Genomic DNA, 245,860 nt, shown 5'->3' with positions numbered 1-245,860 from the left:
CCTGTTTAGCGCCGAACTCGAAAGCCCAGGAAAATGAACAGGTACAGTAGGCTACGATACTTTAATGTAGCCTAATAATGCTAAAAATAATGCTTAAATAAATCAACTTCTGGTCTTTACTGTATACTGCACATTTTACATTTAAAAAAATTATCAGAACATTAATCATGTGTGTTTGCTTGTTTTGTACTGTTATGTAGTTTCAACCCAATGATTCATCTGACAAACACAGAACTTCTCATCCTGCAGGCCCAGGCATGGATCAAAGCTGGCCAGACATTCAATAATGCCATCTTCACAGACGAACCAACTGTGGCCATTGAGCAATTTGCTCAAAGATGAACTGGTCAAGGCCATCAAGATGTTTTGACTAGAGATATTGACGATACAACAATGCAACAAATACATTGATCATCTCAGCAAGGTTTTACCTGTGGTTGTGGAGCTGGGTGGAAGTGTGACTAAAATGTAGTTTATATAAACATCTGCATTTGAATGTCTTTTTTCTCGTTATTTTATTTTATTTACGAAAGCATAAAGATGATGCTGAATAAATACTGTACTGCTGTTTTGAGTTACAAATGTAACACTTTAGAGAACTTAAGCATCGAAAACTTTACAAGTTGGGGGATTTTTCCCAACAGTAGCTGGGTTATAAAAAGTCTATTGTCCTGCTAATAGGAAACATTTGCATGATGGGCTACACCTGCTACAGTTGTGAAAAACAAGTGTTTGAAAACCTGTTTTCAAAATGCCTCCAGTTGTCCATGACTACTGTGAATAAAAACACAGCATCTTGTTTACTTCTTGTTTACATTCTGTATTGTGTCACACATAATTTACCTTTCCAATTACTTTTAGAGTTTGGGATTTACAAATGTCCACTTTTAATTATTAGTTACATTGTTTAGATCTAACGTGCAGACTTTTTTTCTTTAAATGATTGTTTTATGTAGGATGCTACATTTTTGACCAGTTGCAATTGTAAGTTGGCCTAATAAAGCCTCATAAATTAACTGGCTGAGGTAGGCTATTTTATATAGGTCTAGGCTCCAAAGAAATAGACTCCAATTAAGCCCTCTTATTGTTTGTAAAGTCAAATTAAAATGAAGATTATGTCACGAACGTCGTTGGAAGCACACTCGGACCAAAGCGCAGCGTGATCTGGGTTCCACATGTTTATTAAATGAAACTCTAAAAAAAAACAATAAAGAATAAAAGAACACATGAAGCTATGGCGTGCTCACAGGCAACTACACATAAACAAGATCCCACAAAACACAGTGGGGAAATGGCTGCCTAAATATGATCCCCAATCAGAGACAATGCTAAACAGCTGCCTCTGATTGGGAACCATACCAAGCACACCAACATAGAAATAATAAACCTAGAACACCCCCTAGTCACGCCCTGACCTACTATACCATAGAGAACCAAGGGCTCTCTATGGTCAGGGCGTGACAACACCTAGCTCAGCTATTAGACAATTATTTTGTAAAGGTTGAATAGTCTATTGTTCAGCTAACAGCCCATCCTGCTACGCTTGTGAAAAACTAATAATAATACTTTTTCCCCTTTCAACATGTTAAAGATTCCAATTGATAAAGTGTTTTAGCCACAATCGGCCCCAACCCACAATGGCCTTCCCTGTGGCTCAGTTGGTAGAGCATGGTGTTTGCAACGCCAGCATGGTGTGTGCAAAGCCAGGGTTGTGGGTTTGATTCCCACAGGGGGCCAGTACAAAAAAAAATGCATGAAATGGATGCATTCACTACTGTAAGTCGCTCTGGATAAGAGCGTCTGCTAAATGACTAAAATGTAACCTCAATTAATACATTTGGGCACAGTCGATAGCGTGCTGGACTTCGGGCTAGAATGTTGAGGGTTCGAAACCTGCTCCCTGCTTGTTTCATTACATTATTATGCCGGTCTCAGAGCAAATAGCCTGGATTGTTACTCCCATCTGGTTCCTCGCTCTCTTCCACGCGTCATTCAGCACGCTTGTGGGCGTGCTGGCAGGATGTACTGTTTTCTATTCTGTATATGAATTACAAAATACTGTTTCTAGTCTATTGCATAGTTACAATGTGTAATCATTGATGTCCAGGAGCAGGAGTGGTAAACACAGTTGAAGTGTATAATTGTAATACATACATGCAGACACAACATCATTCACAGAACGGAGTTTGATACACCTGGTTTTGGATATGATTGAAAAAAAAATAGCAAAATAGCAATTTTTGTAAATTAACTTTATGACAAAAAATATGCACAATTGTTTGTCTCTACATTAACTAACATATTCCTCTCAATTGTACATGTTTTGCTTGACTCGTTATGACGTTATAACTACTTACATTTGCCTCCCTGTAATGTTTTGTCAGCCGTCTTTGCTGAAGAAAGTCACCAGACAGGGGTGGCTCCGTGTCAAATTCGTCATTGGAACCACTCGATATGATTGGTCATATAAAATCCTTGGGACCCAAAATGCATAATGAGTGCTCTAACTCCCCCTTGTGGTGGTCTGGGGCAATGAAGCCGTGACGCTGGGTACCTCTAAGTCCTGTGGTGTAAGCTCACAACTTTTAAAGGAGGAACCACTTTAGAGATTGACAAACAATAGAAAACTCCATGGTTTCTGTTTTATGTACAGTTGAAGTCGGAAGTTTACATACACCTTAGCCAAATACATTTAAACTCAGTTTTTCACAATTCCTGACATTTCATCCTAGTAAAAATTCCCTGTCAGTTAGGATCATTACTTTATTTTAAGAATGTGAAATGTCAGAATAATAGTAGAGAGAATGATTTATTTCAGCTTTTATTTCTTTCATCACATTCCCAGTGGGTCAGAAGTTTACATACACTCAATTAGTATTTGGTAGCATTGCCTTTAAATTGTTTAACTTGGGTCAAATGTTTTGGGTAGCCTTCCACAAGCTTCCCACAATACGTTGGGTGAATTTTGGCCCATTCCTCCTGACAGAGCTGGTGTAACTGAGTCAGGTTTGTAGGCCTCCTTGCTCGCACACGCTTTTTCAGTTCTGCCCACAAATATTCTATAGGTTGGAGGTCAGGGCTTTGTGATGGCCACTCCAATACCTTGACTTTGTTGTCCTTAAGCCATTTTGCCACAACTTTGGAAGTATGCTTGGGGTCATTGTCCATTTGGAAGACCCATTTGCGACCAAGCTTTAACTTCCTGACTGATGTCTTGAGATGTTGCTTCAATATATCCACATAATTTTCATTCCTCATGATGCCATCTATTTTGTTCACCAGCCCCTCCTGCAGCAAAGCACCCCCACAACATGATCCTGCCACCCCCGTGCTTCATGGTTGGGATGGTGTTCTTCGGCTTGCAAGCCTCCCCCTTTTTCCTCCAAACATAACGATGGTCATTATGGCAAAACAGTTCTATTTTTGTTTCATCAGACCAGAGGACATTTCTCCAAAAAGTACGATCTTTGTCCCCATGTGCAGTTGCAAACCGTAGTCTGGCTTTTTTATGGCGGTTTTGGAGCAGTGGCTTCTTCCTTGCTGAGCGACAATTCAGATTATGTCGATATAGGACTTGTTTTACTGTGGATATAGATACTTTTGTACCTGTTTCTTCCAGAATCTTCACGAGGTCCTTTGCTTTTGTTCTGGGATTGATTTGCGCTTTTCGCACCAAAGTCCATTCATCTCTAGGAGACAGAACGCATCTCCTTCCTGAGCGGTATGACGGCTGCGTGGTCCCATGGTGTTTATACTTGCGTACTATTGTTTGTACAGATAAACGGGGTACCTTCAGACGTTTGGAAATTGCTCCCAAGAATGAACCAGACTTGTGGAGGTCTACATTTATTTTTCTGAGGTCTTGGCTGATTTCTTTTGATTTTCCCATGATGTCAAGCAAAGAGGCACTGAAGGTTTGAAGGTAGGCCTTGAAATACATCCACAGGTACACCTCCAATTGACTCAAATGATGTCAATTAGACTTTCAGAAGCTTCTAAAGCCATGACATCATTTTCTGGAATTTTCCAAGCTGTTTAAAGCCACAGTCAACTTAGGGTATGTAAACTTCTGACCCACTGGAATTGTGATATAGTGAATTATAAGTGAAATAATCTGTCTGTAAACAATTGTTGGAAAATTGCACAAATTGGACGTCCTAACTGACTTGCCAAAACCATAGTTTGTTAACAACAAATTTGTGGTTGAAAAACGAGTTTTAATGACTCCAACCTAAGTGTATGTAAACTTCTGACTTCAGCTGTAGCAATATTTGAGTTGAATATTCATTTCATTCTCTCTGGAAATTGCCAGAGTGAATCAGGGTACTGGAATTTAGCCTGCCCTGACCCAACACCTATGTCCCTTCTTCAAGACACTGAAGGAGCTGGCGCAGAGGTTTCCGCAACTGCTACACTGGCTTTATAAAAACACAAAAAACAATAAAAAAATGTCCCTCTCTTGCTGTTGCCATGAGCATGTTGTAAAAAAGTCAAACAACCCAAAGGTCCTGTGGTGAGGCATATATTTTGCCCAATACTGACCTGCCATGAAAATACACAGAAGCGATGACTGTGCAGAAAATGTAATTCTTACATGGTGACAAGAGCTCAGTGACTTTCTATAATTCCTCTTCCTAAACCTCAAAATGTCGATATTTTTGTGTTGACACGTTGCAGACCGAGTGAGTATTTCCGAGGCCTCCAGGGTGGTTGGTCATAAACGGATTGACGGCAGCATGAATCTGATGATTAACAATGCTGCCATTAATGGTGTTGTCGTGAACGACGGGAACAATCCCCCAGGCACACTAGCAGTGACGGACAAGAAGGAGATGGTGGATTTGTTTTTCACCAATGCAGTGGCACCCATGGTCATCGCTAGAGTACATACAGACACTATCACATGAACTTCTGAAGACTTTTGTCTTACTGTTTCATTGTTTACCTACACCCTGCTCAGGTATTTTGTTATGGTGTACTTCAGTGGAGGCTCCTCAGAGGAGGAAGGGGAGGACCATCCTCCTCAGTGAATTTTATAACAATAAAAATAGTGAAACATTAACGTTATCCTTTTTAGACAAAACTATACTAAATATATTCACGTCACCAAATCATTTATTAAAACACACTGTTTTCAAATGGTCTACAGTAGCCTTAGCAGCACTCTATAGGGTAGCACCATGGTACAGCTAGCATCTGTCCTCCTACGGGTACATTGACTTCAAAACAAAACCTAGGTGGGTCTTGGTTCTCACCCCCTTCCATAGGCTTACACAGTAATTATGACAACTTCTGGAGGATGCCCTCCAACCTATCAGAGCTCTTGCAGCATGAACTGACATGTTGTCCACCCAAACAAAGGATCAGAGAATGAATCTAGTACTGAAAGCATAAGCTACAACTAGCTATCACTGCAATGCATGAAATGTGGTGAGTAGTTGACTCAAAGAGAGAGAACGACAATAGTTGAACAGTTTGAACAAATTCATTTCTTCCAAAATTAAGGAGATGAGAGAGAGAATTTATTTATTGCCAACCGGGTCCACCGGTGTAACTACTAAACTGCTTTCTGACTGTAAACTGTACTGCATGATTGTAGCGGGTTCACTAACATGTTAGTTCGAGTATCTATGTTGACTAAGAGGTGACAACGATGTAGGCTGTGTGTAGTGGTTTGGCTTGGAAAGGTTTTTTCGCCTGGTCACAGACAGCTGATGTGTTGTGCACTGAAGTCCACAAGCAAAGGGAAAAGGTGAGAGGAGGAGAGCGTGTAGATAGTTGTGAGAAGGAATTATATATACAAGGAGCAAAGTGATCATGCTGTTTTTATATGGCTGCTATGAAAGTGAACTGTGTTTGCGTGTGATCGGGAGTTTATTCATTCCGCCAATTCTGTTGAAAAACGTTTCTTAAACAGAAGCAAAGGGAACAAAATGGGGATAAACATACTTGAATTTGTCCAATAGAAACTCTCATTTGCAACTGTTGGACTAATGATTACACTCTAGATTAGCTAGATGCAAGCAAGAGTGTGCAAGGCGGTTTTGAATGTGTCACTGTCTCAACCCGTGTTCCTACGTTGTAAACTTTAATTCATAGGCTAGCTTGTAACAACCTCATGATGGGTACAGGGAAAATTTTTGTATCATGTAGTAGCCTAAACCTATCAATGTTACATTGAGCTGTGTGAATGGAATATGAATGACAGTCATCCAATATGCTGTAAAATAAAAGAAGCCATGCTCATAAAAAATGTAATAAAACGGCACCGACCACCACTGGTGTACTTTGAGTTATCTGCTCTCCATGTGTCTCTTTAAATACACACTACAAAGAAAATAGGATAAATTCAATGGGCAAAGGTGCGTGAAAAAGTTACAAGATCCAGATATTTTATGTATTGACACTGAGATGAAGAAAATTACTTATTTATCTGTCTTTTCTTGCAGGAGTTCAGGTCATGCCTGCAGAAGGCAGCTGACCAATCAGGTCCTGTGACAACAAGGATTTCCTGTTGGAGGGCAGCCATCGTCAAAGACTCCACTCTGCTGTCCTCTGTTGAAAAGTGTCCTGAGACTTTCTCCATGGCCCCTCCCTATCTTACAGAGTCAGCAAGGTATGCCACCATCACGTCTTATGTGATCCTTTATTTTCTTCTGGCTGATTGTGGTACAATGACTGGAAATACAGATATGTATTTGTTGGTCACAGATACCTTAAAAAAAGATAGGTGTTGATCAGAAAACCAATCAGTATCTGGTGTGACCAGCACTTGCCTCATGCAGCAAGACACATCTTCACATAGAGTTGATCAGGCTGTTGATTGTGACCTGTGGAATGTTGTCCCACTCCTCTTCAATGTCTGTGCGAAGTTGCTGGATATTGGTGAAAACCGGAACACGCTGTTATACACGTTGATCTAGAGCATCCCAAACATGCTCAATGGGTGACATGTCTGGTGAGCATGCAGGCCATGGAAAAAATGGGACATTTTCAGCTTCCAGGAATTGTGTACAGATCCTTGTGACATGGGACCTTACATTATATGCTAAAACATGAGGTGATGGCGGCGGATGAATGGCACAACAATGGGCCTCAAGATCTAATCACGGTATCTCTGTGCATTCAAATTGTCATCGATAAAATTGTCACCGATAAAATTGTCACGATCGTCATAGGAACATTTGGAGCAAAGCGCAGCGTGATATCGGTTCGACATATTTTATTGATAAGTGAACCGTACAAAAACAATAAAGCATACACGACACGGGAAGCTACTGCAGTGCTCACAGGCACTACACAAAAACAAGATCCCACAAAACACAGTGGGGAAATGGCTGCCTAAATATGATCCCCAATCAGAGACAACAATAAACAGCTGCCTCTGATTGGGAACCATACCAGGCCAACATAGAAATAAACACACTAGATCACCCACCCTAGTCACACCCCGACCAAACCAAAATAGAGAATAAAAAGGCTCTCTATGGTCAGGGCATGACAAAAATGCAATGGTGTTTGTTGTCAGTATCTTATGCCTGCCCATAACATAACCCCACCGCCACAATGGGCCACTCTATTCACAACGTTGACATCAGCAAACCACTCACCCACACAACCTCTGCCATCTGCCCGATACAGTTGAAACCGGGATTCATCCATGAAAAGCACACTTTTCCAGAGTGCCAGTGGCAAACAAAGATGAGCATTTGCCCATATATTGGCTACGATACCGAACTGCAGTCCGGTCAAGAACCTGGTGAGGACGAAAGAGCACAAAGATGAGCTTCCCTGAAACAGTTTCTGACAGATTGTGCAGAAATCCTTCGATTGTACAAACCAACAGTTTCAGCAGCTGCAGCTGTCCAGCTGTCTCAGACCATCCCGCAGGTGAATAAGCCAGATGTGGAGGTGGCGTAGTTACACATGGTCTGCGGTTATGAGTCCGGTTGGACATACAACCAAATTCTCTAAAATGACGTTGGAGGTGGCTAATGGTAGAAACATTTTCATTCAATTATCTTGCAACAGCTGTTGTGGACAGTCCTGCAGTCAGCATGCCAATTGCATGCTCCCTCAAAAATTGAGACATCTCTAGCATTGTGTTGTGTGACAAAACACATTTTAGAGCTGCTTCTTGATATGCCATACCTGTCAGGTGGATGGATTATATTGACAAAGGAGAAATGCTCACTAACAGGGATGTAAACTAATTTGTGCACATTTGAGAGAAATAAGCTTTTTGTGCATATAGAACATTTCTGGGATCTTTTATTTCAGGTCATGAAACATGGGACCAACACTTTACATGTTGCATTTATATTTTGTTCAGTATACTTTCCATGCTGAATAATGAAGATGTGGATAAAATGTTTGTCCTATTGTCCACTAGGTGGTGCTAAACATGCTGACACACTGGTAGAGTACTTCAAGCGATGGTATTCTGGTCATGGCCATCCACACTGGCTGGGTGAAAACTGGCATGGGAGGCCCACATATGAGTAACGGGGGTGGGGAGAAAATGACCTCCTATGACTCAGTTGATAATCACATATTTGTTTATAAGTGTAGAATAAGGTAGGAGTAGAGTCATAGGAGATTGGCATAGATTTGGTAACTGTCTGTCTGTCTGTAGTGTGTTTCTGTTCGACAGGTGCCGATGAGGACTGAGGACAGTGCCAAAGTCATGCTGAATGTGATGTCAACCCTCACAGAGAAGCACAATGGCAGCCTTCTGGACTGGGAATGGAATGGTATCCCATGGTGATGATGTTCCAGGCCAACGGTTCAGTCTCTGGGACCAATAGACTTCTGAGATCAGGGTTCTATGAAAGACTCTCTTAGTACAACAGTACTGAATACTGTTTTGTCTTCTTAAAAGGGAAATCTGGGATTCGAAAAACAACAAAGCGGCACCCCGCTACTTGTTTTGGTAAACAGCTGAAGATGGGGCTGGAGAAATGAAACCAGTCTCAAATTCAGGCTCAAATCTCAAATCTCTTGACAAGGTCACTAGATGTTGTACTCTCTACCGCACCTACTGTCTCTAACTCCGAATGCTCGACTATGAAAAGCCAACTGACATTTACTCCTGAGGTGCTGACCTGTTGCAACCTCTACAACCACTGTGATAATTATTATTATTTGACCCTGCTGGTCATCTATGAACGTTTGAACATCTTGGCCATGTACTGTTATAATCTCAACCTGGCACAGCCAGAAGAAGACTGGCCACCCCTCATAGCCTGGTTCCTCTCTAGGTTTCTTCCTAGGTTCCTGCCTTTCTAGGGAGTTTTTCCTAGACCCCGTGCTTCAACATCTGCATTGCTTGCTGTTTGGGGTTTTAGGCTGGGTTTCTGTACAGCACTTTGTGACATCGGCTGATGTAAAAAGGGCTTTATAAATACATTTGATTGATTGACTTAGGTTGCTATAGTATTTTTACAAGGGGGTAAATAATTGTTATTCGCTCACCTGCCTCACTTTTCCAAAAATGAAATCCGTTAAACATTAAATAGAATGTGGATGACCTAATGGAAACAATCTGCATAATATTTTCACTGTAGGATGTCATCACATGTTTCATTCTGATTCAATTTCTTAACTTAATAAACTGGCAGCAACTTTCATGGATAATTTATCATCCTCTAATAACAGCTTATCATTATTATGGACACAAAACAAAATGTGTCAACAGCATATATTGTATTATCTGTTCATACAATAACTTATCCCTTTACTTTATCCGACTTCCCCAAAAGACAGCTCTAGTTATGACTATATAAGAAAGGTTAAACCAATGGGCAAAATGAGCCATCCTGAAGTTGAACATAATGGAAATAGATGTGTGTTTTCATGCAGCTGTCCCTGTGATGGGCCTCATGCTATCACAGCAGATTAGTGGCAGAATGAAATGGGAAACAGAGTAAAATATGGAAGGAGGGGTGAAAGACAGATGATGGGAACATAAAGAGGTGATGCAGATGGATTCCTATTATAGGGTTGTTAATTGGATTCTTTCGACATTTCTTAATTTCTTTCTTTTTACTTTTGTCATGTCCTGACCAGTAAAAGAGGTTGTTTGTTATTGTAGTTTGGTCAGGGCGTGGCAGGGGGTGTTTGTTTAGAGTGTTTCGGGGTTTGTTGGGCTATGTTCTTTGTTAGTCTATTTCTATGTTAGTTCTAGTATGTCTATTTCTATGTGGTGTTTATTGGGTTGACCTTCAATTGGAAGCAGCTGCTCCTCGTTGCTTCTAATTGAAGGTCCTATTTAAGAGGGGTGTTTTTCTATGGGATTTGTAGGTAGTTATTTCCTGTTTTGTGTTCGTGCAACTGACGGGACGGTTTAGTGTTGTTTTTGTATACGTGTTTCTTTTGTTTTCCTTCTTTAATAAAAAAGAAGATGAGTTTACACGTTCCCGCTGCGTTTTGGTCTAATCCCTACGACACCCGTGACAGAACTACCCACCACCAACGGACCAAGCAGCGGAGGAAGGAGCGGCAGCAGAGCTGTAAAGAGGACTGGACATGGGAGGACATCCTGGACGGCAAGGGATTCTACACGTGGAAAGAGATCCTGGCCGGAAGGGATCGCCTCCCATGGGAACAGGTGGAGGCAGCCAGGAGAGAGGAGATACTGGCGGGTGAGTCACCATGGAGGAAGGCTGAAGAGGACCGGGAATGTTATGTGGGTACACGGCTAGCAAGGAAGCCTGAGAGGCACCCCCAAGAAATGTTTTGGGGGGGCACACGGGTAGTTTGGCTGGGCCAAGGGTGAGCCCTAAGCCAACTCCCCGTGCTTATTATGGGGAGCGTGTGGAGAGGAGAGCGTCGGTGTATGCGGAAGTGCGCACGATCTCGCCCATGCGCACGCACAGTCCGGTGCGAGCGATCCCAGCCCCTCGCAAGTGCCGTGCCAGAGTGGGCATCCAGCCTGGAAGGAGGATGCCTGCGCAGCACATCTGGCCACCAGTGCGCTTCCTAGGCCCAGTCTACCCTATGCCTGCTCTACGCACGGCAGCCATCAGGCCTCTGCACAGCCCAGTTCGCCCTGTGCCAGCACTCCGCACGTGCAGGGCTACCGTTACCATCCAGCCAGGACGGGTTGGGCAGGCGGTGCGCTCCAGACCTCCAGTGCCTACTCATGGCCCGGTGTATCCAGTTCCTGCTCCTCGCACTAGCCCTGAGGTGCGTGTCTCTAGTCTGGCGCCTCCAAAGCCAGCACCACGCACCAGGCCTCCAGTGCGTCAGCCCAGTCCAGTAAGTCCTGTTCACGCTCCTCGCACTAGCCTTGGGGTGCGTGTCTCCAGTCTGGTACCTCCAGTACCAGCCCCACGCACCAGGCCTCCAGTGCGTCAGCCCAGTCCAGCTCATCCTGCTCCTCGCACTAGCCCTGTGGTGCGTGTCCCTAGTGTGGCGCCTCCTAAGCCAGCCCCACGCATCAGGCCTTCAGTGCGCAGTCCCCGTCCAGAGCTTCCAGCAACAGTGTCCCGTCCAGAGTGTCTGGCGACAGTGCCCCGTCCAGAGTCGCCCTCCAGTCCGGGACCGGCGCAGCCAGAGTCGCCCTCCAGTCCGGGACCGGCGCAGCCAGAGTCGCCCTCCAGTCCGGGACCGGCGCAGCCAGAGTCGCCCTCCAGTCCGGAACCGGCGCAGCCAGAGTCGCGCATCAGCCCGAGGTCTCCAGCGACGCGCATCAGCCCGAGGTCTCCAGCAACGCGCCATAGCCCAGAGACTTCGGGAGGGGTAAAATATAAAAAGCATTTAGCAGGGGTGGACAGGTTAGGTTGGGGAGTAAGGCCTGAGCCACCTCCGTAGTAGGAGGTTGGGGGGGGGGAGTAGCACAAGGACCGTCGGTGACGGTGGCCACCCTCCCTTCCCTCCCTTTAGTTAGGATTATTTTTTGTTTTGGGGTTTATTTTTTGTGAGGTGCTTCCGGGGTCTGCACCTTTGGGGGGGGGGGGGGGGCACTGTCACGTCCTGACCAGTAAAAGAGGTTGTTTGTTATTGTAGTTTGGTCAGGGGGTGTTTGTTTAGTGTTTCGGGGTTTGTTGGGCTATGTTCTTTGTTAGTCTATTTCTATGTTAGTTCTAGTATGTCTATTTCTATGTGGTGTTTATTGGGTTGACCTTCAATTGGAAGCAGCTGCTCCTCGTTGCTTCTAATTGAAGGTCCTATTTAAGAGGTGTTTTTCTATGGGATTTGTGGGTAGTTATTTCCTGTTTTGTGTTCGTGCACCTGACGGGACTGTTTAGTGTCGTTTGTTGTTTTTGTATACGTGTTTCTTTTGTTTTCCTTCTTCAATAAAGATGAGTTTACACGTTCCCGCTGCGTTTTGGTCTAATCCCTACGACACCCGTGACAACTTTTTGATTGTGTGTTTTGTTTTACTGCCTTGTTGGAGCTAGAAATACAAGCATTTCTCTGCGCTTGCGATAACATCTGTGTACGTGACCACTTAACTTTTTGGATTATGTGTGTATTACTGCTTTGTTGGAGCTAGAAACACAAGCATTTCACTGCACCTGTGATAACACCTACAAATCTGTGTACGTGACCAAAACTTTTATTTGGATCACAGGTTTCCGATTTACACCCCTCTCTCTCCAATCTTACTGAAGGCCAACCTGATCTCCGGGGGCCAGGCGGATGTGCGTGCTGGGGGTCATGACAGAGGAGAAAGCGCTAGTGTTAGAGCAAACAGGAAGTGTGGACTGGTAAAACTGCTGACTAAAGCTTAAAGGCAGATCAAATCCAAGGGGCAGGGGCTGATGGCTTATAAGCACTAACGTTTTAAGGGCTTTGCAATATTGCACTCAATAGCAAACATTAAGAAACCACAACATTAAATCAGTTTCTTCCACATCACCACTATAGTCATAACCCAGTAATTACAGTGTCTGTAGGGTGAGATCAAGTAATGTGTAAGATTACCCTTCCATGGTGACACAGAACATTTTAGAAATGCTGAATGTTACACTAAAGGGACATTTACATTTTAGTCATTTAGCAGACACTCTTATCCAGAGCGACTTACAGTAGTGAATGCATACATTTCATTTCATGCATTTTTTGTTGTTGTACTGGCCCCCTGTGGGAATCAAACCCACAACCCTGGCGTTGCAAACACCATGCTCTACCAACTGAGCCACAGGGAAGACTGTGTTGCCAGTATGGAAATGTTGTTCCTTGTGTTGGTACAAGTTTAGGCATAGCGCTTTTTGGTGTGTACCAATTATAGTGCAGTCACTCATTGTCCATACAGAAGGTGCGACAGTCTTGTTTGATGATGGATAAAGCTATGGGACATCTACTAGGCAGTTGGAGACAGCAGAATCATGTGTATAAGTGAAGTGCATTTCAATGTCCAGCTGTTAACCCTTAATCACCTTTCAGAGATCATGCATTCACATAGGGTTTAGTATTGTCAACAAATGGTAAAAGATTAGACGAAGGGTTAACTGTCCATCACATGTTGAAATTAACAAAGACAAAAAGGGCAGTTGCATTTAACGGGGCAGGTCACTACTCAACTGACTGTAAAACAAGCGTGAGAAGGGTAGCCAATGCAATTTACGCGGCTCATCAAAAGCGCAAAAGAGGTGGGACATTCGAGGGGAGTTCTGCTGTACCACTTGCATAGGAGTTTGAACTTGAAAGCCTTATCTTGTCTCTACTTGTGTTGGTGCTCCTCAGTATTGTTCTTCCGCTTACATTTCGGACTATAATAAAGGTAAGGCAGTAATATTTTTTGGGGTTTGATCAGTATCTGTAACCAGGTTTCCCTCCAACCTTTTTATGCGGGTAAAGTACCCCAATGGGCACAGACATCAGTTCAATGTTTAGTTTTGATTTGCATGGTTGAGTTGTCAACTAACATGATTTCAAGGTGAAATCAACAAAAAATGTCACGATGTCATTGGATTTTGTTTAAAGCTGCAATATGTAACTTTTTGGGCGACTCGATCAAATTCACACAGAAATGTTTGTTATAGTTCTATCATTCTCATTGAAAGCAAGTCTAAGAAGCAGTAGATCTGTTCTATGTGTGCTATTTCTATGCTTCCCGTTCTTAAGTTTCATTTTTGCGTCTTTTAATTTTGTTTTTATACGTCAGCTTCAAACAGTTGAAAAAAATATATATTTCAATAGAATTTTTTTTTAACCAATCCACCTCTTCAAAGGGCACATATTTTTGTTTATGGAAAATAGATTTCACAGAGGTTTAGATGGTACAATGATACTCTACACCCCCCATACTCAGTGGACTGCTGACCAGATCCGGACCCAGAACAGGGTCAAGATGGACAGCAGGTCCCAAAAACAATTCAAATATATAATATATATACAAAGACCAGGGAGGTTTGCCATTGCCTTGCAAAGAAGGGCACCTACTGGTAAATTGGTAAAAAATAAAAAAATAAATCATACATTGAATATCCCTTTGACAATGGCGAAGTTATTAATTACATTTTGGATGGTGTATCAGTACACCATTGTTTGATGTTTGTAAACTATTAAACCATATTTGGGGTTATGATAGGAAAAAAACTCATGGGGAATTTATTTGTTGTATTCTTCCAAAATGAATGGGTAGGCCTAAATATCAACAATCAAAATACCATTGAACAGATACCCAGATCCCAGATATAAAGGTATTCTTTGCTATTCAGACATCAAACTCCACAACCTAAACACAGTAGCCTACACTTTTCTTATGGCTTTCCATCTTTTGGTATATGTTTCATTAATCCATTGATGATACGGTCCCAAAATGTTTTGCATGTCTGCAATCAAGGTTTCAAGATACAGAAATGTAAAATTACAGGAAGTGTCACAGTATGATGCATTTTGGTATTGAAACAAATACCAAAATACATTTTTTAAGTGGAATTTTCGTTTAACTATGTAGTAACTGAGAAATTGGCCGTTTTTTCTGTCCCACAGTCCTGTTGTTTAATCATTAGCTCATTGGTATTGGGTGGTTCTGAGCCAGCCTGGGACATTCCCAGTGGAAGAAACTGGACTAACAGCGCCCACCTCCCTCCTCCCCAGACTTTCGTTGTTGTACACAAGCACTCTCGTTGCCCAGACAACGGATAGCTTTTGGGGAGGGTTTCTCAATATCAGCAGGGCTTTCATGGAGGAGAAAGGGTGACAGCCTGTCTTCCAGCCTCCCACATGGATAAAATAACATTGAGAAAGTTGCTTTCATCCAAGTAATCTGTGCTGTGTCTAAGGGAATAAATGTTGTATCCATGAAAACTGTATCTTACAGGTTTTTTTTATTGCTTTGGTGCAATTTTCACAATTATGTGGTCAGTTTTCACAACTCTTAGTACAAAAGTCAAAACAGACTCTAAGCACATTTTCAATTGATTGAGTACATCACACAGTCACTTTTTCACCAAACGTAATCATTGTTTAATCTAGAAATACATTTCACATTGCAATGTATGTTCATAGAGTACTTGCTTTTCACAATGTAATGCTCACATTACTTTTGATATGATTGTCTTCTCATTGGTTAATACATTTCACTATTATTTAATCCAACTTCTCTTAATTGATAATCACTTAACCGTTTGGTTAACCTATACATTTTAAACTGGTTTGTGTACTATAGATATTTTGAGACCTGCACAATGAAAATGTATGTTTGTAAAGTTTAAAGATATAAAGCATGATTTATACTGCAATGTTCTATTATGATGATGACTATTATGATTTTACTTTAGAGTAAAAACAAATCAAATCTGATATTGACAGGAAGAGAAATGTACTGCATGTAACAAACGCATCCCTTATACAGCAAGTATGTATCCAAAATGAAGTTGCTCGGGTCTTTTGGCAGCTAGGTTTTCACACTGCTTTACTCATTGCATTGGCCAATACCGTACTGTTATACCGTAAATTATACCATTTACATAGCTGACACTTTAAACCAAAGCAGTCTAAGGCACTGCCATGGCCAGGGGTCCCATAGGACGGCTGTCATGCCCTGACCATCGAGAGCCCTCGGGGTTCTCTGTGGTGTTTTAGGTCAGGGTGTGACTAGGGGGGTTTCTAGGTATTATATTTCTATGTTGGTGTGTGTGTATGGTTCCCATTTAGAGGCAGCTGAATATCGTTACCTCTAATTGGGGATCATACTTAGTGTGTCTTTTTTCTCACCTGCTAGGTGGGATATTGTTTTGTATGAGTGCCTATGTGCACTACATATTTCACAATCGTTATATCTTTGTTGTTTTGGAAGTTTCACTATCATTCAAATGTGGAACTCTACTCACGCTGTGCCTTGGTCCAATTATTCATACAACGGTCGTGACAGAATATCCCACCTCGTCAGGACCAAGCAGCGTGCCCAGGAAGTGAAGGAGAGTTGGTCATGGGAAGAAATACTAGGTGGATGCGAGACTCTTCCTTGGCGGGAGTCGCCGAGGAGTAAAGGAGGACAGCGCTGACGCCGGGGTCCGCGGCCACAAACAACCCAAGGGCAACCCCAAGTTTTTTTGGGGGGGGGGGGGGCACAAGGGGCGGTCGGCCGAGCCGAGGAGAGAGCCGGAGACCATCTGGAAGTCGATGGAGCAGTTTGAGCAGGGATATCGGAGAGAGATGTTGGCTAGGAGTATGCTGCAGCGCAGGCATTTTGAGGAGCGTGTCATCAGTCCGGTGCAACCTGTGCCGGCTCCATGCACCAGGCCTCCCCAGCCCGGTACGTCCTGTGCAGGCTCCCCGCACTCGACCTGAAGAGTGTGTCACCAGCACTGTGCAACCTGTGCCGGCTCCACGCACCAGGCCTCCAGTGCGCCTTCCCAGCCCGGTACGTCCTGTGCCGGCTCCCCGCACTCGCCCTGAGGAACGTGTCATCAGTCCGTGCAACCTGTGCCGGCTCCACGCCCCAGGCCTCCAGTGCGCCTTCCCAGCCCGGTACATCCTGTGCCGGCTCCCCGCACTGGCCCTGAAGAGTGTGTCATCAGTCCGGTGCAACCTGTGCCGGCTCCCCACACTTGTCCACCAGTGCGTGTGTACAGTCCGGAGTCTCCAGCGACGGTCTACAGCCCGGAACCTCCAGCGACGGTTCACAGTCCAGAGCTTCCAGCGACAATTCATATTCTAGAGCTTCCAGTGACGGTCCACGGCCCGGAGCTTCCAGTGACGGTCCACGGCCCAGAGCTTCCTGCGCCGGTGCCATGACCGGAGCCTTCCACTGCACCGATGCCCAGTCCAGGCACGGTGTCCAGTCCCGCTCCATGGCCGGAGCCTTCCTCTGCACCGGTGCTCAGTCCAGGCACGGCGTCCAGTCCAGCTCCATGGCCGGAGCCTTCCTCTGTGCCGGTGCTCAGTCCAGGCACGGCGTCCAGTCCCGCTCCATGGCCGGAGCCTTCCTCTGCGCCGGTGCTCAGTCCGGGCACGGCGTTCAGCCTGGCTCCATGGCCGGATCCGCTGTCTGAGCGGGTGCTACATCCCGCACTGGAGCCGCCACCAACGCTAGTTGCCCACCCTAACCCTCCCCATCTAGGTTCAGGTTTTGCAGTCGGAGTCCGCACCTTTTGGGGGGGGGGGGGTACTGTCACGCCCTGACCATAGAGAGCCTTTGGGGTTCTCTGTGGTGTTTTAGGTCAGGGCGTGACTAGGGGGGTTTCTAGGTATTATATATCTATGTTGTTGTGTATGGTTCGCAATTAGAGGCAGCTGAATATCGTTACCTCTAATTGGGGATCATACTTAGTGTGTCCTTTTTCCCACCTGCTAGGTGGGATATTGTTTTGTATGAGTGCCTATGTGCGCTACCTATTTCACGATCGTTATATCTTTGTTGTTTTGGAAGTTTCACTATCATTAAAATGTGGAACTCTACTCACGCTGCGCCTTGGTCCAATTATTCATACGACGGTCGTGACAACGGCGCACAATTGGTCTAGCGTTGTCTGGGTTAGGGAAGGGTTTGGCTGGTGGGGCTTTACTTGGCTCATCGCGATCTCTAGCGACTCCTTGTGGCGGGCCGGCTGCCTGCGGGCTGATTACGGTCGCCAGTTGAACAGTGTTTCCTCTGACACGTTAGTGCGGCTGGCTTCCTGGTTAAGCTGGCGGGTGTTATAAGGAGCGTGTTTAGGCGGGTCATGTTTTGGAGGACACATGACTCCATCTTCACCTCTCCCGAACCCGTTGGGGAGTGCCAGCGATGAGACAAGATTGAAAATTGGGAAGAAAAATTGGGTAAAAAGAAAAAGATGAGGGAAGATTATTATTCTTTCATGAACATGGCCTTATTTCTATTACATCATATTAGTTGGCTGTCATTCATATTCCATTCACCCAGTTCAATGTAATGTCGATAGGTTTAGGCTACTACATGATACTCTAATTTTCCCTCTACCCATTATGAGGTTGCTACAACCTAGCTTATGAATGAAAGTTTACAACATAGGTTCATCGATCGAGAGAAGTTTGAGTAATCAAGGTGACAGACAGCACACATCCAATGGTGCATTGCACACTCTTTTCTGCATCTAGTTCATCTAGGGTGCAATCATTAGTACAACAGTTGCAAACGAGAGTGTTTATCTCTGTTTTGTTCCATTTGCTTGCGTTTAAGAAACATTTTTCAACAGTATCAGTACAATGAATAGGCCTTCAGTGCACAACACATCAGCTGTCTGTGAACAGGAAAAAAAAATGTATCCAAACCAAGCTAACCGCTACACACAGCCTACATAATTTTGGAAGAAATTAATTTGTTCAAAACTGTTCAACTATTGTCTTTCTCTCTCTTTGAGTGAACTATTCACCACATTTTATGCACTACAGTACTAGCTAGCTGTAGCTTACGCTTTCAGTACTAGATTCATTCTCTGGTCCTTTGATTGGAAAGACAACATGTCAGTTCATGCTGCAAGAGCTCTGATAGGTTGGAAGTTGTCATAATTACTGTGTAAGTCTATGGAAGGCGGTGAGAACCGTGAGCCTCCTACATTTTGGACTGAAGTCAATGTACCCAGAGGTGGACAGAAGCTAGCTGTCCTCTGGTTAGAATATGGTGCTACCCTACAGAGTGCTGCTGAGGCTACTGTAGACCTTCATTGCAAAACATTGTGTTTTAATCAATCATCTGGTGAGGTGAATATATTATAGTTTTATCTAAGAAGTCTAACTTTCTTAATGTTTCATTATTTATATTTTTCAAAATTCTCTGAGGAGGATGGTCCTCCCCTTCCTCCTCTGAAGAGTCTTCACTGAGTGAGTCCATACAAAGTGAGTCCATACATTTTCGTATGTGACCACAGTGGGAATCGAACCCACAACCCAGGGCCCAATTTTTCCAAAGTTATCTATCCGTATTTCGGCTATCGGATAGGATTAAATTCATAAAAATAGAATTAATAGAACGTGAGTCCCCGTTCAAGTCAATGATTTGTTCGGTCTATTCATTCTATTTCTATGCACATAATCCTATCTGATAAGCAAAATAGATAGATAACTTTTGAAAAACTGGGATTGGCAACAACACCTCCTCCACACTGACTTAACACAGGGGACCCCCAGGGGTGTGCACTCAGCCCTCTGCTGTAGTCCCTGTTCACCCACGACTGTGTGGCTTTGCACGACACCAACTCCTTCATCAAGTTTCGTGACAACACCAGCGTTGTAGGCCTGATAACCACTAACGACGAGTCAGCCTATAGGGAGGAGGTAAGTGGGGTGGCAGGTGGCAGGTAGCCTAGTGGTTAGAGCGTTGGGCCATTAACCGAAAGGTTGCTGGATCAAATCCCCGAGCCGATGGACGGCCTACCAGGGAACAGTTAACCCACTGTTCCCCAGTAGGCTGTCATTGTAAATAAGAATTTGTTCTTAACTGACTTGCCTAGTTAAATAAAGGTAAAAGAGAAAATGAACTGGCATTGTGGTGCCAGGGTAACAACCTCTCCTTCAACATCAGCAAAACAAAAGAGTTGATTGTTGACTTCAGGAAGCAGAGGAGAGAACATGCCCTGATCCACATCAACAGGAGTGCAGTTTTAAGTTCCTCGATGTACACATCACTGAGGACTTGAGCTGGACCAGCAAAAGCGTCTCTACTTCCTAAGGCGCCTGAAGATATTCGGCATGTCACCCTGGGTCCTCTCCAAATACTACCGCTGTACCATAAGGGACTGTGCTCCCACCCATCCAGGACACCTACTTGAAACGGTGCCTGAGGAAGGCCCACAGCATCATCAAGGACCCCACACACCCCAGCCACGAGCTGTTCACTCCATTACCATCGGGCAGATGGTCTGATACCAATAGGCTCAGGGACCGTTTCTATCTACAAGCCATCAGAATGCGGAACAGCGGTAGTATGGACTGGCCACCTGCCACCTGCTCTGATTCTCCAGACCTTAGCACACATGCACTCCCTCACGCACACACCCACACAGACATAGACACATACATTCATGCTACACACAGATCACTGCAGCTACCAGACTCTTATTATGATTGGTAAATTCCACACAATTTAAACACTTGCCCCCAATCCCCACCTGTAAATATTGGACTATAAATTGTGCCTTCCTGTATTATGCTTATGCTGAACTGTTTATTATATTCTACTGAGTCATTTACTTTATGTTAATTGTATTATATTTTCTTATTTCATATTGTTGTTGCATTGTCAATAAAGAACCTGCAAGTAAGCACTTCATTGGACGGTGTATACCATCTGTATTCTGTACAACCGACTAATACAACTTGAAACTTGTATAGTATCTGATGCAGAGTATGGCATGTCCTACTATTTTTTGGCCAGACAGCATCAGATACACGGACTACATATAGTAAGACAGAGGGGTGCTGTTTCACTCTCTCTGACACCTTCTCCGGTGAGATAGTTTCAGTCACTTGTGATTGTAAGGAAGTTGGTGGATGCACAGTTCACTGTTTGGATGCTGGAATTATTTTGGATGAATGTTCTAATCTAAGGTAACCTACTTTTTTAAATGATTTGTTTGACAATCAGATGAAAACATCATGACTGGTTGTGTTCATGGCACATTAAAAGGTAATACATTATTACAGTTAAATTACATGTATTTACTATAACACCCATTAAAATAAAATTGTGCATATACACACATAGGAGGCCTCCAAATCACTAAGTCCGCCCCGGCCATGCTTTTACCAACTGAGCAACTACCATACATAATTACAATACAATACTGTAAAATAGAATACATGATTACAATACGTATGACTGCTCATTATTCAAGTGCCTGGACAATGTGGGGGAATTTTAAAATGTTTAATATATTTTTTTTTAAATTACCCCCTTTTTCATGGTATCCAATTGTTAGTAGTTACTGTTTTGTCTCATCGCTGCAACTCCCGTACGGACTCGGGAGAGGCGAAGGTCGAGAGCCATGCGTCCTCCGAAACACAACCCAACCAAGGCGCACTGCTTCTTAACACAGCACGCATCCAACCCGGAAGCCAGCCGCACCAATGTGTCGGAGGAAACACTGTACACCTAGCGACCTGGTCAGTGTGCACTGCGCCCGGCCCGCCACAGGAGTCACTAGTGCGCGATGAGACAAGGATATCCCTGCCGGCCAAGCCCTCCCTAACCCAGACGACGCTGGGCCAATTGTGCGCCAGCCCATGGGCCTCCCGGTCGCAGCCAGCTGCGACAGAGCCTTGGCTCAAACCCAGAGTCTCTGGTGGCACAGCAAGCACTGCGAAGCAGTGCCTTAGACCACTGCACCACCCGGGAGGCTTGGGGGAGATATTTTGATGAGAACCAATGTCTAAATGCTCAAGACAAGCTTGATGCAAACTAGTGCCTGCTAAACATAATGTTTCTTTCATTCATTTCACTTGTTTCATTTGATTTGTTTCATTTGATTACAGTAACTTATATTGTAATTATCCTGTAATTTACAGTACTGTACTACATTCAAAGGGACATTTTGAAACATGTATCTTGCATTTTTTTGCTATTGGATTAACTGGTTGATACAATTATGTTTTGTTTTGGTGATTAAATCAATGTTCTCATGGTATTTCACAGTACATGTATATGTTCAGTCAATGGTTGTATGGTGAAATATGGCTCCAAACAAAAAGAATGCACAATAAAAGGTGTTATATATAAGACTGCGTTACAAGTGTTCCCAGTTTGGAGTTTTGTAATAAGAGTTTAAGAATTCACCACATTCTTGTGAAAATAGCACTAAAGCGATTGAAAAAAACTAAGTGAGTATTACAGATATCAGATCTTAACTTGATCACTCTTTTGTTGTTGATAATTTTCCTGTTGCATTAGGAAATTCAAATTAGCCTTGTGATTCCTTGAAAATAAGCAGTTCTCTTTCTTTCCATGCGGGGGTACTCGACCCATTGGAATCAGGCCTGCTGTCAAAATAATATTCTCTCTAGCTTGCACAAATACTATGTCTAGGCCCTATTACTGCAACATTCAAACGTACAAAAATGTATCTGAAATGCAGCCATACACATAAGCAACCGTTGTTTTGTATAGCTTAATAACACAAGGTAAATTATTGGTCTCCACTAGGCTGTGACAAGGTTACGAATGAACTGTCAAAATTGAGTTCAGAACAGCCTCAATTTGTCAGGGCATGGACTCTACAAGGTGTCAAAAGCGTTCCACAGGGATGCTGGCCCATGTTGAACCTCTCCTTTCCACTTTGAAGGGTATTTTCTTTTCTTGGCTGGCCTATACTCCTCCCTCGGTTGTGCCCCTACAAGCTGTAGGGGGTGTATGTATAAATATATACATACACACAAAAAAACATATGTGCATACATCTGATTCATCTGTTCTCTCTTTATGCCAGTGTTACCCAACCCTGGTCCTTGAGTACCCCCAACAGTACACATGTTTATTGTAACCCTGGACAAGCACACCTGATTCAACTTGTCAACTAATCATCAAGCCCTCAATGAGTTGAATGAGGTGTGTTTGTCCAGGGCTACAATGAAAATGTGTTCTGTTGGGAGAACTCGAGGACCAGGGTTGGGAAACACTGCTTTATGCCAATGACAAGGTGGATAGTTAGCCAACAAGCAGAGATCATATGAGGGGCTAAAAACAGGAGATTAAAATAAAAACAGGAGATTAGCCAAAATTAACTAGCTGGTTTAGCCCCCTCAGTTAATACTTGTGACCCCTCAGTTTTAGTTTTATGATCCTATATAAAAACAGCAAAAAAGTTCAAATGACTGAGTAATAGGTTGGCGCAAAATCTGTATCTCTGCTGCACTGTGTCAGTACCAGTGGTGGAAAAAGTACCCAATTGTCATACTTGAGTAAAAGTAAATATACCTTAAAAGTGAAAGTCACCCAAGTAAAACACTACTTCAGTAAAAGTCTAAAGTATTTGGTTTTAAATATACTTAAATATCAATAGTAAATGTAATTACTGAAATATACTTAAGTATCAAAAGTAAAAGTATAAATCATTTTGAATTTCTTATATTAAGCAAACTAGACAGCACCATTTTCTTGTTTTTGTCATTTATGGATAGCCAGGGGCACACTCCAACACTCAGACATCATTTACAAATGAAGCATGTGTGTTTAGTGAATCCGTTAGATCAGAGGATGACCATGGATGTTCGCTTAATTAGTGTGTGCTTGGACCATTTTCCTCTCCTGCTCAGTACTTTTGGGCCTCAGGGAAAATGTATGGAGTAAAAAGTATATTATTTTCTTTAGGAATGAGGTGAAGTAAAAGTTGTCAAAAATATAAATAGTAAAGTACAGATAAAGTAGTTTTACTTAAGTATTTTACACAGTTGACAGAGCGTGCCGCGGTGTGTGTAGGGGGGCTATGGAAAGCCACTGGGGTGGTTGGGTTTCCATAAAAAGTGGGGGAAAAATGCTTCTCATCTATGGTAGGCTAAGTGAATAACGTGATATGCCTCTGCCGGTAATATTTGATTTTGATTTATAAGGGTGGGGCCAAGTTAACAGATTAGTTTGCTTCTTAGTGAGATGTAAAGAGCGTAGTGTTATTAGCCTTTGCCTATTTAGCTAGCTCGAACCAGGTAATCTGCCACTGCCACGATGGATATCAGAAATTGGCTTTGCCAAAGTACCCAAACAAAGCCAAAGGAGAATGAGAGCAACTAGCAGCAGCAGCAGCATCAAACCACAGAGGCTGCCACCAAGTCCAGCAGCACTGATGCTGCAGAGCTTCAGCTAGCTTTGCCTGCAGAGCCTACCCACCCTTCCATAAGTGCCACCAGGATAATGGCTCCACAGCCCCCTACACCTCCGACTGTTCCTGACGATCTTGGAACAGAGGAGCCAGCTCTGGTTATTCTAGAATCCTAATACTAATGCAGACAATGCCTTAACCCAAGCTGGGCATTCTAACTGGAAGAATTGTATAGATTGTACCAAAGGATTCGCTAGTCATGCATCAAGCAAAGAGCATTTGAAATGCACTGCACTGTGGAAAGAAAAACAAGTTTGAAGTCCTATGAGAACATCGGTGTCAACACTTGTTAACGATGGGTACTGACAAGAAATCACGTGTTTGTCGGCGATTGTGGACATCACTGAATTCTTTGTTTCAAACCAGTAACCACTGAGGGGGACATTGGACACGATAGAGTCAAGAGGGGACGGAGGCAGTGGATTTTTTCTGTCAATTATGAAAGATACTCTCCGAAAAGACAAGGAACTTGCCAAGTTGTTTAGCACCATACCCCACAAGGCCACATACATGTCACATGATATTCAAAATGAAATCATAGGGCTCATGAGTGGGGTGTCCACAGCTAAATGCGAGAACTCATTTTCTACTTTGACAAACGTGTTCAGTCAGCACAAAAGAAGCATTCTACACCTGAGGAAAGCTCAACTAATCCAACTGGCATTTGAGAGGTATCTTACAAGAAGATATCAGGAAGAATGGAGTGATCGATTACTCAGGCAGTTCCACAGAGCATCAAGGAGGCTGCAACTCTTCTGAAGAGGTAAGAAAAATCTAGCTGGTTAGTTTTTATCACTTATTGGTCAAAAGCACTCAATGGCGTCGGCATTTGAACTTTTATGTTTATTGTGGTGTAGCGTAAAATAAGCATAATTCAATATAATTCCAATGCAAGAACCCAAATGATGCCCCTTGGTCTAGTTACATATCGGTATGTTTCATCATAGAAATAGATATTATGGTTTTCTTGGTAGGCTATTGGTATTTGTGGTTGTAAATGGAACTGTACGTATTGGAAACATGTTTATGGTATGCTGGCAATGCTTAATTGATTACTTGGGTCAAATTTGATCCACGCCGGGTCTACAAACACCACTCCCAGCTGCTCTCTGGCGGCCATTTTAAATATTCAATATTCATTAAAATCCTCCTGCAGCAGGATTAGGGGTAAAATCTGTATGCAGATATGAACGTGTTATTTGTTGTGATTTCATGATTTTCATCATGTGTTTATTTAGTGGTTTTCCACTTATTTATTTTTTAAACGCCTCCTGCATTAATCTTGTTCAAATACATCATATTTCCTGGATCATCCAGTGGGTCAGCTGTGGAATGTTTGTTTTAGGTTACTTACAGCCAGCAACTTTAGTGTAGAGTTCTCAAAAAGATATACAGCTGCACCATTGAGAACATTTTGCATTGACTCTTCCATTTTCTTTAAATTTTTGCAAACTGTCTCTATGCACATTCACACACTCACTCTATGCACATTCTAAACAGTCACTCACACTGACACTCCAACACACACACACACACACACAATTCATTTGCTCACACACACACATAACATGCACACATATTCATACCGACTCTACACACACGCACTCACATACAATCATCATATATGCTGCTGTTATGCCTAGTGACCTTACCTCTATACTGTACATACAGTGGCAAGAAAAAGTATGTGAACCCTTTGGAATTACCTGGATTTCTGCATAATTTAGTAATAACATTGATCTGATCTTCATCTTAGTCACAACAATAGACAAACACAGTGTGCTTAAACTGTCACGTCCTGACCAGTATAGGGGTTATTTGTTATTGTAGTTTGGTCAGGACGTGGCAGGGGGTGTTTGGTTTATGTGGTTCGGAGTGTGTGTCTATGTAGAGGGGTGTTTGATTTATGTATTCCAGGGTTTTTGGGCACTGTTCTGTTAGTGTATTTCTATGTTCTGTCTAGTCTAGTCTATTTCTATGTTTAGTTTATTGGGGTTGGACCTTCAATTGGAAGCAGCTGGTTATCGTTGCCTCTGATTGAAGGTCCTATAATTAGGAGTTTGTTTTCATGGGGGGGGTTTTTTGTGGGAGATTGTGCTGTGTATAGCTTTGTGCCTTACCGGCCTGTTATTCATCATTGTGGGGGGTTTTTTGTATACGTGTTTTGTTTTACCTTCTTTGTCCATTTAATGAAAGAAGATGAGTGTACATATTCCTGCTGCGTTTTGGTCCTTACCCTACGACAACCGTGACAAACTAATAGCACACAAATTATTGTATTTTTCTTGTCTATATTGAATACACAATTTAAACATTCACAGTGCAGGTTGGAAAAAGTATGTGAACCCCTAAGCTAATGACTTTTCCAAAAGTTAATTGGAGTCAGGAGTCAGCTAACCTGGAGTCCAATCAATGAGACAAGATTGGAGATGTTGGTTAAAGCTGCTGTGCCCTGTAAAAAAACGTACAAAATTTGAGTTTGCTATTCACAAGAAGCATTGCCTGATGTGAACCATGCCTCGGACAAAAGTGATCTCAGAAGACCTAAGATTAAGAATTGTTGACTTGCATAAAGCTGGAAAGGGTTACAAAAGTATCTCTAAAAGCCTTGATGTTCATCAGTCCACAGTAAGACAAAATGTCTATAAATGAAGAAAGTTCAGCACTGTTGCTACTCTACGTAGGAGTGGCTGTTCTGCAAAAATGACTGCAAGAGCACAGTGCAGAATGCTCAATGAGGTTAAGAAGACTCCTAGAGTGTCAGCTAAAGACTTACAGAAATCTCTGGAACATGCTAACATCTCTGTTGATGAGTCTACGATACGTAAAACATTAAACAAGAATGGTGTTCATGGGAGGACACCATGGAAGAAGCCACAGCTGTCCAAAAAAACATTGCTGCATGTCTGAAGTTCGCAAAAGAGTACCTGGATGTTCCACAGCGCTTCTGGCAAAATATTCTGTGGACAGATTAAACTAAAGTTGAGTTCTTTGGAAGGAACACAACACTATGTGTGGAGAAAAAAAAGGAACAGCACACCAACATCAAAACCTCATCCCAACTGTAAAGTATGGTAGAGGGAGCATCATGGTTTGGGGCTGCTTTGCTGCCTCGGGGCTTGGACAGCTTGCTATCATCGACGGAAATATAAATTCCCAAGTTTATCAATACATTTTGCAAGAGAATGTAAGGCTCTGTCCTCCAATTGAAGCTCAGAAGTTGAGTGATGCAACAGGACAACGACCCAAAACACAGAAGTAAATCAACAACAGAATGGCTTCAACAAAAGAAAATACGCCTTCTGGAGTGGTCCAGTCAGAGTCCTAACCTCAACCCGATTTAAAATGCTGTGGCAGGACCTCGAGAGTGGTTCACAAAAGACATCCTAAGAATATTGTTGAACTGAAACAGTTCTGTAAAGAGGAATGGTCCAAAATTCCTCCTGACCGTTGTGCAGGTCTGATCCGCAACTACAGAAAACGTTTGGTTGAGATTATTGTTGCCAAAGGAGAGTCAACCAGTTATTAAATCCAAGGGTTCACATACTTTTTCCACCCTGCACTATGAATATTGAAATACCGTGTAAACAAAGACATGAAAACGTATAATTGTCAGACTGTCTGTTGTGACTTAGAAGATCAGATCAAATTTTATGACCAATTTATGCAGAAATCCAGGTAATTCCAAAGGGTTCACATACTTTTTCTTGCCACTGTATCTATCCCTACCACTCCTGTATCCTTGCACATTGTGAATATGGTAATGGAACTGACCCTGGACCTGTAACGGTTGTCGTCGGGGATAGAGGACCAAAATGCAGCAGGAATGGGGATGCTCATCTTGTATTTATTTTTAAATAAAGAGAACACCAAAATAAATTTTAAAAAAGAACTCACAAACAACAAAACAGTCTTTTCACGCTCACACAGGCAAAACAAGAAACAATCTCCCACAACACTACACCAAACAATTACCCATATATAGGACTCTCAATCAGAGGCAACGAGAAAGCACCTGCCTCCAATTGAGAGTCCAACCCCCCATTAACCTACACATAGAAATACCACAAACCAGAAAGAACATAGACCAAAACCCGGAAATAATAAATCAAACACCCTACTACATAAATCACCACCCCGAACCACATAAACAAAATACCCTCTGCCACGTCCTGACCAATCTACAATAACAAATAACCCTTATACTGGTCAGGACGTGACAGGACCTGACCCTGTATATAGCTTACTTACTTTCTCATGTTCTTCTTATTTCTATTTCTCATGTGTTTTTGTTCTACTTGACTTTTATTTATTTTAATTTGATAGTACTACTGATATTGATTACTGTATTGTTGGGAAAGAGCAAGCAAAAAAGGCATTTCACTGTGCTAGTGCACGTGAGTAAAGACCTTGAACTTTTGTTGTTTTGTAGGTGAAAAAGCCTATTGATTCCTAGATCGAATGATAACTGTGTGTGTTTGTGGCCAAGCAGCCTTGGACAATGAATAACTTGCCTGAGACTGAGAAAGTCAATTGTCTCCCTTGGATAGGAAGCTAGCTTTTCAGAGAAGTGATATGTATGGTTGGCTTTATAGTGTGAAGAGTTGGTAACCAGTGTTTGACGTCAGTCAGTTATTCACTGGTTGTTGATTGGTTTGCTTAGCCTCTGTGTCCTGCGTGCATTGACGGCTGACGACATGCCAACCTTAGGATGGAGGAGTGTTTATGTTTACCACCTCCCCCACTGTAGTGTTTGTCCTGGGCCTCTGGGCCCTCCAAGGCTCCAATGAGTTAAACATATAGGGAAAGGTAATTCATTCAGAATCAGTGCTTTCAAAGCCCATACAAACACTGAAATTACAGCATGGGTTTTCATGGGTTTTGAATTGAAAACCCTAGACGTTTGCTCATCTGGTACAAAACTCCCAAGAGAACCAGTGGACTGGGACCCAGTGCACCAGTTTAACTATTAAGTACTCTGGTCAGAAGAGTAGTTTTTGCTGCCAGAGGAATTGATTATGTAACAAAGTATTCACCCATCCTGTTAAAAACATTGTTTTGAACCTGCCATCTCTGCGTGGCCTCTGTCTCTCAGTCCCAACCTTTCTCTGTTTTCTGACACATAGTTACGCTGCCCTCTTCTTTCCTCACTCACTCACTCACATCAGCTCTATCCTCCTCTCCCCCTCTATCTGGGCACAAACACACATACACAAAATAGTCTCAAGGAAAGTTGGCAGGAAAACCTCCATTGTCTGTAAGAGATACAAATATGCCTATCAATGGGGAAAGGGGAAGTGTTTATTAGTACAGATGTACTTGGTCTGTAATGGAGAGAGAGAGAAAGTTGTGTTAGGGATGCTGCTTTTCCCATCTGAGAGGTTGCCAAATGGCAAGAATGAGGCATAGGGCATTGAATGTGTCTCATACTCACAAACGTCAGAATGTGTGTTTGTGTGTGTGTGCGTGCGTGCGTGCACTCACTTGTACATTAAGCAGTTAAAATTCTTTATCTTGGGATCATATTATGCAATACTGAGTTGAGTTGAATGTTGAGTGCTGCATGCGAAGCCATAGAAACCATGTAGACTACAGGAAGACTATGAATCATGCATTCCACTGAGGTTTCTGGGTGGGTTTAAAGTAAAAACCTTTATTATTGGGTAAGGTGCCTTTCCATGGTCATAAATACTACCCATCGGAGACTCAACACATTAACACACACCCTCCTTTATGTTAAATAAGTCCTTTCTGGTGTTTAGTCTTTACGTGTGGTCGTCTCAACTGTTCTCTGCTCAATTCATAGTAATGTGGACACCAAGGAACTTGATGCTCTCAACCTGCTCCACTGCAGCCCCATCGATGAGAATGGGAGCGTGCTCGGTCCTCTTTTTCCTGTAGTCCACAATCATCTCCTTTGTCTTGATCACGTTGAGGGAGAGGTTGTTGTCCTGGCACCACACAGCCAGGTCTCTGACCTCCTCCCTATAGGCTGTCTCGTTGTTGTCGGTGATCAGGCCTACCCATGTTGTGTCATCGGCAAATTTAATGATGGTGTTGGAGTCATGCCTGGCCGTGCGGTCATGAGTGAACAGGGAGTACAGGAGGGGACTGAACACGCACCCCTGAGGGGCCCCTGTGTTGAGGATCAGCGTGGCAGATGTGTTGTTACCTACCCTTACCACCTGGATAGCGGCCCGTCAGGAAGTCCAGGATCCAGTTGCAGAGGGAGGAGTTTAGTCCCAGGGTCCTTAGCTTATTGATGAGCTTTGAGGGCACTATGGTGTTTAACACTGAGCTGTAGTCAATTAATAGCATTCTCACATAGATGTTCCTTTTGTCCAGGTGGGAAAGGGCAGTGTGAAGTGCAATAGAGATTGCATCATCTGTGGATCTGTTGGGGCGGTATGCAAATTGGAGTGGGTCTAGGGTTTCTGTGATGATGGTGTTGATGTGCCTTTCAAAGCACTTCATGGCTACAGACGTGAGTGCTACGGGTCGGTAGTCATTTAGGCAGGTTACCTTAGTGTTCTTGGGCACAGGGAACATGTACTGCATCCCATGCACTGATTATCTAAATCATGTCGCTAAATCTTAAAAATGTAATCTTAAAATGTGAACTCATTGACTTGATTGTCAATATTAGAGGCTGTTGTGTTCGAACCTGTTGGTAGTTCTACTTACCTCACCTATCTATTCAGATGGGGCTTTGGGTTACAACATGATCTCACAATCACAGGAAAAGATAGGGGAGCTTATATTGTACACATGAGGACAAATGTTGCCCTTTATATTCATTTTGACACCTACATTTTTTAGGAGAAATGCAAATATAATCATGTTATCGATGCTCCAGCAAAACCAGGCGTTTTGGGTTAATTTTACATACGCGTATTGTATTTGATAATCTAGCCATTTGAGTTCCTTTACCGTATGATGTTGATAGAGGGTAGGGTTGAAGGGCTGTGAGGACAGTACAATCACAGGAAACGAGTGGCCAGTGTTTCCGCTTACTGAACTGCTCTTGAATGTCTGTGTGGGTCTGGCTGGCACTTCCTGGTGAAAAGGCCATTCAGAGCTAGTGTTTTTCCCACCTGGCCACTGGTGTCTGCCCTCTCCATTTAGGGGTGTTGCAGAATTTAAGAGTTTTGCCCCAGGGAACTGTCTGGTCCCCGTCCCTGTAAAAATGTGTGATGAGCTCTGATAAAATATTAATCAGAGTAGGGACATCTTGTCTGGAGGACACTCCACACAGTGACATAAATATCATAATCTGTCTCCAAGCAGGTCCTGTCACTAGATGCTTGAAATACAGGCAGAACAAGGCTTACCTCTTACTTTTTTAACTAAGCAAGTCAGTTAAGAACAAATTCTTATTTTCAATGACAGCCTAGGAACAGTGGGTTAACTGTCTTGTTTAGGAGCAGAACGACAGATTTTTACCTTGTCAGCGCAGGGATTTGATCTTGCAACCTTACGGTTACTAGTCCAACACTCTAACCACTAGCCTACCTGCCACACCTATCTGCAAAACTGGAATCCCTGGATTCTCTGGCTGAACTGATGCGTGGTTGGGGGAAAAATGAAATTGTCTTGATGGGCGATTTAAACTGGGATTTTTTATCTCCAAACTCTGAGGCCATAAGAGGACTGTGCAATATATTACATTTTACTCAAATTATAAATGCGGTTACAAGTCTCAATCCCAAAGATATCTCTAAGTCAACACTTATTGATGTTAATCTAACAAAGAATCTGCATAAACACTCGGCCATTGGGATTTTCGCTAATGATTTAAGTGATCATTGTGCAGTTGCTTGCATTAGAGACACCAAAATCCCCAAAGTGGCCTCTCGGTTCATTGTCAAACTAGATTTTAGGCAGTTCTATGAGCAGGCATTCCTGCATGAACTTTATGCATGCAACTGGGATAGGATCACACTTATTCCAAATATCTAAGAGGCATTCTCCTATTTTCATTCAATGTTTTCTACTATCTGTGATAAACATGCCCCTCTCAAAAAGTACCTGGTAAGAGTTAGAGACAATCCCTGGTTTACAGGGGAATATACAATGGGCCAAAGCCAGAAAGGGTAATTCCCAGACTGAATGCTAGTTACAGTATTCAGGGCACTGAGAAATAATTGCACCTTGTTAATACGGAAATGCAAATCTAGCTTCTACTATGTATCTACCAACGCAAACCTCAATATCCCAACGAAATTATGGAAAACCATTAAATCCATGAATGCTAACACAAACTACTCTGGTCTTCCGTAGAAATTGACCTCAAATTCAATGGACGTGACTGACAAGAATAAACTGCTTGACATGTTTAATGAGCATTTTGCTAAAGCTGAGCATTTATTTGATAATGAACTCCTTCCAAACATCTCAAATGAGGTTGTGAATGAAACTGCCACATGCCAGCCTACGGTTCATTTAATTTTGCCGAGATTGAGCTCTCAGAAGATGTAAAGGAACTCAACTCTATTGATATTAAGAAAGCAGCTGGCCTGGATGAATTAAACTCACATTTTCAAAACATTGGTGCAGAGATCACTGCTGCCCCTCTCACTCATATATTAAGTCTTTCATTGGCGAGTAATACCATTCCAAAAGTCTGGAAAAAACCCTGTCACATCTTTACATAAAGGTAGAGATCCAAAAGTTTTGGAAAACCTGGTGAACTCACGTCAAAGACTTTCTTTATAATAACTCAGTTTTATCTCAATTCCAGTCGGGTTTTAGAGCCAAGCATAGTACAATTACTGCTGTAAGTAAGGTTGTAGGTGATATTCTAAATGCTCAGGACAAGAAAAATCACTGTTTCACTTTTTTATTGACTTATCAAAGGCCTTCGACACTGTTGACCATGCCCTGCTGTTGTATAGACTAAAAAAGGTTGGTTTAAGTGTTGATGCATTGGATTGGTTCCAAAACGACCTGTCTGACAGAACACAGTGTGCAGCTCAGGAGGGTATGAAATCTGAGTTTCGAAGGCTTACAACAGGAGTTCCCCAGGGCTCAATTTTAGGTCCGATCCTTTTAAAATCAAATCAAATTTATTTATATAGCCCTTAGTACATCAGCTGATATCTCAAAGTGCTGTACAGAAACCCAGCCTAAAACCCCAAACAGCAAGCAATGCATGTGAAAGAAGCACGGTGGCTAGGAAAAACTCCCTAGGAAAAACTCCCTAGAAAGGCCAAAACCTAGGAAGAAACCTAGAGAGGAACCAGGCTATGAGGGGTGGCCAGTCCTCTTCTGGCTGTGCCGGGTGGATATTATAACAGAACATGGTCAAGATGTTAAAATGTTCATAAATGACCAGCATGGTCAAATAATAATAATCATAGTAGTTGTCGAGGGTGCAACAAGTCAGCAACTCAAGAGTAAGTGTCAGTTGGCTTTTTCATAGCCGATCTTTGAGAGTATCTCTACCGCTCCTGCTGTCTCTAGAGAGTTGAGAACAGCAGGTCGGCGACAGGTAGCACGTCCGGTGAACAGGTCAGGGTTCCATAGCCGCAGGCAGAACAGTTGAAACTGGAGCAGCAGCACGGCCAGGTGGACTGGGGACAGCAAGGAGTCATCATGCCAGGTAGTCCTGAGGCATGGTCCTAGGGCTCAGGTCCTCCGAGAGAAAGAAAGAAAGAGAGAAAGAGAGAATTAGAGAGAGCATATTTAAATTCACACAGGACACCGGATAAGACAAGAGAAATACTTCAGATGTAACAGACTGACCCTAGCCCCCCGACACATAAACTACTGCAGCATAAATACTGGAGGCTGAGACAGGAGGGATCAGAAGACAATGTGGCCCTATCCAATGATACCCCATACAGGGCCAAACAGGCAGGATATAACCCCACCCACTTTGCCAAAGCACAGCCCCCACACCACTAGAGGGATGTCTCCAACCACCAACTTACCGTCCTAAGACAAGGCCGAGTATAGCCCACAAAGATCTCCGCCACGGCACAACCCAAGGGGGGGGGCGCCAACCCAGACAGGAAGACCACGTCAGTGACTCAACCCACTCAAGTGACGCACCCCTCCATGGAAGAACACCAGTAAGCCAGTGACTCAGCCCCTGTAACAGGGTTAGAGGCAGAGAATCCCAGTGGAGAGAGGGGAACCGGCAAGGCGGAGACAGCAAGGGCGGTTCGTTGCTCCAGCCTTTCCGTTCACCTTCACACTCCTGGGCCAGACTACACTTAATCATAGGACCTACTGAAGAGATAAGTCTTCAGTAAAGACTTAAAGGTTGAGACTTAGTCTGCGTCTCTCACATGGGTAGGCAGACCATTCCATAAAAATGGAGCTCTATAGGAGAAAGCCCTACCTCCAGCCGTTTGCTTAGAAATTCTAGGGACAATTAGGAGGCCTGCGTCTTGTGACCGTAGCATACGTGTAGGTATGTACGGCAGGACCAAATCAGAAAGATAGGTAGGAGCAAGCCCATGTAATGCTTTGTAGGTTAGCAGTAAAACCTTGAAATCAGCCCTTGCCTTAACAGGAAGCCAGTGTAGGGAGGCTAGCACTGGAGTAATATGATCACATTTTTTGGTTCTAGTCAGGATTCTAGCAGCCGTATTTAGCACTAACTGAAGTTTGTTTAGTGCTTTATCCGGGTAGCCGGAAAGTAGAGCATTGCAGTAGTCCAGCCTAGAAGTAACAAAAGCATGGATTAATTTTTCTGCATCATTTTCGGACAGAAAGTTTCTGATTTTTGCAATGTACGTAGATGGAAAAAAAGCTGTCCTTGAAACAGTCTTGATATGTTCTTCAAAAGAGAGATCAGGGTCCAGAGTAACGCCGAGGTCCTTCACAGTTTTATTTGAGACGACTGTACAACCATCCAGATTAATTGTCAGATTCAACAGAAGATCTCTTTGTTTCTTGGGACCTAGAACAAGCATCTCTGTTTTGTCCGAGTTTAAAAGTTGAAAGTTTGCAGCCATCCACTTCTTTATGTCTGAAACACAGGCTTCTAGCGAGGGCAATTTTGGGGCTTCACCATGTTTCATTGAAATGTACAGCTGTGTGTCGTCCGCATAGCAGTGAAATTTAACATTATGTTTTCGAATGACATCCCCAAGAGGTAAAATATATAGTGAAAACAATAGTGATCCTATAACGGAACCTTGAGGAACACCGAAATTTACAATTGATTTGTCAGAGGACAAACCATTCACAGAGACAAACTGATATCTTTCCGACAGATAAGATCTAAACCAGGCCAGAACTTGTCCATGTAGACCAATTTGGGTTTCCAATCTCTCTAAAAGAATGTGGTGATCGATGGTATCAAAAGCAGCACTAAGATCTAGGAGCACGAGGACAGATGCAGAGCCTCAGTCTGACGTCATTAAAAGGTAATTTACCACCTTCACAAGTGCAGTCTCAGTGCTATGATGGGGTCTAAAACCAGACTGAAGCGTTTCGTATACATTGTTTGTCTTCAGGAAGGCAGTGAGTTGCTGCGCAACAGCTTTTTCTAAAATTTTTGAGAGGAATGGAAGATTCGATATAGGCCGATAGTTTTTTATAATTTCTGGGTCAAGATTCGGCTTTTTCAAGAGAGGCTTTATTACTGCCACTTTTAGTGAGCTTGGTACACATCCGGTGGATAGAGAGCCGTTTATTATGTTCAACATAGGAGGGCCAAGCACAGGAAGCAGCTCTTTCAGTAGTTTAGTTGGAATAGGGTCCAGTATGCAGCTTGAGGGTTTAGAGGCCATGATTATTTTCATCATTGTGTCAAGAGATATAGTACTAAAACACTTTAGTATCTCCCTTTATCCTAGGTCCTGGCAGAGTTGTGCAGACTCAGGACAATGGAGCTTTGGAGGAATACGCAGATTTAAAAGAGGAGTCCGTAATTTGCTTTCTAATGATCATGATCTTTTCCTCAAAGAAGTTCATAAATGTATTACTGCTGAAGTGAAAGCCATCCTCTATTTGCGAATGCTGCTTTTTAGTTAGCTTTGCGACAGTATCAAAAATAAATTTTGGATTGTTCTTATTTTCCTCAATTAAGTTGGAAAAATAGGATGATCGAGCAGCAGTGAGGGCTCTTCGATACTGCACGGTACTGTCTTTCCAAGCTAGTCGGAAGACTTCCAGTTTGGTGTGGCGCCATTTCCGTTCCAATTTTCTGGAAGCTTGCTTCAGAGCTCGTGTATTTTCTGTATACCACGGAGCTAGTTTTCACACTGTATAAATGATATAGGGAAGCCTGTTGACTCTGCAAATCTCCATCTGTATGCTGATGACACAGTTATTTAATCTAGCGTGTCTAATATTGAGAAGGCTTTTCAGGACTTACAGTTGGCCTTTGATGTTATTCAAAGGCAGATTTTCCAATTGAAACTTGTGCTTAAGGAAAGGAAAACTAAGTGTATGGTTTTCTCTTCCCTGAAAATTAACAGATTTTAACTATAACAGGCCAGCAAATTGATAGGGTCACCTCCTATAAGTATCTTGGGATTTGGTTAGATGAAAAGTCTAATGTTAAACAGCACATTGATAACTTCACCAAGAAACTGAAGTTGAAATTGGGTTTCTATTACAGGAAAAAATCTTGCTTTTCAATGTTAGTCAGAAAAGATCTTGTTCAAACCACTTTTTTATCAGTGCTGGATTATCGTGACATTGTCCATATGCAGGCCTCAGCAAGTACCTTGAAAACTCTGGACACAGTGTATCATGGCGCTTTAAGATTCATTACAAATGCTAGATCACTTAGCCATCACTGTGATTTGTATGTTATAGTGTAATGGACCTCTCTCTCCACCAGGAGGCTAAAGAACTGTTACACTTTTTTGTACAAAGCATTGATGAGACACCTCCCTTTGTATCTCTGTTCTTTAGTGACCAGATCAGTCACTCAATACAGTCTTCGTTCACAGTCGATGCTGTCCTTGTCTTTTCCTTAGGCTAGATCTGAGATGGGAAAAACATATTTTTCACATAATGCCCCTTCATCCTGGAACATGCTTCAGAAGATTTTAAAGTTAGGGGAGTTAGTGTCTTTGCCTGTTTTTAAGACTCTGATCAACAACACTGTTTGTGAAAACTGCAGTTGGTTCTATTCTTTAATTTTATCTTGAACTTGTGACACTTTGTCTTTTGTGCGTATTCTGTATTTTTCTGTAATGTTTTATGGACAAGCTGCTATTTCCCTGTTTTGCCTTCTTGCCAGGTCGCCCTTGCAAAATAGGTTTTTAACCTCAATGGGTTTTACCTGGTTAAATAAAGGTTAAATAAAAAAATACCACCTGGGGACGGCCCTTCAGAAAGTCCAGAATCCAGTTGCAGAGGGTGTAACGGCTGTTGCAGGGAGTAGACCAAGGCGCAGTGTGTTGAGTGCTCATCATGTGTTTTAATGAAGAAATAGAACACTTTACAAAAGAAACAAAATGACAGCCAACAGTTCCGTCAGGATTCCAAACTACTAAACGGAAAACAGGCTGCCTAAGTATGGCTCCCAATCAGAGACAACGATATACAGCTGTCCCTGATTGAGAACCATACCCGGCAAAAACAAAGAAATACAAAACATAGAAAAAAGGACATAGAATGCCCACCCTAGTCACACACTGGCCTAACCAAAATAGAGAATAAAAACCTCTCTATGGCCAGGACGTGACTCCTCAATGCCATCGGAAGAACATATTCTAGTCTGCTTGTAAACAGGAATCAGGAGGATAGAATTATGGTCAGATTTGCCAAATGTAGGGCGTGGGAGAGCTTTGTATGTGTCTCTCTGTGTGGAGTAAAGGTGGTCTAGAGTTTTTTTCCTCTGGTTGTACATTTAACATGCTGGTAGAAATTAGGTAAAACGGATTTAAGTTTCCCTGCATTAAAGTCCCCGGCCACTAGGAGTGCCGCCTCTGGATGAGAATTTTCTTGTTTGTTTATGGCCTTATACAGCTCATTGTGCCAGTTTTAGTGCTAGCATTGGTTTGTGGTGGTAAATAGACAGCTATGAAAAATATAGATGAAAACTCTCTTGGTAAATAGTGTGGTCTACAGCTCATCATAAGATACTCTACCTCAGGTGAGCAAAACCTCGAGACTTCCTTAATACTAGATTTTGTGCACCAGCTGTTGTTTACAAATATACACAAACCACCACCCCCTGATTTGATTTGATATGATTTGTCTTACCGGAGGCAGCTGTTCTATCTTGCAGATGCAGCGTAAACCCCACCATCTGTATGTTATTCATGTCGTCGTTCAGGCACGACTAGGTGAAACATAAGATACTACAGTTTTTAATGTCCCGTTGGTAGGATATTCGTGATCGTAGCTCGTCTATTTTGTTATCAAATAATTGTATGTTAGCTAATAGAACTTATGGTAGAGGCAGATTACTCACTCGCCATCGGCTCCTTACAAGGCACCCCAAACTACGTCCCCAATATCTCTGTCTCTTTGTCATGCGAATCACAGGGATTTGGGCCTTGTCGGGTGTCTGAAGTAAATCCTTTGCGTCTGACTCGTTAAATAAAAAAAAATCTTCTTCCAGTACGAGGTGAGTAATAGCTGTCCTGATATCTAGAAGCTCTTTTCGGTCATAAGTGATGGTGGCAGAAACATTATGTACAAAATAAATTACAAATAAAGCAAAAAAAACACACAATAGCACAATTGGTTAGGAGTCTGTAAAACAGCAGCCATCTCCTCCTTCTGACATTCTCACAGGTTCAGGAATGGTGTCATAGTCCGTGTATGTAGGTGGCAGGGAAGTCAGGCGCAGGAGAAAACAGAGTGGTTAAAAATTGAGTATTTATTTCCAAAACCAACGTAGAAAAATAATTTGGGTAAAACAATAACCCGTCGCACACCGATACAGAAACAACACGTACATAACAAACAAACAATCACCGACAGAGAAATGAAGGGAAGCAGAGGGTTAAATACACAACATATAATTACTGGGATATGAAACAGGTGTGTAAAGAGACCAGACAAAACCAATGGAAAATGAAAACTGATCAATGGTGGCTAGAAGGCCGGTGACGTCGATCGCCGAACACCACCTGAACAAGGAGGGGCATCAACTTCGGTAGAAGTCGTGACAGTACCCCCCCTGACGCGCAGCTTCAGCAGTGCGTCGACACCGGCCTCGGGGACGACCCGGAGGACGAGGCGCAGGGCGATCCGGATGCAGACGATGGAACTCGCTCAGCATGGAAGGATCTAACACGTCCTCCACCGGAACCCAGCATCTCTCCTCCAGACCCTACCCCTCCCAGTCCACGAGGTACTGAAGACCCCACGCCCGACGTCTCGAATCCAGGATGGATCAAACGGAGTACGTCGGGGCCCCCTCAATGTCCAGAGGGGGCGGAGGAGCCTCCCGCTCCTCGGCCTCCTGGAGCGGGCCAGCCACCACCGGCCTGAGGAGAGACACATGGAATGAGGGGTTAATGCGGTAAATGGGGGGAAGCTTTAACCTATAACATACCTCGTTCAATCTCCTCAGGACTTTAAACGGCCCCACAAACCGCGGACTCAGCTTCCGGCAGGGCAGGCGGAGGGGCAGGTTTCGGGTCGAGAGCCAGACCCTGTCCCCCGGTGCAAACACCGGGGCCTCACTGCGGCGACGGTCTGCACCAGCTTTTTGGACTTTCCACCGTAGTAGCACCAACGGAAACCCCTACACACCTACCTGAGCACTCTCGCGACCACCCTGTAAGAGCCCTCTGTGGCCAAGAAAAAGTAGGGTTATGACTAGTTAACCAGGGAAGACCCAGCACCACCGGATATGCAGGAGTGTCGATAAGGAAAAGACAAATTTTCTCCTTGTGACCCCCTGCGTCACCATAGTCAATGGAGCCGTGGCCTCCCTAATCAACCCTGACCCTAATGGTCGACTATCTAAGGTGTAAATGGGAAAAGGTACTTTCACCGGTACAATAGGGATCCCTAAACTATTAGCCAACGTTTGATCAATAAAGTTCCCAGCCGCACCTGAATCTACTAGTGCCTTATGCTGGGAATGAGGGGAAAAATCTGAAAAAGTGACAGACACAAATATATGAGCAACAGAGGGTTCTGGATGAGAATGGTGCCTACTCACCTGGGGTGGCGCCAGAGCGCCCTGCCTGTTACCTCGATTCCCAGAAGAACCTACCCGGCACCGACCAGCAGTGTGTCCTCTGCGGTCACCGACGGTACACGAGCGGGAACTCCCTCCGGTCTCCCTGTGCACCCTCTCTCCTGGCTCCATGGTTATAGGAGAGGGGGTGCAGGAGGATGAAACCACCAGACCCTGATCTGGATGTCCACGAGCAGCCAGCCAGTTGTCCAACCGGATGGACAGATCCACCAGCTGGTCGAAGGTTAGGGTGGTGTCTCTACAGGCCAGCTCCCGACGGACGTCCTCCCGCAGACTGCAGCGATAATGATCTATCAGGGCCCAGTGATTCCATCCTGCACCGGCTGCCAGGGTCCTGAACTCCAATGCGAAATCCTGGGCGCTCCTCGTCTCCTGCCTCAGATGGTAGAGGCGCTCACCCGCCGCTCTGCCCTCGGGTGGGTGGTGGAAGACTGCCCGGAAACGGCGGATGAACTCCTCATATCGGTCCAACGCCGTATCTCCTCCTTCAACCATAGCGCTGGCCCATTCCAGGGCTCTCCCCGTGAGGCACGAGACGAGGGCGAAAATCTTCTCACGGTCTGATGGGACTGGGTGGACCGTGGCCAGAAAAAGTTCTAATTGGAGCAGGAAACCCCGGCAGTTGGCAGTACTTCCGTCGTAACCCCGAGGCATGGCTAGACGGATACCACCCGGTTCAGGTTGACAAGGGGCGTTTTGGATCGACCCCGGTTGGGCTGGTGGAGGCGCTGGCTGAATCTCCCGTCTCTCCAAGCGGTCCATCAGCTGAACAGCGCGATCCATAGCAGCGCATAGATGTGATAGTCTCTCTGCATTCTTCTGGATGCACTCCTCCACCTCCCTGTCCGGGATATCTTCTCCTGCTGACTTCAAAAAGCAGGTCGGTGATTCTGTCATAGTCTGTGTATGTAGGTGGCAGGGAAGTCAGGCGCAGGAGAAAACAGAGTGGTTAAAAATGGAGTATTTATTTCCAAAACCAACGTAGAAAAATAATTCAGGTAAAACAATAACCCGTCGCACACCGATACAGAAACAACACGTACATAACAAACAAACAATCACCGACAGAGAAATGAGGGGAAGCAGAGGGTTAAATACACAACATATAATTACTGGGATATGAAACAGGTGTGTAAAGAGACCAGACAAAACCAATGGAAAATGAAAACTGATCAATGGTGGCTAGAAGGCCCTGTGACGTCGATCGCCGAACACCACCCGAACAAGGAGGGGCATCAACTTCGGTAGAAGTCGTGACAAATGGTTAAAAAATCATAACATTCACTTAAAATTAACCTTATAAATTGAAATGTTGGGCGACTTGGAAAGCCATAGTCAGTCAATAAATAATATCAAATCAAATCAAATTGTATTTCTCACATACACATGGTTAGCAGATGTTAATGCGAGTGAAGTGAAATGCTTGTGCTTCTAGTTCCGACAGTGCACTAATATCTAACAAGTAATCTAGCAATTCCCCAACAACAACCTAATACACATAAATCTAATGGGGTGAATGAGAATATGCACCTGTACTGACCTGAACAGGCAGTGGCTTGGGTGGTTAATGTCCTTGATGATCTTTTTGGCCTTCCTGTGACATCGGGTGGTGTAGGTGTCATGGAGGGCAGGTAGTTTGCCCCCGGTGATGCGTTGTGCAGACCGCAACACCCTCTGGAGAGCCTTGCAGTTGAGGGCGGTGCAGTTGCCGTACCAGGCGGCGATACAGCCTGACAGGATGCTCTAGATTGTGCATCTCGAAAAGTTTATCAGGGTTTTGGGTGACAAGCCAAATTTCTTCAGCCTCCTGGGGTTGAAGAGGCGCTGTTGTGCCTTCACCACACTGTCTGTGTGAGTGGACCATTTCAGATTTTCTGTGATGTGTACGCTGAGGAACTTAAAACTTTCCACCTTCTCCACTACTGTCCCATCGATGTGGATAGGGGGGTGCTCCCTCTGCTGTTTCCTGAAGTCCACGATCATCTCCTTTGTTTTGTTGACGTTGAGTGAGAGGTTGTTTTCCTGATACCATACTCCGAGTGCCATCATCTCCTCCCTGTAGGCTGTCTCGTCGTTGGAATCAAGCATTATATAATAATACTCGTTGGAAAGGTTTTCATCTTTAGCTCACTATCTGTGGATACTATATGATTAGAAAGGTTCAAAATGTATGTAAAACATCACAGCACAATTGAAAAATATATGGCACATGGTAACCAAATGAGGGTAGTCTATGGTGATATGTGGAATGGACTGAGAGTGGCTGAGGGGTGGGGTTAAAGACCTTATGTTTGGTAATTAATCATTTTATTTATAAAGGTACCATGTATATAAAATGTCTATGTAAAATGTATGTATATGTCGCAGAAAAGCTGTAAAAAAAAACAACAACAAAAAAACACCCCTCGTGGTGGTGGATGGGTTGATAATTAATAATATTTTTTTAAATACATTGAAGTTACAGCTGAAACCCTAACCCTAGATTCGGATTTCATTGCACTTACAGCATGAAACCCTAATCCTAACTCGGTAGTCTCTCTAGACAGTCGGTTTGCCTCCCACAATGTTACCAATGTTTCCGAGACTACTAGATTAGTACTACAGTACACTTAGAGCTGAAACTCTAACCCTGGTTTATAGTACTTTTATCCCAGTTTTATCCTACTTTCCTCATTGGACCTGTAAGAGCTTGGATCTGCCTGTCTCTATCATTAACCCAAGGTGCAAGAGCCTGGCTCCGGGTAGCTCCAGCTCAATTTAACCACTGATTATAACATTGATACAATTCTATCCCCGGCTAACATTTGCGGTTTGGGAGGCCTTTTTAAAAAAAAATCTTTAAAGCACTCGGAGTCTACTCAGACAGAGACTCAGGCAGACAAGGAACCCTTTTAACATCTCTTTATTCATTTACAGTCGATATGCTGTTGTCCAGGCTCACAGTTGATTTAAGGGATGTACAGTATTTTTCTCAGTAACAGGGTTGTAGGCTAGTTTATTATATGAACCAATCATTGCACAACATAACATCTGCCTCTGCCCAGGATACCAACTGATTTATGTGTCAATGCTTTGTTAAAGAAGCAAAACAACTGACTAAGAATGTTAATATACGTAACTAACATATTTGTTATATATTATCAAAATTATTTCAGTACCTTGTTTGCTTATATATCAGGGTTGCACAAGATGAACTCTGCTAAACTTACTAATAGTGTGTAATGTCAGAGTTAATTCTTGTGCATACATCTACAGTGGATGAATAGTGAATGGCTGGTGATTGGCGCTGTTGTGAATATAGGTTAGTCATCAACCTATGGGAATCCAGTTTTGTAGCCTGTGTGTCTCTCTTACCCTCAGTATGATTGTTTGTATTATTTTATTTCCACAGTTTGTGTCAACATGCAGTGAAGCTGGAGCCCAGTGTCGTTGTTCTACTCTGGGACTGAGCAAGGGGGGATAGGGTCAGAGAACAGCCACATGTCCTCCTCTCCTCAGAGAATATGATCCATTATTCCTATGGATCCATTTTACAGGCTGCAGTGAACTCTGTGGTGACTATTGATGTTTTGTGTTGACTATCAACATTTACTGTAACACAGAGCAAGTGAAGCTCATTGGCATGACATAATCATATACATTAGATCAATGATAAAGGGTCAGCAAAAGTTGGAAAAATTACATTTTCATAGCTTCCATTCTATCTGTGCCCAAAGAGAGACCCCTGGTGACCTGGAAATCCAGTGAAACCAGAAAATCACCATCATGGCGTTCTCTGAATAGTGTCACAGTGCCCCTCTCCATCCATAGGGGGGCAGTGTTTAACAAGGATAGAGTTTCTGTTAACTGTGTTGACCTGTCTCTGAGTTTTGGTGAGAATGATTAACAGATACATTCCTTTTCTGGAACAATCCAGAGTACATGATTACTACCGATAATGTGGACGTCGTTCAAGGCCGCCCCCCGCACCTCTCTGATTCAAAAGGGTTTGGGTTAAATGTGCGAAACACATTTCAGGTTGAATACATTCCATTGTGCAACTGACTAGGTATCTCCCGTTCCCTTTCCGACTGACTAGGTATCCCCCGTTCCCTTTACGACTAACTAGGTATCCCCCGTTCCCTTTACGACTGACTAGGTATCCCCCGTTCCCTTTCCGACTGACTAGGTATCCCCCGTTCCCTTTCCGAATGACTAGGTATCCCCTGTTCCCTTTCCGACTGACTAGGTATCCCCCGTTCCCTTTCCGACTGACTAGGTATCCCCCGTTCCCTTTACGACTGACTAGGTAACCCCCGTTCCCTTTACGACTGACTAGGTATCCCCCGTTCCCTTTACGACTGACTAGGTATCCCCCGTTCCCTTTACGACTGACTAGGTATCCCCCGTTCCCTTTCCGACTGACTAGGTATCCCCCGTTCCCTTTACGACTGGCTAGCTATCCCCCGTTCCCTTTACGACTGGCTAGGTATCCCCCGTTCCCTTTACGACTGACTAGGTATCCCCCGTTCCCTTTACATTTACATTTACGTCATTAGCAGACGCTCTTATCCAGAGCGACTTACAAATTGGTGCATTCACCATATGATATCCAGTGGAACAACCACTTTACAATAGTACATCTATATCTTTTGGGGGGGGAGGGTAGGGGGGGAGTGTTAGAAGGATTACTTAATCCTATCCCAGGTATTCCTTAAAGAGGTGGGGTTTCAGGTGTCTCCGGAAGGTGGTGATTGACTCCACTGTCCTGGCGTCGTGAGGGAGCTTGTTCCACCATTGGGGTGCCAGAGCAGTGAACAGTTTTGACTGGGCTGAGCGGGAACTGTGCTTCCGCAGAGGTAGGGAGGCGAGCAGGCCAGAGGTGGATGAATGCAGTGCCCTTCTTTGGGTGTAGGGACTGATCAGAGCCTGAAGGTTCGGAGGTGCCGTTCCCCTCACAGCTCCGTAGGCAAGCACCATGGTCTTGTAGCAGATGCGAGCTTCAACTGGAAGCCAGTGGAGTGTGCGGAGGAGCGGGGTGACGTGAGAGAACTTGGGAAGGTTGAACACCAGACGGGCTGCGGCGTTCTGGATGAGTTGTAGGGGTTTAACCTCTATGGGCTAGGTGGGATGCTTGCGTCCCACCTACTCAACAGCCAGTGGCGCGATATTCAAATACCTTAGAAATGCTATTACCTCAATTTCTCAAACATATTACTATTTTACACCATTTTAAAGACAAGACTCTCGTTAATCTAACCACACTGTCCGATTTCAAAAAGGCTTTACAACGAAAGCAAAACATTCCATTATGTCAGCAGAGTACCCAGACAGAAATAATCAGACACCCATTTATCAAGCTAGCATATAATGTCACAAAAACCAAAACCACAGCTAAATGCAGCACTAACCTTTGATGATCTTCATCAGATGACACACCTAGGACATTATGTTACACAATACATGCATGTTTTGTTCAATCAAGTTCATATTTATATCAAAAACCAGCTTTTTACATTAGCATGTGACTAGCATGTGACTAGCATTCCCACCGAACACTTCCAGTGAATTTACTAAATTACTCACGATAAACGTTCACAAAAAACATAACAATTATTTTAAGAATTATAGATACAGAACTCCTTTATGCAATCGTTATGTCCGATTTTATAATAGCTTTTCGGTGAAAGCACATTTTGCAATATTCTGAGTAGATAGCCCGGCATCACAGGCTAGCTATTTTGACACCCACCAAGTGTGTCACTCACCAAACTAAGATTTACTATAAGAAAAATTGGATTACCTTTGCTGTTCTTTGTCAGAATGCACTCCCAGGACTTCTACTTCAATAACAAATGTTGGTTTGGTTCAAAATAATCCATAGTTATATCCAAATAGCGGCGTTTTGTTCGTGCGTTCAAGACACTATCCGAAGGGTAAAGAAGGGTGACGCGCCCGACGTGTTTCGTGACAAAATATTTCAAAATATCCCATTACCGTACTTCGAAGCATGTCAAACGCTGTTTAAAATCTATTTTTATGCGATTTTTCTCGTAAAAAAGCGATAATATTCTGACCGGGAAACCCTGTTTTAGTTCAAAGACGAAAAAATAAAAACATGGTGTCGCCTCGTGCACGCGCCTCCAGTCTCATTGTCCTCAGATCGACCACTATCCAAATGCGCTACTGTTTTTCAGCCATGGCCTGCAAAGTCACCATTCATCGTTCTGGCGCCTTCTGAGAGCCTATGGGAGCGTTAGAAAATGTCACGTTATGCCAGAGATCCCCTGTTTTGGTTAGAGATGATCAAGAAGGCCAAGAAATAGTCAGAGAGAGCGCTTCCTGTTTGGAATCTTCTCAGGTTTTGGCCTGCCAAATGAGTTCTGTTATACTCACAGACACCATTCAAACAGTTTTAGAAACCCCCCGTTCCCTTTACGACTGACTAGGTTTCCCCCGTTCCCTTTCCGACTGACTAGGTTTCCCCCGTTCCCTTTACAACTGACTAGGTATCCCCGTTCCCTTTACAACTGACTAGGTATCCCCGTTCCCTTTACAACTGACTAGGTATCCCCACTTCCCTTTACAACTGACTAGGTTTCTCCCGTTCCCTTTACAACTGACTAGGTATCCCCCGTTCCCTTGACAACTGACTAGGTATCCCCCGTTCCCTTTACAACTGACTAGGTATCCCCCGTTCCCTTTACAACTGACTAGGTATCCCCCGTTCCCTTGACAACTGACTAGGTATCCCCCATTCCCTTTACAACTGACTAGGTATCCCCCGTTCCCTTGACAACTGACTAGGTATCCCCCATTCCCTTTACAACTGACTAGGTATCCCCCATTCCCTTTACAACTGACTAGGTATCCCCCATTCCCTTTACAACTGACTAGGTATCCCCCGTTCCCTTTCCGACTGTTTTTTTTCTCCATCAACATACAAATGTAATAACATAGCATGTTTACATACATCATGTACATCGCGTCACCCAATTGTTAATTATACAGTAGCCTAAATCACATTCAAAGGAGTATATAGTATTTTTTTGAATGTCTGTGCTCCAGCTGTAGTTGATGTTAGCTGTCTGTCTCTTTTCCTACTTGTCCTCTTTCCCCCATCCTGGTCCTGCGTCAGAGAGTATGGAGCTAATTATCAGGCCTCACCATCAGTGAGCTGTGTGGGCACCACTCCAGCCCTCTCAGCAGAGCAAAGATCACGCACATTATTTATATGTTTAAGATGCGAGAGAGGAGAGGGTTGTTCTGTTTGTACCTGCAGTTGAACAAATACACATGACTCACATTAAAGAACACATTAACAGCAACAAATTAGACACGGACAGATGGTTGACAGAAGATAAACCTTATACACTGAGTGTACAAAACATTAGGAATACCTGCTCTTTCTGCGGTATAGACTGACTAGGTGAATCCAGGTGAAAGCTATTAACCTATATTCATGTTACCTGTTAAATCCACTTCAATCAGTGTAGATGAAGCGGGGGATACAGGTTAAAGAAGGATTTTTAAGCCTTGAGACATTTGAGACATGGATTGTGTGTGTGTCATTCAGAGGGTGAATGGGCAAGACAAAAGATTGAAGTGCCTTTTGAACGGGGTATGGTAGCAGGTGCCAGGCACACAGGTTTGAGTGTGTCAAGAACTGCAACATTGTTGGGTTTTTCACACTCAACAGTTTCCCATGTCTATAGTATGAAGAATGGCATGGCTAGACGGATACCACCCGGTTCAGGTTGACAAGGGGCGTTTTGGATCGACCCCGGTTGGGCTGGTGGAGGCGCTGGCTGAATCTCCCGTCTCTCCAAGCGGTCCATCAGCTGAACAGCGCGATCCATAGCAGCGCATAGATGTGATAGTCTCTCTGCATTCTTCTGGATGCACTCCTCCACCTCCCTGTCCGGGATATCTTCTCCTGCTGACTTCAAAAAGCAGGTCGGTGATTCTGTCATAGTCTGTGTATGTAGGTGGCAGGGAAGTCAGGCGCAGGAGAAAACAGAGTGGTTAAAAATGGAGTATTTATTTCCAAAACCAACGTAGAAAAATAATTCAGGTAAAACAATAACCCGTCGCACACCGATACAGAAACAACACGTACATAACAAACAAACAATCACCGACAGAGAAATGAGGGGAAGCAGAGGGTTAAATACACAACATATAATTACTGGGATATGAAACAGGTGTGTAAAGAGACCAGACAAAACCAATGGAAAATGAAAACTGATCAATGGTGGCTAGAAGGCCCTGTGACGTCGATCGCCGAACACCACCCGAACAAGGAGGGGCATCAACTTCGGTAGAAGTCGTGACAAATGGTTAAAAAATCATAACATTCACTTAAAATTAACCTTATAAATTGAAATGTTGGGCGACTTGGAAAGCCATAGTCAGTCAATAAATAATATCAAATCAAATCAAATTGTATTTCTCACATACACATGGTTAGCAGATGTTAATGCGAGTGAAGTGAAATGCTTGTGCTTCTAGTTCCGACAGTGCACTAATATCTAACAAGTAATCTAGCAATTCCCCAACAACAACCTAATACACATAAATCTAATGGGGTGAATGAGAATATGCACCTGTACTGACCTGAACAGGCAGTGGCTTGGGTGGTTAATGTCCTTGATGATCTTTTTGGCCTTCCTGTGACATCGGGTGGTGTAGGTGTCATGGAGGGCAGGTAGTTTGCCCCCGGTGATGCGTTGTGCAGACCGCAACACCCTCTGGAGAGCCTTGCAGTTGAGGGCGGTGCAGTTGCCGTACCAGGCGGCGATACAGCCTGACAGGATGCTCTAGATTGTGCATCTCGAAAAGTTTATCAGGGTTTTGGGTGACAAGCCAAATTTCTTCAGCCTCCTGGGGTTGAAGAGGCGCTGTTGTGCCTTCACCACACTGTCTGTGTGAGTGGACCATTTCAGATTTTCTGTGATGTGTACGCTGAGGAACTTAAAACTTTCCACCTTCTCCACTACTGTCCCATCGATGTGGATAGGGGGGTGCTCCCTCTGCTGTTTCCTGAAGTCCACGATCATCTCCTTTGTTTTGTTGACGTTGAGTGAGAGGTTGTTTTCCTGATACCATACTCCGAGTGCCATCATCTCCTCCCTGTAGGCTGTCTCGTCGTTGGAATCAAGCATTATATAATAATACTCGTTGGAAAGGTTTTCATCTTTAGCTCACTATCTGTGGATACTATATGATTAGAAAGGTTCAAAATGTATGTAAAACATCACAGCACAATTGAAAAATATATGGCACATGGTAACCAAATGAGGGTAGTCTATGGTGATATGTGGAATGGACTGAGAGTGGCTGAGGGGTGGGGTTAAAGACCTTATGTTTGGTAATTAATCATTTTATTTATAAAGGTACCATGTATATAAAATGTCTATGTAAAATGTATGTATATGTCGCAGAAAAGCTGTAAAAAAAAACAACAACAAAAAAACACCCCTCGTGGTGGTGGATGGGTTGATAATTAATAATATTTTTTTAAATACATTGAAGTTACAGCTGAAACCCTAACCCTAGATTCGGATTTCATTGCACTTACAGCATGAAACCCTAATCCTAACTCGGTAGTCTCTCTAGACAGTCGGTTTGCCTCCCACAATGTTACCAATGTTTCCGAGACTACTAGATTAGTACTACAGTACACTTAGAGCTGAAACTCTAACCCTGGTTTATAGTACTTTTATCCCAGTTTTATCCTACTTTCCTCATTGGACCTGTAAGAGCTTGGATCTGCCTGTCTCTATCATTAACCCAAGGTGCAAGAGCCTGGCTCCGGGTAGCTCCAGCTCAATTTAACCACTGATTATAACATTGATACAATTCTATCCCCGGCTAACATTTGCGGTTTGGGAGGCCTTTTTAAAAAAAAATCTTTAAAGCACTCGGAGTCTACTCAGACAGAGACTCAGGCAGACAAGGAACCCTTTTAACATCTCTTTATTCATTTACAGTCGATATGCTGTTGTCCAGGCTCACAGTTGATTTAAGGGATGTACAGTATTTTTCTCAGTAACAGGGTTGTAGGCTAGTTTATTATATGAACCAATCATTGCACAACATAACATCTGCCTCTGCCCAGGATACCAACTGATTTATGTGTCAATGCTTTGTTAAAGAAGCAAAACAACTGACTAAGAATGTTAATATACGTAACTAACATATTTGTTATATATTATCAAAATTATTTCAGTACCTTGTTTGCTTATATATCAGGGTTGCACAAGATGAACTCTGCTAAACTTACTAATAGTGTGTAATGTCAGAGTTAATTCTTGTGCATACATCTACAGTGGATGAATAGTGAATGGCTGGTGATTGGCGCTGTTGTGAATATAGGTTAGTCATCAACCTATGGGAATCCAGTTTTGTAGCCTGTGTGTCTCTCTTACCCTCAGTATGATTGTTTGTATTATTTTATTTCCACAGTTTGTGTCAACATGCAGTGAAGCTGGAGCCCAGTGTCGTTGTTCTACTCTGGGACTGAGCAAGGGGGGATAGGGTCAGAGAACAGCCACATGTCCTCCTCTCCTCAGAGAATATGATCCATTATTCCTATGGATCCATTTTACAGGCTGCAGTGAACTCTGTGGTGACTATTGATGTTTTGTGTTGACTATCAACATTTACTGTAACACAGAGCAAGTGAAGCTCATTGGCATGACATAATCATATACATTAGATCAATGATAAAGGGTCAGCAAAAGTTGGAAAAATTACATTTTCATAGCTTCCATTCTATCTGTGCCCAAAGAGAGACCCCTGGTGACCTGGAAATCCAGTGAAACCAGAAAATCACCATCATGGCGTTCTCTGAATAGTGTCACAGTGCCCCTCTCCATCCATAGGGGGGCAGTGTTTAACAAGGATAGAGTTTCTGTTAACTGTGTTGACCTGTCTCTGAGTTTTGGTGAGAATGATTAACAGATACATTCCTTTTCTGGAACAATCCAGAGTACATGATTACTACCGATAATGTGGACGTCGTTCAAGGCCGCCCCCCGCACCTCTCTGATTCAAAAGGGTTTGGGTTAAATGTGCGAAACACATTTCAGGTTGAATACATTCCATTGTGCAACTGACTAGGTATCTCCCGTTCCCTTTCCGACTGACTAGGTATCCCCCGTTCCCTTTACGACTAACTAGGTATCCCCCGTTCCCTTTACGACTGACTAGGTATCCCCCGTTCCCTTTCCGACTGACTAGGTATCCCCCGTTCCCTTTCCGAATGACTAGGTATCCCCTGTTCCCTTTCCGACTGACTAGGTATCCCCCGTTCCCTTTCCGACTGACTAGGTATCCCCCGTTCCCTTTACGACTGACTAGGTATCCCCCGTTCCCTTTACGACTGACTAGGTATCCCCCGTTCCCTTTACGACTGACTAGGTATCCCCCGTTCCCTTTACGACTGACTAGGTATCCCCCGTTCCCTTTCCGACTGACTAGGTATCCCCCGTTCCCTTTACGACTGGCTAGCTATCCCCCGTTCCCTTTACGACTGGCTAGGTATCCCCCGTTCCCTTTACGACTGACTAGGTATCCCCCGTTCCCTTTACATTTACATTTACGTCATTAGCAGACGCTCTTATCCAGAGCGACTTACAAATTGGTGCATTCACCATATGATATCCAGTGGAACAACCACTTTACAATAGTACATCTATATCTTTTGGGGGGGGAGGGTAGGGGGGGAGTGTTAGAAGGATTACTTAATCCTATCCCAGGTATTCCTTAAAGAGGTGGGGTTTCAGGTGTCTCCGGAAGGTGGTGATTGACTCCACTGTCCTGGCGTCGTGAGGGAGCTTGTTCCACCATTGGGGTGCCAGAGCAGTGAACAGTTTTGACTGGGCTGAGCGGGAACTGTGCTTCCGCAGAGGTAGGGAGGCGAGCAGGCCAGAGGTGGATGAATGCAGTGCCCTTCTTTGGGTGTAGGGACTGATCAGAGCCTGAAGGTTCGGAGGTGCCGTTCCCCTCACAGCTCCGTAGGCAAGCACCATGGTCTTGTAGCAGATGCGAGCTTCAACTGGAAGCCAGTGGAGTGTGCGGAGGAGCGGGGGTGACGTGAGAGAACTTGGGAAGGTTGAACACCAGACGGGCTGCGGCGTTCTGGATGAGTTGTAGGGGTTTAACCTCTATGGGCTAGGTGGGATGCTTGCGTCCCACCTACTCAACAGCCAGTGGCGCGATATTCAAATACCTTAGAAATGCTATTACCTCAATTTCTCAAACATATTACTATTTTACACCATTTTAAAGACAAGACTCTCGTTAATCTAACCACACTGTCCGATTTCAAAAAGGCTTTACAACGAAAGCAAAACATTCCATTATGTCAGCAGAGTACCCAGACAGAAATAATCAGACACCCATTTATCAAGCTAGCATATAATGTCACAAAAACCAAAACCACAGCTAAATGCAGCACTAACCTTTGATGATCTTCATCAGATGACACACCTAGGACATTATGTTACACAATACATGCATGTTTTGTTCAATCAAGTTCATATTTATATCAAAAACCAGCTTTTTACATTAGCATGTGACTAGCATGTGACTAGCATTCCCACCGAACACTTCCAGTGAATTTACTAAATTACTCACGATAAACGTTCACAAAAAACATAACAATTATTTTAAGAATTATAGATACAGAACTCCTTTATGCAATCGTTATGTCCGATTTTATAATAGCTTTTCGGTGAAAGCACATTTTGCAATATTCTGAGTAGATAGCCCGGCATCACAGGCTAGCTATTTTGACACCCACCAAGTGTGTCACTCACCAAACTAAGATTTACTATAAGAAAAATTGGATTACCTTTGCTGTTCTTTGTCAGAATGCACTCCCAGGACTTCTACTTCAATAACAAATGTTGGTTTGGTTCAAAATAATCCATAGTTATATCCAAATAGCGGCGTTTTGTTCGTGCGTTCAAGACACTATCCGAAGGGTAAAGAAGGGTGACGCGCCCGACGTGTTTCGTGACAAAATATTTCAAAATATCCCATTACCGTACTTCGAAGCATGTCAAACGCTGTTTAAAATCTATTTTTATGCGATTTTTCTCGTAAAAAAGCGATAATATTCTGACCGGGAAACCCTGTTTTAGTTCAAAGACGAAAAAATAAAAACATGGTGTCGCCTCGTGCACGCGCCTCCAGTCTCATTGTCCTCAGATCGACCACTATCCAAATGCGCTACTGTTTTTCAGCCATGGCCTGCAAAGTCACCATTCATCGTTCTGGCGCCTTCTGAGAGCCTATGGGAGCGTTAGAAAATGTCACGTTATGCCAGAGATCCCCTGTTTTGGTTAGAGATGATCAAGAAGGCCAAGAAATAGTCAGAGAGAGCGCTTCCTGTTTGGAATCTTCTCAGGTTTTGGCCTGCCAAATGAGTTCTGTTATACTCACAGACACCATTCAAACAGTTTTAGAAACCCCCCGTTCCCTTTACGACTGACTAGGTTTCCCCCGTTCCCTTTCCGACTGACTAGGTTTCCCCCGTTCCCTTTACAACTGACTAGGTATCCCCGTTCCCTTTACAACTGACTAGGTATCCCCACTTCCCTTTACAACTGACTAGGTTTCTCCCGTTCCCTTTACAACTGACTAGGTATCCCCCGTTCCCTTGACAACTGACTAGGTATCCCCCGTTCCCTTGACAACTGACTAGGTATCCCCCGTTCCCTTTACAACTGACTAGGTATCCCCCGTTCCCTTGACAACTGACTAGGTATCCCCCATTCCCTTTACAACTGACTAGGTATCCCCCGTTCCCTTGACAACTGACTAGGTATCCCCCATTCCCTTTACAACTGACTAGGTATCCCCCATTCCCTTTACAACTGACTAGGTATCCCCCATTCCCTTTACAACTGACTAGGTATCCCCCGTTCCCTTTCCGACTGTTTTTTTTCTCCATCAACATACAAATGTAATAACATAGCATGTTTACATACATCATGTACATCGCGTCACCCAATTGTTAATTATACAGTAGCCTAAATCACATTCAAAGGAGTATATAGTATTTTTTTGAATGTCTGTGCTCCAGCTGTAGTTGATGTTAGCTGTCTGTCTCTTTTCCTACTTGTCCTCTTTCCCCCATCCTGGTCCTGCGTCAGAGAGTATGGAGCTAATTATCAGGCCTCACCATCAGTGAGCTGTGTGGGCACCACTCCAGCCCTCTCAGCAGAGCAAAGATCACGCACATTATTTATATGTTTAAGATGCGAGAGAGGAGAGGGTTGTTCTGTTTGTACCTGCAGTTGAACAAATACACATGACTCACATTAAAGAACACATTAACAGCAACAAATTAGACACGGACAGATGGTTGACAGAAGATAAACCTTATACACTGAGTGTACAAAACATTAGGAATACCTGCTCTTTCTGCGGTATAGACTGACTAGGTGAATCCAGGTGAAAGCTATTAACCTATATTCATGTTACCTGTTAAATCCACTTCAATCAGTGTAGATGAAGCGGGGGATACAGGTTAAAGAAGGATTTTTAAGCCTTGAGACATTTGAGACATGGATTGTGTGTGTGTCATTCAGAGGGTGAATGGGCAAGACAAAAGATTGAAGTGCCTTTTGAACGGGGTATGGTAGCAGGTGCCAGGCACACAGGTTTGAGTGTGTCAAGAACTGCAACATTGTTGGGTTTTTCACACTCAACAGTTTCCCATGTCTATAGTATGAAGAATGGCATGGCTAGACGGATACCACCCGGTTCAGGTTGACAAGGGGCGTTTTGGATCGACCCCGGTTGGGCTGGTGGAGGCGCTGGCTGAATCTCCCGTCTCTCCAAGCGGTCCATCAGCTGAACAGCGCGATCCATAGCAGCGCATAGATGTGATAGTCTCTCTGCATTCTTCTGGATGCACTCCTCCACCTCCCTGTCCGGGATATCTTCTCCTGCTGACTTCAAAAAGCAGGTCGGTGATTCTGTCATAGTCTGTGTATGTAGGTGGCAGGGAAGTCAGGCGCAGGAGAAAACAGAGTGGTTAAAAATGGAGTATTTATTTCCAAAACCAACGTAGAAAAATAATTCAGGTAAAACAATAACCCGTCGCACACCGATACAGAAACAACACGTACATAACAAACAAACAATCACCGACAGAGAAATGAGGGGAAGCAGAGGGTTAAATACACAACATATAATTACTGGGATATGAAACAGGTGTGTAAAGAGACCAGACAAAACCAATGGAAAATGAAAACTGATCAATGGTGGCTAGAAGGCCCTGTGACGTCGATCGCCGAACACCACCCGAACAAGGAGGGGCATCAACTTCGGTAGAAGTCGTGACAAATGGTTAAAAAATCATAACATTCACTTAAAATTAACCTTATAAATTGAAATGTTGGGCGACTTGGAAAGCCATAGTCAGTCAATAAATAATATCAAATCAAATCAAATTGTATTTCTCACATACACATGGTTAGCAGATGTTAATGCGAGTGAAGTGAAATGCTTGTGCTTCTAGTTCCGACAGTGCACTAATATCTAACAAGTAATCTAGCAATTCCCCAACAACAACCTAATACACATAAATCTAATGGGGTGAATGAGAATATGCACCTGTACTGACCTGAACAGGCAGTGGCTTGGGTGGTTAATGTCCTTGATGATCTTTTTGGCCTTCCTGTGACATCGGGTGGTGTAGGTGTCATGGAGGGCAGGTAGTTTGCCCCCGGTGATGCGTTGTGCAGACCGCAACACCCTCTGGAGAGCCTTGCAGTTGAGGGCGGTGCAGTTGCCGTACCAGGCGGCGATACAGCCTGACAGGATGCTCTAGATTGTGCATCTCGAAAAGTTTATCAGGGTTTTGGGTGACAAGCCAAATTTCTTCAGCCTCCTGGGGTTGAAGAGGCGCTGTTGTGCCTTCACCACACTGTCTGTGTGAGTGGACCATTTCAGATTTTCTGTGATGTGTACGCTGAGGAACTTAAAACTTTCCACCTTCTCCACTACTGTCCCATCGATGTGGATAGGGGGGTGCTCCCTCTGCTGTTTCCTGAAGTCCACGATCATCTCCTTTGTTTTGTTGACGTTGAGTGAGAGGTTGTTTTCCTGATACCATACTCCGAGTGCCATCATCTCCTCCCTGTAGGCTGTCTCGTCGTTGGAATCAAGCATTATATAATAATACTCGTTGGAAAGGTTTTCATCTTTAGCTCACTATCTGTGGATACTATATGATTAGAAAGGTTCAAAATGTATGTAAAACATCACAGCACAATTGAAAAATATATGGCACATGGTAACCAAATGAGGGTAGTCTATGGTGATATGTGGAATGGACTGAGAGTGGCTGAGGGGTGGGGTTAAAGACCTTATGTTTGGTAATTAATCATTTTATTTATAAAGGTACCATGTATATAAAATGTCTATGTAAAATGTATGTATATGTCGCAGAAAAGCTGTAAAAAAAAACAACAACAAAAAAACACCCCTCGTGGTGGTGGATGGGTTGATAATTAATAATATTTTTTTAAATACATTGAAGTTACAGCTGAAACCCTAACCCTAGATTCGGATTTCATTGCACTTACAGCATGAAACCCTAATCCTAACTCGGTAGTCTCTCTAGACAGTCGGTTTGCCTCCCACAATGTTACCAATGTTTCCGAGACTACTAGATTAGTACTACAGTACACTTAGAGCTGAAACTCTAACCCTGGTTTATAGTACTTTTATCCCAGTTTTATCCTACTTTCCTCATTGGACCTGTAAGAGCTTGGATCTGCCTGTCTCTATCATTAACCCAAGGTGCAAGAGCCTGGCTCCGGGTAGCTCCAGCTCAATTTAACCACTGATTATAACATTGATACAATTCTATCCCCGGCTAACATTTGCGGTTTGGGAGGCCTTTTTAAAAAAAAATCTTTAAAGCACTCGGAGTCTACTCAGACAGAGACTCAGGCAGACAAGGAACCCTTTTAACATCTCTTTATTCATTTACAGTCGATATGCTGTTGTCCAGGCTCACAGTTGATTTAAGGGATGTACAGTATTTTTCTCAGTAACAGGGTTGTAGGCTAGTTTATTATATGAACCAATCATTGCACAACATAACATCTGCCTCTGCCCAGGATACCAACTGATTTATGTGTCAATGCTTTGTTAAAGAAGCAAAACAACTGACTAAGAATGTTAATATACGTAACTAACATATTTGTTATATATTATCAAAATTATTTCAGTACCTTGTTTGCTTATATATCAGGGTTGCACAAGATGAACTCTGCTAAACTTACTAATAGTGTGTAATGTCAGAGTTAATTCTTGTGCATACATCTACAGTGGATGAATAGTGAATGGCTGGTGATTGGCGCTGTTGTGAATATAGGTTAGTCATCAACCTATGGGAATCCAGTTTTGTAGCCTGTGTGTCTCTCTTACCCTCAGTATGATTGTTTGTATTATTTTATTTCCACAGTTTGTGTCAACATGCAGTGAAGCTGGAGCCCAGTGTCGTTGTTCTACTCTGGGACTGAGCAAGGGGGGATAGGGTCAGAGAACAGCCACATGTCCTCCTCTCCTCAGAGAATATGATCCATTATTCCTATGGATCCATTTTACAGGCTGCAGTGAACTCTGTGGTGACTATTGATGTTTTGTGTTGACTATCAACATTTACTGTAACACAGAGCAAGTGAAGCTCATTGGCATGACATAATCATATACATTAGATCAATGATAAAGGGTCAGCAAAAGTTGGAAAAATTACATTTTCATAGCTTCCATTCTATCTGTGCCCAAAGAGAGACCCCTGGTGACCTGGAAATCCAGTGAAACCAGAAAATCACCATCATGGCGTTCTCTGAATAGTGTCACAGTGCCCCTCTCCATCCATAGGGGGGCAGTGTTTAACAAGGATAGAGTTTCTGTTAACTGTGTTGACCTGTCTCTGAGTTTTGGTGAGAATGATTAACAGATACATTCCTTTTCTGGAACAATCCAGAGTACATGATTACTACCGATAATGTGGACGTCGTTCAAGGCCGCCCCCCGCACCTCTCTGATTCAAAAGGGTTTGGGTTAAATGTGCGAAACACATTTCAGGTTGAATACATTCCATTGTGCAACTGACTAGGTATCTCCCGTTCCCTTTCCGACTGACTAGGTATCCCCCGTTCCCTTTACGACTAACTAGGTATCCCCCGTTCCCTTTACGACTGACTAGGTATCCCCCGTTCCCTTTCCGACTGACTAGGTATCCCCCGTTCCCTTTCCGAATGACTAGGTATCCCCTGTTCCCTTTCCGACTGACTAGGTATCCCCCGTTCCCTTTCCGACTGACTAGGTATCCCCCGTTCCCTTTCCGACTGACTAGGTATCCCCCGTTCCCTTTACGACTGACTAGGTATCCCCCGTTCCCTTTACGACTGACTAGGTATCCCCCGTTCCCTTTACGACTGACTAGGTATCCCCCGTTCCCTTTCCGACTGACTAGGTATCCCCCGTTCCCTTTACGACTGGCTAGCTATCCCCCGTTCCCTTTACGACTGGCTAGGTATCCCCCGTTCCCTTTACGACTGACTAGGTATCCCCCGTTCCCTTTACATTTACATTTACGTCATTAGCAGACGCTCTTATCCAGAGCGACTTACAAATTGGTGCATTCACCATATGATATCCAGTGGAACAACCACTTTACAATAGTACATCTATATCTTTTGGGGGGGGAGGGTAGGGGGGGAGTGTTAGAAGGATTACTTAATCCTATCCCAGGTATTCCTTAAAGAGGTGGGGTTTCAGGTGTCTCCGGAAGGTGGTGATTGACTCCACTGTCCTGGCGTCGTGAGGGAGCTTGTTCCACCATTGGGGTGCCAGAGCAGTGAACAGTTTTGACTGGGCTGAGCGGGAACTGTGCTTCCGCAGAGGTAGGGAGGCGAGCAGGCCAGAGGTGGATGAATGCAGTGCCCTTCTTTGGGTGTAGGGACTGATCAGAGCCTGAAGGTTCGGAGGTGCCGTTCCCCTCACAGCTCCGTAGGCAAGCACCATGGTCTTGTAGCAGATGCGAGCTTCAACTGGAAGCCAGTGGAGTGTGCGGAGGAGCGGGGTGACGTGAGAGAACTTGGGAAGGTTGAACACCAGACGGGCTGCGGCGTTCTGGATGAGTTGTAGGGGTTTAACCTCTATGGGCTAGGTGGGATGCTTGCGTCCCACCTACTCAACAGCCAGTGGCGCGATATTCAAATACCTTAGAAATGCTATTACCTCAATTTCTCAAACATATTACTATTTTACACCATTTTAAAGACAAGACTCTCGTTAATCTAACCACACTGTCCGATTTCAAAAAGGCTTTACAACGAAAGCAAAACATTCCATTATGTCAGCAGAGTACCCAGACAGAAATAATCAGACACCCATTTATCAAGCTAGCATATAATGTCACAAAAACCAAAACCACAGCTAAATGCAGCACTAACCTTTGATGATCTTCATCAGATGACACACCTAGGACATTATGTTACACAATACATGCATGTTTTGTTCAATCAAGTTCATATTTATATCAAAAACCAGCTTTTTACATTAGCATGTGACTAGCATGTGACTAGCATTCCCACCGAACACTTCCAGTGAATTTACTAAATTACTCACGATAAACGTTCACAAAAAACATAACAATTATTTTAAGAATTATAGATACAGAACTCCTTTATGCAATCGTTATGTCCGATTTTATAATAGCTTTTCGGTGAAAGCACATTTTGCAATATTCTGAGTAGATAGCCCGGCATCACAGGCTAGCTATTTTGACACCCACCAAGTGTGTCACTCACCAAACTAAGATTTACTATAAGAAAAATTGGATTACCTTTGCTGTTCTTTGTCAGAATGCACTCCCAGGACTTCTACTTCAATAACAAATGTTGGTTTGGTTCAAAATAATCCATAGTTATATCCAAATAGCGGCGTTTTGTTCGTGCGTTCAAGACACTATCCGAAGGGTAAAGAAGGGTGACGCGCCCGACGTGTTTCGTGACAAAATATTTCAAAATATCCCATTACCGTACTTCGAAGCATGTCAAACGCTGTTTAAAATCTATTTTTATGCGATTTTTCTCGTAAAAAAGCGATAATATTCTGACCGGGAAACCCTGTTTTAGTTCAAAGACGAAAAAATAAAAACATGGTGTCGCCTCGTGCACGCGCCTCCAGTCTCATTGTCCTCAGATCGACCACTATCCAAATGCGCTACTGTTTTTCAGCCATGGCCTGCAAAGTCACCATTCATCGTTCTGGCGCCTTCTGAGAGCCTATGGGAGCGTTAGAAAATGTCACGTTATGCCAGAGATCCCCTGTTTTGGTTAGAGATGATCAAGAAGGCCAAGAAATAGTCAGAGAGAGCGCTTCCTGTTTGGAATCTTCTCAGGTTTTGGCCTGCCAAATGAGTTCTGTTATACTCACAGACACCATTCAAACAGTTTTAGAAACCCCCCGTTCCCTTTACGACTGACTAGGTTTCCCCCGTTCCCTTTCCGACTGACTAGGTTTCCCCCGTTCCCTTTACAACTGACTAGGTATCCCCGTTCCCTTTACAACTGACTAGGTATCCCCGTTCCCTTTACAACTGACTAGGTATCCCCACTTCCCTTTACAACTGACTAGGTTTCTCCCGTTCCCTTTACAACTGACTAGGTATCCCCCGTTCCCTTGACAACTGACTAGGTATCCCCCGTTCCCTTGACAACTGACTAGGTATCCCCCGTTCCCTTTACAACTGACTAGGTATCCCCCGTTCCCTTGACAACTGACTAGGTATCCCCCATTCCCTTTACAACTGACTAGGTATCCCCCGTTCCCTTGACAACTGACTAGGTATCCCCCATTCCCTTTACAACTGACTAGGTATCCCCCATTCCCTTTACAACTGACTAGGTATCCCCCATTCCCTTTACAACTGACTAGGTATCCCCCGTTCCCTTTCCGACTGTTTTTTTTCTCCATCAACATACAAATGTAATAACATAGCATGTTTACATACATCATGTACATCGCGTCACCCAATTGTTAATTATACAGTAGCCTAAATCACATTCAAAGGAGTATATAGTATTTTTTTGAATGTCTGTGCTCCAGCTGTAGTTGATGTTAGCTGTCTGTCTCTTTTCCTACTTGTCCTCTTTCCCCCATCCTGGTCCTGCGTCAGAGAGTATGGAGCTAATTATCAGGCCTCACCATCAGTGAGCTGTGTGGGCACCACTCCAGCCCTCTCAGCAGAGCAAAGATCACGCACATTATTTATATGTTTAAGATGCGAGAGAGGAGAGGGTTGTTCTGTTTGTACCTGCAGTTGAACAAATACACATGACTCACATTAAAGAACACATTAACAGCAACAAATTAGACACGGACAGATGGTTGACAGAAGATAAACCTTATACACTGAGTGTACAAAACATTAGGAATACCTGCTCTTTCTGCGGTATAGACTGACTAGGTGAATCCAGGTGAAAGCTATTAACCTATATTCATGTTACCTGTTAAATCCACTTCAATCAGTGTAGATGAAGCGGGGGATACAGGTTAAAGAAGGATTTTTAAGCCTTGAGACATTTGAGACATGGATTGTGTGTGTGTCATTCAGAGGGTGAATGGGCAAGACAAAAGATTGAAGTGCCTTTTGAACGGGGTATGGTAGCAGGTGCCAGGCACACAGGTTTGAGTGTGTCAAGAACTGCAACATTGTTGGGTTTTTCACACTCAACAGTTTCCCATGTCTATAGTATGAAGAATGGTTCACCACCCAAAGGACATCCAGCCAACTTGACACAACTATGTGAAGCATTGGATCCAACATGGGCCAGCATCCCTGTGGAAAGTTTTCGACACCTTGTAGAGTCCATGCCCTGAAGAATTGAGGCTGTTCTGAGGGCAAAAGGGGGAACAACTCAATATTAGGAAAATGTTCCTAATGTTTTGTACACTCAGTGCAAATAACATACGGCTACATTTGCATTAATTGTATCCCTGAAGAGTATCCCAACCATGCCTGGTATATTTGAGAAATGTGGAAGTGGTAACTCTGTTCAGTCAGGAATTACTGTATGTGCCTTTGTGACAAAAGAAACACACTGTATCTATAACTTTCTTGGACAGTTTCCTTCCTTACTGGCGCAGTCTGCCAACATTATAAACATTGTCATATGAGTCTGAATAAGTGCTCTAGATGGGTCAGAATGAGCAGGAAACGACAGCTCCAGGAAACGAGCAAAAACATCAATAGCCTCTTTGTGCAGTCTTCCTTATTTACAGTTGTTTACTGGCCACAACTACATTATCAGCAGTTATTTCTGACCCTTTCACAGGGCCATGTGCTGCAGAAATAAAAGATATATCACAGCCTCTGTGCAGATGAACTAGCCAGACAGACACAGGATGAGTCTCTAAAGGGAGGGAGGTGGAATTAAATGTAATGCTTTTCTACAAATGCATGAAGGTTTCTTTGTCTCCACTGAATGGTTTGTGTTTTGATTAGATGGTCAGCTGAGGTAAAAGAAACTCTGAGCAATGATCTCATCGCTGGTTGTGTTTGCTGGAATGCAAACCAGGAGCATGTTTAGGCCACAGGAGGTTGGTGGCACCTTAATTGGGGAGGACAGGCACATGGTAATGGCTGGAGTGGAATTAGTGGAATGGTATCAAATACATCAAAACACATGGGTTGATGCCATTCCATTTGCTCCATTCCAGCCTTTATTATGAGCCGTCCTCCCCTCAGAAGCCTCCATTGGTTTAGGCATCTTTGACACCATCTTTTCTCTCTGTCTACTTCTCTCTTCTTTCTCTCTTTCTCTCCCCTCAGTGTAACTGACACTCAGCACTCTTCAGTGGCTTGAATGGGATCTTTAAATTGGAGCTTCAGGGAGAGGCCCTTAGCTGGCGTTTAATTACCTCAGGGCTCTGGAGCAGCTCCATGCTTCTCTTCTCAGGCCCAGCACCATTGAGGAGGTCAGACTGGACAGGACCCAGGCCCAGCACCACTGACCAGGCCCCTCAGTGGTGGAACACTGACAAAAACTCCCTCAGAAAGACAGGTCCACATCATTAGCATTTTACCCACAATTACATAAGAGGTGGATTTACATTACATTTTAGTAGACGCTCTTATCCAGAGCGACTTACAGTAGTGAATGCATACATTTCATACTTTTTTTTCCATACTGGTCCCCCGTGGGAATCGAACCCACAACCCTGGCGTTGCAAACACCATGCTCTACCAACGGAGCCACACAGGACTATATGCTCAGAGAGTGAATACATGCGCCTACCCCTTCATCAAGGCCAGCGTAGATGAGATGCCATCTATTCCACCTCCTACCGCAGAGATGCATGGCTTGGGGATAGTGGTAATCAGGAGAACGGTCCTGAGCTGACGTGGTCCCACCCTACTCTAATGGGTTCAGGTCAGGAGAGGGGAGGAATTTGGGGAGGGGAAATAGATTTGCCAGGGTTGTGGGGCAAGGGGATTCTGTACTTCCAAGCATGAGTTGGAAGTGTAAAGGGTGACTAGTGTCATCGTGTGGAGATCCTCCAGGCTGCCACTAGCCACTGTCAGCTAGCTGCCCTAGAGCAACTGTCAAAATCGGGGACAAAGCCCCCTGCTGTATCTCAATGTAAAGCGACAGATTGTTCCAAATGACCCTCAGTCATTTGTAACAAAGTGGTCCTCCTCCATTATGAGTCAGCCCAAGGTACTGTATACATGTTGAGCAGTTGGCCTCAGGAGGATCAAGAGGGAAAATAAAGGAAAAGGGAGTGTTAATGTGCTGGGTTTGGGGAGGAACCATTCCTTCCTATCTACCAATCATACTGCTTTCCTTTTGCCAAAGTGTTTATCAAATTCAGTAAAACTAAATAGTTTTCAAGTCATTGACTATGCACATGTTTTAGATGCCTGCTGACAGGAAGTGATCTGCAGCTCCAGGCTTTTAGTGAACTCTTTCTGTGGTAAAATATGGCCCTCCTGAAGAGAGAACCAAACTTTACACAGTAAACAAACATGTAAATACTGTCTCTGTGTTTCTTTAAATGTTTTGGAATTCCTGCATTCTACCCCCCTGTTATACAAAGTGTTGTAGAGAGCCTTTGATTTTCTGTTCTTATAAGTGGATAAACATGTCTTTAGGCTGTACAGCTCAGGGACAGCTAATTCTCTCCATATGTGTGTTTATCTGTGTTTGTGTGCTGCTTTAGGAGATGGTAAACCCATTGGCTTATACTCCTAAATGATTACCATGAAAGACCAGTTTATTGGATCAGCTGATTATCAGTTTTAGTTATTTCAATTACGCTGTCTATTCATGTATAGTACCATTTATACGTTTGGACACACCTCCTCATTCAAGGGTTTTTCTTTAGTTTTACTATTTCCTACATTGTAGAATGACAGTGAAGATATCAAAACTATGAAATAACATATAAAATCATGTAGTAACCAAAAAAAGTGTTAAACAAATCAAAATGTATTCTTCAAAGTAGCCAAGCCTTGATGACAGCTTTGCACACTCTTGGCATTCTCTCAACCAGCTTCACTTGGAATGGTTTTCCAACATTCTTGAAGGAGTTCCCACATCTGCTGAGCACTTGTTGGCTGCTTTTCCTTCAGTCTACGGTCCAACTCATCCCAAACCAACTCAATTGGGTTGAGTTCAGGTGATTGTGGAGGCCAGGTCATCTGATGCAGCACTCCATCACTCTCCTTCTTGGTCAAATAGCCCTTACACAGTCTGGAGGTGTGTTGGGTCATTGCCCTGTTGAGAAACAAATGATAGTCCCACTAGGCGCAAACCAGATGGGATGGTGTATCGCTGCAGAATGCTGTGGTAGCCATGCTGGTTAAGTGTGCCTTGAATTCTAAATAAATCACAGTGTCACCATCAAAGCACCCTCCACTATCCCACCTCCTCTTCATGCTTCACGGTGTGAAGCACACATGCGGAGATCATCCGTTCACCTACTCTGCATCTCACAAAGACACGGCAGTTGGAACCAAAAATCGCAAATTTGGACTCATCAGACCAAAGGACAGATTTCCACCAGTCTAGTGTTCATTGCTCGTGTTTCTTGGCCCAAGCAAGTCTCTTCCACTTATTGGTGTCCTTTAATAGTGGTTTCTTTGCAGCAATTCGACCACGAAGGCCTGATTCAAGCAGTCTCCTTTGAACAGTTGATGTTGAGATGTGTATGTTACTTGAACTCTGAGAAGCTTTTATTTGGGCTGCAATTTCTGAGGCTGGTAACTGTGACAATATTGCGTGTACGAACTCGAACCCAGGCGCAGAGAAACACAGCAAGCAGAGGTAGGGATAAATTCAGAACAAGGCAACAGCACAAGAGCACACTAACAAAACATGAGACCAAAGCAACGATACAGGCCAACTGAGAAACCTAAATAACCAGGCATTCAGGTGAACAGAGAAGTTCATTAAACACAGGTAAAACCAATAAGAAATAAATAAGGGTAACCTGGAAACTAGAAAACAAAGTATGGGTGCCTTCCAGCGGTAACCTAAGGAAACAACACTCAAATAAAACAGAACATGTGACAATAACTCTAATGAACGTATCCTCTGTAGCAGAGGTAACTCTGGATCTTCCTTTCCTGTGGCGGTCCTCATAAGAGCCAGTTTCATCATAGCGCTTGATGGTGTTTGCGACTGCACTTGAAGAAACTTTGAAAGTACTTGAAATGTTCCATATTGACTGACCTTCATGTCTTATAGTAATGACGGACTGTCGTTTCTCTTTGTTTATTTGAGCTGTTCATGCCATAATTTGGACTTGGTCTCAAATAGGGCTATCTTCTGTATACCACTCCTACCTTGTCACAACACAACTGATTGGCTCAAACGCATTAAGAAGGAAAGAAATTCCACAAATTAACTTTTAACAAGGCACACCTGTTCATTTAAATGCATTCCAGGTGACTACCTCATGAAGCCGATTGAGAGAATGCCAAGAGTGTGCAAAGCTGTCATCAAGGCAAAGGGTGGCTACATTGAAGAATCTCAAATATAAAATATATTTTGATTGTTTATCACTTTTTTGGTTACTACATGATTCCATATGTTATTTCATAGTTTTGATGTCTTCACTATTATTGTACAATGTAGAAAATAGTAAATAAAGAAAACCTTGGAATGAGTAGGTGTGTCCAAACTTTTGACTTGTACTATGTGTACAAACTGAGTTCATTTGTCCGTTAATCATATTAGTGTGGTGATTAATAATTGAGAGAGAGCCTACCTCAGCATAAAATATATGAAACACCCATAATCTGTAACCACAGCAGCCATTTATCACAGGGTCTGTAGAGCCCTGCATGGTGTTCTGGCCGGTTTCAGTTAGGAGAGACTCCGTTATTCATTAGACATCCTGAATTATTCACAGAGGAGAGAGTGAGAGAGTGATGAAGCCTATTCCTCCTCCTCCTCTTCTTTAATGTTGTTGTCCTCCGTTTCCTCCTGTCTTTCTCCTCCTCTATCTGCACACCCAGTCCAGTTTAGACTCCTAGGGTCAGGACATTGCCATTGGCAGAGCAGACTCTCAGGATGGTTAGTTCTCCACAAGTCTATTCTCCTTGATATGATTACCGTACACTTATGTAACGTGTGCACTAGAGAATCACGCACAGCCAGAGCCAAACAGAAGCAGATGAGTCTCCAAGATTTTCCAGAAGGTCAAATGTTGGTTCCCACTGAGAATATGACAATGTGGGGGTAGAGTGTGCATTTTAATTCCTTCAGACACCTGTCCTCTCCTGTCTGTCCTCTCATGAGCGAGTTTTCTCTGAGACTACATGCCCATTCTCCTCCAGTCCTGGAATAAGGGCCCTAGGACTGCTTGGCCCAAATAGGGAGCCCCATGCCTCAGGGAGGGTCCCTAACACACAGCTCCCAACTGAGCCAACAAATCAGTGGGACATAGAGGGCACATAGAGAGAGGGACTTTGTGTGTGTGTGTGTGTGTGTGTGTGTGTGTGTGTGTGTGTGTGTGTGTGTGTGTGTGTGTGTGTGTGTGTGTGTGTGTGTGTGTGTGTGTGTGTGTGTGTGTGTGTTTTTATTATGAACAGATGGAGCAAACAGGTGGCATATAGTGCATGTAGCGAAGTATGCCTGTTTTCTCATGTTTATCACCATGTTTTGGTGGGCGTTTGCGTGGACATTCTGTTATTCCAAATGGCCTTCATTTCAAAGGTCTCTGTATACAAATGGATGGCTTACATAATAACTCTGAGCTCTCTTTCTCAGAGCACTTCGTGGATTTATCTTTCTGCTTATTCTCTGTTTACTTTTTATGTAACATATCTACAGACTTCTCTCTCAGCCATGCTAATTCCTTCTCCTCTCTCTGTTTCTCCAGGCAGGAAATGAAACAAGGAGAAAGGAAGAGGGAAATGAGAGGGAGAGAGAGAGACAGAAAATACACAAGTCGGATAGTAGGAGAGCGAGTGCCTTGCATGTTTATAAATACATTCAGATTCATGGCTTTTCTCTGACACGCCCAGCCAGATTAGAAAAAGGCATGTGGCTCTGTGGAATAGAAACTAGGGCACGTCTTTCACTCAGCGGCATGGGAGGCATGGCAGGCCACTTAAACTGAGACCCTAGAGAGAGAGAGAGAAGGGGGTGTGGGTGGGAGCCAGGGATGAGCAGAAAATGGTGATCAAAGAGTCCCTCTAGCCCTGGAACCCGGAGTGGGCTGCACCTCCCCCAGGATCCAGAGACAGGACCCAGAGACAGGGCTGCACATAGGGTTCAGGGGTTCAGACAGCAGTAAGGGAGCCTGGAAGACCTGTCAACATGATGCCCAGACAGTCACAGAGTCTAGTTTTACAGGGTGTTTTTTTTTTGAGTGAGTTTGTGGTTGCTCCCTTGTGGAGGACACAATGAACACATCATCGTGGTTTCACTCAAGAAGAGGGAGGAAGAGAGAGAGATAAAGATATTAGATATTTATGAATTAACATTTTCCTTTATGTTCCCCATCCCCACTCCTGTCCTTTTACTTGAATCATTCATTCAGAAACCCATTCATTCAGTTACTCACCATGTTCAATATAAATACAATGTACTTTTATCATGTCTATTTGAAAATGTCATTCGGAACTAAACATACCAAAGCATATGTCAAATTCACAAATCCTTATATTAAATTAATCCACATATTAAGACTGAACATACTGTCCTTGGCTTGGACTCAAAAAACTTCATATCATACTATATCTAACTTAAAAGAATTTGTAACATTTTAACCCAAAATAAACCACACAGGCTATTAAAACCAGATTAGCTCAGGCAGCAGAATACTCCATGATCTCATTACATTGCCTGAATAATTGTCAGCACTGCATTATGTCCTCCTGTCCAATCCCTTGGACATGAAATGGGTTTGCTGGGATTGCACTGAGGTGGATTAAATGGGGGGTGATGTGGATTGGAGGGGTCGTGGTGGTGATTGAAGGCGACAGAAGAATTCAGATAACTGGATAATGGGCTGGTGGGTTTCAATAGAGGGTGCAGGGAGTGTGGAGGGGTGGCAGGGCATTGTGGTGAATGGCAGACCTCTATTGATCTCTCTTTCCAGTCTTGGCCTATATCACACACGGAGAGGGCCATGCAGACTCACTTTCCAAATGCATGACATCACCCAGGGTTGCCAGGTTAACTACCCAGGCCTGTGAGAGGAGTCATTCATCTCTTTTGGGAGAGCGCAGTCTTTGAGGGGTCGGGGGCTTTTGTCACTGTCATATACACTTACTCTGACAACTGTGTGTGTGTGTGAAGAGTAGGAGGAGATGCAGGCTCTGAGAAATCTCTTCCCTGGACCGAATTATTTCACACTCAAACTTTTCCTATGCTTTCACTGAGTGTGCTGTTAGCATCTTGGTTCAACTAGTGTTCTGCAATCAGTTTAATAAACTGATTGCAGGCTTAACTGAATGACAACAGAGACAGAATACAATATGGAATTTTATTGAATAGTTTGGGGTAGGCGTAGGCCTCGTCTCAGAGGAATGCTCCTCAGATGCTGGGCAGCTGGCATCGAACCCCCTCACTGGGAGAATGGAGCTCCGATGACGGGCCTTCAGTTGGTGGTGGTGGGGAGGTGGAAGGTCGTTGGAAGACTGTTGCTGCAAAACACCAAGTGGGAGACACAAGGTTTGAGTTGACATACAGTTTCAGTCAAAGGTTTGGACACACGTACTCATTCAAGGATTTTTCTTTATTTTTACTATTTTTTACATTGTAGAATAATAGTGAAGACATCAAACCTATGAAATAACACATATGTTTAGTTTATTAATTCGACCATTTTAAAAAACAAGCACACATAAAACTTAAAAGCCATACATGCACAAGAATAAAATCATTGAGGATAACACAATAAAGTCTGGGACTTATTTCCATTGTGGTCCTCTTGAGACAAGATGGCTAGACAAGATCCAACACATTATGGCAGTGAAGTAATAAAACATACAGAATCATGTAGTAACAAAAAAGTATATATATTTTATACTTGAGATTCTTTAAAGTAGCCACCCTTTGCCTTGATGACAGCTTTGCACACTCAACCAGCTTCACTTGGAATGCTTTTCCAACAGTCTTGAAGGAGTTCTCACATATGCTGAGCACTTGCTGGCTACATTTCCTTCACTCTACGGTCCAACTCAACCCAAACCATCTCAATTGGGTTGAGGTCGGGTGATTGTGGAGGCCAGGTCATCTGATGCAGCACTCCATCACTCTCCTTCTTGGTCAAATAGCCCTTACACAGTCTGGAGGTGTGTTGGGTCATTGCCCTGTTGAGAAACAAATGATAGTCCCACTAGGCGCAAACCAGATGGGATGGTGTATCGCTGCAGAATGCTGTGGTAGCCATGCTGGTTAAGTGTGCCTTGAATTCTAAATAAATCACAGACAGTGTCAACAGCAAAGCACCCCCACACCATCACACCTCCTCCTTCATGCTTCACTGTGGGAACCACACATGCAGAGATCATCCGTTCACCTACTCTGCGTCTCACAAAGACACGGCGATTGGAACCAAAAATCTCACATTTGGACTCATCAGACCAAAGGACAGATTTCCACTGGTCTAATGTCCATTGCTCCTGTTTCTTGGCCCAAGCAAATCGCTTCTTCTTATTGGTGTCCTTTAGTAGTGGTTTCTTTGCAGCAATTAGACAATGAAGGCCTGATTCATGCAGTCTCCTCTGAACAGTTGATGTTGAAATGTGTCTGTTACTTGAACTCTGAGAAGCATTTATTTGGGCTGCAATTTCTGAGGCTGGTAACTCTAATGAACTTATCCTCTGCAGCAGAGGTAACTCTGGGTCTTCCTTTCCTGTGGCGGTCTTCATGAGTGCCAGTTTAATCATAGCACTTGATGGTTTTTGCGACTGCACTTGAAGAAACTTTCAGAATTCTTGAAATGCTCCATATTGACTGACCATGTCTTAAAGTCATGATGGACTGTCATTTCTCTTTGCTTATTTGAGCTGTCATAAAATTGAGCTGCCATAATATGGACTTGGTCTTTTACCAAATAGGGCTATCTTCTGTATACCCCCTACCTTGTCACAACACAACTGATTGGCTCAAACACATTAAGAAGGAAAGAAATTCCATAAATTAACTTTTAACAAGGCACACCTGCTAATTGAAATGCATTCAAGGTGACTATCTCATGAAGCTGGATGAGAGAATGCGAAACGTGTGCAAAGCTGTCATCAAGGCAAAGGTTGGCTACTTTGAAGAATCTCAAAGATATTTAGATTTTTTTAAACCCTTTTTTGGTTACTACAAGATTCCATATGTGTTATTTCATAGTTTTGATGTCTTCACTATTATTCTTCAATGTAGAAAATAGTAAAAATAAAGAAAAACCTAGGAATGAGTAGGTATGTCCAAACTTTGGACTGGTACTGTATTAATACTCCCCTAGATTCATGGCCAAGGAAAGTGATTATTGCACAAGCGAGCCCATAGGTTAATCAGCAATTGTGGTGGAATTACCTTAGTTTGCCATGCTAATATCCTGAAGTTAATAGGTGAATGACATTTTTCACACTTGCTAATAGTAAAGGAGGAGGAGAGATGTGACTGTCAGGGCTTTCGGAAGGATAGGACCAATACGCAGCGTGATCATAGTTCCACATCTTTTATTCAGTCGTGAAACTAATGCAATAAACCATAAACTTGAAATACAAAAAACAAGAAAGCCGTGACGCAGAGCAGGCACACACTCTTCACAAAATAATCACCCACAAAACACCAGTGGGAAAAACATAAACTTAAATATGGCCTCCAATTAGAGACAACGACAACCGGCTACCTCTAATTGGAGGTCAAGCCAAAAAAAAACGAACCTAGAAATACAAAACTAGAAACTAAACATAGAAATACAAAAACGGACAAAACACCCCGTCACGCCCTGACCTACTCTACCATAGAAAATAACAACTTACTATGGTCAGGACGTGACAGTGACGCTATACTGATGAGGTAACATTAGAACACTACTCTATAAATACCTGCTATTCTGACGAGGTAACATTGTAGACACTACCATAGATACCTGCTATGCTTATGAGGTAACATTGTAAATGCTACCATATCAATACCTGCTACTGTATGCTGATAAGTGAGATAGGAAGTGATGTGAATTATATTAGTTTACTAGATGAATGAAAACGATTCATTCAGACCGGCCTTACTGAACTACATATCTCTCTGATGTGCACACGGCTGTACTGGAAACCAGGCTATTCGGTGTACAGTGCAGTATATCAAAAGGCACATGGAGCTAGTTGTTTTCTTTGAAGTCTAGATTTGATTTGAAAATAAGTACAAGCATCAAGGAAAAGAGAAGATAGGAAAAGCAGGCTGCTGTCGTGGAAATTCTGCACAGGGACACTCAAAGTCAATCTTAAATGAATCATTCTTTACTATCAGCGTGCTGGAGAGGTTCCAACCAACTCAATGCACAAAGTACACATGTCGATCAGGAGCTCCAACGGGGCAGTCCCGTTAGATCTCTTATACTGACAACAATTTATATTTGCCTGATTTAGCTTATTCATCCTGCATAATTAATTAAATCATTAAGGTTAGCTTCATTCATTTGACCGACCAATACTGGGTCATGCATGTGACAGACCAATACCTCACGAGGCTTCTTCTCGAAGCTGAGACATTGAAACTGAGATATTTTACATTCTCAAAACAAGGGTCTGGGCGTATTGCCAAATTGCAGATACTGATAGTGAGGATTCGTTCAGTCAGTCACTTGCATGAACACATAAATTGGATATTAGCAAAGCACAAAAATAAAATGTTCCATCACACAGCTTTCACAACACATTTCAGAGGATGGAGTGTTTGAAGAGAAATACTGTCAGCATCAGAATAACATGATGTTCTCTTCACTGAAGCATCTGACTCTTGGGGCAATATCATCCTCAGACTGATAGAGATCTTTGTACAAAATAAAAATGTGGAATGTATGTACAAAATGTATGCACTCCCTACTGTAATTCGCTCTGGATAAGAGTGTCTGCTAAATGTCTAAAATATAAAATGTCATCATGGTAGCTGTTAGCAACTGCTTTTGGTGGAGATGAAAGTTATCATATGCCCCGATCCACAGGAAGGATCACCCTAGTGGAGTTCTCCACCAGATATCACATAGGCTTACTCTCTCTCCCTAGTAACTTCAACTCGGAGGACTGTGAAGCTTCATCAGTCTATAATTATTCCTGCATATGAGCAAATTATGGTGAGAAATAAACTGTCAAGAAAATGTGGGCAATAGAATACATCTACCGACCTTACCTTGAGGGTCCTGTAGTGGAGATGGCATCAGTTTCTGGGACCTTATTTTGAGCATAGACTACACATTCCCTGTCAACAACTTTATATACTGTGTGTATTTCCAAGTAGCCGGGGCCAATCAGACCCGAACCCGAATGGACCCGACGACCCGACGACCTTGAACCGACCCGTACCCTAAAGTCTAGACCAGACCTGATTGAACCCGACGACCACCAGACCTTGAACCGACCCGTACCCTAAAGTCTAGACCAGATCTGATTGGACCCGATGACCACCAGACCTTGAACCGACCCGTACCCTAAAGTCTAGACCAGACCTGATTGGACCCGACGACCACCAGACCTTGAACCGACCCGTACCCTAAAGTCTAGACCAGACCTGATTGGACCCGACGACCACCAGACCTTGAACCGACCCGTACCCTAAAGTCTAGACCAGACCTGATTGGACCCGACGACCACCAGACCTTGAACCGACCCGTACCCTAAAGTATAGACCAGACCTGATTGGGCCCGACGACAACCAGACCTTGAACCGACCCGTACCCTAAAGTCTAGACCAGACCTGATTGGACCCGACGACAACCAGACCTTGAACCGACCCGTACCCTAAAGTCTAGACCAGACCTGATTGGGCCCGACGACAACCAGACCTTGAACCGACCCGTACCCTAAAGTCTAGACCAGACCTGATTGGACCCGACGACCACCAGACCTTGAACCGACCCGTACCCTAAAGTCTAGACCAGACCTGATTGGACCCGACGACCACCAGACCTTGAACCGACCCGTACCCTAAAGTCTAGACCAGACCTGATTGGACCCGACGACCACCAGACCTTGAACCGACCCGTACCCTAAAGTATAGACCAGACCTGATTGGGCCCGACGACAACCAGACCTTGAACCGACCCGTACCCTAAAGTCTAGACCAGACCTGATTGGACCCGACGACAACCAGACCTTGAACCGACCCGTACCCTAAAGTCTAGACCAGACCTGATTGGACCCGAGTGACAAAAAATTATGTTTATCAGCCAAGTTGCGCTTCTGGTTAACGAATCGGTCTTTATATGTTGGCTAAGTCAATAAAGTCAGCTTATTAGCATAAAATAGATATGCTATAGGCTATTCAGAGCCGTGGTCGGGTCCATTCGGGTCTATCAGCTGTGGTTACTTAGACCCAAGACCAGATAACAATCAAATAACAACAAACAGGACCCGACCTGGACCTGAGGGAAAATTGAATTTTGGACCTGTCCTGGACCAGCTTAAGTCTCGGGTCGGTTCTCGGGTATTGGGTGGACCCATGAAGACCTCTACTTCCAAGTGCAGTTTGCATGCCAAAGCCCATTTGGGTAAGCGCAGGAGGTAAATGGGAGACGTTCATTTTCCAACTCACAAGACGCAAGAGGCGCACACTGCTGAAAATCCCACGTGTCCTTCCCTCCTTTCTTTCACCAGCACATTGCTGCCATACCCAGAACCTCTTAGTTGAGTGAGTGTATCGGTCTGTGTTTGTGGTTACACCCACGGATAAACTCTCGAGCACTCAACAGGAGTTGGTAGGCTACAAGGCGCAAAACTGTGGCGCCTTGAATGATATTGTTGCCTGTTTTCGCCATTTTTCCAAAAAGCCCCTGAGAAGTTACGGACCCAGGTCTGCTTATGGACGACTTTTTCATCCTCATTGGTTTGTCCACACCCCTTCGGAGATAAGGAGCAAGCCTTCAGCTTTGCTTGCAGGAGAGGGAGAAAGTGACAATCGAGACATTGGAGGGAAAATGACAAGGGAGCGTCACAGCATCGCGTGAAGAAGTCTCTTTGAATTTATTTATATAATTTGCCTATTTCTGATGAAGGAACTCGCGGAATTAGTTTCCTTTTTATTGATTTGACGTTTTCATTTGAAATTCGGATTCAACGATTTGGAGTGACTAACAAGGCGACCTACCCTGGCGGCAGACATGTATGTTGACTTTGTGTTTATCTTTTAGTTCAATCTTGTGTCCCAAGTATGGCATTTCGGTGTGCATTTAAGAAGTGTGTATCTTTTAATTATATTTTCACACGATTTTTTTGCAAAGCCTTCTACATAGCCTGGCTACAAGAAGTCATGTGAAGCACAATTTTGAGACCATTTAAGCACACAGCGGACTGTACATAAACTAGAGGCCTGGCTATTTACAGTCAAATGTTATTTTCTAAGAAATTGTGGTCTATTTTGTGTGGGTGGAATCCTCCAGCAGATTGTCATGGGTGACGCAGCTGTGATAGACCAATGATGCGTGCAACGGTACACGGAGAGGGTTTATAGTTGCTCAGCGTTATGATGACAAAGAGAGCCTTGTCTGTTAACTGGGCTTTGTTAGATATTTGAAATGAATGCGAGATAAATGCTTGGTAAACACGGGTATTAATAACTCAAGCCGCGGGAGAATAATCCAGGCTTTTTTATGAAACAGGTTGACATACACGTCAGTGCACAATCATGTTTAATATGTTTATGGATACACCAATACACTAAAATGTAAAATGCATCAGCTGTCAGTCTACAAGTGCATCGCTTCTGACGCTACATGTGTAACATTTTGTTTCGCCAATTTTCTCTTTGCCTTTAATTCGTTGCTGCTGCTTACTGATAGCCCTCTTATGTAGTTAATCTCCTACAATCTAATCCTTCTGTTGACCTTTTTTTAACATCCATGCAAGCGAATGTAACCTGTCTCTGCCTTACACTGGCCGCACATTTCGACATTTTCAATACCTAGAAAAAGCATCTGGATAAAATGGGCAACCACATCCCAAGTTTGGAGTGAAGCCATTTTATAGTAAAGGTTCTGCTTGTAAACACAGTTTCCAGAACTAATATTCACTTGATAAATGGTCTCCTTCAATTCAGTGTTATAGTAGCCTAATGTAAAACCATCATCATGTGGAGGACAATGATAACTAACCTCCCTAATCTAAATGGATGAAGTCATTGATGTGCGGCTGACTCACTCTTGAGAGGGGTTTAGGCCTAATTTAACAGTTTGTCCTATAATCAAAAAGTCAAAAATGTTCTTCACCCATGTTATGATGATATTGTATAACAATGTGTTACACAATGGCGAGCCCAGGCCCACGCCACCTCTGGAAGTGGGAGTCCCAGTCGTAACAAAGTGTGGGAACGCTTCTCTGCAAACTCTGTCTTGTGGGAAGTACCCAGCCAGGGCCACACAATCTGCCACAATCTGCCCTTTGTGCAAGGGCTCGACCACCATCAGGGGGCCTAATTTAGGTGATGATTCGATCAACAAAAACAATTATGATGAAAAGGATATGCAGAAGGAAGTAGACTAGGAGTCTTTTTCTCTCAGTGGTCTGTACACTCACACACAAGAGGCTGACCAGGCTGGTAGGGCAGTAAAAGAACCCTCAGCGGTTTGTTTTGTGTGAACATGATAGCATGTAGTGGTTTTGCAGCGACGGGTCCGGGGAGGAATGAGAGTGGTGTTATGTTGGGATATGAGGAATGTGTCTCTGTCTTGTCTGTGTACACCATGTGCATGTGCTCATCAGTGTTGGTCTTGCACACATTTTGAAATGCACATAACGTATATCTGTTGTAATTCACCCTGGTCATCCACATGCTTGTTGTGGTGGTCTCACACCCATCGCCCTGTCCAGAGATCTCAGGACTCCTTCCCTGTCTGGTCCTGCTTCCCTCTAAAGGTGTCTGCATGCTTCCCAAGCAAGAGTTTGTGCATATATTATGACATTTTGTGACGTTTCTGTTTGTTTTGCAAACACTACTATTGCCACTTTTTTCTTGTTTTCTAGAGTAGGTCTTTTAAGGGAGTATGCTAGCACACTCATTTGGTTCGCCCAGCCGACTTTGGTTAGTCGCCAGCCGAACTGAAGCATGCTGATGCCTTAACCCTGCAGAATGTGTCAGAACGTACCCAAACACTTTCTGCACTGCTATGTTGTTGTCCTCCCCCAGAGGAAATATTGTTTGTCTTGTACATCTATCCTGAAAATAGCTATGCTTGTGGCCGGGGGAGAATAAAGACCAGCTATGCTGCTTCCCTTCAATCTGCGATGCCCACTGGGAACAGAGACCTGTTGATCATGCAACAAAACATTGCATATTTATGTATATAGACTTTCTGTGTTGTTGGAGATTTGTATGTGGATAAATCAATCCAACTATGTCTTCAGCAATACTCCTATTATGGTATAGTATACACGTACCGTGTTTAATAGGGTCAAGTGGAAACCGTCTAACAGAGCTTAGATGAATCTGAGGTTGTGTAGGAGGAAGAATGATGTTCCAATGTCATGCACCTGGTTTCTGTTGGCTGTGCGAGTCAGTAATACTTCTCCCAGCATGCCATTTTCTCCTTGCCACCAGGACCTCTGCAGTTAATGACTTCCTGTGGGTGACTGTCAGGGCTCTACAGTGTGACAATTTTACTCGTATATGCGCCTAAATATGAAGGATTCTAGCTTTATTATCTCAAATATTTGTTATTGTGCTCCTAAATTTCTTTGTGTGTGCTTACATTTTTCAATTTAAAAAAAGGTCAGCGAATAGCCCTGGCTGTGTTCCTGAAGTCGGACATGCAGCCAATTAAATGTCATCGCTCTCTCTTTGTCTTACACACTTTTGTTTTACTATCCTTGTGGGGACCAAACAATTGATTCTCATTCACTGTCCTATTTTCCCTAATTCTAACCCGTAACCTAACCCATCAGCCTAAAATAGCCTTTTTCCTTGTGGGGACCAGCAAAATATGAGTAATTGTCAGAATTTACCTAGTTTTACTATCCTTGTGAGGACTTCTGGTCCCCACAAGGATAGTAAAAACACACACACACACACACACACACACACACACACACTCAAATGCACTCAAGCTTGCCCACAGGGTAATTGCTTGTGTGCACACAGTCATATCAACCACTTTAATTAAGGACACAATTTAGTGTTTGTTTGGCTCTTGTTGAGTGTTATGGGTTTGGGGGGTGGTGTTGATTCACTGTCAGTCATTACAATACTAATCTCTTTATTATTATTCCATTGGCACAAACCCTTTAGTTCTGCGACATTGGGGGGAACATTGAATACTCTGCTCAGAATGTCATGGAACCCACAGAAGCGACAGAGTGCAGGGTAGCCCAGTCTATTTCAGAACACTGTGCGACAATAAGGCAGCCAATAGTATTATTCAGAACTCGCAGAAAAAAGAAGACCACAGTGTTGCTGTCAAGCTCCCTGAGCTTGTACGAACAGGAAGCCGCAGTAATTACAGTTATGTGGTGGTGATGTCTATGAAGTATGACAGCTGTATAAAAGCCTGTGCAGCTAACCTGCACTCAGATACCCTAGTTACTGTTCTGTGTGTAGTTGTTTACAGTGTTTCTCTTACTGGGCTTAATTGTTTAGATAATGCAGTATGTTATATGAGCAATATCTAATTGTGGGGAGTAAAAAAATTAATGATAAAAAATGAATTTACATGATCTATGCTGTGAGTGTAGTTCGAAATACTGTCTTCATTCCGGTAGTAAAACACAGTAAATGGGAGACAGAGATCAACAATGTAATCCAAATATTATTTTGAGAAGTTTGAACTGTATGATAATGACATGATCGTCATGTATAGAAGTACAGGCCATGTCATATGGCTTAACTATAAGATATCTACTGGATGAGTACCATTAGTTGTGTAGAGATGTTTTCTGTTTCTCTGCAGTGTATATTTTCTGTGTGATTCAGCAGTCTCTGTTTCATCTGTGTATTTCTCCAGTGTATCATTACTCTGTGTGGCAAGAGCATGCTATTATAGAGCAGCTGCACTAGGTGACTCACTCTGACCGGGCACAGTTATGATGCAAGCACAAACCACAAGCAAATATACACTGAACAAAAATATAAACGCAACATGTAAAGTGCTGGTCCCATGTTTAATGAGCTGAAATAAAAGATCACAGAAATGTTCCATATGCACAAAATGCTTATTTCTCATTCTGTGCACAAATTTGTTTACATCCTTGTTAGTGAGCATTATATCCTTTGCCAAGATAATGCTTCCACCTGATATATCAAGAAGCTCATTAAACAGTATGATCATTACATAGGTGTACCTTGTGCTGAGGACAATTAAAGGCTACTCTAAAATGTGCAGTTGTCTCAAGTTTTGAGGGAGTGTGAGGAATGTCCACCAGAGCTGTTGCCAGAGAATGTATGTGTAATAAAGCCCTTAAAGCTCATTCTGATTGGCTGGGTCTGGCTACCAAGTGGGTAGGCCTATGCCCTCCCAGGCCCACCCACGACTGCGCCCCTGCCCAGTCATGTGAAATTCATTAGATTAGGGCCTAATTAATTTATTTCAATTGACTGATTTCCTTACATGAACTGTAACTCAGCAAAATCTTTTAAATTGTTGCATTTATATTTCTGTTCTGTGTGTGTGTGTGTGTGTGTGTGTGTGTGTGTGTGTGTGTGTGTGTGTATATATATATATATATATATATATATATATATATATATATATATATATATATATATAATAAATTAATTAGGCCCTAATCTAATGAATTTGAATGTGATGGTCATTGAATGTGATAATATACATACATACATACACACACACACACACACACATTCAATGCTTTGTACACCCATGGTTATGCTGCACATACGAAGGCAAGATGTGTTCATGTATCGAAGTACAACAGAACAAGTGTAAGCTTAATCTGTGTTTAACTAGGTATTGACATCCAGAGTCCAGACAGCTTTAAGTGTGCTATGTTCTCTGATGCCAATGGGCAATTCCACAGTAACAGAATGATGCTGAGACTGATTTTTCACTTTAAAATGTATGTGAAACAAATAACAATTGCAAAGTTAAACAAACCATACAACTCTATGCACAAGGACTACTTTTATCAATTTCCCAATATTTTTTGTTACAAAAACACATTTACTTGAAGAACAGTGCAGATGCAAAGTTTGGTAACAAAATTATGGTTTTCAGTGGAAATTGTTAAAAGTAGGGAGTTGTATAGTTTGTTTAATTTGCAAACACTGTTTTTTTGTTTTGGTATACATTTTAATGTGAAAAATCTGCGTCTCAGCATCATTCTGTTACCTTAAAATTGCCACTATGTAGGGCGGCAGGTAGCCTAGTGGTTAGACCGTTAGGTCGCTAGTTCAAATCCCCAAGCCGACAAGGTGAAAAGTCTGATGTGCCCTTAAGCAAGGCACTTAACACTAATTGCTCCAGGGTTGATAATGGCTGACACTGGGTCACGGCCAGTGTCAGCCATTATCAACCCTGGAGTAATTAGTGTTAAGTGCCTCAGGGGGAGTTGGGATATGCAAAGAACACATTTCCAATTCACACGTGTAAAATAAACACATCTTGACATCATGGGTAAATCAAAAGAAATCAGCCAAGACCTCAGAAAAACAATTGTAGACCTCCACAAGTATGGTTCATCCTTGGGAGCAATTTCCAAACGCCTGAAGGTACCACGTTCATCTGTACAAACAATAGTACGCAAGTATAAACACCATGGGACCACGCAGCCATCATAACGCTCAGGAAGGAGACGCTTTGTCTCCTTGAGATGAACGTACTTTGATGCGAAAAGTGCAAATCAATCCCAGAACAACAGCAAAGGACCTTGTGAAGATGCTGGAGGAAACGGGTACAAAAGTATCTATAGCCACAGTAAAACGAGTCCTATATCGACATAACCTGAAAGGCTGCTCAGCAAGGAAGAAGCCACTGCTCCAAAACCACCATATAAAAGCCAGACTACGGTTTTTCCAAAAAACATACTTTTTGGAGAAATGTCCTCTGGTCTGATGAAACAAAAAACGAACTTTTCCATAATGACCATAGTTATGTTTGGAGGAAAAGGGGGAGGCTTGCAAGCCGAAGAACACCATCCCAACAGGGAAGCACGGGGGTGGCAGCATCATGTTGTGGGGGTGCTTTGCTACAGGAGGGACTGGTGCACTTCACAAAATAGATGGCATCATGAGGAAGGGAAATTATGTGGAATATTGAAGCAACATCTCAAGACATCAGTCAGGAAGTTAAAGCTTGGTCGCAAATGGGTCTTCCAAATGGACAATGACCCCAAGCATACTTCCAAAGTTGTGGCAAAATGGCTTAAGGACAACAAAGTCAAGGTATTGGAGTGGCCATCACAAAGCCCTGACCTCAATCAAATAGAAATATTTGTGGGCAGAACTGAAAAAGCGTGTGCGAGCAAGGAGGCATACAATCCTGAATCAGTTACACCAGCTCTGTCAGGAGGAATGGGCCAAAAATCACCCAACTTATTGTGGGAAGCTTGTGCAAGGCTACCTGAAACGTTTGACCCAAGTTAAACAATTTAATGGCAATGCTACCAAATACTAATTGAGTGTATGTAAACTTCTGACCCACTGGGAATGTGATGAAAGAAATAAAAGCTGAAATAAATCATTCTCTCTACTATTATTCTGACATTTCACATTCTTAAAATACAGTGGTGATCCTAACTGACCTAAGACAGGGAATTGTTACTCTGATTAAATGTCAGGAATTGTGAAAAACTGAGTTTAAATGTATCTGGCTAAGGTGTATGTTAACTTCTGACTTTAACTGTAGATACTGTAGATCCGTACTGCATCGCCATGCACCTCCCTTATTTTGTAACAATGTGGAGGGCTGTGTGGGGGTGTTACATCCTGTAGAAAACACAATCTCAATTCCTTGACTACCACTCTGCACTGCTCCGCGCAGCGCAAGAAGTATGAATGCCCTGACTTCTGTTGAGTCCATATCACCATAAATGCTGCATGGTCAATAAATTTACTGTTAATTAATATAATTTCTAATCTACAGTGTTTGTTACTTTGGTTATGGTAATTTCTGTTTTTGCATTCAGTATTATTATTCCAGTTATTGTCGGAGTGGACACATAGGTTGTGCACTTTGCAAACAATGCTATACTTGTGAGAATCAAGTTTTGGTTTTGTTCATTTAGTCATTTCCTTTTGTTTGGAGCGCTCCTGCCAATGTTGAGTAAGGATGTGCATGCATAGAAGTAGGCCTATAGGCTACCAGGCCTGCGTGTAAATGTGCCCATTTGGGGACCTGATAGTATTTCTGATTGGCTTAACGCACCACCGCTAATGACCTGTAGAGTTTTCTTCACCTCAAACAGCAAGCAAACAGTCTGTTTTTACATCCATTGAGAATTACAATAGTTCCTCAATGTGTTTGAGAAATCTTTCCAGCCCTCTCCCTTTCGATAACTACTCGGTGTGTAAGGGAAAAATGTCATGCTCTGATCCAGTGGAAATGTCCTAAAATAGTTCTACCTGATTACTTCTTATCAGTGCTTGACTTGGACTGAAATAGGTTCCGGTACTCATTTTGGGTGCTGGTACTGTTTTATATTTAGGTGCAGGATCTCCACAATACTTTTGAGCTAATATTCTATAAGAGGAACAGGAGCTCAAACAGTAGAACATTTTGAGGTGCTGGTTCTCCGCTCCGGTGAGCTCCTGCCAAAGTCAAGAACTGCTTCTAAATCCTTGAGCCAAAAACATACAGCAGTGTCTGTCCCGAGCTCACTTGCGCAGGTACTCTGAGGGCCCAGAATATTTTATACAATGTTGCAAGTTCGCTAGCTCAATCAAGCTTTGGGCCAGACCCAAGTTAATGGTTTATACAATGTTTAAAGTTCGTTGCAGACAGGCCATGTGTAGCCAATGTGATTTATCAGATATTTGTTTTTAATCATGATATTTTCTACCTGCAGGCTGCGATGTTTTTATTTTCTGGCTTTATGTAGGCTATTTTTACATTGTTGGCAATGGCAATATAAGTTACTTTTTATGTTTGTATCGTTTTCATTTAGATTTGGATAGAATTTGGATTAGCCACATGACAATGACTTTGAGATATGAAAATGTGTATATAAAAACCATAACTGGCACACAGATCGGTAGAAATGGTAAGATAAATTGGCATTCCACATGAGGAAGGTTGCCAACTCCTCGTGTAGCCTATTACCGGCAACTTCAGGAGAGTAATGGCAGAATATGCGAAAGCCAGCAGGAGCGAGATGAGAATAGTTGGGTAATGTTAAGATTTAATTCTTCTGGTTATCTATATCTCTGGTGCCCTCGAGGCATTTTTCTTATTTCATCAAACCATAAGCTTAAAGCATCAGACAAGCTCAATGCATATATTTGATTTTATTTAAACACATAGGGTGTGTTTATGTATGGAAAAATACACATTTAAAAATTCCCACCGGCCTCCCGAGTGGCACAGCGGTCTAAGGCATTGCATCGCAGTGCTTGAGGTGTCACTAAAGACCCGGGTTTGATCCCAGGCTGTTTCACAGCTGGCAGTGACCGGGAGACCCATGAGACGGCGCATAATTTGCCCAGCGTCGTCCGGGTTAGGGGAGGGTTGTCCCATTGCGCTCTAGCAACTCCTTTTGGCGGGCCGGGCGACTGCAAGCAGACTTCGGTCACCAGCTGGACGTTGTTTCCTCCGACACAATGGTGCGGCTGGCTTTTGGGTTAAGTGAGCAATGTGTCAAGAAGCAGTGTGGCTTGGCAGGTTCGTGTTTAGGAGGACGCATGGCTCTCGATTGTCGACTCTTCTCGAGTCCATTGGGGGGGACGGGGATGGGGGCTATGGGAGAAGACTGTAACTACAAATTGGATATCACGAAATTGGAGGGAGAAAGTGGTAAAAAAATTTAATAAAAAAATAAAAATAATCCACCAATCAATGACAACTTTGCACACTCTTGGCATTCTCTCAACCAGCCTTAGACCGGTGGAAATCTGTCCTTTGGTCTGATGAGTCCAAATTTGAGATTTTTGGGTCATTTAACCAGCATGGCTACCACAGCATTCTGCAGCGATACACCATCCCATCTGGTTTGCGCCTAGTGGGACTATCATTTGTTTTTCAACAGGATAATGATCCAACACACCTCCAGGCTGTGTAAGGGCTATTTGACCAAAAGAGCGATGGAGTGCTGCATCAGATGACCTGGCCTCCACAATCACCCGACCTCAACCCAATTGATATGGTTCAGGATGAGTTGGACTGCAGAGTGAAGGAAAATACTGTTGAACTCCTTCAAGACTGTTGGAAAAGCATTCCAGGTGAAGCTGGTTGAGAGAATGCCAAGAGTGCAAAGCTGTCATCAAGGCAAAGGGTGGCTCCTTTGAAGAATCAAAAAATATATATTTTGTTTTGTTTTAGCTTTTTTGGTTACTACATGATTCCATATGTTTTATTTCATAGTTTTGATGTCTTCACTATTATTCCACAATGTAGAAAATAGTAAAATAAAGAAAAACCCTTGAACGAGTAAATGTATCCAAACATTCGACTGGTACTGTACATACATAAAGTACCATTCAAAAGTTTGAGATCACTTAGAAATCTCCTAGTTTTTGAAAGAGAAGCGCTTTTTTTGTCCATTAAAATAACATCAAATTTGTCAGAAATACAGTGTAGACATTGGTAATATTGTAGCTGGAATCGGCTTATTTTTAATGTACACCGATGTAGATATTTCAGAGGCCCATTATCAGCAACCATCACTCCTGTGTTCCAATGGCACATTGTTAGCTAATCCAAGTTTATCATTTAAAAGGCTAATTGATCATTAGAAAACCCTTTTGCAATTATGTTAGCACAGCTGAAAACGTTTGTGATTTTAAAAAAGCAATAAAACTGGCCTTTAGAATAGTTGAGTATCTGGAGCATCAGCATTTGTGGGTTCGATTACAGGCTCAAAATGGCCAGAAACAAATAACGTTCTTCTGAGACTCATCAGTCTATTCTTGTTCTGAGAAATGAAGGCTATTCCATGTGAGAAATTGCCAAGAAACTGAATATCTGGTACAACGCTGTGTACTACTCCCTTCACAGAACAGAGCAAACTGGCTCTAACCAGAATAGGAAGAGTTGGAGGCCTCGGTGCACAACTGAGCCTGAGGACAAGTACATTAGTGTCTAGTTTGAGAAACAGACGCCTCACAAGTCCTCAACTGGCAGCTTCATTAAATAGTACCCGCAAAACACCAGTCTCAACGTCAACAGTGAAGAGTCGACTCCGGGATGCTGGCCTTCTAGGCAGAGTTCCTCTGACCAGTGTCTGTGTTCTTTTGCCCATCTTAATCTTTTCTTTTTATTGGCCAGGATGAGATATGGCTTTTTCTTTGCGCTTCTGCCTAGAAGGCCAGCATCCTGGAGTCGCCTCATCAATGTTGACGCTGTGACTGGTGTTTTGCGGGTACTATTTAATGAAGCTGCCTGCGTTCCACAGGGATGCTGGCCCATGTTGACTCCAATGCTTCCCAAAGTTGTCCTTTGTGGTGGCCCATTCTTGATGCACACGGGAACCCAGTAGCTTTGCAGTTCTTAACACAAACCGGTGCGCCTGGCACCTACTACCATACCCCATTTAAAGGCACTTAAATATTTTGTCTTGCCCATTCACCTTCTGAATGGCACAAATACACAATCCATGTCTCAATTGTCTCAAGGCTTAAAAATCCTTCTTTAACCTGTCTACTCCCCTTCATCTACACCGTTTGAAGTGGATTTAAAAGGTGACATCATAGCTTTCACCTGGTTTCACATGGTCAGTGTCTCATGGAAAGAGCAGGTGTTCATAATGTTTTGTACACTCGGTGTATATTTTATTATTCTATAAAACAGAAACCTGCCTGCATGTCTGGGCAGGTTCTCTCTGTCGCAGGCAGCATCAGGCAAGGTTGGGTAATCAGCTTACAGTCTCTGTGTAGCGAATAGTTTGACTGTTGAGTGAAGAGGAAGATGTCCAAGTCACCCTCATCCTCACTGACTGAAGTCACATTTTATTGGTCACATGCAGATGTTATTGCGGGTGTAGTAAAATGCTTGTGTTCCTAGCTCCAACACTGCAGTAGTATCTAATAATACACACACATCTAAAAGTAAAAGAATGGAATTACAAATACAAATATTAGGATGAGCAATGTCGCAGTGGCATGGACTAAAATACATTAGATTAGAATACAGTATATACATATGAAATGAGTAAAGCAGTATGTAAACATTATAAAGTTACTACTGTTCCATTATTAAAGTGATCAGTCAATGTAGCGTGTAATGTTTACATACTGCTTTACTCATTTCATATGTGTATATACTGTGTTCTAATCTAATGTATTTTAGTCCATGCCACTCTGACATTGCTCATCCTAATATTTGTATTTGTAATTCCATTCTTTTACTTTTAGATGTGTGTGTATTACTATGTAATTTTACCAGCCTAAGTGCAGGCTTCGACCACAATATTGATTAGTTAATTATTTTGCTAAAATATGAACTAGATGTTTATTTTTTTTATACAAGAAGAGTATTCTGTTTTTCTCAGCCGCTAGCTTAATTCTTGCTGTGTACTCTGTACATTCTGTAGTTCATCTTGGTGTGTTTGGCAGCAGTGGACTAGGTCAAAACCCCTTGACCACACCATCCTGTAATGTTCTTAAACACTGACCTTAAATCTATAAGGTCACATGTCAGGGTCAACAAAATGAGAGGTCGACAGCATTCCACATTGTTGATTGGAACTTGACTATCATAACATAAGGGCATTTCCATCAAAAAGGACTCCTAAGCACCAATGTGAAGTTCATAGGAGCATGTCAAATTGGTTGTCAAATGAAAGCTAAGAGTCTATATTTTGGGGAAATGAAGGCATAAATACATTATTCAACCATTTTCCATCTCAAAAATGTGGCATAAGTAAAGGCTTAGATTTTTTGATAAACAAATGGAAAAGGGCCGTTTTGAAAACATCTACCAGACAAAGTCTTAAAGATATTAGAAACGCAATCATGTTGACGTAAAGACCCCTCGTAAAGACAACTAATGTCAACTCTTATATAGTATTTAGGTTTGGAGAAATTGTTTACCTTCTGTAAGTTTAAGAAGCATTGCCGGCAGGACTGTAGTGCTACAACATCGAGTGACACATAAGCCTCTTAGTGGCCAGCTCGGGATTAAACAAGTCTGTGGTTCAGGGAGGTCCAAGTCCCTCACTGTGCAACGATCAGCTGCGCTGCTCTACCACGGTCACTGGACGATGGAAATTGTCACAGGGTTAAACTTGACATTCTACAGTCCAACTGGTCCCATACAGTCCCATCCCCCTTTCATGAGCATGTCTATAGCTCTGTTAAGGTGTCCTCATGCATCCCAGCCTAAAACAGTTTGGAAGAGTTTGTGCATATATTATGATGACGTTTTGGACATTGGTAAGGATTTTTTTCAGCTGTTCGGGCACATTCTTTCTGGAGGCAAGCCGGAATTCAGAGCCGAAGTCTACGCCCCTTCGTTGGTGATTGGTCAACAGTAGGGATTCTTCAATAAAGTCTTTAACGAGAGACGACTCGTTATCGTGCAAAAACAATTAATTGAGAAATACTACACCAAACATCTTAGTTAGATGTAAAATTGTGTGACTAAGATCTCATCGGCAAAATGAATGACAAATTTCTAAATTATCTTAGATTAATTATGACTCTTTTGAGGAAGTGTATACTGGCTACGGCGTCTCAAAATGGACAAACAGTACTATTGCCTCTTTTCTCGTTTTTCAAGCTAATGTCTTTTAAGGGAGTTTGGCTAGCCGAGTTCGGCTAGACACCAGCCGAACGGAAGCATACTGACGCCTTAAGGCCAGCCATTTCCGGTTTCAGCCCAATTATCACATTTTTATTTGTCACGTGTTGATTACAGCAGGTGTAGACCTTACCGTGAAATGCTTACTTACGAGCCCTTAACCAACAATGCAGATTTTTTTTTTTTAAGTAAGATACATTTGCTAAATAAACTAAAGGAAAAATAGTAACACAGTTAAAAAAAACAATAACGAGGATATATACAAAAGGTATTGGTACCGAGTCAATTAGGTGGCTAGTTCTGTCAGTTGGTCTGCGCCAGATTTATTTTGCTAAAGTAACTAACAGTACCTGGGAGGTGAGTGAGCTAATACGAATAAGACACTGTTATGTCATTGGATTTGAGTGGATTTTGTTGTCAACTATGAAATGCTTTTGAAGTAGTTGATCCCAACTTAGCTCAGCAGTAACAAGGGGGAAAAGACCTTAGCACATGAAATTAATACAGTTGCAAAGCACGGTAAGCTTTTGCCACTCAACACATTTTTAAAGGGTCAGTAAATTAGAGCAGTATTGATGTGTTGGCCCCACTTTCCTGCTCCCTCTCTCCCTTATCAGTCTGGGAGCAGGCATGGGGAAAAGTATGTTCTGTTGGCAGATCGTTTATTCACGGACTTTAATGGCCTCGTTAAGAGGGATCAGTCGAATGGCTGGATCCTAAATCTCAAAGTGAGAGACCATATTGTGTCTTCAACATAATAGTAAATATATTTGTATTTAGATACATACCATAAATGCATTGGATGATACTTTTCAAGCCAAGGTTGGAGAAATGGAATTTACAACTCTTCGGCTAGCAGCCCTACCAACCTGCATCCTGCTAGTTTATTGCTGAAGATAAGCTGGGTTGGGCTTGGTCAGGGTGCCAGACCTTGGATGACCAAGGTCCTAACACTGTAGCCATTGCACTTTTTGTCAGGAGTTGACCTCAGTGTCCTGACTAAATTCTAATCCTGGCCCTTCACACTATAATGGCTAGTGAATCATCCCCAAGGTAAATTTAGCCTAGTCATTCCCAACCTCTCCACCGTGATAGCTGTGTGACGATGAGCTCTCAGGGCCAAAATGGCTGCTATTCCTCAATGCCGGCTACACACATTTCTGCTGGATAGGGAGAGTAACATATATACTATATTAATTATACATTGTCCATTCACATCATATCAGCATAATGTCTGGGCAAAACAAATCAACTGAAACAGCGTTCTCTAGCCTCGTTCACCAGACAATTCCTGCTGAAATAGCCTGGAGACAAGGTTAGCCACACTCTCTAGGTGACACCCGTTTGATCGTTGAACTAAAAAGCTCACTATGTTGTATGACCCTAGCAACCTCCAATACAAGTACGTTTTGACCAGAGAAAAAGCATGGAATGCTGTAGCATCCGTCCTCAGAGATGGCTCTGTGAATGTCGGCGGTGGAGATGGCTGCTGTTTTACGGTCTCCTAACCAATTGTGCTATTGTGTGTATTTTTTCGTGTTGTTTGTAACTTATTTTGTAAATAATGTTTCTGCCATGGGCACAACTTTGGTTTTAGAAATGGGGGGGGTTACTTATTTATATTTTCCTTTATTTTCCCCCTAACCCTACCATCCCTCTAATTGGAGTAAACTAATGGACAACAACACTTGGCTTTTACTTCCAGCTTATACATACTATATACATTTTACGGACACAGTATATTTGCCATATATTTTTCAACTCTGCTGAGATGTTTCAGAAAAGTTCTGAACCTTTCTATTTTCATAGATTCTACATATTATAAATAAAAAATTTTGCTAAGAGTATTATTATAATATTGATCCATCGACTGGGACTTTAAAAAAAAATCACCCAGCAGTGCTATTTGTAGAGGGGGATAGAACTTGGCAGGGGGTCTGGGGGTCCTCCCATTTTTGGGGGCATCTAAAGCAAATTTCCTGCGTTTCTATACAATCGTATTTGACCCATGGCCCTTCTACCCGTCTCTATTTAGAACAACAAAAAGTAAGCAAAATGCCTACAGTCATCAAGCTAGGTAAGAGAGTATTGAATTTGTTTAAGTGATTGATAAGACTGAACTAGATCATGATAATGCAATCAATATTGTGTTGCACCGTTAACCAATTTCCTAACAAATGAACAACTCTTAGAGAAAAAGTACAGACATAACCTTTGTCTTTAAGACATTCTCTATATCAAATTTCAGCCAGATCGCCCAGCTAACCCGAGCCACCTACACGCCCGACCCCGTCCAGACTAGTCAATAACTTAACTTTCTCCCCAACACAATCTTCTCCCCAACACAATCTTTTTTTTAGTGTCTCAAAGGAAAGGTTTGGAACACAAGTTGAATGAAAACAAAAGTTGAATGTGCACCCTCCACATAATTCATATCATAGGCCTAATAGTACTGTATAGCTCTTTTTACTTGTACACTTTTTACTTGCACACATGGCCCTAGGGGTCCACGGCTCTGTGGCGCCCCAACCCAACACACCCCACTCAGATTTAGGATCTTAGTAAAACATTCATTATTGGTTTCAGGTGTGTTAGGCTAAGGCCAGAGTGACAACAGTACAGCAGACCCCCAGAGCCAGGACTGAGCTGTCCAGCAACTAGGGATTGCCTAAATAGGTATCTCCCCTGACGTGGGCATGTTTTCAATACTGACTCCTTTTGTCGTGCAGTATTCCATATAAGGCATTCAGACCTTATGAAAGTTGCACTGTATACCCTTAATCTTAAAACAAATCTAGTGATACTGTACATAACTTGACATTTCTTCCATACATTATTGGAGGATAATCATCCTTCCAATTAATGGCAATGCATTTATTAGCCACTATAAATGGTTACACAGTTTCTTCTGATAAGTCTCCAGTATCAACATTTCCAAGCAAACAAAAACACGGAGAAGAAAGAATCTGTAGACATGCTGAGATAAAATAACATACTCTTTGCCAGAATTCAGACATCCTTCACAAGACCATAACATATGCAAATATGTCCCCTTTTGTGCTTTACACCTCCAGAAGAATAATACCATTTCTGAGTGCATGATATTCAGTTTCACTGGCGCATATATTACGTTCTATGGGTGGTCTTAAACTGCAGTGATTTATGTCTGAGATTATATGAACATGACTGGGCATTCTAACATCTGTATCCATTCATCATCAATAGCGTCTCGCAGGTCTTCCTCATGTTTGTTTTACATGTTTCTGGAAAAGCCTCTATCAACCCTTCATACAGTTTGGAAATTAACTTTGGAGGTTTGTCAGACTGCCTTAAAATGGCATCTGGCTTGTCCAGTGTTTGCTGGACAGAGAGAATAAAATGTTGTATCTGAAAAGATTCACCTCACCTCTCATACTGTGTCACTGTAAAAATGAGGGAATTAGCTAGGGAAACTGACAGGTCAATACAGTTACGTTGCCAGACTGACTAATACAACTCACATTGCACTGAAAAAAACGTCAGAATATCAATCTTCAATCGTTTGGCCGATCGTTTGATTCAGGTCTAGTTTGATTGAGGAAAAATAATAGCTAATATAAGCCAATTTTGGCTGTCTCTCTGTAATGGTATATTAACCAGCGAAAGCTTGCCAACTTCATTTACTTCTGAAACGGGACAAAACAAAGGCCACAAAACATTTCCATACAAAAAACTGCTGTCAGTTGAGGTGGCTATTATTACTATCTGCCAGATAACTAGAGGCTAGAGCTGACCTGGCTGTGGTAGCTACTCACTAGCGTAGCTTATTCATTCACCTCAGTTGAGAGGGGATGAAACATTAGCTGACGTTACATGTCAGTAACAATACTAGTTCAGCCCTGCGAATAAACACTTGTTTATTTTTCTGTTAAGTTAAACAGCAGTTACCTTGTCAGCCACAACAGTCAACTAAAGAGGAGCCAGTTTCTGTTCTGCTACCTTTTACAACTTGGTGAAAGAGCCCAACACGTACACACTGTACCATGCTCAACTCTCCCGTGCTGGTTCAGCTAGCCTTCCAGAAGCTTTGCTTTCGCACAGCCTGTCAGCCCGCTCTGTGGTGTCCACGTGGTCCTAAATCCAGTCAAATAAACACTCCAAACAGCCTACCCGACCACTCGGAGGCGTCCGCATGGTCCTAAAGCACACCGTTGCCGCGTTTTGTATCACATTCCAATGCTAAAACGGGGGTGGGGACAAAAAATGCAATTTCAGAATGTGGGGGAACATGACCCATCCCCAGTGAAAGTTGCACCCCTGGTTACTGCCATCAACTCTTATGACCGAAAATAGCCCCTGGACATCAGAACGACTCCTCCCGGACCTGGCCAAAATCCCCATCATTCACATGAAGAGGTGCTGCATATACAAGGGCCGCAGATCCGGGTGCTTCTCTCAGAATTCGCCGGCGAATAGATAATCTACCTTTACCATCTGTCCTGGCGAACATGCATGGATAATATACAGTTGACTGGGTTTTACGTGCATCGGCAAGACAGAACAGCAACCTCCGGTAAGTCACGGGGTGGTGGTCTGTGTCTATTTGTCAACAACAGCTGGTGCGCAATCTCTAATATGAAGGACGTTTGAAGGTTTTGCTCGCTCGTACCTCATGATAAGCTGTAGACCACTATTTACCAAGAGTTTCATCTTTTTCGAGGCTGTCTATTTACCACTACAAACCGATGCAGGCACTACGACCGCACTCAACGAGCTGTATAAGGCCATGAACAAACAAGCGAATGCTCACCCAGAAGCAGCGCTTCTCTTAGCCTTGGACTTTAATGCAGGAAAACTTAAATCTGTTTTACCTAATTTCCTCCAGCATGTCACTTGCAACCAGAGGAAGGAAAAAAAACTCTAGACCACCTTTTCTCCACATACAGAGACGCTCTCCCTCACCGTCCATTTGGCAACTCTGACCACAATTCTATCCTCCTGATTCCTGTTTACAAGCAAAAACTCAAGCAGGGAGACTCGCTCAATACGGAGGTGGTCAGATGATGCGGATGCTAATCTTCAGGACTGTTTTGCTAGCACAGACTGGAATTTGTTCCGGGATTCATCCGATGGCATTGAGGAGTATACCACATCAGTCAATAAGTGCATTGACGATGTTGTCCCCAAAGTGAATGTACGTACATATCCCAATCAAAGCCATGGATTTCAGGCAATATCCGCACTGAGCTAAAGGCTACAGCTGCCACTTTCAAGGAGTGTCACACTAATCCGGACACTATAAAAAATAAAAAACCATGCAAAGCGTCAGTACAGAACTATTACGGATTACAAAGGGAAACCCAGCCGCAAGCTGCCCAGTGACGCGAGCCTACCTACCAGATGAGCTAAATGCCTTCAATGCTCAGGCGAGCAACACAGAACAATGCATGAGAGCACCAGCTGTTCCGGTGATCACTGTGATGTGAGTAAAATTTTAAAAACAGGTCAACATTCACTGAGTACTAGGGCACGTACTCCGAGCATGCACTGACCAACTGGCAAGTGTCTTCACTGCCATTTTTAACTTTTCCCTGACCGAGTCTGTAATACCTACTCTACCATTCAAAAGTTTGGGGTAACTTAGAAATGTCCTTTTTAAAAAAAGAAAAGAAAAGAAAAGCATTTCCCCCCCCCCATTTTTAAAATGACATCAAATTGATCAGAAATACAGTGTAAACAATTGTTAATGTTGTAAATGACTATTGTAGCTGGAAACTGGAATATCTACTTAGGCGTACAGAGGCCCATTTATCAGTAACCATCACTCCTGTGTTCCAATGGCAAGTTGTTAGCTAATCCAAGTTTTTATTTTAAAAGGCTAAATGATCATTAGAAAACCCTTTTGCAATTATGTTAGCACAGCTGAAAACAGCTGATTTAAAAAAGCAATACAATTTTTTATTGAACGTTTAAAACATACAATATACAGTCGGAAGTTTACAGATACACCTTAGCCAAGTACATTTAAACTCAGTTTTTCACAATTCCTGACATTTAATCCTAGTAAAAAGGATAGTTTTAGGTCAGTTATGATCACCACTTTATTTTAAGAATATGAAATGTAAGATTAATAGTAGAGAGAATTATTTATTTTAGATTTTATTTCTTTCATTACATTCCCAGTGGGTCAGAAGTTGACATACACTCAATTAGTATTTGGTAGCATTGCCTTTAAATTGTTTAACTTGGGTCAAATGTTTTGGGTAGCCTTCCACAAGCTTCCCACAATAAGTTGGGTGAATTTTAGCCCATTCCTCCTGACTGTGCTGGATTAACTTGCTTGCACCTGCTTTTTCAGTTCTGCCCACAAATTTTCTATAGGATTGAGTTGAGCACTTCACCACCATGTTCTATTTATTGCCTTACCTCTCTTATCCTACCTCATTTGCACATGCTGTATATAGATTTTTCTACTGTATTATTTATTGTATATTTGTTTATTGCATGTGTAACTCTGTGTTGTTGTATGCGTCGAACTGCTTTGCTTTATCTTGGCCAGGTCACAATTGCAATGAGAACTTGTTCTCAACTAGCCTACCTGGTTAAATAAAGGTGAAATAAAAAATACTGTAGAAAAAAATAAAATAAAAAGTCTATATACAGTGAGTGCAGATGAGGTAGGATAAGAGAGGTAAGGCAATAAATAGGCGAAGTAATTACAATATAGCAATTAAACACTGGAATGGTAGATGTGCAGAAGATGAATGTGCAAGTAGAGATACTGGGGTGCAAAGGAGCAAGATAAATACAGTATGGGGATGAGGTAGTTGGATGGGCTGTTTACAGGTGCAGTGATCTGTGAGCTGCTCTGACAGCTGATGCTTAAAGCTAGTGAGGGAGATATGAGTCTCCAGCTACAGTGATTTTTGCAGTTCGTTCCAGTCAGTGGCAGCAGAGAACTGGAAGGAAAGGCGGCCAAAGGGGGAATTTGCTTTGGGGGTGACCAGTGAGATATACCTGCTGGAGCGCGTGCTACGAGTGGGTGCTGCAATGGTGACCAGTGAGCTGAGATAAGGCGGGGCTTTACCTAGCAGACACTTGTAGATGACCTGGAGCCAGTGGGTTTGGCGACGAGTATGAAGCGAGGGCTAGCCAACGAGAGCTTACAGGTCGCAGTGGTGGGTAGTATATGGGGCTTTGGCGACAAAACTGATGACACTGTGATAGACTGCATCCAATTTGTTGAGTAGAGTGTTGGAGGCTATTTTGTAAATGACATCGCCGAAGTCGAAGATCGGTAGGATGGTCAGTTTTACGAGGGTATGTTTGGCAGCATGAGTGATGGATGCTTTGTTGCGAAATAGGAAGAACATTCTAGATTTAATTTTGGATTGGAGATGCTTAATGCGAGTCTGGAAGGAGAGTTTACAGTCTAACCAGACACCAAGGTATTTGTAGTTATCTACATATTCTAAGTCAGAGCCGTCCAGAGTAGTGATGCTGGATGGGCGGGCAGTGATCAGTTGAAGAGCACGCATTCAGTTTTACTTGCATTTAATAGCAGTTGGAGGCCACGGAAGGAGAGTTGTATAGCATTGAAGCTCGTCTGGAGGTTAGTTAACTTCTTGGGGCTATGTGGGACGTTAGCGTGCCACCCGTGGCGCACCCTATCAACAGCAGGTGCATTTCAAGAGCGGCAAATTTGAAACCAAATAAATGTCAAAATTCAAATTTCTCAAACATACAACTAACTTACACCCTTTGAAAGATAAACATCTCCTTAATCTAACCACGTTGTCCGATTTCAAAAAGGTTTTACGGGGAAAGCATAAAGTTAGGTTATGTTAGGAGAGTACATTGACAATAGCTGATTCAAAGACAGGCGTCACCAAAACCATAAAATCAGCTAAAATTATGCACTAACCTTTTACAATCTCCATCAGATGACACTCCTAGGACATTATGTTAGACAATGCATGCATTTTTAGTTCTATCAAGTTCATATTTATATCTAAAAACAGCGTTTTACTATGGCGTTGATGTTCAGGAAATCGTTTCCCTCCAATACCGGCAGTCAAGTCATGACAACAAAATAATTAATTAATATTAGAAAACATTGGTAAAATATTATATTGTCATTCAAAGAATTATAGATTTACATCTCTTGAACGCAATGGACTTGCCAGATTTAAAATTAACCTTACTGGGAAATCACACTTTGCAATAATCTGAGCACTGCGCCCAGAAAAATACGCATTGCGATACAGACTAACCGCCATGTTGGAGAGATCTAAAATCGAAAATACTATGTAAATAATCCATTACCTTTGATTCTCTTCATCAGATGTCACTTCCAAAGAATCCCAGGTCCATAACGAATGTAGTTTTGTTCAAAAAAGCTCATCATTTATGTCCAAAAACCTCCGTGTTGTTAGCACATGATCTAAGCCAGCCGGACTTCACTTCACTTTACGAACGGAAAAAATATATTTACGTTCGTTCAAACATGTCAAACGTGGTATCGCATAAATCATTAGGGCCTTTTTTTAACCAGAACATGAATAAAATTCAAGGCGGACCATTGGGTTCTCTTTTAAAACGTTTCGGAATGAGAGTACCCACCATCAACTCGCGCGCAAGGTGTCTAATGGGCCATCACCGTTCCAAGGCTCTTCTTCAGTCAGATCTCAGAGTAGAAGACTCAAAACACGTTGTAAAGGCTGGGGACATCTTGTGGAAGCAATAGGAAGTGCCAAAACATTCCTCAGCCCCTTTGTTTTTCAATGGTATAGGCTTAAAGTCAATTCAACACATCAGGTATCCACTTCCTGTCAGAATCTGTCTCAGGGTTTTGCCTGCCAAATGAGTTCTGTTATACTCACAGACACCATTCAAACAGTTTTAGAAACTTTAGGGTGTTTTCTATCCATATATAATAAGTATATGCATATTGTAGTTACTGGGTAGGATTAGTAACCAGATTAAATCGGGTAAATTTTTTTATCCAGCCGTGAAAATACTGCCCCCTATACCCTAACAGGTTAACACAGTCTCCAAAGAAGGGCCAGAAGTATACAGAATGGTGTCGTCTGCATAGAGGTTGATCAGAGAATCACCAGCAGCAAGAGCGACATCATTGATATATACAGAGAAGATAGTCGGCCTGAGAATTGAACCCTGTGGCACCCCCATAGACTGCCAGAGGTCCGGACAACAGGCCCTCCGATTTGACACACTGAACTCTATCAGAGAAGTAGTTGGTGAACCAGGCAAGCCAATCATTTGAGAAACCAAGGCTGTCGAGTCTGCCAATAAAATGTGGTGATTGACAGAGTCGAAAGCCTTGGCCAGGTCGATGAATACGGCTGCACAATAATGTCTCTTATTGATGGCGGTTATGATATCATTTAGGACCTTGAGCGTGGCTGAGGTGCACCCATGACCAGCTCTGAAACCAGATTGCATAGCGGAGAAGGTACGGTGGGATTCGAAATGGTCGGTAATCTGTTTGTTGACTTGGCTTTCGAAGACCTTAGAAAGGCAGGGTAGGATAGATATAGGTCTGTAGCAGTATAGCAGCAGTATACAAGGGGTACAGAGTCAGTGTGCGGGGGCAACGGTTAGTCGAGGAAATTGAGGTAATATGTACATGTAGGTAGAGTTATCAAAGTGACTATGCATAGATAATAACAGAGAGTAGAAGTGGTGTAAAAGAGGGGGGCGGTGGCAATGCAAATAGTCTGGGTAGCCATTTGATTAGATGTTCAGGAGTCTTATGGCTTGGGGGTAGAAGCTGTTTTAGAAGCCTCTTGGACCTAGACTTGGCGCTCCGGTACCGCTTGTTGTGCGGTAGCAGAGAGACCAGTCTATGACTAGGGTGGCTGGAGTCTTTGACAATTTTTAGGGCCTTCTTCTGACACGGCCTGGTACAGAGGTCCTGGATGGCAGGAAGCTTGGCCCCAGTGATGTACTGGGCCGTACGCTCTACCCTCTGTAGTGCCTTGCGGTTGGAAGCCGAGCAGTTGCCATACCAGGCAGTGATGCAACCGGTCAGGATGTTCCCGATGGTGCAGCTCTAGAACCTTTTGAGGATCTGAGGACCCATGCCAAAATGTTTAGTATCCTGAGGGGGAATAGGTTTTGTTGTGCCCTCTTCACGACTGTCTTTGTGTGCTTGGACCATGTTAGTTTGTTGGTGATGTGGACACCAAGGAACTTGAAGCTCTCAACCTGCTCCACTACAGCCCCGTCAATGAGAATGGGGGTGTGCTCGGGCACTCCTTTTCCTGTAGTCCACAATCATCAATCATTTTTCTTGAGAGAGGTTGTTGTCCTGGCGCCACACCTCCCTATAAGCTGTCTTGTCGTTGTTGGTGATCAGACCTACAACTGTTGTGTCATCGGCAAACTTAATGATAGTTTTGTAGTGGATGCCTGTCCATGCAGTCATGAGTGAACAGGGAGTACAGGAGGGGACTGAGCACGCACGCCAGCCCCCCAAACGCCAGCCCTCCAAGATTCCCACCACAGTCCCCCCCCCCCTCAGAATTTGTTTTACAATAACAATAATAATCCATTCCTTACAAATTCTGAGGGGGGGGGACTGTGGTGGGGATCTTGGAGGGCTGGCGTTTGGGGGGCTGGCGTGCGTGCTCAGTCCCCTCCTGTACTCCCTGTTCACTCATGACTGCATGGACAATACCCCCCCCCCTCCCATGCACCAACAACCGACAAAAGACAAACCGAAAACAAAGACATCAAGGACAACATAAATCATCACAGCAAGGCCAACTGAATGTTTGAGTGCATGTATGGCACTATTTACCTGTGTGTGTCCGTGTATGTGCACTGTGTGCATTTGGATGTGAGAGTGTATATTCATGTGTACAAACACCTGCACGGCATCTGCTGTAAAAACACTGCCCCTCAGTGTCATTCAAACGTACTTTTTGTTATGTTTTGAATTACATTCATATCCATACTTTTATCTTTGATGTTTTTCTATGCGTCGCCCAGACACTCCACTCCCACTTGTCTCCAATTCCACATCCCAACCCTCAGCTTCCCTCAGCTCCTCCCACCTATCTCTGCTGGCCACCCTCTTCGGATTTCTACGCACAATATATCTTTAAACTATGCTGTGATGTTTAACATAGATTGACATTGTATCTAATAGAATCCACAGATTGCGAGTTGAAGATAAATATTTTTACTAAGAGTATTAGTATATTATTAGTATATTATTTATTGACTGACCCGGTCTCTCCAGATCTCCCAACAGTACTATTTCTAGGGTCAATTTTAGATCAATGTTCTGCATTTTCAGCCATTCCTGAATCTGAGACCAGAAACAAGCTACCTGAGGGCAGTACCAAAATAAATGGTCTATTGATTCTGTATCCTCACAACCAAATCTGCGGACCTTCAATGGTTGAATGCCCCAAATATTCAACATTTTGTTGGTGGCAAGAATTCTATATAATAATTTTAGCTGTAAAGCACAAAGTGTTGAATCTTGTCGTTTCATATATCAACTCATACACCCTGTACCATGGAATCGGTACATCAAAAATCTCTTCCCAACTATTTTGCTCAGCTGTCAACATCCTGGTCCTCAAATGAAACTGGTATATTTTCCTATTTATGTTATTTTTATTCCTTCGCCAGGTTTGATCCTTTATATTGGGCAGACAGACCAGTTCCCTACCTCCTCCCGCTGACACCTGCCTCCTCCATTTTTGGGGTAATGCTGTAATCAATTGGTTGTACTCTTGGATTGAGCAGACCTTCCCATACAATTCTGACAGCTCTACCATTCCAATTTACAATATCGTTTAAAAACAAAATACCCTTTTCAAACATCTTTCCCATAAATACAGATAATTTATCAACCAGCACATTTGAGTTTAGCCATAATATTGTTTGTAATATTTGTTCTATTTTTTCAGGGGGGTGAAATTGAAATTGTAGCCAGCTCTGCAATGCTTGTTTGAAAATGAGACTTTGAAAAAAGTATCATTTTCAATTAATCGAAAATGAGACATGGTAATCTGCACAAAGGCAAAAAGGCCATTTTAAACAATGGATGAGCTTTTCTTAGTAATCTACTTGAGAACCATTTAGCGTTCAAGTAAAACTTTTGAATAAGTGAAGCTTTTAGGGAGAGGTTTAGTGCTTTTATATTTAATAATCTCAACCCACCAGATTCATATTCATTATATAGATAGGCACACTTTATTTTTGTCTGGTTTAGCGTCCCATGAACAAGGTTAATTAATTGACTGCAAATGGTTGCAGAATTGTATTTTTGATGTAATGAGAAATATGATTGTCATAGGCCATATTGGACCCAAACTCAATAGATTCCTTGCAGAAGAGACCGAGGGGTAATTCTTCCTCCACGCGTGCATCTGTTTACGTCTCTGGGGTAGCAGGTAATACTGCGCTGACATCCTGTTCACGGTTTGCGCACAGGTAATCCCAGTATAGCTCTTCTGTTATACCTGTAGTTTTCTCTGTGCATATGAAATTCCCTGGCACCTGCTCAAACAGCAGATTAAATAAGTAAAGCTCATTTTGATTTAAAAATCAGGGGAGGGGGTGAGGAAAACAAGCCTGCCTGTTGTGTTTGAGACAAATAGAAGCCTAGTGGCATGTTAAGAATGGAAAGATCGTGTCCTCTGTGTCGGGGTGGTTTTGGGGAGTAAAGTGCTTGGTGTTGAGTGAAGCTATGGAGGGGTGGGGGTCTCTACCTTAGATTGAGCTGCGCTAAGGTGGTCATTTCAATTTAAAATTACCCAATGTAAAAGGACCCATGAGCACCAATGTGAAATTGTATGGTTTGTTAAACTTTGAAAACAATGTTTTTGATTGGCATACATTTTAAGAGAAATAAAGTCTCAGCACAATTCCAGAATTGCCCAGGTGGAAATGCAAGGAAGTACTGATATATTTAGTTTTTCTCATCCCCCTACTCGTTGAACTGTGTATGTGAGTTCGGTGTAATGATTAATGGTAGACTAAACAAATACAGCTAGTTGGGTAAATCCCCTGGGACATGCACCGATCCAGGATCCAGGATCCAGTTGTCAGGCCTGTGTGCGTCTGATAACCCTGTGTCAGTGTGTTGCCAGGCATCTTATCTCTGTATGACCCAGATGACTTACATTGTCCTGGGATAGTTACAGTACCTTCGGAAAGTATTCAGACCCCTTGCCTTTTTCCACAATACGAATTCAACCACCCCCTGGGACATTAAAACGCTAGCGGATTTCCTGGAAACTGAGGAGTACATTCACATTGAAGATGTCTTTCAAAGTATAAATACCCTTCTTACCAAGGATCTGATATAAATGGTTTCTTACACAATAAGAATAATTTATTACGCCATATTGGAGAGTATGAATGCTATTTAAGATTAGCTTCATGCCTTTCTGTATCTTTCCACACATATACTGAGTATGCTATAATGCAGGTTTGGGTATGCGGCCTGCGACCTGATTCAATACGGCCCGCGGAATCATGCTCAGATCACATAGAATTTGCGATAGTTAAGTTTTCAAAAACGTATTTTATTATTCAAATTAAAAGCCTAATGAATACTAGCCTTTCTAATGATTTAACTCCCACCGCTTGTGGGACATGTTTTTTGAAGGCACGTATAAATAACAAATGCACGAGGACAGACAGTGACTGACAGGCTGACACACACGTCAGTTAAAAATAGTAGCTAGCTAGAAATTGCACAAAAATTAGTTTTTCAAAGAAAAGGCAAGTAGACAATGAATATAGGGTGTTCCAGTAAGAGTGGACATCAACATTTTTCTTTATTGAGGTATCAGGGAAAGCTGTGTGTGAAGAGTGCCTCGCTGTCTTGAAAGACTACAACTTGTCCCGACACTTCCAGACGAAGCATGCAGTGAAATATAGGAATATGTCTTCTGAGCAGAGGGCAAGTACATCGAAAGAGTTGCTTTCTCAGTTGAAAAAAGCAGCAAGGACTAGCTGCGTACTGTCCCACAAAATTGCTAAACATAGCAAGCCATTCACTGAGGGCGAATTAATTAAAGAATGTTTAATTGACTCTGCAGCAATACTTTGCCCCAACAAGAAAAGAGCTGTTTGAAAATGTTTCCCTGTCAAGACGAACAGTGACACGGTGTGTTGAAATACAAGGTAAAGGATTTCACCTATTTCTCCTTGGCCCTGGATGAGGGCAGAGATGCAGGTGACACAGCGCAGTTGTTGATATTCTTACGAGGCATAACCCCATGAACCCCAGAACCCCATGAACCCCAGACTAGGAAATTACAGAGGAGCTTTCTTCAGTGCAGTCAATGAAGAGCACAACCACAGGGAAAGATTTATTGCAGGAGGTTAATAAGTGTGTGGCAAAGCTGAGACTGAGTTTTGAAAAGTTATCCAGTGTGACCACTGATGTGTGCCCAAACTTGACAGGAAAAAAACGTTGGCCTTTTGAAAAGGACACAAGATCAAGTAGCTGAGCTGAACCCAGATCAGAAAATTATTTTCCTGCATTGCATTATTCATCAGGAGGTGCTCTGTAAATGTGTTCTAAAAAGGAGCCATGCTGTGGATACTGTCACTAAAGTGGTACATTTCATAAGAGCAAAATCTTTAAACCACAGGCAGTTTGTCTCACTGTTGGAAGAGACCGAGTCGGGCCATGCAGATCTCCCCTACCACACAAACGTGAGATGGCTGAGTTTGGGGAAAGTGCTTCAAAGGTTGTGGGACCTGAAGTCTGAGATTGCTGAGTTTTTGCAAATGAATGGAAAATATGTGGATTTCTCTCATCTGCAAGATAAAGAACGGTTGGCGATTTTGCCTTCACCGTGGACATCGTGGCCGTCATGAATGATCTGAATTCCAAACTACAAGGGAAGGGGGTTTTTGCACATCAGATGTACAGCCTTGTCAAAGCCTTCAAGGGGGAATTACTCCTGACCCTCCAACAATCTCACCCACCTTCCGACACTCTTAGTCTGTTCTCTATCAGATGACCAGCGGGAGAAGTACACATCGCTGCTGCGTGCTTTGAACGGTGAGTTTTCTCCTCGTTTTGAGGATTTCAAAGTGTTGTAAAATGACATGCTGTTGGTTTCCTCTCCTTTCACCTTTAATGTGGATAACACTTCCACTGACCTGCAACTTGAGCTTATCGATCTTCAGTCTGATGCAGTGATTGTTTTTGAATAGTTCTCCAATGTCACTGACGAGGTTCTATGCATCTCTCGATGAACAAAACTTTCCAAAGATTAGGTGTCATGCTCAGAAGATGTTTGTATTGTTTGTTCACATACAGTTGAAGTCGGACACTTAGGTTGGAGTCAATAAAACGTGTTTTTCAACCACTCCACAAATTTCTTGTTAACTATAGTTTTGGCAAGTCGGTTAGGACATCTACTTGGTGCATGACACAAGCAATTTTTCCAACAATTGTTTACAGACAGATTATTTCACTGTATGTAAACTTCCAGTGAAGTTTACATGCAGTAAGTTGACTGTGCCTTTTAAACAGCTTGGAAAATTCCAGAAAATGATGTCATGGCTTTAAAAGCTTCTGATAGGCTAATTGACATCATTTGAGTCAATTGGAGGTGTACCTGTGGATGTATTTCAAGGCCTACCTTCAAACTCAGTGCCTCTTTGCTTGAAATCATGGGAAAATCAAAAGAAATCAGCCAAGACCTCAGAAAAATAAATTGTAGACCTCCACAAGTCTGGTTCATCCTTGGAAGCAATTTCCAAATGCCTGAAGGTAGCACGTTCATCTGTACCAACAATAGTACGCAAGTATAAACACCATGGGACCACGCAGCCGTCATACCGCTCAGGAAGGAGACACATTCTGTCTCCTAGAGATTAACATACTTTGGTGCGAAAAGTGCAAATCAATCCCAGAACAACAGAAAAGGACCTTGTGAAGATGCGGGAGGAAACGGGTAGAAAAGTATCCGTATCCACAGTAAATGAGTCCTATATTGACATAACCTGAAAGGCCGCTCAGCAAGGAAGAAGCCACTGCTCCAAAACTGCCATAAAAAAGCCAGACTACGGTTTGCAACTCAACATGGGGACAAAGATCGTACTTTTTGGAGAAATGTCCTCTGGTCTGATGAAACAAAAATAGAACTGTGTCGCCATAATGACCATCGTTATGTTTGAAGGAAAAAGGGGGAGGCTTGCAAGCCGAAGAACACCATCCCAACCGTGAAGCATGGGGGTGGCAGCATCATGTTGTGGGGGTGCTTTTCTGCAGGAGGGACTGTACATTTCACAAAATAGATGGCTTCATGAGGGAGGAAAATTATGTAGATATATTGAAGCAACATCTCAAGACATGTCAGGAAGTTAAGGCTTGGTCGCAAATGGGTCTTCCAAATGGACAATGACCCCAAGCATACTTCCGAAGTTGTGGCAAAATGGCTTAAGGACAACAAAGTCAAGGTATTTGAGTGGCCATCACAAAGCCCTAACTTCAATCCCATAGAGAATTTGTGGGCAGAACTGAAAAAGCTCTGTCAGGAGGAATGGGCCAAAATTCACCCAACTTATTGTGGGAACCTTGTGGAAGACTACCTGAAACATTGACCCAAGTTAAACAATTTAAAGGCAATTCTACCAAATAATCATTGAGTGTATGTAAACTTCTAAACCACTGGGAATGTGATGAAAGGAATAAAAGTTTAAATAAATCATCCTCTACTGTTATTCTGACGTTTCACATTCTTAAAATAAAGTGGTGATCCTAACTTACCTAAAACGGGGAATTTTTACTGGGATTAAATGTCAGGAGTTGTGAAAAATGGAGTTTAAATGTATTTGGCTAAGGTGTAGGTAAACTACCGACTTCAACTGTACATAGGTTGACCCAGACATTTTCAGGCACAGGTCATCTCTTACTGACTCTCACCTCTCAGCAATCCTACACATAGCGATGCCAGAAACTATATGTGACTTCACTGCTCTAGTCAATGCCCATCAGAGACTTCACTGCTCTAGTCAATGCCCATCAGAGACTTCACTGCTCTAGTCAATGCCCATCAGAGACTTCACTGCTCTAGTCAATGCCCATCAGAGACTTCACTGCTCTAGTCAATGCCCATCAGAGACTTCACTGCTAGTAGTAGTTAAAATGTAATGTTGAGCTCTCGCTTTCTTGTGTTTTTGTGCATACCCGCTAACAAGAGTTCTGTCCGTCGTGCTGAATGCAGTGTACTTTTCCCTCCGTGTAGTTTGTTGCATGTTTAATAATGAAAATACCCACCAAAAGGAGAACATGGATGTGGATTATTTCTGTGCATATTAAAATAGTAAAATAAGTAGCATCTCTGGATGTGATTTACAGTAGATATATCTGTCAACAAAGTCATACACATGATGTATACTCCTGTAATATGATTCTGGCCCGCGATGGCAAAAATATATTTTAGTGTGGCCCTCCATGGAAAGTATTTGCCCAGGCCTGCTATAGTTTGTCCAAACAATAATGCACATTTTTTAGGAGTCATTCCATAAAATAATTAATATTGTAATCTATTTGGTGACACTATTGACTCTTCTATAACACGCCAAGGAACAGAAGCCTCTGGGCAGTGGTGTCAAGTACTTAAGTAAAAATACTTTAAAGCACTACTTAAGTAGTTTTTTTGGAGTATCTGTACTGTACTTTACTACTTTTACTTCACTACATTCCTAAAGAAAATATTGTACCTTTTTTATTCAGTACATTTTTCTTGACAGCCAAAAGTACTCGTTACATTTTGAATACTTAGCAGGACAGGAAAATAGTCAAGTTCATGCGCTTATCAAGAGAACAAGTGATCATCCCTACTGCCTCTGGTGGACTCAGTAAACACATGCGTCTTTTGTAAATAATGTTTGAGTGTGCCCCTGGCTATCCATATGTTTTAAAAACAAGAAAATGGTGCAGTCTGCTTTGCCCCTTTACCCCTACCTACATTTACAGTACCAGTCAGAAGTTTGGACACACGTACTCATTCAAGGGTTTTTCTTTATTTTTTACTATTTTCTATATTGTAGAATAATAGTGAAGACCTCAAACTATGAAAGAACACATATGGAATCATGTAGTAACCAAAAAAGTGTTAAACAAATCTTAACGCTACAGCATACAATAACATTTCAGACGATTCTGTGCATGGAACTTTGTGGCAACAGTTTGGGGAAGGCCCTTTCTTGTTTCAGCATGACAATGCCCCCGTGCACAAAGCGAGGTCCATACAGAAATGGTTTACCGAGATCAATGTGGAAGAACTTGACTGGCCTGCACAGAGCCCTGACCTTAACGCCATTGAACACCTTTGGAATAAATTGGAATGCCGACTGTGAGCCAGGCCTAATCTCCCGACTTCACTAATGCTCTTGTGGCTGAATGGAAGCAAGTCCCCGCAGCAATGTTCCAACATCTAGTGGAAAGCCTGCCCAGAAGAGTGAAGGCTGTTAAATAAAATTGTTTTTGTCACATACACATGTTTAGCAGATGTTAGTGCAGGTGTAGCAAAATGCTTGTTTCTAGCTCCAACAGTACAGTAATATCTAACAAGTAATATCTAACAATACACACAATCTAAAGTAAAGGAATGGAATTAAGAATATATAAATATTTGGATGAGCAATGTAAGAGCGGCTGTTATAGCAGCAAAAGGGGACCAACTTCATATCAATGCCCAGATGTTTGACGAGCAGGTGTCCACATACTTTTGATCATGTAGTGTATGTGCATATGTCCTGGTGTATGTGTTTCTGTGCACTGAATAGAAGTGCTCTAAAGGAGATGTAGAATGATGTGTCTTTCATACGTTGGATGCTGATCCCCTGATCTCTTGTTCCACTCTGTTTCATTGTGTAGACCGATGCCTATTTGGTGTAGACTGATGCCTATTTGGTGTAGACCGATGCCTATTTGGTGTAGACCGATGTCTATTTGGTGTAGACCGATGTCTATTTGGTGTATGTTGATTCCTGCTCAGCCAGGCTGAGACTCGGTGTGGGGTTTCCCCTTGATGCTAATGAGATGATCTGATGTGGTTAACAGACCTTGATTTGATTCACCTCGACTGCCTCGCTTACTCCATTTACTGGATCTGACCAACTACTAATCGCCAAAGAAGCTACTCAGCCAATCACTGTCATCAAGTATCAATGTCAGCTAGTTCTCCTGCACATTCTAGCGTGCAGAATGGGATTCTGCTGAGGTTGATCATGTCAGGACCTGTTAGAAACCCTTGGTGACAGTCATGGTTGTGACATGGGGGGTGAACACGTTTATTGACAGCGTCTTTGTTTGTTTACTTAATTCTTTGTGGTGTGGTTGTGTTTTATGAAAACTAGGTTTGTGTGCATATTTGTGCACATTTTTCTATTTTGAACTAAACACAAGTCTCCCCGTGTGTGTAATGAAGTGGTACATTTGGATCTAAGCGGAACACATGAAAGTAATTCGAGTTTAATCTGAGTGAAATCTGAATGTGCGGCGAGAGAAGCTTGGGCTGAAAATAATAGCTGGATTAACATCTCGATTAAGGATTTTCTCTCCCTGTAAATGTGCAGCGCATACGGAAGGAGGTGTGTGTGTATGTTGTTGCAACTGTTTGACAAATATCCTGCGTGCGCATGATGTCGAAGACATTAAAAACAAGTCTGCCTCCAGGAGAAAGGCAGTGGTCTGGGTTATGGGGAAAAGCCCATTGAGAAACAGTTTTGCGTAAACCAGTCTTACAAGCTGTTTGCATTTGCATATACCCATCTATTCTCACTCCACTGCATCAGACTCTGTGCTCTACTGATTTATTAGTCACTGTAGTTTTCAGCATGTTGTTGCAACTGTTTGACTAATATCCTGCTGTTTTTCTGATGGCATACTGCCGACAGTGACTGCTGTCCCTTTAGGCTATTACTGACATAACTTTCATTCCTCAGCGTAAAGTGCAGCCATATACCTAATCAGGTTAAGTACTTGAACTAGAGCAGTGTCACCTTGAGCGTGATCATAAGCTTGCAGCTAGGTTCTCAAGTCCCTTTTGCCAGTCCTGTCCTCTGTTAAACATTTTCAAGGTGCACTGTTAAGAATGAGACTTGGGGTCATCACACAAGTTTGACCTGATCACAAGGTTCACGGAGTCGCTCATCTCTGTAATTTTAGTTAGAGGCTTGAGCCGACAAAAAGCAGTTCCACTAGATGTTTTAGTCTTGCGGAGTGAGACTATGCAGGCAAGGGCCTCAGAATCTATGATGACGATATAGAGTAAGAACAGTGTTTCTGAGGGGGTTATGAGCGTTCATTTCCTGTTTGGTGCATCATGCTCTGGGGTGTCTGGGTATTTATTGTAAACCGTTTACAACATCGATAGACAGTCTGGCACGCTAAGACAGGTAGGGATTTGTCATGGATGAATGACTCAAGGCTGATAAGGATCATCTCTCATTGTGTTGTGTTGTGTTATTTCAGACTTCAGTTGTGATTATGAGGAAAAATATTAAGGGCAGAATTGAGAAGTTAACATTTTCTTTTCTTAGGGTCTCTTGAGTTTCCAGTTTATTACTCAAAGCTATTTTGGGGTCCTATTCATGATATGTAATGGCAGTAGTAGAGAAAACAAATACAGTACCAGCCAAAAGTTTGGACACCGACTCATTCAAGGGATTTTGTTTATTTTAACTATTTTCTACATTGTAGAATAATAGTGAAGACAAACTATAAAATAACATATGGAATCATGTAGTAACCAAACAAGTGTTAAACAAATCAAAATATATTTGAGATTGTTCAAAGAAGCCTCCCTTTGCCTTGATGAGAGCTTTGCACACTCTTGGCATTCTATCAACCAGCTTCACGAGGAATGCTTTTCCAGCAGTCTTGAAGGCGTTCCCACATATGCTGAGCACTTGTTGGCTGCTTTTCTTTCACTCTGCGGTCCAACTCATCCCAAACCATCTCAATTGGGTTGAGGTTGGGGGATTGTAGAGACCAGGTCATCTGATGCAGTAACCCATCACTCTCCTTCTTGGTCAAATAGCCCTTACACAGTCTGGAGGTGTGTTTTGGGTCATTGTCCTGTTGAAAAACAAATGATAGTCCCATTAAGCGCAAACCAGATGGGATGGCGTATCACTGCAGAATGCTGTAGTAGCCATGCTGGTTAAGTGTGCCTTGAATTCTAAATAAATCACAGACCGTGTCACCAGCAAAGCACCATCACACCACCTCCTTCATGCTTCACGGTGTGAACCATACATGTAGAGATCATTCGTTCACCTACTCTGTCTCATAAAGACACAGCGGTTGGAACCAAAAATCTCACATTTGGACTCATCAGACCAAAGGACAGATTTCCACCGGTCTAATTTCCAATGCTCATGTTTCTTGGCCCAAGCAAATTGCTTCTTCTTATTGGTGTCCTTTAGTAGTGGTTTCTTTGCAGCAATTCAACCTTGAAGGCCTGATTCACGCAGTCTCCTCTGAACAGTTGATGTTGGGATGTGTCTGTTACTTGAACTCTGAAGCATTTATTTGGGCTGCAATTTCTGAGGCTGGTAACCCTAATGAACTTATCCTCTGCAGCAGAGGTAACTCTGGGTCTTCCTTTCCTGTGGCGGTCCTCATGAGAGCCACTTTCATCATAGCGTTTGATTGTTTTTGCGACTGCACTTGAAGAAACTTCCAGTTCTTGAAATTGTCCATATTGACTGACCTTCATGTCTTAAAGTAATGATGGACATAATATGGACTTGGTCTTTTACCAAATAGGGCTATCTTCTGTATACCCCCCCCACCTCGTCACAATGCACCTGATTTGCTCAAACGCATTAAGAAGGAAAGAAATTCCACAAATGAATTTTTAACAATGCAAACCTGTTAATTGAAATGCATTCCAGGTGACTACCTCATGAGCTGGTTGAGAGAATGCCAAGAGAGTGCAAAGCTGTCAAGGCAAAGGGTCGCTACTTTGAAGAATCTCAAATATAAAATATATTTTGATTTGTTACTACATGATTCCACATTTGTTTTTTCATAGTTTAGATGTATTCACTATTATTCTACAATGTAAAAAATTAAGAAAATCCCTTGAATGAGTAGGTGTGTCAAATTTTGACTGGTACTGTACATGCAATTTATGAGTTGGACACAATGTGTTGGTCTTGCTGGAAGAGGGAGAGGCAGGAAGAGTGTGATGTCAGTCAGGGAAGAGTAGAGGAAGCCAGAGAAGGAGGAGGAGAGGGCTGCTGACAGGGAGGTGGACCGCCTTCCCATTTCCTGGTGGCGCCTCTGCTCTGCGCTCTCTCTCTCCTCTGAGTTTGAGAGAGGGGCCAGAGATTAAACTTCAGACGAGTAGACGCTGCTGGATCTCCGTCCGTGGATCTATCTATGTCCATCTCTTTTAAGGTGGTTCTCATTAAACCCAAGGAACCTTCTCCTGGTCTGGGTGGTCAATACTGAGAGGAAGCCACATATCGATAAAAAGATGTACAGTGGATATGGAGGTACCTTTTCCTCTTTAATCTGATTTTAAAGTGGGGCTTGTGGACTTGACGATTTATACAAAGAAGTACAGGATGTTAGTTTTGTCTATAGTGTTGTTACTCTTGTTTTGGAATGGTGGTGATTGTGGTGAGTCAAACGTCAGTCACTCGCTGCTTGTATTGGGTTTTGTAGTATTTCACACCGTGTGAAGCATCTTGTAAAATGTTACCTCTCATTTAACCCCCACCAGTGTGTGTTCCCATTGATTGATTGTGAATGTTTGTTTAGTTTTCATTTTGTGGGTGTTTTATCAGCCTGTGTGATTTCTTACACCCTCAATATATGTTCCCTCACTATCTCTCTCTGTTTGAGGCTAAATTCCTTTGCTTTGGCTTCACATTGTCCTACTTGTCAGGGCTGAAGTTGGATCTGCCTTACACTGCCCTGAAAACAGGGGGAGGAAAACCTTCCTCCATTTTCTTCTCGTGGAGTTCATTATGAAACTGAAAGCCCTGGAGTTGGAGAATGATAGTGTTCCTCCTCCTCATAGCTCTGGCCACATTGTCTCAGTCTAAGTCCCTGGTGTTGGTCTATATAGGCCTATGGTTTGTGGACGAGGGGGATGACTGCAGTTTGTGCTAACATCCAGGTGGTCTCCCACTACATGTCCAAATGAATGTGGTTTAATTTGGTCCGTGGGGAGGAAAAAAACCACCGGCCCCACAGATCCATCTTTGGTGGCGTTGAGGTAGACCAGCTGTTCCCAGGGGTGGTGTGTAGACACGGACACCTCAGTGTTCAGTGCTGTGGCTGTCAGTGACGTAGTAGTAATCCCTAGGGGACGTCCATAAGTGTGTGTTGCGTGATTTCCCCTCACTTTAGGTGTGGTCACGCTCTAGTCAGGGCCTGTTGCTGTGGAGATTTGAAGAACATTATTTCACAGTTTTTCAAACCAGACCCTCATGGCCAGTGTTGTAAACATACTCATGGACTTTGAGACAATGAACAGTGACTAGGGGGCTTGACTGAGTCAGTACTGAGATGAGTCGTAAACAGTTGGGTTTTAATTACAAATCTCTTCATTTAGTGGAAGTGTTAGATAAGAGTCAAGCAGACGTGGAGGGATGGAGAAGGGAATGGCGGGAAGGGATTAGAGGTCGACCGATTATGATTTTTCAACGCCGATACCGCTACTGATTATTGGAGGACCCAAAAAAAAGCCCATACCGATTAATCGGCCGTTTTTTAATTTATTTTATTTATTTATTTGTAATAATGACAATTACAACAATACTGAATGAACACTTATTTTAACTTAATATAATACATCAATAAAATCAATTTAGCCTCAAATAAATAATGAAACATTCAATTTGTTTTAAATAATGCAAAAACAAAGTGTTGGAGAAGAAAGTAAAAGTGCAATATGTGCCATGTAAAAAAGCTAACGTTTAAGTTCCTTGCTCAGAACATGAGAACATATGAAAGCTGGTGGTTCCTTTTAACATGAGTCTTCAATATTCCCAGGTAAGAAGTTTTAGGTTGTAGTTATTATAGGAATTATAGGACTATTTCTCTCTATACCATTTGTATTTTATATACCTTTGACGATTGGATGTTCTTATAGGCACTTTAGTATTGCCAGTGTAACAGTATAGCTTCCGTCCCTCTCCTCGCTCCTACCTGGGCTTTAACCAGGAACACATCGACAAAAGCCACCCTCGAAGCAGCGTTACCCATGCAGAGCAAGGGGAAACAACTACTCCAAGTCTCAGAGCGAGTGACGTTTGAAACGCTATTAGCGCGCACCCGCTAACTAGCTAGCCATTTCACATCGGTTACACCAGCCTCATCTTGGGAGTTGACAGGCTGGAAGTCATAAACGGCGCAATGCATTGCAAAGGGCTGCTGGCAAAACGCACGAAAGTGCTGTTTGAATGAATGCTTACGAGCCTGCTGGTGCCTACCATTGCTCAGTCAGACTGCTCTATCAAATCATAGACTTAATTATAACATAACACACAGAAACACAAGCCGTAGGTCATTAATATGGTCGAATCTGGAAACTATCATCTCGAAAACAAAACGTTATTCCTGTTACATTGCACAACCTTCAATGTTATAATTACGTAAAATTCTGGCAAATTAGTTCGCAACGAGCCAGGCGGCCCAAACTGTTGCATATACCCTGACTGCGTGCAATGAACGCAAAATGACACAATTTCACCTGGTAGGTACAGTCGTGCAACGATTGTGCTTTTTTCGCAAATGCGCTTTTGTTAATCATCCCCCGTTTGGCGAAGTCGGCTGTCTTTGTTAGGAAGAAATAGTCTCCACAGTTCGCAACGAGCCAGGTGGCCCAAACTGCTGCATATACCCTGACTCTGTTGCAAGAGAAGTGACACATTTTCCCTAGTTAAAAGAAATTAATGTTAGCAGGCAATATTAACTAAATATGCAGGTTTAAAAATACATACTTGTGTATTGATTTTAAGAAAGGCATTGATGTTTATGGTTGGAGCAACGTGTACCTAAGCTATTATATGCAACACAGGACAGGCTAGATAAACTAGTAATATCATCAGCCATGTGTAGTTAACTAGTGATTATGATTGATTGTTTTTATAAGATAAGTTTAATGCTAGCTAGCAACTTACCTTGGCTTCTTACTGTATTTGCGTAACAGGCAGGCTCCTCGTGGAGTGCAATGTAAAGCAGGTGGTTAGAGCGTTGGACTAGTTAACCGTAAGGTTGCAAGATTGACAGATTTTTACCTTGTCAGCTCAGGGATTCATTCTGCCCCTGAACAAGGCAGTTAACCCACCATTCCTAGGCCGTCATTGAAAATAAGAATGTGTTCTTAACTGACTTGCCTAGTTAAATAAAGTTTTTTTTTTTTAAATCGAATAATAAATAAAAGAAAAATAAAATAAAATCGGCCAAATCGCTGTCCAAAAATACTGATTTCCGATTGTTATGAAAACTTGAAATCGGCCCTAATTAATCGTCCATTCCAATTAATCGGTCGACCTCTAGAAGGGATGTAGTGCGTCTTTGTTTAGGCGCTGGCAGAGAGAATGGAAGGGAAGGGATGTAGTGGGTCTTTGTTTAGGCGCTGGCAGAGAGAATGGAAGGGATCTAGTGGGTCTTTGTTTAGGCGCTGGCAGAGAGAATGGAAGGGAAGGGATGTAGTGGGTCTTTGTTTAGGCGCTGGCAGAGAGAATGGAAGGGAAGGGATGTAGTGGGTCTTTGTTTAGGCGCTGGCAGAGAGAATGGAAGGGATCTAGTGGGTCTTTGTTTAGGCGCTGGCAGAGAGAATGGAAGGGAAGGGATGTAGTGGGTCTTTGTTTAGGCGCTGGCAGAGAGAATGGAAGGGATCTAGTGGGTCTTTGTTTAGGCGCTGGCAGAGAGAATGGAAGGGAAGGAAAGGGACACGTGTGTACAGTTGAAGTTTACATACACTTATATTGGAGTCATTAAAACTCGTTTTTCAAACACTCAACAAATTTCTTGTTATTAACAAACTATAGTTTTGGCAAGTCGGTTAGGACATCTACTTTGTGCATGACACAAGTAATTTTTCCAACAATTGGTTACAGACAGATTATTTCACTTATAATTCACTGTATCACAATTCCAGTGGGTCAGAAGTTTACATACACTAAGTTGACTGTGCCTTTAAACAGCTTGGAAAATTCCAGAAAATGATGTCATGGCTTTAGAAGCTTCTGAGTCTAATTGCCATCATTTGAGTCAATTGGAGGTGTACCTGTGGATGTATTTCAAGGCCTACCTTCAAACTGAAACATAACTATGTAATTTAAATAATATTAATAATACGCAATGAAAGCAATTGTGCTGATTATAGACACTTAATAGCGCGTTTTTAAGTTTCAAATGATTGCGACCCCCCCCCCTCCCTTTGCCTCACAATGGTTTGATCCACTGCCAGTTCCTTAGCTTGCTAGGTAACAGAGAGGTCGTATCTACTGTCTGAAATCCAGTCAATCGCTCACACACACTAGCTGAATATGCAGAGCTAGCGCGCAAATATTAACTATTAAGCTAGCTAGTACCTATTCCATTTATGTGGCGTCGTCAAAGATGGAATCTTTGCTATCGTCAATTTATTCCAAGATCAGCATGCAGATAATGTAAGTTAGTGCTTCAAAGTCCCTGTGATAAGGTTAACGATAAACTGAAATCCAAACTGAACAGAACTACACTCTCTTCTACCATTGTCTTAAATATATTTAATGGTCTCGTTGCAAAAGCTAAATTGTCGCAAGGGAACTTTTATTTATTTATTTATTTTATTTCACCTTTATTTAACCCGGGTAGCAAAGATTATAGCAAACACCACTGAAACGGAATTGGTGCTCGCTAGCTTTGCAAATTCAGCTATTGTTGGAAGCCAGCCAATATGAAACAAACTATTAAAATCAAAAACGGTTGCAGCATATGTTGTGTAAATGGTGAACTCATACAGCTGTCAACTCTTGTCATTTTAATCCGTTTCACATTTGCTAGCTACCTTTTTAGATCGAAGCCCAAATAGAATGATTGAAGATGATAGAAGCCCATCTCCTACTGTAAATAGCCTACACACTGTGTGTGTAGCCAGCCAGCCAGCCAGGTAGAAAAATGGCAGAAAAATAAAAGACGGACATCAGAGTATTTTTCAATACACCAAAACGCATAGTAAGAACCCTAGTAGCCTAATATCTCAGACTAGTTGATAAAATGTTCATAAGAAAGAAATGAAATTCTAATGGAAATGTTTCACAATGATGTCATTAGGCAGAGCAGGCAACAGATGGCACACAGACAGCAGAGTTGGGGACAGATATGTAGGGACAGACTGGCAGAGACAGGGAGTCTGAGGTAAGTTTGTTGAGTCTTTGTTTGGCAACATTATGAAAGGTTCTCAATTTTTTTTACTTGTAAAATAGGAACATAATTGGAAAATGCCATGGATACCCCCACTCTCAACTTAAACTGGTGACTGAACTAAGATTTGTTAAAGGCAATGGTATTGCTGTTGTGATTAGTTGTGTAGTTTTGGGTACCGGTAGTTAGGAGTACGGCAAACACCGTATTTCTTTGGTTCCTCAATATACATTTACCATATTACAATGTAGGCTATGTGTTACAGCACTACTTTTGGTGTCCCCCTCAGGAATTGCTCTTGAGAAAATGTCATGTAATTGTCCCCTCCAAAGTTGATATCAGATTTTTGCCACTGGGGTGGCAGCATCATGTTGTGGGGGTTCTTTGCTGCAGGAGGGACTGGTACACTTCACAAAATAGATGGCATCATGAGGACAGAAATTTATGTGGATATATTGAAGCAACATCTCAAGACATCAGTCAGGAAGTTAAAGCTTGGTCGCAAATGGGTCTTCCAAATGGACAATGACCCCAAGCATACTTCCAAAGTTGTGGCAGAAGTGCTTAAGGACAACAAAGTCAAGGTATTGGAGTGGCCATCACAAAGCCCTGACCTCAATCCTATAGAAAATTTGATGGCAGAACTGAAAAAGCATGTGCGAGCAATGAGGCCTACAAACCTGACTCAGTTACACCAGCTCTGTCAGGAGGAATGGGCCAAAATTCACCCAACTTATTGTGGGAACCTTGTGGAAGGCTACCCAAAACATTTGACCCAAGTTAAACTATTTAAAGGCAATGCTACCAAATGCTAATTGAGTGTATGTAAACTTCTGACCCACTGGGAATGTGATGAAAGAAATAAAAGCTTAAGTAAATCATTCTCTCTACTATTATTCTGACATTTCACATTCTTAAAATAAAGTGGTGATCCTAACTGACCTAAGACAGGGAATTTTTACAAGGATTAAATGTCAGGATTTGTAAAAAAACGGAGTTTAAATGTATTTGGCTAAGGTGTATGTAAACTTCCGACTTCAACTGTATGTGTTTTAGGGGCTTTCTCAGATAAAACAGACACATGTCACCTGACTGGGGGCCATCAGGATCAGGAACCAACCTGCAGATAATATCCTGGATCGGGGGAGGGAGAGAGCAACAAGTAGCCTCTTATAATCCCAGTCATTTCAATATACACATCATTAGGTTCCTCATTAGCTTGTTATGCTTTCTTTTTTTTCTTTTTTCAAGCTTATCCAAAGGTCAGTGATTAGAGAAAGCTGATGCTTAGCCCTACTGCTTGGACATTTTATCATGCTTATTGTGTTATATACAATACCAGTCAAAAGTTTGGACACACCTACTCATTCATTTTCTTTATTACTGTTTTCTACATTGTAGAATAATATTGAAGACATCAAAACTATGAAATAACACATTTGGAATCATGTAGTAACCAAAAAAGTGTTAAACAAATCAAAATATATTTATATTGTAGATTCTTCAAAGTCACCACCCTTTGCCTTGATGACTGCTTTGTACACTCTTGGCATTCTCTCAACCAGCTTCATGATATAGTCCCCTGGAATGCTTTTCCAGCAGTCTTGAAGGAGTTCCCACATATGCTGAGCACTTGTTTGCTGCTTTTCCTTGTTCTCAACTTGCCTACCTGGTTAAATAAAGGTGAAATACATTTTAAAAACTCTGCGGGCCAACTCATCCCAAACCATCTCAATTGGGTTGAGGTCGGGGGATTGTGGAGGCCAGGTCATCTGATGCAGCACTCCATCACTCTCCTTATTGGTCAAATAGCCCTTACACAGCCTGGAAGTGTGTTTTGGGTTATTGTCCTGTTGAAAAGCAAATGATAGTCCCACTAAGCACAAATTACATTTTATTGGTCACATACACATTTTTAGCAGATGTGTAGCGAAATGCTTGTACTTCTAGTTCTGACAGTGCAGTAATATCTAACTAGTAATCTAACAATTCCCCAACAACTACCTAGTACACACAAATCTAAAGGGATGGAATAAGAATATGTACATATAAATAATGGATGAGCGATGACTGAGCGGCATAGGCAAGATGCAATAGATGGTATAAAATACAGTATATCCATATGAGATAAGTAATGTAAGATATGTGAACATGATTAAAGTGGCATTATTTAAAGTGACTAATGATCCATTTATTAAAGTGGCCAGTGACTTGACTCTGTATGTTGGCAGCAGCTACTCTGTGTTAGCCATGGCTTTTTAACAGTCTGATGGCCTTGAGATCGAAGCTGTTTTTCAGTCTCTCGTTCTCAGCTTGATGCACCTGTACTGACCTCGCCTTCTGGATGGTTGCGGGGTGTACAGGCAGTGGCTCGGGTGGTTGCTGTCCTTGATGATCTTTTTGGCCTTCTTGTGACATCGGGTGCTGAAGGTGTCATGGAGGGCAGGTAGTTTGTCCCCGGTGATGCGTTGTGCAGACCTCACCACCCTCTGGAGAGCCTTGCGGTTGAGGGCGGTGCAGTTGCCGTACCAGGCGGTGATAGCCCGACAGGATGCTCTGAATTGTCCATCTGTAAAAGTTTGAGGGTTTTAGGTGACAAGCCACATTTTGTCAGCCTCCTGATGTTGAAGAGGCGCTGTTTTGCCTTCTTTTCCATGCTGTCTGTGTGGGTGGACTATTTCACTTTGTCTGTGATGTGTACGCCGAGGAACTTAACTTTCCAGCTTCTCCACTGCTGTCCCGTCGATGTGGATAGGGGGGTGCTCACTCTGCTGTTTCCTGAAGTCCACGATCATCTCCTTTGTTTTGTTGACGTTGAGAGGTTGTTTTTCTGACACCACACTCCGAGTGCCCTCACCTCGTCCCTGTAGGCTGTCTCGTCGTTGTTGGTAATCAAGCCCACTACTGTTGTCTTCTGCAAACTTGATGATTGAGTTGGAGGCGTGCATGGCCATGCAGTCATGGGTGAACAGGGAGTACAGAAAGGGGCTGAGAATGCACCCTTGTGGGGCCCCAGTGTTAAGGATCAGCGAAGTGGAGATGTTGTTTCCTACCCTAACCACCTGGGGGCGGCCCGTCATAAAGTCCAGGACCCAATTGCACAGGGTGGGTTTGAGACCCAGGGCCACCAGCTTAATTTGGAGGGTACTATCGTGTTGAATGCTGAGCTGTAGTCAATTAACTAGGTATACCACTTGTCCAGATGGGATAGGGCGGTGTGCAGTGTGATGGCGATTGCATCTTCTGTGGACCTGTTTGGGCGGTATGCAAACTGAAGTGGGTCTAGGGTGGCCGGTAAGTTTGGGGGTGATATGATCCTTGACTAGTCTCTCAAAGCACTTCATGATAACAGAAGTGAATGCTAAGGGGCGATAGTAATTTAGTTATCTTTGCCTTCTTGGGTACAGGAACAATGGTGGACATCTTGAAGCATGTGGGCACAGCAGACTGGGACAGGGAGCGATTGAATATGTCCGTAAACACACCAGCCAGCTGGTCTGCTCTGAGGATGCGGCTAGGGATGCCGTCTGAGCCAGCAGACTTGCGAGGGTTATTACGTTTAAATGTCTTACTCACATCGGCCACGGAGATGGCGAGGGGGCCTGCAGTCCTTGGCAGCGGGCCGCGTCAGTGTCACTGTATTATCCTCAAAGCGGGCAAAGAAGGTGTTTAGCTTGTCTGGAAGCAAGACGCCAGTGTCAGTAACGTTGCTGGTTTTCTTTTTGTAGTCCATAATTGCCTGTAGACCCTGCCACATACGTCTCGTGTTTAAGCCGCTGAATTACGACTCCACTTTGTCCATATACTGACATTTTGCTTGTTTTATTGCCTTACGGAGGGAATAACTATGCTGTTTAAATTCAGCCATATTCCCCGTCATCTTTCCATGGTTAAATGCCGTGGTTCACGCTTTCAGTTTTGCGCGAATGCCGCCATCTATCCGAGGTTTCTGGTTAGGGTAGGTTTTAATAGTCACAGTGCATACATCTCCAATGCACTTCCTTATAAACTCACTCACCGAACCAGCGTATAAATCAATGTTATTCGCTGAGGCTGCCCAGAACATTTCCCAGTCCGCGTGATCAAAACAATCTTGAAGGGTGGATTCCAATTAGTCAGACCAGCGTTGAATGGTTCTTGTCACGGGTACATCATGTTTTAGTTTCTGCCTATAGGATGGTAGGAGCAAAATGGAGTCGTGGTCAGATTTGCCGAAGGAAGGGCGGGCGGGGGAGGGCCTTGTATGCATCGCGGAAGATAGAGTAGCAGTGTATTGCCCGCCCTACAATCAATGTGCTGATTGAGTTTAGATTTGTATCACTGCAGAATGTTGTGGTAGCCATGCTGGTTAAGTGTGCCTTGAATTCTAAATAAAGCACTGACTGTGTCGCCAGCAAAGCACCCCCACACCATCACAGCACCTCCTCCATGCATCACGGTGGGAACCACACATGAGGCGATCATCCGTACTCTACATCTCACAAAGACACTGTGGTTGGATTTTGCATTCATCAGACCAAAGGACTGATTTCCACCGATCTAATGTCCATTGCTCGTGTTTCTTGGCCCAAGCAAGACTCTTCTTATTATTGGTGTCCTTTAGTAGTGGTTTCTTTGCAGCAATTTGACCATGAAGACCTGATTCACGCAGTCTCCTCTGAACAGTTGTTGGGATGTGTCTGTTACTTGAACTCTGTGAAGCATTTATTTGGGCTGTAATTTCTGAGGCTGGTAACACTAATGGACTTATCCTCTGGAGCAGAGGTAACTCTGGGTCTTCCTTTCCTGTGGCGGTCCTCATGAGAGACAGTTTCATCATAGCGCTTGATGGTTTTTGCGACTGCACTTGAAGAAACTTCTTGAAAGTTGACCTTCATGTCTTAAAGTAATGATGGACTGTCATTTCTCTTTGATTATTTGAGCTGTTCTTGCCATAATATGGACATGGTCTTTTACCAAATAGGGCTGTCTTCCAGGTGACTACATCATGAAGCTGGTTGAGAGAATGCCTAGAGTGTGCAAAGCTGTCAAGGCAAAGGGTGGCTACTTTCACACTTTTTTGGTTACAACATGATTCAATATGTGTTATTTCAGTGTTGATGTCTTCACTGTTATTCTACAATGTAGAAAATTGTAAAAATAAAGAAAAACCCTGGAATGTATAGGTGTGTCCCAACTTTTGACTGGTACTGTAGTTCCAGTCTATTTCCTATAATCCAGAGATTTAATGGTTATGATAAGGTCAGTAAGTTATGTTTATACTGCATGTGGAGTTAGTGGATGACCCAGAACGGTCTACTGGCTGTGTTTTGAGGTGCTAAGTGCCGCTCTACTCTTGTGTTTGTTGCTCCACTGTCTGTCCCCAGTGTTGTTTTTAGAGCCGACTAGCCCTTTCCCTGTCCATCAGCTCAGTGTTGTATTAGGGAACTGGCATGCCCTTCAACCCCGTCACCCTACCCCCACTGCTGTTGCTGTTCAGTTCTGCGACACAGGCAGCTTCCCCCTCTGAGCGGTGTACAGGTCCTGTGTTCATCAGGGCCTGTGTGCCCCTTGGTTAGGAGACAGTAGACCCTGCTTATCTCCACAATGTTTGGAATGTCAGAGTGGAGTGGGGGACGGGCTGGTTGATGAGGGGTGCAGCCTGTATCCGAAACCTAGCTTCATCTCCATTGGAAATGTCATTAGGGCTTTTGTTACCCCAGATACCCTCACTGTGGCTGGTCACAAAACAGCCAGTGTGTTTTTTTTTTCTCTCACTCATTCAGACACAACACAAGACAGACACCATGTAAACAAACACCCTGTTTATAAACACCCATGCATGAGACTTTCCTTTGACCTGCAGGTGTGATATGCACATTGAGATGTTGAGAACAATGCTGAGTATGATCAGAGTGTGTGTGAAAGTTGCAGTGATGTCAGGGTGTGGTGGGGGATAGTGGAGTGGCTGGCCCCTGTGTGCATTGTTTTCTAGAACTGTCCTGGAACGAGACCAGCCAGGCAGCAGAACAATGAGCGTGATCGTGTCTATGGGCTTCGGACCCTGTCCAGCCATAACCACACTCATCATGGAAACCAATGGAAGCCTGTAGTTATGTGGCGTACAACTCGCATGGTTTTATGTTTATGCCACTCTCAATAGATTTCCGCATCGTGTGACCTCACTGTATTTATTCCCAGGCTGACCCATCTCTTCTGGGACAGGTAGAAACCAGGCATGACAGACTGGAGGTATTGTTAGGATGGTTGACTGGGTCCTCACTGTGCTGATCTGTATGTGGGTGGGGGGTGTAGCAGGGTAACCATCCCAGGCTGAACACTAGAGTAAAGGAAGGAGAATGTGTCGCTTACCTGTTTCCTGTTTACAGCATGATGCCCTTGATGAGAAGGATCCTCTTGAAGGTCTGTGTCTGTGTATGTGGAATGCTTGTGCGGTTAGTGTCGTGTAATACCACTTATACTTAAATATGTTTTGACACAGTATATGAAATAGTAGTTATTACTATAAAATGTACTGAATATGGCACAGAAACTCAAGTAGTGCTTCATCAATTTGGTTGGTCCGAACTCTAAACTCTCAAAATTTCGTCAGCCAGTGATTGTCAAGCAAATAACTGTCGGTCTCACGGTAATTGCATGATGAGAGGCTAATGATGGTTTGAAAAAAGTTGCTTGAAAGACATGAGCTCTGCTTTGTTTTTTGCGCAGCCTGTACACACTACATCAGTCTCTCATTCACAATTTGACAAGCACTTGACAATGCCTTGAATTTCAAAGCGGCATCCCCTTTGTGGCCGTAATGCACCCCAAACAAATCCATGCCTTTTGCGGCCCGGAATGCTGAGGTGTGTCCTTCTCCCTGAGTGAAGACGCAACTGGACGCCTCCTTATCCAATTCCCAGGTGCATATTGAAGATGTTGGAAGAACTGTCCACATTTACTTTTCGTAAGCCAACAAGATGAGTACGCCTAACAAACAGCAAAAGCATTAGCCTATGTCAATCTACTATCCCCCATAGTACAAAGGTCAACCTATTCTGTGCGAGAAATAAATATTCCAAACATAGTCTGGGACAGTTGTGGGAAGTGATAGTTCCACATTAATACAACCACTAGCATCAAAATACTTTTTTATGCAATAGGCCGTCATTGTAAATAAGAATTTGTTCTTAACTGACTTGCCTACTTAAATAAAGGTAAAAACATTTATGCAATGTGGCTGACACAACAGATCAGAACGTTTTAGCTTAAAATGTTGATAAACTATTAGGCTATTTCTTCACATTATAAGTGCAGTAATGTGCACATGGTACTAGGCTATAAGCATGAATGTTCCATTAGCAGAAAACATCATTATCAAAAGTGACCGCAAATGCAATTATACATGTAATGATTTTAATATCTTCCCCAAACTTGAAACTCACATACTGCTTATATATGCCAGTTAGGCTGTTACAACCCTTATAAAGCAGATTCATGTGCTTAATTATATTAAGTTATTTGGCCACTTTAGTTGTGATACAAACCTCATTAAAACATATAGGCCTATGGGCTATGCTACATGAGGTGTGTGACTATGATTTGAACAAGTCGCAAAAAAAATGCATTGCTTCTTATGCTGGGCATCATAATATAAGTCATAATATATAATTCACAGGTTATAGGCTAATATTGTCACCCATCAGACTATTATTGATTTAATCTTGTCTTTACATATACTAAATAATGTGACATTTTGATTTAGAATGGACCAGTATCATGCCCCTGTATCGACACAGGGGCAGCGGGGAAAAAATACGTCATCTATGCACTTAAATAGCAAATGGCGGACGCTTTTCCCCGTGGTTTATTTCCATGCCATCCAGATAGGCTATACCCCTGTTGTAAATATAAGCAATTGTGCTTAATATTAGGAAAGTTGAAAAATAAATATAGTAGGCCTAGCCTATGGAAAGCTGATGGCAACCTCCTCTTTTTAGTAGAGGCCATCACTCTGTTTCTCATGCATTTGCATAGCCTACAGAAATGTTGTGCGACATGAACTCATGGGCTCTCATGAAGTGTTTTATTAGAATTTAGATTACATTTGCATTGATGTCAGAGTGATTTAGAGGGAAAATAGAGTGCTGAGTACCAGGCAGTTAGCAAGTTTGGTAGGCTACTAATGACCAGCATCAGAGCTTGGAGAAGCCGTGACTAAATTACCGTGACTAAACCGTCATGTGGAATTTGACTGCCTTCATGACTCGTGACAGCTGGTGTGGGGGTAATACGGTCACCGCAACAACCCTAGTCCGGACCAAGTCTCTTTCACAAGTTTGAACATCAAAGTACAGCACAGTAGAGTTTAGTACAGTACAAAGCAGTACATTATAGTGTACTCTACTGAACTCTAGTCTACTTTGCTCTACTGTACTGTTCTGTCCAAATTTGAGCCCAACTGTGCTTTATGACTACTATGATTTCCCATTGTAGCCAATTCAATTGCAGAAATTATGTTATTGATTATGTAAAGCAATTTTGAGTTTGAATCACTTAATAATTAATAAACAAAATTGATATCAGTAATAACACTAACTAATTGCTAGGTCTGCCTTTACTTCTGTGAACTTTCATTATTCTCACTCGTCATGAGGCAGAGATGTCTCCCAAAATAAATGTTGCTATTAGTTGGCAGGGGTCTTTACTTCCACATTATTTTGTTTTGATGTATTTCTAATACCTTAAGACTTTTTTGGTAGATATCAAGTCTTTCCTTATTCCACATTTTTAGAATGGTTGAAAATGTACTGAATATGTGCCTTTATTTCTCAAAAATATAGACTCTTAGCTTTCATTTGACACCCAATTTGACATGCTCCTATGAACTTCACATGTTGGTGCTCATGGGTCCTTTTAGATGGAAAGGACCAGCTGTGACCGCTGAATCCTGACTACCACTCCTGCAAGTCCAAAATGAGCCTTGGCTTCCTTCCTTAGGGCCGGGATGCATCTCTGTATCTAAGGAACTGATATCAGTGCTGCTGACCAAACACGACAACACTGATAAAACTAAAGGGTCTGGCCAAAACCACACTGCTCAGTAGAACTGTAGCTGCCACAGACTAAAACTACACTTTAGAATGCCATTTAATGTGTGGGTAACAGCCGGGCTGATCCTGTGTCTTGAAGCTAAAATATCTGTGCCTGAGGCCTGCCAATAGTTGGCCCACCCGAGGCTGCCTAACCTCACAGGGCCTGTCTCTCTGTGTTGGGCTCTTGTCCTGGCTGAGTCCCTGGTGATTGGTGTGTGTTTTAATCTAGTCTCAATCACTCCCTTTTTTCTTCTTCTATCAAAGAGGACCTTGTTTTGGGCCCTGTGTGATGGAGATGTCGCTAATGCTGAGACAAAGTCCCCAGTGTCAGGGCCTGGAACGCCACTGCTGAATACTCACAATGAACTCAGAGAGACACTCACACACTGGAAGTTTATCTCGGAAAGCCCAATCTTCTCACTTATGTTTATTTTTCTCTCTGTCATCCCCCGCACAACTATCCTCCTTGATACAAGTGCAGATCACATGGTCAATACTTTGTGTTGTGCCCAGACAGCTCTAGAGGAAGAGCGTGGGTGGTAGAGAATAGAGATAGTGGGCAGGCAGCTCTAGAAGAAGAGCGTGGGTGGTAGAGAATAGAGATAGTGGGCAGGCAGCTCTAGAGGAAGAGTGTGGGTGGTAGAGAATGGAGATAGTGGGCAGGCAGCTCTAGAGGAAGAGCGTGGGTGGTAGAGAATGGAGATAGTGGGCAGGCAGCTCTAGAGGAAGAGCGTGGGTGGTAGAGAACAGAGATATGGTGGGCAGGCAGCTCTAGAAGAAGAGTGTGGGTGGTAGAGAACAGAGATATGGTGGGCAGGCAGCTCTAGAAGAAGAGCGTGGGTGGTAGAGAACAGAGATATGGTGGGCAGGCAGCTCTAGAGGAAGAGTGTGGGTGGTAGAGAACAGAGATAGTGGGCAGGCAGCAGTAATGTGTTTTCAGTCTGTACTGTGTCACTGTTATCCCTGGATCTTCACTGGCCTTTGTTTCCAGTGTGGAAGCAGTGACACACAGTACCCTCACTGCTTCATCACAGGAAGAGGGAGGGAATATGAAGGTACACAGAGCAAAAGGGACAGGGGGAGAGGTAGGGCAGTGGGAGGGCAGGCCTACAATACAGAAACACTTCAACTGCCTTTGACATTTAACATTTTAGTTGCTTAATACGTTATGGCAGATGCATTAAGGCAAATTATGGCATGTTGAACGTTAGATAATCAAATTCATGTTAACATGTAAGATCATTTGAATCTGCAGATTTGCTACAAACCAAAACTTGCTGGTACTTTTTTAATCCAAAAACAATGCACTTCTGTGTCTTATGCTAGAGTGGCTTTGGACATCACTGTTCATGCAATAGAGAGATGCACAGAGCAACATCTCTACAAGGCATTAGATTATATTTTTCTTACATAATCTCTTCAAGAGCTCTTAGGGGTAGGTTGATAATAAAATGCTTTGATGTGAAGAACTGGTATTTTTGCCAGGAGGGTGCAGCCCCTGCAGCTTATTAGGTAACATGTTTAGGAGAAAAAAGCCAGTTTGATTCACAAGGCTCAAGGTGCACCGAACCAAGAGTGCATGGACCTAACAAGATTTCAGGAACTTGTATTTGAGAAAAAAAACATTGCGTAAGAGTTCTTGTGAAAGAACAATGCCAGTAGAAACAGGGTTCAATTATACATATTCTGCTCTGCTCATTTTGTTATGGTGTTTTCCTGCAGTTCCCAGACAGAGTAGCCAAACTGTGTCCCCCTTTTGTGTGTCGTTGTGCAACCTCTAAAGCCTTCCCCTTCCTTTGCCTCTGCAGGGAGTCCCTCCAAAGCTGTCTCCACCATGTCCCTTTCCGTGCGCCCATCGCGCCGAGTTATCTCCAGATCCATCACTAGGAGCCAGTCCTTTGCCGGGGTCAACTCCTACGATAAGCCCTACAGGTGAGGACACTCCCTCTGACAAGGTCAAGTGTACATTACTGTTATAGACCTTACTGGTGAGTACACGTCTGCGTTGACTTTCTACACATTCAGCAATGCAGCTCTAGGCTACTGTTCTCAACATTGGAAGATTTGTGATACACACTCATCTATTTGACACAAACACCATAGACTGTGTGTCTACTTTCGAGCCCCACCTGACAGGACGTCCTGTAAAGCCCACACTTCCTGAGGCGGCGGTACTGGAGGCCTCTCCTTTCATGACGAGGGCAAAATATTTATTGTTCATTGTAATTTTCCTGCCTTCAAAGCTGAGTTTTTAATAGGAGCATATGGTCCCTGGGGGGGAGCTTTGGTCTATCAACAAAGTGATCATCAAAGTATTGTCGGGTAGAATGGAGGAAAATGAAGGTCTCGAGTTATTTATTAATGAAGGTCCATCTGCCAGAAAACAAGACAGAATGGAGTCAGAATATTAAAGGAAGAACAGAGAGAGGAGAATGGAGTCAGAATATTAAAGGAAGAACAGAGAGGAGAATGGAGTCAGAATATTAAAGGAAGAACAGAGAGAGGAGAAGGGAGTCAGAATATTAAAGGAAGAACAGAGAGAGGAGAAGGGAGTCAGAATATTAAAGGAAGAACAGAGAGAGGAGAATGGAGTCAGAATATTAAAGGAAGAACCGAGAGAGGAGAATGGAGTCAGAATATTAAAGGAAGAACAGAGAGAGGAGAATGGAGTCAGAATATTAAAGGAAGAACAGAGAGAGGAGAATGGAGTGTGTATTCTTGAGTCACAGGAGCATGAGTTTGTGCTAAATAGAGAGAGAGAGTAAAGAGAGAGAGAGTAAAGAGAGAGGGAGAGAGAGAGAGAGAGTGCTTCAGGAGATACCGCATCAGGAGATACCGAGGAAGAGAGGAAATCCATCTCTTACATTTGGCACATTGCAGAAAAATGAGAAATGCATTAATATGAAGCAGTTACTAGAGTTCTATGTCTGGAGGAAAGGTGTGTTGACTGATCAGGCAGTATCTTGCTGAAGAGAATATGAGCAGCCTAGACAGACACATCTCTCTTCCGTAGCCCATTGACTTGCCTGTCATCTGTGAAAGAGGAGTCTTGCCTCAAATCGATTACCTGTTGCATTTTATAAAGTGATATTGATTATTTTATTCATCAACTCAGAATGTTATCATCACCCCTGACTGTGCACATCCATGCTTCACTGCTCTGGTAGGGTGGGTTGGAGATGGGACACTCCAAACATGTCTTTGGCCTGTTCTGTATGAATGAAACTTATCTCCATAGCATGTTAAAGTCCCTCTTACTTGATTCCATCAACTCACCAACAGTCACAGTGATTGAAGCACTACAGCTTCAGCAGCACAGTTAGAAAAAGGCTTTTGTGTGTTGTGTTTTAGGAACCTGTCGGTGTTCAGCACCCCGAGGGTCACCAGGAAGCCCTCCAGAGCCAGTAGGATGTTCACCCTCTCCGCCAAATCCCCACCGCCCAAGGTGCCACAGCCAGAGAGGCTGGACGAGGTCTACGAGGCTCTGAAGAGAGGCCTGCAGTGAGTACACATGCTTTTGCACAAAACATTATTGTCATGCATGCCTGCTCAGACAGGAAATTGACCTGCCATGTGTCTGTCTCAGGTCTTACCTGCAGGTGCACCAGATAGAGCTGGACAGCCTGAGCCGACAAATGAGGGAATCCAAGAGGAACTCTCGTCTGGTAGGTACCACCATGTCTTGAATCTGCCATAAAATGGCTGTACGCTCACTTGACCTTGTAATGGTTTTTACTGGACTGTATAGTCACATGATTTTCTTGTTCCTTTTCAGGGGTTTCTCTATGAGCTGGATAAGGTGAGTTTTACCCTGTCTTCTATATTATTCACCCAATCTATTGTACAGTATCACACAGTAATCATATGCTTAATCCAAACGTTTAGGTCTTGTAAAATAATCAGACAGCAATCCATTGGTCCCAGATTACATTATATCCATTATTTGAGCATCATTTTGAAAGAGGAGTCCTTGTGTTTCTTCCAACAGCAAGTGAAGGTGGTTGAGAGGTTTATGCGACGGCTTGAGTTCCATCTAAGCAAGGTAAGCCGTGTGTTTGTGTGTGTGAGAGAGCGAACGGAAAATGATTGTGTGATTGATTGGTAAGTTGGAAAAGTGCAAAGTTTATTTATCTTGGGTGTGTCGGATAGAAATAGATGTGGGAAGGCGTGTTAATAAAAATGATGTAAGCTACATACATTATGTAGGTTTTCATTTTATTACGACTGAGTACCCACACACTACAGCAGGCCTCAGACAGAAAGGGCCTCTAACAATGATTATGTGTGGGTGTTACTGGCAGGCTTCAGTCTATGGGTAAGGTCCAGCAGCTCTTGGCTTATTCACTGTGCTTATGAATTAGTGACCATTGAGGTGCTGCCCTTTAGCTTTTAAAACAAGCCCTGTGTTTGTACACACACACACACACACACACACACACACACACACACACACACACACACACACACACACACACACACACACACACACACACACACACACACGGTATGCCTGGACATGGTTCACTAGCAGGGGGCGGCCTCATGCTAGTCTCACATTCTTGGTTTATTTTCTGAGAGTTTTAACCCTATCCTGGGAGAGGAGTATACTGACCAGGCTGTTAACCTGACACAGCTGCAGCAGCACAGGAACACATCCTCCTCCTCGTCTTCCTCCTCCTTGTCTTCCTACTCCTACCTTATTGATGTATGATTAGTTTTTGTTTTACAAGCAGGGGGAGCCTCACCTCCTAGGGGTCAAATGTCATGGCCCATCACCTAGGTAAGGAGAGCAGAGGGTTTATTTTGAATTTGAAAGTAAACTTAACCACTTGTTGATCTGCCCTTCCCTTTCCTGGTGACAGTTAGGCTGATATCCCCTCCAGAAGGAAACAGCAGTGTTTGGTTATTATTCTGAAGGTTCCTTGAGCGGTCTGTCTCAGGGCTGGTTTGGGGGGGGTCGAGTGCAGATGTGCAAGATATTAAAATGTTTCTGATAAAATAACGGTGTTGACTGCTTTTAATCGATAGATTAGACTACAACAGATGTGTCATAGTTGAGATGTTCCTGAACAGGGCCTCCCTTGTGGGGCACGTAGTTCCTCTGGGAGAAAGAGAGAGCGGGAGGGAGAAAGATGGGGAGGGAGAGTCTTGAGCTGGAGCAGTTGGTGAGCGATGCAGATGAAGGCTGCCCGGCTGAGTCTGCCTCAGCCTCACAGTAACAGTCAGTAACCACCTCCAGATGGATAGAGGGGGCTGATTGGGATGACAGAGGAATCAATCTGCCTCTCCCTCACTCCAGCTCTGCCTGGCTCGGCCTCTGCCTGTACATTAACATTTAAAGAGCTGCTTTCTTTTCATTTTTTCTCCTTTCCTTTTTTTACCTCGTTTCCCCCCGTGGAGCAATGGCGTCTCTGTGGCCAGCCTGATGTGTGTGCATGTGTGTGTGTTTACATTTATGTGCTCATGTTTTATACTATATGAGTGTGTGTTTGAAAGTGCAATATGGGAGCCTACGTATGTAAAGTTCTGTGCCAGAGTACAGTCATTTATTGTTTGTAATTCTTCAGTCTGCTCTGCTCAGTGCTTCTGCAATGCAGAGGATTTGGTGGCTCCCCCTCTGCTCAGTCTCCCAGTCAGCTCCACAGGGGAACACTTTGGCTTTAATCATCACATCTCAATGGAGAAGCATTTGCCATCTGCAGACTTGTCCTGTTAAATATGGTGATTTTCCTCTAGTCTGACCTTTGGTCCTGTTTGACCTCTACACACACAGTGACCCCTGACCTATGCCTATTGCCTACTTAGTGTAGCTTTATTCCAGGTTAACCTCTCTCTCCCAACGCTGATGGGTTATGCAGGCTGTCCAGAACCGTGTTTCACTAGCTAGTAGTTTAGCAGGTGGTTTTGTTTTTGGCTGCTGTGAGTGAAGTTAGAGGAGACATACACCATTACTCACTCCAAAAATCAGTTATTTCATCTTAAACACACATCAGCTAGTGTTTCATCGTAAACACACATGGAGGGTAGTTTTACGTAACAAAGAGGATAGTCTTCAAAGCAACATGTTGAGACCGTATGAGTGGGTCATCAGGAATGCAGTTAGAGTGCTGTTGTGTGGCGTCGTGGCTAAGTGGACCAGACCAGACAGGTGGAGCTAGCGCTCTGTGATCACCAGGAAATGGAGGGAATGTGACAGAAGGTGAAGAACGAGGGAGTGGCGAGAGGGGGGGTGGTGCTCTCAATGCTATCAGAATGAAAAGGATTGTGATGCACCCTCTCACATACTCATAAAACACATCTCCCGTGGAGTCGGCTTTAGTGAATGGAGCTCGCATGGTTTTTGTCTGTTTACTAATTCATTCAGGCTGGCGTGTGAGCAGCAGCTCAGCGTATGTATCCACACAGACACAGTGTGGGCCTGACATTCTGGGTCACTCACTGTGATGAATCAGGGTGTCTGAAAGTGGGGAGATAGTGGGGTGTCATTTAGTGAATGAGGCTCCGTGCTGGAAGCGATGTGCACTGATTCAGAAAATCTGGGAAAAGTCATAACACACAATAACACACTTATCCCGTAACCTGAAAACAATTTGTGATGTTCTGGACAGGGCGAATAAAAGTTTAATCTGTAAGAGTCTGCTACAATGTTATTTGATGGGACATGCAGACAGTGTTGTTTTTTGTGTGTGTCAGAGGTTGTACGTTTTGTATTTTTTTAGGTTGTACGTTATCTGTCGTAGATTGTCAGCTTTTGTGTCACTGGGAGTTAGTATGAATTTTATGGAACCTTTATTTGAACAGGGAAGACCTAGGTCTCTTTTTTACAAATGCTCCCTGTATATACAACATAATTGTTTTCATCTTTTGTGTTTTAATATACATTAAAGCGGAGTTAACCAGTCCTGTGAATGGGTTAGGCAACTCGGGCATCTATACTCTTCAACCAATCGCTGCCTGCACCCGCCCGCCCGACTAGCATCACTACTCTGGACGGTTCTGACTTAGAATATGTGGACAACTATAAATACCTAGGTGTCTGGTTAGACTGTAAACTCTCCTTCCAGGCTCACATTAAGCATATCTAATCCAAAATTAAATCTAGAATCGGCTTCCTATTTCACAACAAAGCCTCCTTCACTCATGCTGCCAAACATACCCTCGTAAAACTGACTATCCTACCGATCCTTGACTTCGGTGATGTAATTTACTAAATAAATATGGGGGGGGATCAAAAGTAACAGTCAGTATCTTGCGTCCCACCTACTCAACAGCCAGTGGAATCCCGTGGCGCGATATGCAAATACCTTAGAAATGCTATTACTTAAATTTCTCAAACATATGACTATTTGCACCATTTTAAAGACAAGCCTCTCGTTAATCTAACCACACTGTCCGATTTCAAAAAGGCTTTACAACGAAAGCAAAACATTAGATTATGTCAGCAGAGTACCCAGCCAGAAATAATCAGACACCCATTTTTCAAGCTAGCATATAATGTCACAAAAACCAAAACCACAGCTAAATGCAGCACTAACCTTTGATGATCTTCATCAGATGACACTCCTAGGACATTATGTTATACAATACATGCATGTTTTGTTCAATCAAGTTCATATTTATATCAAAAACCAGCTTTTTACATTAGCATGTGACTAGCATGTGACTAGCATTCCCACCGAACACTTCCGGTGAATTTACTAAATTACTCACGATAAACGTTCACAAAAACATAACAATTATTTTAAGAATTATAGATACAGAACTCCTATATGCAATCGTTATGTCCGATTTTAAAATAGCTTTTCGGTGAAAGCACATTTTGCAATATTCTGAGTAGATAGCCCGGCCATCACAGGCTAGCTATTTTGACACCCACCAAGTGTGGTACTCACCAAACTCAGAATTACTATTAGAAAAGTTTGATTACCTTTGGTGTTCTTCGTCAGAATGCACTCCCAGGACTTCTACTTCAATAACAAATGTTGGTTTGGTTCCAAATAATCCATAGTTATATCCAAATAGCGGCGTTTTGTTCGTGCGTTCAAGACACTATCCGAAGGGTAAAGAAGGGTGACGCGCCCGACGCGTTTCGTGACAAAAAAATTCTAAACATTCCATTACCGTACTTCGAAGCATGTCAAACGCTAAAATCAATTTTTATGCGATTTTTCTCGTAAAAAAGCGATAATATTCCGACCGGGAAACCGTGTTTCCGTTCAAAGACGAAAAAATAAAAACATGGTGTCGGCTCGTGCACACGCCTCAGTCTCATTGTTCTCAGATCGACCACTATCCAAATGCGCTACTGTTTTTCAGCCATGGCCTGCAAAGTCACCATTCATCGTTCTGGCGCCCTCTGAGAGCCTATGGGAGAGTTAGAAAATGTCACGTTATGCCAGAGATCCCCTGTTTTGGTTAGAGATGATCAAGAAGGCCAAGAAATAGTCAGAGAGAGCGCTTCCTGTTTGGAATCTTCTCAGGCTTCGGCCTGCCAAATGAGTTCTGTTATACTCACAGACACCAGTTTTAGAAACTTTATGGTGTTTTCTATCCAAATCAAACAATTATATGCATATTCTAGTTACTGGGCAGGAGTAGTAACCAGATTAAATCGGGTACGTTTTTTATCCGGCTGTGCAAATACTGCCCCCTATCCCCAACAGGTTAAGTACTGCAGTGCTCCTCCTCCTCATGGACTGCACCAGATTTGCCCGTTCTTGCTGTGAGATGTTACCCCACTCTTCCACCAAGGCACCTGCACGACCCTCACCCTCCGATCCAACAGGTCCCAGACGAGATCCGGGCTCTTTGCTGGCCAATGCAGAACACTGACACTCCTGTCTTGCAGGAAATCACACACAGAACGAGCAGTATGGCTGGTGGCATTGTCATCCTGGAGGGTCATGTCAGGATGAACCTGCAGGAAAGGTACCACATGAGGGAGGAGGATGTCTTCCCTGTAACGCACAGCGTTGAGATTGCCTGAAATGACAACAAGCTCAGTCCTATGATGATATGACACACCGCCACAGACCATGACGGACCCTCCACCTCCAAATCGATCCCGCTCCAGAGTACAGGCCTCGGTGTTTTATCGTCATTCCTTTGACGATAAATGCAAATCCGCCCATCACCCCTGGTGAGACAAAACCGCGACTCGTCAGTGAAGAGCACTTTTGCCAGTCCTGTCTGGTCCAGCGATGGTGGGTTTCTGCCCATAGACGACGATGTTGCCGGTGATGTCTGTTGAGGACCTGCCTTACAACAGGCCTACAAGCCCTCAGTCCAGCCTCTGTCCGCAATAGGCTGAGAATCTGAGCACTGATGGAGGGATTGTTTGTTCCTGGTGTAACTCGGGCAGTTGTTGCCATCCTGTACCTGTCCCGCAGGTGTGATGTTCGGATGTACCGATCCTGTGCAGGTGTTGTTACACGTGGTCTGCCACTGCGAGGACGATCAGCTGTCCATCCTATCTCCCTGTAGCACTGTCTTAGGCGTCTCACAGTACGGACATTGCAATTTATTGCTTTGGCCACATCTGCAGTCCTCATGCCTCCTTGCAGCATGCCTAAGGCACGTTCACGCAAATGAGCCGGGACCCTGGGCGTCTTTCTTTTGGTGTTTTTCAGAGTCAGTCGAAAGGCCTCTTGTGTCCTAAGTTTTCATAACTGTGACCTTAATTGCCTACTGTCTGTAAGCTGTTAGTGTCTTAACGACCGTTCCACAGGTGCATGTTCATTAATTATTTATGGTTCATTGAACAAGCATGGGAAACAGTGTTTAAACCCTTTACAATGAAGATCTGTGACGTTATTGGGATTTTTACAAATTATCTTTGAAAGACAGGGTCCTGAAAAATGGACATTTCTTTTTATGCTGAGTTTATATGTTTTTTAACTTCTATGGGCTAGGTGGGACGCTGTTGTAAATTTGATCAAAGTTTATGATGAGTATTTTTGTAAATTGATGTGCTCATTCACCGGAGGTTTTGGAGGCAAAACATTTTCTGAACATCACACGCCAATGTAAAATGTTTTTTTTTAATATAAATATGAACTTTATCGAACAAAACATACATGTATTGTGTAACATAATGTCCTAGGAGTGTCATCTGATGAAGATCGTCAAAGGTTAGTGATTCATTTTAGCTGTATTTCTGGTTTTTGTGACGCCTCTCCTTGCTTGGAAAATGGCTGTGTGGTTTTTCTTGTCAAGGTGACGTCCTAACATAATCTAATGCTATGCTTTCGCCGTAAAGCCTTTTTGAAATCGGACAATGTGGTTGGATTAACGAGAAGTTTATCTTTAAAATGGTGTAAAATAGTTGATTGTTTGAGAAATTTGAATTATGATATTTTTGTTGTTTTGTATTTCGCGCCCTGCTATTCCATTGGCTGTTGGCGAGGGGTCCCGCTGGCGGAACGTCTGTCCTCAACAGGTTTTAAGCAGACCGGAATGTAATTGGTTGGCCCTTGTGGATTTATTGTGGCTTTCTTGTTGTCTACTGCTAGCAAAGCATCCAGGACTTATTTTTCTGTAAATAGCCTAAAAGAAAAGCTTTGACTAATTTCTCTGATCATTCGGCAAGTTTCCCCTATCAGCATCCAGCTCAATATCATTGTGAATAGGCTTAGAAGTTATTTCAAAGACAGAGCCCGCTGAAATAAAATGGTGATTAAATACATCAATGATGCCGTTTTTTCCCATAATGAGGGCAGTGCCTGAATTAATTTGTTGTGGCAGAAAGGAGATTTCACATTTTTCCAGAATTTAGCAGGGTTCCTATTACAATCCAAAAGAGCAGTTACATAATAATCAGATTTATGCTTTCTGATTTGTCTTACACAATGATTCCTCAGTTGCTTAAAAGCTTGCCAGTCCGGGACTAAGCCTGTATTCCTGGTCTTGATCCAAGCATCATCTCTGTTACGAATGACTTCTGATAATTCTGGAGTGTTCCAGACATTCCATCTGCCTTTAACCCTTCATTTTTTGAAGAGAGCATGATTACCCACAAAGAATTGAAGACATTTGCAAAAAGGCTCAAAGATAAATCAGGTTCAGGTATAGCTGAAGTACAGTCAAGGTCACTAAAATAAAGATCATGTAAAAAAGCCTGACTGAAGGTTTTTAAAGTTCCTCTTTGTGCTGACATGAGGCTGAGTTTGTATTCTCACATTTCTAACACACTAAAATAAAGATCACTAAAATAAAGATCATGTAAAAAAGCCTGACTGAAGGTTTTTAAAGTTCCTCTTTGTGCTGACACGAGGCTGAGTTTGTATTCTCACATTTCTAACACAAACAACTGGGGAATTGTCACTAATGTCTTGGGCGAAGACACCAGTAGAAATGTAATTTCTCTGGTGTATTCATTAAAATAAGGGTTGAGGTAGTGGAGGACTGATGGATCTTTAGGGTTGGACCGTGTAGGCTTAGTCACCAGCTGGGTTAGGTTTAGATCATTACACATGTCTTTTAGATTGGGAAATGCAGGCTTCAGACAATCATAATTTAGGTCACCCAGGATAGTAACTTCTGATTTAGTAAAATAAGACAACAAACTAGTTAACTCCTCGAGTGCACAAAGGTTAGCCGAGGGAGGACGGTACACCCCTATAATGGTTATGGATACATTTTTTCTTAGACAAAGGCTTGAAGATAAAAGCTCTAATTTTTGGGCAAGGGAAATACATTTCAGTAAAGAGAGAAATATGTTTTAATAAGAATGGCCTCTCCACCACCTCAATACTCTGTATGTCAGCTCTGAACACATTATAACCCTCAATATTAATATCAGTCCAGAATGTCCCCAGAGATCCAAGTTTCAGTCAATACCAGAATGTCCGGATTAGTCTGCTAGGCGCAGATCTTGATGTAATCCAGTTTAGGAAGTAAGCTCCTAATGTTCAGGTGCATCACCCCAAGTCCTTTTTACAATTTGTAAAGTCACATGGAGTCTCCAATTCAAACGAGCTATGTTCAATAGGTGGTTGCAGGCCCTGTCTGATGGTTAATATTTATAATGTTGGTATGGCTATAAGATTGTATAGAACTGCACCATTTGGTCTATCCCTATTTAGTAATAGAGGAAAGGGTAGAAATTGCAATTACTTTTCCAAGGTTAGCACCATAGGGCCTGAGGCCGCAGCCAATGTCAATATGGGCAACTCTGAGTAACCAATGATAGAATGTTATAAACTGACTTACATGGGCTTTGGTTGCTATCGTGCAACAGAGTTACACATGGAATGAACAAAACATAGTCAATAATACAGTAGGAAAAAAAGAAAACAAAAGGTCTATATACAGTGAGTGCAAATTGGGTAAAATAAGGGAATTAAGGCAATAAATAGGCCACGGTGGCAAAGTAATTACAGTATGGCAATTAAACACTGGAATGGTAGATGTGCAAGTAGAGATACTGGGGTGCAAAAGGAGCAGAATAAATAAATACAGTATGGGGATGAGGTAGATAGATGGGCTGTATACAGATGAGCTATGAACAGGTGCAGTGATCTGTGAGCTGCTCTGACAGCTGGTGCTTAAAGCTAGTGAGGGAGATGGGAATCTCCAGCTTCAGAGATATTTGCAGTTCGTTCCAGTCATTGGCAGCAGAGAACTGGAAGGAAAGGCGACCAAGGGAGGAATTGGCTTTGGGGGTGACCAGTGAGATATACCTGCTGGAGCGCATGCTACGAGTGGGTGCTGCTATGGTGACCAGCGAGCTGAGATAAGGCGGGGCTTTACCTAGCAGAGACTTGTAGATAACCTGTAGCCAGTGGGTTTGGCGACAAGTATGAAGTGAGGGCCAGCCAACGAGAGCGTATAGGTCGCAATGGTGGGTAGTGTATGGGGCTTTGATGACAAAACGGATGGCACTGTGATAGACTGCATCCAGTTTGTTGAGTAGAGTGTTGGAGGCTATTTTATAGATGACATTGCCGAAGTTGAGGATCGGTAGGATGGTCAGTTTTACGAGGGTATGTTTGGCAGCATGAGTGAAGGATGATTTGTTGCGAAATAGGAAGCCGATTCTAGATTTAATTTTGGATTGTAGATGCTTAATATGAGTCTGGAAGGAGAGTTTACAGTCTAGCCAGACACCCAGGTATTTGTAGTTATCCACGTATTCTAAGTCAGAGTTGTCCAGAGTAGTGATGCTGGATGGGTGGGCAGGTGCGGGCAATGATCGGTTGAATAGCATGCATTTCGTTTTATTTGCATTTAAGAGCAGTTGGAGGCCACGGAAGGAGAATTGTATGGCATTGAAGCTCGTCTGGAGGTTAGTTAACACAGTGTCCAAAGAGGGGCCAGAAGTATACAGAATGGTGTCGTCTGCGTAGAGGTGGATCAGAGAATCACCAGCAGCAAGAGCGACATCATTGATGTATACAGAGAAGAGAGTCGTCCCAAGAATTGAACCCTGTGGCACACCCATAGATACTGCCAGAGGTCCGGACAACAGGCCCTCCGATTTGACACACTGAACTCTATCAGAGAAGTTGTTGGTGAACCAGGCGAGGCAATCATTTGAGAAACCAAGGCTGTCGAGTCTGCCAATAAGAATGTGGTGATTGACAGAGTCGAAAGCCTTGGCCAGGTCGATGAATACAGCTGCACAGTAATGTCTCTATCGATGGCGGTTATGATATTGTTAAGGACCTTGAGCGTGGCTGAGGTGCACCCATGACCGGCTCTGAAACCAGATTGCATAGCGGAGAAGGTACGGTGTGATTCAAAATGGTCGGTAATCTGTTTGTTAACTTGGCTTTCGAAGACCTTAGAGATGCAGGGTAGGATAGATATAGGTCTGTAGCAGTTTGGGTCTAGAGTGTCTCCCCCTTTGAAGAGGGGGATGACCGTGGCAGCTTTCCAATCTTTGGGAATCTCAGACGATACGAGAGGTTGAACAGGCTAGTAATAGGGGTTGCAACAATTTTGGCAGATAATTATAGAAAATTTTCATTTTTACTGCCAATATTTGTCTATGGAGATTGCATGGACGTGTGCTCAATGTTATACACCTATCAGCAAAGGGTATGGCTGAAATTGCCGAATCCACTAAATTGAAGGGGTGTCCACATACTTTTGTATATATAGTGTATATGTGGGAAAATGAGGTGCAGGAGGAGGTCGTAGACCAATAAGAAAGCCAACAACAGGAAGCAAAGGTGTGTGTGTGTGTGTGTGTGTGTGGCCAGTGGAATGTCACCATCTGGAGTTCCACTGTATTGCAGTCGCTTCTTAATTTTTCAGACACACTTTTTTCAGAGGTTGTTAAAGTGTAAACAACGAAAGGAAGGATTATGGTGCAATTACATGCTTTATGGTTCCATGATAATGGAAATCTAATATGTCACTACTAAATGGATTACTATTATTGAAAAGGTTTCATGAAGAGAGTTTTAGGGTGTACAGTATGTTTTAATGTTTGGTGAATAAAACATTAAAAAAATATATAATAAAGATATACAGTTGTATAACCACTGTAAAGAACAAATGAAAGTAACCATCCATGTGTTTTGTCCTCCTCAGATTGACGAGCTGTATGAGGCCTACTGTATGCAGCACCGGCTGAGGGATGGAGCCAATAAGATGGTGAAGGCCTACACAGTCTCCCAGGGCAGCCGCGAGGCCAGAGAGAGCCTGTCTGAGGCCAACAAAGGCTACAAAGAATACACAGAGGTGAGGGGTGAGAGGAGAGTTGATCAGTGAGGGAAAGAAGGGAGGGAGTACCAGGATAAGATGTACAGGAAGCCGAGGACAGTCATTTTCCTGAGACAGAGTTCAAAGACTGTAGGGTAACCTGACTAAGAACAGGTGCTCTCGTTCTCCCAGAGCTTTGCTCTATGATATTAGTACAATGATTGTAGTGTTGACTGCCTAATGTTTTTGCTTTGAAGGCTTTTCCATAACATTCTCTCTCTCTCTCTCGCGCTCTCTCTGTCTCTCTCTGTCTCTCTCTGTCTCTCTCTGTCTCTCTCTGTCTGTCTCTCTCTGTCTCTCTGTCTCTCTCTCGCGCTCTTTATAGAACATGTGCATGTTGGAGAGCGAGCTGGAAAACCAGCTGGGGGAGTTCCATGTTAAGATGAAGGGTATGTTCATGTCAGTGTATCTACACTCTTCGTCTGTTGTGACTCCGGACCCCAGTGTACCTTCGCTTCCTGTTGGTCTATCCCAATCAAACGGTTGCATTGTAAGATTGTTTGTTTGCTTGTATGTGGTCATGAAAGGTTTTTTGTTTGTTGCAGGTCTAGCAGGGTTCGCACGGCTTTGTGCTGGGGACACGTATGAGGTGAGTTCATTTTTTTCTCTCTCCTTTTATCGCTCTCTCTCCCTCTCTCTCTGTTCCCTCCACTCTTGCTGTCCTTGCAGGAGTAGTTTCTGCATGGCTGCCACAGCGTCATCATTCTAAGCGTTAGTGCTGGTGGAGGGAGGGAGGGAGTGTATATGCTACAGTAACATGGCCTCTCAGAGCTGGGCTATCTGCAGACTGCAGGAGGAGGGTAATTGGAAAAGGAAAGGCGTTAATGTGTCAGCACTCCCTCTGTCTGTTTAACATGCATAGAGTTAGTGATGATTGACAGCATAATCAATGTGAGTCAGTGGCACACTCCATTCCCTCGCAGGGAGAAGGCACCTATAAACACAACCTCCCGTGCTGAACTCTGCATTCAGCACAAACACAAATGACTCAGCGAAGGCTTAAGAATGAGCAAATGTGTGAAGACCAAGATAAATGTGACTGACTGGCTCATTGTGTGTTTCTGTTATTCCATATTGAACCTAAACCTGACCCCTGACCTTTTAGATCTTTATGAAGTATGGGCGGCAGCGCTGGAAGCTGAGGGGAAGGATGGAGATCAATGGCAAGCAGGTGTGGGACAGCGAGGACATGGTCTTTCTGCCTCTCATCACAGAGTTCCTATCAATAAAGGTATGAAGCAGCATATCCTGGCCTAAAACTAGTACACAGATGAACACACAGAGACCGTCACTCTCACACACAGAGACCGTCACTCTCACACACAGAGACCGTCACTCACACACACAGAGACCGTCACTCTCACACACAGAGACCGTCACTCTCACACACATTCACTTTGTCACATCTGTGTGTGAAGCGAAGGCTCAGAGGTAATGGATGTAACAGCTCAGTGAGAGGAGAGGAGAGCAGCTGGATATCTACTTGTTTTTCTCCCTCACTGATTTCATTACTTCCCCCAATCATGTCAAGGGATCGGAAAGTCAGGAGACACAGAATGAATGAACAAGGGGGGTTTGGAGAGCAGGCATCGGGACGGGGTTTGGAGAGCAGGCATCGGGACGGGGTTTGGAGAGCAGGCATCGGGACGGGGTTTGGAGAGCAGGCATCGGGACGGGGTTTGGAGAGCAGGCATCGGGACGGGGTTTGGAGAGCAGGCATCGGGACGGGGTTTGGAGAGCAGGCATCGGGACGGGGTTTGGAGAGCAAGCATCGGGACGGGGTTTGGAGAGCAGGCATCGGGACGGGGTTTGGAGAGCAGGCATCGGGACGGGGTATGGAGAGCAGGCATCGGGACGGGGTATGGAGAGCAGGCATCGGGACGGGGTTTGGAGAGATTTAGATCATACCAGAATCACTAATTGTGATGTGTCTTACTATGGTTTCCTAGGTGACAGAGCTGAAGAGCCTGGCCAATCATGTGGTAGTGGGGAACGTGTCATGTGAGACCAAAGACCTCTTTGCTGCTCTACCCCGGACGGTGGCCGTGGACATCAATGACCTCGGGACCATCAAACTAAGCCTAGAGGTCACCTGGAAGTGAGTGATTATCACATCAGTGTGGTGAACTGCTTTCAGTGGATACCACCACTAGTGCACAAACATGTATTTGTGTGTGGGTCTAGTATTAAGTTTCTGTACCCTTTTTATCTCTCTGTCAGCCCTTTCGACAAGGATGACCAAGCCTCAGCCGCCAGCACTGTCAACAAACCCCCCACGGTGAACAAACGCTTCTCCACCTACAACCAGAGTCCTCCTGATACCCCCTCCTTACGGGAACAGGCCTTCTATGTGAGTACCCTGGCTCTAACCCTGTGCTCTAAACAGTGTCCTCTTTCTTAATATGGTCCATAATCCATGGAGTAATGAGCTGTAATATGGTTCTTTGAATGAATCTGAGTGATAGCCCTTTCAACCCATTTCATTTCCATCCATGGCACCAGAAGTCTCCTGCTGTCATCTCATCCAGTCTACCTCAGAGGCACTCTTTGATGAATGATTTTCCCATCTGAGACAGTAACTGTCACATGATTCAAAACGCAGCATCATACCGACTGTATTTCTGTATTTTGAAAGTTATATCTTAAGCTTGATTGCTGACAGGCAAAACATTTTGGGACTATATCAATAATGGAATAATGAAACAAATACCAAAATAGTTATTAGGTGAAGTTTTCCTTTAAGGGAGTGTCTCAGCTATAGTTAATTATGTTCATAATGGCGCACAAAGCTTGCTACAGTTCTACCAGCTGTACTGAGCCTTCCTCCCTGGTGACTCACTGATAGCCTGCCGCAAGGTTAATCAGCTGCCAGGTATCCAGGACATGTTCTGTAATGCAACATGTTGTCTGTCAGTGGTGGTTGTTGTGCTGTTAAGATGCAGCACTAGAACCTCAGGAGGTTTTCTGCACACGTCCGCTGGTTCACAAAGCTAGCAGGATGTATTGGTCTGGTTTGTCAATGGGCCAGCTAAATACTCCAGCACTTATTTGTCTTAATTCAATAACTTGATTGAGTTAGGGTGAAGAGAACGACTGTGTCGTCTAGCTGTGATGTGTAATTGCATTGGTCCACTAGTGGACCTTTCTCACGGCCCTCTCCTGCTTTACCTGGTGGTGTAAAGACGGCTCCTAGGAGCCTGTCAAGGAGCATGATGTCCCCCAAACACCGCTGGTCCCTGCTGGATGTGTTCCGTGACACTCTGGCTGAGAGACTGTCTCAGAGCTGCTCCTGCAGTGATGTCTCCTCAGTCCACCTGGGCTCTGCTAACATGCAGACTGACGTAAGTGCAGTTAGCCACTACAGACATCCCACTAGATCCCTCAGTAGTTACTAGTTAAAGGTGTGGTATTTGTGGTAGAGCATGGTAATAGAACCTCCTTAGAGGAACTTACAGTAGGTCTTTGTAGATTGTGTTGTGCTGTCAATTGTTGTTTAGAACCTCTGTACGGTTGGCCACTATAGAAGCTCTGTGTTTATGGTTAGATGTTATGTTCCTTGTTGGGTTTTAAAATAGTTTTTAGTAGTATTCTCAATGACCGAGAGCGCTGGGAAACAGACGCAGCCTCCAGCTCTCAATATGAAGCGTGTATTTGTTCTTATTGTTCCAGTGAGATGGGGCCTGGATGCCTAGCGAAAGCAGAGGCCTGATAAATGAGATGTTAATTAAAGGGAGCAGGGAGTTTGTTTGCTTTCTGGGCCAGAGGCCAGGCAGCTATGCTCTGGTTAATAATGTTTGGCATGGGTTTACAGGGGCCCTCAGCCCTCTGTCTGTCTATCTGACTCTGTTATACTGAATGTCTGCTGGACTAGTCCCATCTTCAGAATTTGATGGCAGTGTCTCCATTTGACTTTGTCACCCTTGTGCTCTTCCTCCCTCCCTCTCTTTTTTTCTCTCTCTCCCTCTCACTGTAGAACATGCTGAGGAGGCAGGAGGAGATGGAGAATGGCACAGCCTGGTCTAACTCCTCGGAGTCGTCAGATGACTCGTCCAGCCCCCAGCTGTCCCTGGGGCTGCGTCACGCCAACAAGAATCTGGTCCAGCTAGAGGTTCAGGCCGCCGCGCCCTCCATTGAGATCTCCTTTGCTCCCCGAGACTCTGCCACCTCCACCCCTACCCGCTCAGCCAAACCGGAGGATGTGCAGAAGGAGGAGCCAGACACTGGAACAGCAGGGAAAGAGGAGGATTCTGGGAAACAGGCTGTGCCTAACGGCCAAACACGTTATTCACGCTCCCTCAGCCATATCAGTGAGAACAGTGTCGATGGCGTACTGATGGACAGGTCAACTTGCGAATCAGTGGAGCCCTCTGAGGCCACCTCCCTGCAGTCTGGGATCTCTATAAACGATATTGAGATGGAGATGCCTGCTCGGGCGGAGTCAGCCCCTGTCACAGCTGAGACTGTGGTGGTCGGGGAACCATCTGAGCCACTCGCCCCAGCTACTGTCACCATGGAGGAGAGCAGGCCGGAGAGCAGGTATTCTGCAGTGTCTGTAGAGTCAGACACGGGGTTAGAGGTTGTTTCAGGGGCTGTTTCAGAGGTAGAGCCAGAACTCCAGAGCTCTGCACCCACTAGGACTGATGCTGTGTCTCAGCAAGGTGCCTCTCTGGATCTCAGGGCAGACTCACAAGCACAGACCCAGAGCACAGAGGAAATATCATACACTGCCCACAGGGCAGTGGTGGTGGAGGCCGAGAAGCCTGGGCCTGTAGTAGAGGCCAGCCCCGCAGAGGGTGAGAAGCAGCAGGCTGTGGACAGTGAAGTTGAGGAAGCCCTGAGTGCAGTCATTGCCTCTCTGGATGACTACAGGGGACAGTTTCCTGAGTTACAGGTCCTGGAGCAGGAGCTCAGACTACTGGAGGAGACATTAACGGTAAGTTATAGCTGTGTGTGTGTGTGTGTGTGTGTGTGTGTGTGTGTGTGTGTGTGTATATATGTCTGTGTAGTGTGTACATGTATGGCTCTGACTCGTGTGTTTTATGTTGTACCTGACAATGGAAATGACCACTTCATAAAAGTGAGGGGGACGTTGGTGGGTGCTGAGTAGATTTCAGAGTTCCAGAATCCCACAGTTCCCTGTGGGATTGGGATCAGGGTGCGGAACTTCCTGCCCTTTAGCTCAGTCTAAATGTTTCCATCTCACAATGCTGCAGCGGGAGATGTGTGTACTGTCGCTGGGCGGTCGTCAGCCTCATACACGTACACACACCCAACTTCTTCCCAACTGAGACACAGATAAGCATCAGAGCTCACTGAGCCAAACCCTCTGACAAGGCGATAGGAAACACAGATACATTTGAGTTTCTCTATTATTCTTCATTTCATCACGACATCATTTTAAGAACACACTGTTTTGTTCCCAGATACTTTCCTCAGATGATCATTTTCCAAATACGGGGTGTATTCTTATAATCAGGACTTATGGCAGTGATTTGGATTGCTGAAAAATGTTTGCTTTTGTTACTGTGTGTGTGCTGTATGTTTGAGTACGTGTGTGCATGTGTGTCTGTCTCTCTATAACATGTGTACGTGTGTGTTCTGAAGGGCCATACATGCAGTTGTTCGTCCAGTGTCCAGAGTCTGGCGGTGGAGACGGCTCTCGGCAGCTTTGACTTCCTCAATACCTCAGACCTGGAGGATGAAGATGAGGAGGATGGGGAGAAAAGGAATGTGACAGACAGGTCAGGGTCCATAAAATGGCCTCCCTCTCTATGTTCCTTCACAGTCAGTTTTAAAGATGAGAAGTTTTGCTGGTAGAGTAGCTAGTTGGATTTCTGTGTGGTTACTTACTCCCATCTAGTGGTGAGCCACTGTAACACTCATTTAAATATGCTGAACGTTAGTAAGGATAAGAAAAGTTCATTGGTATTCTGAATGATAATGCCCTCATCTGGTCTAAAGGTGGCATGATATGTAGAGCCATGGCTCTACAGGGTACCACTCTAGGGTAACAACTTGCACTGACTTGCCTAGTTAAATAAAGGTTAAAAAAATTACAAGTAAAAATATACAACTTTCCTGATGTGCTCATACTTGTGCTCCTGTGTGGTTGTTGTTTAGTGAGCGCCACAGCGCCCCCGGCAGGCCACCAGAGGAGAGTGCAGGGGAGGATGAGTGCTGTGAGGAGAGATGCTGGGAGTCCCACTCCTCTGGACCTGTGAGCACAGGCTGCCAGGCTCTAGACCATACACTACTGGTCCATCTGAAAAACTGCAGTGCACAACTTCTGGTGAGGAACATGACATACATGAGTAACAAATCACCCCATGGTCCCCTTATGTATGAGACTAAACCAAATGAGTTGAAGAATTCGAATCTCAAAAATAACTTCTACTTGGATCTTGCATTTGTGTTGAGCTGTCAACATGATCGATAAGCAGAGCAACAGCTCCCAGTTGTAATGTAATAAAACTATTTCAAATTGACATCTGTGGTCTTACCAAATGTCCTGATTTTGGCTCTGTGATGCCTGTGACTCCTAATGGCTGGTGCTGTGTGTGTGCTGTGCAGAGGCTGGGGACCTTTGGGCCTCTGCGCTGTGGGGAGATGTATGCTCTGGACCGCCTGCTCAGAGAGGCCCGCGTCCTCGAGCTCATCAGACGTGTTGCCAAGGAGACCCCTGGAGGAGCCACTCAGCCAGATGAGGGTGAGTTCATTATTGCTGTAAGGAGGACAATAAAACAGCATATTAGCTTAGTCACTGCCAGAGCTAAGGCAATAATGACAAAGGTTAACTACTGTAATTGTAAATGATTCAATTACTACCATCTCTAACTTGTTTTCTTTTCCGTCTGCCTGCCTTCTACTGCCTCTCTGTCCTGGAGTAGTGGTTCCCCAGTTAGAACAGTGCCAAGGGGCAACATTGCTATGGCAGCAGTGTACGAATGATGGCAGTGTGTACAGCACCTCCACAGACGCTTTCCTCACAACACTGGCCGCTGCTTACACCAACAGACTGCCCGAGAGAGGAGTTAGCCTGGCAGACACAGGTGTGATACGGTTGTTGTGTCTCTGTGTGTGTCTATCATGCATTATATGATCCTTTGTAGCTCAGTTGGTAGAGCATGGCGCTTGTAATGCCAGGGTAGTGGGTTCCATTCCCGGGCCCACCATACATAAAATGTATGTAAGTCACTGAATAAAAGCGTCTGCTAAATGGCATGTATAATATTTAAACATAGTGATACATGGTCTAAAATACTCTCCCTAAGGAGTTTGGATCAGAAATGCTCCTGGCTTTGATTCCAGTGGCCTATATGATGCCACATTAGTCTGAGGGTAGCTGTGATGTGCCATCTTGTCACGTCTGACCCATCTCTCTGTGCTGTGTCTAGTGTTCTTGCGTCTGGTGGAGAGGATTCTGGAGAGGAGGCTGCCCAAGCGTGGGGGCGGGGCAGCCAGAGACATGCTGACCCTCTTCCAGTTCTGGAGCTACCTAGAGGCCGAGGGAGTGAGCGAGTTGGACACACACATCATTGAACTAGCGGAGGAGGGTTAGTGTCTGGGAGATTGACTATTGCTTGGAGTTAGTTTGAGTGAATATGTTAATATGTCTTACTAGGTTGCAGACAGCCACTTGGCTCTATGCTTAGTCATGATGAATGTGTGAATGTACATCATTTAAAAGGCTGATTGCTCTTGTTGTTTCACCACACCCACTATAACATACTCACCTCATTCTATTCTCTGCTTTCTATCGCCATTCCCATCCTCCCTCATTCACTCTCTTTTTTACTACCTTCTTCCCTGTCCACCCTCCACCTCCTCCACCCATTTCCCCCCCTCAGTGTGGCTGGTTCAGAGCCTGCAGTCAGGGGACCAGGAGGTGCTGGTGAAGGCCCTGAAGAGGCCTCCAGAGAGCAGCCTGAAGAGGGAGGGCCTGCATGCTGTCAGCCTACTGCTCAGGGACCCGCGGGGGAAGGTGTCTGCCTCTGCCAGCTCCCTGCTCCGGAGCCTCGCCGACCAGCCACGCCATCGAGAGAGGGTGAGACCGAGATGCATTCATTTCAGGCCATACTCACTGTAGCACTTTTGAAATGCACTTCTTAAAAAGCGTTATCTTGTTGCTAGGATCACCAGTGTGGATTTATGTTTGTTTGGGTAATTTATAGTGTATTTTGGTATTTTACCCCAGGCCCTAGTAAGCTGTCTAGAGCTTCTGGAGAATGAGAGTGTGGAGACGAGAGTGTGTGGCTGTAAAGCACTTGCATGTCTGAAGGTCAGTCTCACCACTTATTAGTCACATCTCTTCAACAAACTCTATGCTCCATCTGTTTTTTACCTCTACCTACCCTAGTGTCTGGAGTCAGACTGTTGAGTCCACTCTGTTATTTATGTTCTGCAGGCCAAAGAGAGCATTGACCAGCTGGTCTATCTCTGTCGATCAGACAAGGAGGATGTGAGGGATGCTGCCAAACAAGCGCTGCTGGTGCTTGGTGAGTAGAAAGATAAAAAGTACATGTTTGATAAGGGACTGAGTGAGACAGCTTACTATTACAGTTGAAGTTGGAAGTTTACATACACTTAGGTTGGAGTCATTAAAACTCATTTTTCAACCACTCCACAAATTTCTCGCTAACAAACTATAGTTTTGGCCAGTCGGTTAGGACATCTACTTTGTGTATGACACAAGTAATTTTTCCAACATTTGTGTACAGATAGATTTTTTCACTTATAATTCACTGTATCACAATTCCTATTTTCTTTTTTACATTTTTTTATTTTATTATTTTACCCCTTTTTCTCCCAATTTTGTGGTATCCAATTGGTAGTAGTTAGTCTTGTCTCATCGCTGCAACTCCCGTACGGACTCGGGAGAGGCGAAGGTCAAGAGCCATGCGTCCTCCGAAACACAACCCAACCAAGCCGCACTGCTTCTTGATGTAACAGTGTAGGTTCCGTCCCTCTCTTCGCCCCAACCCGGGCTCGAACCAGGGACCCTTGCACACATCAACAACTGACACCCATGAAGCATCGTTACCCATCGCGCCACAAAAGCCGCGGCCGTTGCAAGGGGAACAACCACTTCAGGTCTCAGAGCGAGTGACGTCACTGATTGAAACGCTATTAGCGCGCACCACCGCTAACTAATTAGCCATTTCACATCGGTTACATTGACAGAACGCACATCCAACCCGGAAGCCAGCCGCACCAGGTCGCTAGGTGTATGGTGTCGGAGGAAACACCGTACACCTAGCGACCTGGTCAGTGTGCACTGCGCCCGGCCCGCCACAGGAGTCACTAGTGCGCGATGAGACAAGGACATCCCTGCCGGCCAAACCCTTCCTAACCCGGACGACACTGGGCCAATTATGCGTCTCCCATGAGCCTCCCGGTCTCGGCCAGCTGCGGCAGAGCCTGGGCTCGAACCCAGAATCTCTGGTGGCACAGCTAGCTAGCCTTAGACCACTGCGCCACCCGGGAGGCCCCTGTATCACAATTCCAGTTGGTTAGAAGTTTACATACACTAAGTTGACTGTGCCTTTAACCTCTCTGGGGTATGTGGTACAATGACCAATAAACTTTGATTTGATCAAGGTGTACAAGGGCACAGAGGGTGGGTTTTCTGTGGGAGGGATCTAGTGGATGAGGGAATAATGGGATAAGATGTTTGCGGGGAAAGAGTTGTGTGTGTGTGATTGACGTTCTCTGTGTTCCCGTCCAGGTGAGGAGGGGAAGTTGGCCCACAGACATGTTGAGATATCACTGCAGGAGGGAGTGCCACGCCTCTTCTCCCCTGGCAGCATGGCCAGCACCGCCTTCTAATGCCACTAGAACGGAATACTGATACCGTCATGCCCATGTCAACACACTGTTACAGCCATTATCCATACACACATTAAAATATACACTGTCAAACAGGGTGCAATATACCCAGATGCAAAGAGGATGCTGACTTTTGCACATGCACTCACTAACACTGGGATGACATCTACAGCTTGACACGAAGTCAGTGAACTAAACTCGCATATTACCAACCTGTGTGTAAATAAGTGATAACTACTCATGAAAAACTGTGGAATTGTAGAAGCGATGAAGAGTGGTAGAAGTATTTTACTGCCTTACAGTATGTTTTGGTCTGGTGGTGTTGCCTTCATGTAATTATAGCTGGGATGATGAATGGATGGAAGGACACTGCAATCATTGTGTCAGATCATGGCATGGATAGAACAAAGTGGAAAAGTGACATGATTACTTTTCTGTGGAAATGCACTTATTATTTGCTTAATTTGTGATGAAGCAGGTTGGCGTGGGTCTGTGTGGAGAATGACTGAGTGTTTGGTAGGAGTACTGAAGTAAGTCATGGGGATGGAAGGGATTGGGTTGTTCCTCAGGAGATGATGGTGGTGAAACAGTTCCAAATTCTAGGACCACAGTCTGATGAGGAGCTTGTTGCCATGCCGGTCAGGAAAGGAAGTCTGAAGAAAGTTATTACAGTGCCATCATTCCATACTACCATTATATGCTTTGTGGAAATATATATTCCCACTGGAAGTGTATATGTTATATAATTGTAGTGTAATTCGGTTGGCATTGAGACAATTGGAGCAAATTCATATTTGGTTTGAGTGCTGATGCCTCAAGTCACCATGCACTTCCTGAGACTCACGCCACTGGCGATATAACTGAAGATTATTTCTGCTGTATTGGTGGTGGAGTTCTTTTTTAATTATTATTGAAAACTTAAAACTGTGCTGGACTGGACTTTGCCTTTTTGGAGCAGACAACTTCTCACTTAATAAACAGACAACCACACTGCTAGGACTGGCCACCTGCTGGCCATTATAGTGTGGAATCAGGGTGTAATGAGAACCTGCATTCACTGTATAATATTTACTTAGCAGATTCATCAGTTTTATTATATAGGACTTCAAAATAACAATATACACTGAAGGAGCTTTTTAAGTTGTCTAAGTGCCTCAAGTTAGTGGAGAGTGGTGAGATGAGACTAAGAATGAAGAGATACAGTGCTAATAGAAACACTGCAGCAAAGTATATTTTCCATATGACTCAAATTGTGCAGCATTAAAATACATGATTTTCTTTAGATTTTCTTTCTATAAAAGTATAGTCTGGCAGATATCTTGCCTGGCAACAAATGTAAATGAATTAATAAAAATGTGTTCAAAAATGAAGTTTCCTTTTGCTGTGTGAGAAGGGTTTGTTAATGTATAATTTCCCTATGTTAATTACGTTTGGCCATTGTAAAATAAACAGATACTGTAGCCATGGCTTTTGGCACAGCAATGAGGGGCAGACACAAATTGTTCAAACTGATTACAGGTTTTCATTTTGGTACAACTACACTAGAGGCAGACACATTCAGATGGGGTTTATTATAGGCCTGTTAAATAAATATAGAATACAACAGATTTTAACTTGACATTCATATGAAATTAGAAATACGATCAGATTTATGATAAATAACCTAAAATGATCTATTCATAACGGTGTACGGCAATTCAAAAGTAGCGCCCCACATGGCCAATCCCCATAATTCAATGTCTACACTGGTTTACACCCACCCTTTCGCCACCGCCCCCCTTCACTCTGCACAGGCGCACAAACTTCACAAGGCCGCCATTTTGTGCGGAGCCTTTTCTGAAAAAGCGGGAGAGGATTAAAACCCCCGGAGGAGAAGGGCGTAATTCTCAGCCATCTCGGTCAGATTGAAGAACATACTCTGGGCTTTCTGTCGAATTCAGCGAGGAAATAAACGACGAAGAGCAGGTAAAGTAAGAGTACTTTCCAGAAAAGGGGGGAGCTTTGCAGGAGCTTTAATCGGCCTCTAGGTGTCACGATGGGGCTCCCGGTCCAGGCGGCAGACGGGGGGTGTTTGTCTCCCTCTATCGTTATTGAAAATTTAGCAAAAAACATTTATAACCCAGAAGTTCTACGAAATTTTGCAATAACGACTCTTTTTGGAGCTATATTAGTTTGCATTTCGGCAAGGATCGATCATTAAAGACTTCAACGTGTTGGTTTAGTTTTAAGGCCAGGCGTCCATTTTCTTTTTCTTCGTCTTTGTTTCCTGCCTTTTTACTGAGTCGAGATGGAAACTCGCGGCTGTGTATCAACTCAGCGCGCGCCAGATTGCAGCACAGAACAACGAATTTTCTAAATCGCACAAGCATTATCTTACTACAGTAACTATCATAGCTAGCTACATATAGCTAGCCAACTAGCCGTTCAACGCATAACTTGTTAGCTAGACCGCTAAGTTAGGTATATGTCACTTTCCACGCCAATAACTAGTATTGTTAACGAACTAATAAAGCCATAAATTATCGAAACAGTAACAAAACTAAATGTTTTCGCCCACAACGGCCTTCGCAAAAGCTAACGTTAGCAACCCCTTACCATTGACCTAGCTAACTTAGACAAATAGCTAACTGTTAGTTTGATATGTTATAGTTTAGCCAACTACTTATCATATTTTAAAAGCTGTCAATTAAAACAAGGTCTAAGGCACGATGCAAAGACGATTCACAATTTGCATCGTGACTTAGACCTTGCATTACGTAACGTTACAGTAGCTAGCTAACAACATAAACGTTAGCTAGCCAAATTGGCTTCTAGCGCATACCGAATTGAAACAAGTAAGATGCAGAACTAGCAAATGACCACGATAGCCATTTTCACTCGCGTTTCCAGTAAAACGACGTCCCCCTTCGCCCTACATTTAATGAGCACGTAGTCTAGATTTTTGTTTAACGAAATGTCTTCTCCAAGTTTACTGCAGGTCATTTTCCATCCAGTGTCCGTTGTCTGATTCAAAGCCTACCTTGAGCTACAACGACACTAGCTAGATAGAATTGATCAAAACAGGGTAGAGCTCCCTCTACAACCCAGCTGGTAGCGGTACATAAACATGACTAGCTGACGTTAGCTAGCTATATGACTTCATGTCCACTATCAAAATTGCGGCCCGCAATTGCACCTTTCGCAAAATGGCCCAACTAGCTACGAATGTGTGCTTTCAATTCATGCAGTAGGTTTATGTAGAAATGTCAACTTGTTTGTCTTCCCCACAGGTTCAGTGTCAGGTAACAGTCAGGGGAGTTGAGTCAGACATTGAGGAAGCCAAGCAGGTCTAGAAAGATGAAGTATTCCTTTCTGGTGCAGGTAACAATTTAGGAAGCTGAGGAAGTTGCATTAACTTTGTCTGAGATCTTGAGTGAGCTGAACAGTATGCCATTTTCTGTCTGTTAAGCCTAGCTAGATTGATCATATGTCCAGGTACTGAAAAGGGATTTAAATTCCCTGCAAAATTGAAAAAACTGTTTCAACATTTATGAATAAATGGTTATGAGTTCACATTACATTGCTAGATTGTGTGTTGATTGGTTTTGGGTTGGCTCTCTCAGGTATTACCGATGGACGGCGGACCAACCGACGTTGTGGTTGAGGCCAAGGACAGCATCACCTATGAGGGGGAGGAGGTGGTGGCAGACCTGCTCCAGCAAGCAGCAGAGGGGGTAATGGACCAGCAACCTGTGGGAGAGGGGGGCCTAGATCCCCAGGAGCTGGTTGATGGAGTCAATGTGGAGATGATGGTAATGGATTCCCTGGACCCGGCCCTGCTGCAGATGAAGACTGAGGTGATGGACGCCCCTGTGGTCACAGCCCACGAGGCCACGGTCACCACAGTGGATGAGACCCAGATCATCACTCTGCAGGTTGTAAATTTGGAGGAGCAGCAGCTTGGAGGTCTTGGGGAGCTACAGCTCGTCCAGGTGCCTGTCTCTGCTGTGCCTGTAACACAGGCCACTGTAGAGGAGCTACAGGGCACCTTCGTGGACGCCACGGCCATGCCCAAAGATGGAAACCCTATGATCTGCCACACCCTGCCCCTGCCAGAGGGCTTCCAGGTAAGAACTGCACTTCAAGACTAGATATTACATCATTCAGAACTAATGGAAGCATCTTTTCCCAGGGATGTATAGCAGCGTTTTGTGCCACTGGTACATATCTAGATGTACTAGTTCTATAGAAACTTAAAACACTACTCCTTCAGGTGGTGAAGGTGGGTGCGAATGGTGAGGTGGAGACAGTGGAGCAGGATGAGCTCCAGCACCAGGAGGAGGAGCAGCAGGTCCAGCCTGAGGAGGAGGAGGAGGAGCTGCACTGCGAGCCCCAGCCTGAAGACCCACAGTGGACCACAGACCCAGACTACCAACCCCCGGCCAAGAAGACTGCCAAGAAAGCAAAGAAGAGCAAGCTGCGCTACAACACTGAGGGGGACAAAGACAACATGGACGTGTCTGTCTATGACTTTGAGGAGGAGCAGCAGGAGGGGATGCTCTCTGAGGTCAACGCAGAGAAGGTGGTGGGCAACATGAAGCCCCCCAAACCCACCAAGATCAAGAAGAAGGGTGAGATTACTAGCACCGCTGCTTGCTGTGTCCTTTGTTTATAGTAAATGTTGTAACTCAAGTTGTGGTGCTGTTTGCCTCTGCAAGTGTTGACTCTAGGCATTTGTATGCTCCAGGTGTGAAGAAAACATTCCAGTGTGAGCTATGTAGCTACACCTGTCCCCGCCGCTCCAACCTGGACCGACACATGAAGAGCCACACGGACGAGAGGCCCCACAAGTGCCATCTGTGTGGAAGGGCCTTCAGGACCGTTACCCTGCTGAGGAACCACCTCAACACACACACAGGTATGGTGTCATCAGTCACATTAAAGGATAGTCCTATATTGTTAGTCCTGTCCATGTTGGATACTGTTATAACTGTCTCTGTCTACAGGTACCAGACCACACAAGTGTCAAGATTGTGACATGGCCTTTGTGACCAGCGGAGAGCTGGTCCGACATCGTCGCTACAAGCACACTCATGAGAAACCTTTCAAGTGCTCCATGTGTGACTATGCCAGTGTGGAGGTGAGCAAACTGAAGCGGCATATCCGTTCCCACACTGGGGAGCGTCCGTTCCAGTGCAGTCTGTGCAGCTACGCCAGCAGAGACACCTACAAGCTGAAGAGACACATGAGGACACACTCAGGTGAGGCGCAGCCACAAGGATACTGTGTAAACACAATGAGTGATTGACTTGATTGTTGTGAACTTGTCCAAACGTGTTTCCTGCTTTGTTTTCCAGGAGAGAAGCCGTACGAGTGCTACATCTGCCACGCCCGTTTCACCCAGAGTGGAACCATGAAGATGCACATTCTGCAGAAGCACACAGAGAACGTGGCCAAGTTCCACTGCCCCCACTGTGACACAGTCATCGCCCGCAAGAGTGACCTGGGTTAGATACCTAGACGTTGACTTGGCCTGATCATCCCAATATGATGACAGCATGATTTGGACATCTCCACCGTAAACTTCATCGTGCTTGAACTTGCCTAATGTGTATACAGATGACATCTCTCTCAATAAGCTGGTTTTAACACCCCCTCTCTCCTCCAGGCGTCCATCTGCGTAAGCAGCACTCATTCATTGAGCAGGGCCGGAAATGCCGTTACTGTGATGCTGTGTTCCACGAGCGCTATGCTCTCATCCAGCACCAGAAGTCCCACAAGAATGAGAAACGCTTCAAGTGTGACCAGTGTGACTACTGCTGCAGACAAGTAAGAGGGCCTGCTGTCTGTAACCTGTTGTCTCTAACCTGGGATGATTGATGGGAGTAAATGCATAGTGTGTGTGATGCTGGGTAGTTATGGTGATGGAGTCTGCTCCTTTGTCAGTAAATATCCAATAAAGGTCAATGGCAGGAAGGCAAGAGTTTGTGGAAAGTGGTTCAATGCTGATTGTTTTGAGATGGAGCTGGTAAAATTCCCAGCAGTTTCTCTGTCGTTATGTGTGTGTTTCTTGCTGTCTTTACATTGACTAGGAGCGTCACATGCTGATGCACAGGCGCACCCACACAGGAGAGAAGCCTTACGCCTGTAGCCAGTGTGAGAAGACCTTCCGTCAGAAGCAGCTCCTGGACATGCACTTCCGGCGCTACCATGACCCCAACTTTGTGCCTACTGCCTTTGTGTGCACCAAGTGTGGCAAGACCTTCACCCGCAGGGTATGGACACTTACTCAAACACAAATGAACTGAGTGGAAGAATACACCCATGTTTTGGACATAGCCCTTCATTTAATTTGTTTAAATATTTTGTGTTCCTCTCCTTAGAACACCATGGCTAGACATGCAGAGAACTGTAACGGAGATCCTACTGAGGGAGAGAATGGAACCCCACCCAAGAGAGGACGAGGTGGGAGGAAGAGGAAGATGCGCTCAAGGAAGGACGATGATGACGATAGTGGTGAGGCCTGTTTTACAGAAAAGTATCTATTTGTAGTGTCCTATTGACTTTGCTATAATAAGCTGTTTCAGTCCAAACCTCTACTTGCTATTGCTCGTTGAATGTAATGAGATCAGTGTTACTCTTTTTAACTGTTCCCTTCTCCAGAGGACAATGCTGATCCTGAGCTGGATGACATTGATGAAGAGGATGAGGATGCCGAAGAGGCACTGCTGGAGGAAGAGGAGGAGATGGAGTTGGAGCAGGCTCCACCCACCAAGCCTATCCCCGCCCCTGTGGAGCCGCCCGTCAAGAGGAAACGTGGTAGACCCCCCAAGAATGCGCCCAAACCTGCCTCACCTGCCAAAGCTAGCAAGGCTGCCCCTAAGGGCAAGGCTGCTGCAGGTGAGTTACACCCCACTGGTCCTATGTCATGGAATGTCTGAATATATGCCCATTTAATGCTGTGTTATAATGCCTGGTGTTACCTCTGTCTCCTCAGCAGCAGCCATCATCCAGGTGGAGGATGAGAATACAGGTGTCATAGAGAACATCATAGTGAAGAATGAGCCAGAGGCTGAGCAGGCTGCCATAGAGGTGGTGGTGGAGCAGTCGGAGGAGGCAGAGGCAGGGGTGGAGACAGTGGAGCTGCCTGTAGCAGAGGCTGCTCCCAACGGAGATCTCACCCCTGAGATGATCCTCAGCATGATGGACCGGTGATCTAGCCCAGATAGCTCAAAGATGTCCCCTTGCCTCAACCTTTCCCTTCAAGTCCACCCTCTTCATACAATCTGCCATATTACAAATCACTCCGCTTTACACTTTATTTTTATAATTAGTTTTTAACAAATCTGTTTCTTTTCACTCAAACCCACATCCTTCCATGCATTCACTGTAACAGTTAAAGTTCCAGCTGCTTTGGTCTGTAGAAATGTAGATTTGGTGAAATAATAGCTCCATTCTCTACTGTAATCTATTGGTGCATGGAGGGGGGTGGTAGCTGAGGTTCGACACATGATGGACATTGGGACTTACTGCAGTGGTCAGTTGCCCCCCCCCCCCCCCCCCCTCAATCTAACAACTCTTTTCGTAACCTGTTTGTGACCTTGACATGGCAACAGTGAGTGCCAAGTGAGCCTTGTAATCTAGAACCTTATATCTGCTGTAGACTAAAATTAACTTTAGCTCGGCATGTTGATAGGAATGGCTTTCTTTTAAAAAAAAAAAGTTTTATTTACTGCATATTCCATATGACTTATTATACTTGTCACAGATTCTGAAGTTTGTAGAGGCTTCGATCAACATCAGGCCAGGGACAGTGAAATCGTCCATCCACAAATTTTGACTGCGGTTGTTATGTTTTGTACAAAAGGTAGTCTGGGCTCGTTTTGCTTGTAAATACTTTTTATTTTAGTTTTATTACCAGCATTTGAATCTTTTTCTAGTGATTTAAAGCCCTTTAATGCTGGAGGAAAGGAAGTCAATCGTAGCTGTTTGGAACACAGGCTGTATATGGCTTATCTCTAATGTGGGAGGCTTTGCCTACTTTGAGAATCATGTTGGCTATATGACCTTTCCTGTCTTGAGCTTTTTAGCCTGAATATTTGTAGCACATTTATTGGAGGTACGTTACTCACTCTTATCACACTGTTCATCCCAAACCACAGTCACTAATGCTCTAGTTTTTGAAAGATGACCTTGTTTTGCATTTCAAGATGAGGTAAAGAGATTAAGTGACGTTAAATGCATTCATATTCTTAAAAGCTTTAGTCAAGATCTGTGAAATTGTTGAGCAGGAGTATTCAACTCTTACACTACGAGGTCCAGAGCCTGCTGGTTTTCTGTTCTACCTGATAATGAATTGCTCACACCATGTGTCCCAGGTCTAAATCAGCCCCTGATTAGAGTGGAACAACAACTCAGTGAAACTGTCTCCGGGGTTCAGAGTTCAATATGACGGCTGTAGAGGGAGGTGTTCAATTGAACTAGCTTCAGGTCTTAACTGTAAATTAAATATGATTATTGAGGCTTTGGTAATCTTGTGAAGCAGAATGTTTCTCCCAGTTCACTGTTCATTTCGCAGACCATTTTGTCATAACTGCATAGTTTTATTTTGGGATGTGTACAGGAGAGGGCCTTGAGAAATTCTGATAATGACGTTCAAAAAGGGGAGGAGAGAACTGAGGGAAGGATATTTTGTATAAAGTTTGTTACTTGTTTAAGATGACTATTTACTTTCTTTCACAGAACATTTTTAATGCCGATATAACATGACTTTTCCTCCTATATGTAATTGCGTTTAAATTTCTTTTTGTCAAGCGCTTAAATTCTGGGTTGATCATTTTTGTACCTGGCTGTACTGTGTGAATTTAGCAACGACCTGAAAACCAACATAAATACATGTATTATGGCTGGGCTGAGAGGGCATGTATGAGGAATGTACAGCTAATAAAAAGATATTGGCCTAGAGTGTTTTTGTTAAAATGTTTATCTTGACATTACTATGTTATTATAGCAGCTCATGTAGGGATTTTTGTCAAAGGTGATACTGAAAGACTTGTCATATCTTGTCTCAGGGCTTGAAGCTTGCTGCTGTTTCACTCGTGTGAATGTGATTGACAGGTTTGCAAACCCTGCTACATGGCATTGGCTGGGGCTTGTTTATCTTTGGGCATTTGTTTATGTTGTTGACCACAGAGGCTACTTTGAGCTGTGTGTTTTAGTGTGCAGAAGAGCAGCAGCTGGTTATCTGGAACCTGGTGTGTTAGCCTATATTATGGCTGGAACAAAGTGCTTCAGATGGGTCTCCAGGCAGAGGGTTGTTCACCCCTAGTTAAGCAGGTTACTGGTTTCTGTCATAAGTCTTGTTCTGGGGCCCCTCATGTACTCCCTGTTCAAACACGACTCCAACACCATTACGTTTCCTGACGACACAACAGTGGTAGGCCTGATCAACAATGAGACAGCAGCCTATAGGGAGACCTGTCAGTGTGGTACCAGGACAACAACCTCTCAATGTGAGCAAGACGAGCTGATCGTGGACTACAGGAAAAGGTGGGCCGAACAGGCCCCCATTAACATTGGCTGTAGTGGAGTGGGTCAAGAGTTTCCAGTTCCTTGGTGTCCACATCACCAACGAACTATCATGGTACAAACACACCAAGACAGTCTTGAGGGCACGACAATGCCTTTCCCCCTCAGGAGACAAAAGATTTGGCATGTGTCCCCAGGTCCTCAAAGTTCCTACAACTGCACCATCGAGAACATCCTGATCGGTTGCATCACTGCCTGGTATGGCAACTGCTCGGCATCTGACCGTAAGGCGCTGCAGAGGGTAGCGCGTACGGCCCAGTACATCACGGGCCGAGCTTCCTGACATCCAGGACCTCTATAGGCGGTCAGAGGAAGGCCCAAATAATTATAAAAGACTCCAGTCAACCAAGTCAGACTGTTCTCTCTGCTACTGCAGCGCCAAGTCTAAGACCAAAATGCTCCTTAACAGCTTCTACCCCCAAGCCATGACTGCTGAACAATGAATCAAATGGCCACCTGGACTATTTACATTGACACGCCCCCCCCCCCCCCCCCCCCCCTCCCTTTGTTTTTACACTGCTGCTACTCGCTGTTTATTATCTATGCATAGTCACTTTACCCCTACCTACATGTACAAAATAACTAACCTGTACCCCCACACATTGACCCGGTACCAGTACCCCCTGTAAATAGCCTCGTTATTGTTCTTTTTGTGTTACTTTTTATTTGACTACTCTAAATGTTTTCTTAACTCTTTCTTGAACTGCATTGTTGGTTAAGAGCTTCATTTCGCGGTAAGATCTACACCTGTTTTATACGGATCATCAAATTTGATTTGATTTTCCGAGTGGTCACTAGCTGGCACAGTCAAAAAGTGATAAAATCTGATTTTAAACCTAACCATAACCACACTCTTAACTTTAAATTAAGACCAAAAAGCAACACCAAATCCATGAATTTGTACATTATAGCCCATTTTGACTTTGCAGCTGGCCTATCTAAGCGGGAAATCGCTCAGTTCTCCCTCCAGGACAAGACTCATGACAAATGTCAACCTGCCGAAATGTACAGTGACTTATTAGTTGTATTTTCCATACAAATATTTAAACATTCTTCCACCTTAACAGAGTATTTTGTGTAGATTGCTGAAAAAATAATAAAATCCATTTTTATCCTACTTTGTAATAACAAAATGTGGAAAAAGTAAAGGGGTTTGAATACTTTATGTCTTGATTAGATAATTATTAAACTCCCTGACTCAATACATGTTAGAATCACCTTTGGCAGTGATCTCTGAGTGCTTTTAACACCTGAATTGTACAATACTTGCCCATTAGTCTTTTTTTAAACTCTTCAAGCTCTGTCAAGTTAGTTGTTGATCATTGAATGACAGATATTTTCAAGTCTTGCCGTAGATTTAAGCCGATTTAAGTCAAAACTGTAACTAGGCCACTCAGGAACATTAAGTGGGCTAATATAAATACTATGCATGCCAGTCTTTCTTGGCTAACAGTTGAGGAGAGACTGACTGCATCACTTCTTTTTTATAAGAAACAATGTGTTGAAAATCCCAAATTGTTTGCATAGTCAACTTACACACAACTCTGACACACACTTATCCCACCAGACATGCCACCAGGGGTCTTTTCACTGTCCCCAAATCCAGAACAAATTCAAGAAAGAGTACAATATTATATAGAGCCATTATTGCATGGAACCTACGTTCCATCTCATATTTCTCAAAAGAACAGCAAACCTGGTTTAATAAACAGATAAAACAACACCTCACGCCACAACACCTCTCCCTTATTTGAACTAGATAGTTTGTGTGTATGTATTGCTATGTAGGCTACGTGTGCCTTTTTAAAATTGATTTAGTTCTGTCCTTGAGATGTTCTTGTCTATTAATGTTCTGTATTAGGTCATGTTTCTTGTTTTGTGTGGACCCCAGGAAGAGTAGCTGCTGCTTTCGCAACAGCTAATGGGGATCCTAATAAAATACCAACTGTTGTCTTGGTAAGCAACTCCAGTGTATATTTGGCCTGATGTTTTAGGTAATTGTCCTGGTGAAAGGTGAATTTGTCTCCAAGTGTCTGTTGGAAAGCAGACTGGACCGAGTTTTCCTCTAGGATTTTGCCTGTGCTTAGCTCTATTCCATTTATTTTTATCCTAAAAAACTCCCTAGTCTTTGCCGCTGATAAGTATACCCATAACATGATGCAGCCACCACCATGCTTGAAAATTTGAAGAGTGGTACTCAGTGATGTGTTTGTTGTGTTGGATTCGCCCCGAACACTTTGTATTCAGGACAAAACGTACATTTCTTTGCCACATTTTTTGTAGTATTTCTTAAGTGCCTTGTTGCAAACAGGATTTAATACATTTAAATTCACGCTGTAACAAGACAAAATGTGTAAAAAGTAAAGGGGTGTGAATACTGTATCTGTTTGCAATGTGGCTTAAGTTACCAGGTTCCACCTCCAAGTGGAGCTCTTGAGCTGATTCTAGCTCAAGTTGATAGCTGGCAGTCTGAGCTGCTCTCTCTCTTTCTCTCTCTCAATTCAATTGCAATTGAAGGGGCTTTATTGGCATGGGAAACATATGTTTAAACAATACAAAATTAACAGTAAACATTACACTCACAAAAGTTCCAAAAGAATAAAGACATTTCAAATGTCATATTATGTCTATATACAGTGTTGTAATGATGTGCAAGTAGTTAAAGTACAAAAGGGAAAATAAATAAATATAATTTGTATTTACAATGGTGTTTGTTCTTCACTGGTTGCCCTTTTCTTGTGGCGACAGGTCACAAATCTTGCTGCTGTGATTGCCCACTGTGGTATTTCACCCAATAGATATGGGAGTTTATCAAACATTATTATTTTTTTTGAATGATTTATGAGCCTGTGTATTCTCAGGGAAATTTGTGTCTCTAATATGGTCATACATTTGGGAGGAGGTTAGGAAGTGCAGCGCAGTTTCCACCTCATTTTGTAGGAAGTGTGCACATTGCCTGTCTTCTCTTGAGAGTCAGGTCTGCCTTCGGTGGCCTTTCTCAATAGCAATATGCTCACCGAGTCTGTACATAGTCAAAGATTTCCTTAATTTTGGGTTAGTCACCGTGCTCAGGTATTCTGCCACGGTGGACTCGGTTTCAGGCCAAATAGAATTCTAGTTTGCCCTGTTTTTTTGTAAATTCTTTCCAATGTGTCAAGTAATTCTCTTTTTGTTTTCTCATGATTTGGTTGGGTCTAATTGTGTTGCTGTCCTGGGGCTCTGTGGGGTGTGTATGTGTTTGTGAACAGAGCCCCAGGACCAGCTTGCTTAGGGCTCTTCTCCAGGTTCATTTCTCTGTAGGTGATGGCTTTGTTATGGAAGGTTTGGCAATCGCTTCCTTTTAGGTGGTTGTAGAATTTAACGTCTCTTCTGGATTTTGACAATTAGCGGATATCGGCCTGATTCTGCTCTGCATGCATTAATTGGTGTTTTATGTTGTCCACAGAGGATATTTTTGCCGAATTCTGCATGCAGATTCACAATTTGGTGTTTGTCCCATTTTGTGGATTCTTGGTTGGTGAGCGGACCCCAGACCTCACAACCATAAAGGGCAATGGGTTCTTTTACTGATTCAAGTATATCTAGCCAGATCCTAATTGGTATGTCAAATTTGATTTTCCTTTTGATAGCATAGAATGCCCTTCTTGCCTTGTCTCTCAGATCGTTCACAGCTTTGTGGAAGATACCTGTGGCGCTGATGTTTAGGCTGAGGTATGTATCGTTTTTTTGTGTGCTCTATGGCAACGGTATCTAGATGGAATTTGTATTTGTGGTCCTGGCAACTGGACATTTTTTGGAACGTCATTATCTTTGTCTTACTGAGATTTACTGTCAGGGCCCAGGTCTGACAGAATCTGTGCAGAAGATCTAGGTGCTGCTGTAGGCCCTCCTTGGTTGGGGACAGAAGCACCAGATCATCAGCCAAGAGTAGACATTTGACATTGGATTCTTGTAGGATCTAGAATAAATATATATATGTTGAAGAGGGTGGGTCTCTCTCTCACACACACACACACACACACACACACACAGTGATGGAAAAAGTATCCAATTGTCATACTTGAGTAAAAGTAAAGATACCTTAATAGAAAATGACTCAAGGAGAAAGGAATGTCACCCAGTAAAGTACTACTTAAGTAAAAGTCTAAAAGTATTTGGCTTTAAATATAGTTAAGTATCAAAAGTAAGTGTAATTGCTAAAATATACTTAAGAATCAAAGGCTCCCGAGTGGCGCAGTGGTCTAAGGCACTGCATCTCAGTGCAAGAGGTGTCACTACAGTCCCTGGTTTGAATCCAGGCTGTATCACATCCAGGCGTGATTGGGAGTCTCATAGGGCCGTGCACAATTGGCCCAGCGTCGTCCGGGTTTGGCCGGGGTAGGCCGTCATTGTAAATAAGATTTTGTTCTTAACTGACTTGCCTAGTTAAATAAAGGTTCAATAAAAAGTAAAAGTATAAATCATTTAAAATTCCTTATATTAAGCAAACCAGTTTGTTTGTTTTTTCACAGATAGCCAGGGGCTCAGACATAATATAGAAATGAAGCATGTGTTTAATGTGTCCACCAGATCAGAGGTAGTAGGGATGGCCAGGGATGTTCTCTTGATAAGTGTGTTAATTAAACCATTTTCCTGTCCTGCTAAGCATTCAAAATGTAACGAGTACTTTCGGGTACCAGGGAAAATGGATGGAATAAAAAGTACATAATTGTCTTTAGTACTGCAGTGAAGTAAAAGTTTTCAAAAATATAAATAGTAAAGTACAGATACCCCAAAAAACGACCTAATTAGTACTTTCAAGTATTTTTACTTAAGTACTTCACACCACTGCACACACACAGGTTTGTTTTTGTTTACATTTTTCCACCAGGTGATGAGTCTATGAAGAGCTTATGTTGTCCACTGCAAGCAATCTGTCAGGGTAAGTCACATATCCCCAATATTTTGTTAGAGCTTGTGTATTTACTCATGTCTTAAATACTGTTTCTCTGAGTTCATCTGTAAGCCAACTACTATATATGCATACAGCCTTACTTGAGCCTGGTTATGGTCAGTCAGGACTAACTTCAGTAGGGCCTACAGCACTAGCCTGATAGCTTACAGAAGAATTAGGAAATTATTTAAAGAGAGACTTCTGTTACACTACAGGTACCTATCTCCCTCTAGAATAAATACCCAGCCAGTGCAAACAGAGTCCGAGCACACACAGCAAACACATGGAAACCTCAGGCTCATGCCAAGTGTTAACTTACAGAGCAGAGGAAGGAAGCATAGCACGCTAGACAGAGATGGAGGGTGGGAGATGGAGGAAACCAGGGAGAGCGAAATGGAGAGGCTCAATGCATTTTAGAGAGGATGGAACCTGTGTTAGTACATTTGAATAATTGTTTTCCAGTGTAGGAACACAAGTTATGCTGGCCTCAGTTTGTGTTGTTTGTACACTCGCAAAGCAGAAATGTCTCACCAGACAAAAGGAAGTAACACACCTGTATGTTGGCAGATAAAATGTCATCTAATGTGACTGACAGTGGGCATGACCTCACTCTTACATCAGTTGTGTACCTAATTATAAACACAATGGCCATGGTTGGTGGGGCGTCTACTAAGCTATATGGAATTGTTTTAAGAAGGTCATACCAAGGACCATTTAGCTATTTGATTTTGAATTATAAGACCCCTTGAAGTATCAAAAAAGTATACAATAATTATTTGATGAAAACATATTTTTGGCCTTACTGCTAGCCCATACAAATGCGTTGAATAACAGATTCACTACATGGAACCACTCAAGATGTCGTTTTGGTTATCAGACATTAGTCATGGTCTGCAGAAATGACAGTAAGGAATTTCAGTTATGCAAAACAAATATATATATTTACTCTTTGAACGTTACCTACAGGTAGCCATGTATGGAACGTTGTTAAAAGAATTTTATATCTTGATGATAATGATCAATAATCAATATGCCTTGACTAATGCCCAAGGTTTGTAAGACAATGGGTTAAATAATTAGGCAAGGACTCAGCTTTCTGCAAAAGGTTTCTGTAGCTTTATTCAGAGAACGTTCTGAGGTCAGGATAATAAAACAGTCATTATATAGTTCTTGCTTACTTACGCACATGCATTTACACACAAACTGTTGGTGACCTGCATCCCCCTTTGACTTCCCACACTGTTAATCACTATCCAGCTCAGCCTGTTCCTTTCCCTCAAGGTTAGGAACCCCTTGAAGTTTTTACTCCCTTTACCATCTGTCCCCTGCTCTCTACACTAATTACACACACACATTTCTTTCCCTCTCCAGTGGTTCCTGGACTTTCTGGGACTAATCAAACTAATCGATCATTACATTGATCATTCATTAACCATGCTGTATGACTAATAATTCATCATGGCTTATTGATTCATGTACCTTTATTAGATAATTCTCTTATCAAACGTAAAGTTTTTCGCAAATGTAAATGCTAGCTAACCTCAGCTACCTTAACTTATTTGAAATAATAATAATAATTTAAATATCAAGTTATGGAGGTTCTAGTAGTTATGGAATTCCACCATTTCTGATGTTAAATTGCTAGAAAATCCCCACTTCTCATTATATGGTTCCTTTCAAATGTCCACTCCTTTCTACACCCCCACTTTTCCTGAGAGATGCACTCTACTGAGAGATGACATACTGTATCTGTTATTTTTTTGCATTGGATGCGTCTCAATCCACCGCATCTGCCTGTGACACACTTCCATATCTGCAGTGACAGAGCTAGAGCATTGTTTGTCAGATGATGAGACATCCCGAAAATCAGACTTCTCACAGAATTGTATGTAGCATCCGAACGGTTTGGCCCCCATAAGCATCTTGGGACTCGTCTGAAGTCGGTACAGCCGATCTACTAACTTCTGTCTGTAGCATCCGATCAGTTTGGACTATACACTACAAGCTTCACAGGACTCATCTGTACCAGTTGAAAAATATATGGAAGTACAGTATATATAGACAATGTTAAGTGCCAAAAATAATTAATAGGGGCCAGCTGCGACTTCATCTCTCAGAGCAGTCATCCCTCAGGGTCTCTATGCTGCCACCTACTGATATGTCATCTCTCAGTGCAGTGCATCGCTCAGAAAAAGTGGGGGTGTCGAAAGGAGTGGGCGTTTCAAAAGGAACCATATAAGGAGAAGTGGGCGTTTCGAAAGGAACCATATAAGGAGAAGTGGGGAGTCTTTTAACACTAGAAGCGCTGGAATTCAATAGGGTCCAGCTGCGACGTCAGCTCTCAGAGCAGTCATCCCTCAGGGTCTCTATGTTGCCAGCTACTGATACACTATATATGCAAAAGTATGTGGACACCCCTTCAAATTAGTGAATTCAGCCACACCCGTTGCTGGCAGGTGTTTGAAATGAGCACACAGCCATGCAATCTCCATAGACAAACATTGGCAGTAGAAAGGCTTTACAGAAGAGCTCAGTGAATTTCAATGTGGCGCCGTCATAGGATGCCACCTTTCAAACAAGTCAGTTCATCAAATTTCTGCCCTGCTAGAGCTGCCCCAGTCAACTGCAAAGGCTGTTTTTGTGAAGTGGAAATGTCTAGGAGCAGCAACAGCTCAGCCACAAAGTGGTAGGCCACATAAGCACACAGAATGGGATCGCTGAGTGCTGAAGCACCTAGTGCGTAAAAATTGTCTGTCCTCGGTTGCAACACTCACTACTGAGTTCCAAACTGCCTCTGGAAGCAACGTTAGCACAATACTGTTCGTTGGGAGCTTCATGAAATGGGTTTCCATGGCTGAGCAGCCACACACAAGCCTATGATCACCATTCATAATGCCAAGCGCTGGCTGGAGTGGTTTAAAGCTCGCAGCCATTGGACTCTGCAGCAGTGGAAACACATTCTTTGGCGTGATGAATCACGCTTCAAATCAAAATGTATTTGTCACATGCGCCGAATACAACAGGTCAGACCTTACAGTGAAATGTTCACCATCTGGCAGTTCGACAGACGAATATGAGTTTGGTGGATGCCAGGAGAACGCTACCTGCCTGAATGAATAGTGACAACTTTAAAGTTTGGTGGAGGAGGAATAATGGTCTGGGGCTGTTTTTATGGTTCGAGTGAAGGTAAATACACTGTTCAAAAAAATAAAGGGAACACTTAAACAACACAATGTAACTCCAAGTCAATCACACTTCTGTGAAATCAAACTGTCCACTTAGGAAGCAACACTGATTGACAATAAATTTCACATGCTGTTGTGCAAATGGAATAGACAACAGATGGAAATTATAGGCAATTAGCAAGACACCCCCAATAAAGGAGTGGTTCTGCAGGTGGGGACCACAGACCACTTCTCAGTTCCTATGCTTCCTGGCTGATGTTTTGGTCACTTTTGAATGCTGGCAGTGCTTTCACTCTAGTGGTAGCATGAAACGGAGTCTACAACCCACACAAGTGGCTCAGGTAGTGCAGCTCATCCAGGATGGCACATCAATGCGAGCTGTGGCAAGAAGGTTTGCTGTGTCTGTCAGCGTAGTGTCCAGAGCATGGAGGCGCTACCAGGAGACAGGCCAGTACATCAGGAGACGTGGAGGAGGCCGTAGGAGGGCAACACCCCAGCAGCAGGACCGCTACCTCCGCCTTTGTGCAAGGAGGAGCAGGAGAAGCACTGCCAGAGCCCTGCAAAATGACCTCCAGCAGGCCACAAATGTGCATGTGTCTGCTCAAACGGTCAGAAACAGACTCCATGAGGGTGGTATGAGGGCCCGACGTCCACAGGTGTGGGTTGTGCTTACAGCCCAACACCGTGCAGGACGTTTGGCATTTGCCAGAGAACACCAAGATTGGAAAACTCGCCACTGGCGCCCTGTGCTCTTCACAGATGAAAGCAGGTTCACACAGAGCACGTGACAGACGTGACAGAGTCTGGAGACGCCGTGGAGAACGTTCTGCTGCCTGCAACATCCTCCAGCATGACCGGTTTGGCGGTGGGTCAGTCATGGTGTGGGGTGGCATTTCTTTGGGGGGCCGCACAGCCCTCCATGTGCTCGCCAGAGGTAGCCTGACTGCCATTAGGTACCGAGATGAGATCCTCAGACCCCTTGTGAGACCATATGCTGGTGCGGTTGGCCCTGGGTTCCTCCTAATGCAAGACAATGCTAGACCTCATGTGGCTGGAGTGTGTCAGCAGTTCCTGCAAGAGGAAGGCATTGATGCTATGGACTGGCCCGCCCGTTCCCCAGACCTGAATCCAATTGAGCACATCTGGGACATCATGTCTCGCTCCATCCACCAACGCCACGTTGCACCACAGACTGTCCAGGAGTTGGCGGATGCTTTAGTCCAGGTCTGGGAGGAGATCCCTCAGGAGACCATCCGCCACCTCATCAGGAGCATGCCCAGGCGTTGTAGGGAGGTCATACAGGCACGTGGAGGCCACACACACTACTGAGCCTCATTTTGACTTGTTTTAAGGACATTACATCAAAGTTGGATCAGCCTGTAGTGTGGTTTTCCACTTTAATTTTGAGTGTGACTCCAAATCCAGACCTCCATGGGTTGATAAATTGGATTTCCATTGATTATTTTTGTGTGATTTTGTTGTCAGCACATTCAACTATGTAAAGAAAAAAGTATTTAATAAGATTATTTATTTCATTCAGATCTAGGATGTGTTGTTTAAGTGTTCCCTTTATTTTTTTGAGCAGTATATTAACACTACAGCATACAATGACATTCTAGACGACTCTGTTCTTCCAACTTTGTGGCAACAGTTTGGGGAAGGCCCTTACCTGCTTTAGCATGACAATGCCCTCGTGCACAAAGTGAGGGTCCATACAGAAATGGTTTGCCAAGATCAGTGTGGAAGAACTTGACTGGCCTGAACAGAGCCCTGCCCTCAACCCCATCGAACACCTTTGGGATGTATTGGATCGCCAACTGCGCGGCAGGCCCGACTTCACTAATGCGCTTGTGGCTGAATGGAACCAAGTCCCTGCAGAAATGTTTCAACATCTAGTGGAAAGCCTTCCCAGAAGAGTGGAGGCTGTTATATCAGCAAAAGGGGGGACTAACTCCATATTAATGCCCATAATTTGGGAATGAGATGTTCGACTAGCACATGTCCACATACTTTTGGTCATGTAGTGTATCACTATCTTAAACTGAGATTTTTATAGTGATTTTTTTATTATGCTAATTAGATTTCCGCGGGGGCACTGACATCGACCTTAGGGGGTTAACCTGTTTGAGTCAGTATGCCTTTCCTGTGTTTGTATCAGTGCCTCACTGTTGACCACAGTCTGGTCTCTCCCTGCAGGTGGAAAGCTCCTTCAGCTACTGTATCTACAGATTTATGCCGTCAGCATTGAGAGCCTCAATCAGGTAAAACAAATGAACTTCTTCTATGTCTGAAGTTACATATATTTTGTAGTATGTCGTTCCTGACTTGAATGATTTGAATGCTGTGTTTCTCAGTATTTCATTGACATATTTGAAAGCAGCCATGCAGTCGGATGCATTTTCCTCTTTATTTTGATGAAATCCACCTCATATACAGTATGTAAAGGGAGGGGGCAGTGTTAGTGTGTTACTGGCTGAGCACATCCTTACCACCATGGTTACCTTTGCATAGGTGTTAAAATATTTATGTCCATTTGAAAATGAACAGTCCTGATTGGCCATAGGCTAGCTCTGATCACTGCTGATCATGTAAATTATTAGCGTGCTGAATCAGAGGAACTGGGAACACAAAGCAAATTACCCAACTCAATGTTGTTACATGTGAACAGTCAAAGATTCCTAATGTCCTGCAATCCATCACCACCCGTTTACTATCAGTATTGGACCTACTACATAAGGAGATGGTAACTATTATACCAGTGGGAGATGAGGTAAAACTTCAGATTTCCATCCACTCATCTGAAGAATTCCCTCTCTCTGCACACCTCTGGTCCCAGTCCGTATGCACAGGACGCAATCAGGGCTCTGAGACTGTGGTGCTTCCTCTTCTGTAGCTCTTCAGAGGTTAACACTGTCCGTCCTGGGATGGGAAACATTAGTCATCACCGCTGGTTCAGCTCCTCAGGGGGGAGCGAGCATGTGCAGACACTGTCATTCTCTCTCTGGCTGTCGCTTAGTGATCCCATGATGACAGTGAGAGTGTAGAACCCCTGGTGAGAATGTGTGATGTGTCGTGGTTTGGTCACACTCACAGTGACAAGGAAGTGAGGGATCATCTGGAAATATTACTTGACCCTGACACTTGAAAAGGCTGCAGGGCCACAGACATGATTTAAAAACAGAAGTGGAGACTCTGCAATGTTATGAAGCATAGGACTGTGTAGGACAGCAACAGATTTGTGTATATCTTATTCACCACTCACTACAACTTTCTACAGGTATTTAGTCACACCAAATGGACAAGCGGAGACAGAGTTCATGTGTTCAGAGTTCCTGTGTCTATGTGGCCACTAACGACTTTACTATTTTGCCAATCTTTCAGTCCGAATGTGTCTCTGTATGTCTGCATGGTGTCAGTAGTGACAGATAGATTTCTGTGTATGTACTGTTGACCATCCAGGTGGTGATTGAAGCGGACAGACAGACCTACTCTCTCAGTACGACGTCTGTTGAGGACATCAAGGCTATGGTCAGTCATGTGACAGCTTCTCTGAAGAAGATCATCCCTGATTCATCTCCAGGGTGAGTGGCATGGCAATGTAGTTGAACATTCCCTCCCTCAAGCCTTGGGAGGGTTGTTTGTGATGTACTTATAGCAGAAACCCCTGAGGTCGACCCATTAACCAACTGATTAGGGATCCTTAGTGATCCTCTTCTATCCAAGGAATGGTGGTTTTCTAACTCACTTCTGAATCATATTCCAATCCAATACTAATAATGAAATAGATACCTCATGTAAATATCTGTAATATCTGAGGGTTCAAAATGTTTGACATCTACATGTGTATGTGTTTCTATCTCCTGCTCTCAGGAAGATCTTGAAGAAAATCCCTCCAGATCTGCAGGAGCGGATGTGGAACCTGGCAACCCAGGTGGAGGAGCAGCTGACTGGAACACTGGGACCATGTGGTCAGTAGAATCAATCATACCACTGCACCAGTGTCACATCATTTGTGTGTCTCGTACTATGTGGACATTGTGTAGGTGTGTGGACATGTATTTGTACAGTATCTGATCTCTCTGTCATTCCTTGGTTCTCTACAGGAGGCTTTTCAGAGACAAATGCTGCTCTATGTGACTTCAATGAGTTCCCCTGCAGGGAGGTCCAATAGGACTGTAGGCTATCATCCACCTATGATGACACCACATTAAATGTTTCTGATAAATTCATTTTTTCTACTGTAAATATCAACTGATGTCCTCATACATCAATAATATTAGTAAATGTATTTATTATGTATATTCTTTCAGGATGTTGACAACATTTACTATGCCCAGAATTTTTTGGAATCTCTCCTTAAAGCAATGGTTCACCAAGATCTCCAACAAAGACCTCAAACTGGTAAACCTTGTAGCCACATCCTGATTTGTTTTTCCAAGTCCTGTTAGAGAGCACACTATCTCATGTTATTACACAGCTTGATGCTTCTCTCCCTGAGTTATCTTGCTCTGAGTCTTGCACTCTCTGGTCCTGTCATGGATGTCACATTCATACGTTTTGGCAGTGTGAGCTGAGGATGGGATCTTGTGGATGACCAAACTGTCCGACCTGGTCAACGCTGCAGGGTCTAGCAGGCCTTATCAACAGTCCTCACATGTGAACGCAGGGCGCCATACTGACTTCATAATCTAGCTGCTGTTGTGTTACTGGTACTGCAGTGCTTTTAGACAATCACCTGGCTATGATGGAGGTCAGGGAAATGACCTTCACGATGAGAGAGAATTTGTGTGTAACGGATGTAATGATATTCTTTTGGGTCGTTCCACCAATTCGGTGCCTTTTGATTTCACCAAATTTGTACATTCTGTCATAAAGAGCACATGTTCAATTTCATAACAAACATGTTTTCCCATCTCAAGAAGTTAAATAATAAAATGACTATCGTAAGTGTCAAGTAAAGTATCAGGGTTGACTGTATCGGGGTTGACTGTATCGGGGTTGACTGTGACAGGGTTGACTGTATCGGGGTTGACTGTATCGGGGTTGACTGTATTGGGGTTGACTGTATCAGGGTTGACTGTATCGGGGTTGACTGTGTTGACTGTATCGGGGTTGACTGTATCGGCGTTGACTGTGACGGGGTTGACTGTGACGGGGTTGACTGTATCGGGGTTGACTGTGATGGGTTTGACTGTGACGGGGTTGACTGTGACGGGGTTGACTGTGACAGGGCTGACAATATGAAAGGGTTGACAGTGTGACAGCGGTAATGGAAGCTTGTTGTTTGTAACAGGGAGTGGCAATTGAACGCAAGCTTAACAGGATTGACGTGTTATACTCGACCAGCTCAGTTTTCCACCACAAAACACCAGCAAATAGCCAAAAAGACTAGAACCAGCTCACCTGCTCTATGATTCGACTGTTATATGTTCAATGTTTCTTTTCAAATGTAAAAAAAAGGAATAGGTTCACCATATTAAAACAAGAGTTCAGTTCATGTTAAAGTTCATGATCTGAAAATGAGGGACAGATTGTATATAGCCTCGTTATTGTTATGTACTGTAATTCTACTGTGTTACTGTTTATTTTGACTTTATTTTATTTAGTAAATATTTTCTCAACTCTATTTCTTGAACGGCACTGTTGGTTAAGGGCTTGTAAGTAAGCATTTCACGGTAAGGTCTACACATGTTGTATTCAGCGCATGTGATTTGAATAATCACTAATCAAATGGAAAAAAAATGTATAATCTTCAGAATTTTTTTGGTTGTCAAAGCAACAAAATAACTAGGGCTTTACAATGATGGTGAAAACTTGGATACACTTTGTGATTAAGTGGGTTCACTTCTTCCTAGAAGTGACACAAGCTTGACTGAGGGACATGTCAAAATGCAGAATTTCGGCACTTTAGCAAGGCTTTATTTATATCAAAAATCTGAACAGGCTTTTGAAATTGGTGCACAATTTCTACATAAATATCAAAGGGACGCAAAAGACACTCATTTTGTGGAACAACCTTTCTATAGGCTAATGGAATTTCCTAGAAATGAATAAATAGACATATAATCGTAGAAAGTGCTGACACCGAAGATTCTCATGGAGATAAGATTTGCTGACAGTTTATGAAGATGGGATGGCTAATGATTCAAAACATAGTAGAGGAATGATTCTTCCCGCTCTGTATCTCTCCCCAGAGCTCAGAAGTCCAGGAGCAGGTTCTCTTCATGATCAACAGATCCTCAACCCTGGAGGAGGTGTGTCTGGAAGGAGGTGGGCTCAAACTGTGAGTAGCCTACTCCACGTGATCCTCTTCACCTTTCTAAAACATCCCTCCCTCCCTAAATTATTCTACCTGGTGTCTGAGGCACTGAGGAAATGGGAAATCTTTGGACGACATTTGATTTATGTGATTGGTTCACTTTATTTTTCATTTTCGTTCAACATTAATAACTCATTTCTGTTCCTCTGTCTCTCTCCTATCCCTTCCTCTTGTTGGAATGTTGCATTGAAGATGGCCTGTGGCCTGCGAGATCACACCTGCTCCGCCATCCACACCATCAACCTGTCAGCCAATTATATAGAGGTCAAAGGTTAGCCTTTTCCTATCGTAAATAACTTTTGGGGTTTGTCAATGTCCATTGCTGAGGTTCCCAATTCCAACTTGCCTGGACTGGCTAGTGACTACTCATCTGCGTTACCTGTGTTACCTGTCGTCGGGTGTGAAAGCTCTCAGTCAGGAACCGGAGAATCCAATGGTCTCACCCAGCTGTCCGTCTCCAGGATTGTTGTCTCTCCCAAACTCTTCTGTCTGCGTCACCCTTTTTGTTCATTTTCCATAAAGAAACTATGTCTTTGTGTTGATACTTATCTTGTGATAGTTTTCACGTAGTATTGCATTTCTCTTTCTCATTCCTCTTTCTTGCCCCCTCCATCTCTCCAGGGTTGGCTGATCTGACTCAGGGGTTCTCTCAGAACAAGGCCTTCTCCAGCTCTCTGTGTCACCTGGACCTGTCAGGGAATACAGAGGAGGCTGTGGTGAGGGCAGGGCAACACTTGTTTTCAGTTCACGGTTTAGAATTCTTTGCTCCATACACTATCACACTTGAATAAAAGTCTATACCGTAGGTGCTGTTAGTTTCAGCTAAATGCATTTTGTGTATAATGTACAGGGTGGATACTATGGAACGTTAACTGCCTTGGTTATATTCAGTAATGGGTTGTCTATGAAATATTATTTGCTGTAAAGGTAAAGGGAGTTTGTGTTGCCAATGCAGTCCCACGTGTCAGGATATGCATGCTATTTGATACTGATATGACTTAATGATGCAGAAGGCATCTCAATCAGAGTAATAGAATTACTCCATAGTACAATATTGAATTGAGTTGTCCAGTAGATTGTTTTGGCTCTAGAGGGCCACAGCGCAAAATAGCTTCATATGTCTTCCTGTCAGAACCTGTTTAAGTTCCTCTCAGGGACAAATGCTGTGTCTAACCTGGACTTGAGTGGAAATGACTGCCCCCTTTAACGTTTTACTTCTGGTCATGACAATAAACATAATCAGTCTCTGTAATCTTTGTTCATTTGAAAATGAATAGCTTGATATGCATGTTTGTGCCAATGTGAAATAATGCACTTTACATCCCCAACTTCCTTCTCCCCCTAGCTGTTTGTATCTGTTAGCAGGCTTCTGCTCCAACCTGGCTCACCTCAACCTGTCCAGGGACCCCTTCTCCCCCTAGCTGGTTGTATCTCTGTCAGGCTTCTGCTCCAACCTGGCTCACCTCAACCTGTCCAGGGACCCCTTCTCCCCCTAGCTGGTTGTATCTCTGTCAGGCTTCTGCTCCAACCTGGCTCACCTCAACCTGTCCAGGGACCCCTTCCCCCCCTAGCTGTTTGTATCTGTCAGCAGGCTTCTGCTCCAACCTGGCTCACCTCAACCTGTCTAGGGACCCCTTCCCCCCCTAGCTGTTTGTATCTCTGTCAGGCTTCTGCTCCAACCTGGCTCACCTCAACCTGTCCAGGGACCCCTTCTCCCCCTAGCTGTTTGTATCTCTGTCAGGCTTCTTCTCCAACCTGGCTCACCTCAACCTGTCCAGGGACCCCTTCTCCCCCTAGCTGGTTGTATCTCTGTCAGGCTTCTGCTCCAACCTGGCTCACCTCAACCTGTCCAGGGACCCCTTCTCCCCCTAGCTGGTTGTATCTCTGTCAGGCTTCTGCTCCAACCTGGCTCACCTCAACCTGTCCAGGGACCCCTTCCCCCCCTAGCTGTTTGTATCTGTCAGCAGGCTTCTGCTCCAACCTGGCTCACCTCAACCTGTCTAGGGACCCCTTCCCCCCCTAGCTGTTTGTATCTCTGTCAGGCTTCTGCTCCAACCTGGCTCACCTCAACCTGTCCAGGGACCCCTTCTCCCCCTAGCTGTTTGTATCTCTGTCAGGCTTCTTCTCCAACCTGGCTCACCTCAACCTGTCCAGGGACCCCTTCTCCCCCTAGCTGGTTGTATCTCTGTCAGGCTTCTGCTCCAACCTGGCTCACCTCAACCTGTCCAGGGACCCCTTCTCCCCCTAGCTGGTTGTATCTCTGTCAGGCTTCTGCTCCAACCTGGCTCACCTCAACCTGTCCAGGGACCCCTTCCCCCCCTAGCTGTTTGTATCTGTCAGCAGGCTTCTGCTCCAACCTGGCTCACCTCAACCTGTCTAGGGACCCCTTCCCCCCCTAGCTGTTTGTATCTCTGTCAGGCTTCTGCTCCAACCTGGCTCACCTCAACCTGTCCAGGGACCCCTTCTCCCCCTAGCTGTTTGTATCTCTGTCAGGCTTCTGCTCCAACCTGGCTCACCTCAACCTGTCCAGGGACCCCTTCTCCCCCTAGCTGTTTGTATCTCTGTCAGGCTTCTTCTCCAACCTGGCTCACCTCAACCTGTCCAGGGACCCCTTCTCCCCCTAGCTGTTTGTATCTCTGTCAGGCTTCTGCTCCAACCTGGCTCACCTCAACCTGTCCAGGGACCCCTTCTCCCCCTAGCTGTTTGTATCTGTCAGCAGGCTTCTGCTCCAACCTGGCTCACCTCAACCTGTCTGGGACCCCTTCCCCCCTAGATGTTTGTATCTGTCAGCAGGCTTCTGCTCCAACCTGGCTCACCTCAACCTGTCCAGGGACCCCTTCTCACACAGGTGAGAACCCTGCTTTCCATTATATATCTTGACTGGTGTTGTCAGACCCATCCGCTGACCTCTCTCTGTCCCCATGAAGTTGAGGGAGGTGACAAGGACTGTAATGGAGTTCTTCAGTAAGAACTCTAAGCTGTGGGACTGGCAGGAACCAGACTACCCCCAGAGTGGCTGATGGAATGCCATACCAGGAAATGTAAATATGATACATGTCAAACAGAATGTGAAGCCTACTTATAGCACTGGATGATACTGTATAATACTGTATGTGTTTGAATTTTGATTTACACATGTATACTGCTGTTTGATACACATATTTTCTGTCTTTTATGCAGATTGTTGTTGCAGGGTCTGGCCGGAAGTAAGTACTCATCTGTGTGGGCTGGAGCTAGACCTGAGCGGCTGTGAGGTAGACACACACACACACACACACACACACACACACACACACAGTATGTGTTTGCATTTTGGGCATTGGCTGGGGACATTGCCCTGTGTAGGGTGCCGTCTTTCGGATGGGACGTTAAACAGGTGTCCTGACTCTCTGTGGTCATTAAAGATCCCATGGCACTTATAGTAAGAGTAGGGGTGTTAACCCTGGTGTCCTGGCTAAATTCCCAATCTGTCCCTCATTCCATCATGGCCACCTAATCATCCCCATCTTACAATTAGCTCATTCATCCCCCTCCTCTCCCCTGTAACTATTCCCCAGGTTGTTGCTGTAAATGAGAATGTGTTCTCAGTCAGCTTACCTGGTAAAATAAGGGTAAAATGAAAAATTCTAATTAACAGACATACACACCTCACTTTTTTTTATCAGTGAGCTTAGCCAGGTTCTGGCTGGTTGATAATCATATGTATGACAATGTATGCACTCACTACTTACTGTAAGTCGCTCTGGATAAGAGCGTCTGCTAAATGGCTGAAATGTAATGTAATGTGTATTATGTGTCCAGCTGAGGTCTGCTGGGGCCCAGGTGATTCAGGAGCACATCTTTGAAGCCAAGGCCATCAAGAGTCTGGACCTCTCTGTGTCACGTCCTGGCCAGTATAAGGGTTAATTGGTATTGTAGTTTGGTCAGGACGTGGCAGAGGGTATTTGTTTTATGTGGTTCAGGGTGGTGTTTTTGTTGTAAGGGCATTTGATTTAGTATTCCGGGGTTTTTGGGCACTGTTTGAGTTTCATGTATTCTATGTTGAGTCTAGTGTGTCTGTTTCTATGTTTGGGTTCATTGGGGTTGGGACTCTCAATTGAAGGCAGGTGTTGTCTATTTGCCTTTGATTGAGAGTCCCATATATGAGGGTGTGTTTGTGTTTGTCTTTTGTGGGAGATTGTTTTTGGACTGCGTTTGTGAGCCTGCAAAACTGTTTTGTGTCGTGAGTATCATTTGTTTTGTTTGTCAAGTGGATGCTTTACTCTTGTTTTTGTCAGTAATAAAACATGAGTGTCCACAATCCCGCTGCATTTTGGTCCTCCTTTCCTCAACACGACGAAGACCGTGACACTCTGACAATGGTATGATACCAAACCCACCCCTTATCTCTCTCTCTCTCTCTGGAGAGGTGTGGGTTAGATGGAGAGAGATGGAGAGGGCACAGACAGGGTGGTGTCTGTGGGCTAGGTGGTGCCAACCAGCAGGTGATAAACCATGCACCATTCAGATCACATAACAGAGAGCGAGACATCAATTATTCTCAGTGTGTTCCTCGTTGGACGATCCCCTGCTCTCTAGCACAATGAGGAGAGCTCAGGAATCAGCCCAACCTCACCATGGATGAGGGGAGGTGGTTAGATTGGCTGTTCTGGGAACTGTCCAGGGAGTCTCCATAGGGGGCCATTGGGGGCATCATTAAGAGAAAGAAAACTCCACTTGAATAGAGTATTTTCCATATATTTCTATCTAGGAATCTCAGAGGGCAACTGAATGCTGAGGAAATGTATATTCAGGGGATAAGAAAAGTTGTTTTTCGATGAATAACCCTTTTTCTGCATTATTATAACTTACCATTATTTTTGGATCTACCAATAGAAAAGGAAAAAATACTGTTTTCTCTTCTCCTGCTATGACCTCTCTCAACCCTTGTTCTGGAAATACAGCAGAGCCAATAAAATGCTTGACCGCTGACAGGACCTCAAATCAGGCCATGTTATTTCTGGAGCAGGTAGACAAGTGCAGGCAGGGTTCCCAGCTTCCCACAGACAGTCCTCCATGCAGCACTGAGCAGCAAGGCCAGACTCGTCAGTGTCAGTCAGAATAGACACAGCACTGCTGGGACACTGATGCTCCAGCATCCAGCACCTGCCTGTCTGCCAACCCACTTCCTCGTCCCTCACTTCTGGGGATCGTACCATTGACGTCACACTGACTGCAACCAAGACTATGATGGCTCCCTACTTTCTTCTACACCAGCCAGTGGCTCATATATAGAGACCTTTCGTTTTCATGGGGAATGCAACTGTCAAAAGGCTCCAGGGAATCCTAATTTGTGTATTTATGACAAAATAGGCTCAACATGAATTGAGCTGACTTGAAAAGATAGCTTCCTCAGAGCATACAGAAAGACAGACAGTCCACTCTTCCACAGAGAGAGTAACTAATATACATCTATCTATTCTCAGGTTTTGAGAGTGACATGGTAACCATGGTGCTGTCCATCGGACGCAGGCACTCCATCCGCGATCTGGCTTTGGGACTCAACTTTGCCATGAAGTCCAGGTGAATAGATTGTTCTGTCACACCCACTGTGTTTTCTCTCCATCTATCTACTGTATATCCATCAACTGTCCCCTTCTCTCTCTGCCCGCTCTCTCTCCACAGAACTCTAATAACAAACGTCCTACAGCGTATCGTCCAGCTCATGCAGGAGGAGGAATGTGTGAGTGTTCGATCTTGTCCTTTGAGTGACAAACTCACTTATTTACATTCTTTCATATGTCATATCTCAAACACTTAACTTTCCTGTGTACCATGTATAATTATAATCATTTGGGGGGTGCTTATATTTGTCCTGTTCCACACGTGTGTCATGGAAATGTTGTTGTTGCATATCCCAACTCCTCCTGACACCCTCAGGGAGTGGGATTACGGCCAGGGTCGGCATTGTACAGCACCCCTGGAGCAATTAGGGTTAAGTGTCTTGCTCAAGGGCACGGCAACAGATACATTATTTTACCTTGTCGGCTCTGGTATTTGAACCAGCAACCTTTCTGTTACTGACCAAACATCAAGGCTACCTGCCGCCCCATCTACCTGTTATAAATCTGTTCTAATAAGCTGTCGTAAACAACTATTGACTTAAACATCAGCTTAGCTCTGCAAAGGCCTCACTTACATCACATTAATCTCCTAGCCTCTGACAACAACAGTATATCCCAGTCTCCTTTACCCTCTCCTCAGTAGATATCTCCTTTACCCTCTCCTCAGTAGATATCTCCTTTACCCTCTCCTCAGTAGATATCTCCTTTACCCTCTCCTCAGTAGATATCTCCTTTACCCTCTCCTCAGTAGATATCTCCTTTACCCTCTCCTCAGTAGATATCTCCTTTACCCTCTCCTCAGTAGATATCCCTGTTCCTCTTATATTTTGACCCTGGCTCTACCACTGCCCCGGCCTCTTCTCCAGTGGTGTCCCATTCCCTGTAATAGTTGGAGGCTCTGTGGAGGCACAGTCCTCAGGGACGTCCCCCTGAGTGAAAGCAAGACTTTTAATTACCCAGAATCCTTCTCCAGCGAGACGCGGCCTGCCTCAGTAATTACACACTGAGCAGCTTAAACTCTTACAGTATACAAGGCTCATTAAAACAGGCAGCCATTTTCTCTCAGAGTATCAAAGAGCCCTCATATCTGAGATGGAGATGTCAGGGTGAAGTTCATGTAAACCAACTGAAGTTCTTTCAGTTCTTTGGTCTGCTTGGACCATGATAGTTTGTTGGTGATGTGGACACCAAGGAACTTGAAGCTCTCAACCTGCTCCACTGCAGTCGTGTTGATGAGATTGGTGGTGTGCGTCTGCGTATGTGCGTGCCCACAGCCCCTGGAGTCTCTGTCAGTGTGTGATTCCAAGCTGAAGACAAGCACCACCATCCTCATCAACAGCCTGAGCTGCAATGCCACCAGCGGCCACAATGCCACCGGCGGCCACAATGCCACCAGCGGCCACAATGCCACCAGCGGCCACAATGCCACCAGCGGCCACAATGCCACCAGCGGCAACTGTATCAAAGACACTGGAGCCAAATCTCTGGCCAAGGCCTTACTCTGATGAGCTTAGGTAACCGAGTCATAACCCAACCAAACCTGCACCTAACAAACCTCTCACATCATATTTGTATTTTATTTAACCTTTATTTAACTAGGCAAGTCAGTTAAGAACAAATTCTTAGTTATAATGATGGCCTAGGAACAGTGGGTTAACTGCCTTGTTCAGGGGCAGAATGACAGATTTTGACCTTGTCAGCTCAGGGATTCAACCTAGCAACCTTTCAGTTACTGGCCCAACGCTCTAACCACTATCATCGCCATAACCCTACGCAACTCCCAAACTAAGCAACAATAACCTGACCTGCCATAGCCCTATCCATGTCTCTACAGGACCCTGGTCTGGGACAGAAACAATGTGACAGCCAATGGGTTTCTGGATGTGGCAAATGTTCTAGATAAGTGAATCATGGACAGGGAGGGTCTCAGTCCATCAAACAGAACAATATCTCCTAAAACATAATATTACCCTTCCTTTCCTGGCTTTCATGTTTGTTTAGTCATGAACACAGGAACTTCACATTATCGTAGCAGTCCTGAGAAGACAGAAGTTTAGATTGGGCTGTCCATGAGATGCCTGACTAAAAACTAACGTTCAAAACTCCATCTCTCACGCTGGTAATAAACATCTGTGGCTGTTGTGTGTCCAGATCCAGGCCTGTCTTCTCAAGAACAACCAGACACGGTCAGGAGGCCCAGATACTAAACCTGCAACAGGGCCTGAAAACTGTATGCTCTCTGAACATGTGGGTCTGGCTCGGTCATAGGAGGCAACAGAAATATAGTTGAGGTCGGAAGTTTACATACACTTAGGTTGGAGTCATTAAAACTCGTTTTTCAACCACTCCACAAATTTCTTGTTAACAAACTATAGTTTTGGCAAGTTGGTTAGGACATCTACTGTGTGCATGACACAAGTAATTTTTCAAACAATTGTTTACAAACAGATAATTTCACTTATAATTCACTGTATCACAATTCCAGTTGGTCAGAAGTTTACAAGTTGACTGTGCCTTTAAACAGCTTGGAAAATTCCAGAAAATGATGTCATGGCTTTAGAAGCTTCTGATAGGCTAATTGACATCATTTGAGTCAATTGAAGGTGTACCTGTGGATGTATTTCAAGGCTTACCTTCAAACTCAGTGCCTCTTTGCTTGACATCATGGGAAAATCAAAAGAAATCAGCCAAGACCACAGAAAAAAATTCTAGACCTCCACAAGTCTGGTTCATCCTTGGAAGCAATTTCCAAATTCCTGAAGGTACCACGTTCATCTGTACAAACAATAGTACGCAATTAGAAACACCATGGGACCACACAGCCGCTCAGGAAGGAGATGCATTCTGTCTCCTAGAGATGAACGTACTTTGGTGCGAAAAGCGCAAATCAATCCCAGAACAACAGCAATGGACCTTGTGAAGATGCTGGAGGAAACAGGTACAAAAGTATCTATATCCACAGTAAAACAAGTCCTATATCGACATAACCTGAAAGGCCGCTCAGCAAGGAAGAAGCCACTGCTCCAAACCCGCCATATAAAAGCCAGACTACGGTTTGCAACTGCACATGGGGACAAAGATCATACTTTTTGGAGAAATGTCCTCTGGTCTGATGAAACAAAAATAGAACTGTTTGGCCATAATGACAATCATTAAATTTGGAGGAAAAATGGAGGCTTGCAAGCCGAAGAACACCATCCCAACTGTGAAGCACGGGGGTGGCAGCATCATGTTGTGGGGATGCTTTGTGGGCAGAACTGAAAAAGCGTGCGCGAGCAAGGAGGCCTACAAACCTGACTCAGTTACACCAGCTCTGTCAGGAGGAATGGGCCAAAATTCACCCAATTTATTGTGGGAAGCTTGTGGAAGGCTACCCGAAATGTTTGACCTAAGTTAAACAATTTAAAGGCAATGCTACTAAATACTAGTTGTGTGTATGTACACTTCTGACCCACTGGAAATGTGATGAAAGAAATAAAAGCTGAAATAAATCATGCTTCTACTATTATTCTGACATTTCACATTCTTAAAATAAAGTGGTTATCCTAACTGACCGAAGACAGGGATTTTTTACTAGGATTAAATGTCAGGAATTGTGAAAGACTGAGTTTAAATGTATTTGGCTAAGGTGTATGTAAACTTCCAACTTCAACTGTATGTGTATAATCTGTATGTATGAAGATCTGTTCCTTTCCCATATTCCTTACTTTCTGGTACATTTGCCTCTGACAGGTGATATGGGTCCCTGACAGAGGTTACGGAAGAGTGTCCTACCTTTAAACCCCTGCAATGTACAGTACAGGAAGTGCAGTCAGACATATTGGCTGCAGAGAAAGTGCTTTGTAATGCTAAGACCTCCATCACGGTAAGGTTTCCGTGATCCTTGAGTCGCATATAACAGATTTGTGATTGTTGGCTAGATTGACAATGTATATCTGTGTAACATAGGCCTAATGAGGAAGTCATTTGAGGATGGTGAAACATAATACATTGGTGTTCATCCCCTAGCTATTAAAAAACATGATCTGGCGCACACCCAGAGATAATTATTTCATGCGGAGGTGCTGACTAATGGCGAATAAACTATAAGCTATAAAAATAGAGTCGCACACTCTATATATAAACTCCCAGTAATTTATTGGGTAAATCACCAACGTTTCGGCATCACTGTGCCTTCTTCAAGGTAACGTCATGAATGCTTGAGAACCAGGTTCTGTAGACAAACAGTGCAATTACAGCAACCAATAAAAATAGTGAGGGGTGTGTCATAATTATTACGTTAATTAGAATTAATTGAGTGAAACTGTTAAACTATAGGTTATAGCATATATAATATATTAGGCTATTGTTATAATATGGAAACATTAGTTACATATTGTACATAATATTAGCATCAGCATACATTATTGTTTAATTCAATTTCACAAATATTTAATTGTTTCCTATTTCATTAAAACATTTTGGTACATGTAATCTTTTGGTTCAACCATAACGCATAATAAGCATCATCAACAGGGGGAACATATTGGGTGCATCATCAACAGGGGGAACATATTGGGTGCATCATCAACAGGGGGAACATATTGGGTGCATCATCAACAGGGGGAACATATTGGGTGCATCATCAACAGGGGGAACATATTGGGTGCATCATCAACAGGGGGAACATATTGGGTGTATCATCAACAGGGGGAACATATTGGGTGTATCATCAACAGGGGGAACATATTGGGTGTATCATCAACAGGGGGAACATATTGGGTGTATCATCAAGCCCTTAACCAACAGTGCAGTTCAACAAGAGTTAAGACAATATTTACCAAATAAACGAAAGTAAAAAATGATAAAAACTAACACAATAACATAACGATAACGAGGCTATATACAGCGGGTACCGGTACCGAGTCAGTGTGCGGGGGTACAGGTTAGTTGAGGTAATTTGTACATGTAGGTAGGGATGAAGTGATTATGCATAGATAATAAACAGCGAGTAGCACCAGTGTACAAAACAAATGGAGGGGGGGTGTCAATGTAATAGTCCAGTGGCCATTTGATCAATTGTTCAGCAGTCTAATGGCTTGGGGGTAGAAGCTGTTAAGGAGCCTTTTGGTCCTAGACTTGGCGCTCCTGTACCGATTGCCGTGCGGTAGCAGAGAAAACAGTCTATGACTTGGGTGACTGAAGTCTATGACAATTTTATGGGCTTTCCTCTGACACCCTAGATTGCAGGAAGCTTGACCCCAGTGATGTACTGGGCCATACGCACTACCCTCTGTAACGCCTTATGGTCAGATGCCGATGCCAGTTCTCTGACCACCTCCTTATAGGCTGTCTCATTGTTGTTGGTGATCAGGCCTACCACTGTTGTGTCGTCAGCAAACTTAATGATGGTGTTGGAGTTGTGTTTGGCCACGCAGTCATGGGTGAACAGGGAGTACAGGAGGGGACTAAGTACACACCCCTGAGGGGCTCCAGTGTTGAGGATCAGCGTGGCAGACGTCTGTTGCCTACCCTTACCACCTGGGGGCGGCCCGTCAGGAAGTCCAAGATCTAGTTGCAGAGGGAGGTGTTTAGTCCCAGGTTCCTTAGCGATGAGCTTTGAGGGCAGTATGGTGTTGAATGCTGAGCTGTAGTCAATGAACAGCATTCTCACATAGGTGTTCCTTTTGTCCAGGTGGGAAAGGGCAGTGTGGAGTGCGATTGAGATTGTGCCATCTGTAGATTTGTTGGGGCGGTATGCGAATTGGAGTGGGTCTAGGAATCCGGGAGGATGCTGTTGATGTGAGCCATGACCAGCCTTTCAAAGCACTTCATGGCTACCGATGTGAGTGCTACGGGTCGGTAATCATTTAGGCAGGTACCTTCGCTTGCTTGGGCACAGGGACTATGGTGGTCTGCTTGAAACATGTAGGTATTACAGACTCAGTCAGGGAGAGGTCGAAAGTGTCCGTGAAGACACTTGCCAGTTGGGCCGCGCATGCTTTGAGCACATGTCCTGGTAATCCGGCCCCACAGCTTTGTGAATGTTGACCTGTTCAAAGGTCTTGCTCACATTGTCACAGTCATATCACAGTCATCCAGAACAGCTGGTGCTCTCGTGTATGCTTCAGTGTTGCTTGCCTCGAAGCGAGCATAAAAGGCATTTAGCTTGTCTGGTTGGCTCGCGTCACTGGGCAGCTCACGTCTGGGTTTCTCTTTGTAGTCTGTAATAGTTTTCAAGCCCTGCCACATCCGACGAGCATCAGAGCTGGTGTAGTAGGAGTCTATCTTAATCCTGTATTGACGCTTTGCTTGTTGATGGTTCGTCTGCGGGCATAGTGGGATTACTTATAGGCGTCCGGATTAGTGTCCCGCTCCATGAAAGCGCCAGCTCTAGCCTTTAGCTCGATGCGGATGTTGCCTGTAATCCATGGCTTCTGGTTGGGATATGTACGTATGGTCACTGTGGGGACGACGTCGTCGAATCAGTTATTGATGAAGCCGATGACTGAGGTGGTATACTCCTCAATGCCATTGGATGAATCCCGGAACATATTACAGTCTGTGCTGACAAAACAGTCCTGTACCGTAGTGTCATCTGACCACTTCCGTATTGAGTGAGTCACTGGTACTTCCTGCTTTAGTTTTTGCTTGTAAGCAGGAATCAGGAGGATAGAATTATGGTTGGATTTTCCAAATGGAGGGCGGGGGAAAGCTTTGTATGCATCTCTGTGTGTGGAGTAAAGGTTGTTGTTACGCATGCCTCTTGGAGGGAACGCAACACCCTGCTACACTCAACTCCCCGTGGAGTGAAAGTGGTATGCGATTATAGATGCGGGTAAGTATGACAGAGGCAGAGAATATTACCGTGTTAAGGAAATAAATTCCCAGTAATGTGGGGAAAAGGGGCTGGACGGAACCAAAGCAAATAAAGTTAAAGAGTCCCCTCTCCTAACCTAACCTTAACGCCACCTGGCGCGCTAACCAAAATACAGGGGGTGGTCCGCCCAGGTCTTACCTAGTGTGCATAGACTGAGTACATGCTACTGGTATATGTATGCCCGCAGGCCTCTTGCCTAAGCACTCCCAAGGTGCCTTCCCCTTCTCCCTGGGAACAAATGAAACAGAATAATTCAAACTTAAAGTGAACAATTTCAATAATCAAAAACACAGTCCTATTGGCACACACATACCTCAGAAGTAGCGGGTACAAAACACTTTCAACATAACTGTCTCTGTTCAACACAGGACATCCAAGAAGCTCTCTCTCCTAACAAAGGAACACTGGCTTTTCAAGCTGCCTCAGCAGTCGGTAATTGCTGACAGCTGTATCCCCTAACGAGAGGGCGGGATCAGAGCTCCAATCTGCAATGGGGCCGACCAATCAGCTGCTTGGGGGAATCCAGGAAGTCATTTCCTGAAATACACACATACATATACACAAACTCACAACACAGAAACTGGGGAACGTAACAGTTGTCTAGAGTTGTTTTTCCTCTGGCTGCACATGCTGGTAAAAATTTGGTAAGACTGATTTAAGTTTGCCTACATTAAAGTCCCCGGACAATAGAAGCGCTGCTTCTGGATGAGCATTTTCTTGTTTGTTTATGGCCTTATAGAGTTGGTTGAGTGCAGTCTTAGTGCCAGCATCAGTCTGTGGTGGTAAATAGATGGCTACGAATAATATAGATGAGAGCTCTCTTGGTAGATAGTGTGGTCTACAGCTTATCATAAGGTTCTCTACCTCAGGTGAGCAATACCTCGAGACTTCTTTGATATTAGACATTGCGCACCAGCTGTTATTGACAAAAAGACACACACCCCCACCCCTCGTCTTACCAGATGAAGCTTCTCTGTTCTGCTGGTGCATTGAAAATCCCTCCAGCTCTATATTATCCGTGTCGTCGTTCAGCCACGACTCGGTGAACCATAGGATATTTCAGTTCTTAATGTCCCGTTGGTAGGATAATCGTAATCGTAGGTCATCCATTTTATTTTCCAATAATTGCATGTTAGCAAGTAGAATTGATGGCAATGGGAGTTTACTTGCTCGCCTACGGATTCTCAAAAGGCAGCCCGATCTGCGTCCTCTTTTCTTCCGTATTTTCTTCACGCAAATAACTGGGATCTGGGCCTGTTCCCGGGAGAGCAGTATATCTTTCTCGTCGGACTCATTAAAGGAAAAAGCTTTTTTCAGTTCGTGGTATGTAATCCCAGTTCTGAAGTCCAGAAGTTATTTTCGGTCATAAGAGACGGTAGCAGCAACATTATGTACAAAATAAGTTACAAAAATAAGTTACAAACAACTCAAAAAACGAACGAAATAGCACAATTGATTACAGACATGTAAAACGTCAGCCATCCTCTTCGGCGCCATTTTATCTATATGCCCTGTGTGTTCCAGGAGCTGGCCCAGGCCTTGCTGCAGGCAGCCCAGACTCTCTGTCCCAGGGTCACACACAGGTCAAGCTGGCTGACTATGTGGCTAAGATGTCCAGACAGAAAGACCTCTTCATCTGGGACACCCTCATACAGCACACAGGAGAGCTCAGGTAAACAGCTGAATATACACACATCCACCCTGACACAAAAACACAGCTTATGTAGAACACAAACAGTTACATCATACATGATCATTGTTGTTTTGTGTGTTGTGTGTGTTTGATTAGTATGACTGTTCACCCCCCTCCCCCACCTCAGAACCGTCATATGAGGGAGCAGACCAGAGATAATGTCTGTTTACATTTTTTTCAACTTTTTAAATAGGTTTTGTGAATCTGTGCCCAGCTCCTTCAGCTAAAAGTAGTAGATCATGACTGCCCACTGGATGATGTAAAAGTTCTGACTAACATAAAACACACATATCCCACCATACTATACTGTATATGCCGAACCATTCTACCAGTCTACACAGTACCTACATGACCTGCATTAGTTCTTGTTTAATATAACTAATTGAATATTCTTCCCCTCCACAGTATGTTCATGTCATTTGGAGGAACAGCTACCTCAGTGAAAAGTAAGAACCAGGCTTGTCATAAGTATAATTAAGATTTAAGATTTATTGTAACAGACTATTTAGTTGGAAAGCTGGGAGTCTGGGATGAAATTAGGAAGATTAACATTGTAGACAATCAGGATTGATGATTGGCTGCAGTCTGCTCCATAAAAATAGCCTCGACCTGTGATGTCAGTAGCTACAATCTTCTGCCACTGTGATTAGCTTAGAAAAAGGTTTCACCCAGAGTTCACAGTTGAAAGGTCAGAGGTCGTGTCTGAACCATTGCATTATCCAGTTAGGAGTGAGCTCTAACAAAAGAGGGTCAGAAGGGCAGTAATATGAAAATAATGGAGCAGTCACAACAAAGAGGGAGATATTGTCTAGAGCCATATGGTTCTGGATTGTTCTGCTCAAATCCCCCTAGTGCAATGTCCTCTTAAGTGCATTTTAAATCCGATTTAGAATCAGCCAAAATTTGTGTCAGTGTGCTACATGAAAAAAATTACACTAAACTTTGTCCGCTGAAAAACATGTTCAAAAAGAGGCACTTATGTTTTACTGTGCATATGTTTTTGTGTTTGTGTGCCATTGATGCAGTCTGGGACCCTAGAGGGGCTGTCCCTCAGTGTGTCTTAGGAGTTCCCCTCCTTGTGACAGTGCTGTGTCATGGTGCTGAAGGTTAAAGGTCCCCCATTGAAGGGGACGTTTGTGGGGTTACTACTCTACCCTCAACAAAAGATAATCAGCTGTGTGGTGCTCTGCCTGTCCAATAAAAAGGGCTGTGGCTAACTGGAGCATGGCCGGGTTACTTTCAGACCACTGAGTCTCACTGGGGGGACGTTGATGGAGGGGTTGTGTACAATCATTACACAACCCCTCCCCCTCCTTTGCCTCTCTCTCCCTGTTTTGACGCTACCTGCGCTCTCTTTCTCTACCATCTCTCTCCTTGTATTTTTATTTTGCTCTCTCTTGCTCCCTCTCTCTCCCTCTTTCTTGCTCCCTCCCTCTCTCTTCCATTGTTTAGATTCAGTGTTGTAAATCTGTCTGATTAGTCTCCTCTCTTCTCTGTGCCGTGAAGCCTATAGTTAAAGGCATCCATCTGATTCCTCTTCCATCCATATTTTCTGTCGCTTTGCTCTCTGCTTTTTTTCTTTGTCCTCTTCTCCTCTCTTCATCAACGCTCTCTCAACCACCATCCTTCTCTCTCTCTCCCATTCTATCACACATCCCTTCTTAGTGTGATAACACCACATTATAGTTAGTTGTCCTGTTTTTACATGCATTCTATCACACACCCTGTGCCAGTGTAGGTTGGTACCATTCCCTCTCTCTCGTCTTTCTCCCCCTCTCTCTGTCTCTCTCTGCAGGTCTCCTGGATGTAGACACGGAGCAGCAGGCGAGAGAGAGCATTTATTATCAGCAGGAAGTAGGAGGGGAGGTCTCAGGGGTAGGAGGGAGTGGGTGGGCGCTCTCGTCGACAACGTTATTGTCAGTCACAGTGGCAGGCCAGCTGAAACCTGAAGGCCCCTCCCTCACAGAGAGGGAGGCGGATGCTGCCGCTGCTCTTGCTGCTGCCGCGGCACTTAGCGACAGTGATTCCCGGCGCCCTGAGCCAGCACCTCCTCAGCCCCCTATGGACCTGCCCATCGAAGGCCACACACTGAGGCACTACACCCGCTCCAGGCCCAGACCCAACCGCCGGAACAGCAAGCCGCCCAGCAAGCCCCAGGTAAGAGGCAACACGACGATCACAGACCAAGGAGGATGGGGATGGAGGGAAGAAAGGGAGGGAGGCACAGAGAGAGGAAGAGAGGGGGGATGCAGGGAGAGGATAATTGTAGCAACAGAGCTGCTTTCTGAGAGAGGAATAGATGAGAAGGGATGGAGAGAAAAAGAGAGATGAGGGGAGAAAAAAATCAGATCAGAGCAGAGAGAATGTTGGAGCTAGAGCGAGAGAAAGCGAGGGAGAGGGAATGGGGGAGGGAAGCAGTGTTCTGATGGTGGTTCTCAGGTTATTGCAGCCACAGCAGCAGAGGCAGTGTCAGTGGCTTGCAGCGCTAGATATTCTCTCTCATCTCCATCTCCAGCCTCTTTCCCTCTCTCTGTCTATCTGATTCTATTTCACCGTCTTGTCAGTGCTGCTGCTTTAGCTGTTGATGTGTTGAGGAGCCATTTCTGTGTGTTTTCTCCATCTTTTCCCCTGCATTAACGATGGTCCCTGTGGTTCTCAGTAGTTGGGGTGGGAGCTGTCAGAACAGGGCACTGTCTTTCCATACTGATTCTGGATGGCTCTGTTCTGCTCTGTGTGACTGCCGTATCATTTGTATTATTCATGTTTTTACATCAAGGTGGGCTCACCGGCTCTCCGCCCCTCCCCCCCTCCACTATCACTCTCCTGTCAATGCCTTTAGGACAATCCCTCTTTTACGGTGGAATATTGTTAAGGATTGTCAGTGGGAACTGGTCATGTGTCTGTGTTTGCATGTATGTATTCATTGTCGTGTTTGATTAAAATGTCCCACAAGGAGCAGCGTGTGCTCTGTGCTGATTGGTGGCATTCTAGTGGTCTGTGTGTGTGTGTGTGTGTGTGTGTGTGTGTGTGTGTGTGTGTGTGTGTGTGTGTGTGTGTGTGTGTGTGTGTGTGTGTGTGTGTGTGTGTATGTGTTTCCCCTGACACTGTCTGTTCTGCCAACTGATCAGACAGCTAGCTCTCTGTTATGTGTGAAAAACAATGCTGCAGCCATCTTATAAGCAGAACTAGTTCAATATAAATGGCTGATACAAGGTGTTCTTTGTAAAATTATATGTGTCTGTCTGTGTGTGTGTCTGTTTGCCTCCTGCCATTGTCATTAGTGGTGCTACACTGGTGTTGTAGCGTGATTCATTGTTGTTATTGCAGGTAACACTGTGCAATGGGTTAATACCACATTAACCAGGCGTCTGTATTCACTGTGTTGTTATTACTGGCACACAGCACCACCACATTGTTATATAGACTGTATTCAAGGTGCCCTCAATTGTGTATTTCTACATTTCTTGTGCTCTTGTCCCTGGTTACCTGTGTGTCTGTAACGCAATTGAAACAGCATATCCATTGCTGTTGTCCATGGTTACCTGTGCTCCTGTATAGTAATTGTTAGTGTGTTACACCCTGTGTTATTATCTGGGTCTCTGGGATCAGTGTACATTCAGGCAGGACGGGCGACCAGCTCTGATCAGAGATTTTCTGGAGAGGACGACTCCACAGAGATAGCTTCGGCAGGATGAGAGGCAGAAAGAACCGCTTTACCCATCCATGGAATGGAAGAAGTGTGTTATGAGGCAGAATTATATATATTTTTTGTGTTTGCATGTCTATGTTTTTATGCATGTGTATCGCAAGCAGGTTTATGCTATGTGAATGTTTCTAAGGTGTGATAATGTAGCTAGATGGCCTGGTGAAATATGGGGCCAGGTGGTGGTTGTTGGAGTGCTGCTGGCTGTGTTGACGGTGGAGAAGGAAGGGTCTACAGGGTCTATTGTCACACTGCTGTAATACTCACTGTGATTGGTGGTGGTGGTGGCACTGCATATTCTGCTGGGTCCGTAGCATTTTATTTTATTACATCTGTAGAGAAATGTAAGGTCATCTGCATTAGATTTTTTTATAACGGCATAGCTACCTCCCCCCTAAAACATCTTGCAGAGAGAGAGCTTCTTACTAACTGATGTCGTCATCTGAGCTTTAATAAAAAGCTGGAGCTGGAGCACACCCAGATAAAATGATTTAGTGTAGAGGTGCTGACTAACTGGAAATAAACTGGAAGCTATAGAAATAAATAGAGTCATCTGAGGTTTGTTCATAAACCATTCGCTTGCCATCACTCAGTGCTATGTTAAAGCCAAAACACAGCCAGTCTAGTGGTATATGAGGAATTGGACAGAGCCTGGCAGTTGAATTCTGCAAATGGTGGGAACTCCTACTGAAGGATTCCCTGGGAATGTGTGGGAGACGATTCTTTGAAATCCAAGACCTGATATTATCAGACAGGACATGTCAGAGATTTGTCTTCCATTTTATGCCCTCCTTTTTATACGGTTAATTGACTATTATTAGCTGGGTGTTTTGGGCCCTGAATGCTGATTGGCTGACAGCCATGGTATATTAGACCACATACCACGGGTATAACAAAACATGTATTTTTACTGCTCTATTGGTTACATTGGTAACCAGTTTATAATAGCAATAAGGCACCTCAGGGATTTGTGATATATGGCCAATATACCTCGGCTAAGGGCTGCGTCGTCCCTAAGAACAGCCCTTAACCTCTACGGGCCACGGGGGCAGTATTGAGAATTTTGAAAAAAATATGTGGCAATTTTTAACTGCCTCCTACACCAACTCAGAAGCTAGGATATGCATATTATTAACACATTCGGATAGAAAACACTCTGAATTTTCTAAAACAGTTTGAATGGTGTCTGTAAGTATAACAAAACTCATATTGCAGGCAAAAACCTGTGAAAAATAGATTTAAAAAAATGAGAATTTTGTGACTGTACTATTTAGTGTCATTGTTTTAAAGATACCACAGTGAGAAAGGATTCAGTTCGCAACTCCTACTGCTTCCACTAGATGTCAACGATCTTTAGAAAGTTGTTGGAAGCATCTGTGATGAATACAGACCGAATAAGAAAGCTTACAAGTTGACACGTCATCACTTCATTTTTTGCGCCTGCGCATGAATCTGAGAAGAGTGCCTTTGTCATTATCGTTTATTCTAGACACTTGATAGGTTGTGTGAAAATATTACTGATGTTTACTGATGTTTCACGTTAAAAATGGACCAAAAGATTAATGATGAACAACGTTTGACATGTTTAAACAAACGTAAATAGATTATTTACTAGGTTTTCTTTAGCTTTTTGACGTGACTTTACACTGCCCACCTCATTTTGTGGGAGCCTACTGAACGCTAACTATTTGGACATAAATTATGAACTTTGTCAAAAGAAACCACATTTGTTCTGGACCTGGGATCTCTGGCAGCGCCTTCTGATGGAGATAATCAAAGGTAAGGGGATATTTAGAATGTTATTATCGATATTAGATGATGCTAATGCTAACGGTATAGCTTAGCTTAGCATATAGCTTATTGTTGTTAGCATAGTACCCAGTTTATGCAAAATGTGATTTCCCAGTAAAGTTATTTTGAGATCTGGCCATTCGGTAGCAATTACGAGATGATAATATATTATTCTTTGAATGACAATATTATAATTTACCAATGTTTTCGAATAGTAATTCCGTGATTTGTAATGCTGGATTCACTGGGTGCATTCGAGCCGAAAAAAATTCTGAATTTCACCGCGACTGTAAATGCTGTTTTTGGATATAAATATGAACTTGATGGAACTAAAAATGCATGTATTGTATAACATAATGTCCTATGAGTGTCATCTGATGCAGATTGTCAAAGGTAAGTGCATAATTCTAGCTAGTTTTCTGTCTGTTGATGCCCTTCTTTGAATTGGCTAAACATTACACGCAGCTATTGTCAATGTACTCTCCTCACATAACCTAACTTTATGCATTCTCCGTAATACCTCTGAAAATCGGACAGCGTGGTTAGATTTAGGAGATATATCTTTCAAATGGAGGAAAATAGTTGATTATTTGATTTTTTGAAATGATTACTCTTGCAGTTTTGAATTCCCCGCCATGGTCACATGACAATGAATCCCAATACCGGGATAAGATCGGGATAAGATCCTCAACAGGTTTTAATAACCGTGGTAGATTGGCCATATACCACACCAACTCTGGCCTTATTGCTTAATTATAGAATTAGTGCGAGACATTAATGGATGACCAGAGCCCTATACCTACATAGACATGAACTGTAGTTGCGAAAAGTCCAGCTATTGATGTCCTATTTACCACAATAGACAATGCACTGCAAAGACAATAAAGTCCTGCCCCCTCCTTCATTAGGGAGAAGCCAATAGACAGCCCCCTTCTACCTACCAGTCCATCAGTAAGAAAGTGTTGCTGTGCTAGATGTATAGACAGGGTACATGTATGTACAGTGGGGAGAACAAGTATTTGATACACTGCCGATTTTGCAGGTTTTCCTACTTACAAAGCATGTAGAGGTCTGTCATTTTTATCATAGGTACACTTCAACTGTGAGAGACGGAATCTAAAACAAAAATCCAGAAAATCACATTGTATGATTTTTAAGTAATTCATTTGCATTTTTTTGCATGACATAAGTATTTGATACATCAGAAAAGCAGAACTTAATATTTGGTACAGAAACCTTTGTTTGCAATTACAGAGGTCATACGTTTCCTGTAGTTCTTGACCAGGTTCGCACACACTGCAGCAGGGATTTTGGCCCACTCCTCCATACAGACCTTCTCCAGATCCTTCAGGTTTCGGGGCTGTCGCTGGGCAATACGGACTTTCAGCTCCCTCCAAAGATTTTCTATTGGGTTCAGGTCTGGAAACTGGCTAGGCCACTCCAGGACCTTGAGATGCTTCTTATGGAGCCACTCCTTAGTTTCCCTGGCTGTGTGTTTCGGGTCGTTGTCATGCTGGAAGACCCAGCCACAACCCATCTTCAATGCTCTTACTGAGGGAAGGAGGTTGTTGACCAAGATCTCGCGATACATGGCCCCATCCATCCTCCCCTCAATACGGTGCAGTCGTCCTGTCCCCTTTGCAGAAAAACATCCCCAAATAATGATGTTTCCACCTCCATGCTTCACAGTTGGGATGGTGTTCTTGGGGTTGTACTCATCCTTCTTCTTCCTCCAAACACGGCGAGTGGAGTTTAGACCAAAAAGCTCTATTTTTGTCTCATCAGACCACATGACTTTCTCCCATTCCTCCTCTGGATCATCCAGATGGTCATTGGCAAACTTCAGATGGGCCTGGACATGCGCTGGCTTGAGCAGGGGGACCTTGCGTGCGCTGCAGGATTTTAATCCATGACGGCGTAGTGTGTTACTAATGGTTTTCTTTGAGACTGTGGTCCCAGCTCTCTTCAGGTCATTGACCAGGTCCTGCCGTGTAGTTCTGGGCTGATCCCTCACCTTCCTCATGATCATTGATGCCCCACGAGGTGAGATCTTGCATGGAGCCCCAGACCGAGGGTGATTGACCGTCATCTTGAACTTCTTCCATTTTCTAATAATTGCGCCAACAGTTGTTGCCTTCTCACCAAGCTGCTTGCCAATTGTCCTGTAGCCCATCCCAGCCTTGTGCAGGTCTACACTTTTATTCCTGATGTCCTTACACAGCTCTCTGGTCTTGGCCATTGTGGAGAGGTTAGAGTCTGTTTGATTGAGTGTGTGGACAGGTGTCTTTTATACAGGTAACGAGTTCAAACAGGTGCAGTTAATACAGGTAATGAGTGGAGAACAGGAGGGCTTCTTAAAGAAAAACTAACAGGTCTGTGAGAGCCGGAATTCTTACTGGTTGGTAGGTGATCAAATACTTATGTCATGCAATAAAATGCAAATGAATTACTTAAAAATCATACAATGTGATTTTCTGGATTTTTGTTTTAGATTCCGTCTCTCACAGTTGAAGTGTACCTATGATAAAAATGACAGACCTCTACATGCTTTGTAAGTAGGAAAACCTGCAAAATCGGCAGTGTATCAAATACTTGTTCTCCCCACTGTTTATGTAAGGGTTAGTGTGTGTTGTTAGTCATCAGTGGAAACACCATCCTTGTGTTTTATGGCACGTCTTTTTCTCTTCCTGAAAATAGAGTGATGGGGATCGGTGCTCTCTGATTGGCTGAGAAGTGCTAAATGATTTATAATCCGTTTGTCATGCAACATGAAGCTCCATTTGTATACGGTTGCTATAGCTCTGTTCTGCAGGGGGTAGGTTCTCCTGCTCACTGTAACCACCGTGCCTTAGACCCCTCTCTCTCAGTCTGTTCAGCAGCAGCTACACTCACAGACTGGCTAAAAACAGAACAACGTCTCAAACACTAGCCTACCCTCTGTGTGTGTGTGTTTGTGTTTGTGTATGTGCATGCGTGCGCGCGAGAGACACTGAGAAAATAGTCCTTGCCTTCACTCTGTCTCTTCCCTTCACTCTGTCTCTTCCCACTGCTGAAAATTGTCAGCCAATACTACCGGTCAAAATGTTATGGAATGCCTGTTTGTATCTGAGTAAGTGACAGACAGCCAGGAAGAGAGTTAGTGTGAACTGCTCTTCCCACCAGCCTGCTAAATAACAGTGAATAAATCATCTTTTACATGATCATATTTTGATCCAAACTAAATAGCTACTCTTCAGACTGGAACAGAGGGAGAGGAGAGAGTGGTGCTGGGGAAGGGTGTGTCTAAGAGGTCCAGTCACATGGTGAGGGATCAGGGCTGAGGGGTTGTGTTCTCTCCAGGTACCTGAAGCACACACTGCTTCTGCCACAACCACACAGTGTTCTATAGAATAGAGAGGATGATCTATTGTGTGTGTGATTGCGTGGGTGTATTTGTCCGTGTTTGTTCATGAACATATATTTTTATTTATTGCATATCTGTTGTCAAACATATGAATTACTATGTGTACAGTGAGTGTGAGAGTGTACTCAGCCTACACTGATCAGTCACACAATGCTTTTACCATAGGCATTCTCCAAGCCACTTATCTTATTGGTTATGCGATGCTGGCTTGGCCAATAAGCAAACATTTATTTTTTGGCAACGCTACAGGGGGATTTGACAGTGGCAGATGAACCACAGTGCCTTTACTTTTGCATATACTAAGTCGCAATGATCTTGTGTTTGTGTTTTTGTACGTGTGTGTGTGCAGGAACAGGCAGCTGAGCGTGAAGAGAATGAAGCCAATGAGACCATGGGCAGGGTGGATGAGGGAGTAGAGGAGTTCTTCACTAAGAAGATCATCCATGATGACCCACTGTAAGTATCCGTATACCTCCAACAGCATACACCTTTGCATACTGACACGTACAGACTAGATGTACTGCATGCACCCACACTAAACAAACCCACTCATACTAGCTCTCTACACCTACACCCTCTGCACATGCATGTTCACACACTCCCGTGTAGACAAACATCGCTACACACACCATGCATACATACTGTAGCAACAGAAAGATAACAGAATGTACTAGACTGTTTGTCTACTGTGGTTAAAAACACTGTATACAAAATACACAGCATCCCACTGATCCCAGCACTAGATAGAGTATGAACACTGAACAAGCACCACCACTGAATGGAGACTCAGTAGTGTTGTTGCTGTTTTGTGCCTCACCTCACTTGCAGAAAAGCGCAGAGGGAGGAGGTCCCTTACAAAGCACAACCCACAGCGTCGACCTCCACCCCCCCTGCCCCTCCCAGCACGTCTGCCCTGGCCCCGCCCTCCTCTATCACCTCCTCCTCCTCCTCCACCGTAACAACCTCCAACACTACTACCACAACCACCACCCCTTCCACCGCCCCCTCCAAAAACATCAAGAAGAAGTTTGGGGACTTCTTCGCCTTCAAGAAAGTCCGTGCTGGTCGGGGGGCAAAGGGCGAGGGTGGGCCGGAGGGCAAGGTCAAAAAGACCTCCATCGCAGATCTAATCAGACCGCTCAGGGAGGCAAAAGAGAGGGAGAGAGAGAAAGAGCGGGAGAGAGAAAAGGGGAAGTTAGAAGAAGAGAGTGGTACTAAGGCAACCGGTGTTAATGATTCTGATGCTACCAAAACAGTAAGAGCAGCAGAGGACAACACCATGGCCCCCGCCGCACCCTCTGATGTCCCCAGCATTCCCACAACCCTGCCCACCAGTGCCCCCGTCCTGGAGGAGGTGACATCTGTGTCCCCCAGTGCTCTGACCCCAAGCCCCATCATCAGCCCTGTCGGCGGGTTCCTGGCGGAGAGGGAGAAGAGCCGGACCCTGGAAAAGAGCAAGACCCCAGATGGAGAGAGGAGGCTGAAGACCACACGGCGCTCGCTCAGGGAGGGCAAGTCCCAGTCCCTCATCCTGTTGACAGGCCTGGAGGATGGCGCTGCCGCACACGGAAAGGTAGGTACCACTCTGCACAAGTGATCAGAAAACACATGGAGTGAGTTCTAAAGAAAATGCACATCATTTCTAAAAATGCTTTTGGTCATCCACTTTCAGAAACACGCATCTGAATGCACATCCAGCTTTGAACAGCGCCTCCACGTCATGCTCCACCGCATGGGGGTGGCCAAGACACCTCCTGCAGACACAAAGACCAGCCAGGTGTGTGTTTGTGTGTGATATTGATGGTTGTGGACCACCCTTTCTGTTCTCTTCCTCCCTACTTCCTCTATTTATGTTCCGAGCGCCCAGCTGGGATTCATTTAGGATTACAGCACCTTTGTGACATTCATGTAATGTGCCATGGCAGTGAATATCTCAGTATAGTACCTAATCCTGAGACTGTGTTATTGCAGCTTATCCACTGCAGCGTGCCTTATCAGTCCAGGTAGGAGCACATGGGAGGATAACGCATGAATAACATTCTCTTATATCTTCCTTTAGAACAAAGAAGAGGAGCTGAGGAAAACCAACTCTGAAGGTAAGCCACTCCACACACCTCCTCAGCTGTGTGTCTGGGACTCCCTGTGTGACTCATCACACTGTATGTACAAATCCCCTGCTGCCGACGGGAGCTTGACAGCATCTCAGGTTTGCTGTGGATGTGCAGTCTTTGTCAACTTAGAGTCGGGTGGTTGTGCTACATGTAGATATCTCCTCTTAGAACTGTTGAATTGTAGACTGTCAAGTAAAAGTGTTGCTGTAGCACTAGGGATGCGATTTCACGGTAGATGCTTGTCAAATGTAAACTGCTGTTGTTTGCCTCTTGTGTACCCCTTGAAAAGAAGGAATCTAGATCAATTTGATAGAAATGTAGAAACTGTGCTTATTTCTGGTAAAGGCCAGTGTGAAGCCCAGTGAGGTAAAGGCCATCAGAGAAATCAATCTTGCATGTATAAATAAATAAAGTGTTCAGCTAGTACATTTGGTTCCTTGGAAGTTGTGGGAACGTACGTTTTTGGTTTCCTATTGGTTCTCAGAACGAAGCCATACATTTCCTGACTGGTAAAACAGAATGTTTTTTAAATGTTCTGAGAACGAAAGTGAAAATTTCATTTGTTCTGGGAATGTACATTTTTAGATTGCAGGGAGGTTCTCAGAATGTTTTACTATGGTTCCCTGAAAGTTTTCCTGTGAGGTTTTATTAACGGTTATTTTGAGGTTTTTGAATAACTTCCTTAAAACTTTTACTGAATGTTTCAATAAGACTTTTAATAACACTGCTAGCTTAGGTTAACTGTTTATAACTTTATGCACAGATAGGACACATGGAAATTAATTTGCTTAGACATTAATCATCCAAACATTTATTTTTTTATTGTGACACAGCATCAGTGAGATGAACCTATGATCTTCTGTTTTCTATCCATGGAATTAGTCCACTGCATCACCAGGAAGGCGCAAGCATGCCATGTTTTAACTCGTACAAAGCTGTTCAGTTTAGTCTATTCAAACAGACACAATTTCAAAGGAAACAAGCACTCATTAAGATCAGGTGTGGCCATTTAGTGGGCGTGGCCAACACACCTGAACACACTTAAAAAGATAAAGGATAGAGAGAGTTTTGTTGACGCTGAGAACAGAATGTATATGTTTTTCAATAACATTCTTTGAACGTTCTTTGAACGTCACTAATGTTTTCTTGTGGTTTTTCTGGAAAGTTTTCTTAATGTTCGAAGAACATCACTTTAAATAGAACCATGAGGAAACGTTATGCTGAAGTACTGAAATTCCCACAGAAGAATGTTCACAATGGGCTCAGACATCAATTCAATGTCTATTCCATGTTTGTTCAACATATTTAATTGAAATGACATGGAAACAACATTGATTCAACCAGTTTGTGCCCAGTGGGATGTTTCTAAATGTTCTCTGAACTATTTGAGAACATTCCCAATGTCAAACCAGTTGGAGAACATTCCTAGAACATTACCAAAAATGTTTGATACTTTTAGGAAACGTTCTGTTAAACCAATTAAATACCAAGAAAATAACATTATTTTGTCAAGTTCCTTATCTGTGGTGAGAATGTTCCAAAGCCAAGCAACTATCCTGCACCATTTCCAGAATGTTGTGGGAAGACTGTATGCTAAATAACAATAGGACAACCACGCTCTCACCAAGCTCTAAGAAACATATGGTTCTCAGAACGTTATGTGCTAGCTGGGTGGTGACTGGTGTTGACCCCGAGGTTAGATCAGGCCAGAGAGGTTCATGGGAAGTCCGAGCAACGCAGAACGGCTAGCATGGGAGTCATTACTGCCCTTTGTCACTCAGTGCTGGAGGTCAGGGGTCAGTTCACACATTCACTCAGAGCGGAACTCAGCACTATCAGCCAATGGCTTGTGCTCTAAAGATAACAGTGAAAGCTCCCTTAGCTGTTTTTTGTGTGGATTTCTTGTTTATTTTGTGTGTCAGACTGCTTCAAGTATGGAGGGGCTCATAGTATGTGTAGTTGAACCTCCCATTTTGCTATAATCCTCTACTCTTTCTCAGGTGCAATTCTTGACAAAAAACCTGAACCACCACCCACGTCCATGAAGCCTCGCACTATGTCCACATCAGCTTCAGGTAATTCTGACACTTAAAGCTGGTGAATGGATGTCCATGTAATATATCCATCTATACTCCAAGCCAAGGGGGGGGGGGGCAAAGTACGTATCCGGCCAGGCCGAAGACATCAATCCGGCCCGCGAGACAAAAAATAAAGAAAATACAAATAAATGTTTTATTTGTATTTTTTTACCCCTTTTTTCTCCCCAATTTCATGGTATCCTATTGGTAGTTACAGTCTTGTCCCGTCGCTGCAACTCCCATACGGACTCAGGAGAGGCGAAGGTCAAGAAACACGACCCAGCCAAGCCACACTGCTTCTTGACACAATGCCCACTTAATCCGGAAGCCAGCCGCACTAATGTGTCGGAGGAAAAACCGTACTCCTGGCGACCGTGTCAGAGTGCATGCACCCAGCCTGCCACAGGAGTTGCTAGAGCGCGATGGGACAAGTAAATCTCGGCCTGCCAAACCCTTTCCTAACCCGGACGACGCTGGGCCAATTGTGTGCCGCCTCATAGGTCTCCCAGTCACGGCCAGCTGTGACACAGCCTGGGATCGAACCCGGGTCTGTAGTGACGCCTCAAGCACTGCGATGCAGTGCCTTAGACCGCTGCGCCACTCGGGAGGCCCCCGCAAATTGATTTTACCAAACAATTGTCCCTCAAAAAATGCATCCCTCCGTTGAATTTCAAAATCCCGATGTGGCCCTCGAGCCAAAAAGTTTTCCCGCCCCTGCTCCAAGCCTTTATGTAAATATAATGTTGAAGTAATAACTTCAGTGCAACCTCCCTTCTCCCCTCAGACACCAGGCGGCCAATCAGAGAAGGCGTGGAGGCTCTCAGAACAGACAAGCCCCTCCTCCCAGGACGTCCCATCGGCCCCCTCCCTCCCAAACCCACAGTGGCAGCCAAACCCCCTCTCCCAGCCCCCCAGCAGCACCCTGCTGCCGCTAGGACATCCTCGGGGGTCCTACGGCAGCCCAACACAGCCACGGAGACCCAGACCCAGCCAGCAGAACCAGAGCCCTCCCAGAGCCAGACCCAGCCAGCAGAGCCAGAGCCGTCCCAGAGCCAGAGTGAGCCGCCCAGTCCTTCCTCCCGCAAGGAGACTCCCCCTGCCCCATCGCCACACAGGGACCCCAGCTCTCTGGAGAGCAGGGAGCGCACTGAGAGAGCACAATCAGTCACTGAAGGTATACATATGGTGCATTTGGAAAGTATTCAGACCCCTTTACTTTTTCCACATTTTGTTATGTTGAAGCCTTATTCTAAAATTGACGAAATCGTTTTTCCCCCTCATAAATCTACACACAATACCCCATAATGACAAAGTAAAAACAGGTTATACATTTTTGCACATTTATTCTAAATAAAAAAACAGATATATCACATTTACATAAGTATTCAGACCATTTACATTTTACATTTACATTTTAGTCATTTAGCAGACGCTCTTATCCAGAGCGACTTACAGTAGTGAATGCATACATTTTTTTTTCCCGTACTGGTTTCATTTACTCAGTACTTTGTTGAAGAAACCTTGAGCAGCAATTATAAGCCTTCAGTCTTCTTGGGTACAAGCTTGGCACACCTGCATTTGTGGAGTTTCTCCGATTCTTCTCTGCATATCCTCTCAAGCTCTGTCAGGTTGGATGGGGAGCGTTGCTGCACAGTTATTATCAGGTCTCTCCAGAGATGTAGATCAGGTTCAAGTCTGGGGTCTCGCTGGGCCACTCAAGCACATTCAGAGACTTGTCCCGAAGCCACTTCTGCGTTGTCTTGGCTGTGTGCTTAGGGTTGTTGTCCTGTTGGAAAGTGAACCTTTGCCCCAGTCCTGAGCACTCTGGAGCAGGTTTTCATCAAGGATCTCTCTGTACTTTGCTCCCTTCATCTTTCCCTCGATCCTGATTAGTCTCCCAGTCCTTGCTGCTGAAAACATCCCCACAGAATGATGCTGCCACCACCCTGCTTCACCGTAGTGATTGTGTTAGGTTTCCTCCAGATGTGACGCTTGGCATTCAGGCCATAGAGTTCAATCTTGGTTTCATCAGACCAGAGAATCTTGTTTGTCATGGTCTGAGAGTCCTTCAAGTGCCTTTTGGCAAACTCCAAGCGGACTGTCATGTGCCTTTTATTGAGGAGGGGCTTCCGTCTGTCCACACTACTATAAAGGCCTGATCGGTGGAGTGCTGCAGAGATGGTTGTCCTTCTGGAAGATTCTCTCATCTCCACAGAACCTGATGGTCACTCTGACAGAGCTCCAGAGATGAACTCTGGAGCGCTGTCAGAGTAACCATGGGGTTCTTGGTCACCTCCCTGACCAAGGCCCTTATCCCCCGATTGCTCAGTTTGGCTGGGCGGCCAGCTCTAGGAAGAGTCCTGGTGGTTCTAAACTTCTTTGAATTAAGAATGATGGAGGCCATTGTGTTTTTGGGGACCTTCAATGCAGCAGAATTGTTTTGGTACCCTTCCCCAGATCTGTGCCTCGACACAATCCTGTCTCGGAGCTCTATGGACAATTCTTTCGACCTCATGGCTTGGTTTTTGCTCTGACATACACTGTCAACTGTGGGACATTATATAGACAGGTGTGTGCCTTTCCAAATCATGTCTAATCAATTGAATTTACCACAGGTGGACTTCAATCAAATTGTAGAAACAGCTCAAGGATGATCAATGGAAACAGGATGCACATGAGCTCAATTTCGAGTCGCATAGCAAAGGTTCTGAATGCTTATGTAAATACATTTTCACTTTGTTATTATGGGGTATTATGTGTAGATTAATGAGGGATTTTTTAAATTTATTTTAGAATAGCGCATAACATAACAAAATGTAGAAAAAAGAGAAGGGGTCTAAATACTTTCCGAATGCACTGTACATACAGTATCACTCCTCTTCTTTCCAGGACTGACCACACTTTTTCATTTGTGAAAAAATACTTGACTATCTTTTTTCTGTCTGTGCAGAAAAATACCAAGCTTGTTTTATGTTCTGTATCTGTTCCCTTTGTCTCTCCCACTCTCTCTGATGCTTTGTCTCTCTCACTCTCTCTGATGCTTTGTCTCTCTCACTCTCTCTGATGCTTTGTCTCTCCCACTCTCTCTGATGCTTTGTCTCTCTCACTCTCTCTGATGCTTTGTCTCTCCCACTCTCTCTGATGCTTTGTCTCTCCCACTCTCTCTGATGCTTTGTCTCTCTCACTCTCTCTGATGCTTTGTCTCTCCCACTCTCTCTGATGCTTTGTCTCTCCCACTCTCTCTGATGCTTTGTCTCTCCCACTCTCTCTGATGCTTTCTCTCCCACTCTCTCTGATGCTTTGTCTCTCCCACTCTCTCTGATGCTTTCTCTCCCACTCTCTCTGATGCTTTGTCTCTCCCACTCTCTCTGATGCTTTCTCTCCCACTCTCTCTGATGCTTTGTCTCTCCCACTCTCTCTGATGCTTTCTCTCCCACTCTCTCTGATGCTTTGTCTCTCCCACTCTCTCTGATGCTTTGTCTCTCCCACTCTCTCTGATGCTTTCTTTCTCACTCTCTCTGATGCTTTGTCTCTCCCACTCTCTCTGATGCTTTGTCTCTCCCACTCTCTCTGATGCTTTCTTTCTCACTCTCTCTGATGCTTTGTCTCTCCCACTCTCTCTGATGCTTTGTCTCTCCCACTCTCTCTGATGCTTTCTTTCTCACTCTCTCTGATGCTTTGTCTCTCCCACTCTCTCTGATGCTTTGTCTCTCCCACTCTCTCTGATGCTTTGTCTCTCCCACTTTCTCTGATGCTTTGTCTCTCCCACTCTCTCTGATGCTTTGTCTCTCCCACTCTCTCTGATGCTTTCTCTCCCACTCTCTCTGATGCTTTGTCTCTCCCACTCTCTCTGATGCTTTGTCTCTCCCACTCTCTCTGATGCTTTGTCTCTCCCACTCTCTCTGATGCTTTCTCTCCCACTCTCTCTGATGCTTTGTCTCTCCCACTCTCTCTGATGCTTTGTCTCTCCCACTCTCTCTGATGCTTTCTCTCCCACTCTCTCTGATGCTTTGTCTCTCCCACTCTCTCTGATGCTTTGTCTCTCCCACTCTCTCTGATGCTTTCTCTCCCACTCTCTCTGATGCTTTCTCTCCCACTCTCTCTGATGCTTTCTCTCCCACTCTCTCTGATGCTTTCTCTCCCACTCTCTCTGATGCTTTGTCTCTCTCACTCTCTCTGATGCTTTGTCTCTCCCACTCTCTCTGATGCTTTGTCTCTCCCACTCTCTCTGATGCTTTGTCTCTCCCACTCTCTCTGATGCTTTGTCTCTCTCTCTCTCTGATGCTTTGTCTCTCCCACTCTCTCTGATGCTTTGTCTCTCCCACTCTCTCTGATGCTTTCTCTCCCACTCTCTGATGCTTTGTTTCTCCCACTCTCTCTGATGCTTTGTCTCTCCCACTCTCTCTGATGCTTTGTTTCTCCCACTCTCTCTGATGCTTTGTCTCTCCCACTCTCTCTGATGCTTTGTCTCTCCCACTCTCTCTGATGCTTTGTTTCTCCCACTCTCTCTGATGCTTTGTCTCTCCCACTCTCTCTGATGCTTTGTCTCTCCCACTCTCTCTGATGCTTTGTCTCTCCCACTCTCTCTGATGCTTTGTTTCTCCCACTCTCTCTGATGCTTTGTTTCTCCCACTCTCTCTGATGCTTTCTCTCCCACTCTCTCTGATGCTTTGTCTCTCCCACTCTCTCTGATGCTTTCTCTCCCACTCTCTCTGATGCTTTCTCTCCCACTCTCTCTGATGCTTTCTCTCCCACTCTCTCTGATGCTTTGTTTCTCCCACTCTCTCTGATGCTTTGTCTCTCCCACTCTCTCTGATGCTTTGTCTCTCCCACTCTCTCTGATGCTTTGTCTCTCCCACTCTCTCTGATGCTTTGTCTCTCCCACTCTCTCTGATGCTTTGTTTCTCCCACTCTCTCTGATGCTTTGTCTTTCATTATAAGCTTACTATGAAATAATGCAATCACAGTGAATGCTCAGAGCATAATAATTACTTTGGTATCTCTCTTTGTTTTCATATACTGTAACATATTTTGTGCATGGCAGCACCTAATGCACTTGTCTGTATTAGAAAGATTATTTTACATAATCAAAGTGAGCTGATATCAATCCTGGGAGTCCATTTGCCAGAAGTCGGACTGTATTGGTTTTGACTGGAGTGCATTAGCTGAATGACTGAATGACATTAATGTACAGTGTATTGCACAGTCCACCACCAATATGTAGCACCCTGATGTTATTTGGGTCCACATTATGGCAGAGGATGGCATCCCAAACATGTGTTGAGTATGCCTGCTCTGGTCTTTTTGGACATGAATGTCACTGTGACTTAAGTGTCAAGCCTAAATCCACCGCGAGTTGTGTGTTGGTGTCACTGTGTGTGTAATTGTGTATCTAACTCCTGTGTGTCTTGGTCATCCCCTAGAAAGCCTTCCTAAACCACAGACCCGCATGAAGCCCTCTCCCCAGCGGAGAGCTGTCTCCGTCTACGAGGACTCGCTCCTCCAGGAACATGCTGCTCTGCTGGACCCCGAAGGTGAGCTCGTCAGCAGAGAGAGAGAACACCTCCTGCTGTATACCACTGGTTACTGCAGATGATCAAAGCCATATACAAAGACTATACTGTGTGTATATACTGTACTGTATGTGGCTCTAGAAATGATGTTACCCTGTCATGTCAGTGTTTTCTCTGTTGTGAAGTGTTTTATAGTTTTTCAGAGAACAAGTTAACTACTGACTTTAGCATGCCTATAGAGAAGGGCACTCAACCTATACTTCATTGACTCAGATGACTGATTGGTAAAAAAAGGATAATAAAATGATAGTTGGAGCTGTATTGTTAGATTTCAGTGCAGCCTTTGATGTTATTGAAGAAACCCACTTGCTATGGCTTTACATCACATGCCATCACATGTTTGTTCTTCAATGGAAGCTTCTCAAACATGAGATATGTACAGTGCGGTGTCCCTCTGGGCAGTTGCCTTTGGCCGTTACTCTTCTCAAATTATTTGGGGGGGGACAAATGATTTGCCACTGGTCTTACACAAAGCTATAATGACTATGAATGCGGATGATTCCACACTACAGGTCCGCACCTTAAGTCAGTGAGCTCACTGAAATTCTAAATAAGGAGTTGCAGTCAGTATCAGAATGGGTGATAAATAATAAACTGGTGTTAAATACATCTAAATACATTTTGTTTAAAGCATTCTATAAAACTTCAACAGGAGTTGTGCATAAAGGCTGTGACCATTGAGCAAGTTGAGGAAGATAAACTCCTGGGTATAACACTGGATGGTCAATTATCATGGTCAACTCATGTTGACAAAGTTGTTGTGAAGATGGGGAGGAGTGTGTAAAGATGGGGAGGAGTTTGTAAAGATGGGGAGGAGTGTGTGAAGATGGGGAGGAGTTTGTAAAGATGGGGAGGAGTGTGTAAAGATGGGGAGGAGTTTGTAAAGATGGGGAGGAGTGTGTGAAGATGGGGAGGAGTGTGTGAAGATGGGGAGGAGTTTGTAAAGATGGGGAGGTGTGTGTGAAGATGGGGAGGTGTGTGTAAAGATGGGGAGGTGTGTGTAAAGATGGGGAGGAGTTTGTAAAGATGGGGAGGAGTGTGTGAAGATGGGGAGGAGTGTGTAAAGATGGGGAGGAGTGTGTGAAGATGGGGAGGAGTGTGTGAAGATGGGGAGGAGTTTGTAAAGATGGGGAGGAGTTTGTAAAGATGGGGAGGTGTGTGTAAAGATGGGGAGGTGTGTGTGAAGATGGGGAGGAGTGTGTGAAGATGGGGAGGAGTGTGTGAAGATGGGGAGGAGTGTGTAAAGATGGGGAGGAGTGTGTAAAGATGGGGAGGAGTGTGTGAAGATGGGGAGGAGTGTGTGAAGATGGGCAGGTGTGTGTGAAGATGGGGAGGTGTGTGTGAAGATGGGGAGGTGTGTGTGAAGATGGGGAGGTGTGTGTGAAGATGGGGAGGAGTGTGTGAAGATGGGGAGGTGTGTGTGAAGATGGGGAGGTGTGTGTGAAGGTGGGGAGGTGTGTGTGAAGATGGGGAGGTGTGTGTGAAGATGGGGAGGAGTGTGTGAAGATGGGGAGGTGTGTGTGAAGATGGGGAGGTGTGTGTGAAGATGGGGAGGAGTGTGTGAAGATGGGGAGGTGTGTGTGAAGATGGGGAGGAGTGTGTGAAGATGGGGAGGAGTGTGTGAAGATGGGGAGGTGTGTGTGAAGATGGGGAGGTGTGTGTGAAGATGGGGAGGAGTGTGTGAAGATGGGGAGGTGTGTGTGAAGATGGGGAGGTGTGTGTGAAGATGGGGAGGTGTGTGTGAAGATGGGGAGGTGTGTGTGAAGATGGGGAGGTGTGTGTGAAGATGGGGAGGAGTGTGTGAAGATGGGGAGGTGTGTGTGAAGATGGGGAGGTGTGTGTGAAGATGGGGAGGTGTGTGTGAAGATGGGGAGGAGTGTGTGAAGATGGGGAGGAGTGTGTGAAGATGGGGAGGTGTGTGTGAAGATGGGGAGGAGTGTGTGAAGATGGGGAGGTGTGTGTGAAGATGGGGAGGAGTGTGTGAAGATGGGGAGGAGTGTGTGAAGATGGGGAGGAGTTTGTAAAGATGGGGAGGTGTGTGTGAAGATGGGGAGGTGTGTGTGAAGATGGGGAGGTGTGTGTGAAGATGGGGAGGTGTGTGTGAAGATGGGGAGTAGTGTGTGAAGATGGGGAGGTGTGTGTGAAGATGGGAAGGGGTATATCTGTTATAAAAAGATGTTCTGCCTTTTCTGACACAAACATCAACTGTACTAGTTGTTCAGGCTCTGGTCTTGTCCCATCTTGATTATTGTCCGGTAATATGGTCAAGTGCTACAAAAAAAACTAGCAAACTGCAGTTGGCTGGAAACAGAGCAGCACACCTTGCCCTTAACTGCACATACAGAACTAACATCAACAACATGCATGCCAGTTTTTCCTGCTTGAGGATTGATGAGAGATTAACTGCATCTCTTCTAGTTTTTATGAGAAATATTACTGTGATGACAATTCCAGATTGTCTTCATAATCAAATAACATTCAGCTCAGATACCCAAACATACCCCACAAGATATGCCACTAGGGGTCTCTTCACAGTCCCAAGTCCAAAAATAATTCACGGCAAGGCACAGTATTATACAGAGCCATGATGGCATGGAACTCCCTTCCATCCCAAATTACTCAAGCAAACAGCAAAATGACCTTATAAAAATGATTTAAACAACATCTCATGGAACAGCAGGGAGTGTGAGGGGACAAACACACAGACACACTCTAACACACACATCATTTCTTAGCTATATTGTTTGGATAATATATTGTTGTATTGTTTGTATGTCGTTGTATTTAAAATTTGTGTGACTGTCCTTGTCTATCAGTGTTTTTTTAGCTGTCATGTTCTGTGTTTTTTGTGGAACCCAGGAAGAGTAGCTGCTGCTTCAGAAAAAGCTAATGGGGATCCAAATAAAGTCTCTCATCCTTTCCACCTTCCCCTATGGTAGCACTTCACTAAAAAGATATATGTGTCACTGTGTACAAATATATCGAAAAGCCTAAATGTGTTCATTGACGCCCTGTTACATTATGTATTTGAGGCAGGTTGTTCATCTTTACTCTTCCTCCCTCCCATCAGAGCTGAAGGCAGCATTGCCATGGTTGCAGAAGTCACCAGTCCAGAAACGGACCAACCTGGGGGAGCTCCCTACCTGTAGTGAGATCCAGCTAGAGGGAGAGGAGGGTGAGTATGGGGGCAGGGGTGCAGGCATCGGCGGGGGAAATAAGACAAATGAGAACAGTTGCTGACTGAACATATGGTTTGAAAGGTAGACCGAGTCAAGATATTTTGAAGATGAGTGTATGGTTGTAAAATGGATGCACTTCTTGAGGCACTGTGCCAAATGTACAAATGTTTAGTTTGGGGCATTTGAGCCTTGGCCTAATGGGCATATGCCCACTTGCTCCTCCTCCCTCTGATTTGTCCACCTCTATTTGTCTGTAAAAAATAATAACTCACCCACCAGGCCCTCAGCACCACATGCACTTTAGAGACATTACCATCCTATTACATCTCATATACCAATCACCTTCAATTACAGGGCTGGAGGAGGACTGGATATCAGGTCCCCTATGGTACAATTAATGTGAAAGATTTATTAAAGCCATGCTTCATCATTATGCCCACAACCCTCATGCAGCCCCCAGTCAATATCTACATCACAGCATGCTATAAAGTGCCAGATATTAAAGTCTAGAATTACCTCGTTTTGGATTAAACAGAAATGATTGCTTGAGTAATAATAATCTAATCAAGAAACAATTGCTTTTCTTTTCTTTCAAACTTTGTTAGGTTTATCTTTCTGCCTGTAAAAAGGCAGGTTCCATCTTGTTCTGTGTTGTCTTTGAGATTAAAAATCTCCTCTGCTTTGTCTAATCATCCAAACAGCAGGTGAAGCAGGGAAAGAGAGGACTGGAGAGGGTGAGGGGACAGACAGCCGGCCGGTAACAGAAGACAAGCCAGGGCCAAGCCCAGTGGGGGCCAGTCAGGTAGAGGGAAAGAGCACAGCAGAGAAGAGGGGTGAGACGGTCTCACAGCAGCACACAGCGCAGGCAGAAACATCAGACCAAAGAACTGAACCCCCCTTAATGGAGAAACACATGGACTGACCTGCGCAGAGTCTATTTTCTATCATGTCTACCTTTGCCTTGCACGCCAGATTATGTAAAAAAATAAACAAATTATGAACAAAATGTTTTAAAGAGCGTAAATCCATACCTATACTTGTTAATAATTATTAAAAAGTTGATTCTGAAGTGTCATCAAGAGCACTGTCATCACTGCTGGTATGCATGACTGTTGGTAGGGGGAACTAGAGCAACATGACTGTTGGTAGGGGGAACTAGAGCAACATGACTGTTGGTAGGGGGAACTAGAGCAACATGACTGTTGGTAGGGGGAACTAGAGCAACATGACTGTTGGTAGGGGGAACTAGAGCAACATGACTGTTGGTAGGGGGAACTAGAGCAACATGACTGTTGGTAGGGGGAACTAGAGCAACATGACTGTTGGTAGGGGGAACTAGAGCAACATGACTGTTGGTAGGGGGAACTAGAGCAACATGACTGTTGGTAGGGAGAACTAGAGCAACATGACTGTTGGTAGGGGGAACTAGAGCAACATGACTGTTGGTAGGGGGAACTAGAGCAACATGACTGTTGGTAGGGGGAACTAGAGCAACATGACTGTTGGTAGGGGGAACTAGAGCAACATGACTGTTGGTAGGGGGAACTAGAGCAACATGACTGTTGGTAGGGGGAACTAGAGCAACATGACTGTTGGTAGGGGGAACTAGAGCAACATGACTGTTGGTAGGGGGAACTAGAGCAACATGACTGTTGGTAGGGGGAACTAGAGCAACATGACTGTTGGTAGGGAGAACTAGAGCAACATGACTGTTGGTAGGGAGAACTAGAGCAACATGACTGTTGGTAGGGGGAACTAGAGCAACATGACTGTTGGTAGGGGGAACTAGAGCAACATGACTGTTGGTAGGGGGAACTAGAGCAACATGACTGTTGGTAGGGGGAACTAGAGCAACATGACTGTTGGTAGGGGGAACTAGAGCAACATGACTGTTGGTAGGGAGAACTAGAGCAACATGACTGTTGGTAGGGAGAACTAGAGCAACATGACTGTTGGTAGGGAGAACTAGAGCAACATGACTGTTGGTAGGGGGAACTAGAGCAACATGACTGTTGGTAGGGGGAACTAGAGCAACATGACTGTTGGTAGGGGGAACTAGAGCAACATGACTGTTGGTAGGGGGAACTAGAGCAACATGACTGTTGGTAGGGGGAACTAGAGCAACATGACTGTTGGTAGGGAGAACTAGAGCAACATGACTGTTGGTAGGGGGAACTAGAGCAACATGACTGTTGGTAGGGGGAACTAGAGCAACATGACTGTTGGCAGGGGGAACTAGAGCAACATGACTGTTGGTAGGGGGAACTAGAGCAACATGACTGTTGGTAGGGAGAACTAGAGCAACATGACTGTTGGTAGGGGGAACTAGAGCAACATGACTGTTGGTAGGGAGAACTAGAGCAACATGACTTTTTTATATCAACAACCCTCACTTGATGTACGAAGCTACAAAATACTACACAAAAAGTATTGACAAAACCTTGATTTAATCATTATTCATATAAACAGTGTTTCGCCTGTGAAGTGCATGGAAAACATGAAATAGCCAGGAAGACCAATATTAGCTCACTTCTCAGTGATGTGGATGTTTCATGATGATCATATAAAGCACCAGGCTGTCTCATGGTGCCTGCCAGGAATACATGGAGTACAGCCTCGACAGAGTGATCTGTGTGTAGTTTCTCCCTAGTAACACCACATTACTCCATCCGGCCGCCACCGAGCCGTGCTGCTACTGGGACTTGGCTGGTGGAGGTAGTAAAAGCACAGGAGTGCCATCTGTGTGTGTGTATGGAGAGGCAGAGAGATGGAGCAGGAGATAAATAATCCATCTGTGGGGAGGTCTATACACACTACCAAGGTGTAATGCGGTAGTCAAAATGAGTTGAAATCAATACACCACTCAAATAATTATAACGTGAAATATTTTATTACATGAAAATATTAACAATTGGCACTTTAATTTAATGTAATAAAATCAACCTTGTCTTGTAAAACCAAAATCAATCCATGGATTAAAATCACATGGGCAATAAAGAGCATTCATTTATTTAAAGCAAGACAAACCGACGAGCTATATAACAAACAGTAGTGTGCAGTCATGCTACAATAAGGAAAGTTAAAGAACTTTAGAAAAATAAACATTCTGTGGAATTGAGGTGTTCAAGGCCCAGATAAGCAGAGCATTGCTTTCAACATGCCACCCCTCATGATATCACTGTCAGACAGAAGAACAGCTCTAGCCTGCTGCTAAGAATCTTTAATCACCACAAATCTGTCTACATTACAATAATGAACCACTACCAAATAGTGTGATGGTCAACCATCCTCATTTGTTCCTATAACCAGTCCATCACACTAGGTGTTTTGAAAAGGATGTGGTTTTGTTACTGCACTAATGACCACTACACTGCTGACAGTTTTGGACAATATGCATGTAGCCATGCTGAATAACAAAACAAAAGCTTTTTGTTGGACTGTAATGCTTGATTTCACTAGTCTGCTACTCTTGGCTTAGAATAGAGAAGAAAAAAAAGCTGTGCTTTTCTATGGTGGATTGGGACTTTTTCTCTCTCGCTGAGTTGGACTTTTACCTTGTTCTTACACACGGCTCATGATTTATAAGTCTGGACACAATGCCGAAACCTTTAGGGCTCTATTCAATCCGTATCACGGAAGTTCAGCGTTACAGCGCGAATCAAATTTAAAGGCAGCGTTTCAGCATAAGCAGAGACTGCATTCACAGTAAATGCTGCATATGTCGGCTCAATCGGAAATGACCTTTACACCCCGAAATCTGTAATGCTTCAGCGATACAGATTGAATAGAGCCCTTAATTAAAGTAGGATTTTGGGACAAGGGGGCGATCAGTTAAAACTAAAATCAGGTGTACATTTGTTTTAGGTTCTCTTTGGTAAAAAAGATTTAAGAAATTCCAAGGAATCTTAAGGAAATCTGATTCACATTCATGGTTTAGAGTGAGGTTGCCTCTTATTACTTTAGCATAATCAATGCCAAAGTAACAATATATTACACTATTCCTACATACTGTACAGCTTTAACATCATTAAGGCCAATAGAACATTAACAAAGACTGAGCAATGCTGCAAAGGTTCTCAAAAGAGATTAAAATATACAAGCACACTGACGCCACCAGAGAACTTAGAACAGTCTGCAACTGTTTTGTGTAAAGATTTCACTCAGAAAAAGTATTTTGTATATACACTGATATAACCCACGGATCAACTATCTAAAAAAATACCCTAACAATATTGAAAAAATAATATTTAAAGGAAAATAAAATAAATATGAGATTAGTCAACACTATTCCCTATGGTTTGCTCAGCAATATGCAAAGAGATTGGGAACTTACAACTTTCCTTCTCTTCATTGCCTCCACTTCTCTCTATTGCCTCTGCTTATAGAAGAAGCTGGAATGGACTTAAATATATATATTTTTAAATTATAATTAGACATACCCCAAGTTGGAATATGGAGAGAGAGAGAGAAAGAGAAATATACACGTGGAAATAACACAAAGCTTAAAGTTGTAGCTATGTCTGACTTAGATATTTAGATTTCAATATCATCGAGCAATGTGCCTCATTGTAAATAACATCACACCTCAGTCAAGACATTGTATTTAAGCTGATTGATCTGTGGTGGAACAGAGCATAGAATGCTCTCCTTTAGTGTTTGTCTGAAGGCATGCACATCAGACTTGTAGTCTTTACCAGGTTGTGGAACTATTGAGACAGTAAATGGAGTGTACTCGTCCAAATTGTAGAGCACAAATTTCCTGCATGCTGGAATGTTTCATTCTCAGCTATGTGTATGATACATCTATAACACACAAATGAGAAGGCTTGTTCTGAGTATAGTGCAACAGCAACACACTACAATCTGGATGAAAAATAACACACATAGAAAAACAGCGAGCCCCTGGCCAGCCCTGAAATATACCACTTTGGCAAATAATCATGTATCAAACAAAGTCATCCGGTAACAGATATACAAAATAAGGCCTCTGAAGGAACAGCTGTCTTGCATATGCTGTCCTGCTGATTGCATGTTCTCTCCCCCTCTCCCTCCTTGAGTTCCTGTGTCCCAGTGCTAGAGTGTAGCTAGGACTCTTAAGAAGGAGATAATGAGGACACAGAAGGACTGGCCCACTCCAAACACCAAGGCCTCCAAGGAGATCATCCTCTTCCCTGCTGCTTTGTACACCCCAGCAATGGCGGCACCTACATGCAAAGACATTTTGGGTTTTTGAAAAGTATAAAATAATTTCCACACCGACTCAATGAGTGGTTTATTTCTACATGTACAATAATGGATTATGTTGATGGCTTATCAGAACATGAGGTGAGTAACTCACTGGTAAGGACACCACCACACACAGGGCCCACGATACTCATCAGTATGATGGCAATGGGCATGAAGCGGGCTATTTTGTGTTGTCGCAAGGTGGCAAGGGCCAGGAGAGCAGCAGGTAGGTGGAACACCAGTGAAGAGACAGCAGCCCACAAGAAGACTCCATACCACATTTCTGAGACAAAGGAAGTAAGCAGTATCATATAGCCTTGCTATGTTTAGCAGAGTTTACAGACTTCACACATGCCTGTTGCCTGACATGTCTTCTGAATTAAATACTACCCTACCCAGTGCCCATTATGTAAAACTGACTGCTTCATCACCCTGCAAAATAATCCAAGCTGCTAACGATTACACATATATAAAACCTCTCTCACACTAATAAAATATATATATATATATAATAAAAAGCACAATGCTTTCTCTCAAAAAAGACAACTGATGGCTACTCTAAATTACCCGAAACGTTAAGTAATCCATTAAAGTTGTCGGTTTTGTGCAATAATATTTGTTGTTATTGCCAGCTGGCTAGCTAGCACTTGATTAGCTAGCCAGCTAACGTTAGCTAGCTAGCTACTTGTTTAGCATTCACAATAGCTAGCTACAGTAGTAGCCATGTTAATTTATCTTGCTAGTAGCGATCTAGCTAGTTAAGTAGCTCAATAATAATGGACTAACGTAAGTACCCAAACGTTACGACGCCTTAGTTTAGGTTTAGCGTTTATATGAATGTGGTAGCTCACTAAGTAGTATTACTAGCTACGTTAAATCGGCTACCTGGATAATAGTTAACGAAAAATGTACGTTACAAAGTTTATAATAATGTTGTTCAACTGGCTAACGTAGAACAGAGAGGGGCTGTGGAATGAATCTCACCTGAAAAGTCGCTAAGCGATGTGTCGTTGCCTCGATTGGTGCCATTTTTCCTAGGGACCAAATTCAAGCTAAGAATTTGCTGCACAAACCCAATCTCGTTATATCCGTTCTGCATGTCTAATGCACAGAACACCACGAGCATGTGTGCGAGACCACGAATAACCGAATAACACCATCAGAACATTAATGTTGGATCTACCTAGCAAGTCGACAAGGGATGGTTGATCTCCTGTATATAGCCGTTAGCTTGATGTCAACACAACTTGATTTGACGTCACGCCGTGCCAGACTCATCAGAGGCGGGGTCACAAAAAGGATTTCACAATTTTGATAAATTGTTGAATACAATTTCCAAACCGTATTAACATATAAAGATATAACAATGCAATCGATTATGAATACGGTATTCATTTTCCAACAATAAAGAAGCGATAACGCGTCTTTCCTAACGATCGTTTGATCCTGTGGACTCGCCGTAGTAAATCAGGAAGTTAGATAAGCAGCTACCATAGAATTACACAATGATATATATATAGATCCGCGCTCCTTTCTGTAGCTAGTCAACAAAGCCACACGTTTTCATATTGTAGATACTTGTTGTGTATTTGTTTGTTATTGTTATTGTAATTGTAGCTATATTAAACTATACAGCTAGAAACATTTGATAACTTTATCGGTTATTTTGTAACCGCGTGATAGCTACAGACAGGGTTCGTCAGATATCCGGTGCTTTGTAATTTTCTAGCTAGCCAGTTATCCATACATTTACTGCTGTGTTTACTATTGGCAGAAAGTGTAGGCTCTTTCTGGAGGGGAAATGATGAATTACTCAGATTATGATTCCGATGGCTATTCTTCAAATGAAGATCAAGACTATGTTCCATCTGGTAAGGTTACTTCCACAAACAGATAGACATGCAATGCTAGTTGAGCAGATATTCTATTAACGTTACACACATGACAGAGAATCATAACCTTATACAGTAGTTATTCAATATTTCCACTGTATGTGTCATATTCTTCATGTATGTTGCTTGATGATAACTAGCTACTGTATTTGTCATTCAATTCAAGTCTTAGCATGATTGTTGTGTGGTTGACAGATGACAACCTCAGTGAAGATGACATGAATGAATGTGTGAAAGAAGATGGTCTGGAAGGGGATGGACTGGAAGGGGTTGAACATAGTAGCCAACAGTCGGATAATGTCACCAAGAAGAAAAAGAAGAAAGGCCAAGACATTGGCATGAGGTGAGTGATTCAACACTTTTGTATTTGGCTCCGTTTTTAGACCAATGGTGTCAAATCAAATTGTATTTGTTACATACACATGGTTAGCAGATGTTAATGTGAGTGTAGCAAAATGCTTGTGCTTCTAGTTCTGACAGTGCAGTAATATCGAACAAGTAATCTAACAATTCCCCAACAACTACCTAATACACACAAATCTAAAGGGGTGAATGAGAAAATGTACATGTAAGTATATGGATGAGCGATGGCTGAGCGGCATAAGCAAGGTGCAATAGATGGTATAAAATACAGTATATACATGTGATAAGAGTCATGTAAGATATGTAAACATTGTTAAAGTGGCATTATTTAGAGTGCATCGTATAAAGTGACTGGTGATCCATTTATTAAAGTGGCCAGTGTTTGGGTCTTAATGTAGGCAGCAGCCTCTCTGAGGTAATGATTGCTATTTAGCAGTCTGATGGCCTTGAGATAGAAGCTGTTTTTCAGTCTCTCGGTCCCAGCTTTGATGCACCTGTACTGACCTCGCCTTCTGGATGGTAGCGGTGTGAACAGGCAGTGGCTCGGGTGGTTGTTGTCCTTGATGATCCTTTTTGGCCTTCCTGTGACATTGGGTGCTGTAGGTGTCATGGAGGGCAGGTAGTTTCCCCCTGGTGATGCGTTGTGCACACCTCACTACCCTCTGGAGAGCCTTGCGGTTGAGGGCAATGCAGTTGCCATACCAGGCTGTGATACAGCCTGACAGTATGCTCTCGATTGTGCATCTCTAAATGTTTGTCAGGGTTTTGGGTGACAAGCCAAATTTCTTCAGCCTCCTGAGGTTGAAGATGCGCTGTTGCGCCTTCTTCACCACACTGTCTGTTGGGTGGACCATTTCAGTTTGTCTGTGATGTGTACGTTGAGGAACTTAAAACTTTCCACCTTCTCCACTGCTGTCCCATCGATGTGGATGGGGGGATGCTCCCTCTGCTGTTTCCTGAAGTCCACGATAATCTCCTTTGTTTTGTTGACGTTGAGTAAGAGGTTGTTTTCCTGACACCACCCTCCGAGTGCCCTCACCTCCTCCCTGTAGGCCGTCTCGTCGTTGTTGGTCATCAAGCCCACTTCTGTTGTGTCATCTGCAAACTTGATGATTGAGTTGGAGGCGTGCATGGCCACGCAGTCGTGGGTGAACAGGGAGTACAGGAGGGTGTGAGCACGCACCCTTGTGGGGCCCCAGTGTTGTGGCTGAATTTGTGCATTTATTGCTTTGTTTTGATCAGTTTTTATTGTAATTTCCATGCTAGTCTGCTGGAAGCGGTTGATGACCATCTTTTTACATTATTTTCCTACCACTCTCTTTGTCGATCCTCATAGGAAAAGAAAGAAAGGAGGACTGAAGTTAGAGGAGACAGAGCCGGATGGCAGTGTGGAGGAGCAGCAGCAGCAGGAGGAGGAGGGAGAGGAGGGAGAGTTTTCTGATTCCAGGCCCAAGAAGGAGGTGGACGAAGAGAAAAAGAAGAAGAAAGCAGATGATTTGTGGGCCAGTTTTCTGAGTGATGTTGGTCCCAAATCCAAGCCATCTATTCCATCACCACAGTCTACTACTAAACAGCAGGTATTGTACCAAATCTACAGACATTTTGCCCATAGAGACATCCAGGCATATGATAGTTGGAACCTGGGTTCCTGTTACAGCTTGCTGGTTGTGTACGTTGTTCGCATTGGAGTCAAGTTTTTACTCTTTGGAACACTATGATGTCTAACATCTGTTTTTGTTTTTCAATCTTCACCAGGCTGCACCCACAGACAGACCGAAGAAGTCCACTGCGGCCCCATCAGAACGTCATCATTTAGAGCTTAAACCTAAAGAGCCCTCTAAAGTCACCATCACTAAGGTGTTTGACTTTGCTGGGGAAGAGGTCCGGTAAGTTTAGACCACTGGTGCACTGTGCACATACCGGTAGCAGTACATTCTTTGACCACCAGGCGACAGTGCAGCCTTACATTTGAACCCTTCACATAATGATGCTGAGAAAGTGTCTGCATTCCACAGCATACTGGAGCAATTACATTTCTGAGTTACAACAACACATGTTAGTTTACAGGCCAAATAATTGTCCTGGGAAAGTGGTTTTAGATTAGTCAGGGTCTCACCAGTAGTATTATCTATGTAATATGAAACACATTAAAGGACGTTGCTTATTTTCTATGAAAGCCTGAAATCATTGCAACATATGATTATCATTATCACCCTAATGGATGCAATCTTCTTAAAGAATGTATTCCCAGAGGATGTACTGGTTGACCTTAATGTTGGACTGGTCTCTTCCTATCCCTGTCATTATGTCCTATTGGAGAAGAGAGGACTGTCTATTATATCTGATGGGGTGCAGTGTTTCTTTTGAGGAATTTAGAAGACTGTGATCCTGTAGAGCCTGGTTGTGTAGAGGGAGAGCTAGAAACGACTGCAGGGTTTAAGGAGGAAAGGGAGAAGAAACAGAAGAGCGAGAGGCAGTGGCATACAAAATGCATGAAAGATGTTGGCTTGGCAGGAGATGGAGGGAAAGGATTGTCCTCATTATTACAAAGTGTTGATTCATGTGCGTGTGTAAGTGCACATGTGTGGGAGGGGATTCTTCTTTTCTTCTTTTTTTTGTTATTTAACTAGGCAAGTCAGTTAAGAACAAATTTGTATTTACATGACGGCCTACCCCGGCCAAACGTACTACCATGGAGGGACTCAACCAAAAGCAGAAAACATATTTGTAGGTTTTATTGGCTGTAAACAGTGACCAACCTAAGGGGTTAATGAAACATCAACCATGTCGGTTTTTGTTTAAAAAAAAAAAAGTATATATATTTCCCCTGGGTTATGTTTTTATGTGTGTGTGTGTGTGAGAGAATTAGAGAGAGGTTGGCAATTTGCTTAAATGCCAAAGCAACCGAAGGCTTCTTGTGTGTTTATCAGTGTGTGTGTCCTTGTGTGTCCTTTTCTTGAGAAATGTCCAGTGTTACGTAATTTGATCTCTACTTATGCTCATTAGACTGAGGCCACTAATACAGTCCTGGGTTTAAGTGTCTGCCTGTTACTGTCTTCAGAGTAACCAAAGAGGTAGATGCTGACTCCAAGGAGGCCAAGTGCTTTCTGAAGTCCAAGGAGGAGACACCAGATGTGCGGACTTTACCCAGCAGACCAGAGCCCTCCTCCCTCGCCCCTGGACCCAGGTACACCCCCCACCCCCCTCCACAGTCACTACCTTGCATCACCCGTCCTTCTCTAAGTATCTGACTAGTATAGAGGTTAAATATCACTTAAATGTATAGGACAGCATTCCTTTTTAAATAGGTAGTGAACCCAGTCAGATTTCCATTTTTCCATCACTCAACTTCCTATCACTAATTTGTGCGTGTGCAAATGGCAGTGGTGCCAATTGTGTTTTCACAGCCATGTTTGAATAGGCTGTAAAAGGCTTGTGCATGTGTGTAGGACATGAGGCTAATCCTCCCAGGTTTCTCTCCACTGATTTCTGACAGCTCCTACAGCAAGCCTTTGATCCTGTCATCCACTCTCTCTGCTACTGAGAAACCAGGGAATGGGATTACGACTCGCTCTTCACACTGCTCTAATATCAGTGTGTGTTGTGTTTGTGCATATACACTGAGTTTACAAAACATTAGGAACACCTGCTGTTTCCATGACAGACTGACCAGGTGAATCCAGGTGAAAACTATGATTCCTTATTGATGCCACTTGTTAAATCCACTTCAATCAGTGTAGATGAAGGGGAGGAGACAGGTTAAAGGAAGATTTTTAAGCTTTGAGACAATTGAGACATGGATTGTGTATGTGTGCCATTCAGAGGGTGAATGGGCAAGACAAACGATTTGTGCCTTTGAACAGGGTATGGTAGTAGGTGCCAGGCGCACCGGTTTGAGTGTGAATTGCAACACTGCTGGGTGTTTCACGCTCAACAGTTTCCTGTGTGTATCAACAATGGTCCACCACCTAAAGGACATCCAACCAACTAGACACAACTGTAGGAAGCATTGGAGTCAACATGGGCCAGCATCCCTGGGGAACGCTCTAGACACCCTGTAGAGTCCATGCCCTGACCAATTAAGGCTGTTGTGTTTGGCAAACGGGGCGGGGTGCAACTCAATATTAGGAAGGTGTTCCTAATGTTTTGTACACTCAGTGTACCGTGTGTGACGTATTTGTGTGTGTGTGTGTACTGTAATTGTGTGTATCATTGTCTTGCTATGACAGCTCCAGCTGCTGTCCTCTCCTCTATCCCGCTCCCCTGCATGGCATTACTTCCCTCTGTTTCCATGGTGTTTAATTGCCGAACACGTCTTTCCTCTGAGGCAGTGGCTTGTGTCCAGACAGGTAGTGATCTTTCCCTTACAGAATGTACAGTGTGTCCAGAGCCATTTCCTGTTGTAGATGAGGGGAGAGGGAGGGCTTACCTACAGTACGACAACAGGAAGGAGCCATCAGTCAGTCAGAAGCCCTCCCTCATCATCCCTGTAGACCAGACCCATTAAGTTAATTACCTCGCCTTTGAACCACATCACATCACAGCCTGCTGCAGGGACAGGACCAACTTTGTTGTTGTTTTTTATCAGCTCTCAGGATGTTGAGATAACGTTTGTTACATAATGGTGGCGGGTGCTATGTTGTTACGGAGGTCCCATGGGGTTCTCTCTATCCCATGTTACAACCACTAGTTTCCCGCCTGAAACGAGAGGCAGAGAAGTGTTTACTGTACGGACTGTGTTGTTGCATTTTCCCGCCTTTTATCCCTTCATTATTTACTCCATTTTCGGCTCTCCCTCTACCTTCCTCTCTGCACCCCATCCTCTCTTGCACTCCCTCTCTCCCTCTCCGTCCCCACTCTCTGTCTCTGCCTCCTGAGTCCTGTGTGATTTGAGTTAAGCCTTCCTCTCTCTCTCTGTCTCTCTCTCTCCCCCTCCCTCCTATGTGATTTGAGGTTAGCAGTGTAGTGGAAGGCCTGAGTCAGCAGGACAGGCCCCAGACATGTGATCTCCATTGAGTGCAGCCTCTCTTAAAGGAACATGTGCCTCTGTGCCATAGTGTTCAGCTCAGTATGTCTGTTCAGCTCTGTCTATCTGTCCGTCTGAGCTCCTATTGCACCTAGCTAGTAGCCACTGCACCCCAATTTGGCCCTGCTGACTGCCCTTACAGAAAACCACTGGTCTGCTTACCCATTCACTCCCCGTCTCCCTCCATCTGTCTTTTTCTCTCACACTCTTTCTCACTCTCAATTTGCTATTATTCCTCCTTGTATAGATCTCTTCCAGGGAGCCACTATCAAGGTTACTGTATTGAGCCATATAAAAGCCCTCTGTTGTTGCATAAGGCGTCATAGTTGTGCACTCACACCTAAAAACACCAGCCAACTTTTCATCAATCCCTGATCTAATTGAGAGCAATTGTGTTGATAGATTTGATTGACCTGCTGTCATGCTCTGTGGGTAGTCCTGTGTGTGTGGCAGGGCAATAGTCTGCCAGAGCAGTGGACCACAGCGGCATTGCGTAATACTGGGGGTGCAGGCTAAGTGCTATCGATTAGCATGCCACAGAGATTTAGAGCCGCTTGTTGGGAATTCTAATGATTGGTTGATTGATTGCTCTCTGTCTCCGTGGTGTTACCTCACCACTCAACACCGGGTAACATTGACTCTGAACACATTAGGGCATACAAACAACACACACACACACACACACACACATTTGTGTGCGACTGCGCACACATCATCATCGCTACTGTATCACAACATCTTCTACTGCATCTACTGTAGTCTTGTATACACACACACATATAGTCTGGTCTGCTTGTGAAGATAGGGCTTATCTTGGGAGAGTTTGTTTCCTGCTGGCAGGGTCAGATAGAGGTTCTGTGATTGTCAGTCTGGGAGTCTGGGCTGGGGGCTTGGAATGGACCAGAGAGCAGTACAGCATCTGTCTCAACACAGCCCTCTCTTTCCCTACTATATGTCAGCCCATCTTGATTCATTCACCAGATGTATTATTGTTGTGTTCTCAATGAGGGAACGGGTGAGTATACCAATTCAGCTTCTGAGCTACTTTCTTTGACAATTTTGACTTGCTTTGGGAGCAGCCAGCACTCTTTTAAAAGAGACTGGATTCACCCTAACCGCAGGGGTTCCAGGATTATTTCCAGCAACGTAGCGAACTGTTTTAGAGACTGACAGCCTGGGTCTGTTAGTTCTCCAGTCCTCCCTGTCATAATTAGCACCAGAGTGTCACGGATCCCTCCAGAACTTTCATCACGCACACCTGTCCCCTATTCCCACTGATTAGTATTTGTATACATCACCATGGTGCTGTCCATTATTGTTACAATGTGCGTGTGAGTACCTGTGCTGTGTGTTTTGGCTTTCGTGCCATTGTGGATTGCCCAGATGATTACGGGTCTCGTTCCGTGTGTTAATCATTGTGCGCTTGTGTTATTTATTGAAGGTACTCCTCGCTCTTTTGTTTGGGTCTCAACCCTGCGTTTTGTATACATGTTTGTTTGGTCTTCATCCCCATGCCTTTACACGGCACTCTGTAATTTGGGTACAATAAAAAACCCTATTACGCATTCCTGCGCCTGTGTCCCGAATCATTTTTACCAACGTGACACAGAGGACATGGAAAGCATATTATCCCCCGTACTACGGTTAATGTAAGTAACCTCATTTATGTTCCTCTAACCACTGAATACCTCTGTCAATCCGGCAGCAATCCATGTCAAGATTGAATGTAAGATCTCTAAATATGTCATTCATATGCAATGATTTTATTATTTGTTATTTGATTTTACATTGGTATTTTCATACTTACTGAAACTTGGCTTAAACCAAGGATTTTAGTTCTCTAAATCAGTGGTTCTCAAACTTTTTATAGTCCCGTACCCCTTCAAACATTCAACTTCCAGCTGTGTACCCCCTCTAGCACCAGGGTCAGCACACTCTCAAATGTTGTTTTTTGCCATCATTGTAAGCCTGCCACACACACACTATATCATACATTTATTAAACATAAGAATGAGTGTGAGTTTTTGTCACAACCCGGCTCTTGGGAAGTGACAAAGAGCTCTTATAGGACCAGGGTATAAATAATAAACAATAATTTTGCTCTTTATTTAACCGTCTTACATATAAAACCTTATTTGTTCATCGAAAATTGTGAATAACTCACCACAGGTTAATGAGAAGGGTGTGCTTGAAAGGATGCACATAACTCTGCAATGTTGGGTTGTATTGGAGAGTCTCAGTCTTAAATCATTTTCATTTTACATTTATATTTTTAGTCATTTAGCAGACGCTCTTATCCAGAGCGACTTTTCCACACACAGTCTGTGCCTGTATTTAGTTTTCATGCTAGTGAGGGCCGAGAATCCACTCTCACATAGGTACGTGGTTGCAAAGGGCATCAGTGTTTTAACAGCGCAATTTTCCAAGGCAGGATACTCTGAGCGCAGCCCTATCCAGAAATCTGACAGTGGCTTCTGATTAAATACAATTTTCGCAGAACCGCTTGTTGCAATTTCGATGAGGCTCTTTTGTTCAGATATTGGTAAGTGGACTGGAGGCAGGGCATGAAAGGGATAACGAATCCAGTTGTTTGTGTCATCCGTTTCGGGAAAGTAATTGCGCACCCAACTCACTCAGGTGCTTCGCTATATCACATTTGACATTGTCCGTAAGCTTGAGTTCATTTGCATACAAAAAATCATACAAATATGGAAAGACCTGTGTGTTGTCCTTGTTAATGCAGACAGAAAAGAGCTCCAACTTCTTAATCATAGCTTCAATTTTGTCCCGCACATTGAATATAGTTTCGGAGAGTCCCTGTAATCCTAGATTCAGATCATTCAGGCGAGAAAAAACATCACCTAGATAGATAGGCCAGTCGTGGGAGAAACTCGTTATCATGCAAGGTCAGACAAGTGAAAATTATGGTCAGTAAAGAACACTTTAAACTCATCTCTCAATTTTAAAAAAACGTGTCAATACTTTGCCCCTTGATAACCAGCGCACTTCTGTATGTTGTAAAAGCATTACATGGTCGCTGCCTATATCATTGCATAATGCAGAAAATACACGAGAGTTCAGGGGCCTTGCTTTAACAAAGTTAACCATTTTCACTGTAGTGTCCAAAACGTCTTTCAAGCTGTCAGGCATTCCTTTGGCAGCAAGAGCCTCTCGGTGGAGGCTGCAGTGTACCCATGTGGTGTCGGGAGTAACTGCTTACACGCACGTTACCACTCCACTATGTCTCCCTGTCATGGCTTTTGCGCCATCAGTACAGATACCAACACATCTTGACCACCAAAGTCCATTTGATGTCACAAAGCTGTCCAGTACTTTAAAAATATCCTCTCCTGTTGTCCTGGTTTCCAGTGGTTTGCAGAAGAGGATATCTTCCTTAATTGACCCCTCATAAATGTAACGGACATATACCAGGAGCTGTGCCAGACCTGCCACGTCTGTTGACTCATCCAGCTGTAACACATAGAATTCACTGGCTTGTATGCAAAGCAGTAATTGTTTCAAAACATCTCCTGCCATATCACTGATGCGTCGTGAAACAGTGTTGTTTGATGAAGTCATTGTCTGTATAGTTTTTTTGGCCTTTTCCCCCAGCATTGTCTCAGCCATATCCACGGCAGCAGGAAGAATTAAGTCCTCCACAATAGTATGGGGCTTGCCTGTCCTAGCCACTTTGTAGCTCAACATATACGACTCTTCTAGCCCCTTCTTATTAATGGTGTCTGTTGCTTTTATAGATGTCTTACTACTCGAAAGTCATCTTAATTCTTGCTCAGAAAACTCCTGTGGCTTATTTTTCAAATTGTCATGTTTAATTTCTAAATGCCTGTGCAAGAGTGAAGGTTTCCCGCGAGAGAGTAACGGTTAATGTGATTGGATGTTAATTATTTGACTAGGCTCCCTGTATTTGACATTGTGTTGTTATTTTGCTGAACATCTAGATGGTGTAATTTTATTTTTGGCAGTGAAACGAGGCTACTCGGGCAAGGAAAAACTCACCCAAATGTATAGCCCCATTGGGAAAATATAAATGGGCTGTTTGAAAATGTGATGTTTTTATTTATTTTATATAGTAAAAAAGAAAGAAATGTGAGTCACATTTTTATTTGGCGTACCTCTGACGACATTGGGCGTATCTCAGTTTGGGAATACCTGGTCTAAATGAATCTATCCCTCCAGCCTCTTCTTATCGACAGAAATCCTGGCTGTGGTGGGGGAGTAGCCATCATTCATAGACAAGTATATATGTAGCCCTGTGTCATGTGGCAAAATGTCCTCATTTGAGAGTTATCTTTTACTTGAACAAGAAACAGCCCACCTTGTATATTTTAGTGTACCACCCTCCTAAACCTAATAGTTTGTTCATTGCAGAATTCTCTGACCTGCTATCTTTGGTTGCGCCTAATTATGCCGGTTATTATTCTTGGAGATCTAAACATTCATGTGTGCTGCCCAAATAATGAGCTATCTTAACCTATTAGAACCCTTTAACTTTGTGCTACACGCCACAGGGACCTACGCACAACAAAGGCCATCCTCTTGATCTCGTGCTGTCTTATGGTTTGATAACCTGGAAACTATTGATGTGTGTGTCTCTAACCATCTCAGTATTGTTTTAAAAATTCTTTCTCCTCCTCTTAAAAACGTCTGTCCCCACTCTCTGGCATCATTAACTCCACAACTGTTAATAAATGTACTGAAGCTTTTAAATCCCCTGCTACTGATCATGTTCTTTCATCTCACTCATGATTTGCTGAACACCAAGAATGACCTGCTCGCATCCCTTGGTCTCTGCGAACAGTTTTTATGATTCTTTATAGAAAATATTAGATCCCAGATTGACAGTAGTCGACACCATACCAGCTTTTCTGGCCAGGAGGCACTTGAGGCAACTACTCTGAGGCTGTCTACAGCTTCCTTTAGCTCCTTTCAGCAAATATCCTGCGAGTCCCCCCTTGATACTGTAGCTTACATGAAGACGTCCTCCTGCCCCTTGGACGTGATCCTTCTAGACTACTATAAGAGGTTATTATGCCTACTGTTGGCCCCAACATTCTGTCTATTGTAAATCGCTCCCTGACCTCTGGCTCCTTTCCAGCCTATTTTAAAACGGCTCTGGTCCAACCTCTCCTTAAAGAGCCCAATCTATAGACCCCTCATCACTGTGTAATTATAGACTTATCGCTAAACTTGCTTTTTCTATCTTAGAAAAAGTAGTTTTCAAGTAATTAGTGGCTTGTTTGAGTATGAACAACTTATTTGAAGAATTCCAGTAGGGCTCACTGCACAGTATGGAACCTGCTTTATTAAAAGTGAGTAAAGACCTTGTTGGCTGCTGATGCTGGTGACTTCTCTATTCGAGTTCTTTTGGATCTCAATCCCGCTTTTGATCCTGTTCTAAGGTTTCCATTAGGAAAATGTGGAGCCGGACCTTTGATCGGCAACATTTTAATTCATGCATTGGATACATAACCTGATTAGTGCGTCCACCCACGGAGCTCAGAATGACAGAAATCACATTTAGAATATAGTCATTTATATTAACAGGTTCATCTGGAGGCGAAAGAAACGCACACCTGTTTAGGCGACGTGCTGCACTCAGTGGCGGAACAAGAGTTTTATACATGGGGTGGCCAAGGCTACTTCAGGGGGTCCGTAGACCATAACAGAAAATGTGTGTGTAACCCTAACCTGGCATCTAAGGAGCATGAATGAATCCTATGATTGCTGATTAGATGTAGAAGGGATAATTCACTTAAACCGGACTTCTTCAATGTGGCAGATAGTGTGGTCCAAAAGGGTTACTTCACTAGAATTCTCTAACATACTATGAATAGTCAGTGTCTCTACCTCGGAACTGCAGCTCAATTTCACACACACACACACTGTACTGTACTCACATACTGGAGAGACTTGGGTCACTCTGTTTTCATGAATATATAATCTGGCTCTGTAAGTGTTGAACATCCCAAAAATGTTCTGAAAATAAAGCTCAAGCACCAAGGAGATAAGATGGCATTTGTTGTGTGTTACATAAATTGCATAGTTTATTTACAATAAAGTAAATGTACAAAAAAACACATTGCAATTTGACATACCAGGTATCAAGCAGAAATGTACTTTAAAAATAATTTTGGTGCCCATCAATATTTACAGTATCATAAACTTACAGTATCATATGTATGCTCATATATATTATGTTAACTAATAGCAAAGAAAAGTTTTGGAATTGTCCTAATCAAGACCAAATTAAATCTGTGTGACATGATACCCTTTGGATTGATCATTTTAGAATGTCAGTGTACTAGCTAGTACACAGTGCAGGTTTTAATCATGACCAGAGGGACCATCTAAGTGTCAAATTATCCTAGGTAGATCTAAAACAGCATAATTCTGCGGTTCTGTTGAGAACTGGCAAAATGTTTCACAAACTCATCCTTGTTGAGGGAACGTGCCCTCCTTGACTCAACACTGAGAATTCTGAGGTGACTTAACCTGTCATCAACCATTGTTGTCCTAAGGTGGGTTATAATCAGTTTTAAAGCTGAGAAGCTTCTCTCACAAGAAGAACTGCTGACTGGTGTAACAACAGAAATCTTACAAAGTCTAAATAGCTCATGGAAGACCTCTTTATAAGTTTCTAGAAACAAGTTAAATTGCTGAATGTTTACTTGCTGAAAACTGACAGCTGTAGCCTGCAAAAATGATGCTTTTGCCAATCGCGAATTGCGAAAAGAGCCCGTGGAGCTGTGGAAATATTCTCTCTTCTTATTCTGTATGTTCTTATTCTTCGATTTATTGTTTCACCTATCTTTCTCAGATAGATTTACATTTCATAGGGCTTTTGGTTACCTTTTGTGAAGTGCTTGGTGATGCCAAATGTCTTTCTGACATGCTCCAATCAAGCTCTCTTGACCTAGCAAGGGCTGTGGCTGTAGTAGGTGCCCTTACAGACACATTACAGGACTACAGAAGTGAGGGTTACTTTGGAGAACTATGGAAAGAGGTTGAGAGATTGCAGAGCACTGCAAATAAGGGTTCAAACAGTATGTAAAAGACAGCCTAAAACAAGCGTAAGATTTCACAACTCATTGATGATGAGCACTGTAGGACAGAAAAATAGTGACCAAAGTGATGGTGAGAGTTTCCAAAGAGCTATCTTTTATCAGGTGCTTGACAGTCTCACAGCTGAGCTGCAGAGGCGTTTTTCAAAGAAGAATTGCGAGATAATACAAGCGGTCCAGTCTCTCAACCCAAAGAGTACAACATTCTTGAATGAGGAGTCTCTGTTTGCCTTTGCTCAGACCTTTGAGTCAGAATTAGAGGACCTCAAACATGAGGTTCATCAAACCAAGCGGCTTCTTGATAGGAGAGAGGAGAGAGAAAAGTGGAAGTGACAGACCGTCAAGTCTCCTTGACTTTGTTGTGTTTCTAGAAACAGAGGGCTGTTTTTCATACCTATTCTATTGATCAACAGTCAAATGTTTCCACACTGATCTCGACAAACTATTTCTATAAGGACTTCGCTTTGTGCATGGGGGCATTGTCATGCTGAAGCAGGAAAGGGCCTTCCCCAAACTGTCACCACAAAGTTGGAAGCACAACTTTGAATGTCATTGTATGCTGTAGCGTTAAGATTTCCCTTCATTGGAACTAAAGGGCCTAGCCCGAACCGTGAAAAACAGCCCCATACCATCAGACGTTACAGTTAGCACTATGCATTGGGGTAGGTAGAGTTCCCCTGGCATCCGCCAAACCCAGATTCGTCTGTTGTACTACCAGATGGTGAAGCGTGATTAATCATTCCAGAGAACGCGTTTCCACTGCTCCAGAGTCCAATGGCGGCGAGCTTTACACCATTGTAGCTGACGCTTGGCATTGCACATGGTGATCTTAAGGCTTGTGTGTGGCTCCTCGGCCATGGAAACACATTTCACGAAGCTCCAGACGAACAGTTCTTGTGCTGACGTTGCTTCTAGAGGAAGTTTGGAACTCAGTAGTGAGTGTTGCAACCTTGGACAGACTATTTTTCCGTGCTATGCGCTTCAGCACTAAGCGGTCCCGTTCTGTGAGTTTGTGTGGCCTACCACTTCGCAGCTGAGCCATTATTGATCCTAGATGTTTCCACTTCACAATAACAGCACTTACAGTTGACCGGGGCAGCTCTAGCTGGGCAGAAATTTGACAAACTGACTTGTTGGAAAGGTGGCGTCCTATGACGGTGCCACGTTGAAAGTCACTGAGCTCTTCAGTAAGGCCATTCTACTGACAATGTTTGTTTATGGGGATTGCATGGCTGTGTGCTCAATTTTATACACCTGTCAGCAACGGGTGTGGCTGAAATAGCCGAATCCACTAATTTTAAGGGGTGTCCACATACACTACCAAAAGTTTTAGAACTCCTACTCATTTTAGGGTTTTTCTTAATTTCTTACTATTTTCTACATTATAGAATAATAGTGACAACATCAAAACTATGAAATAACACACATGGAATCATGTAGTAACCAAAAAAGTGTTAATCAAATCAAAATATATTTTATATTTCAGATTCTTCAAATAGCCACCCTTTGCCTTGATGACAGCTTTGCACACGCTTTATATACACAGCGGTATATAAACTGTATATATGCTTTCATTTCCTCACGTCGAGATGACTAACTTTTTGTATATGTCTCAGTCAGAAATCACTCCATTGTCTACAGTTCGTTCAAAATGCTGCAGCTCAAATTTTAACAGGCACCAGACATTTTTACCATATCACACATATTTTAGCTGGCTACCAGTCACTTTTAGAAAACATTTTAAAATGGTATTAATCACGTTTAAGGCTAAGTTTAGCCCCATCCAATATCTCTGATATTTTGTCTCCCTATATACCAGGACGAAGCCTGAGATACCTGTCAGGACACCGTTGACCATTCCAAAGTCTAGGTTGAAAACGAACATTGACTGGGCCCCTAGACTTTGGAATGGTCTTCCAGGTTTGCAAATTCAGTGCCTCCTTTTAATCCCTGCTGAAGACATACTTGTATAAAGATGCTTTTAATGTATTATTTCAATGTATGATTTTAATTAGCGATCTTTTTTCATTTTCTTTCCTCCTGTGTGAATGTATTAGTGTGAGTGAGTGTGCGCACGCACACATTTGTGTGAGCGATAGCAATTATGTCTGCAATATGTTCTCAACTTAGAGGCCTGCTTTTGTAATTGTAGAGGGAAATCTCAGGGGCCTAAAAATAAACCTGCTCATTGTTATTACAGAGATGGTGAGGAAAGCTATCATACACTTAAGTCTGGCCTGACTCTACACCCAGGGCATATGGACATGTCTGTCTGTATGTTTGTATACACACTTCTCAATTTTGTGTGTGACTGAGTGTGTGTGTGTGTGCGCGCTCACACGTTTTTCCCTGTGTGTGTGAGTTTTAACCTGACTGGAACTCTTTGCTCCCAGATCAGAACATTCTCACGAATTCTTCATTCTTTTTTTTTTTTACACTCTTTGCTCGTCTCTGTTTGATCTGAAAGGCCAACTCCACCACTTTTCAGCCTCTTGTTCGTTATTTCCAGCACAATACTGTCAACATATTTGAAAAAAAAATCAAAAAAAAAAAATCAACGATGACATCATCAAATACCCTCCCTTTGGCTAGAAACTTGTTCCAGATTTTGAAAATGTATTTTTAATCCTATCCTGTAATGTCAAGGGGGATAATTATTTTAGAACGTTTCTTATCATTTTAACAACAGACTATAGAAATGCTCTGTTTTCACATATGTAGACACTGGTTTGGTGCTGGAGATTATGAGGTTGATAAGTGGCAGAATTACCCTTTTAAACAGCCACTGAACATGCCGATTAGCACGTGTGTTTTTCTGTTGCTTGTTAGAAAAATGCGATTTCAGTCTTCGTGGTGTGTTTTCTGACCGATTCCGCATTTGGTTAATGATTTGTGTCCCCCATGAGACACTGTAGACGCAGAAGCCTATTTCACTTCCTCAAAATCCCCAGAAGAAATCTAAGATAACTCAAGAAATCTGATGAATTTTGATATTTTGGACGAGGATGTTCTAGGTGCGCTATTTGACATCTAACTATGGTGTTTAGTGCAGTATTTCTCAAGTTAAGAAACGTGTGACTATTGCCTTATGTAAACAGTCGGAGCTGCTGGGAAGGTCTGTCTCACTGTGCTGTTGGATAGAAATCAATCACTACAGCTGTTCACCCCATGTTAGTGGGCAAATAGACATCATCAAATCAAAACCCAACTTTCTTTTACCCAGTGTGATTTACAGATGTTCCAAACTCCATTTTAGAGGGGACTGACTTTACCACCAAAATGATCCTTATTTACACTTTGTAGTCAATTTTGACACAAAGGGATTCACAGCTTTTCAAAACAGTCAGTCTCCCCCTTCTCATTGGACTGCATGCTGCTGACCATCCTCTGGTACTCTGTAGCTCGCTTATGTTTCCCACCTCCCTTAGAGCTCTGAGAGAGCCTCCAGGGGTGAGGGGTCAGGGGGATAAGTGGGGTCAGAGACAGCAGCAGTAGTGACCAGAGAGAGAAGGCGTGTGACTGAGGGAGTGAATGAGTAATAATAAAGCAGAGATTATGCATGATGAGTCTGAGGAGTTGTCAGTGAAGAGGGAGAGAGGTGGGGAAGATGAGTGGGCCCCTGATTTAGGAACATGAACACCCAAGTGAAGGACTTGTCATGGTGTTATGTTTCAGCAGGGCTATCAGATGCATCTCTCCACTATAGGTTATGTATGAGTGTTACACATTGCTATGTTTGTAATGAGAGTGTGCTAAAAGGCCTACTACTGTCTTTAAGCTGCAGAACAAAGAGCATCCACACATACTAATGACAATTCTTTATAGAAACCTGCTGTACAAGCACCACCATCTCTAAAGCAGTAGCTGTGTGCCATATCTTATGTTGAAGTCTCTATGTTTAGGTAGAGTTCTGTGGTGTCCTGGTAACTGTTGAGGAGCTTGACGTAGGCACCCATAGAGAAGCAGCCGTCTGTTTGGTGTGTGTACACTCTGCCCAGTCGGGTGACCAGTGAGGTAATATTGATTCTGTGTTGGGGAACACTAAACACACAGTTTCACTGGTTACCTCCCCCCACCCCCCCCCCACCCACCCACTCATTCACTCTCCTCTGTTATCTGACACACCAATATGACAGCACAGGGTGTTTTGTAGTCTAGAGCCAAGAAGCTTCTAAGAGTGTACCATGATGACCTAAAAACATCAGAAACTGACAGCATAGGGAGAGCGTATTCTGTTATGCTTCTTGGTAGATATCTGATGAAGTGAAGGGAAACAAACTGAGATGCTCTTGCATGTTCTTCACCTAAAGATTACACAGATGGACATGAATCGGTCAACAAAATCCCTTTAAAACCTTCACTCCAATCTCTCATTACATGTCCATTGTATAGCCTTTAGCCTCACCTTACATGGTTACACCACCTTATAAAATGTTTTGCTCAGTGGGAAATTAATATCCAACTGGTCAGGGCTCCCGAGTGGCGCAGCAGTCTAAGGTACTGCATCTCAGTGCTAGAGGCGTCACTACAGACCTTGGTTCAATTCCAGGCTGTATCACAACCGGCCGTGATTGGGTGTCCCATAGGGCGGTGCACAATTGGCCCAGCGTCGTCCGGGTTAGCGTTTGGCCGGGTAGGCTGTCATTGTAAATAAGAATTTGTTCTTGACTGACTTGCCGAGTTAAATTAAAAAAATAGTCAGTGACAACTGTTTGGAGATTGTGACAGCAACTATGTGAGCTTATTACAGTATTATACTATGTCCTGGGATTTCCTATCATCTTCAAAGTAGAAGAACCCATTACCTTCTAATGACTCTTGTGTGGCTTGTGTGCGTCATTTGCGTGTTCGTGTGAGTCTCAGCTTTTCATAGTGGGGTCATAACAGTTTGTAGCTCAAATCGTTAACAGACGTTTTTGTGAGATCTCATTTCGGGATCCGCCCTTGTCTCACAAACACCACTCTAGTTCACCCCCTATTAATCTCACAAGCTAATGGTTGGTATCCATGTATGCAGAATAAATAGACAAATACAATAACCCAGAAGTCTGTAGCTCAAACACAATGTTTAGTAGGGTTTGGAAGCACTAAATCACGCCGGGGTGACCGTGGGACTCAAAGCGTTCCCCTCTTTTTCCCCAATTGTGATTTACCTTGTCATCACCTCTCTTTTTCTGCACAAATTTCCACCATAAAAGGACAAGAGATTATCCATATTAATTCAGATTTGGGGAAATTGCATGGTTTTTCTATTAGTCTTGAGCTGTGAGAGGAGGTCTGCCAATGGCCTTTACATGGGCAGGAAGTGTATTATCCTTTCAAGGACTTCCTCCTGGCCTGGGTCTGCTGGAGAGGGTGAGGAGCAGCTGGGTGAACCCCTGACAGGGAGCCTTTGTGCATGTGTTTTTTAGGGGTCCAGCATGCTCTCCTCATGGCCACAGACATCTGGAGGAGCTATCCACTCTCCCCGGGGAGACTGTGAGAAATTTCTTACAGTTGAAGTGCCTCTGTGAGGCACAAAATGGTTCCCAGTGAGTAACTCACTCCTATCAGTTACAATGGGTTTAAACAGGAACACTAACATGCTGACTAAACTGACCACATTGCGTGCATGTTGCAAAATGAATGTACACATGTGATTCAATAATTTTATCCTAACTGCTCGCGCATATCAATAACTGTCTGTGTAGCCAGGTGCAAAAATAGAACTTGGTTACATTTTAGACGCTTGAAGTGCTGCAAGTCCTGCCTCTCCCATCTACAAAGATCCAGCAAAAAAAAAATACCCAGGACAAATTAGCTAGCAACAGCAAGCTAACTAAATGTCCAGGAATGTTTGTGTGTTTTGACCTGTCCCCAAATAATATACAGTAGTTGGTTTAGGTATGTTAGCCTGCGTGTCATGAACACGTCTGGTGGAAATAGACAAAATCTACATGTGGACGCACAAGCGAAGCCGGTTTGGTCAACATGTAACTCATTTACTCTGTGTGTACATTTGTGTGTATGTGTATTTGGGTGAGTGTTTGTTTGTCTGGTTGAGTGTGCTATTGAGTTGCCTTGGTGCTCCTGGTACTGGGAGCCTTGAATGTGGAAGACATAATGAAATCAGCAGATTATCAAGGTTTTTTGGAGTGCAATGTTCAACACAGTGTCCAAAATTGGGGCTTTGTTGAAGGTTGTTGGTCTTCCAGCAGGACAATAACCCAAACACACCTGAAAAAACTGGAATGGATCAAGAAGACGCACTGGACTGCGAGATCTGAAAACAGCAGTTGATGGAGGGCACCCCTAAAACCTTGAATAATTAGAGCGGTTTGCTACTGAAAAGTGGGCCAAATTGCCAGTAGAAAGCTGCAGCAATTAAATTGATGGCTACAAGAAGCATTTGTCTTGGCCAAAGGCTGTGCATCCAAGTACTAGCTCCCGGGAGCCAATAATTTTTTCCATGCCATTTGTCTTTACTTTCAAAATAACTGCAGCTGAGCACTTAAAACTTGTTTGTTTGTTGGTGTATGTATGGGCATCTGCTGAGCCTCTTGGGGTGAATCCATCCACTTCTGTTAGTATGTTTCTCTGAATGTCCTCTCCTCTCCTTGACATTCTTGTAGGACAACCACCTGCAGTACCTGTTAGCTCCACTACATCTTAAGGAGGCAGGTCGAATCAAATGACATTTTATTTGTTACATGCTTCGTAAAACGGTGAAGACTAACATTGAAATGCTTATTTATGGCCCCTTCCCAACAATGCAAATATATATATATATATTTGTTTTACAAATAATAGAAAGATAATAACACAAAGAATAAATACACAATGAGTAATGATAACTTGACTATATACAAGGGGTACCAATACCAAGTCAATGTGCAGGGGTACGAGGTAATTTAGGTAGATATGTACATACACTGAGTATACCAGACATTAGGAACAACTTCCTAATATTTAGTTGCCCCCCCTTCAGCCCTCAGAACAGCCTCAGTTCATCAAGACATGGACTCTTCAAGGTGTCGAAAGCGTTCCACAGGGATGCTGGCCCATGTTGACTCCTATGCTTCCCACAGTTGTGTCAAGTTGGCTGGATGTCCTTTGGGTGATGGACCATTTTGGATGGGAAACTGTTGAGCATGAAAAACCCAGCAGCGTTGCAGTTTCTGAAACAAACCGGTGCGCCTGGCACCTACTACCATAACCCGTTCAAAAGCACATAAATATTTTGTATTGCCCATTCACCCTCTGAATGGGACACACATACAATCCATGTCTCAAGGCTTAAAAATACTTCTTTAACCTGTCATCTCCCCTTCATCTACACTGATTTGAAGTGTATTTAACAAGTGACATCAATAAGGGATCATAGCTTTCACCTGGATTCACCTGGTCAGTTTTTCTATGTATACTCAGTGTATAGGTAAGGGGTAAAGTGACTAGCTAACGAAGTTAGTCCCAGATAAGTGTTCCTATGGAACCCTCATTGTCTGGAGAAGTGAATGAACGGTTCCAGTGCTGTAGAAGCTGTATCTACTATGCTTTGTTTCGGGTCATACTGGATCACTCAGAGTTCCAATGCAGCAATTGTTTGCTTGCCTAGGATTATAGGCTTGAGGTATCTTGATCACGCAGGTCGCCAGCCTACGTAAGAAACTGGATAAAACGCAGAGTCGAATGTTTACCTTTTCTACGCCTGTGGCTGGACGGCGTTCGCGCTTGTTGGATGCATCTCCGTCCTGCCGTTGTCCGAGTGGCCAGTGTTGCCCAGAGTTCCTTCGCCAGGGGAGCAATCTCCTGCCTCTCCTCCACCATCTGATAGTGGAGTGGAAGGAGCACAGCAAGAGGAGAATGGCAATCAATGATGGTCGCATGTCGCGAGCCGTGGAAGCCGAAGACAGTGGCCTCCCGCAAAGCAGTCTACACTCCCAAAGAAAGGCCCGGCGCTGATACAAACAACGAGTAGTTTTGCCGCCCTGGAGCCTGATCTTCCTGCACCTTCGTCACTGGGGGTACCTGTGTCTGCGGCCGCTGTAACTACTCCTACTCCTTCCCCTATGATTTTGAAGTCAACGTCGGCAACCTTCCGTCCCTGCTCTGGATTGAGCGGGGCTTCTCCAACTGTCGGAGGCCTGCACCATCCTGTGAAGCGTGGGAGTGGGTGGATTTCCTCATCCTTCTCACCAGCTGTGATTTTGGGCAGCTCCATGGTAATAAATGTGAACTTTTCTGGTGCACAAACAATGTCCTATCCCAGAGCTCGAGTAAATGACTTTGCTAAGATGCTACCGAATGTACTATGCCAGCACATGGACATTGATTCTATCGTAGTCAATGTCGGTTTTAATGACATTATGAAGGGCAGCTCTGAACAGTTGAAACTGGATTTCAAAGAGCTGATTGACTCTCTGCTAGACACTAATAAAAGACATATCATATCTGGCCCTGGACCCTCTCTGAATTGTGGCATTGAAGGCTTTAGCAGGATTCTTTCTCTTCACAACTGGCTACATGATTATTGCAGCTCAATGGGTGTAACTTTTGTTGACAATTTTGATACCTTTTGGAAACAAAACACATTTTATAAGGGGGTTGGTATCCACCCAAATCATTTGGGTTCCTGGATCCTTTCACAGCATTATAATGCTGCGTTGAGACAATGACTTATCGATGACCCAAGCCCAACTCAGCTAATCCCTACCATTGTGTCGCTGAGTCATCATAATGCTTTAGCAAATGTACATTACACCAGGGGTGTTGGTAGACACAATGTAAGTAACCTAATTTATGTCCCTCTAACTGTCCTGAATGCCTCTGCTGATCCTACAGCTATTGTATGTAGTAATCATGTGCCTATGAACCAGATTTATGCTGTTAGGACTGAGTTGGTGTGCCTTAGGAGGAAGTCCACTGTGTGCAGCTCACCGTGCACTAACATACATAACATGATAATATCTCTGAAACTCAGTTAGACAATACCTTTGATAATACAGTGGCAGCAATACAAGGTTCTAACATTTACAGAAGAGACAAATGCCAGTGGTGGTGTTGCTGTTTATATTTAGAACCACATTCCTGTAAACATTAGAGAGGATCTCATGTTAAACACTGTTGCAGTAATATGGCTACAGGTTCATCTGCCTCAACTAAAGCCCACTCTTGTGGGAAGCTGCTATAGACCACCAAGTGCTAACAGTCAGTATCTGGATAACATGTGAAATGCTTGATAATGTATTTCAACAGAGAGGTATATTTTCTGGGTGACCTAAAATAATTTCTGCCCACTCAAGCTGCCCACTCAAGAAAACGCTTCAAACTGCCTGCAACCTCGTTCAAGTTATCAGTCAACCTACCAGGGCAGTTACAAACAGCACAGGAATGAAATCATCAACATGTATTGATCACATCTTTACTAATGCTGCAGAAATGTGCTTGAAAGCAGTATCCAGATCCATTGGATGTAGTGATCACAATATAGTAGCCATATCTAGGAAAACCAAAGTTCCAAAGGCTGGGCCTAATATAGTGTATAAGAGTTCATACAATACGTTTTGTAGTGATTCCTATGTTCTTGTAAAAAAAATTGGCGCAAACAGACGTTGCACTTGACACATTTATGAAATTTAAAGGCAATGCTACCAAATACTCATTGAGTGTATGTAAACTTCTGACCCACTGGGAATGTGATGAAATAAATAAAAGCTGAAATAAATCATTCTCTCTACTATTATAAAGTGGTGTTCCTAACTGACCTAAGACAGGGAATTTTTACTAGGATTAAATGTCAGGAGTTGTGAAAAACTGAGTTTACATACATCTTAGCCAAATACATTTAAACTTCCAACTTCAACTGTATATATAAGCTGGAAGTAGAAGCCTAAGCATTGTTGATCACTAGTTTACTCCAATTAGGGGAGAGGTGGTAGGGTGAGAAAGTAATAAAGGAAAATATATATTTTTAAAACGTGTGTAGGATTAAATTGTGAATTTTAAATGTATTTGGCTAAGGTGTATGTACATTTCCTACTTCAACTGTAAAAAATGATAGTAAAAAGCTTTGGAGCACCTTCAATTACATTTTGGGGAAAAAGGCAAACTCAGCTCCATTCATTGAATCAGATTGCCCATTCATAAAAAACGGACTATCCTACCGATCCTTGACTTCGGCGATGCCATTTACAAAATAGCCTCCAACACTCTACTCGGCAAACTGGATGAAGTCTATCACACTGCCATCCGTTTTGTCACCAAAGCCCCATATACTACCCACCACTGTGACCTGTATGCTCTCATTGGCTGGCCCTCACTACATATTTGTCGCCAAACCCACTGGCTCCAGGTCATATATAAGTCTCTGCTAGGTAAAGCCCCGCCTTACCTCAGCTCACTGCTCACTATAGCAACACCCACCCATAGCACGCGCTCCAGCATGTATATTTCACTGGTCATCCCCAAAGCCAACACTTCCTTTGGCCACCTTTCCTTCCAGTTCTCTGCTGCCAATGACTGGAACGAATTGCAAAAATCACTGAAGCTGGAGTCTTATATCTCCCTCTCTAACTTTAAGCATCAGTTGTCAGATCAGCTTACCGATTGGCTGTGTACCGGTACAGTAAATCTGTAAACAGCACACCCAACTACCTCATCCCCATATTGTTATTTATCCTCTTGCTCTTTTGCATCCCAGTATCTCTGCTTGCACATCATCATCTGCACATTTATCACTCCAGTGTTAATGCTAAATTGTAATTATTTTGCCTCTTTGTCCTATTTATTGCCTTACCTCCCTACTCTTCTACATTTGCACACACTGTTCATAGATTTTTCTATTGTGTTATTGACTGTACGTTTGTTTATGTGTAACTCTGTGTTGTTTTTGTCGCACTGCTTTGCTTTATCTTGGCCAGGTCGCAGTTGTAAATGAGAACTTGTTCTCAACTGGCCTACCTGGTTAAATAAAGGTTAAATAAATAAAATAAAATTCATCACAAAACCGTCTGATATTGCCAACTACTTTAATGATTTTTTTATTGGCAAGATTAGCAAACTTAGGCATGGCATGACATGCCAGCAACAAACACTGACACCACACATCCAAGTAAATCTGACCAAATCATGAAAGACAAGCATTGTAATTTTGAATTATGTAAAGTGAGTGTGGAAGAGGTGAACAAATAATTGTTGTCTATCCACAATGACAAGCCACCGAGGTCTGACTACTTGGATGGAAAATTACTGAGGATAATAGCGGACGATATTACCATATCTTCAATTTAAGCCTACTAGAAAGTGTGTGCCCTCAGGCCTGGAGGGAACTAAAAGTCATTCCGCTACCTAAGAATAGTAAAGCCCCCTTTACTGGCTTAAAAAGCTGACCAATCAGCCTGTTACCAACCCTTAGTAATGTTTTGGGAAAAAATGTGTTTGACCAGATACAATACTATTTTACAGTAAACAAATTGACAACAGACTTTCAGCACGCTTATGGAAATTCGACAAGCACAGGACTTACATAAATGACTGATGGTTGGCTGAGAGAAATTGATGATAAAACGATTGTGGGGGCTGTTTTGTTAGACTTTTATGTGCAGCTGATGACATTAGCGATTATTGTCTGCTGCTGGAAAAATGTATGTGTTATGGCTTTTCAACCTCTGACATATCGTGGATTCAAGAGCTACAGTGGCTTGCGAAAGTATTCACCCCCTTGGCATTTTTCCTATTTAGTTGCCTTACAACCTGGAATTAAAATAGATTTTTGGGGGGGTTGTATTATTTGATTTACACAACATGCCTACCACTTTGAAGATGCAAAATATTTTTTATTGTGAAACAAACAAGAAATAAGACGACAACTTGAGTGTGCATAACTATTCACCCCCCCAAAGTCAATACTTTGTAGAGCCACCTTTTGCAGCAATTATAGCTGCAAGTCTCTTGGGGTATGTCTCTATAAGCTTGGCACATCTAGCCACTGGGATTTTTGCCCATTCTTCAAGGCAAAACTGCTTCAGCTCTTTCAAGTTGGATGGGTTCCGCTGGTGTACAGCAATCTTTAAGTTATACCACAGATTCTCAATTGGATTAAGGTCTGGGCTTTGACTAGGCCATTCCAATACATTTAAATGTTTCCCCTTAAACCACTGGAGTGTTGCTTTAGCAGTATACTTTGGTTCATTGTCCTGCTGGAAGGTCAACCTCCGTCCCAGTCTCTAATCTCTGGAAGACAAACATGTTTCCCTCAAGAATTTCCCTGTGTTTAGCGCCATCCATCATTCCTTCAATTCTGACGAGTTTCCCAGTGCCTGCCGATTTAAAAAAAAACCATCCCCACACTATGATGCTGCCACCCCCATGCTTCACTGTGGTGGGCGGTCCTCTCTTGGCAGGTTTGTTGTGGTGACATATTCTTTACATTTTTTAATAATGTATTTGATGGTGCTCCGTGGGATGTTCAAAGTTTCGGATTGTTTTTATAACCCAACCCTGATCTGTACTTCTCCACAACTTTGTCCCTGACCGGTTTGGAGAGTTCCTTGGTCTTCAAAGTGCTGCTTGCTTGGTGGTGCCTCTGGCTTAGTGGTGTTGCAGACTCTGGGGCCTTTCAGAACAGGTGTATATATATATACTGAGATCATGTGACACTTAGATTGCACACAGGTGGAATTTATTTATTTATTTATAATTATGTGACTTCTGAAGGTAATTGGTTGCACCAGATCTTATTTAGGGGCTTCATAGCAAAGGGGGTGAATACACATGCACGCACCACTTTTCAGTTTTTAATAGTATGTTTTTTTTTTAACAAGTCATTTTTAAAATTTCACTTCACCAATTTGGAATCAATTTAAATTACAGGTTGTAATGCAACAAAATAGGAAAAACACCAAGGGTGTCACGACTTCCGCCGAGGTCGGTCCCTCTCCTTGTTCGGGCGGCGTTCGGCAGTCGACATCACCGGTCTTCTAGCCATCGCCGCTCCAACTTTCATTTTCCATTTGTTTTGTCTTGTTTTCCCGCACACCTGGTTCACATTCCCTCATCAGACTGAATGTATATTACCCTCTGTCCCCCCCCGTCTGTGTGTGGAATTGTTTGTTGGTATGTGTATGTGCACGTCAGACTGGTTTGCGCCGGGTTATGTCAACCCGTATTTGTTTAGTTTCCTTAGTGCCGTGTGTTTGTTCGCCGTAATAAAGGGCTCCATTTGCTACCCAATTCTGCTCTCCTGTGCCTGACTTCCCTGCAGCCAGTTACGCATACGCTACAAAGGGGGATGAATACTTTTGCAAGGCACTGTATCTAATGGAACTCAAAAGGTTTTCTTTAATGGAAGCTTCTCTAATGTCAGACATGTAATGTGTGGTGTACCGCAGGGAAGCTCTCTAGGCCCTCTACTCTTTTCTATTTTTACCAATGACCTGCCACTGGCCATAAACAAAGCATGTGCGTCTATGTATGCTGATGATTCAACCATATACGCATCAGCAACCACAGCTATTGAAGTCACTGAAACCCTTAACAAAGACTTGCAGTCTGTTTTGGAATGGGTGGCCAGTAATAAACTGGTCCTGAACATTTATAAAACGAAGAGCATTGTATTTGACCTCAGCTGAATCTGGTAATGAATGGTATGGCTCTTAAACAAGTTGAGGAGACTAAATTACTTGTCATTACCTTAAATTGTAAACTGTCATGGTCAAAACATATAGATTCAATGGTTGTAAAGATGTGGAGAGGTCTGTCTGTAATAAAGAGATTGTCTGCCTTTTTGACACCACATTCCAAAAGCAAGTCCTGCAGGCTCAAGTTTGGTCTTATCTTGATTATTGTCCAGTCGTATGGTCGAGTACTGGAAGGAAAGACCTAGTTAAGCTCCAGCTGGCCCAGAACAGAGCAGCACGTCTTGCTATTCATTGTAATCCGAGGGCTGATTTAAATACTATTCATGCCAGTCTCTCTTGGTTAAGAGTTGAGGAGAGACTGACTGCATCACTTTTTCTTTTTATAAGAAACATGAATGTCTTTACAATCCCAAATAGTTTGCATAGTCAACTTACACACAGCTCTGACACACACACTTACCACAGCAGACATGCCACCAGGGGTCTTTTCACAGTTCCCAAATCCAGAACAAATTCAATAAAGCGTATGGTATTATTTAGAGCCATTATATAGAGCCAACTCCGTTCAATCTCATATTGCTCAATTGAACAGCAAACCTGGTTTCAAAAAACAGCCTCACGGCACAACGCCTCTCCTCTATTTGAGCTAGATATTTGTGTGTTTTTATTGATATGTAGGCTACGTGTGCCTTTTGAAAAAAAAATATTTATGTCATTCTGTCCTTGAACTGTTGTCTATTAATGTTCTGTATTATGTCATGTATCATGTTTTGTGTGGACCCCAGGAAGAGTATCTACTGTTTTTACCACAGCTAATGGGGATCCTAATGAAATATCAGTATACCAAATGGAAGTCTCTCCAACATAATCCAGGTAGAATCAGGAATTCCCCAGGGCAGCTGACTAGGCCCCTTACTTTTTAAAATCTTTACTATCATCATGTCTTTGAGTAAAGCCAGTGTGTCTATGTATACAGAAGACTCAACACTATGCACGTCAGCTACTACAGCGACTGAAATTACTGCAACACTTAACAAAGAGGTGCAGTTAGTTTCAGAATGGGTGGCAAGGAATAAATGATTCCTAAATATTTTTATTTGGGACAAATCATTCACTAAACCCTAAACCTCAACTCAATCCTGTAATAAATAATGAGGAAATTTAGCAAATTGAGGTGACTAAACTGCTTGGCGTAACCCTGGGTTGTAAACTGTCATGGTCAAAACATATTGATATATCAGTAGCTAAGATGGGGAGTAGTCTGTCCATAATATTGCACTGCTCTACCTTCTCAGCACTTTCAACAAGGCGGGTCCTACAGGCTCTAGTCATGCCACCAGAGGTCTCTTCACAGTCCCCAGGTCCAGAACAGACTATGGGAGGCGCACAGTACTACATAGAGCCATGACTACACAGCTCTATTCCACATCAGGTAACTGATGCAAGCAGTAGAATCAGATTTGAAAAAACAGATACAAATACTCTTTATGGAACAGCAGGGACTGTGAAGCAACACAAACATAGGCACAGACACATGCATACACTCACATGATAACATACGCACCATACACATACAGTTGAAGTCAAGTTTACATACATCTTAGCCAAATACATTTAAACTCAGTTTTTCACAATTCCTGACATTTAATCCTTGCAAAAATTCCTGTCTTAGGTCAGTTAGGATCACCACTTTATTTTAAGAATGTGACATTTCAGAATAATAGTAGAGAGAATGATTTATTTCAGCTTTTATTTCTTTCATCACATTCCCAGTGGGTCAGAAGTTTCTCCAAAAAGTACGATCTTTGTCCCCATGTGCAGTTGCAAACCGTATTCTGGCTTTTTTATTGCGGTTTTTCCTTGCTTAGCGGCCTTTCAGGTTATGTCGATATAGGACTCGTTTTACTGTGGATATAGATACTTTTGTACCTGTTGCCTCCAGCATCTTCACAAGGTTCTTTGCTGTTCTGTGATTGATTTGCACTTTTCGCACCAAAGTACAAAGGCATCTCCTTCCTGAGCGGTATGACGGCTGTGTGGTCCCATGGTGTTTATACTTGCGTACTATTGTTTGTACAGATGAACGTGGTACCTTCAGGCGTTTCGAAATTGCTCAAATGATGTCAATTAGTCTATCAGAAGCTTCTAAAGCCATGACATCATTTTCTGGAATTTTCCAAGCTGTTTAAAGGCACTTAGTGTATGTAAACTTCTGACCCACTGGAATTGTAATACAGTAAATTATAAGTGAAATAATCTGTCTGTAAACAAGTTTTGGACAAATTACTTGCGTCATGCACAAAGTAGATGTCCTAATCGACTTCACAAAACTATAGTTTGTTAACAATAAATTTGTGGAGTGTTTGAAAAACGAGTTTTAATGACTCCAACCTAAGTGTTTGTAAACTTCCGACTTCAACTGTAGGTGTTCCTCTTATCCAGATGGGAGAGGGCATTGTGGAGTGCAATAGAGATTGCGTTGTCTGTGGATCTGTTGGGGTGCTATGCGAATTGGAGTGGGTCCAGGGTATCTGTGATGATATGAGCCATGACTATCCTTTCAAAGCATTTCATGACTACAGATTTGAGTGCCATTGGGTGATAGTCATTTAGACAGGTTACCTTGGTGTTTTTCGGCACAGGGACTGTGGTGGTATGCTTGAAACATGTAGGTATTACAGACCGGATTAAGGAGAATTTGAAAATGTCAGTGAAGATAGCATGCACTTATCAGCTGGCAAGTCTGAGTACGCGTCCTGGTAATCCATCTGGCCCCGCGGCCTTGTGAATTTTAACCTGTTAAAAGATCTTACTCACATTGGCTGAGGAGAGCGAGATCACACAGGTCTAACTGTATCTGGCAGGGCTGAGGACAGGCTGTAACTGGGACACTGGAAAGTGAATACATTGTGACAGTGATGTGTATGGGGAGCTGTGACCGGAGACAGTTGACAATAGCAACCAGTGTGCGCACACTGTGATTGATGCACACACACACACACAAACACACACACACATAGCTATTTAGCAGCCATTTTAAGGTGTGGATAGGAAGCTCACTGGGTGGAGAGGAATGTGGGGGTGTTAAAAGTGTGTCTCACAGGTTGGATCACATGACCTGAGGCATCACACCAGCCTGCCTGTAGGGTGTGTGTGCATGTGTGGAAGTTCTTTCAGATGGTGGTTAAGTTTGTGCTGAAGAGGCATCCTTTTTGTACTCATGCATGGGATTTTTTTGTTTTATATTGGTTAGAGCAGTAGTCACCAACCAGTTGATCGTCAATCACCAAACATTTAGGTAAAAAAAAAAAACTATAAAACCTTGCGTTTCTTTGTGCATTTTATGGCTTATAAAAGTGTTGAACCTTCTCCCTACTTCCACCCACGCTACAACAAGCACTGCAGATGCAATGAATGAGTATAGCAAAGTGTTCCTATAGGCTTGGATAGTTATCATTAGTGGATTGTGTCTTTTTTAATAATATCGAGGAATATTTCACTTTCTCTGGTCATAGCAGTAACAACATGAATTGGTGCATGAGGCAGAAATAATACAGTGAGTTTCGCCATCAGCTGGAAGACTGTGTTCCCTTTTCTCAGCAGAGGGAGGCAGAGCGGAGGGGACAGTGAGTCGGGTGAGCGGTAGCCTCACTGCTGCTCCCTCCCTCCCCTCAGACTGACCATCAGATGCAGGCCATCAGTCCAGTAAAAAAAGGTTTTATTATGCTCACTC

The 245,860-nt window shown here is 43.5% G+C and overlaps 4 protein-coding genes and 1 pseudogene across 10 annotated transcripts in view; 4 read left to right on the top strand and 1 right to left on the bottom strand.

The window, feature by feature from the left end:
• The first annotated feature begins 13,645 nt into the window (after nt 1-13,645).
• ripor1 (RHO family interacting cell polarization regulator 1) lies at nt 13,646-150,295 on the top strand. Of its 3 annotated transcripts, none has more exons than XM_029696331.1 (22): nt 13,646-13,729; nt 126,200-126,323; nt 127,743-127,892; nt 127,978-128,056; nt 128,167-128,190; nt 128,380-128,433; nt 138,930-139,079; nt 139,426-139,489; nt 139,646-139,689; nt 140,206-140,331; nt 141,050-141,198; nt 141,321-141,450; nt 143,074-144,033; nt 144,705-144,841; nt 145,221-145,389; nt 145,671-145,806; nt 145,988-146,149; nt 146,495-146,653; nt 146,948-147,144; nt 147,295-147,378; nt 147,505-147,595; nt 148,825-150,295. In XM_029696331.1, the coding sequence occupies exons 2-22, from the start codon at nt 126,226-126,228 to the stop codon at nt 148,923-148,925; spliced, it is 3,264 nt and encodes a 1,087-aa protein (XP_029552191.1). In that variant the 5' UTR covers nt 13,646-13,729; nt 126,200-126,225; the 3' UTR covers nt 148,926-150,295. The 3 variants fall into 3 exon arrangements, with proteins under 3 accessions (XP_029552191.1, XP_029552190.1, XP_029552189.1); XM_029696330.1 differs by lacking the exon at nt 13,646-13,729 and adding an exon at nt 74,710-75,208; XM_029696329.1 differs by lacking the exon at nt 13,646-13,729 and adding an exon at nt 110,255-110,447.
• Nucleotides 150,296-150,709: 414 nt separating this feature from the next.
• ctcf (CCCTC-binding factor (zinc finger protein)) lies at nt 150,710-157,868 on the top strand. Of its 4 annotated transcripts, none has more exons than XM_029696334.1 (12): nt 150,710-150,890; nt 152,195-152,285; nt 152,528-153,031; nt 153,178-153,535; nt 153,652-153,822; nt 153,911-154,165; nt 154,262-154,411; nt 154,573-154,733; nt 154,997-155,179; nt 155,288-155,420; nt 155,568-155,804; nt 155,905-157,868. In XM_029696334.1, exons 2-12 carry the CDS (start codon nt 152,262-152,264, stop codon nt 156,117-156,119), a joined length of 2,391 nt encoding a protein of 796 aa, XP_029552194.1. In that variant the 5' UTR covers nt 150,710-150,890; nt 152,195-152,261; the 3' UTR covers nt 156,120-157,868. The 4 variants fall into 4 exon arrangements, with proteins under 4 accessions (XP_029552194.1, XP_029552192.1, XP_029552195.1 ...); XM_029696332.1 differs by having other exon boundaries at nt 155,902-157,868; XM_029696333.1 differs by lacking the exon at nt 150,710-150,890 and adding an exon at nt 150,953-151,306 and having other exon boundaries at nt 155,902-157,868.
• Nucleotides 157,869-163,365: 5,497 nt separating this feature from the next.
• LOC115151341 (capping protein, Arp2/3 and myosin-I linker protein 2-like) lies at nt 163,366-209,997 on the top strand (annotated as a pseudogene).
• Nucleotides 209,998-211,793: 1,796 nt separating this feature from the next.
• Nucleotides 211,794-215,441, bottom strand: tmem170a (transmembrane protein 170A). The gene is made up of 3 exons (XM_029696328.1): nt 215,133-215,441; nt 214,261-214,431; nt 211,794-214,126 (listed from the first exon to the last, which is right to left on the bottom strand). Exons 1-3 carry the CDS (start codon nt 215,272-215,274, stop codon nt 213,996-213,998), a joined length of 444 nt encoding a protein of 147 aa, XP_029552188.1. The 5' UTR covers nt 215,275-215,441; the 3' UTR covers nt 211,794-213,995.
• A 191-nt stretch (nt 215,442-215,632) lies between these two features.
• cfdp1 (craniofacial development protein 1) overlaps nt 215,633-245,860 on the top strand; it is a 55,087-nt gene continuing 24,859 nt past the window's right edge. For both annotated transcript variants that reach the window (XM_029696327.1, XM_029696326.1), the window contains exons 1-5: nt 215,633-216,019; nt 216,236-216,383; nt 217,740-217,980; nt 218,159-218,289; nt 219,465-219,590. In XM_029696327.1, the coding sequence (XP_029552187.1) occupies nt 215,950-216,019; nt 216,236-216,383; nt 217,740-217,980; nt 218,159-218,289; nt 219,465-219,590 (716 nt within the window). In that variant the 5' untranslated portion in view covers nt 215,633-215,949. The remainder of the gene's footprint in view (nt 216,020-216,235; nt 216,384-217,739; nt 217,981-218,158; nt 218,290-219,464; nt 219,591-245,860) is intronic.

This window comes from Salmo trutta, chromosome 17 (assembly GCF_901001165.1).
Source record: "Salmo trutta chromosome 17, fSalTru1.1, whole genome shotgun sequence".
NCBI classification, from domain to species: Eukaryota; Metazoa; Chordata; class Actinopteri; order Salmoniformes; family Salmonidae; genus Salmo; species Salmo trutta.
This window is presented reverse-complemented; position numbering and strand designations above follow the sequence as displayed.

What these genes read in the sequence shown, in the direction of transcription:
- ctcf (XM_029696332.1), top strand. Translation starts at nt 152,262, where the DNA reads ATGAAGTATTCCTTTCTGGTGCAG. An exon ending in AGTATTCCTTTCTGGTGCAG is followed by an intron (nt 152,286 to 152,527) that starts GTAACAATTTAG and finishes TGGCTCTCTCAG; the next exon opens with GTATTACCGATGGACGGCGG. An exon ending in GCAAGACCTTCACCCGCAGG is followed by an intron (nt 155,180 to 155,287) that starts GTATGGACACTT and finishes TCCTCTCCTTAG; the next exon opens with AACACCATGGCTAGACATGC.
- tmem170a (XM_029696328.1), bottom strand. Translation starts at nt 215,274, where the DNA reads ATGCTCGTGGTGTTCTGTGCATTAGACATGCAGAACGGATATAACGAG. An exon ending in ATCGCTTAGCGACTTTTCAG is followed by an intron (nt 214,432 to 215,132) that starts GTGAGATTCATT and finishes CCTTTGTCTCAG; the next exon opens with AAATGTGGTATGGAGTCTTC. An exon ending in GTGTGGTGGTGTCCTTACCA is followed by an intron (nt 214,127 to 214,260) that starts GTGAGTTACTCA and finishes CTTTGCATGTAG; the next exon opens with GTGCCGCCATTGCTGGGGTG.
- ripor1 (XM_029696329.1), top strand. An exon ending in GTGCTGGGGACACGTATGAG is followed by an intron (nt 139,690 to 140,205) that starts GTGAGTTCATTT and finishes CTGACCTTTTAG; the next exon opens with ATCTTTATGAAGTATGGGCG. An exon ending in ACAAGCGCTGCTGGTGCTTG is followed by an intron (nt 147,596 to 148,824) that starts GTGAGTAGAAAG and finishes GTTCCCGTCCAG; the next exon opens with GTGAGGAGGGGAAGTTGGCC.